The sequence below is a fragment of the Cynocephalus volans genome, chromosome 4, assembly GCF_027409185.1.
Source record: "Cynocephalus volans isolate mCynVol1 chromosome 4, mCynVol1.pri, whole genome shotgun sequence".
Classification (NCBI taxonomy): domain Eukaryota; kingdom Metazoa; phylum Chordata; class Mammalia; order Dermoptera; family Cynocephalidae; genus Cynocephalus; species Cynocephalus volans.
In genome coordinates, this window is record NC_084463.1 from 15,980,688 (window position 1) to 16,269,045 (window position 288,358).

Genomic DNA, 288,358 nt, shown 5'->3' on the forward strand with positions numbered 1-288,358 from the left:
CTCCCTGGGCTTCTGCATTCCGGAGTTTAAAAAGAGAAATGTGGGTAGTAGCAGCTCATGCCTGTAGTGTGCTTTGCCATTTACAGAAGTGATATTTTGCAATTGTGATCCCATTAGAACCTTTTAATCCAGAGGGGGAAGAAGGCAAATATTACTGTCCCCCTTTTAAGGTTAAACAAATAGAGGCTCAGAGAGGTTAAGTAACTTGGCCAAGGTCACACAGCTTATAAGTGACAAAACCTGAACTCAGGCTCAAGCCTCCTCTGCTATACACCACATAGCCCCATGGCTGTGAGACTCCAGCTTTTAGGAATGGACTAATTAAATGCAGATTAAACAAATTTTAAACAAACTCTTGCCTAAAGTTTAATCTTTAGAACAAAATATGTTCTTATAAAAACTGAGTAATCATCACCTGCTGGTCCACGAGTCTGAGTGCCCCTGAAATCCCCCAGTCTTGCTGGAAGGATGATGAGGATACAGATCAGGACTGGTTTCCTTAGAAACTGACTGAGCACACACTGAGATGACCAGTTCTGAGCTCTGGCATCCTTACTGCTTGCTCCCTATCCAAAGCCTCGCCATTCTTTAAAATCTAGCTCAGGGCCCGCCTCTTCCGTGAAGACCTCCCTGATCACCACAGACACAGTGAGGACTCCCTCTTCTGGGTGCTCACAGCCTGCACTGGTGAACGCAGCCCTTAATCACACACTGCCTTGTATTACCAGTCAGGCCAGATGTTGAGATCTGCTTAATAAATGTGGTTACTTTGTGCTTATGTTGGAGAGAGTTGGAATCAAGGACTTTTACAGCTCTCTCTCCTGCCCCAGGCAATGACCCTGGTCAGGATTAGTGAGTTGAGCCCTCTCTGGGTAACTAAGTACCTGTCTGCCCTTGGACAGGTCATGTTGCCCTACGTGGGTCTATGGTTCTTGCCTGTAAATTACAGGGTGATGGTGGTAGAGAAAGATGACCTAGGTCAGTGGTTCTCAGCCCTGGCTATCCATCAGAAACACCTGTGGAGCTTCTAAAATACAGCAATCTGGGTCTGCTTTCAGCCCTCCTGAATCAAAATCTCTGGGAAAATGGCCTAGGAGTCTGGATTAAAAACAAACAAACAAACAAACAAAAAGCTTTACAGCTGGTTTTGATGTTCAGCCGGTACTAGGAAACAATCACCTCTGTGGAGAATCGTTAACAGCTATCATTAATTGACTTCTATATGTCACACACTGTGCTAATCCCTGATACTTGCCTTATCATGTTTCACTGACTACAACTTGGCTACTGTCTTAGGTGGAGTTGCCCAGAAAACAGACTCTGAGACAGAGTTTGGTGGGTAGGAGGATTTCTGGGGAGCACTGTCAGAGAACACCACTTGTAAGAGAGTACGAGAAGCAAGACTGGATGGGGGACCAGTCTTTGGTTATAGGCTGCCTTTGGGGAAGGTGCCTTCCTTTAGGGTCAGCTCCCTGCTGCCGAGGGTGTTCCTGGGGAGGACTCAGCTGGTTGGAAACAGAGGCACAGAAATCAACATGTCTAAGGTCATAGAATTAGTATGAGACACAATTGGGATCTGAGCTCAGGTCAGCTACAAATCATATATTCTTTTCACATAGTTCAGAGCTACAAAATTATATTTGAAATATTTGCATAAAATTTGAAACCCTAGCTCTGTACCCCTCCATCTATCACCCAAACACACACCCTCACTCACACACTCACACATGCCATGTTAAAGGGAAGGTGGACGAGCCTAAAGTCACAGGAATAACAGACTGGAGAGATGAGGTGAGGCTGTGGCAGGAATATTGACAAGCCTAAATCTGTCCAACTCAGAAGTTTTGTTCCAGTATTAAGTATATCTTAATAAACAGTATTTACCACTTTTGCCTTAATTCACACACCAGAAACATGATTTGTTTTTATTCTTCAGAATAACATGCTTTTACATTGGTGTAGCAGTTGGCCATTTCCAAGGGTGTTCAAAGAATCCCTCTGAAGGCTGCCAGCACCTTTGTTTCCACCTGACTGGGGGCACAGGGCCTGCCTCCTTCTGCTCCAGGACCCCCTCCCTGTGCCCTGGGGGCTTGTGGGCACCCTTGCTCTGCCCTGTAAGCTGGCCTGAGCTGGCTGGGCCTTGGCCCAAGATGGCGGTGTTGGAGTTGCCCTGCAACTTCCCATTTGGTTCAAAGCCTGGGGAGGAAGAATGGGAAAGGAAGCAGCTGTGAGCAGCGGAAGGCGGCAGCCTGTGTGGTGCAGAGACACCAGAATAGATGTGGGGGTGGTGGAGGAAAAGGCGGGAGGGAGTCTGAACACTCATCTTGGGTATAGACAGCTCCAACGGAGCCAGGAGATGGAGAGTTGGGGCTGAGAGTGGGGGTATAGACAGGGTGAGGAGCCCCTTGGTCAGGAGTTCCCAAAGGCCTGTGAATTTGTGCACTGTCTGGTCACCGGTTCATCCCCTCATCTTCGCTGTTCACTTACCTCTTCATTTATGTATTCATTTCTTTTACTAGACTGAGGGTCTGTGAGGGTGCGGATCAGGTCTGTTTCAATCCTCTGGGCCTCTTTATTCCCCCATGTATGCCTTTCCTCATTAATTCATCCATTTTCATTCATACAACTAGGAATTCATTCACTCTTCAAGAAGCATCTGGTCTTCTAAGGGCACACTGGCAGCTCCCAAAGGCATTTAGAGTGTGAATATTGGCCTCTTGGAGGTTAAAATCTAGTTGGGGAGTTAAGAATCCCATACATGAAGGAGTTTTGAATAGGTCTGAGCTATGAGCGGTTCGGAGGTGGAATGAGTGTTCTGGCCAGCCCTCGAGTTAGGGGGGCACAGCCATCTGCCAGGCCTGGGCAGTTCTCTGTCATGAGGCTGGACACTGCAGCTGGAGGATTTGGGTAGGGGGAGGTGAATGGAGCATCCCCGCTGGGAGAACAACATGAGGGTAAAGCAGGGAGTCAGGAACCAGTGGAGGGAGGTGATGGGTAGGTGGGGCCATGAAAAAAGCTGCAGCATCTTCTCTGGCCATCTGGAACAGATGCCAGGGCCTTGACCTCTGCAAAATGCCTGGAGGCCTGGCTTTCTAGACTCTGCTTGGACATGGGCTAGAATTGGGAGTGATCACCCCTGAGAATGCACACACCAAACAGAGTCTGTTCTGTTGGCCTCAAAATGACCCAGAAACTGATTTTGAAGAATATGCATCTGAGGAGCACACAGGCCCATGGACTGCCAGGGCCAATCACTACACTTTGGGCTGTGACACTGACTGAGAATGACTCAGTTGTGACCTATCAGAAGGCAACTTTGGACCAGATAAAAATGATCTCTTCCTAAAATGGAGAAGAAAGCAGCATCAGATCCTCAGATCCTACCCATCTCACCTATCAGGCACTCATGGGCCTTGGCATTCATTCATCCAGCTCCCTGCCTGGGGGATTCTAACCAGCCTCTTACTTTTCCTGCACATGTGCCAATGGGGGCTCTGACCAAACCTGCAGAAACTCACCTGTGTCTAAGCCATTCTTAAGGTGAGTCCTGACACTGCAGAGATGAGGGCTCTGGGGTTCATGTCCTCACCACCCCCCACCCCCATCTCTTCCACCTTCTCGGGAGGCCAGGTCACAAGGAAGAGGGTAGGAGATTCAGACCCCGTCTATTCAGCAGCCTTCAAAAAGGGGCAAGCTCCTCCACCGGACTCTAGGGAAATTACTGCTTGTCCCTAGTAAATAGGAGAAGCAATGCGGCGTGAGTTTCAATTCCAGCTCCCAGGTACAGGTTTGCAAGGCACTGTTCTCTACCCCGTGCCCTGTTTGGGTCTTGCCAGATTGCATGGACGGGGTGGACCAGGGAAAGAGGAAGTCTGAAATTCCCAGAGCACCCTCTTGCAGAAGCACTCATCCAGGAGGGGAGGGGCTCTGTCAATGTCTCTCCATCAGAGCCAGCTCCTTCCCCACAGCCATTTCTCTTCCCCCCAACCTCATCCACTGGCTGAGATGGAAGTGTCCAGCAAGGGCTAAGGTAGCCGGGTCACCAGAGGAGCTGGTATCATTGCCTGTCTGTTTCTTCCACAGGAGGCAGTCTTGCCATGAGGCATCCCCACCTCCAGAGCACCCCCTTGGCCCTTGTCCTGAGGGGGAGGCAGAGCATTTCATCATGGGAGGAAAGGCCACCCACAGTGGGAGGGGAGAGAGGGGAAAGGTTTCCTGGATGAGCCACTCCGAATAGCTGTGGCAGTTTTGAAGGTCACTTTTTTCCCCTTCCACTGAAGAATTTAATTAGGCTTCCATAAAGCAGTTAGATTTAGGAGCGGAGCATTTTTAGCTCCCCTACTAAGAGTGCTCATGAATATTAAAGACCAGGGAAAGAGACAGGAGGCCAGCTCATGCCCCTACCTTGAGTCACTGGGGACTGTGGCAAGTGGGAACAGGAAAGAGGCAGCTGGGGTCTTGGGGTGGGGAGTCTTGCGCAGCCCCTGCAGCCCCATGTCACTAACAGTTGGGTCATCACTTCTATCGGCCAGGAGCCAGGGTGGAACATCCTGCAGTGCAATGGCACTGGGGATGGTGAAGGGATCTTCTTAGGGCACAGGCAGTGGCAGGCGGGACTGGGCCCAGGAAGGGCACTGAGGACTGCTCCAGGCCACCCTCTACTTCTCCTACCATCCTGCGAGACAGGGCTGCTTACCATTGGCAGTGCCGAATGCCAGGGGCAGGCTTCAGGGGGTTCCTGTAGCAAAGGTCAGCCCCCTCCTCCCAGCATGGCAGGGTCATTTCAGAGAGACCGCTAGACTCCAAAGGGGGGACACAAAGATGGACCCAAACCTGCCCTCCAGAGGTTTCCAGTGGAGCCCAGAGACAAGACAAGCTTCCCAGAGTTGTCTACAAAGTGGCAAGTGGACAGGCCCAAACATGCTATAGACAATGCGTGGATTCTTAGGTCCGAGGAATGTGGGTGGGTGGGGAGTGGCAGACAGAAAACTGCTCCAGGGCTCGTAGCTGGGCACTGCTGGGGCTGGCTCTTCCCCGCCATGAGGAGCCTCATGCAGCATCTCTGCTATTGATACCAGCCAGACTTCACCTTCTCCCACATTCCTGCAGTGCTTTCTACTTTCCAGGCACCGTCCTTCTCACTGTCCCATGGGAGCCTCACTCACAGTATCCCTGAGAAAGAGGCAGAGTGGGGGCTCCCTTTGCCTTCCAGTTCACAGATCAGGAAACTGGAGTTTTATGGACGTCACCTCTAGTGTGCTCTGATTCCACCCCTCCCTGGGGTCATGGAGCTGATAAACAGGACTGGTACCAGAGCCCACGTTCTGGGCACGTAGCTTAGTCCCGTGCATTTTGGCCTCAGCAGTTGTAGTTCTGCTCATGGACAAGGTCAAGGCCTTGTTGATATGGCTGTGGAGCATGCCAGGAGGAATTTAGGGGGTATCCTGTTACTCCTCTATTTTAATCAGATTGGGCTACTGTAACAAAATACTACAGACTGAGTGGCTTAACAACAGACATTTATTTCTCACAGTCCTGGAGGCTGGAAGTCTAGATCAGGCTGCCAACACGGTTGGTTTCTGATGAGGCTCTCTCCCCAGCTTGCACATGGCCACTTTCTTGCTGCGTCCTCAAGAAGGTGGGGAGGGAGGGGAGGCATGGTGAAGGGAGACTGTGTTCTGGTCTCCTCTTATAAGGACACTAATCCCATCATGAGGGCCCCACTCTCATGACCTCTTCTAAACCTAATCACCTCCCCAAAGCCCCACCTCCAAACACCATCACTTAGGGCTTCAACATATGAATTTTGGAGGGTACACAATTTAGACCATAGCACCTTACTAGTCCCCACCTGCTGGCTACTGCTTATGCCTTGTGATGGTGAGTATCTCCCCCCGGTACAGAAGAAGAGCTAGCTTAGAGAGGGGGCGGGCTGTAAGGCAGCCCGATTCACACGCGTGTCAAGCTTCTTTTAGCTGGTAAACCTTGAGCACCTGCTAAAGGCCAGACACTTTTACAGCATAGAAGTATAAGGAAGCCCAAACAATGCGAAATGGGAATGCAGCCCTCCTGGAGCCTGGGGAGGGGAGACACCTCCCAAGGGCCAGCATCTACGTATGTGGTTTCTGGTGCATGGAGCTCTGGCAGCATTGGAAGGTGAGGCAAGGGGAAAAGAAGTGGTGCATTTCTGGGCTCAGAGTTGGAGCCCTTCTCCTAGGCAGCTGCTTCCCCCTCCTAGTCTTGCTCATCTGTCCACAGAGGCCCTCCTGGCCTCCCCGCCCCCGCACCCAATGCAGCATGGCAGAGCCAATGGCTAGAGCACAGGTCCAGGAGAGAAGACAGCTGCTAACAGGACTGCTGGGGGCCGTTTGTGATATCAGCTCTCAGATAGTGCACTGGAGGCCCAGGGCTTCCACTGAGGCATGGGCACTGAGGCATGGGTTTGAATCATTGAGCAATGTGTGCCAGGAGTCACTGAGCTGGCCAGGGCCTCGCTGCCCACCAGCTGCTGCAGCCCAGTGGGGCACTGGTGTTGTTCAACCAGTTCCACGTTTTATTTGGGAAACTGAGACCTCACCAAGGTCTGGAAATGTATTATTCACTAATGCCAAAGAGTCTAGTATATTCTCCTCTTGATTTAATCGTGGACTTGTTTTTTGGCCTTCAGCAGGATTATCGCCCTCTCTGGGTCTGTTTCCTCTTGATGACAGGACAATGACAAAAGTCCCAGTGATACCTGCTTCCAAGCATGTGAAAGTATTCTGCACAGTCTCAGTTTCTTGATCTCAGTTTGGGCTGTTCCCAAGGCAGCCCTGCCACTTGAGTTCAGGAGCCTGAGAAGTACCGAAGCTCCCCCTGGTCTGTATTTAGGGTCCCACCTCTGCCCTCAGGATGATTGGTGACCCTAGGCAAGAGGCTTGTCCTTCAGGGTTTCTTCCTGCCCCTCACCCTACCCAGGGTCTGCGGGGGGCAGGCAGGGGCTGCATGTGCTGCTGTGGACACCCTTCTGGGTGGTACAGGGAGAGGCTTACAGCTCGACTTTGTGGAAAACAAACAAACCTCCACAGCCCAGAGAGGGCTGTGCCTGCCTGGGAAGCTGCCTGTGGCTCCTGCCACCCCTCCCTATTGCCCCTCTGCCCTCCTGGCGCTTCTGCTCACCAGCTGGACTCCCTGGCCATCCATCCATCTTGACTTTTGGAGAGCCTGCAGCACGCGCTCCCAACCTTGTCAGCTTGAAATTAAAGACTTGCTCCACGGAGCCCAGTCCCTCCAGAGACACTGCACTTTGATTATCCCCTCGGAAGGAGCACGGCTGATTCGGTTTCTGCAGTGGTGCTGCTCCAGGGAGTGGTGTCTGTTGGGAGGCGGGCGAGGGGGAGAAGAGGGAGAGGCAGAGGGGCCGGGAAGCACTGGCTTACCTGGAGCAGAACACCTCGCCAAGCTGAGGAGCCTTCAGCAACTGTGCTCAGCGTTGCTAGGAGCGAATGGACCTTGTGTTTCGATGGCTATTGCGCTGGCTCGGAGGGGATGTTGCTGCTAAGTACATTATGAGGCTGGTTAGAATGCACTGACTCGATGATCCTAAGAAAAGAGCAAGAGGAGGCTCAGCACACGTGGGCCTGCTGCAGAAGCCCACCTCCCTTCTTTGCCCTGATCTTTCCATCTCTGGTAATTTTCTGAGAGAAAATGCAGATGAGTCAAGAGCCACCTCCTGTCCCCAAACAGGTGGCTCACAGCCCCAAGAGGTGGGAGGGCTTTGCTTGAGGGTACAATGTAAAGGAGAGCGCTGGAGGCGCCTATTGTGTTCTGAGTGCCTGTGTACGTTTCTGCCTCTGTAAGTAACACAGGTGTCAACTGGGATGCGTGACACTGGCCTGAATGCCTATTTCACATACTATGGAAGCTCAGCATTCTCTTCCAAGATTTCTAAGAATTTCCAGAGAGCTCTGCTTAGAGCTTCTGCTGAATTTGTTCAGTGTATGGACGTTCCCCTCCCCCACACGCCGTTCCAGTTCTGCAGTTTTGACTTAGATGTGGCGTTCAATTCCTTCCTTCAAAGTCTACCCCTATTCCACTCATATAAGGCATTTACACCTGTGTTAGACTTTACTGAAGGTGTGGGGAGACAGAAAAAAATGTTTTGGGGGGGGTCAGTATCTGTTGAAAGGGGGGAAAAATGAGCACATCTAAAAGCATGAGAGACAAAAATATTTGAATCAAATTGATATAAACCAGAATTTAAAACATTTCAATGGCTTTTTGAGGTATAATTAACATACAAAAAAGTGTGCATATTTAAAATGTTCCATTTGATAAGCTTTGACATATAGATCTATATCTATATATAGACATGGACATAGAGATCTATACACACACCTGTGAAACTATCACATTCATCAAGACTGTGAATAAGTGTCCCACCCCAGAAATTTCTGCCTCCCCTGACCCTGGGCAACCACCAAGCACTAAGGATTTGTTTGCATTTCCTAGATTTATATACATATGGAATCATGCCATATGTACTCTTTTTTGAGACAGAGTGGTTTTATATCTCAAAAAATGAAAGCAGTTCCACATTGAATATTTGACACACTCATTCTTAAAAAGTTCTTTGCCCACTCTGCCATGATGCTCTGCAGTGCCCACACTGCTGGCCTCTTCTGCTCTCCCCTACCCCCAAATTTGCCTCAATTTTAATGCAGAGCAGTTTAGCTGTTTCTTTGACTTCTGCTAATCCCTATCCTTAGAGAGACTTATCAAGGCAATTTCCTGAACAAAAGACAGTTCTCTCCCTAAGATCAATTCCAGTGCCAGCTGTTAGGATAAATTCTTCCATCTTCTTATGCTGTGTGTGAGCGTGTGCACGTGTATGTAAGTGTGTGTCTGAGCGTGCACTGAGATTCAGGAGTGTGCAGTGTGTGTACACCTGGGAGTACAAGTGTGGGTGGGGCAGAGGGGGCTTTTTAAAAAGCATTTATTAATGCCTACATGTACCAGAACTAGGCCAAGTGCTTTTGTACACTATCTCATTTAGTCCTCACAGCAAACACATGACATAGGAATGTAAGAGATGGGAACATGAGACGCAAGTGAAATAAATTGTCCACAGACGCATGGCAACTGAAAGGCAGAAGTGGAGCTGACCCCCGAGACATCTGGGCTCTGGACTGGGTGCTGGTTTCTCTGCACTGGGAATGATACTTGGCCGGAAGGAATGGCACAATCCATTAGTGATGTCTGCCGTGGGGGTGGGGGTGGGGTGGGGGTGACGTGTCATCCTTGCTTCATACCATGCTTCTTTAGTCCTTCCTGCAATGCAACATCAAGTCATTATTCTTCAGGAATGGATCAGTCGAGGCCTGGGTCTCTGAAGGAGCACTCACAAGGGTGCCCCAAGCTAGTTGACACTATGAAATGGCATACCTCCAGCCGTGTCATCCCACCCTCGGTCCCCATACTTGAGGAGCTGTCCAGGGACTGCTGTTGTGCTAATCCCCTCACGTTCTCCCTCCAGCCCTTTCTCTGTGGGAACCTGGGCCCCTGAGACCTCCACCTTGTTCTCTCTCCAGCTCCACTGCCATCCCCCGGTCCAGTCGCCACTGTCTCTCATCTGCGTTACTGCAGGGGCCGCCTCTATCCCTGCCTGCCTGTGGCCCACTGCCCTCAAGGCAGCAGGAAGGATTCTTCTGAAATGTCCCTGGGATCATGCCACTCACCCCCCTCAGAACTCCCTGGAAGCTTCCCAACCTACTAAGTGTGAAACCTAACTCCACCCCACAGAGGTCTCCACAGCAGGCCCTGCCCCTCTCTCAGCTCACACCGCTCTCTCCCCTTCCACAGCACTCTGGCCACTCTGGCCTTCTCTATGCATCATGAACACACCAAACTCAAGTTTGCCTCAGACGTTCACACCTGCTTAATGCCACCTCCTTGGAGTGGGTTCCCCTGACTCTCTAGCAGCCATCACATCCACTCATTTCCTTCATAGGGCATATCACATGTTACACCATGCCAGATCACAGCTCCGTGGAAGCAGGGATTCTGTCTTTCTTCAGTCTCCTTTGAGCCTAAGACAATACCAGGCACACCTAGTATCTATAAAAGGAAAAACTTCAAAGCACTTTATTATAAGCATGCATTTTATTACAAGCCTCCTCAAATTGTTTATGAAGTCAGAGGAAAATATAACTAATAAATAGAAAAGATATAAGTATCTAAGTGGCTTTGGGCTAGGCATTTAACCAGCTTGTACTTTGGTCTCTTATTTGTAAAATAGGACATGGTTGTTGTCTTGCACATACCACGGAACTGAGCAGGCCAATGATAGGGCATGGGAAGCACTGTACCCAGGCCCTGGATCACCGCTAGGCAAATTCTTGAGAATTTGCCTAGGGGTGGGGGACAAGGATCCCTTTCTGGTAGTCAGTACTTTATTCTTGGTCCCAAGCATTCCAGCTTTGGGCTCCTGAGATGCCTTTGTCCTTCCCTGCCCCAGGGTAGAACCAGGGACAGCATCTCTCCAGCCTCAGTGAATCTCTCCCCGTCCAATTCCCAGCTCCAGCTGAGAGTTCCTCCCTAACTCCTTCATGTGCAAGAGACTGTTTCTGGGACTCTCAGAGCCCTCAAATCAAAGGTGTCAGGTGCTGGCACATCAAGCATTGCTGAGGGAAAAGCAGGGGGCTTAGGAGAAGAGTCACCCCCCTCCTGGGGCCTGAAGAATGACATTTCAGACCCTCAGGGTCACAACCTGTGACCTCCTGGGCTCTGCCCATTGGAGCAGCTCGGTGGAGGCACCGTCCTCCCAGAGTCACATCTCCGACCTCTCCTCCACTCACTTCCATCCACCCATCTCCCCCACCGTACCCATCCCTCCTCTCTTCTCCTTTCATGGGAGGAAATGGATTGTCACCACAGAGAGGTTCCTGGTGGAAACCGCAGACGGTACTGTGTCAGGCAGGAAGAAGGCTGGAGGGCTGGGAATGGCTTTCTTCTGGTTTCTTCTTAAGTGACTCCATCTTTGGGCAACAGTCTCTGAGCCTGGGAGGGTCCCCTGAACATGGTCTGGAGAGGCAGCCTGGCTCAGCGAGCAGACTGCAGAACCCTCATCCTGCCCCTGCAGGCAGGAGCGGCCCTGCCTCTGTTGGCCTTGGGGGTCTGCCTGTGAGCTGTGTCTGACGCAGCCTGAGGCTCAGTGGTAAAAGAAGGTATGACACTTGGGGCTCTGCTGGTGAGTGGGGTGACCTCGGGCCAGCCACTGCCCTCACGGGTCTCAATTCTGTCTGCTGGTAATGGAAGGTTGGAACTAGAGGTCTGGGGATTACATTTGGCCTAAGAGACTAAAACCCCCCCCGGAGCTAAGGTTCTATTGGTCATTCCTTGTCTGATTCAGGTGAGCTGCTTTCTGAGAAGCATGTGCAAGGTGCTGACTTCTTGCCTTCTTCGATCCCAGGTTCTCAGTGCAGGTGGGGCCCACTCCAGCTCAGCAGCAGCCTCATTGTCCCTGTCCCCACTGCCACCCTATGTTACAAAACCACTGTGGGCTAGCTGTTTCCGTGCCTTGCCTCACTCCTCTGTGCCATAGATACAATCCACTTCTCAGAGGATGGAACTGAGATGCAGAGACATAGATAAAGTTGAGGGTAATCAAACCTAGATTTGCCCTGATGCCAGGACCCTGCTCATCCCACAATGCCAGACAGAGCCCCTCGACCCCTACACCCTCTTACCACTAGGTAGGACTTTGCATAAATGATCCAAAGTGAGAGCAGATAACAGCAATAACAGATGAGAAGCTGCCTTTCCTAGACACCTTTGCAAATAGGACCGGAAGCTCTCTTTGCCTCTTCCAGGACAGCTGGCTCAGGCCCCAAGTGTTTGCAGAGACAAAGGTGCTGCAATGGAAAATGTTGTCAAAGAACTAACTTGCCGGCAGCCGTGCTGTGTTCCTCGAGAAGGGCAAGGGGCTAGCAAGACAAGCATGATCCAGACACAGCCGCAGGGACAGGCCTGAGCAAGGATAAACAGAGCATTGGCTAGAGCAGCAGGGAAGGCAAAGAAACCGGGACGAGTAAATCAGGAGACAGATGCTGAGCACGGTGCCAGGGGAGCGGGCACAGCAGGAGGGTGCTGGGCGAGGAAGTCTGCCTGCGAAATGAGGTGGCGTTTGATAGACCAGGACAGGTATGAGAGGGTGGTGGACAAGCTTTCTAATGCTTTCCCTCTGCTTAGAGACGAAGGGAGGTGGAGTCTCAGAGGCTGGTTGGTACCATTTCCCAGGTACCTGCCCCTGAGCTCCCAGCTCCTTGTTCTGAAAAGCCCGAGAACCAGAAATAGCCTGTGCTCCCTCTGGAAACTGAGGGTCTCTAGGCATCAAGATCTTCCCTACTCCCACCCTAGGAGGCCCATCCATGAAAGACACAAACAAAGAAGGTACTGTCAGCCCTTTATATCTGTGGGTTCCACATTTGTGAATTCAACCAAGCAGGGATCAAAAATATTTGAAAAAAAAAAAATTGTGTCTGTACTGAATACGTACAGACTTTTTTCTTGTCATTATTACCTGAACAATACAGCATAACAACAATTTACATAGCATTTACATTGTATTAGGTATTATAAGTAATGTAGAGTTGATTTAAACTATATGGGAGAATGTGCGTAGGTTATATGCAAATACTACTCCATTTTATATCAGGGACTGGAATATCTGTGGATTTTGGTATCAGTGGGAGGTCCTGGAAGGAATTCTCCAGCAACACTGAGGAACGACCGTACTCAACTAATCAGAAGATAATAAACCAATCATACGGTTTCTTTCTAAGGCAGCCTTGCAAATAAGATCAAAACTTACCAGCCTGAAACTAAGTCTTTCTCTGTCTTGTTCTTGAGAACAAGAGGTAGTACAAACAATGACATGGCCTTTCTTTGCATGGTGGAGTCTATGGAAAGGTAACAATGTGCCAGGGTACGGGCCTGAGTGCCAGCCCATTCTGCAGCCTTTGAGTTTGATGTCATGGTGGGTGACATAGTGCCCCCAAGACATCCCTCATGGCTACAGCTAGAAATAGAAGAGACCAGGGCAGAGGAGATAGAGCCTCTAAGATGTCCCCAGAGTTCTCCAAGAGGGGAGTGCCACTCAGGACTCTCCAGGGACAGCAGGCTGGGTGTCAGCAGGGGCAGGAATCCATGTGCCATCAGCTGTAGGTCTCGAGAAGACCCATCCACCTGATAGCACAGGTTCATTTGTATCCATTTGATGTTCTCCTCAGATGCTGGGATTTGTCTTCATTAGGGAGGGAAAGGGACATTTTCCCTGATGAGGTCTGAGGGATGACTTCACCTTCATCCTGTCTCACCCCAAAGATGGAGCTGTGGGTGGGGTGTTTTGCTGAGATCTCAGGGAGAGTTGGGGCCTTGTCCCTCCCTAAGGAGGAAAGAGTCTCTGGACAAAGACATTCCTGGGCAGAGGGTCTCTGGCTTCAGAGCCTGTCTGGGGCTCTTCCTACACTGAGGTAAAGATACCCTAGAAGAAGCCGAGGACTGTCTAGCCCTCAGCCTGCTGACTCTGTGAAGGAGGCTCTGAAAGTGTCAGGGCCCTTTGTTCTAGGGAGGGCAGATATATTAGTTACCTATTGCTATGTAACAAATTACTCCAAAACTTAGTGGCTTAAAACTACAGTAATCATTTATTATCTCTCATAGTGTCTGGTGCTCAGGAGCAGCTTGGTTGGGTGGTTCTGGCTCAGGGTTTCTCACGAGGTTGCAGTCAGGATGTTGTGGGGGCTGCAGACATCTGAAGGCTTGACCAGGGCTGGCAGGCCCACTCGCATGCAGGCAAGTTGGCTCCTTTCATGTGGTCCCTCTGAGGGGCTGCTTGAGTGTCCTCCTAATATGGTGGCTGCTTGCCCCAGAGCGAGCAATCCAAGAGACCAAGGCAAAGGTTGCAATGCATTTTGTGACCTAGCCTTAGAAGTCACATGCCATCACATGCACCGTATTCTATTGGTCACACAGTCCAGCCCTGATTCAGTGTGGGAGGGGACTACACAAGGGCCTGAATTCCAAGATTATCAGTGGGGGCCGTCTTGGAATCTGGGTGCCACAGCAAGAATGACAAAATGCTTAGGGGAAGGATAGCATCAGGATTAAGCCTTCCCACGAGATTGGGAGCCCAAAGGAGTGGAGAAAAAGGAAGATCGCTGACCTTAGAGTCAGAAAGAACTGAGTTACATCTCAGCTGAGTCACTTACAAGCTGTGTGACTTTGAACAAATAATCTCACCCCACTTAGTCTCAACTTCTTATCTGCTAAAAGGGGACACGTATCCTGCATTATATGTCTATCCAGGGCTTGACTGAGGGTGCACAACACATCATCAGCCTCAGAACATGATCATCCCTTGCTTCCAGGGTCCTATCCTCCCAGTGCCAGGATGTACCCACAAGATTTCTGGACCCCATCATCCATCCACCTTCTGGGACCACTGACCAGGGCAAAGAGAATCATTAAAGGTTCCTGGTTCTCCTCCACAGGCAAGCTCCTGGGCTTCACTCACAGAGTTTCCAGGGGCTGGGAGCAGAGGAGATGGGTCTTCTCCTTCTCTTGGTAAGGTTGAAATGTCCTCAATGGACCCCCAATTCTGCCCCCTTTTCCTGCTAGGTGAGCCCCCTGTCCCGGGTAACTACAGGTCCCCTCTCCATGATGCTGCACTTGTTAGTGCATGGAATTCTAGTGCCTTCCAGAAACAGATGCTTGCATAGCACCAGGAAGAGCTTCTGGGCAGTCAGCCCCAAGTGAAGTCACTTGCAGGCTGCTGGGATGGTAGGGAGGGGAGAGGACAATGGAGGGGAGAGGAAATAGTAGGGAGGGCAGACTCCAGGCCCCAGGGTCCTTAGCTAGTGCCAGGCAGCTGGGGGATGGGGGAGTCCATGGGCTTTGACTCTGGAGACTCTGGTCCATTCAGCTCTGTGTGCCCTATGTTCTGTGGAGGGTGCAAAGTGCTCAGCACTGGCCATTCACTGCCTCTGGTTTCAGGGCCCAGACAAAAATGATGCCAACCTATGGGGAGGGCTGTTTGGTTCCAGAGGGCACCTGCATGTCAGGGCACCGTGGTGTGTACCCAGACCCTGGCTTCAGACTCATCAAAGTCCTATGGTCCACATCCATGCCTCAGCTGAGTTAGTGCCTGCTGGAACTGCCACCAATTCTGGACCTCTCACCTTGGGACGGTATTTGTAGTGACATGACATAATTTTCCTGAGTGCCTAGTAGGTGAACAAGACCCAGCCCATTTCTGTGGGAGCCAGGGAAGCAAAGAATTACCACTTTGTACAAAGAATTGTGGGAGCTCAGTGAAGAGAAGGTTTAACACTGCCTTGGGTTAGTGCAGGCACGACGCAGCCAGAGACTGCGTCCTAGAAGTGGTGATGTTGGAGTTGGGCCTTGAAGGGTGAACAGGAGTTTTCCAGATGAAAAGTAGAGTGAGAGGTGGGGAAGGGCACAACAGGCAGGGAGAAGGGTGTGAGCAAAGCCTGGGGATGTGGAAAGGAACAGTAAACAGCCAGTCCTGTGGGTGCTGCAGTGTAAAGCTTGAGGGTCCTGGAGATGAGGCTGGGACGAGGCTAGGGATGAGCAGAGCAGAGCAAGGCTGTGAAGGACTTTATTCCCCAGCTGAGCTCATATCCAATATCTGGGGGCCAAGGAGAGCCTTGGGGAGTTTCTAAGAAGGGGAAGGCAGCATAGTCCAAGCTCTGCTTTAGAACAACAAATATGAGGAGGGCCTGGCTCCAGCGTTCTCTGCCCTTCCTCCTGCTGTCATTATTTTGCTGTCCACAGCCACCACCCAAACTCATCCCATCAGAGAGGGGCTGATGGAGCTGTACTGCCGAGTTAATACCAAACCCCCAGCCTTGGTGACGCACAGCCCAGGAGGGAGGCTGCTATAACAAGAGAGGAAATTACAGATAAGAGTGGAGAAATGGCCACAGCAAGATGAAGGGAAGGCAGGAGCCGGCAGAAAACAAACCAAGGTGTCAAGACAGAATCAATACCCATCACTGCCAAGAGAAGAAGATGGGATTCATTACAGAGAGGGTAAAACAGACATTACCTGGCCTGCCCACGCGGCTCACTGCACAAGTGCAGAACTCGCGCGTTGGCAAGTGCTGATGGTGGAAATACTTGACAACACAGCAACCTGGGGAGAAGAAGGGAGGGGGGTGACAGAGACAGAGAGGACCAGAGGAGGAGACGTATGGAGAGTCCGAAAGAGACAGCGAAACACACAGAGGGACTGTGGGCCAGAGTCAGACGGTGGACAGAGACAGACAACCACCAGCTTGAGTTTGATTTATTTTCTGCCTGGATTCTTGGACCAGGGGTACAGAGGGACTGGGACCCCTCCTTCCACAGGGAGCTGGGACAGGCCTAAAACTGCTGAAGGAGTGAAGAACAGGAGGAAGATAAAGGCACAGAGGAAAACACAGAGCAGTGTATCAGGACAGAGCTCATGTCTGCATGGTTGAGGGGCTGAGAGCTGAACAGGTTCGCTTCAGCCTCTGTATCCCATGCAAGGAGAATAAATAATCCAACTCCCTGTGAGGGGCACAGAGTGAGGGTTCATGCAAATGTGTGCAAAGGAGAGGAGTCTCTGTGTCCTAATCCACGGTCTTATGGTCCTCCCCCAGCCTTTCTGGGGGCTGGCAGGGCAGAGCCTCCCTCCCACTAGGTGGGGCAACTTAGGCCGAGTGAAGTGTCATGTCTTCAGGTCACCTGAACTATGAAGGTAGAGCTGCTGCCAGGTGCCAGAGGGGCAGGATACCAGGACAGCATGATCTGCACTGGACCTGGCAGTGGGGCAGGGTTAGGATGAGGGCTAGAGACTGGAATATTGGGGTAGCAGCCAAGATGGAGTAGCAGGTATCCTGAGAGGTGGGCAGAGTGACCGAGGGGGCAGCAGGAAGCCTCGGGGGTTCTGGTGCTAGCAGCAGGATTAGCCCTTGGGAGGGAGTCTGAGACTAGCAGGCAGAGACCCAGGCCTGTAGCAATCAGGGTGTCAGGAGGGTTAGCACAACAGGGCCTTGTGCACCAAGAGCAGTGCAAACCCTATGTTGTCAGTCCCAGGCCCACCAAAACTGACACTGGGGACCATGATGGGGTAACCCAGGGCCTCAGGCCAGAACTACTAAGATCCCCCAGCCCTAAGCCTGGACCTGGGCCTGGGCCAGAGCTTACAGATGAGGGAGGAGAGTGCAATGAGGGATCCCAGCCTCAGGAAGAGGAGAGCTGCAGAAGCCAGGACCTAGTCAGGACAGGGACCCAAGGCTACACCCTATGGCGCTGAGGCTGGCTGGTTGGGTGCTTGCAGGACTCTGAGCAGGGCAGCTGTGGGCAGGACCGTGTGCCCCTAGGCATCCTGCACCCAGGAGACAGGCACCTGATGCAGCTTGCCTGGAGGGTCCTGGAAGCTGCACTTGGCACTGGTGTATAAAGTGTGTACTTGTCAGGTCCAATCTGGAGTGTGAACGAGAAAGGAGATGGGAGAGCATCCAGGCCCTTCCTGGAGCGCTCACACCGTGAGAGGATGAGGTCCCAAACCATGGGGTTTCCTGTTCAGTCACCACTCTCCCAGGTGGGGAGGCCAGTGAGTAATAATATCACCAGCTGAAGGTTACCATGGGACGATTACTGTATGCCAGTCACCGTGCTCGATGCTCTAGGTACTGTATCTGATTTGAACCACACAGCAATTAATATTACGTCCTTATTAAAGAGGAGGAAACAGGTTCACAGAGGCGATGGAACTGGCCCATGGCCACACAGCCTTGAAATGAATAGAACTATGATATGAAGCCGGGCAGTTTGGCTCCAGAGCTGTAATCCTTAACCTCACCATCACGTTGTCTTTGCCTAAGGGAGATCCCTAAGCTCTTTAGATTTCTTATTCTTAAGATGCCTGTGGAAGGCTCTTCGGAGCTGGCCCAAATCCTACCTCAGATTCCCTAAGTCCCCCAACCCCGCAGCGCGTGGTTTCTCTGCATAGGCTGAAGGTGGTGGGCAGCTTCCCTTCCGTGATCCTGGTCTCTCCTCTCTTGGGCAGTTCCTCACTCCCTGGCAGGAGGGCTCCATGTGGCAGTGACAGTGAGGACCAGCCAGAAGCAGACTCGGAGAGCTCTGCATCCCCTTACGCTCCCTGTATCCCACCTGTGTGTCCCTCTACCTGTCCTTGTCTTGCTTTCCCTTCTTTTGTCCTGGTTCCTCTTTCCTTTCTGTCAATCTTTCTATTTGTCTCTGTTTCTCTCAGCTCTATGCCTCTCTTCCTGTCATCCTGTACTGCGTTTTTTCTCCAGGTTTTGACTCGGTCTTCCTATTTTCCTTTTGTGGTTTCTATACGTCTAGACCTGCCTCTGCCTCCTCCTGTCTGGTTGTCACATACCTTGCAGAAAAGCCATGGCTATTTGGGGCGATTTGCTTGACAGATCCCCTAGACCCAGGCATATATATCCTGCAGGCTCTGCCCCACTGCCATGACCAGCCCCTCCTCTTTTGCTGACCCAGGCTCAGAGCTGGTGAAATAGGCAGCAGCAGCCCACGCAGAGCAGGTGGAGGCAGCTGGAGCCCTGGACTCACCAGAAGAGGCTTCCAGGGAGTGAGGGGTTTTTATCACACCTCATCAGCGTGGAGACAGCATCCTTGGCTTTCAGAGGGAAAAAAGGAGGGGTGGGCTGAGGAGGAACAAGGGATAGTTCAGTTGAAAACATGTTGATATCAAAAGAAATCTGGTTAAAACAATGAATTGGTCAAACATAACTATTTCTGCTCCCTAACAGCTTGGGGTGCAATGGCTGTGCGCATTTACGTCCCCACAGTAAGGATGCTAAAGCCCAGCCCCTGCCCTGCAACTGCTGTGACAGCAGCAAATCCAGACCAGCCCCTCACCATCCTGGGTCACAGGAGCTCCTGGGCCTAGTCAGTGTTGGGGGGGCAGGACCACACTCACCCTTCCCCTGCCTGGACCGCTCCTCCTGGAGGTGTCTGCATAACTGGTCCCTCACCTCCCATAAGTCCGTTGCTGGGATGTTACCCTCTTGGTGAGGCCTTCTCTAAAAAACCCATGAAACACTGTCCTCTATCCAGAGGTTCCCCCACTGCCCATTGCTGTGCACCTAGCTTCTTGCTCTTAATTAATCAGTTCATTGTCACTTCCTCCCACTTGCCTGTCATAGCCACGGGAACAGGAATTTCTGTCTGTCTTACTGTACCCCCAGAACCTCCACTAGAGCCTGGCACTCAGTGGGTATTCCGTAAGTATTCGTTCAACAGATGTCTGCTCGTTTATACCCAGATTGGAAATTTGGGAGTGCCGTGGGGATGGGTTTGTGATCTTTATGTTTTTTGAAACATGTTTATATAATTTTCAGAATTTATTTCCTTTTGTGTTTTTTTATTTCTAACTCACACTCAACCTATTATTCTGTACTGTTTATGAATGGTAATAAAAAGTTGGAAATAACCTAAATACCCAGTATCAAGGGTTAGTTGGAAACATATATAGTATTATAAACCGGAATATGTAGTAAGATTTTATTTTTTTAAAATAAATGTAGAGATATATAAATATTTATCTCTCACGATTTGGCAAAATGTTTTTTCAGAAACATGACTATGAACATTATTAATAGCTGCCAGGTGAAAAAAAAAGGCTCTGGAATTAAAGAGTTTAGGGAAAACAAAGTTAAACAGTTTTCTTAACTGAGGATCTCTCCAGAGCTTTAAATTTATTTACAATGAATATTACAATAAATATTCATTACAATGAATATTATGAAGCTCCAAGAAGAGGGTAGAATATATAATACTTTTAAAAATTAGGCCAGATTTATTGTGGCTACCAGTGTTCTTGTTTTACAGCTCAAGGGACTGAAGTTCTAGAACTTTCTCTGGGAAGTGGTCAAATGCACACATACACACAGAAGAATCCAGAAGTGTAGAAACCAAGATGTTCTCAGTAGTTGTATCTGAATGAGTGGGCTTATAATTGTTCATTATCTTCTTTTTGTTTGTATTTTCTACAATGTGCATTTTTATAAGATAAACAGAAGCATAAACAAAAGACAAAACTATCAAAGAAACTATAAAGGAAAAAGATCTGGAATTTTTCAATTTGGGATCTCTCCCTTCTTTTTAAAACATTTCTAATTTGTTTTCAATCTGCTCTGCTCAGCTTTTTTTGGCAATGTTTTTATAATTTTTATTTTGAGAATTAAAAAAATTTAAATTACTTTGGAGAGTTGAAAATGAATGTTTCCAATCAACAGCTCATGTGTTTTATGACCAGTTCATCATCTGTAACAAATGGTCATCTCTGGACCAAATCAAGCAGGGAGATGGAAAGAGTGACTTGGAGTGGGAGGGAAGAGAGAGAATAGGAACAGAAGAGGTAGAAAAAGAGAGGAAGTGAGACAGGGAGGGCAGAGGCCAGAGAGATGGGGAGGAGTAGAAGGAAGAGAACAGAAGCAGAAAGAGAACTCAGAGAAATGGTGGAATAGACGAGAAGAGGGACCAGGAGGGATGGGCATCCATCGAGCATTCACAGGACCCTTGTCATGTGCTGAGCACCAGGTGAATGGCGCCCAGGACACCTGAGATTACAATTGATGGGGGAGATGGGTCATAAGCCATTTGCGAAGAGATTTTTGTGTCATAATTTGGGGTGTGGCAGGGCAGAGAGCGCAGCAGCAGGAGCCGCCGCCTGAGCTGCCCTTTGTCCTACAGGAGAGAGCTGGATCCCTCAGCTCCTGGCCAGAGTTCCAGGAGGGGCTTTGCGGCTGCCACCTGGCTAAGGTGGGCGGGGTGGGGAGGACTGGGCCACTTGGCTTGAAGCTACACATGTAATGCACACTGTTTTTACAGAACTTGTTTGTTATAAATCGCCAAATATAGATTTTTTTTTTTTTTTTTGGAAACGCTCTCATTCACATGCTTTACATAAGACTGAGGAATGTCAATTGCCCACACCAGAGAACATGTATTATTACCATACTTTGACTTGGTGACTGGTGGAGATTATGCAGGAGCCAAAGCTGCCTCAGCACCCCTGGGCACAGCCTGTGTCAGGAACTGGGGCGGTGAAGTCCTGCTCCAAGCCAGGAACAGGGGGCTGGGGGGACCTCTGGAGGCCCCTTCCAGCCGCAGGTCCTTTAATCTGCACAATTTGGCCATGGCCAATGCCCCAATCTCAGCTGTTCCCCTCCAGGCCCCCTGCTTTCCTCCTGCCCTCATCACAGCTTCTGGGCAGTGCTCCTGGAGGGAGGATGAGCAGCCAGAAGCTAATCCCCGATTAATGTTTCATGCCTGGGAGGGGTGACTCATTGAAGTCAAGTGTGGCAGGAGAGCCGGAGAGGCTGGAGGGGCCTGTGCTTGCTCTAGGGGCTGTTGCTTAGTGTCTGATGATGATGATGATGACATAGAACTGCAGCATCTTCCAGTAGAACCCCCCGGGCCCTGGGACTCCTCAGAGGCCACAGTCTACCTGCTGCTCCTGACTCAGCACCCTGGCACTGAGGTCAGCTCAGGCAGGGTGGAGGGGATCAGGACACAGCAAGGGAGCTGCCCTGCACCACCTGCTGCAGGGCACCAGCCCCGTGTGCACACTGTCCCAGACCTTCCGGAGTCTAGAGTGCAGCAGGAAAGGCAGATGTTAAATACGTACAAGACAAATAAACACAAATGCCACAGGGATGATACCTAAGAGGGTGAGAAGGCAGAGCGCAGGAGACTGGCCTGGGCTGGAAAGAAAGAAAGCGAGCAAGCTGTATGTGCGTGCGCACGTGTGCGTGCATGTCTTCCAGGGTGGTCAGTAGAGTGGCAGACGGTCCAGTCTCTAGAACCAGCTTCCTCGCTTCAAGTCCTGCCTGTGCCTTCCCCCAACATGACCTTGGCCAGTTCTCCACCCTGGCTGCCCACCTCCACTTCCTCTTCTGCAGAGTGACACCAACAGTGCCTGATTCCATGAGATCATACAGATTCCTGGCACATAACATGTTCTCAGTAAACGTTAACTAGTAACACTGCTATTGACAGTGCTTTATCTGCCAGCAGGAAGCTTTTGTGATGCTACGATGACAACTTGCCCTATGAAAAATTGAGCTTGAGGTACTGCCTCCCTCTCCCCCCACCAGGCTGCCACCACCCCTTTCTGCTTCGGGCAGACTAGCAACTGCCCCATGTCCCAGGCGCACCAGGGAGGATGAGGGAAGCATCCTCCATGCTCCAGGAAATGACATGGGACTAGGGTGCAGCACCCACCTCCCCATCCCACCTGAGGAGCCCCAGCCAGCCGCTGTGACAGATGGCAGTGCTTTGAGTGACTACTTCAATTTTAACTCTTTTCGATAATTCAGCGCCAGAAAGCCACATACTTTAAAACTGTCCCTGGATCATAGATCAGCCCAAAGAGACCAAGTCCAGCTCAGTTAATAACCTCTGGAAACACCATCTATCACTGGGGAGCCCCTCCTTAGGGCTCTCCATGCCGACTCCTGGCAGAGATGAATGAACGGGCTGTTCCTCTTAGCAGTGCCTCTTGGGCTGTTTGCATCTCGCTTTCTTGTGCCAGAACTTGGACTTTTCTGAGCTGAGCCCCAGGGTGGAGATAGGAGTTAGATGGGTGGGCAGGAGTAACCGAGCGACTGTTGCTTAGAGAGAGTCCCTGCCCCCACAAGAGACTCCCCTCCTTCCTGACCTCTCGTGGGCTAGGCCTGTGAGGTGGGCCTGTGAAGTTCTGGAGAAACCCCAGACAGCCTTGGCCTCTCCTGCAGCAACCATCCACTCACTGGCAGCCATCACACAGGAAAGAGTTGGAGTTGCATGGAGAATATAGTGTACTTAGGGGACACCAGCTCCCCGTTGGGTGGGGGCTGCCACCTGCCGACAGTCAAGCTTGGGATGACTCTGTTCTGCAAAGCCAGGGCCCTCCCCTGGGAGCTGTCTGGCCAGGGAGGATGTCCCCTCTGATGGAGACACCCTGAGGCCTGTGGGTTCCTCCTTCACCCAGCTCTGTTGCCTGCCACTTAAGGACCTTACCTGGACACCCAGCTGCTTTGAAGCTTGGACATCACTCTTATCACATCACTCCTGTGCACAAACCATATTCCCAACAGCTCCCCACCACCTAGGGAATAGGTCTAAACTTCCTAGCCTGGTAGTCAAGCCTGAACTGACTCTGCCAGGGACCCTGATCCCATTATTTACTCCTTCGCCTGAACCTGTCCTTGGCTCAGGCCAAATGGGTCATTCCTTCTTCACCCACCACCATCCTGTGCATTGCAGCCTCTATTCATAACAGGCATGAAACTTCCTCTCTGTCCTCCCCACCTATTCAATTTCTACCCATTCTGAAAGTCCCAATTGACGTCTCACCTCCTCCATGAAGCTCTCCTTGACCACTCTTATCTCCACTTCTGGAACTCTTACAGCATATACTGTCTCTGACAAAGCCCGGGCACTTGGCATAGGCAACCTTGTATTGCTGGCTTCATGCTTTGACTTGGAAGCCCTGCCTTATACTTTGAATCCTACATAGGTGTCCTTTTCTTTGTATCCCCTACCCCAGAGCTATCTTCATATGTCCAGATATCTCCCATTGCTTCAAAGCTGCCTCCCCTGGGATCCATTGGTTCTTGGGAGGGTGATGGAGCCAGATGGAAAGCCCAGCAGGCAGGAACCATGCGTCCGTCCTACCCCTGTGTTCTTAATGCCTCATACCAAGCCTATCACAGACTGGACAAAGATGTTGGCTGAACTGGATTGCTTTGAACTTCACCTTTACCTCTTCAGTGGCATATGTTGCTTTCTGGCTTATATTATGAATGATATTCTTATGCTCATTCTGTAACCTGCTCAGCATCTTTTCTCCCAGCAACATCTAGTGAGGTGCCTTGCTGTAAATGCCAAACACTTGGATGGATCCCTGAATGAAGTCTCCTCCAGCCATCCTGGGAAGCTCTCTGCTATGGTAACCTGCAGATGGAACTTGAGCTGTGATGTACCACCTGGGCTTGGTTAAACAGCCCCTCCGTGGATGTATACACATTTTCTTTATTAGTTCATCCACAAATGGACATTTAGGTTGTTTCCACATCTTGGCTATTGCGAATAATGCTGCAATAAATATTATTCAGACTTTAAAAAAGGAGGAAATCCTGTCACATGTGACAACATGGATGCACCTTGAGGACATTATGCTAAGTGAAATAAACCAGTAACAGAAAGACAGATGCAGCATGATCTCACTTATATGAGATATCGCTAATAGTCAAACTTGTAGAAGCAGAAAGTGGAGTGGTGGTCGCCGGGGGCTGGGGGAGGGGGAGATGAACAGTTGCTGTTCAATGGGTAGAACGTTTCGGTTGTGCGAGATGAAACAGTTCTTTCTGGAGACCTGCTGTACAACATGTGAATGTCGTTAACAATAATGTACTATACGCTTAAAAATTGGTTAAGAGGGTAGATCTCATGTTATGCATGGGTTTGTTTGTTTTGTTTTGCTTTTGCCACAATAAAAAAAAGAGAAAAATATCTAAAGAAATTAAAACAATATATCTAGTTTTAAAAAATCAGCCCCTCAGCCCCACCCCACATTGTACCCGTCTTGCCCAGGACCACCTGCAGCCCGGCAGCACTGTATTCTGAGAAATGCTCTGAATTTGGGGTTGGGAGATTCAGGTTTCTTGACTCTGTTCCTTATTGACTGTGATGTGTGGAAAATACTTAAACTCCTTTGCCTGAGTTTCCTTATCTTTGAAAATGGAAGTACCAGTCCTGGCTGCCCCCCAGAGTTTCTGGGAGAATCTAATGAGCTAACGTGTGAGGAAGCGCATTGTAGATAATAAAGCACGACACGTTGCTATAACTATTCCAGTGAAGTTTCTGGCCAGATGGAGGCTGGGGGTCAGAAGCAGTAGATCCTCATTTGAATTAAGAACAGTCAAGATTGCTGCAGAAAGTGACCCCAGAGCCTGAGCTGCCTGTGGGTTGTGCTTCAGTTAGGATTGAACTGAGATGGGAGTTTCTATTTCTCTCGTGGGGACGTCTGGAGGCGGCACTGCTTGGGCTCCATGATCCCGCCAGCTTGCTGTTCTGCCATCTCTGCAGTGCAGCTCCATTTTCACTGTTCAAGACAGTCACCATCATGTCCATGTTCCCGGTGTCATCATGGGGGAAGAGACAAAAAAGAAAGGGTGAGGGGCACTCATGCCAGCTGTATTTGAAGGAAGATTCTCTGAAGTGGCCACATGATGGTTCTGTTACACACCCTTGTCCAGAACTGAGCCCTATGGCCACAGGGGAGGTGGGTTGTATGGTCTTACCATGGTGGCCTCATGCCCAGCAAAGTTCTACTGCTTTGGAAGAAGAGGAAAATGAACATTGGAAGGAAAACGAGCATCTCTGCTATGGAACAGAGAGGAGCTGCGAGGGGAGGAGAGGCTGGTCAAAATCTCCATGTTTTCCTGTTCGACCCTAATGCCCTTTATTAGTGTTTCTTGGAGCAAAGACCTGAAGAAAAGATGACAATTTAGATACTTGGCATTTACAACTTCCTGTTCTCTCCATGCCCACAGGCCAAGCAGCCACCTGGATGCCCCAAATTTCAGAAATGAGCAATTTTCCTATTTCCCTGCCTCGAGGCAAAGGTGGCCAAATTATGTTTAAAGTAGGAAATAGGTATAGGTGATAAATATTGTTTGGACACCTGTGTCTAGCTGTCTGTGTGTGTGTGTAGTATAACAGAGACCATGGGCTCATGAGGCTATCTTAGCACTAAGTTATGAATTGTGGAGCAATTACTGGAAAAAAAATAGCACCCAGCACACTCATGCACTTCTGTTGGAGGTGTCCTGTATGTCTCATGTGCTCCTGTCCCGTCTTCCAGCATGGGCGGGAGTCACGGGCCACGGTTGCAGCGTGGGCTCTGGCACCATTCTCTACTTTGTCCGATAGTCTCAGCTCAGTGTTTATTGCTTCTGGAAAGTCTTTGCCACCTCTCTGAATAAGTTAAGTCTCTCTATTATAAATAAGCTTTCATAGCACCAGGTATATAGCTTGCTTTTGTGGCACTTACTATCATTTACATTTGAAATTTGTAATTTTAAAAAATTACATTAATATTACATTTGATATTTTGGTTATATTCATGTATTTGATTGTTGAATTGATGTTTGGTTTCTTTATTAGATTAAAAGCTACATCAGGGCAGGGCCTATTTCTGTCTTGTTTTTTGCTACAATGAGAGAATAAATGAGCTTCCAGAGCCTGAAATCCTAGATGCAGGAGGAGAAAATCACAGAGATGTCGAGGTCAGGGGCAATTGCCTGGAACATATGTTGTCACCCACCCGAGGCTGGTTTTTATGGGTCAGCCAGAGGCATGGGGAGGAGGGGGCAGGTAGGCGGGGACAGGGACAGGCTGACAGGCTACCAGGCTTGGCATTCATGACCTTTCAGGCCGGGCTCCTTCCTGCCCTCTGTCCTCATTTCTCTCAGGCACTTTCTCCAGCTTTGTCTCCTTCTTTATAATCCCAGTGGATTGCTTGTAGTTCTTGTATATTTGCTATTTCAAACCCTGGAGACATTATTTGCACTCTTTTCTCTTAAATTTCTGTTCTTATCTGTGACAAATTATTGCTTATCTTTCAAAACTAAACTCAGATGTTGCCTTCTCTGGGTGGCCTTTCATAATTCCCAGAGCGTTCATTCTTTTTTCTGTTCCTCACATTACAGGGCTGGTCCGTGTAAACTAACTAGTTGCTCTACGAAGGCAGGAGCTGTGTTCTAGTCTTCACTATGCCCCCAGTACCTAGCATGGTGCTCAGCACATACTTGGTGCTTAATAAATGAGTGAATGAGTGAATGAATGAATGGTCATGCATCCCCGGTCATACAGCTGTTTCATCACCCCCTACCTGTTCTCATTGATGACACACCATGGGTCCTGGTTTTTTTCCTGAAAACTGTGGTTACTGCAGAAATAGTGCAGTAGTTCCCAACCTAAGGTCTTTGGACCCCCAGGGAAAGTAGTAATAAGGCTCTGAGAGCTTCTGTCAATGGATGAAATAGCCCGACAGAAATCAGACTGTTATCTGCACTCAGGCTGCATAGCCTGACTAAAACATTGGGTTTCTCTGCTTTTAGCTGGGGTTGTGTCAACTCGGCGCTTGCTAACAGTGGTTATCTCAGGCTACTCAGGAGCTCAGATTGGCTGGGGATGACATCATAGCAGTCCCTGGGGTCTGTGGAACGAAAGACAATAGAAGGAGGCCTGGGAAGTTAAAAGGGTGGAACCACTACGATGAGGGATACAGCTCTGGGCTTGGAATTAAGAGACAAGAGAGCTCGGCATGGCTTCAGCTGAACAAGCCACCCAACTTCTGGGGGCCCCATCCCCCATCTGGAAAGTGGGAATAATCCTATCTGCCTGAGGATCAAATGAGGGCAAAATTGTCTGCAGAAGGAGGAAGCACCAAGCCAGGAGCAGGTTTACGCCTGGCCTGGGAGGACCCCAGGATATTACAGGCAGAGTTGGTGGCATGCTTGGGGAAGTGAGAGGCTGTTCACTGAGGCTGGAGCATGGGGTGGGAGTTGGGGGTTGGGGGGAGTCATGCGGGCACCAGACTGTGAAGGGCTGGGAAAGCCATGCTAAGCAACATGGACATGTGGTCCTTTCTGTACCAAGAAATCCAAAATTGCTACTGGCCCTCAATTGTAATGGAAGAAGAGACTAGAAGATGTGAATCCCAATGCCCCTGGCCCCATAGTTTTGAACTCAGAATCCACCCCCAACCCACCTCTTTCAATGTAGCTTTCAGCCTGTGGCTCTGAAGGTTCCCACTGAGCTATGGCTTCCTTCACGTGGAGCTCCCCTGAGTCCTGGCCACTTCAGGGTACAAGTTCTTGCTGGGGTGATGCTTATGGTGACTGGCCAGGTCACTGAGACCAAACATTGGTGCCATGGTAATGAGGACCAGAGGGAGGCTGGACCAGACGGAAGCCCCCATGGGTGATGAGAGCCCTTGGAGTGGGGGGCAGTGACTGTGCCCCAGCTAAGTCCCAAAATGGTGCTGAGGTAATATTTGTGCCACCACCCCCATTCCCACCGAGGCTTCTCCTGAAAGCCCTTTATTCTTCAAGACCAAGTGAATGTGCTGCCTTCTGGGGGGAAGTTCTTCCTTTCCTAAGTCCCAACTTGGAATCAGTTCATTCTTGCGCTCTCATAACATGTCGCGGACACCTCTACTTCCTGCTTATTTTGCTTGGCCTCCTGTTTTGGTGATTTCCTTCCTCACCTCTCTCCTCCACCAGACTGTGAGTAAGGTCCCCTCTCGTCCTCAGCCTGACTATACCATGGGGGCCCAAGAAAGGCTGCTGACCAAGGGAGAAAGTGTCTCTTTAATGGCCAAATCTGATGCCCAATTTGATCCTGACCTGGTAATAATTTGTATAAACCGATGTGCCCCATTCTTCCCTTTGTGTCCTCTCAGTGTGAACGGTGAGAAAGGTGACAAAGGTTGAAACAGTGCCCAGAAGACTCCCTGAAAGAGTTCCCCCGAAAGAGTCAAAAGATATTTCCAGTGAAGACAACACAGAAGCCACTTCAAGGAAAGTAATGTCCTATCACTAAAATGTCCAGAAAAGGAGATGATGTCAGAGGTGCCCTTAGGCCCCATTTTGGACCTATCAGATTCTTGGAAACCGGAAGTCCTTCTGGAGTCTTCCCTCCTACTTGCTCAGCCCATTTCCTAATAGGAGCCCTCAGACTGCTCTCCCCTCTCCGGGAGCTGCAGGGGAGCGAACAGAAGCCTAGACTGCTCCTTTGGCAGGGCAGGACCGTGGCTCCAGCGCCCGTGCCGTGCCATATGTAGCCAGCGAGGAGCTTCTGATGACTGCTTTGTCTCCCACGGGCCCCCCAAGTCACTGTGCTGGAAACTGCTTGCCTCTGTCACCAGGCTGCACCTGTAAATAAAGCAGAAGATAAAAGAGGCCTTTCCGCTTTTCAAACCGTGACAGGCGCATCCCCATAAATTACTTTCATGCTTTTTTAATAGAAGTAAAGAGGTTTGGGTGGATTGCATTGCCTAATACAGCAGCACTTTTCTCTCATTTGAGCCGCCACCGATGGGATAATGAATGCATTTTTATCTCTGTCTCTAAACAAAATGCAGAGAACCTGGAGTTAGACAAACCTCCCTTTATGGTATTTCGAGCAGAAAGCTGGGAGTGGCGGAAACCTCCTGGTGATAAACCCCACAGGTGTTGGGAATGAAAAGCTGGGATTTGTTTCCTCCGTTTGGGCAGGCAGCCTTCTCTAAGGCTAGATGTGTGTTGGGTTCCCGTGTGCAGAGACCCACTTCTGTATTCCAACCTCAGTTTGTGCCTGCAAAATAGGTGTGAGGGTCCCTACTTCCAGATTTGTTGGGTAAATCCCCAGCCCAGTCCAGCCATAGGAAGGTGCTCAGTGAGCATCAGTTAAACCTCACCCTGGTTGTGGGTCAGGACGTCCACACCCCTTGGGCACATGTTCCTGCCGAGAAGCAGCCATTCCAGGACCTTTCCCCGTGAGGTGGAGGGCTACGGGAGTGACGTCCTCAGCCTGCTGACACCACCCATGCTGTCGGGCCACTGGGCTCCCTGCCACGCTCTGCAGCCCTTCCCAGAGACTCAGGCTTCCGGAGCTCCCTCCCGCAGCCCATCCTCTGAGCACCTCTGATACTGTTGTGCGGTTATTTATCTACCACACTGGTCTTTCCTTAAAAACTGGAATGAAAAAAATTCATGGAGGGCAAGTCTCATGCCTGGCGGATGTTCTGACCCTCAGCACCCAGCATGGCGCCTGGCGCACAGCAGGTGCTCAGAGCATGTGTGTGGGTGAATGGATGGGTGGCAGCGAGCAGCTCGCCCTCACACACCGGGGGTGGACAGAAAGCAGGCTCCTGTGCAGCAGGGTATGGCCGAGGCTCCAAAGCCCAAGCAGCACCATGCCCATCCCTCTCCAGGCCCACCCAGGCTCGTGGAACATGGCCCGTGGGGCTGCACATCCCCTCACTCCTATTTTGCAGATTAAAAAAGTCTGTGAAACTGGTTTTGAAACCCTTGGCTCCTCACCCACGTCACACTAGATATGGAGAGGTGGTAGAGGCCACTGGGAGGCTCCCTCTGGAGCGGGCCATCGGCGGACTGAGGGGCGAGCCAAGTGAAGAGAAGCACACAGAGAGCCTGCCTGCGGCCTGCGAACGTTCCCAGGTGAGCGCTATGGCTAGCTGGGCCTGAGGAGGTGGGGCAGAGGGGCGCCTGGCCCCAGATGGCCTCCCTCCTGGAGTTTGGCAGGGCGAGGAGGGAGCCTATTTGCTGTGGCCTGGTTCAGGCCTCACAGAAGGATGCCACGAACTCTGAAGTCCAGACTGGAGGGGGAGGGGCCATAGCAGCCTCATCACATCAAAGGAATCACAGGTGGGAGAACCTGTACAAGCCCATGACAAGAGAAAGCCATGGCATTTGAATCTGCCAGGCCCAGAGGCACAGAGCTGTGTCGCCATCCTACAAGAGAGATAACGCCTTCCCTAGCCTTTGTTTCTCCCTTCATCTCCACCAAATCTGATGTTGGGGGAGGGGGTGGCATCCAAACAAAGCAACGAGCTGGGGATACGTCCCCCCACTCCTCACCATGAGCAGGCCTAAGCTGGGGGCAGGGAGTTTTAGATAGGATAAGAATTGAAGACTTTGACTTTTTTTTTTTTTAAATCTGAGAGTAACCCTAAAATCTATGAGATTTTCCAAAGAGGTCCTCCAAGGGTCAGGAAAGCATGTGCTAAAAGGGGTTGTGGCAAAAGAAAAGAATGAAGTCGTTTTCCGTCTGCGCCCTACCAAGCCCAGCTCCACCAGTGGGGTGGCTGTGCTGCATTCTTTCTGTGTGCTCCCGGGAAGGGAAGGCGGCAGCTCCTGAAGATGGGTGCTAAGTCTGCCAGTCTTCGTGAGGCCCGGCTCAGAGTTCAGCGAGAGAGGGAAGGGGCCCTTCAGATTTCCTCCTAATCGAGATGCAGCACATTTTAAACCTTATTAGAAGATAAGTCAGACACCAAGAGAGTTTAGAGGGAGAGAGGGCACATCCATTAGGCTGTTTCTTTCCATGATTTTTCGCCTGGGGTCTCTTCTCAGCATGACGTGGGTCAGAACAAGGAGGAGGGAAGGACCGTGGAAAGATTAGTCTTTGAGTTGTGACTTTATTCTTTACTTTTTATTAATTTTATTCTAAATTTCATTTTAAATTATATTTTAAATGTTCATAATTCCTGGACAGCCCAGACACATGATTATCTTTCCATTTGCACATGGAAAGACCCCCAACTTATTCAAAGGCCAGAAGAAATGATCTTTGAACTAACCACAGCTTTGCTCCTTGAATTTGCTCCAGAATTAAGATTTGCTATATTTATTTACTGGTTCAGTTTAACTCCTTCCAGGCCACCCCTTCCTTTAATTGTCCTCTGTGATGAGTAGGCTCTTGGGTAGGGAAGAAAAATAAACACAGAGAGGGCTCTCGCAGCAGGCTGGCTGCTCGCTGAAATGGAAATGTGTTTACGGTGTGAGAAAAAAAAAAAACGATTCTGGGCAGTGAAGTTGGCAAAAAGAGATAAAGAGGATTTAGTTAGAAGCGAGAGTTAAATGGTAGTAAAGGTCTAGAGAAGCCGTGATCAATAAATATAAAGTTCAACCTCATTGCTTTCTGCTGCGGTGGAGGGCTAACCCCGCCGTCCCCCGCACCAGACCTCAGGCTGCACAGTCTGTCGTGGAGCCAGTGGTTGGGATTCAGGCTCCAAGCTCGAAATTCTCTCAGGGTGGGGAAGACTCTCACTGAGGCAGGGGTAGGCATGGCATTCCTGCCATTCAGGAGGCTGGGGGCTGGCCAGAGGGCCCCAGGGCATGGTTGGGCACCTTCTTGGTGGGAATGCTGTGCCTGCCCTTTGCAAGAGTCCTCCTCAGACTGAGAGGAGCAGGTTTGAATGAAGGCCTGGGCCCAGGTAGGAGAAGGTGACAAAGCATTGCTCAACATCTGCTCTTTCTGGTTTGGTTCAGAAGACAGCTCCCGGCCAACAAAAGACAGAGGGGAAGGGCCAGCTCAGCTCTTAGCAGGCTCGGGTCCCAGGGGATCTGCTGGCTGCCCAGAGGCAGGGGCAGCATTTCCCATTTGTTAATAAATGTGCAGTGGGGACTAGGAGAGACAAAGACTTAATCAAAGAGATTAACTGGGAGTGTTGTTCACCTGAGCTTCAGCTCTCGTGAGCACGCACAGAGGGTGAGAAGCCAGAGGGGAGAGAAAGGGGGGGCGCTAATGCTCGGCTCTGTTCCTCCTGCTGATGGAGAGGACTCTAACCATGTTTGGAAAGAACAGACAATCCCTAAGCCTGGTGTTAGAGTAGTATTGTGGCACTTAAAAATTATTTTTAAAGCCCAGGAGTTGTGATGTCCATTTAATCCTCCCAGGAGCCCTGCGAGGTAGGTATTCTTATTACTTAGCCCTCTATACAGACAGAAACACGGAGGCTCAGAGAGATTTGTTTGGCCAAAGTCACATAGCTAGCAAGAAGCAGAGGCACAATTCAGGCTAAAGTCTTCTGGCTCCAAAGCCCATGTGCTTTCCAACCACACCATGCTTTGCCCTTAAGGGTTCTGGGAACCCACAGCTTTCCCCAGGTTCCAGGGAAGCCCTGGCACAGAGGAACTGGAAACCTGAACTTCCTTCACCCAAGGTGGTAGGATAAAAGGTGGGTAAACCAGGATGTGCACATAGCAAGCCGTCAGCAAATGCATGAAGGAAATGCAGATGTTTACATTTATTTTTGATTATACAGGGGATATATAGTTACATTTTAAAAATCCATGGAGTATGGATAAAGCCTAAATGCCCCCTTCCCACCACCCCCTCCCAATCCCTCTTCCAGCAGTAACAAGGGATTGGTGTGGGCCTTACAGACAGCTATCTATGGGTTTTACATATACACACAAATAGCAATATGTAGAATATTTTACTTTTTATATAAATGGTAAAATATGGCACATATTGTTTGCAATGTGCTCTTTTCACTTAAAAATATGATGTAGAGATATTTGTTTCACTCGTACAGATCTACCTCATTTTAACTGCTAAATAACATTCTATCATATATGTATATGTATGTGTTTACATGTATGTCTATATAGGCATTCACATAGACATAGGTATTATATATATTTAACTGTTTTTCTTTCTTGACATTTGGGTCAGTTACATTTTGTCACTAATAGAAACAGTATATCAAAGAACATCTTTGTCAGTGCTCTTCTGTAAATGTAAAGGAGTATTGCTCTACAATAGATATCTAGACGTGAAATTCCTGATAGAAGGGTAAGGGCATATTTAATTTGAACAAATACTCTTTGCCAATTTACGCTCCCAACAGTGTATTAAACTTCCCATTTCCCCAGACCCCTGTCAGCACTGGATATTATCAATACTATAATTTTTTACCAAAATAAAATATTTTATCCGAATTTCTCTGATTTCTACTAAGCATTTTTCATGTGTTCACTGCTTATGTATATTTTTTCTGTGAAATACTCATTCATATTTTTTGTTTATTATCATTTTGTAGAAACTTTTTATATATCTTGGACACTAATTCTCATCTGTTATACATGTTTTGTCTATTTCTCCCAGTCTGTAAATTACATTTTAACTTTGCTTATAGGTTTTTTTGTCAGAGAGAAACAATTAATTTTGACATAGTCAATTTATCAATTTTTTTCTTTCACGGGTTTTTACTTTTTTGTGTGTCTTCCTTAAGAAACTCTTCTCTACCCCAAGCTTATACGTATATTTTCTTCTAACATTTTTATAGTTCTCCCCTCTTTTTATAGCTCTTTAGTCAACTCAAAATTTATTTTGCATATGGTGGGAAGTAGGCTATAAGTTTATTGTGCTTATTTTTTTCCAGATAGATAGCTCTGGTGGCTATTAGTGGTGGCCCACCTCTTGTTTATTTCCCCCTTCCCTGTATATTCACTTAGGCTTCCACCTCATTGCCATCCATCCCCTGGGCTTTTGGGCTGGGCCTCACAGGTTTAAGGGTAATCCCATACACTTGGCCTAAACCTCCAAGCATAGCACGATGTTGGTCACGTGACTAGTTCAGGATCAGCCCATGACCCGGTGAAGGTGAGGGGAAGTTTGCTGAGTGCATCTGGGAAAAACACTTTGCTCACTTCTAAAGGACAGTCCCTGGGTGGAAGCAGAGACCCCTTTCTTCCTTTGGACATTATGCCTCGTGGATGGGGTCCAGGAGTTGCATGGCTTTTTTGCCACCATGAGGGAAGCCAGCCGAAGGGTGGGGCCAACGTAAAGAGAGCCACGGCTGTGAAAAAACTTAGAAAAATGGAGCCAGAGCCACAGATCAGGGCAACCCTGAAGCCTAGTTAACACCTCATCTGCCTCCGACTTCTGCTCATACACGAGTAATATGTCTTCGTATTGTTGAAGCCCGGTGGAGTCAACTTCTGTTATGGGCAGCGGTCAGTAGACTAAACAGATACAGCAAGCAACTCTTCCAGTGCCATCTATGGATCCTCCGTCCTGTGATCATTAATTTGAAACACTATCATACAAGCATTTCCATGTATACAACTGTACACACATGATTTCAATGTTTCAATGACTATGGCTTATGTAATTACATTTTATGCTGGTTGAGTAAATCCCTCTTTATCATATTTCTTTTTCAACAATTGCCTGGCTATTGTTCTTTTTCTCTTCCAGATGAACTTAAATTGTTTATCAAGATCCATAAAATTCTGTTGGACTTTTGACAGGGATTGCTTTGAATTTGGGGGCAATTGACATCTTTACAATGTTGAGACTTCCCATCCAGAAGAATTAGATGTCTCATCATTTATTTAGATCTTCTTTTATGATACTCAGTAGAGTTTTATAGTTTTTCCATAAAAGTCTTATTCATATCTTACTGCGTTTATTTCTTGGGACCTTAGAGGCATTCGTTGTTGTTATTATACGTTTTCTTTTTTCATTTTTGATTGGCATCTATTTTTAATTGGTGGCGTGGAGGGAAGCTTTGATTTTTGGTGTTTGCTCTGATATTTCACCACTGTGCTGGAATCTTACTGTCTAACAGTCTGTTATTTCATTCTTCCTGGATTTCTTAGGTAGATGATCATATCATCTGAAAATCATGTTTTTCTCTCCCATCCTTTTTTGTCTTTCCTTGGATTATGCTGGACAGAAGAGCCAGCCCTATATTCTTTTCATATAGAATAGGGCTGTTTCTAATGCTTTCCGAAAGTTATATAATTAAGAAAGCTTCATTTTCCTTCCTGCTTTATTGAGGCTTTCCTTTTTTTAAACAAGGAAAATATACAGAATTTTATCAAATGCTTTTTTTTTTTTTTTTGGTGTGTAGTGAGATAGCCACATGGAATTTTCCTTTATTATCTAGTGAACTATATTAATATATTTTATAATGTTGAATCAGCCTATATTACTGGGGTAAACCCAAATTGGTCATAAGGGACTGTTCTTTTATTGCATTGCTCAATTTGATTTACTACTATTTTATTTTGGATTTGGGCAGCTTTTCTCGTGTGCTCTCCTTGTCTGGTTCTTCTGTTTCACTGGCCTCTAACTGCTGCTTCTCAGTCTCTTTGCTGGCCCCTAACCTGGCTTTCCTCCCTCCACTTCCAGGTGATCTTCCCCAGAACTGTGGCTTTAATACCGTCTCTATGCTGACAGCTCCCCGATGTGTGACTTTAGCCCAGTCCTCACCTCTGAATTCCAAGCCTCTATAATTAACATTCATATCTGCTTAACATGTCCAAAAGAGAAGTCCCGATTTCCCCTCTCAAAGCTGCTGCACCCACAGTCTTTCCCACCTCTGCAAGTGGCCACACCATCCTCTGGCTGCTCAGGGCTAAAGCTTTGGAATCAGCCTTCACTTCTCTTCCTTTCTCGTATCTCACTCCCAATCATCAATAAACCCTTTGCTTTCAGTTTCAATATACAGCCAGTGTCGTATACATGTCAATATACACCCCACATCACCTCCGGCTAGTCCGAGCTATCACCTTTCATCTCTGACAGCGCTCCCGGCTTCCACCCTTGCTCCCCTTCCACAGCAGAGCAGCTCCTAGCCCCCCATCCTGGTCACTCTTGTACCCATGCTGGCCTCCTGGCTTCTCCAGCAGGCCTGATGTGTTTCAGCCTCGGGCCTTTGCAGGTGCTGTTTCCTCTCCCTGATCTCCGTGTTTATCTCTTCCTTAATTCCTTCGGGCCTCCATTCCAAAGGTTTCTTACCCTAAGGACGTCCCCAACCACCCCACAATAACTGCAACCCTTGCTTCCCACACTCTCTACGTGCCTTGTCCTGCTTTCCTCACCGCACTTATCTCCGTTTGACGTGCTGTGTATTCATTCCCCAGCTAGAATGTGACTTCCATGAAGGCAGAGACTTACCTGTTTTGTTTCTGTTGTATCCCCAGCACCAAGAACAATGACTGCATGTTGTAAGTTATTTCATAAACGTTTGTTGAATTAAAGAATGTTTTTTCTCTTGTATTTAGGAGTTGACTTTAAGGCTAAAGAATTTCTTGTGTGTGTATATAATTTTTATCCTTTAAAAATATTTAAAGGATAGAATCATGGTATTTTTTTTTGTTTTTTCACAGATGCAGAAACTGAAGCTCAGAGAGCCGAAGGGATTTCTCAAAGTCAAGTGCCAGATAATGGTCAAGCTGGGCTAGAGTATGTTCCCCATGTAGACCTGAGGGACTACCAGAGTAGTGGGGGTTGGGGAGCTGTCAGGAGCTGGAAGCTTGACTCACATGGGCTAAAAAGACCCCATGACCTGTCCTCCCTTACCTCCTGTCCTACTTTCTTGGAGATAAGATATTAGACAGAAGATATAAAGAGAACATGGGCATAGGGCCCAGCATTGTAATCAGCTGTTGACTTTGGACTCTTGTAAAAGGGGGTCACTTCTGTCTTGTGTGCACTGGCCACCTGACATTTGCCTTTCTGGGTCCACACTCTGTCCTTCTCCATCTGCTCTGCCCCCAGCCCCCACACCCAAGGCTTCCCCAGTTGGATAACATCAGTGAGCTTTCCTGCTCTCTGGCTCCTGGTTGGGTTGGGCCAGCGGGCGGCACCAGCAGAATATTGAAGGAAGGAGAACAGGAAGGTTGGGGATTTATTTTCCTAAATCTTTCCCTGCAGGGTCCCCACTAGCTGGCTGCATCCTTCTATAAGGGCCACAGCTCCTATCAGACAGCCCTCCCCAGACAGCTGATCTCTCCCGGTACCAGTAACTGTCCCTCCAGGCCCAGGGGGAGGTAAGAGCCCCCTGTAGTCACCCCTCTAAGGACCATGCAGTGTCCTTGGCTAGTTTCCTTAGGCCTTGCCCACACCTTTATAAACAGTTCCAGGCTTTCTTCATAGTGTGGGGTCTGAGTGTGTCATTGTCCCCCTGGTCCCTGACTGCCACTGTGGCTTTAAAGATTCAGTGAGGTAAAGTGCTTGGCACAGTCCTGGACACAAAGCAGGGGCTCTCCAATTGTTAGTTCCTCTTCTTCCCTCCTAGGAGAATTGAAAGAGGCTGTCCAAAGACATTACAAGGGAGACGAGCCCTCTGTGGGTGCCCCAGCCTCTGTAGTGCAACATGAGCATCTGCAGAAGAGAGAGACGGCCACTACTCAGGGTAGAGACCCCACCCCCTGGGATGGCCCAATCAGACAACACCAGGGGTGGTGGCTCCTGGACTCTGCAGCTGGTGTCAGAGCATGAGGTATGTGGCAAGGGTACAAGGTGGCAGGTGGGGTGGGGGAGAGCAGAGGAGACTTCCTATAAACCTGCTCCTCAGCTCTTCTGTCTTTTAGCACCTCAGTTCCCATTGGCCTCCCGGGCCACAACCAGGCTGAGACACAGCTGCCACTCCTGCCCTGCCCTGCTGTGCCCCACCCTGCCAGCAGCCTGGCAGCCTCTGTCCATGCCCTGGGCTGGCAGCAGGAGACCGGGCTGTCAGATCGCATCATGTCAACTCTCAAGCTGGAACTCCAGCTGGGCCAAGTGACCTTGTAGGTTTGAGGAGCATGGGCAGCCAGGAAAGAGATAAATAGGCTGTCCAAATTTATAGCATCTTCCCAGCTGGAGGGAGGTAGGAGGTAGCCTCTCCTGAACCCCAGCCCCTATCTCTCACAATCGCTGTTTTGGATCCATCCCTTCAGCAGGCTTGCAGTGGTAGCTGGGAGTGAGGTTAGATTTTAGGGTGACTTTTCTGATTCTACAGCCTATGGAGAATTCATTATCAAGGAAGGCAGGGATTTCTTCTTCAGAGTAAAGAAGGTTCTAACTCCTCTTGGAGCTCATGTTCTTTGGGGAGTGGCTGACAAACCACATTTCACTTCTGCCCAGCACTTCTGGTGTTGCAAACGTATGATCTCTCTGGAGCTTCACAATGCCCCCACAAGGCAGGAATATTTAGCTGTATTGACTACAGCAGAAGAACCAGAAGCCCAGAGAAGATTAAGCAACTGTCCAAGCCAACACCACCGGCCCTGGCAGAGGGGACTCGAAGCCACCCTGGCTGACTTCGTAACCAGATGAAGACATTCCCTGCAGGTTATTTAAAACAACAAGATCTTTTCCTTTGCCTTTTTCTCCATTCCTCCCTCCAGCTCATTGGCTGTGGGTAGCATGGAACACGAAGTCAAGATTTTGGTTTAAGTTCATCTAGGTCAACTTCCTGGAAGACGTGGGAGGAAGGCGGTGCAACAGAGAGGAATCTGGATGGGGGTGCTTGCCGAGGAGCACCCAACGTGAAGGTCAAGAACCAGTCCCAGAGAGGTCTTCGATCATCCTGAAGGATCCCTTCCCCAGCTCTTTGCCTGTGTCCCTTGGCATATCATCTTTTTCTTTGTCCCCATCCTTTTGGTGTCTTGACAACAGAAGGGATTTCAGTAAGACTTTGGGAAGAACTTCCCTACTCTCCCTTTGAGAAGCATCTTGGTCAGGTTTATATTCTTCCAAGGACACCGCAGCATGGACCAGGTTGCTATTTCTGGCCATTGCATTTGGGTTGAGCCAGTTCCACTCCTTCTGTCTTTTGTTTTGCTTTTTTCCCTAGTTGTCTATAGGCTTCCCCGATGCAGAGCAATCACCCCATGGAGCATGGCCCTGAAGCTGAGGGGTGGAGTGGAAGCCGTGTTCGGGGGCGATGGTGACATAATCTTGAAAAAACTCCATCTGTCATCTCTGGCCTTTTACTGTTGTAACAGCACTTATGGTCCCAGCCAACTGCTGAGGAATCTGTCTGTGGTTTAATTAGCCTATAACTCCAGCCTTCCCCACCATGCAAGAAAGCAATAAACAGCTTCCATCCTCTTAGTGGGGCTGGGCAGTCACAGGAGGGGGAGTCACACGAGGCCTGAGGCCAGTGAGGTCTTTGAGGACAAATGAAGGACTTGGGGATCCACAGAGAGGACTCTTGACTCCTGCCTCCTTTCCCTGCTTGGGCCATGGGAGACCAGCCAGTGGGTCTCCAAATAAAATAACAACAGTAACATGACAATTGCTCATATTTACAAAGAGTTTCTCATCAACCAGGAGATTTCTCAGACACTGTCTCTCAGTAGGTACCACTCTGGACCTCAGTTTCTTCTTCTATGAAATGAGGCTATTGGGCTCAATGATCCCTGAGTTTTCTTCATCTGGACCTTCTGTGGGTTCCTTGATCCTAACAAAATCCATGATGTAATGATGCTTGGAGCTGGTGTCATTAGCCTCATTTTATAGTTGAGCATACTGAGGAGCAGAGAAAGGAAGTGATTGCCACAGATCACTCAGAGCCCTGCCAGAGCCAGGCCCAGAACCCAGTGAGGGGGAAGAGAAGAAGATAGACCCTGATGTCTGCCTTCTTAGCTTAAGGAGATGGGAGTGGGAGGGTGGGATCTGGGGGCCCTGTAGCTGTTCCCCAGGACTATTTTGAGGAGGGGTCTGCCCTGTAGCACTGCAAGAGGATGTGGCCAGGGAGCTTACCTGGGGATGGTGCGGTACATGGTCCCTGAGTGTGTTGACCAAGAATCCACACCTGCACCCCCACTAGCATGTCTGCTCCACAGTGTGGTCTATTTTGTTCACTGCTCTATCCCCAGCACCTAGAACTGGGTCTGGCAAGCAGGAGGTGCTCAAAGAGTGCGTGTAGCTGGATGACTGGGTGATGAGTCTAGCTCCTGGGATTCCAGGGCCCCACTGACCTTGCTCCTGTTCTCCTTCTGCAGGGCCTGGACATAGGGGCAGCGTGAGTACCACCAGCGGGGCCTTAGGCCATAAAGAATTCTGAGGTCTGGAGAAAATTCTTCCCTGTGCACCTCCCCACTTTTTTCTGGTTGCATCTGAGCACCCTGACTCCCCACCCTCTTCCCTCTCTTCACCTTAGTGTGTGATGGATGTTCTGCCAGGGAGGGAGGGTTCGATCTGGATTTCCAATCTCCTCTGGATGCACCACCGCCAAAATACAATACACAATTATGGGGACATGATACATCAGTGATCACTGAGAGAAAGGAGCCCCACCTGGACAGCAAAGCCAATGGCTGGCATCTAAACGTATGACTACAGTCAGTCAGAGCCCCTGCAGTCCTCTGGCGGGAAGTGAGCTGGTGGAAAGTGTGCTGTCGCCAATGCCAATGGATAACAACCCGCCATTCCTTCTCATGTCTGGTCACAGCCTGCGACCCCCTCCTTCCCATCTTTCCAGGCTCCAGAGCCTCAGCCCCCTCCCTTGCTCTCCAGTGGGGTTGCCACCACCTCGTTCCTTGGGGTTCTCTTCCCACTATCCTTGCTGTAGCTGGGGACGCTGTCTCCAGAGCTCCCCTTCTGTGCTGCCTTCCAAAGCAAGCACAAGAACCCTTTTCCTCCCAAGGATTGTCTGCCAGGCCATTTAGTGAAAAAGTGAGGGCAGCAAAGATCCCACAAGACAAGAGGCAATTGTGTGGGCTCCCACCTGGATCTGAGAGTCACAGCTCCTGGCCTTTGCACCTTGCCACCTCTCTCAGTGGTCACCGAGGCCTGCCCTGCCCCCCATTGGCTTCTCTCTCACCCAAGACACCCAGCAGCCTGAGAACACAATCTGGGCATCACAGGAAATAAAACCAGAGCCCAGCTGTCTCAAGGGGCTGGACGGCTTCTGTGTGGCCTCCTGCCTAGGCAACGTCAGTCTCCATGGGGTACACTGAGGGTCACTCTAGCAAAAAGGGTCATCCTCTCAACATCCCCTCCTCTGTAGAGTTTGGAAATCTGGGAATCATGGTTGGGATCCGCAAACCCCTGAAATCTCATGACAACTTGGTTGTACCTGTTTGTCTGCACTTTTTCTGGAAAGAATTTTCATAGCCTTCATCAAAGCTCTTTAGAACAAAAGAAGTTTTAAAAAGTTTTCCTCCGCCTATAAGGATGGGGATAAGGGCAGAGTGGGTGTAGAGGCTTAGCTTGCTTAAATAGTAAATAGGACTTTTGAAGTTTATTTTATTGCCGCAAGCCCTGAATCACATTTTTTGTTTTTTTGGAATGTGGATGGGTCCTCTCTTCTGGCTTGCCAAATAGCTTGACCCTTTGCACCTGTTTCTCATACAGGTCCACATACAGAATCAGCCCACCCCAGACCATAACAAAAACATGGGGTGCAATTCATCCCTGAGACAACCCTTAGGGCAGGGTCAAACACAAAGCACCGTCAAAGCCCACCCGACCTGAACAGAGCTGATAACCAGACCACACACCCACCTGAACAACTGCAGTCCTAGGCCTAACGTCCCTTAGAACATGGCACCTTCCCCCAAGACCTGAAGGCTCGGGAGAGACACTGCTGAAACTCCCTCCCATCTACCCGGTAAGAACCCCAGGCAAGTCTGCATTCTTGCTTGTGATAAGGCTTCCAGTCTCTGGATAGCCCAGAAGGATGGCTCTGAGCTTGTTTCTCTCACTGAGAAAACGTACACGCCTGGAAACTATGAAGCATTCATGAGATAGGTTGATAAATACCACAGCTCTTCAGCCTGCTGAGACGGGATGATCTTTGTTGAATCACCTAATCTACTTGGCTAATTATGCCCATTTTCCCTTCTCTCTTTCCCTCTTACTCTCCCGTCTTTGTCACAATGTGGTACTTCAGAAACTCTCTCGAAGGAATTTCAAGGAGCTGGGTCTCTGCGGAGTACATCGCATTATCTCATTACAGTCTCGCCTGGTGATCAGATTCCGTTAGCTGACTCTCTTTATTAGCAGACAAAGGCAAACTTATGAAATACCTTTAAACCTGGATTTCCTTAACAATATATCATTGGGGAACTGACAGCTTTCACCCGCTTCCCTCTGCCAGAAAGAATTAAAATTGTCCCTAATTTAATCTCTCTTCCGCATCAGATGCGGATATTTGTGTTTCAGCAACAAACTTGTATTAAAGGCTCTGGGGGAGGAGGCTTTGGGTGTCACAGAACAGCTCTGATGGTGTCCCATATGCCTGCATGCAGATAGGCTGGCCCTGGCTTCAGGGAACCTGGGCAGAGGCCCCCAGATGTGGCCCTGGAGGGATCCTGCAGCCCCGTGTGCCCGCTACATGGAGAGGAGAGGGCAGATCCACCGTCTATGTCACATCAGTGCAAGGACGCTAGGGGAGATGGCTGAGGCTGTCACAGACACTGCCCATTGTAGCGTTGACTGGTTCCTTGGCCCTTTGGCTTTTCTAGAAGTCAGCATCACCAGGCTGGCTGTTGATAGGGTTCTGGCTGAGCTGTGCCCTGGCTGTATTCCCACGGGTGCTGTGAGTATTGGCTGCTCAAGCTCACGGCTGCCCCTGTCTCTGGAGAATTGTCTCAGCCAAATAGGAGTCACCTGACTCCAGAGGCTAGCCACACCCCTCCCCATCTCTCGCTTTAAGCCAACAGCGGAGGACTGACTGACAGAGGGGTACAAGATTCCAGCCCCCTTGCATCTAGGTGGTTCCAAGTTTGTGGTATCACTGTGCTCCTGAGCTCCTGGTGGAGCCAGGCTGAAGCTGGTCTCCAGCCCAGACCACATCCTTGTTTCATTTCCTCCCCCCATGTCTCCAGAGAACATGACCCTGAGAACTCACCTTCACGAGGCCCTGCTTCTAGGGCATGGTTGCATTTGGGCTGTTTGTGTTTCTGGCTCTGATGTGCTGCTCCACTGGAGTCAGACTGTGTGTGGGAGGGACTCATCGTGGACAGTCAAGGCTGGCGGTACCCGTAGTCAACTGTGAACAGTGGCTTGGCCCCACGGGCACTTCCTTAAGACCCCCGCCCCCACCATGGAAAGGCTTAGCTGAGAGTGCCTGCCTAGCAGTGGCTGCCTAGGACACTGCCGCCCTTGCTCATGGAGCATAGAAGCCACTCTCTGAGACTGCTCTGAACCATGGCCTCTTAGAGCCACATCAGTCCAGCCAGAGCTTCAGAGCCTGACCGGGCGTGCCCTGCCAAGCACATCCCATCCCCTCCAGGCGCTCTGCATGCAGCTTTGCTTGGCTGCAGAGGAGAGGGAAGAACTGTGTTGGAAAATCCTATTATCTAGCCAGGCCCCCAATGATAGCCCAAGCATGAAACCAATTTACGAAGTGTGAGTCAAAAGCCTCCAAGGACGGCCTGCTCTCTTGGGAGCCTCAGCGCTCACCCTGTCCATGGGCCCTGCAGATGAAATGCCATTCCTTCCTCCATCCACTGAGTCGCTCTGCTCAGCGCTGTCAGTCAATGCCTAGGGCTGGCCAGTCCCCTTGCTTTTGTGAATGTCGGGAGAATGTACGGAGCGCGGTTATTTTCATATCTCCACTTTTGTGCTGATGGCTTGAGCAAGCCCAAATGAGACTCTTTGGGCTGTGAGGGCTTTCAGACAGTCATATTGTCCACCCACCTTCTGTTGCTGGGTGCAGGCGATGGCAGGGAGGCCTGGACGACACTTGAAATTGGGGCAAGCATGTAACATCTCCCAGCCTTGGCTTCCATCTCCGTAAAAGGAAAATACCCCGCAGAGCTGATGTACAGACTAAATGAGATAAAAGGGCACAAAAGTGTCCAGCACACACTAGGTACATATCGATGTTTATTCTTCTTTTTCGCCACAACCAAATGGAGATGCTACTGCTTTTCTTTGTACAATAGTCTGATGTGTCTTACTGTACAGCAGTCATGAAGTTCTTCTACCTAACCACAGTGTCCCTTTTTGAAAAAGAACTTATTAATCGTTCCGGTCTCAAAAGAGACCTACTACTACTAGCTAACAGTGATAGAGTACTGGCTAAGTGCCAGGCACTGTTCTAAGTATTTTACTTACATTAGACTAGTAAAGCCTCCCTATGACCTTATGTGCTGGATACTGTTACTAGTCCCATTTTACGGATGGAGAAAAAGAGGAACAGAAATTTTTCCCAAAGTCACACAACTAGTAAGTGAAGATGCGATAAGAAAATGTAGAAAACTGGTTAACACAGGGATGCTATAAGATGCTTTCCCCAAATTCAATAAGTATTTTCATGAGCTTTTCCCTTTTTCTGTGACCAGAGTGGGGAACTCTCTGCTCTGCTTCATCTTGGAAAGCTTCACCTGGAGAAGTGGATCCACCATCTCCTCCCCCTCTTCCCAGCCCCCCATGTCAGATTTGAACAGAAACTGGGCTGCCTCATCTTTGATGTCAGGCCCTTCCTCAGATGACCCGGCAGGCTGGGGAAGACCTTAGAGACGGGGCCAGCCTGGGCCTACAAACCTCACATCCCTGCCCCAAACTGGGGCTCTGTACACTCGGCCATTTTCATCCAACAGGTCAAGAAGGCCATTGCCAAGGCTCCCCTTTCCCAGATCTACCCCCCTCCCTCAGACATCCTGTTCCTAATTGGAGAGTGTCAGTCCAGGCGACTGCAGAAGATGTAACTCCACCCCCCAGGGAAAGGGGCTCTGGTGCCTTCCAGGGGTGATGAGAAAGGCCTCCTCTAGGTCTTAGTGCAAAGGATTCTGGAGGTGACACAGAAGAACATAGCAATGAAACACGTGGGCTCTTGAGTCAATGTTTGTATGTGCTGGGACCTCAAATTCCTCATCTGTAAAATGGAGAGTTGAGAGGATTTAATGTGTAAACTGCAGTGTCTAAAATAGATTATATAAACTTGACTATTACAGTGGCTGACTCAAGATTAAAAACTGCCTTTGCTTTGCTGTTTGGGTCACCCAAAACTTACCCATTGGAAAGCTCACTTTTCTGTTCAAAGCAGTCATTAAGTTCAGTGCATCAGAATCAGTGTGAGGCCTTTATTTCCCAGCTTGGTCTACAACTCCAGGCCATGCCAGAGGGGAGTGGAAGGAAGAGAAATCTGGGGTGAGAGGGCAGGCCTGGGTAGGTATGGTCAAGGTGTCCTTGGAACCAGGATGTTTAGCTGTCTCCAGGTGAGTCTAGGGAGACCAGAGCTTGTAAGAGCCCTTGCTCAGCTGGCAGCAAGCCCAGCCTGGTTTGATAACTAGGCCATCTCTGATAGGGCTTCCTGAGGGGGTTGCACTATCCAGGCAGAGTGAATGACATCCTCTGGACACAGGTACATTACTCTCGCCCTAGCTGGCTGTTTGTAGAGCATTGGCGCTGGTCCCTCCCAGCCCTGCCCCTACCCACCTGGGGTGGAGCAAGAGTAGAGAGCCCTCAAGGACTGAAGAAGGAACATGGGCTGTCTGCAAGCTCTGAGCACCATAGACCTGCTCCAGAACCCCTGGAACAGCACCTCACCTGGAAAAATTGCCCTCCCAGGGAACACAAGGACCATGTCATTGGTGGGTAACAGATGCTCCCAAAAGGGGTGCTCCATCCCTTTTGCAACCATATGGGATCCCATTAGGCCTCGCCTGGTGCTTTCCCCCAGACCTGGGCACCAGCCCCTTTTCTTTTATTATAAAGGTCCTCAGTGTTACCCCTTCATCCTGGCAGAAGACCAGCCTGGGCCTGGCAGACCCTCTCCTGAAAGGAGGCTCTGACCTAAACAGAAATGGTGGGCCTTTGTGTAGATGAGCCAGTCAGTCCCAGTGAACTTCCAGGGGACACTGAGGATCATCCAAACCAAGTGAAATGTCAATCTGCTTGGAAAGGAATTTTTTAGCCACACAGATAAGAAGGTACCTGCCCATGTAGATAGTGCTATAGACAAGACAAAGGCCTCTATTGCAAGGCACGTGGGAGTCCTTCCTGCCTCCAGATCTTGGCTTTGAGGATTGAGAAAAAGCAGACAAGAGGTCACAGAGCCGGTCCTACCTTGGATAGGCCTGTGGATCTTGCTGAACTGAATTTAGAGCCAGCGGTTCAGAAAGAGCTTCAGAGTTTCCTTCCACCTGGGCAGGCCTGCAGGTGTGCCTGTGAACACCTAGGCCAGCTGCCACCATGGTCTGCACCCCTGGCTGCAATCACCTGGGAGCTTTAAAGAACAGCAATGACTCAGAAATTCTAATTTTAATTGGAATGAGGACATTCCATGCACATGCTGTCTTCATGTGTCCGTGCACACATGAAGACAGCAATGGTTCTGGATTCTGGCTTTGTAACAGAGCCTCTCCATCATCTTGAAAGTTGTCCTCAACTACCCCAAATAGTTTAAACATACCTTACTTCAAAAGTAAATATTTATTATGAAAAGTAAAAAATTGAGAAATTAAGCAAAGAATGAAAGGTGTAGTAGAGAATTAATTATGAAATAATTAAGTATATAATTAATTGTACACAATAGAAGCAGCAAACGTCTGTGGATTGATGATGTCTCTGGAGGGTAGAGGTAAAGGTCTCTTGATCAGTGGTCTAAAGCAAATTACCACTCTACATCCTTGAGGCTTGGAACAACACAAATTTTTAAAGAACTTTTTTTTACATTGAAACATAGATTCAGGAGAAGTTACAAAAACAGTACAGAGAGGTCCCATGTACCCTTCACCCAGTTTCCCAATGGTAACATTTTACATAACTACATACAATGTCAAAACAAGGAAGTTAACATTGATACAATCCACAGACCTTATTAAAATCACAGAGTTTTTGTTGACCTTTAATTCCTTGGTTTTCATTCACTCATTCAAAAAACTTTTCTTGAGTGGTCCTTAGATTACCTGCATGTGCTCACCCAAGAAACTCATTAAACAATGCAGATTCCTTAGAGTGCAGTGTTGATAACACTAAGATCAAGGATTCAGATCCCCTTACCAGCCAACCTCAAAATAAATAAATAAATAAAAATTCCTGAGCTCCAATCCCAGACCTACTGAATCAGACTACATCGGAGTGGAGCTGGGGAGTCAGTATTTTAAGCGAATTTCCCATGTGATTCTTAGATTCACAAAAGTTGGAAAGCCACGAAAAGCTATGCGGCAGGCACCAGGCTCAGCACAGGAAATTCACTGAGGAAAGACTGGTTGCTGCCTTCCCGGGCTAGAGGAGGAGACAGATACTAACAGCAATGACAGGGACTGGAATAGAGCCATGAACAAACACGGTAGGAACTCACAGGAAATATCTAATCTCCTGGGGTGGATGGGGAGAAGTTTGGAGTTTGAGAAAATACTTGAGTTGGGTTTTGACTGATAAGTAGAAGTAAAAGTCTCAACCCATTTAGCATACTGTCTCCCTCTCCTTTGAAGCAAGATATCTGAGCTGTGAGCTCCTTGATGGTAAGGAGCAATATTCATCTTTGTATCCCCAATGCCTGGTACACTGAAGGTGCTCAGTAAATGTCTGATGAATGAAAGCGTGAGAAATATGGCTGGCTGGCTAAATGAGGAATGGAAGGATGAGGTATGAATGATTGGATGGATAGATGAATGGGTAAATGAGCGCCTAGTGCATGCAGGCAAGGAGAGCTGGCAGAGTGTGGAAGAGCCTGGATTCCTGGCCATGAAATGCTCCGGCAGCCCCCATGGGAAGGAGCTGGAACTCACCGTGAGAAAATACAGCACGGCCGTGTACACAACATCCCCACCTTGTACAGTTAAGCCCCAAACACTTCCTGGCCCCATGGAGCCAGGTGACTTTGACTTTGAGCTAAGTGGACTTCACCCAAGGGAAAAAATAAGAAGACATTTACCCTGAAAGTACTCTCCTGCTCTCCTAATAAGTATATTAATTTTAAATGCCAGAGACAGAATTGTAAACTTTCCTTCTTGGAGGATTATGGCCAGAGTCCTGCTTGCTGAGAGGAGCTGCTCCAGCTCCCATTAGCTGCAGAGAGGGTGGGAATAAGCTACTTTATAGGTGAGGCTCGCAAAGGTCACTCCTGCCATGTGCTGGACGCGGAAGCAGCGGAGGAGCTCTGCTTGCTCTTTACTGTCCGCCTTTCTCTTACGAGGCCTGGGAAGCTGTGAGGATTGCCTCCGGTTTCCAACGCCAGAGCAGGAGATCCTGGGAGGAGCTTCCAAAACCTGGCTTTCTCTTGGAAGACGGGTTGGGGAGTGGGGTGTGTCTGCCCGGAGGCAGAGGAATGGCTGGGAGATGTCCTGCCTGAAGAGTCGAAAGTGTGGCCCTTCGACCACCTGCAACTCAGCCACCTCAGCTGCTTCTAGAAGGGGCAGATGCCCAGCCCTCACCTGCAGTTCTGCTGATTCAGACTCTTGGGCTGTGGAAACCCCAAATCTGCTTTTTGCAATATTTCTTAAGTAGGCTCACTGAAGTTCCAGAGCTATGCTACAAGGAAACTTTCTCTCCAAAGCTGTATCTATACAGTCCCAGCTGGAGGTAGTAGCAGGCAGCTGAGGTTTAAAGGAAAGGCTACTGGTATTGAAGCCTGAACCCTCCAATCTTTATAAGACTCTATTTATTCATCAATAAAGCGGGGTTCATAATCTCTCTCTGAGGGCTGTGTGCACATTTAAGGGAAGTTCTAAGCACTGTGCCTGGTGCCCAGGAGTCCCTTAATGATAGTTGAGATTGGGCTAGGCATGCAAAAAGTGCTGGACCCAACGCCTGTATGGAGGCCCTGAAAGAAATCAAATGAGCTTAAAGAAATTTATGCTGTGGCCCCTTGAAATTCCTAATCTACATTATACTCATCATATTTTCAATTTCCTAGCTGGGTTCCTTTTATGCATTGTTTTCTATAAGTGTATACAACAACATAGAGCCTTTAGGCCAAATCTGTCCTACTTGACCCTTAGCTGCCCACTTGACATTTTTAATTAAATGTTTTGTTTTACTTAACCATCTCGTGTGCTTAGTCTAGTAAGGTCTTATCCCCTCCCAGTAAAGAGTGTGAGAAGCTTTGTTGAAATGTGAAGAGCTGTGTTCTTTCTCCGATGATGTACCTGCAGGGAAAGAGGGAAGAAGGAGATTCCAACAGTTTATTCAAGTCAAAAAAGCATTAGCCATCTGAAGGGTCTGTTGCAAACTTTGTGAGACAGGTTTATGCATGATGCAATGGGACGCATCTCAAGGTTATCTTCTTCCTGTCCCTTTGCTGATGGTGGACACTTGTTGAAGAGACTTGCTCAAATGCTTTCTCACCACCAAAAGGCCCCATGTGTTGGATACCCTGTGATTCATTACCTTATTTTTTTTTTCCTGAAGAAATTTGAACACAGAGAACTCAAAGCTACAGGGGGGAAACATTACTGATTTGTTCTAGGACATGTAGACATTCAAACTCCATCGGGACAGGAGGATTGAGCAGATGACAACTGGAGACTGTGCTCATTTCCCATCGATGAAACACCCTCAGCTCAGTACAATCCTGTATTTTAGAGAATTGCAGAGCTATTTGGTGGAAATAAAGTGACAGCTTCAGAAGTGATTCACAGATTTGGAACAATGTGAAGGTTTAGCTTTTAGGGTCATCACTTGGGGTCCAACGGCAGGGACATTCAGAAATGCCAGAGCTTATCACTGTGACTCCTACAATATCCCCAGGATTTGTGGACCCAAACATATCCCCCCGAGGCAATGGCGAGTTCCAGGAAAGTATCTTCTTACACCTGGAGGCAGAAACGATGTGTTCATCAGCGAAGCACATTCCACAGTTCTTTTTAGGAATTTCAGGCATTAAAAGACAATATTCTCAGCCACTTGATCAAAACTGATCAATGAAAAGCACCAGGCCTATAACCAGGCACTTCAGTAGAAATAAAATTAATTAAAAGGGTATGGGGTGTGAGCTTTTTTTCCTCCTTTTGATATTTGTATTGCTGCTAGAAATCTATACTTTTATATGCTTCACCACTATTATTCATTAAAACTGCACGCAGTTGGTACTTACCTAGCTTCAATCACACAGGTCACCACTGCAAAAACTGGGGTGCCTCTAAGCTCATGTGCTTCCAGTGCACAGATGGCCATGTTCCCCAAACTGAGCAATACTAAGCTCTAGGAGGGAGAGTAAGGCTTGGCTGGCACGGCTCTTCCATAAACCTGGCAGAACATGATCAACGGGCCACAAAGGACTGACTGTTAAATGAGGTCTGCAATAAAGAGGCAGGGATAAATCAGTGTCAGGGACGCAGAGAGGTCGTTTTCATACTCACTGATGGGCCGTCATTTCCCAACCTGCAGCTACCTCTCCCTACCTGGCCTGTGGCTGCCCCTGGGTCTTGAGCCCTCTCTGTATCATTCTCAGTTGTTGCTCTGCTTCCATTCTTCCTTGAGGCCCTCTGATCCCACATCACCCCGGCACTGTTTTTCCCTGGGTGTCTGTCTCCCATACAGCAGCAGCCCCATCTCTCTGGCCTGCGCTGGTTTCCTCCAGTGTGCTTCTCGGAGTTACTTCCAGGATATTCACTGTCTAGGTGAATAGTGTCTTTCAATGCCCATGGCTTTTCTATGATTGTATCAAAGATGGGTAGATGGATTAGATAGATGTGGTTACAATCGAAAGTTTAGATCATGGGTAAAGTGTGCCCCAAAGAAGCAAAGCCCGAAATGATTAATTCTCAGGCAGCATATCTTAATGCTTGCTCTGTGCCTTTTGTCACAGAGAGCATCCCCCTGCACTGTGCCTCGAGGGGGTCCAGCTGATACACCCACCAGTGACAAGGAAGCAGGAAGCAGGACCCAGTGGTCTGGCGATAGCCCAAAGAGTTTACAGCAAAGGTATAAATATTATATTTTACCTTTATAGTTCATTAAAGTGTTATATGCTTCTCCAGAATGTGTATTTATCTGTTCCAAATAATCCTTTTCTCTAAAATCTTTGATAAAATTTGTGCTTTTAGGAAAATATGTACCTTTCACTGTATCACTATGTAGGCCCAGGGTCAGCATTCCCTATTTGAGAAACATAGACATTCATAATCACAATTAATTTTCACCAGTAATGCAGTCATTCTCATAAGGCAGGGGAGGAGACTAAGGCTCACAAAGATTAAATGAATTTTCTGAGATGACCCAGGGCTTAGATTAAAAATTTAATCCTAAATCTCTATGCCTACCCCTCCCATTCATTTGAAGTACTCTGCCTTCCTTTTTGGCCTGCAGCCCTTGTCGCTCATAGGAGCAGTCTGGAACTTTGAAGATGTTCAGGACATCCAGTTTTCAGCGAGTGTGGTTGGTGAGCCCCCAGCCCCTGCTCTCTGCAGCAGCAGCTGTAGCACACAGCTGGCCTTTCACTGAAGAGCAGCTAGAAGTTCAGAGGGAATGGACTCTCCGTTCCTCCTGCAGTTGGATTGTGGATTTGGCTGGCAACTGTCAGAGGTAAGGGGGGCTGGGCAGGTTTGGAGCCTTAGCAGAGATGGGCTGTCTGGAAGTCCTGGGGGCTCCTCTGTGAAGCATCCACTAGTTCCTGGCAGCTTGGACCCAAGCATGGCCCTCCTCCTGCTCCTAGCAGGAGTAGAAGCAAGTTGATGCAAGTAGAAGCAAGTGGCTTCCCCACCGTGACTGCCTGGCTAAGCCTCACCTATCCTTCAAGATTCTGCTCCAGAGCCACCTCCTCCAGGAAGGCCTTCCTGACCATGCTAGTCTGAGGCAGGCAGTTTGCATCTGTGCTCCCTCAGCCCTCTGCATTCGCTCCACATCACAGCTGTCAGCTCTGCTCCTCTGCTCTATCACCGCACTTTGAGATCCTTGAGGCCTCTTTTTCTCCAGTGCCATAGGGGAGGTGCTGAGCAAATAGTTTTTGAATAAATAAATGACCATGACTTGCTACCATGTGGGATTTGGCTAAGCAAGAATAAAGAGAGCCTGCCAACAGTAATAATAATGCTGTCATTCATTGATTGCAAACAGTGTGCCAGGCACGGTGAGAGGCAGTTGACATGAACTCATTTAATTCCCAGCACAGTCTGTGAGATTTGTCAGTTCCATTTTACAGGTCAGGAAATTGAGCCTCACTTTGCCCAAGGTCACAAGGCAAGGAGATGGCCAATCCAGGATTCGAATAGAGGCACCATCTGTGCTGTGTGTGTGTGTGTACGTGTGTGTGTGTGAGTGTGTGTGGCTGGCCAGTGCAGGAATCCGAACCCTTGACTTTGGTGTTACAACACTGCACTCTAACCAATTGAGCTAACCAACCAGCCCCAGTCTGTGTTCTTAACCAGTGTATTAGTACTAGTCAGGGTTCTCCAGAGAAACAGAATCAATAGGATGTATATATATATACATATATAGTATATGATAGGGAATTTATTAGAGGAATTGCCTCCTAGCATAGGCCATCTGCAAGCTGGAGACAGTGGGATGCCAATAGCATGGCTCGGTCCAAGTCCGATGACTGAGAATCCAGGAGGCCACTGGTACAAGTCCCAGAAACCAAAGGCCAGAAAATCTGGAGCTCTGATGTCCAAGGGCAGAAGATGGATGTCCCAGCTCAGGGGTGGGTGCGGGGGGGGGGGGGGGGGGGAGAGAAAGAGAGAGAGAGAGAGAGAGAGAGAATTTGCTTTTCTTCTGTCTTTTTGTTCCATCTGGGCCTTCAGCTGATTGGATAGTGCCTGCCCACTTTGGGTGAGGATAGATCTTAGTCCACTGATTCAAATGTCAATCTCTTCCAGAAACACCATCACAGACATATCAAGAAATAAAGCTTTACTAGCTATCTGGATATCCCTTAACCAAGTCAAGTTGACAACTAAAATTAACCATCACAACCAGCACCTTACACCAGCTAGAGCTTGAGCTTAGGTAGGTGCCCAGTGGCCCTGAGTGTCCCATATCATAGCCCACAGTACAGGCTTGGCTTGCATGACCATCACCAGCCATCCCAAGCAAGGCCAGGGCCCAGAAATCTCTGGGTCAGCCATGAGCATCTTGCCTGTGGAGGTGCATCTCTGTGACTGAGTTGCCCAGTGCTTCCCCCTCTCTCTCTTATCTTGTGTCCCCACAAGCCCCCAGCCCCACCCCTGCCTGGTTCTAGGAGAGGAAAAGATGGACAGTAACATATCTGATTCACAACTGTTGGTGTGACAAGAAGTTGATGTGTCACCAAGTACAACCCTCCCAGCCTGAGCAGGGCTGGGCCCTGTCCTGTCTGTGGGAGCCCTGACATTGATGAATGAGTCTTTCAAAGTCAGTCCTCACTTCAGGAGAAGTCAGTTCTCCTGAGGAGTGTGGCTGCCAGCAGTGATCCAGAGCCCCGCCCACAAGGTGGTGCCACCTGGGCTGGACACAGCCTAAAGCAGTCCTTGGAGAAGCAAATGAGGGAGGGGATGCTGTGGATGTCATCCCTGTGCTCCCCAAGTCAAATTGGAATGTGGCCTCCACCTGGGGCATCCTGGAGGGCTCCTCAGCCAGCAGGCCTGAGCCAGCTCTTAATCATGTGTGTGAATAACAGGGGTGCTGTGGCTGAGAGAACCTAAAATGGCAGATAAACACTCACTCCAACTCTTCTTTGCACTGTGGTTAAGAGGTTTTCAGGTTGTGTCTGGACATGGGCTGCCTTGGTATTGACCAAGTTCAGAGGGAAGCCACTCTTTGCAGAAGGTGAGAGGCTGCCATCTGGCTCCAGGCCTCCCACCCCTGCTTTGCAGTCTGTCCTCAGGATACAGATGCTATGTCTTCCAGGGGAGAGGAGAGGAGCAAGTGTGCGATGAGTTTTTAGTTGTCAAATGGACTTTTACTAGTGATTCATGGAGGCTCTGAGATGAGGATAATGTGACAAGTTCCTGTACATCGTAGAGACGGGCATGTGCTGGGTATGCTCCAATATAGCCCCTGAGCACATTCCTCTCCACCCTAGTACTGCCAGGCTGTCCTCCATCGCCAGCATCACCTGGCCTTCTTTGACCTTGGGCTTTGGGTTGAATTCAGCCAATGGGAGGCACCTGCAGGGGATCCAGGGGCAGGAGGAGAGAGGCCAAGGTATTTATTCCTCTGGCTCCCTCTCTGTTTGGTCACGGTTTGAGAGTGCCTGAATCCCTCTGCTAAAGGCCGCAGCACCCATCCAACAGCCCTAGATCTCTCAAGGTTTCAGAAACATCACCCCCCCCCTTGCACTTTAGACCCAAGGAGCTTCCCCATGACTTGTGGCTCCCCAAACCCTACCCACACCTTTGTATGGTCTCTGTAGCTCTCTCCCATCACCCCTGTGAGCATGCCATCTGTTTCTTGCCAGGGCCACAGCCAAAGACTTATCAAGAGAGAGTAAAACTGGCTGTGCAGCCCTCATCCCATCAACCATCCCCATCCAGGCAGGAGAAGGCCTGAAACTAAGAGTCTTTGGGAGGAGCACTATGAGTTTCCCTTCCCCTGCCTACCCCAAGCCAAGTGAAGGGAGCTTCAAGAAAAGTACTATTGAAAGTGGGTGGTTATTACAAATGGAAAGACTGATACCCACCCTCACCCCCCATTTTGCTAGATGCTAAAGCTGTAGAAACTCAGAGTCCTGTCTCGTTCCACTAGAATGGAGCTCAGAAAAGCTCTTGGGAGTTTGGATGTGCGAGATACCTCCTGAAGACCGGATGGGCCATTAGAGGTTGGCAGGGCTTGAGCTGTCTGGAGAGACACTGCTGTGAGAACTGGCTAGGAGAGGAGACTGAGAGGCTCTGTGGGTAAACCTGGAGGTGCGGGGCGTGGTGAGAGTTCAGTGCGGAGCCCACTGCCCTGCCAGGGAGCTGCCTGGTGGAGGTTCCCCAGGGGATTCTCAAAGGGAGAAAGCCTGAGTTCGGACATCTTCCAGGTCATTCAGTAGCCAAAGAGAACCACCAACAGCTTGAACCAAGTAAATAGATCCTCTTCCTCCTGCCCTGACCCTGGAGGAGCCAAAGGCAGCACAGAGGAAGGAGAGGGCCAAGGCCAGGAGGAAGAGTACGCAGCAAGTGTTTCTGTCCACCGCAGGGTCTCACGCCTGGGGTGGGCGGGGGCTGGGGAATGCCAGAAGCTTTCAATTGGGTGAGAGACTGAAGTTTTGATTTAGGTTAAGTTGGACTTCTTTGTAACTAAAAAAAAAAAGAACTGTTATTACTGAAGAGTGAAAGTTTAGAGGATCAGCCTCCTACAGGCAGAGGGTGGGGGTGTCCCAGCGAGCAGGTGGAATGGCAGTAGTGAGGGGAGAAAGTCTGTTTCCTGATTTCATCCCCACCAAGCCCAGTCATTTAATAAATGGGCTTTAAATCCACCTAAGTCTTTGGGATTCTGCAGTACTACAGATTAAATAAAAACATAAAAGTAAGGTAAGTTATCCAGTACAGGATTGAAACAAATCAAGAAGGTGGTGCTGATAATAAAAATAAAAGTCAAAGGCAAACCAATAGGTCATAACCTGTCTCCCAGGTCACATCTGAAGACAAACTGTAGATGAAATTCACATGCATTTCCACAGCTCTTGCAACTTTTACTGAACCGGGGCTATGCGAGGCACTGCTGGGGGATGTGTGTGTGTGTGTGTCTTGGTCAGAGACACAGAAATGAATAGGATATAGTCCCCTGCCTCTAGGAGCTCACAGTCTAGCGGGATATTTGAGTATAGCTGGTTCTTTATTATCCCCCCCAAGTGGTTGGCTCCTGAGAGCAGAATCCACAGCAGATAATCTCTTTCACATTTACTGAATGTCTACCACAGGCCAAGCCCTGTGCTGGCCCCTTGGGGAACCAGAATGTCCTAAGTCACACAGCTCCTAGCCCATGCTGGGCTCAGGCAGACATGCAACAAAAACTTAAATTTAACTGGATGGGTGTGAGGGGCCACGCCAGCCCCTCTAGGTAGGGGTGTGCAGGGTCTATGGTTCTCTCTGGGCTGGCTTCATGCACCTTCTTGGATGTTTGTTTTCCAAACATCTATCAAATTCCTACCCTATGCTGGAGGAAGGTGGCAATGAATAAGATCTAATCCTTGCCTTCAGAGAACTTGACATCTAGCAGAGCAATGGGTAAGCAAACCATTAGGGACAGTAACACGTTGTAGATGTCATGCTAGAAGAAAGTTGGGCACAGTGGAGGACAGTGAGGACAGAGACCGGTTTAACCAGGGCTAGAGAGGCCAGGAAGGGCTTGGTATGGAGATAATGCTTAAGTGAAGGAGCACAGGGACATTCCAGGCTGAAGGAGCAGCGCAGGGAAAGTGCCGAGGCTTGCTTGGGAAATGTGGGTGTGAGGGGCTGGGCCAAGGGATCCAGAGGAGGTCTCACCGGCAAACACTGAGAGGTTCAGACTTTCCTCTCTAGGGAGCTAACAAAGGTTTTAACTGGGGGAAGCACTGCCATCAAATTTGCATTTTGGCAACAGTGGTGATTGGAGTAAGGATTGTCAGGTAGGATTGAAAGTGGGAAAACCAATCCAGAGGCTGTGGTTTTAATCCCAGGAAGATGTGGTATGGGCAGCAGAATGCAGAGGTGAGGCCAGAGGACAGAGCTTTCAGGAGGAAGGATTGACCAGAACAGATGGGCTGGGGGACATGGAACAGGAGGCATAATGAGAGCACCCAGGGCTCTGGCCTGGACTGAGTGGCCGGTGGACAGGTGGGGGAGCCTCAGTCCAGCTGGCTTTGATCTGGCCACACTCCTGGCCAGCAGTCAGCCCCAGGTCTAAGGTGGGCAGGGTTAGGGTGCTGCCTTCTGTGCTTAAAACCAGCCAGGCTGAGCCCCTTGGGCCCAGGATGGGCATCTGTACCCCAAACTGGCATCATGAAAGTCCCCTGCTCAGCTCAGCTCTATCTCCAGGCCAAGAGGCTGCTGCAGAGTTCCACAAAATTACATTTTCCTCTTCACAAGCAGCCTTTGCAAACAGAGCATTACTTAAGTGAGAAGATATTTAGATCTGTGTATCTAGTGTAAGGTGCAAGGCTCCCCACGGTGACACCTTAATGGCCAGGGGCACGGCGGGAACAGTAAACACTCTTTACCTTTGCTGCAGCCTGGGAGCTCTCCTGTTTGTCAGATATGATTAGCTGTTACCCTTCAGGTCTCCCATTGTTATTCAGGTCCCCACTTGTCACAGTCACACCCCTATGAATGCTCAGGCCTTGCTTTTTCTCCAGCTCTCTCTCCCTCTGGTGGCACCCTGGCTGGCTAGTAATTTATGTATGACAATATAAGACTAATTCGGTTATTATGTCAAAGGGAAATTGAATCTAGGGTTTTAGTGCCGCATCTGGGAGAAATCTTCAAATGAATCTGGAGTGGAGAAAAAAGCCTCAGAGTTCGATTCATCCGCTTGTCACCCTGTCGACAAGATTAAGTCATTATAGAGGGCTCAGCCTGGGCCAGAAATGGGAGCGGAGAGGAAGGAGATAAAGGGAATGGAAAAGGGGTGGGGGAGAGGAGTGCAGGGAAAGGGGACAGGCAGAGGCAGGGCTGGGCTCTGGGCCGGGAGGCAGTGGGCCTGGCCGTGGGGAGGGCTCTGCCTCTCGGGGACTCCCTTGTTTACCCACAAGGCAGCCCTAGAAGTGCGAGAGCCAGGGGACAGATGGACAGGAGGAAGTTCAGTGGGAGGGCATTTATGCAAACATTAGCTTGTCTCTGCTCCTGGGCATCTTAAATATTGCCTGAATTAAAATCTGGCTTCCCTGCCTTCTGTGGGATTAGAGCACTTTGCTCAGTGCCAAGTGAGATGGTGTTATTTCTGCGGGGCACCCAGGCTTGGGTGAGGGGGCAGCTCCCTGGACCCCCCACAGAGGCCCAGCTGGGGTCCTAGTGTGCAAGGAGGCATCCATGTCTGGGGGACCGTGTGCCTGCTTCCTCTCAGTTTGGCGAGAGAGGAAGAGGTGGATGGGATCCTGAGTCGGAATGCGGGGAGCAAGAACCTGCCAAGGTATGTGTGACTTGAATATAAAAGGATCTGATTCTCAGAAGTTGGGGCAATACCCCATAAAGCTGTTCTCTCTCTAAGATGCCCCACTCCGCTTCCATTGGTCCTGTTGTTAGATCGACTGTCCGTGTCGTGATGGTGCTGCCCACCCTCGCCCTCTGTGGGGTGTCAGTTAGGTGAGCTGTGACTGGGGGTGGGTCTCTAAGTAGATTTGGCAAAGCCAAATCGAGGGCCACCCTCACACCAAAACCATGAGTGTTCGTGCTGCTTTTTCTCTGGACACTTTGGTGCCCAGCTTTGAGCATCTCTCTGAACCTCAGATTTTGCTTCTCAATAACTCGGACCACCCACTCACATGGAGAAACTCCAAAGTGCGTGGTTGCCATGACCACGAGTCTCCCCTCAAGCCTTATGGGCATTATACTTCCCTCCGATTCCTCCAGCCCCAGGAAAGGAGGCCAGAGGTCATCTTGGCCATGCCTCTGCCTCCAAGCAGGATTCCAGGGAAACGACCAGGCCAGGAAGGAGCTGAGGCCAGCTCCACCATCTCTCTCTTTCCACCTCCCTGCTTACTCATGGAAAAACAACTTCTTTTCCCCAAAGAAAAAGGAGGAAGCTCAAATTAAAATGAAAGGGTTCAAAATAACCTTCAGTTCTCAACTCACGTCAGTGTGACTGTCTCTTCCACACCCACACATCAGCTCCGACCAGACGCCCACCCGACAGTACTTATGCAGAAGCTACTGGCAGCTGCTACTAACCCGAGAAGCGTGCTGGCTCTCAGGGTGGCTTTGTTACCATCCCTATCTCGGTTCTTTGTGTCTCTGGAGATTTTTCCACATCTGATGAGGGTCCTGGTGGCCTCAGAAGGGCCCTGGCTGCTGTGACCCTGCACCCTCACCTCCTGAGTGAGCAGGACAATGTGAAAGCCTGTGCACCTCCCACTCCCGCCACCACGTTGTTAATACCATGTGTCTGGTAATTGGATGGTGTCATCTCAGGGATGGTATTTATTAATAGATATTCAGAGCCCTGGACAAGTTCATCATGATAACCGAGGATTTGAGAGAGGCCAAGGAACAGATGGGCACTGCCGAGTGTCGGAGGAGGGGTCTGTTTGAATTCCAGGCACACCTGCCTTGACAACGGTGCAGAAGAAAATCCATCATCATTACCGAGAGAGGCCGTCTCCATCGACGTGAAAGCAAGACGTCAGCGGGGTAGACCCGCCCAGCCCACTGAGGAGCAGGTGTCTCCCTCTGTTTGTGGATGTCCTGGGAGCTGGCAGCTGCCATGGGCCCGCATTCTGATAAGCAGGGTGTTCCTGACTAGGAGAAGAAGGCAGGGGACCGTAGGGGACAGCAGGCTATTACAACCACAACACTGTGTAACCAGTGCCTGGTTGGGTCCTGGTACCATCAGGGGTCATTTAGTTCATTCTCCTGCCTCTGAGCCCAACTGCAGATAATAGTCTAAAAAGCTAGTTGTGAGGAAGGAACGCTCCTCCTTCTAGAGTGTTCTGGGGAGGAACATGACACAGCCCCCTATAGTCACGCACAACAATGCTGGCAGCCCCACTCCTGAAGTCCTCCCCAGAGTGTCTCATGCTGCAGATTTAGCCAGAAGAAACAGATGGTCAGGGTGGTCTGAGCAGACAGGTGGGGGGAGGTGATGCCCAGGGAGGGGCCTCGTGCTGGCTACCCCTCCCCTGCCTGGGCTGCTCACTGGCTCTGCTCCCAGGACATCCCTCATAAGAGGCTTCAACCAACACCCAGGCCGCCTGTCAGTTTAGGACCCCCAAGCCCATATATGTCCTTGGAAATTTCATTCAGGCTGCTACCTCCAAGCTGGGGAGGACACATACGGTGGTTTTGTAGCTTAGCCTAGGCCTGCTGGATGGCAGAACCCACACCCCCTTTCACCTGTTACTGTGAGGGGGCCGCCAGACGGGGCTGTTGTACCAGTGGGACCAGTGGGAGAGACAACTCTGGGAGCAGGGCCAGGATTAGGCACCTCACCCTAGTTGTGGCTTTGCCAGTGAGGGATGAGGAAAGTCCAGCACACCAGGCAGAATGGGGTGCACAGGCTGTAAGATCCCAGCAAGAGATTGGGACATTAGGAGAGGCACTGGGGGACATCCAGGCAGAGAGACTCAGTGTCTACATAGGGAGGGTGCTCCAGGGGACACTGGCTGTGGGACTGAGGACCCAAAATTTGGTTTCAGGACCTAAAATACCGGGCTGGCTTCCAGAGCCTAGGGCGAAGCTGGTGGGGTGAGGCTGGACATGAAGGAGAAACCAAGAGCCTGCAGCCGAGGGAGGCCAGGGCGGTGCTGGGGACAGGCAAAGCACCAAGCAGGCTGCTTCAGAGCAGTCCTGATGTCCACAAGGGAGAAAAGCCCAGAGAAACCAAGACTGGACTCGGGAATGAACTGGTCATACTCTGGTAGCGGATCATACTCTCCAGCTTTGTTTTGCTTGGGAATGTATTTAATTTTTAATGATATAAGTAATACATGAATACGAGGTTACTTCAAAAAAGTTCGTGGAAAAATAGAATTAAAAGATAATAGGAATCTTTCCATGAACTTTTTGAAGTACCCTGCACATTCTTGTAAAAAGTCAAATAATGGGGGCCGGCTGGTTAGCTCAGTTTGTTAGAGTGTGTTGCTGATAACACAAAGGTCCAGATTTGAATCTGTCAGGCCAGAAGCCAAAAAAAAAAAAAAAAAAAAAAATCAAATAATTCAAGTGGAGCAAAAGTCCTCATTATTTACCTCCCTCCCTCCCCCTCCTTAATCCCACTGCCCTCCCTCAAGGAATCACAACCATGAGTTCAGTGTTTACAAAGGTAGGTAGATGGTAGAGATAGAGGCATATTTATGTGGCTTGCCTTTCAACTTGATAATATTTCTTGGCGTGATTTCCATGCTATTATGGAGAGATCCACTTCATTCATTTAATTCCATGGTGTTCCATTGATAAAGATTACCATAGTTTAATTGTAAACTTATTGATGGATATTTATTTTGTTGTAGTTATTTTTTTTTATTGTTTCACAGTAAGCATTCTTTTACATGGCTTTGGCAGATTTCACAATCGGTTTAAGAGTGACTGGTGGGGGCAGGAGTCCCTTGGGAACTTTGGGAGCCTGGGGTGAGGAGAAACTGGGCTGGGATTGAAGTCAGCACTGAGCAGCCTCCCTTGCCTTGGCTGGCTTCTCAGAGCAGCTGCTCCTAGTGGGGTCTGGGGTGTCTCTCACCCTGGAGCCTCTGATTCCCTGCATTTAATGGGGGTGAGGCCCTTGCTGACCCTCATGGCCTGCAGCTGGTACAGGCAGCCATGCACCCCCCCACCATGAACATCTTGAAGGAAAAGGCATAAACTCTGTTTCCCGGCCTGATCCAGGCAGGTTAAAATCAGAGCCTGATGGTGCACCGATTTCCAACAGACTCATTTTCTCTCTTGAAGATGATCATAAACAATATTTCTGCAGCAGCCCCAGCTGAGGGACAGGTGCTATTTTGAAATGTTTTTAGTCATTGGTTAGTGCCGGGATGAGTGGGAGGAAGGCGCAGGGCCTTTCTGGACGCGGTGCTGACGTCATCGGTGAGTTTACAGAGACGTGGTTTCCTGTGTGGCTTTGGGAACAGTTTCTCCCCTGATCACGTGTCCCTGGGACAGTTGGGTAGGAGATGAGTCCTTTGTTCTCAAACCTTTCATGTAGCCCAGGCCACCTTGGGCTTTGCAATTGGTGTGCCGTCTCAATCAGAAGTCAGGTAAAAGATACAAGCAGCCTAAAGAGGCACCAGGAGGTGGGCAGTGAAGGGCAGAGGGTGTTCTGTTTGTGTACTATGAGAAGCAATCTGCTGAGGTCCCTTATCTTTCTCCTGCTGCCCATCCAATTGTGTATTGATGGAGCTTCTTCTACAGATCTTGGAGTGAAGTCACAGCATCTGATAGGAGCAGCGCTCTACAGCTGGGCATTGACTGGGTTCATATCTTATCTCTCACTCTTGATACCTAATTCTGTGTCTTGATTTTCCCATCTGAAAAATGGGCATAATAGCATCCTCCCCCAGGGGTTTACAGGGAAGGCTCAGTGAGATGAGGCAAGTACACCCTGAGTGTGGTGCCTGGCAGATGCAAAGCACAAGAGGCGGCAGCCCTGATTATCACTGTCACATTTCACCATAATGCTTGCTTTAGCTTTCTGTTTCTTCCTCTAGGCTGTGAGTTCTTTCTGGACATCAGAGTTACTTTCTTCATTGTCTCCTCAATGCACAATAGGTTGAGTGAAAGGAGATGCGGTAGGTGAAAAATGGCCACCCTTTCTGTGTAACTCCTTCCATCAGTGGTGGAGTCTATGTCCCTCCCTTGGATCTAGGCTGGCCACACGACTTACCTTGACCAAGAGAATGCAGTACAAGTGATGCTGCGTGACCTCCAAGCCCAGGCCTCAAGAGACCTTGCAACTTGTGCTCGTGGCCTCTTGCTGCACTGTAGCTGCCATGTAAGGAAGCCCAGGCTAGCCTCCTTGAGGGTGAGAGACACGTGAAGACAGGCCAAGCCATCCCAGCCATCCCAGTAGGACTCCAGGCATGCGAGTGAGGCACCTGGGGGGAAGCCCGGCCCTCAGTTCAACCCAATGATGTGAAGCTGACCCCTGCTGAGACCAGCAGAAGCCCAGCCCAAATTGCAGAATCATGAGCAAATAGAAGGTTGCTATTTTAAGCTACCAAGTTTTGGGATAGTTTTTTACACAGCAATAGATAAATGAGACAGGAAACTTTGGAAAAAGTCATCTTAGAGTTCGTAAGAGATAAAGGAGGGAAAGCTGGGCAAAGTCAGAGTGGACTGCAGAATTTCAGAAGGCAGAATGGCTCAGGTTCAGAGCAAAGGCCGTACAATCCCATGGGCAGAAGCTCTAGAAGGGAAGATGGCCGAGGAGGGCTGAGAGGCTCTCAGACATTAAATTCTGATGCTAAATCACAAATGAGCTGATGAGGAAAACACAGTGGTGCACAGGAGCTCTGGGAGGAGCTCAGATTGTAAAGGTGCTGGGGGGAGGGGGGAGGCAGTGGTCCACATCCCAGGCAAACATGAGCATGACATAGTGAAGGTACCGGTGATATCACAGGCCACAGTGAGCTGGTAATGCAGGAACCATAAAGTGAGCACATTCATGATTTTTGAAGCAAGAAGAGCAAGGAGATGGGCCCCATTCTTTAGGGTGAATATTATAATGTTGAGAGACACCTGAGCAAAGCAACATTTGCACTTTGCTTGTTTGCTATCAAGGAAAAAACTCCCAAATGTGGAGAAAGTAGAAAAAATATAGCCGAGAACACTGAAGCCCAAATAAGCTGAGGCGGTAGCAAGAGCATGCTTGCTATTGCTTGGGATTCGTATTCTCTGGCCAAAGTGTATTTCATTGCTGAGCTCAGGAAGAGCTTCATGCAGGATGGTGGACACGCCATTAGTCATCGCTAGGGCAGGGTTTCTCGGGGGTGGTCAATCCACCGGCATCAGGTTCCCCCTAGAGATGCTTGGCGAGACCACAGATTCCTGCAACTGGCTTCCCAACTCCCTACCTAATTTATAATGTCCTTCTCAGAGGGTGAGGATGAGGAATCTTGTATTTGTTTTTCGAACAAGCATACCAATCTCTGGCACTGTTCTAAACAATATGTCTTTAATCTTCATGACAATCCTATTGGGAGATTCTGTATTATCTCTATTTTTGGGATAAAAAGAACTGAGGCCCCGAGAGTTTGGGTAAGCCAGGCAACAAAGGAAGCGGCAGAGCTGGGACTTGGCAGTCAGTCAGCTCCAGAACCCATGCCCCTAACCACTAGGCTACGCTGCCACTTGAAGATCCCAAACAAGCTCTGCAGGCATCCTTCTGCACACTTCCCTGTACAAACCACTGCTCTAAAGAATCCTGGGAATAGGAGAGGTAAATGCTGTCTCCAACTTCAAAAATGAAAAAATGAGAACCCAGAGTCTATCATTCTTGGTAAAGACATAGCACAGTTATTAAATAGTTTGTGGTCACTTGGAGAATAGTGGACACCAGGAACTGGCATGGGTTCATATAGAACAAACCAAGTCAAAATGAGCTCACTTATTTTATTGAGAGCATGGCTGGACCAGAGAACCAGGGGTGTAGTGAACATTTCCCAACATCCATCCCACCCCTGACGATGGGTTCAGTTTGGGGCAGGCCAATGAGACAAGAAGACAGACTTGCTTGAGGCTTTGGAGAGGGAGAATCCAGCCTCTTTCTCTTGGGTGGAAACAAAGAAGTATGTTGCCCCAACTACTCTGTCACAGCCACGTTATGAGCCTGAGGGGAGCCAGAGTTAAGATTAAGCTAATGCTGCTGATGGTAGGCAAGAGATGGATAGAACCCGAGTCTTTGATGACATCGTTGAGCTACTGAATCAACCAACCTTGAAGCTGTATCTATCTCCAGGCTTCCCGTTATGTGGGACAATCAGTTTCCTTGTTGTTTAAACTAGCTTGATTTAGGGTTCTGTAACCTGCAGAAAAAAATATCTTAACCAATACAAGGGGAATGCTCTAGACATACTGCTTTTCAATTTTAGAAAGTTATTTGACTAGTTTCCAAGATATTCTTGTGGGAAAAACAGAGAAACTATAGCTAAATAATATCATTAGGTAGATTCACACCAGTAGATCTAATGTTAACCAGAAACCAGTGGTAACTTTGAGACTGCCAGGTGCACACTCAGAAAGGTCTGTGCCTGAGAAGAAGAAGCCTAAGACCAGAAGGAATTAATTTTCTGGAATTCGGAATTCATTTGGACTCATTTGGACTTGCCTGAAATGCCTCATTTGTGTCTGCATATTCCTAAACCTGGTGCCTGTCTCAAACTCCAAAGCTGGTACATACTCTCTCTAAGCTACTGATATCTGCAGACCTACCACCAAGACCTGGATTCGTCTTCAGCTGCACAACAGTCTCCTGGACAGGTGTGAGGTTTCCTGACTTTGGTGTTTCTGCCTTGCCCTTGCCCTTTTCTCCTGAATTGGAATTGGTCTCTGCCCTCTAATTCTTCAGAAGTGACCCTTGGTACATTTCTAGTTTTAGCCCAAATATGAAACTCTGGCTGGAATTTGACATTGGAACCAGAACAATGCCTTGAAGATCAGTGTTATGGATAGATGGCCTCTAGTGGGTGGTACAAGATTCAGCCCTTGAATCTTGGCCTGACCTTGGTCACCTACTTGGCATAGCAAGCCTGCTTACCCAATTCGCAAATGTCTAAAGGCTGCGAGGCTAATTAAAGTACCAGTGACAAATTATAATTTTGAAATAATATTATAAGTAGCCAGAATAATAAACTGAAAACATTTTTTAAATCTCAAGTACAGAAGTAGCTTATAGCTTTTTGTGTTTAAAAAAATGGGCTAACTAAAATTAAATAAAAACCCACAGTTTCTTTAAAATGGTCAGTAATGTGATATTGCTGCCCAAAAGGCCATGGCATCTTAGGATACACACTCAAAGGATAGTGTCCAAACAAGGGAGGTGATATCCCACTGGGAATTCTTTTGGAAACCCGTATTTGGAAAAGGGCATCCAGAGGGCATCAAAGAAGAGGGACACAGGGAACAGGAAGAAGCCTCTGCAAAGGTCCAGAGCTCAGACCTGGGATCATTAGTGAACATCTGAAAAGCAGAGAGTTTGGCTTATTCTGAGGAACGATTTTCTATATGATATAACTTAAGACAAGTTAATATGACTTAAGTGCAAAGGCTGTGGAATCAGATGATCCCAGGTTCAAATCCCAGTTCTGCCGCGTGCTAAAGGCATCACCATTGGCAGGTCAGTTTCTCAGGCTCAGTTTAAGCTTCCATAAAATGGAGATAAGAATGCCTACCTTACTGGATTATTTGGGATAGTCTCCCTAAAGGGCTCAGCATAGTACCAGGCACAGAGTCAGTGCTCAATAATCTATCGTTATTATTAACAATCAAATGGGGTTTGAAGTGAGGTTATAGGTTCCCCATCACTGGTGTGTTAAGCAGAAGTTATATATCAACACGTCAGGAATGTTACAGAGGATATTGTGCTTTGGGCTGGAGGTTGAAATAGCTGATTTCTAAGGCTCCTTCAAACTATAACTCTATGATTTTTTTTTTTTTTTTTTTTTTTTTGTCGTTTTTTCGTGACCGGCACTCAGCCAGTGAGTGCACCGGTCAGTCCTATATAGGATCCGAACCCGCGGCGGGAGCGTCGCCGCGCTGCCAGCGCAGCACTCTACCAAGTGCGCCACGGGCTCGGCCCTATAACTCTATGATTTTAAGTCATTATAAGAGCCCAGACTTCTGGTCAGGTCGGGGACAGTAATCTATTAATGGGACTGAAATTCCCTGCTGGTCCAAAGACCCAGAAGTTTCACTGTATGAATTACTGTTCAAGCATGCCACGTGTGTGCCTGAGGGCATCCATGTGCATCTGTGTATGTGTGCACACCGGAGTGTGTGTGTACCTGTGTTTGCATGGAACCGTGCCCCACTTCATGTGTGAAAACACTCCATTTAATGGCAATAAAGGCATAGACTCTGATGTGACCCAGGTTCACATTCCTCTCCGCTCCTCTGCCAAGTCCACATACGAGAGAGACTTCTCTCTGTTGATTTCTGTGATGTTTGTACCTGGAAGGAAAACTTATCAATAAGGTTCTCGGCACTGTTGATTCTTTTCAGCAGTTGTGGGTCAGGTTTGCGGGCTGGGATTTGATAACTGTGGTTAGCGCCCTGCCCAAGCTGTCCCTTCCATAAAAACTCGCTGAGCCCCTGGACTTTGGCTTCGGCCCCATTGGAATCCCTTCCTAGCCTTTCTGCCCCCTTTAGAAAGCTTTTCCTCATCCCATCTGAGGCACCCTGTGCCAATGTGTTATATCAGCTCCCTTCTCCCAGAGGAAAAGTATTTGACAATCAAATCAGTGCTGAGTGGTCATTTCCTAAGAGCACTAGTTATGTGCAGGGACTGTGCCTATCACCCGTAAACAAGGGCTTACAACTCAGCAGGAAAAGCAGAGGTGAACCCAGTAAGTATAAAAACTGTTGCAGTTACTATGCAGAGGTCAGGGTAGGGAATGGGAGCGAGTGGTCAGTTCTCTCTCCCCCAGGGACCCCTCCCTAGGTTCATTCTACCCCAGTATGTATGAGTGTAGGGATGCTGGTCCTATGGTAACTGGAGTGTGGCAAAAATATCTTGTGAAAGGTGGCATTCTTGGGATACTGCCCGTCATGCTATGTGGGTAACTGCCTAATAAAAACTTGGAATATTTTGCAGAAAGCTTCCCTGATCTTCTCTCGGCTGATATCCTGTAGCAATTAGTTATATGGCTATCATTGTCTCCATTTTGCCGACAAGAAGACCAACGCTCAGGGAGGTTAGGACATGCCAGAGCCAAGACTTCAAACCAGGTCCTCCAATTCCAGATCCTGGTCCCTTTCCAGCACATCTGCTCTCTCTGGAAGCTGCCAGGGACAGGTTCTGGTGGTGGCTGGTCCACCCCATGCTGTGGCCAGTTCTCCCCCAGTCCTCCAGGGCTCTCTCTCACATTGCCGGGTGAATGGCGAGGGCTCCTGGATGGCATTTCATGTGGCTATATCCTGTGCTTGTCAGTATAAGCACGACCTCTGGGGAACTTTCTCATTTCCTGTCCTACTGTCAGGTCCCCTTAGGAATGCCATCTGGAGCAGCAATGGCCCCTGGACAGGCTGGCCAAGCAGTAGGGTGGCCGCTCCCCAGACCAAGCCTCGTGGCTGAGCCAGTGTGAGCAGCATAGGAAGGTGCCTTCTGCTTCTGAATGATCTGGTCCTGCTGCCGTGGGGTCCTTTATAAACTCTCCTGAGTTATTCTCTACTTATTGCTGTTATTACTATTGATCCATCTCTAAACAGCAGAGATCCCAAGGCTCAATTTAAACCATCAATCACATCAATAATTCTTCTATTTGTAATATTGTTCCTCCTGAGACTCTGTGGATGCCTCCCAGTACCCAAGAGAGGTGGAGAAATTCTTCCTAGAGGGAAACTGAGGCACAGAGAAATGGGAGGTTGGCCACAGAGCAGAACAGGGCCTGGGCTCCGGCTGCTCTGTCTCTTGCTCAGCGCCTGCTGTCCCATCTCCCCTCCCACTATGGGATGTTCTGAGTTCGGTTGAGACCCTCAGTTCAGTGGAAGGTTCCCCAGTGCCCCACGAAGCCAGGGCATGCTTAATGAGGGAGCGTAGACCTTCTGTTCCTCCCAAGGCCCAGGCAGCCTTCAGCCTTCCCTTCCTCCGTTTGTGCTCCAGCCTCAAAGGGGATACAATGAATAGCTTTTCCATTTTCCTTCATCCCAACCCCCAGGTATGGGGATCTGCTTTGTGAAAGCTGAAAGAATCTTTTTTGTAAGCGGGAGGTGGGGTGGGGGTGGATGTCACATCACAGATGCCTGCCTTTTCCATTCTGAGAATATTGGCAGGAGAAGAGGAATTAAGGTGGTACGTGGGTACCGAAGTTTCCTTATATGCACAGAACAATGTGTCTTCCAGTGGGGGCACCATAACCTCCCTCAGCAGCCCGTGGGGAGCAGGTTGTCTTTCCTCCGGGCCCACAGGCCGGCAGCAGTGCCATCATCCGGGCCCTTCTGTTGTGGGGTAGAAGCTGATGGCGAATGTGGGCAGTGTTTGTGCCATTTATTCAGCTCCAAGTGTGCGGGTGGTGGCAGCATCCAGAATGGCCTCCGCAGGGGACGACCACCACCGAGTACATGCCTCCTCCCTAGCAATCCTACCTCTCTCTTCCTTGCTCTGTTTTTTGGGGATTTAGGGGTACTCACGTCCATTCCCAGCCGCCACCGGCTCTCGTGTGCCCTGCCTTTCAACTTTACGATGAGGACTCCGACTTCACCTGTTGGCAGAAGCGAGCGTGAATCAAGCCCCCATTTCCAATCTTCCAGGCTCATAAAACTTGCCACCTGTTCCAAGATGGGGTCGTCCATCCCCTATTTCATCTGTGGGGGAGAGCAGGCGCAGATGCAGCTGATGGATGGGAAGTTTAGAAAATGAAGTCTTGGAAATCGATAGAAGAATATACAAGCTATGTATCATGTGAGCACGTCTTGTCTGTGCTGCAGTAAATCAAAAGTAAGGAATGGCAGGCTTCCACAAGCCTGGATCCCCAGCCCCGCCACGATGGGGGCGGTGGGGGCTGCGATGTGATGGGGTTTGCACATCTGAACACATATTTTCTTCTTCAGTAGACCTAAAAATAAGCCTGATATGATTTTTTTTTTCCTTTAATACTCTGACCCCACCCCCAACTCTTTTCCTCTTTAATTTCCATCCTGTAGGCACTTAGCATCCAAACGTCCCTTGTAGAGGAGCGATGTATTGTGAGATAAGCAGCCTCGGTGGCTTCGTGAGTGAACACTTGTCCCCAGGGCTGTGTCACTGTGATATTAGCAAACTCTGATCCTGCAGTTTGAGGACCTCAGTGCCTCCAAGATGATTATCTCAGAGTTCCTCACACATAGGCTGTGGGCAGTGCTTGGCTAGAGTGCTGCTTTGAGGAGACTGGCATGGGGGGCGGAGGGGACAGCCAGAGCGCCTGGGCCACCCCCTCCCTGGGACCCCTGCCCCAGGGAAGGCCCCACAGCCTCTGCCGCAGCCTCAGCAGCCTCCCTGTCCACCCTCCACCCTGCACCCTCTTGCTCTGACTGGAACCCGCTCTCCCCCACCCCCAGTGCAGCCTGCTCACCTGGGGGCTGTTTTCTCTCCCTATCCCTGGCCCTGGACGTGGATGAGTTGTCCCCGGGCTCCTCACCACTCAGCTTCCTGCCAATATCCATCCCACCCCACTCCCGAAAAAACACCCAGTCAAAAGACTCCACCACCCTCTGCCCCTCCGGGCTGCAGCCATCCACCCACCAGGCCTAGCCCTCCTGCCCTGAACATTTTGGCTCCCAGATCACTGATTCTCTCTGATGCCCTCACCACTGCCCCCAGCATAATTAGTGGGGATTCCTTCCACAGGCTGGCCTCTCCCGACCTTGTTTTCCTGTCCTCCCACGAGCTTGTCTTCAACCGTCCCCCGGCCACTTGCCGCGCCCCCCACCCCCCCGTCGTGGCTGGGACCTTGTCATTTTCAGCAGTTTCCATCTTCCCATAATCTCTGTCTCAAGCCTTCTACTCTCCGGTCTCTTCAGCTCACTCCTTTGGGTGTCACCTGCCAGCCCACTAGGCCCTGTCATCTTTTCACTTTTTCATCTTCCCTTCGTGATACCCTGGTGCACCGCCTCACCCAGCTTCAGTGTCTGGATCAATCATAATTGTCCCGGTGCAACTCCCCTGCGCCTCTCTCACCTTCTGGCCTCTTAGCAAAACCTTGAATCTGGTTAAATCCTACCTTCCCCTCCGTGGTGCCTCCACCTTCGCAAGCAGAGCGTGGCTGGAAAAGAACCCAAGTCGTGACGGTCTTGCTTTAAATTGATGATCCCTGAGAAGGAAATAAAGAGCATCCAGATTGGAAAAGATGAAGTCAAACTGTCCCTGTTTGCAGATGACATGATCCTATATATTGAACAGTCTAAAACCTCTACAAAAAAACTCTTGGAATTGATAAATGATTTCAGTACAGTAGCAGGATACAAAATCAACACACAAAAATCAGTAGCATTTCTTTTCTCCAATAGTGAACATGCAGAAAGAGAAATCAAGAAAGCCTGCCCATTTACAATAGCCACCAAAAAAATAAAATACTTAGGAATTGAGTTAACCAAGGAGGTGAAAAATCTCTATCATGAGAACTACAAACCACTGCTGAGAGAAATTAGAGAGGATACAAGAAGATGGAAAGATATCCCATGCTCTTGGATTGGAAGAATCAACATAGTGAAAATGTCCATACTACCCAAAATGATATACAAATTCAATGCAATCCCCATCAAAATTCCAAAGACATTTTTCTCGGAAATGGAAAGAACTATCCAGACATTTATATGGAATAATAAAAGACCACGTGTAGCCAACGCAATGCTGAGCCAAAAAAATAAAGCTGGAAGCATAACACTACCTGTCTTTATGCTATACTACAAAGCTATAATAACCAAAACAGTATGGTACTGGCATAAAAACAGACACACTGATCAATGGAATAGAATAGAGAATCCAGAAATCAACCCACACACTTACTGCCATCTGATCTTTGACAAAGGCACCAAGCCTATTCACTGGGGAAGGGACTGCCTCTTCAGCAAATGGTGCTGGGATAACTGGATATCCATATGCAGGAGAATGAAACTAGACCCATACCTCTCACCATATACTAAAATCAACTCAAAATGGATTAAGGATTTAAATATACACCCTGAAACAATAAAACTTCTTAAAGAAAACATAGGAGAAACACTTCAGGAAATAGGACTGGACACAGACTTCATGAATACGACCCCAAAAGCACGGGCAACCAAAGGAAAAATAAACAAATGGGATTATATCAAACTAAAAACCTTCTGCACAGCAAAAGAAACAATTAACAGAGTTAAAAGACAACCAACAGAGTGGAAGAAAATGTTTGCAAAATATACATCTGACAAAGGATTAATATCCAGAATATATAAGAAACTCAAACAACTTTACAAGAAAAAAACAAGCAACCCAATTAAAAAATGGGCAAAAGAGCTAAGTAGGCATTTCTCTAAGGAAGATATACAAATGGCCAACAGACATATGAAAAAATGATCAACATCACTCAGCATCCGGGAAATGCAAATCAAAACTCCACTGAGATACCATCTCACCCCAGTTAGGATGGCTAAAATCCAAAAGACTCTGAACGATAAATGCTGGCGAGGTTGCGGAGAAAAAGGAACTCTCTTACATTGTTGGTGGGACTGCAAAATGGTGCAGCCTCTATGGAAAATGGTATGGAGGTTCCTCAAACAATTGCACATAGATCTACCATATGACCCAGCTATCCCACTGTTGGGAATATACCCAGAGGAATGGAAATCACCAAGTCGAAGGTATACCTGTTCCCCAATGTTCATCGCAGCACTCTTTACAATAGCCAAGAGTTGGAACCAGCCCAAATGTCCATCATCGGATGAGTGGATACAGAAAATGTGGTACATCTACACAATGGAATACTACTCAGCTATAAAAACGAATGAAATACTGCCATTTGCAACAACATGGATGGACCTTGAGAGAATTATATTAAGTGAAACAAGTCAGGCACAGAAAGAGAAATACCACATGTTCTCACTTATTGGTGGGAGCTAAAAATTAATATATAAATTCACACACACACACACACACACAAAAAAAAAACCTGGGGGCGTGGAAGAAGATATAACAACCACAATTACTTGAAGTTGATAGACAAGCAAACAGAAAGGACATTGTTGAGGGGGAGGAGGGAGGGAGGAGGGAGGGAGGTTTTGGTAAGGGGCAACAATAATCAACCACATTGTATATCGACAAAATAAAATTTAAAAAAATCAAAAGAAAAAAAATAATAAATTGATGATCCCTGAACTCAGGTGGGCGTTGGCCGCGGCTGGTACCATCCATCACTTCTCTGGTCCATTTAGCCCCCACTCTCCCAGATGAGTGGTTGTAGCATCCCCTCTCTCCTGAAACCTCCAGCACCTCCCCCTCCACGCTCATCTCCACTGATGACCTTGCTTTCTAGTCACCGAAAAAATGGGAACAATCCAAGAGAACCTCCACAGGCTCCCGCCCCACACTGCCCTCCCACCCGCATCTGTTTTCAATGCCTCCCTCTCTCTCCTGGTGTGGGGGGCCTGTCTGTGCTCCCCACCAAGGCCAGCCCCCACGCCTCCTGCACCAGATCCCACCCCAGTCACCTCCTCAAGGGCGTCCCCGGGCACTCTCCCTGCTCTACCCCATGTTGTTCCTTGTTCACTCTCTCCTAGTCCTCCCCTATCGGCCTGCAAACCTCCTGCCGTTTCTCCCATCTTTAAAAAGAGGGCCACTTCCTCCTCCCACTGCTTACATCAGTCCTCCTAGAAAGAGTTGTCCACCTTCACTCTGGGAGTCCTTTCTTCTCTTTTCTTCTAGACCATTTAGGGCCTCAGCCCTGTCCTCTACCCAGCTGTTCTGGTTAAGGTCATCGTTGCCTGCCATGATGCTCTAAACTCAGCAGTGACTTCTCCTTTCCCGTCTTACCTGACCTATCAGTTGCATTTGGCAGTATTGATCGCTCCTTCTCATTGAAATTCTTCCTTCCCAAGAGTCCAAGGCCCCCATGCTACTGGTTTTCCTCCTTCTTCACTGGCTTCTCTCACCTCCTTTGCTGGTTCCCCTTCGTCTCACCATTCCGTTGACATTGGAGATGCCTGTGAGCCTCCCCTATTTTTTTCTCTTCACATAGCCCCTAGGTAATCTCATCCAGATACACGGCCTTAAATTAGCTTTAAGTACAATCTGTATGGTGGCAACCCCAGATTTGTATTTCCTCTGAACTCCAAAGTACATAGTTGACACGTCACTCCCCTGCCTAAGCCCTTCAGTGGCTCTCCTCTGCCTGCAGGATAAAGTCCCAAATCCTGAATGGAGATAAAAGCTCCTTTATGCTCTGCCCTATGCCCATTATTTCTCATTCTTAACTCTCAGTCTGGCACTGTCTTGCCCTTTTGTGATCCTCTGATTCTGAAAACATGCCACTCACCTCAGGCCTTTACAGGTATCATCTTCTCCCAGGGACTCCAGCAACCCTGCCTCCCCTCCTATGCTGGCCAACTACTTCTTCAGGTCCCTGCCACCCTCACCCAAGGTGAAGGTGGATGTTCCTCCTAATGCTCAAGTGGCACCCTGTACTTAACTGCTGTAGAAATTACCAGCTCGCATGTCCATCCCCTGGACTGTGAGCTCCTCGAGGGCAGATACTGTTCCATTACTATGGTATCTCGTGAAACCTTATGCCTATTACCTTCCTGCCATCTATTCTCTATTCATTCCTGGAATATAGCCCCAGTTTTGCTCGAGGTGTCAATGTGCCAAGTTGCCTGTTAGATTCTTCATGGGCAGTGGTGGCCACGTGACCAGTCCTGGCCAGAGAGTACAGCCCCAGGAAGGCTTTGCTCCCTGTGAAAATCAGTGCCACTTCCATTTTCCTTCCTGTGATATGAGGCCAGAGGGGAAGCAGACATTTGTAACCATGAACAATAGTCACATGCTAAAAACAAGAGTGGGAGGACAGAAGGAAGAGCAGATACCAATGACATCGTGAAGACTGCAGCCCTAGACTCTGGATTCTGGTGATGTAGAAATAAACAAAAAATGCCCCTCCTATTAGGTTAACCTTTCTAGTTGCATTCCTGTGACCCCCACCGAACACAATCCTAACGGAAACAAATCCCCAACGCTGGCAGAGCACCTGGAAGACACCACAGCATGAAGAACGATTGAACGGACTGCTGGCCATTTTCCAGCCTTTGCCCGGACTACCCAACTATCCTGCCCCTCTTCCATCCCATTTTCACCTATGGAAAGGAAATTTCTCTTTCAAATCTCGTGTAAATGCCCCCTCTTTAAGTTGTTCTGACTCCTTCCATCCTACGGGTGCCTAGATTTATTCATGTTTATCATCCATCTACTATTTAAACGACTGTGACTGTGTCACAGCTGTCCACGGTTGATTTGGACCACTCTTCTTAGAAGGCCCTGGAGAGTAGGTCGATAGGTTTACTTGCCCTCTCCACTACATACTGCCCCCCCACGCACCCTCCCCGAGCCTAAAACACTGCCTTACACATCACAGATAATCAATAAATTCAGGATGAAAGCTGTGGCTGTCCCACAGCCCAGCCTACCTCCTCTGGCAAATCCTGCCTGACCACGTCACCCCACTTTCTGCACCATCCTTTTGATGATGGCACAGGTTGCTTTGTCTTGGTTTTGTTGCCTATAAATACATTGAAAGCTTGAATTTGGTGGAAATCACACCCAAGTCTGTGTTTCTACTCTCTCCTCCCAATTCCCAAGACATTGTCAGTATCTTATAGACAGTGGAAGGGAAGCGTGTGCTTGACTTGGGCTAAAGCAGATGATGGCTGCGGGCATTGGTATAACCTCCCTTTGAAAGAGGTTGGTGGCCTGCCTCCCTTTCTCTCTGAAGGCCTTCCAAATACAGGCTGGTTTTCAGAGCCTTGATTCCTGATCCTGTGCAGAGATTCCAGAAGCACTCTAGAAGGTAGGCTTTTATTTCCTAAAGCAGATTTCCTAGAGCTCATCCAAGTTCTTGGTGGCACAGTCTCTGTTAACCCATCACACTTCCCCAACTCTCTCCTCTGTCATCTTCTTCCTTTTGGCCCCTTATTTTTCAAGATGATTTCTAGGTATAAAGGAGCTTCCTCTTTGGGGGTAGATTAATTCTAGGAATCCCTGTAGGGATCTCACTAAAAATGCAATTCAGAGCAATTGAAATCCCAAGATTTCATCCTTTAGAGCTCAAAGGCAGGAGACAGTCTGCAGGAAATGGAAGCATTTGGCCAATGAATTTGTGGAAGAATCTGTACCCTTGATTCTTGGGAACATAAGCTCATTGATTGATTGAGCAGAGGAGCTAAGAGATCATTTTGTTCAGGGGCCCAAACTCAGATGCCACAGGACCAGGAAGGCGATGTGAATGAGCAACATGGGGTTTACATGATACATGACAACTGACACCCACCTTGCGTGTTGGAGATTGTCTTCACCTGGGTTCTCCAGAAAGCAGAGCCAGAGGCAAAGGCTTAAGTGCCATGATTTTATCAGGGATGCAAGCACACGGGGTTAAGGGGGTGAGGCAGGGAAGAGTGGAGAGACAATACAAAGATGCGTTATCAAACTGGCCACTGCCAAGGACAACTTACTGATCAGTCTTGTGGAACCACTCCCTAGAAGCTGCAAAAACTGTCTGTCCAGGGAGAGAAAGAGGGAAGATTTGTCTACCAGCTCCAATTCCCATTTGTCAAATATTGGCCCCACTGAGCACTAACCTTCCTTCTCTTCTGGACTGTAATCTGGGAGAGCCAAACTAGATCCCTTGGCATCCCCAGTCTTGGTGTCAACCATGCAGGAGGTGAGAGGCATGCAGCAGAGACACAGACACAAGGCATGGCTCTCTCAGCTAGCACCTGTGCAACGGCTGTCAGAGCCCACGCAGAGCTGCTCACTGCTATAGCAGAAAAAGAGGCGGGCCAGGCCAGGGCACCTGGAGTGGTGCCCGCATGATGTCTGATATGGTCCACCCACTCTGGCACTACTCCATCCACCTTGACTTTCCATCACATCTGATGCTCAGAATAAAAAATGAGGCCTTCAATTTTGTGAACAGAGAACTTCACCTCTTTTCTGAAGGGAGAGGTACAAATGCAATCAGTCACAGAGTCCTCTCCAAGGTGGTAGCCAGATCTAATGGTAAGAGATTAGGCAAGAGGATTGGTGATACAAGATACAGTCCTCACTGCTGCAACTGGTCCTGAGGCTGTCACTTACAGTCATCATCTCCTTTCTCTATCCTCCATCCAAGGTTTCCTCACACTTGGCCACATGTTGGTAGGTATGTGTTTCTTGCCATATGGGGCCTGGCCTTTTATTGCTAAGAAGTCCGGGCCCCTAATGACGTTGCCTTTGCTGAGTCATGGTTATCATTATCACAGAAGCACCAAGAGGTTTCCAGTGAATCTTCCGAGTTTCAGACATACTTCCCCCTGCCCCACCTTGTAGCAGTAGCAAACCTAGTTTCTCATGGCAATCAGGTTACTAATCCTGCCAACACAGCCACCACTTTCTCTACCTGATGATCCACTGGTGTGAACAGCCCAGAGTCTAGGTTATTGTTGAGACTCCAAGTTCAGTAGGACCCTCACTTTGTCCTCTGGCAGAAACATGCGTCACCCGAGAATCAGGGCCTGTAGCCTGGCAGAGCCTTAGTTTTCCAAGAAAGGAGGCACAGACATCTCAAGGGGGTCACTAGGAATAACGGAGTGAGAGAGGGAAAGTCCTCCCCCCCCTTGATTCCCAGTCTGTGTGCTCTAGCTATTGGGGACAGAGCATCATGTATGGGACATCATTTCAGCACATATTCTACATCCTGGAGAACAGTACCTGAAACTACAGGGTATCGTCCCTAAGTTGGTGCCCTAGCTTAACAGGACATTTCACCATTGTCTTAGGCTTGGTGCCTCAGGGAGAGGGGATATGTGATAAGACCGGTGGTTCCCAAGGCCATGTGCCTATTGGTACACCTCCCTGGGTGACTCAGGTTTCTCAGTTTGAGACAATGTCATATAGGTATCATGTCAAGAAATCAGGTGTTTTGTACAACCTCGGATGCTGGTACTGGTGGAGGATCTGTGGACGGGAAGGCAGGCCTATATCCAGAGTAGTACTGATTCTGGTAAGGATGAATTCCTGCCCCTTCCAGGGTGAAGTGGTCTTATGCAATCAACCTATCACCAAGAGGCTAGCTAGTCTCCTTGAGGAGCAGTGCCATGTCAAGGGCTCAGTGTCCCTCTCTGTTGCTGACTGTGCATACTCAGCAGTGGCAGCTGCAAGATCAGTCTTGGTGAGAGGGAGCCCATGCACCACCTCCGTGCACCTGCACTTGGGTGGCTGACAAGAGAAGCTAGTTGACATCCCCTGGATGATTCTTTCTTTCCAACTGGTTGGTGAGAACCTCCTCTGCCACAGATGCTTCTGGGGCAGTAATGGGAGACAAAAGACCTGCACGCTTTGTCTCACTACCACAGGTCCATCCACACACCTGTTCTCATGGCTTCCTTGTCCATGATCTTTCAATCTAATTCTTTCTAAGATCCTGACTTAGCAGCCAGGCCATATGTATATCCACATTTCAGGTCACATTTCTCGCTATGAGAAGTGAGACAACCAAATGTACTGTTTGGCTCTGCCCACTGATGGGATTTTCCACCACCACTGATCTTAGGGCCATTTTCTCTTATCACCAACATAATGCGCTGGCCTATCCAGGTCTCAGTTCTTCCCCCTGCTATTGATCAGTCATAGGGAGCACCCATGAGGCAATAAGTATGAGCTGATGGAGAGGGGTTAGTGCAATAGAGATCAGTGACATGGGGATCTCTTCATCTGTTCCTTTATGTGTGCCTTTTGGTCCTGCTTGGTCCCTTCCTGAATATGCCATTTCCACCATACAATGACTGGATCTTCTTGACTCCATGACTCAGCGGTTTTGATAAAAAACCAGCCCCTGATGGTAAGCTTGGGTCTCATTGTCACTTGGTGTTTTGTGGGCTCCTCTCTACCAGGGCCCATGAGCACACCAAGGGAACTTTAAAAGGCATGGCTTTGTTCCAGACCTTGAAGGGGTTTGCGCTGCAACTCTCCTGTTGAGGCTTTGACAGAGACTCCTCATGCATCTTTATCTACCACATATAGCTCTAGACCCTCTGATCTGCTGGGGCATACAATCCTAGTGCCGGAGAAGCTTGCACCAAAGGCCAACCCCCCCAAAGAATCATCTTTTTCTTTGTGCTCCGCTTCAAACTGGTAGCTTTTCCAGTCACCCAACAGATGGGGGGGGGGGAGTCAGAGTGATATTCTCAAATGTGCTATATGCTGCCTCCAAAATCCAAAGGGGCCCACTAAGCCCTGGCTTCTGTCTTAGCAGGAGGAAGCACACAATGCAACGATTTGTTTTTACCTAAGACAGTACAGCCTAGAATGCTCCAGCCTCTGGATCCCTAAAACCACCACCAGTGTGTCAGGCCCCTAGATTTTTGTGTGGTTATCTCCCATCTCTGGCTCACAAGCGTTGTACTAGAACATTCAAGGTTTTCCATTTTTGTGCTTGCCAGATACAATTTGCATGGTGTCATCAATATGGTGAACCAGAGGGATGTTCTGCAAAATTCAAGATGATTGAGGTCCCTTTGGACTACACTATGACAGAGAACCAGATAATTAGCATAGCTCAGGAGTAAGACAACAAATGTGGCCCCACATGTGAAGATGAGCTGCTTATGGATGGGGAGGAGGACATTTGCTTGATCAATAGCCTCATATGAATGCTAGAGGCGATTTGACCTGCTCTGGTAAAATTACTGCATCTGGCACAGAAACTGCAATCAGTGTTGCCACCTGGCTTAGTTTATACTAGTCCACAGTCATTCCTCGTGATCAATTTGGTCTTAGCAGGACCAGAATAGTGAGCTGAATGTGGGTATGATGGGGAGCACCAATTCTCCATTCTCTATGTTTTTAATGGTGGCCCTAATCTCTGCAGTTTCTCCCAGAACGTGGCCAATAATTCTTCCAATTTACTGTCTTGTCTGAACAGGAGGGTGGTTTCCAGGCCTCCAGCTTGGCCCATCCTACCATATTGTCCCTTTATTCATGGGCTGTAGAACCAAATGGGCCGGCTCTGCTGGCTCCTTAGTGTGTCTCCCCAACCACACCCACAGAGACTACGTAATAACCACAGGGGTGGTCCATGGATCCAGAGGACACACTGTAAGACAGACTTGGACCAAAAGTCCCTTTACCACCAGGTCCCTTGTCAGTGTTAGGTCAGATCCTGTCTCCAACAGTCCTTAGAAATGTAGGTACTTCCCCTTCCTCCAGGCACAGTTACTCCAGCATATGGCTGTAGGGCCCTCTGGGAAAGGACTGAGGGAATATTTATCATATATACTTGTGGTGGCATTGTATGAGCCTTCCTCAATGGGACATTCTTCCCTTATATCAATGGATGCTGGGTCTGTGAACTGACTTAGAACAGGAAACCAGGTGAGGGTCTGATGTCATCCTTCTGCTTACCATCCCTAGATACTTTTCCTTCTCACACCATGGCTGATTAGCCATCATCAAATATCCCTGCAGGTCAAGGCAGCCTAGTTGCTACTCTAGCCTTGCTGCCCCTTTGCCTCTGATATTAAAGTGCCACCACTGCCCTCTGTTCTTCCAGGTCCTTTGATCACAGGGAGCCCAGTTCCACCATCAGCCCAGCCTACAAGGCAGCCACTGCAGAATTTCTCAGAGATGCTTGTGCCCCCACCCCCAACCAGGGCATCTCTTATTGCCTTAGTGAGGGGGGTTCCTCTGCATACTCCTGAAGAAAGTAAGTTGTATTAGTTTTCTAGGGCTGCCATGACAAAGGACCACAGATTGGGTGGCTTAAAACAACCGACATTTATTTTCTCACAGTTCTGGAGGCCAGAAGTCTGAAATCAAGCTGTTGGTAGGGCCACCTTCCAAAGATTCTAGGGGAGGATTCTCCTTTGCTTTTTCCAACTTTCAGCGTGTGGCAGCACCACTCCAGTCTCTGCCTCCATTTTCACATGGCTGTCCTCCCTGTGTGTCTCTCTGCGTATCCACAACTCTGCTTAGAAGGACACCAGTCATATTGGATTAGGGCCCACCCTAATACATCTTCAAAGACCCTATTTCCACATAAGGTCACACACCCAGATAGCAGGATGTATCTTTTCAATGTATCTTTTGGGGGGACACAACTCAATCCATAACAATGGTCAACTCATAAGTTCCCAGTTCCAACACAGAAAATCCATTCTAAAACTTCCACCTCCCTGAGTCTTCTGACCCCTACTTCAATGCTATGCCAAGGATGTTCTGGCATTTCTATTCATTTGCTCTAACCCATTGCCATGGCCAAGCTCTAAGGAGCCATCCCGTCATACTGTTAGGACCAGCTCAAGATCCTCATGCTCAATTCTATGTCAAGGGCCTTTGTCAGGGGTGAGTGTCTCCAGGTCAACAAATTCCCCTCCTTGTGCAGCCTTCTCTTTGTCACCTGCCTCCTCTATCCAACTCATGGCAATGTTCAGGAACCACGGCCACAGTGTATCCCAATGCCACACCTTCCACTTGCACCTCTTTCCTGTATTCCACAGGTGGGAGCTTTAATTGTTCTGATGCCATCGAATGCCAGGATGATTGCCACCCAACTTATCACCAGCAGCAAAAGGGTTGTTATTACCAGAACCCCATTGAATAATCCAATTCCAAAATCCCATTTTGAGGGCTGCTTCCTGGGGCCACCCTGATACCAACTGTCTTCTCCTGGGTATCTCAGAAAGCAGAGCTTGAGGGAAAGGCCTATGTGCTACCCCTTTATTAGGGAGCCCACGCCAAGGGAGGAGAGCAAGACAGGGATGGGGAGAGTCACTGTGAGGATACATTACTGAGCTGGCTGCTGCCAAGAGTGACTGATGGCTCAATCTTGCAAGACCATTTCAAGAAGCTGTGTGTCTCGGGAGCATCTGCTAGGAGAGAGAAAGGGGGAAGAATTTTCCACTAGCTCCCATTTTCCATTGATCAAAGTTTTGCCTCACTGAGCATTAACTCCCCAGCACTTTCAGGTTGCACATGTGTGAGTGCTGAGTGCGGTTGTGCAGTGTCTACACCTTGAAAGGGAAGGCCAGGGATCGGAGGCAAGGGGCTGCGGCTCATGGGGCAGACACCGAGCAAATCACTGTCTGTTCCTACCTGCATGAAGTCAGTCAGAGCTCACCAGGAGCCGGTAGCTGCAGATGCTCTTGAAGCTAGAGACAGATGAGGCTGAGCAGGTCTAAGGGGGTGCAAGATAAAGGTTTGACAGACAGACTATGGGATGATGGGCTTGTAGGCACAGTGGCGAGTGTATGACTCATTGAATGGAGCCTGCTGATTTGGCCCCAGCTCATTGCTAGATCTTCTAATTTTTTTTCCCAAGGAAGCTAGTTTTCCGAGTTTTCTTTTAAACTTGGTACTAATTAAGATTTAAAACATGATGTGGGCTAACACTATGCAGGTCAAAGAAAACATTTCTGAATATTGCCAGTGGGGACATACCAAATTGCAATTTCTGATCTGCTCATCTTATGAAACTGGGCCAGAAGGAGAAGGGGCAGAGCTGAGCCTAGCACTGGTGTCCTGACTCCTAGGCCAGGGCTCTGTCCCCTGCTTTGTGTAGGGTGGCCTTAACACTCATGCCCTCTAGCGAAATCCTTTGTCTGCCCTGAGGTGGGAATTTTCCCTCTCCAGAATCTAATTGCACTTGGGCAAGGGCATTTTCCAGCAAAGTCAATCCCCACCCCTCACCCTGACGCTCTTGCCTCACATTGGGGCTGAGGACTTGGGTCCCAGTGATTCCCAGCCTTGACAGCCTGGCTAATGAGATGGAGCTGGTGGATTCCCACCATGCTGCCAACCTGAGACGGGGACCCATCAATCCTGCTTCCCCACTGCTGAGGACACCCCGAATGATGAATGAAGGGCCCTGGCCATGAATCATCTCCCTTACCTTTTCCCATCTCCCAGCCAGCTTCCTGGAGCTGGGAAGATGAATGTCTGCGGAATCTCACCTGCTTTCTTGAATAATTTCCTTTTAAAAGAGGCCACTTATCAGTAATTCATTACTCATCTTTGTTAGCATAAACAAAAGCAGGAAAGTGGGGAAGGGAGGTGACACTTCCTGCTCCTCCCCACTTGCTCAGGGGCCTCTGCCTCCATCATCCCTGCCACATGGGTCCTGCCTCCCTGCTGCAGGGAAGAGTGTGGCCAGGGTCCACCCACCCTAGCAGATGGCATACAGATGTTTCTGGTGACATCTGGATGAGCACAATCAGCTCCAATTGACTATTTCTTTTAATCTTGAATTAAATGTCACATGTTGCAACTTTCTTTTATGGCCCATATACACCCCTGTCTGTGTTCTCTATAACTACAGCATAAGATATTACTGGCCAGGGGCCACTTCGCTGAAAGCCAGTCTCGTGCATCTGCGGTCTGTATTTGTTGGAGTATAAAACTGGCCCCCACAGCAGGAGCATGGGGGATCGAGAACAACAGAGGTGACCCCGGGAAGGACACATGTCATAATCACAAAATAAGGACCATAGCAAATAGAGGTTAGTCTGTGCTGGTCCTGCCACCCTCAAGGCTTTTTTGGCAGGGGGTATGTGTGGCACCAGGACAGACACTTGAAGGTGGTGGTGGTTTCTGCCACAGGTGTGTGTCAGAGGGGAAGATCCAGGGAGGTGGCCCTGTGGGGTGGGAACCAGCAAGAGCCAGGGGAGGGGACAAAGCCTTTTGAATGCCAGGAACCAGGGCAGGGGACCAGACAGGCAGGGAAGTCCCCCATCCCTCCTACCCTGAGCAGAAGCAAAGAAGACAAGGAGAGGACAGCAGATTCCAGATTAGTTTGTCCGCTGTTCAGGGAGCATGGCTAATTTTATTATGCCACCACCGTGGGACCAGAAAGATTTTCCTCCAAACTTCATTCCTAAGATCCAAGTTCTTTCCTCTTGTCTTATAACAAACAGTACCTCATTCCACAGTGAGGACAACAGCATTGTGCAGGCCATTCAAGGATGCAATTTGTATAGCTGTCTCCTCGCCTCAATCTATTTTCTAGCAGCTATAGGGACATTTTGAAATCATAAATCTAATCATGTCACCCCCTTGATTAAAAGCCTTAAATGTCTTCCCAGTGCCTTTAGGATTAAGTCAAAAGTCCTGAACGTGGCCTGTAGTGTGCCCTGGCCTCTGACCACCCTTGACTCTCAACCTACACCCCTCCATCCCCCCTTGCTTATTCCACACAGGTCTTCTTGCAGCCTCTAGGGAGCCTCTGCCTTTTCCTACCTCAGGGCCTTTGCACTTATTAGACTCTTCTACCAGAAATGGCCCCTCCACTCTGCTGCCACCCCCAGCCTCCCATTTAGTTAACTCCCGTTTATCTTTCAGGTTTTAGCTTAGGCATCAGGTCTCCAAGAAACCTTCCTTGATGCCCCAGACTAGATGAGACATGCCATGTTCTCCCAACTTTACTCTTTAGTCACTTGGTGAACCTGAAATTATTTGCTTAACATTTGATTCTCCCCACCAGACTTTATGACCACGACTTTATGATAAGGGACTCTGTTTTGTTCGCTGCTATTTCCCCAGTGGTAAGTACAGAGCCTGCCATAGAGGGGCCCTTTGTGGAGTGAATGAATGAATGAGGGAGGGAGCACATGTGAGGGGATCCCAGGCTGACCGTGATCTACAAGTTGAGTCTCACTGCAGACTCCTTTTGCCACCTCCAGCCTCTGGCTCTTCCTCTGCTATCAGAGATCCCTGTCCTCTGCTAAGATGCCCTCAGCTACAGTCATCTCTCCTCAACTTTTCTGCTCCCTGGCAGTGCAGGGTCCCTGCTCTGACCTCGGGCCCACCTGCTCTTTGGCTTTTGGGTGAAATGATTCTTCTTAAGGCTAAGGAAAGCCAGCTGGCTGGCCTTCTGCCAGAGAGGATGCCTGACTGGAGCCACCCCCAGCTCCATCTCCTTCTACCTCGGGAGCTGCAGGACCTCCAGGACCTCCAAGTCCCCCGCTTCCACCCATCCCCAGGGAGAGGCCTAGAGTTCACATCAGCGGGCTCTGCAGACCCCAATCTGGGCTCACAGTCTCATCCTAGGCCACACTGGCATAGATAGAACAATACAGAGCATTTGCAATTCAATTGCTGCTCTATTCTTCTGTCCCCAGCCAGACTAGAGGGAGACCCAAATCCAGCATGATTTTAGGGAGGTTTGGGGGTGTTTGCCACAGGATGGTGGTGTAATGACTGGAATCCTTGCTGCCAGAGGCCAGCTGTTTGGAGACAGACATTAATACCCTTTCTCTGGGAGCCCTGAAAGTGGCTGGGCCATCATTTGCATAGATTTGCATATCCTATGCAGCCATCTATCCCAGGGTCTGTAACCTCTGCCTGGGCAGCCAAGCTGGCCAGCAGGCTGGTTTTCCTTGGCAGGCAGCCTGCGAGTCCTCCCACCCCCAGCCGTCCTTGCCATGGGGTTGCTGCGGCTATATCCTCAAGCCACACAGGCTGCTCAGAATGGCAGCTCTACTTCTTGCCCATGAACAGGCAGACAGACGATGGTGGCTCAGCTACTTTTCACACCCTCCTCCTCACCCAGAGCAAGGTGTTCAGTCAGCACCCCCCCTACCCCCGCCCCAGCATGTCACCCCAAGTGGAAAGGGCTCAGTAATCTGGAATTTGGCCATCCATTCATCCAATAGATGTACTGAGCACCTACTGGGTGCCAGATGCTATGCTAGGAATCGGGATAGGAAGAAAGTGGAGGGGCCATCCTGAGGCACTTGCTCAGCTGCTGCTCACCATGCTGGCGGCCCGATAACCTGGAGCTGCTTCTTCCCTTGTCCTCCTTTACTATCTCTTGCCCTGGACCTGAAGTTTCAGCTCTTGGTCCTTCAGCAGCACCATCTGCAGCACCACCCACCCCTGACCACCAGGCGTGCCCAGCCCACCCACTGTCAGTGGCACCCCAGCCCTCCCTGTTTGGGGACAGTGTGGGTGGAGATGTGGGCCACGCGCATAGGAGCTTCCTGGGCCTGGGCCTGGGCCCTGGACTGCCGTGGGATGAAGGGGCTTCTCACTCTTGGGCAGGCTGGGGTCTCAATCATGCTTTTCCTTTTTGGCTTCTGCTCCAAAAACATGAGCGGGCAGACAGCGCAGCATGGAGCAGAGAACGACAGACGGCTTACGGTCGTACAGATAAGCACAGGGTTAGCTGTAGGAAAGCCAAGGTCCAAACTGGGCCCCATCCTGGGGGGCTCCTGGGGGGCCCCGGCCTCCTGGCCCAGTCTCTCTGGCAAGGCTTATCTTTTGACCTATTTCCAAGAGGCCAAGGCTTCAAACAGCTGCCCAAAGGCTCGGGTAGGCAAGGGCAGCCTCCCTTTCCCAGTTGTGCAGAAGTAGAAGTTTTATCAACAGCTCCCCTCCTGGTGGCCTCTCCTCCCTGTTCCCTGTCCCTATTAGTGGCCCCTCAGTCCTCCCATTCCTCCAGGCTGGTAACCTCATGCTTCTAGGACACTGCTGTCCACCATGTGGCACCCCTAGTCTAGCTAGTTGCCAGGTTCCATCCTATTTCAGCCACGTTCTTGCAACGTTCTGTGCTACCATCATAGTTGAGGCTGGAAGGGCATCGTGTTGGTGCTACTACTACAGCCTCGTGGCCAGTCTCCTTGGCTTTGATCCAATTATTCTACTACCAGACTAAAATTCCTGAAACAAAATCCCGTCAGCACTTTCAGTGCCTCCCCATTGCCCACAGGAAAAAGTCACTTTTCATTCTGGTGCCATAGTTCTTACTGCAGCACCCAGCACAGTGCCAGCTACGGTGACAGTAGTGATGGCTAACATATTTGGTATAATTACTATCTGCCAAACACCGTTTTAAGTGTTTTATCTGTGCTATCTCATTTAATCCACTCAGCAACCCTGAGGGATAGCTACTATTTTGCAAATGAGTAAACTAAGGCACGAAATGATTAAGGAACTTGCCCAAAGTCCCATATCTAGTAAGTTGGAAGCTGGGATTTGAACCCTTGTGGCCTGACTCAGAGCCCACACTTTCAGCCACCACACAGAAATATACCCCTAGATGTATAGTTATTATATGTATACATGTAATATATGCATTCATGAACCAATAAATAAAAAAATGAGTGAATGAATTAATGAAGTTATTCTACACCATAGGTCACCAGACAAAAATACTGATGTCTTCTGGAAGAGTTTTATTCTGTCTTCTGAGTAGACACAGTATAACATAATGGTTAAGGACATGGGCTGTGGAGCCAGACAGACCTGGGTTTGATTCTTAGTGCCTTCGCTTATTGGCCATGTAGGTTTGGGCAATTTATTTAAAGTCTGCAACCTCCATCTCAGGTCTGCAACCTCCATCTCCGCTTCTGAAAATGGGAATAATAATAGCACTCATTGCAGATGAAATGAAGTCACAGGTATTTAGCACATAGCTGGGTGCTTGGCACATGGCAGGGGCTCAACACACAGCCACCATCCGTCCCAGGGGAGGCTGTCCCTTGTTTCCACTGCTCCTGTGGATGGTGTAAGCAGGAAGGTGAAAGGTGCAAAAAGTGAATTGTTCTCTGTTGGCTACAGACAGCAGGTGTGATGGGCGATAGGGTCAAGGAGGAGGAAGCGGCGAGGTCCAGTGCAGAGAGGGGCCCTAGAAAGCAGGTGACCCGAGCAAGGTCCAGGATAGGGCTCCCGTGTGGAGGGAGGATTGAGAAACAGCAGAGAGGAGGCGCCCACCCCCCAGGGCACTCCTCACACAAAGAGCATTCTGCTCCCGATTCCCTCCCCTGTTTAGCATGAAACAAGTGAGAATAAATGAAGTCATTTTTTAAACCATAAAGCACTGCAAACAGATTTGTATTATTTTTCTTCTGTGCCATGGGTAGTTTTCTTTTTCTCTTTCAGATTCTCAGATGTTTAGCAAATACAGACTATCTTCCAAAAAATGTAATTTTGTGGATGGGTACATTTAAAAATGTTACACTCTGGTCAAATCTGTAATGGCAATTTTTCTCTATTGATGACTTCTCATTTCGGTGGGTCACTGCCAAGAAAACTCACCTGGAGGCCAGAATTGCCTCTAATAGCAAGTGCAGGACATGCATTCTGCTTCTGTCCAGATGGTAAGCTGCCTGGAAACAAGGACTAGGTCTTCCTCATCTTTTATCCCCAGGGCCCAGTGCAGCGTCTGGCACAGGCTGGGCACTCAGTGAGTGCATAGCAGATTCTGGTTTATTTGACTCAGTTCAAATCCCAGCTCTACCGCTAGCTGCGTGAACTTGGGGGAGTTATTTCATGCCTTTGTGGTTCACTTTTCTCATCTGTAAAATAGTAGTAATCCCAGTAACTTAACCTATTTTATAGGGTTATTGTGAAGATTTCTCCCTCCCTCTTTTCTCTCTCTCTCTCTTTCTGTGTGTTTTCTTCTCTCTCTCTCTACGTATTGGTCCAAAAGAGTAATTTTAGTGGTAAAAATCCCTTGTATTTATATAGCACTCTGCAGTCCACAAGGCTCTCTCAAATACACTGTCTCATAATTATACACAATAATTATATATCGATTAAAAATAAAAATGTAAGGGCTGGCCCATGGCTCACTTGGGAGAGTGTGGTGCTGACAACACCAAGTCAAGGGTTAAGATCCCCTTACCAGTCATCTTCTAAAAAAATTAATTAATTAAAAAATAAAAGTGTAAATTAAAAAATACATCATCTCTTTTTATCTGAAATAAGGGATAAGCATCCAAAATTAAAGTATTAACATCTCCATCTTTCAGACAAGGAAACTGAGCTCAAAGACTTGGCCAGGGCCATACAGCTGGTAATTTATAGAGCTAGGACTCAAACCAGGTTTTCTGATACCACATCCAGATCCCTTTGAGTTAAAGGAAACCAGGCTGTAGTTCCAGAATAAATGGCATTTACTCAAGCTGGGTCTGATATGGCTCTCAGAGAGCCTGTCACTTTGGGAAGGTGGGGGAAGGAATCAGTCAACATGGAGTGGAGCAGACAACTAGAGGGGGTGAATTTTCCCTTCTTCCTTGGCAGGGAGTAGCCTGTGGAGACATGGACTCAGTTTGATGTTAATCAGGAAAGAGCTGAGGAGTGACCTCTTCGTGAGCTCACTGCCTCCAGGTGCTGGGTTGTCTGAGATGCACCAGTGAAGGAAGCAGATGCTCATTGCAGGATTTCTCTGTGCCAGGAGTGTACCCACGTGTGAGCACCTCTCCTCATCTCCATGGCTTTGTAAGGAGATAAGATGGTTACTGCTGTGATTTTTCCCCTTTTTAAGATGAATAAACTGAGGCTTGGATTGTTCAAGGTCACATAGCTAGTAAGTCATGGCACTAGGATTCAAATGCACAATTGTCTCACCTCAAAGTCCATTCTCTCCACTAAGCCCAGTGAGGTGACAGAGGGGAACAGTAAAGGATATAGGTGGCTTTGGGGGCAGGGTGCGGGGGTTAGGAGTAGAAAGAGAGAGGATATTTGGAGAGCCGAATTGTATAGAAAACTATTGGCATGGTGAGACAAAAGGCCCACTCATCTCTTTTTATTGGTTCTACGATGTGTGTTTCTTATTGTGGTAGCCAGTCTCCAAAGATGCCTCCCAGTACCCCTGCCCTTGTGTTGTCCCCTCCCCATGAATCTGAGCTAGCCCCATAAGTTGCTTTTGGCCAGTGGATCATGATGGAGGTGAAGTGGTGTGACTTCTGAAGCTAAGTTACAAGTAGACTTGTAGATTCCTTCTAGACTTCTTGGAGGGCTCATGCTGGGGGAAGCCAGCCACCGTGTAAGTAGTCTGATCACCCTGAGACTGCCATGCTGTGAGGAAGCCCAAGCTAGCTACGTGGAGAAGCTACATGGAGTGGGGGAGAAGCCCAGCCAGTCCACAGGTTCCAGCCATCCTAATTGAGGCACCAGACATGTGAGTGAAGAAACTATCTTGGACATCCAGCCCCGAACAGCATCCAGATGACTCCAGCCCCAGCCCCCATCTGACTGTAACTGTATGAGAGACCCCCATAAAAACTGTCCAGCTGAGCTTAGTCAATACACACAGCCATGAAAGATAATAATATATCAGTGCCTTAAGCCACTGCTTTTAGGGGGGTGCGGGTAGACATTGTGCAGCAGTAGAAACCAGAAAACTTGCATAAATCTCTTTGAGTTGGGGCATCTCTCTAGACCTGGAGAAGTTTGTGGATGTCCTGAGCCTGGTGTGTCTACAGGGCTGCTTGGCATTCTTCAGCTGGAAATGATCCACAGCGCCATGAGAACCGGCCCTAGCAAGAGGCCCTGACTTTGTTTCCTGGTCCCCGCATTACCAGCTGTGTGACCTTAGACAAGTCAGTGCTCTCTCTAAGCTTTATTCTTCCCATATGCAAAGTCAGGTAGTAGAGTCAATGATCATTAAAGTTCTACTTCTGTCACTCATGAAATATCACTCTGTGACTGAGAAATGAACACACCAACTGGAATTCTCCAGCTAGGTGGGCCCTTCCTTGGTTTGCTGTTATGACAGGGATAAAGGCACAAGGAGAAAAGACCCCATCCAGCTGACTCTGGACTTCAGGGGGCTTCAGGAGTCTCCAGTTGCCAAGTGAGCCTGTGGTAGGGCCAGACACGTAAGCCAGTACGCAGGTTCCCTGTCACACACCCTCCTCAGCCTCCCTTGAGGATTTTAGTGGTAAAAAGGGAGCACCTACTCCAAGACCCAGGTAGTCCCGAAATCCCAGCTCTACCTGAGAAGGGGATGTTCCTGCCTGCCAAGGAAGAGGGAGGCTCCAAAGAGAAGCAGGCTTCTAGGGCGGCTGTGAAGCATCTGTTGATAATATTTGTGTCTAAAAATACAGCAGCCGAGAACCATCTAATTACAGCCTCTGGAGTCATTCATAACTTGGTGTTTCATGTCATCCTTGCTCCTCTCCCAGTGTTCCCCAGCAGCAGCCACGAAGGAGGCTGCCTGGAGATGGAAACCCAGTCAGGAGGGCCCAGGGTTGGGCCTACAGTCCATGCGTCCTCCTACCCCACGATCAGCTAGTACCTGTGTGCAGCTGGCCCCTGGGAATGAAGTGCTAGAGAGAAGTTTCTCAAGTTGGCTGATCCCACCCCCCACCTCTCAGTACACACACACGTGCACACACATGCACACACAGATGCCCTTGGCCACTTGCCTATCAGGAATCCATTCAGACCTGCTGGAGCCCCTCAAAAGTCCCTGGTCCGGGTATAACCTCAAGACAGATATCTATTCAGAAGAGATGCTTGGGGTCCAGGCATTGTGGTGCTGGGGACGGCCTGCTCTCCCAGGCCTGTGGCAGGCAGAGTGCTAAGCCTCCACTAGGACCTCTGCTGGATGTGGGCCAGGCACGTATCAGGACCCCATAGCTCCCTGCTCTAGACCCTCTTCTCTCCCAGGGCCTCAGATGACTTGAGTGTCTTCTACCAGGAAGAATGTCGTGAGTCAAGGTTACAGGGAGGACTGGACAATCTGAGGACCCAGGCACAGTCCCTGCTGTGCTCCCACCCCTGCCTGAACACTACCAGTGGACAAGGGTGGTGACAAAAGTAGGGGAAGGAACCTTCGTGGGTGGATCCTCACTCCAGGCTCCAGAAGAAGGGATTTTTAAATTTAACTGTTTTTATTTTAACATTTACTTTTACCTATTTGTGGGATACATGCATACACACTACACAATGCTTCACTTCGGGTAGACAGCATGGTTTTGACCCGTGAGCCCACCTCTCATCCTCCCTCGCACCCTCACTCCCATCTAAGCCTCGGGTGATCATTATTCTACTCCCTACTTCTATGAGAACCACTTTTTTTTTTTTCTTTTTGGTTTGTTTTTGTTTTCAGATTCCACATGAGTGATATCATGCGGTATTCGTCTTTCTGTGCCTGGCTTCCAGTTCTAACCATGTTGCTGCAAATGATAAGATTTCATTTTTTTAAATAGCTGAATAGTATTCCATTGTGCATATATACCACAGGGTTTTTTTTTATCCGTTCATCTGTTGATGGGCATTTAAGTTGATTTCATCTCTTGGCTATTGTGAATAGTGTTGCAATAAACGTAGGAGTTCAGATGTCTTTTCGATATATTGATTTCATTTCCTTGGGTATGTACCCACTAGGATAGCTGGGTCATCAGGAAGATCTATTTTTAGTTCTCTGAGGGACCTCTGTACTATTTTCTACAATGGTTGCACCAATTTACATTTCTATCAAAAATGTAGGAGAGTTTCCTTTTCTCCCCATCCTTGCCAGCATTTGGTATTTTCTGTCCTGCAGATAATAGCCACTCTAGTTGGAGTGTGATGATGTCTCATTGTGGTTTTAATTTGTATTTCCCTGATTAGTGATGTTGAGCATTTTTTCATATGCCTGTTGGCCATTTGTATGTGTTCTTTTAAGAAATGTCTGTTCAAGTCTTTTGCCCATTTTTTAACTGGGTTATTTGTTTTCGTCGTTGTTGAGTTGTTTGAGTTTCTTACATATTCTGTACATTAGCCCCTTGTTTGATGTGTAGTTTGCAAGCAATTTCTCCCATTCTGTAGGTTGTCTCTTCACTTTGCTGATTGCGTCCCTTGCTGTACAGAAGATTTTTAGTTTGATGTAATCACATTTCAATTCACATTGACTTTTGTGTATTAATAGTGTGTATTTTTGTGTATTTAATAGTATCCTGCCACTATTCTGCATTTTTGCTTTAGTTTCCTGTGCCTTCGTAGTCTTGTCCAAAAAAATGCTGCCCACTTCTATTTCATGTAGCGTTTGTCCTATGTTTTCTTGTAGTAGTTTCATAGTTTTGGATCTTAAATATAGGTCTTCAATCCATTTTGAGTTGATTTTTGTATATAGTGAAAGACAGAGGTCTAGTTTCAGTCTTCTGCATGTAGATATCCAGTTTTCCCAGCACCATTTATTGAAGAGGCTGTTCTTTCTCCAGTGTATATTTTTGGCACCTTTGTTGAAAATCAGTTGGCTGTAAGTGTGTGGGTTTATTTCTGGGCTCTCTATTCTGTTCCATTAATCTATTTGTCTGTTTTTATGCCAGTACCATGTTGTTTTGGTTACTATAGCTAAATAGTGTGTGTGTGTGTGTGTGTGTGTGTGTGTGCGCGCGCGCGCGCGCGCGCATGTATATATATCTAATTGAAACATAATTGATTGTACATATCTGTGGGATACAGCATTGAATATCAATATGTTTTATAGTATATTTTTAAGTAAGGTAATGTGATGCCTTCAACTTTCTTCTTTTTGTTCAAGATTGCTTTAGCTATATTCGGTCTTTGTGGTTCCACATAAACTTTAAGATCACTATTTCTATGTCTGTGAAGAATGTCATTGGTATTTTGATACAGATTGCATTGATTTTGTAGATTACTTGGGTAATATGGACATTCTGATGATATTAATTCTTCCAACCCATGAACATGGGACATCTTTCCATTTATTTGTGTCCTCCTCAATTTCTTTCACCAATGTTTTAGTTTTCATTGTAGAGGTCTTGCACCTCCTTGGTTAAATTTACCCCTAAATTTCATTTCATTTCATTTCATTTTTTTGGTAGCTATTGTGAATGGGATTACTTACTTGATTTCTTCTTTAGCTATTTTGTTATCAGCGTATAGGAATGCTATTGACTTTTGTATATTGATTTCGTATCCTGCCACTATACTGAATTCATTTATTTCTGATAATTTTTTGGTGGAATCTTTAGAGTTTTTCTTTAGGATTTTCTATGTACATGATCATGTCATCTGCAATAGGGATAGTTTGACTTCTTCCTTTCCAATTTGAATGTGCTTTATTCCTTTCTCTCGCCTTATTGCACTGGCTAGAACTTCCAGTACTATGTTAAATAAGAGTGGGGAAGATGGGCATCCTTGTCTTGTCCCAGGTCTTAGAGAAAAAGTCTCCAATTTTTGTCCATTGAATATGATATTAGCTTTGGGTTTGTCAAATATGCCTTTATTGTATTGAGGTACATTCCTTCTGTACCAAATATTTTTTATCATTTTTATCATGAAAGAGTGTTGGATTTTATCAGATGCTTTTTGTGCATCTACTGAAATGATCATACAGTCCTTTGTCTTTCATCCTGTTAATGTGACGTACCATGTTTATTGATTTGCTTGTATTGAACCTTCCTTGCATCCCTGGGATGAATCCCACTTGATCATGGTGATTAACCTTTTCAATGTGTTATTGGATACAGTTTCTAGTATTGTGTTGAGGATTTTTGCATCTATGTTCATTAGGGATATTAGCCTGTAGTTTTTTGTTGTTGTTGTGTCTTTTTCCGGTTTTGGTGTGAGGGTGATACTGGCCTCATAGAATGAGTTTGGAAGTATTCCCTCTTCTTCAATTTTTTTGAAGAGTTTGAGAAGAATTGGTATTAGTTCTTTAAACGTTTGGTAGGATTTAGGATTTGGCAGTGAAGCCACCTGTTCCTGGGGTTTTCTTCATTGGGAGAATTTTTATTACTGCTTCAATCTCATTACTCACTATTGGTCTGTTTAGGTTTTCTAGTACTTCATGCAGGATTCAACCTTGGTAAGTTGTATGCGTCCAGGAATTTATCCATTGCTTATAGGTTTTCCAGTTCATTTGCATATAGTTGTTCACAGTAGTCTCCTGTGATCCCTTGTATTTCTATGGTATCAGTTGTAATATCTCTTTTTTCAGTTCTGATGTTATTTGAGTCTTCTCACTGTTCTTCGTTAGTCTAGCTAAAGGTTCATCAATTTTGTTTATCTTTTCAAAAAACCAACTCTTGTTTCATCAATCTGTGTATTTTTTTAAAATCTCTAATTTATTTATTTATGCTGTGATCTTTATTTCTCTCCTTCTACTGATTTTGGCTTTGGTTTGTTCTTGTTTTTCTAGTTTCTTGAGTTGTAATGTTAGGTTGTTTATTTGAAGTTTTCTTTTCTGACAGAGGCATTTATTGCTTTAAACTTTCTTCTTTGAACTGCTTTTGCTGTATCCCATAGGTTCTGGTATATTATGTTTTCATATTCATTTGTGCCCAGGAATTTTAAATTTCCTTTTTAATTTCTTCATTGACCATTCATTGTTTAGGAGCATGTTATTTAATTTCTATTTATTTGTAGTTTCCAGTGTTCCTTTTGTTGTTGATTTCTTGTTTTATTCTGTTGTAGCTGGACAAGACAGTTGATATGATTTCAATTTTTTCACATGTGTTGAGACTTGTTTGTGACTGAACATATGGTTTATTCTAGAGAAGCTTCCATGTGCTGCTGAGAATAATCTGTATTCTGCAGCTGTTGAATGAAATGTTCTATAAGTGTTTATTAGGTCCAAACAGCCTAGAGTAGAGATTAATTCTGATGTTTTCTGGTTAATTTTCTGTCTGGATGATCTGTCATCTTTAAAGTCCCCAACTATTATTGTGTTGGAATCTCTCCCATTAGGTCTAAAAATAATTGCTTTATATATGTGGGTGCTCCAGTGCTGGGCATGTATATATTTAGAATTGTTATGTCCTCTTGTTGAATTGATCTTTTTATCATTATATAAGGACCTTACTTATCTTTTTTTACTTTCCTTGCCTTGAAGTCTATTTTACTTGATGTAAGTATAGCTACTCCTGATCTTTTTTGGTTTTCATTTGCATGAAATATTTTTTCCATTTTTTTACCTTCAGCTGATGTGTGTCTTCATAGGTGAAGTGAGTTTCTTGTAGGCAGCATATTATTGTTTCTTGTTTTATAATTCATACAGCCACTCTGTGTCTTTTAATTGGAGAATTTAATCCATTTACATGTAGAGTTATTATTGCGATAGGGACTTGTTATGCCATTTTGTTACCTTTTTCCTGATTGTTTTGTAGATTCTTTTTTCCTTTTTTCTGGTCTTACTGTCTTCCGTTGTGGTTGAGTGGTTCTTTTCTAGCAGTATATTTTGATTTCTCACTATTTATTTTTAGTGTGTCTCATATGTTTTTGTGTTGTGGATGCCATGAATCTTACAAAAAGCATGTTATACTTATAACAGATTATTTTAAACTAATAACAACTTAACTTTGATATCTAAGAAAAAGAGAAAAACCAAAGCCAACTTACGCTTGGACATCATTCTCCCCACGTCTTGACATTTTGTTGTTTCAAGTTATATCTTTTAATATTGCCTGTCTCTTATATGGTTGTTATATTTGTTGTTGTCTTGCTTGGTTTGTCCTTTAGTTTTCCTACTAAGGATATAAGTGGTTTATTCACAATCTGTACAACATTGGAGTATTCGGAGATTGTCTGTGTACTTACTTTACTAGTGAATTATGTATCTTCAAATGTTTTCTTGCTACTCTTTGGGCATCACCTTCTTTCAGATTGAAGAACTCCTTTCAGCATTTCTTGTAAGGCAGGCCTAGTGTTGGTGCATGCCCTTAGCTTTTGTTTGTCTGGGAAATACTTTATTTGTGTTTCATATTTGAAGGTTAATTTTGCTGGATACAGAATTCTTGGTTTGTAGTGTTTCTTCCTTCAGCACTTTGAATGTATCATCCCATTCTCTTCTGGCCTGCAGGATTTCTGTTGAGAAATCCACTGAGATGTTTTGGGGCTCTGTTGAATGTTATGTGTTTCTTTTATCTTGCTACTTTCAGTATTCTTTCTTTGTACCTGATTCTGATGTGCCTTGGGGTGTTCCTCTTTGAATTGAATTGACTGGTAACCTCTGAGCTTCCTATACCTGGATGCTGTCATCTTTCTCCATACTTGGAAAATTTTAGCCATTATTTCCTTGAAGGTGTTTTCTAGGTCTCTTCCTTTTTTATTTCCCTCAAGTACACCAATTATGGGAGGTTATGTTGCTTGAGGGAGTTCCATAATTGCTGCATTTCTGTTTTACTTTTTCTTATTCTTTTTTCTTTTTGCTCTTCAGATTAGATAGTTTTGTGTGTTCTGTCTTCAAGCTCACTGATTCTTTCCTCTGTTTGGTCAAGTCTGCTGTTGGAGCTTCCTATTGAGTTTTTCAGTTTGTTATTCTTTATTTCTAGAATTTCTATTTGTTTTTTTAAAAAAATTTATTCTATTCCTTGACAAGGAAATTCCAAGAATCTTGACGATTCTCCTGAATTGTTTTCCAGATATCATTTAATTTTCTATCTGTATTTTCTTGTGACTCACTGAACATCCTTAAGAGGGTTATTCTGAATTCTCTGTTAGACATTTCGTAAATCTACTGTTCTTCTGTTGCTTTGTTTGTTTCTTTTGGTGGTGTCATATTTCTCTGTTCTTTCTTGACCTTTGTGTCTTTATATTGATTCCTGGGCATTTGAGAAGACAGCTGCCCTGTCCAGGTTTTATAGGTGTTCTTTGGTGGTGTTTGACCTTTACTGGTTAATATCAGAGCTTTGACTCCCATCTGTATGGTTTATTTTGTTTGTTTCTTTGTTTTTTTTTTTTTTCCTGTTTTGTGGTGGATTAATAGCTACCCCCACTTCTTAAACTCTGTACTGGAACTTATTTAGCTGTCCCGTGGTTAATTCCCAAATTGGGGGAAACTTCCTGTGAGGACCAGAACTTGGGGTCTGTGCCTGAGCTAGATTGCTGCTTCAGACTGGGGAATGCTTTTTGTGCAATTCAAATTTTAGTTGTCAGCCTTTTAGTAACTTCTGGTCTTGTGGAGTCACCAGGAACACAATTGGGCTGTGTGGAAATTTTGGCCTGGGACTGAGTCTTTCCAGCAGACTGTACTCTCTGCAGTTCTGTCACCCTGACCAGTCTCGACTGTGTGGTGTCCATGCTCATACTGTCAGCTGTTTACACTGTACCCCAGTGCTCCCCTGGGGTGTCAGCCTCCCTGCCCCCCCAGAACTCTAAACATTTCCCCTGGGGCAGGCTGTGCACAACTCCTCAGCAAAGACTCACTGACCTCTAGATCATTCTTTCCTCCTGTCAGCTGTGGCCCCTTACTCTTATGTGGATCTGGAGGATACTTGCTAGTGGCTTTTCTGGACTGGGAGGAAGGTAAACTCTGAAACACCTATCTCTCCTGAAGACTCCAGGTAGCTTCATGCAAAGGATAATGCTGTGGTTTTGCCATCTTCCAGTAGCTGCTCTGTGTGCTGCAGCTGCTTCTTGCAGGGCTTAGAATGGTCAGAGTAGTCCTTCCTCCCTCTCACTGCAGCCTTTCATGCCTTCGTGAACTTGAACTCCATAGGTCTCTCTTCCTCCTCCACTGAGATCTAGCAATCTTTGCATGTTAATAGCTGTAAGTTGATGGTGAGTTGTGGGAAGTGATGCCAGGGATCGTCTGTACCACCATCTAGATGATGTCACTCTCTGTGATTTTTTTTTTTAAATCAGGGAGGCATTAGTTGGTACAAGTCCTAACTAATATTTGCATAGTATTTTTCACTTGGCAAAGTACTGTCACATACATAGTCCTGTGTTGTTGCAATATGAATTAGACAAGGTAGTTATTATTATGTCTACTTCATAGCTAGCTAAACTGAGGTTCAGAGGTGTTAAGTCATTTCCCCAAGGTTACCCAAGTCAGGACTAGCCTTGAACTCAAGTCTTCCCCTCAAGTCCAGAAATCTTCCTTCTGAGTCAGCAAGCCCTGCCTCTACTTCCTGGGCCACCTTTGAAGCTTGGTTAGTAAGCCGCAAGGGGGCCCCAGATTGTAGAAAATGCCACGCTCATGACTCCCTCCTCACAGCACAGAATTCAACCTAAATCCAGCTCCCCTTCTTCCACGTGTCTTCTGGAACACATGTAAATCCCACCCTAAATCTTGATTCTTTAGCCTTTGACCAACAAGAATGAGTCTGAGCCTGAGAGAGAGCAGGCATTCAGGGAACAAGCAGGGGGAATGAAAAATAGCAGAGTTCTCCAGCTGTCTTCTTGCTGGGCAGTGCCTCCTCAGGTACCTGGACCAGGTCAGCTGGGGCTCCAAGGGGTCAAGAGAGGGCCGGACCTGCCCTCTGGCTACAAGTGTCCAGGGCCATGGACGAGACACGACTTCCTATCCATTTTCAGCCCTGCACCCAGGAGAGCAGCCACACAGAAACCACCGTCCACTGCATCTTCCTAGACACCCCAGGCATGATCGCGCCTCTTGACGTTAACGGAAGTCAGCTCAGCCACAACTTGGGGTGCTGCATGTGGAATGAGGTTTACATCGAATCCCATAATCATAGAAGTTAGAGATGAAAGAGGACATCAAAGTCAGAGGCAGCCAGTCTCTGAGGTTGTGTGCAGGTTCTAATGGAACCCCTCATTCCTCTAGTCTAGGCAGCTGCCTCCCAGAAGACCACTCTTCACTGTCTCTCATGGAAGAATGTTTATAGAAATGAGAAGTCTATTCCAATTCCTTCGTGGTTTGCTTTGAAATGTATTAATCATCCAAAAACCAGTGAAGAGAGGAGAACCAAGAAAGTAAAATAATCTTGTAGCCAGCGTGTCTGAGCAGGCAGGAGGAGGATAGCTGGGACACTCTGGGTTCCAGCTTGCTGTAGCTCTGGGGCAGTGTGGGACGGTGTAGGCCAGTCACTTATCTGCTGTGCTACCTGGCAAAACTGTAACCTCTCTGAGCCTGAGTTTCCTTATCTGCAAAATGGGAGCTAATGATGCCTACACACAGGGCTGCTGGAAGCTTAAAGGAGTTAATGTAGGTATGGCACCTCACGTTGTACCTGGCCTATGTAAATCACTCAATAAATGGTAATTATTATTATTATCATTACTCTTCTCTCTGCAGATGCATTTCCCAGTCTGTAAAACAAGACTAAGCAGGTTCTTTGGCTATTGGGTGTCATTCACTCAACATTCCACTGGCATTTGCAGAGCCACTACCATGTGTCACACTCACAAGGGTAACAATGACCAAGACAGACAGATTCTCTGACTTCCCCAAGCTTCCTGTCTTCACGAGTTTCCTAGAGGAAGGGTACTAAGATGCTAATGACAATGCTTGCCATATGATGCACCATTTCTCCTGCACAGTCTGTGGCTCTATGACTTACTGGGGACATGAGGGTGGTCACAGAAACAGGAACTACATGCCAAGCGCAGTGTGGAAGTGTGGCTTTCCAGTGCTCAGCATGACCTTGCCCCCTCGGGGGCATGACCCAGTCCCATCCTCTCCTACCCTGGGTTCCCTTTCCTACCCCTCTGCCAGTGTCAGCCTCGAAGGTGCTTTTATACACACGTCCACACACACCCTCCAATAGCATCTAAATCAGTCTCCCTGTATTAGTCTGTTTTGTGTTGCTTATAACAAAATATGTGGAACTGGATAGTTTATAAAGAAAACGATATTTATTGCTTACAGTGTCTGAGGCTGGGATGTCCAAAGTCCATCTGCTGGTGGTGACAGTGACCCAGGGGTCTCACATTGCAAGATGGTAGAAGCAGAGAGAGCAAAGAGAGAGCAAGACAGACTCTCCTCTTCTTTTAAAGCCCTCAGAACCACGCCCTTGACCACCATTTTTAATCCATCCACTACTGCATGGTCCTACAACCCAATCACCTCTTCAAGGCTCCACCTTTCAGTTACCATAATAGGATTTCCTGCCCTCTTTACAGTCACAGTGGGGGCTAAGTTTCTAATACATAAAAATTGGGGGACACAATTTGAGCTTCTGGGAGTTTTTTGGGGAACACAATTCAATTCACTACATTCTGCCCCTGGCCCCCCAAAACTTTTGTCCTTTTTGCATGCAAATGCATTCATTTCATCCCCAAAGTCTTCACTTGTTTCAGCTCAAGAGACCAAAGTTCAAAGTCCTATCTGTGAAATCAATACAAGTTATCTACGTCCAAGACACAATGGTGGGACAAGCATAGGGTATATATTCCCATTCAAAAGGGGAGAAATAGACCAAAAGAAAGGAGAAACAGGTCCCAAACAAGTCCTAAACACAGCAGGGCAGGCATTGAATCTCAAAGCTGGTGAATCTTGTAATTTGATTCTGTGTTCAATGTCCTCTACATGCTGGTGTGGGGTTGGGTCCCCAAGTCCTAGGCAGCTTTGTTCCTATGGCTTTCGTGGTCTCAGGTTATGCTTTAGCTCTTGCAGGTTGGTGTTGCATGCTGGTAGCTCCACAGGTCTGGGGTCTCCATGGCAGTTCCACTCTCAAGGCTCCACTAGACATGGCACTGATGGGGTTTCTCTCCGGCAACTCTGACCCCATGTTTCCATTTGGCATTACTCTAGTGAAGGTTGTATGCAGTGACTCCACCCCTGGGACAGATCTCTTCCTGGGCCCCCAGACTTTTCTATACATTTTCTGAAAAGTATACAGAGGCTCCCAAGCCTCCACAGCTCTGGCATTCTTCAAGCCTGCAGACTTAACACCACGTGGATGCCGCCAGGGCTTCCAGCTTGTATTTTCCAAAGCTGCACGTCTAGCCACACCTAGGGCCAATTTAGCCACAGCTGGAGTAGCCAAAGCAGCTGGAGTGCTGGTGCTAGAAGCAGCTTCCTGAGTTGGCCCTGAGCAGTGAGCTTTTTGAGGGTGTTTCAGGCCTGTTCCCCAAGACAATTCTGTCTCCCTAGGCCTTTGGGCCTGAAATGGAAGGGTTGGCCCCAGAGGCTTCTGCAATGCCTTCGGGCCCTTTTTCTCCTTCTCTTCATAATCCCTTTCCTTTGTGCTAATCTTCTTAGCTAATCATCACTGGGATGCACCATTGCATGCTCTCTGCTTCTCAACCACATGGCCACGCTGCAAATTTTCCAAAACTTTACACTCTGCTACTCTTTTAAATTTTGGCTTTATGTCATGGTTTTGTCACCATAACTCAGCATAGGCTGTTGCAAGTAGCCATGCAGCTTTGTTAATGCTTTGTTGCTTAGAAACTTTTTCTGCCAGATACTCTAGTTCACAACATCTAAGTTCCAACTTCCACAAAGTCCTAGAGCATGGACAGAATGCAGCCAAGTTCTTTGCCAGTTCACAGCACAGGTGATCTTTGCCCCAGTTTCTGATAAACTCCTTCTTCTTTCTATCTGAGAACTCCTTAGAAAGGTCTTTACAGTCCATATTTCCATAAGCGTTCTGTTCACCACCATTTAACGAGTCTCTAAAGCTTTCCCTGATTTTCTTGTCTTCTAAATTTTCACCAGCATCTAGGCTTTTTCTAGCCTGTTCTTCCAAATTCCTTCAGCCTCTCCTCAACACCCAGTTCCAAAGCAGTTTCCACATTTTCAAGTATTTGTTACAAGCAACATCCCACTTCTCTGGTACCAATTTTCTGTATTAGTCCATTTCTGTTGCTTTTAACAAAATACCCGAAACTGGGTAATTTAGAAAGAAAACAAAATGTATTGCTTATAGTGTCTGAGGCTGGGAAGTCCAAAGTCCATCTGCTGGTGGTGACAGTGACCCAGGGGTCTCACATTGCAAGATGGTGGAAGCAGAAAGAGCAAGACAGACTCTCCTCTTCTTTTAAAGCCCTCAGAACCACGCCCTTGACCACCATTTTTTAATCCACCCACTACTGCATGGCCCTACAACCCAATCACCTCTTCAAGGCTCCACCTTTCAGTTACCATAATAGGATTTCCCGCCCTCTTAACAGTCACAGTGGGAACCAAGTTTCTAATACATAAAACTTGGGGGACACAATTCAAGCTTCAGGGAGTTTTGTGGGGGACACAATTCAATCTACTATACTCCCTTCACCTTGGCTGTGCATTAGTGGTTCTTACACACAACTGAGTTATGTCCGGCCACACCCAAATCAGTGGAAGCAGAATGTCTGGGATGGGACCCAGGCATCCAAATTTACATTTCCCCAGGTTGAGAACCAGAGCTTTAAGCAGACACAATCGTCAGGAGAAGTGGCATGGGACCTCTGGTGTTTACTCTCTTTTTGACATTGCTGAACAGCCTCAGCATCCCTGTCTGGGCAAGGAGGGCACGAATAGCTCCCTCACCAGACTGTAGTGAAGGTGAAATACGATTCCGTGTAAGGACTTCAGGAAGACTTGCTGAGATGAGATGCATCGTCCTGTGACTGTGACTGCTGGGCAGAGATTTGCTGGGGAGGAGGCAGCAGGCAAAGAAAGGTGTCTCCTTGGGGGGCAGCACCGAGAGCACCGTGGTGAGTGTCCCATGCAGCACTGGATGTCCGTGCACCCCAACACCTACCCTGAAGCTCAAACACTGGCCCAGCATCCCCACTGCCCCTCCTCGCTTTGTCCTTTCTCTCCTTCTCTGCTCAGGCCCGAGTCCCGCTATCTACAGATGCTGCTTTTCCAATACCTTCTGCCCGATAAAGTCTTGGCACCCGCGGGTGTCAGTTTCCTGGGTTTGAAAAGGGCCTATATTAATCACAGTGAGATACACACCTGTCAAGAGTCATGCCAAGGACCTTCAAAGAGCCCTGGAGGACAGCGGAGAGGCAGGGCTGATGTGAGGGACAGGGAGGGCCTGGTAGGATTCACTGGATCCAGTACGTGGACCAGTATGTGGAGTCCAGAGTGTGGGCTCGCACCTGGACCAGGCACCACGAGGGGCCACAATGGCAGTGTCAAAACAGCCCTCCACTGCCCCTGTTATAATCTCTACCGGGAGTGACACACACCAGGCTTTAAAATGCTTGCAAAGCAACATGCTGGCAAGTGCAAAGTAGTGAATCAGGGCTGAGGAAGTAGGTGAGGGAAAATCATCAGGTGAGAAGTAGACCTGGGGGTGGGAGCACAGGGTGGGAAGAGCCCTAGGTACGGAGTCATAGAGGAAGTTGTGCCTTAGTAGAGGGGAGGGGACAGAGAGGAGGGAAGAAGAGGGGAGGGGAGGACGGTGTGCATTGCATGTGGTGAGGGAAGTATTACGTTTTGTGGTGTGTGTGCGCACTGGGCCTCGACATGAAATTTCTTTCTTACAGCGAATCAGGGTCTAGAAAGTGCGTGTGAATTGCAAAAGTCCACCTCTGGGTCTGAGATCAGCACGGGCACTGACTCTGACCCATGCGACTTGGGCCAAGGCACTGGGCCTTTCGGAACTCTCCTTCCCATCAAAAACATGGGAATGCTGCTCCCTGCCCCGGCCATTCAGCCCTCCAGGATTTGCCGTGAGGCTGCAGTGAGATCATAGATTGAGAGTGCTCTGTAAACAAAAATTCCAAGTGAGGACAATCTGTCGCCATTAGGTAAGGTTAATCAGAAACCTACTCAGAAGAGGTGAATTGAGATCTGGATTTTGGAGAAGGAGGAGGAGGAGAAGAAAGGGATTTAGAAGAAGATGACAATCGTGCTTGCTGTGTGCAGGCACCGTCCTGTGACGGGTGGAATGTGGCTTGGCTTGTGGGGCAGAGGCGATGCTCTCTGTGGCCGGGAGATTGTCACTAAGCTAGGCCAGTGCAACCGTAAGAAGAAAGCCTGGCTGCTGGGCCATCAGCACGGGTGAGTCACACCACAGATGGTCAGGTTGGGTGTTGGGCACCCTTTGACACAGGGATAGATAATCTGAAGTATGAATTGATTGCATTTGGGTGTCCCCACAGTCCTCAGCAGAGGAGTGCTGAAATGTGTCCATCGGTTAGAGAGAGGATAGAAGCAGCCTGGCTTTGAAGCCTGTTGCTGCCCCTTAACAAGCAGAGGAGGAGCTGTTAGACAGTAAATGCCACCTTCCCCCAGTCTGTGTTGAGATGTACCAGGCTTTCCTGTCCTCGGAACAACCACAGGGCTTGCTCTGGGTCAGGTAGGCTGACTATGTCCCAAAGGGGCACTTTTCTTCCTGGCCCCAGAGACTCTTGCCCACTCTGAATGGGCCTGTGAAGAAATCCCCAGCCCTAGCTGGAAGGTGGTGATCAGAGAGCCATTGAAGACCTGCTGCAGGAAATTGGAGCTGCCAATCTCCTAACAATTGGAATTTTTTTTTAATACTATACATTTCCTGAATGTATGGTAATTGCTCGGGAATCACAAAGGTCTTATAAGTGCTCAGTATTACAAGTCGAATCCTGTTAAGCAAGTACCATCGCAGTGAAACTTTCTGTATGACAAGAGCAATTTCCATGTCCTAGTCGATGGCCCACTTATTTCAAACAATATTCCACGTGCCGATGTGATCGCTCCCTTCTCTGAGCAGTCTGTGCGCTGATTGTCCGTCCTGAGCACGCAGGGACCATCCTGTGCCATCACCAGTGTTCCATGCGTATTATTCTGCCTTCCTGTCTGAATGAGGAAGTCCCCAAGGATGGGGCTGGCCCTGCCTTAGGGAGCATGGATGTGGAGACTGCCAGGCCTTCATTTGCTCCCACACTGACTGTTTCCCTCTCACCAGCTAAATTCACCTCTTCCTGTGAATTAGGTTTCTAATTAACCTCACCTTGCAACAAGGTCACACTGTGCATAAAGGGCTATGTCGGGATTTGAACCCAGTACCGACACTCCAGAGGTGAGGGAAACCCCCACGTTGGGAGAATGAGGAGTGGCTCAGTCTGGCCCAGTGTGGGGCAGGGAGGGGTGAGCGGGGCAGGTTGCGAGTGGTGTGAAGGCTGAGGACAGACATGCACCGGAGCGCTCCAGGTGGGGAAGGACAGACAGCCCGTGGTTTCAGAAAGTCCTCTGGCTTCATCATGAATAACGGATTGAAGGGGCACTGCTGGAAGCAGGGAGAAGTGTTAGAGGCTGTTTTCTAATCTAAGCAAGAGATGTGGCAGCCTGGAGTCAGGCTAGGTGTGGGAGGAGAAGAACCACTCAGGCTGGTGGGGAGGAGAGGGAAGCTGGGACCAGCAGGGGAAGGAACCAGTTACAGTTGCAGAGGCTGGCTCCAGGGGCTGGGAGAGGGCATCTGGAGGGCCCACTGTCTGTGCCCAATGGAGCTGGGGAGGCAGGAAGGGCTCTGTAGGTGGCCAGGCTGCCATGAGGTGGATGTTTGGGTGGAGGGTGATGCTTAGAGCTCAGTAGGCAATGGCCTGGTGGCTCTGCAGAAACAGCCCCCTCACTGCAGGTGAAGCCACAGCCCCCTGGCAGGGTAGGGTGAACATTAGGTCCCGGCAGGCTGGTTTCCGAACAGCAGGCACTTAGGAGGTCAGGTCCAGAAAACAAAGCGTAACCTAGATTGAAAGGAGGGTTGGCATAGGAAGTGTTAGGGGTTCAGGGTGCCTGGCAGGCTCCAGGAGGAAACATAGCACTCACCCCATGGCGCACCTGAGCCAGCGATGTCCTTCTGAGGATGGGCTGAGACAGGAGCAACATCCCTGTCCTGTGTGGTTTTGTTCCCTTCCCCAGGGCCCAACCCAGAGGTAGGTGCATGGTGGGCACTTAGCAAACATCAGTTAAAATCAGAGCCCAGCATTGTGTTCCAATGTACATGCACACTCCCCACTTTTGAAGTTTGGGGTATTGACAGTGTGTCGTTTGGAAATCCTGGAAGGAGACAAAGTGCTCAAGGGGATGGTTCTAAAAGAGACAGTGATGCTCCCCAGCCAATATGTTGTGTGTTGTGGGAGGAGAAATATTTCTAGAGATAGCGACATCAGAATGCTACAGGAAAGCTCCAGAGAATTTAGTGCCTCTGCATCTCTTCTCCTTCTCATTAGGAGAAAGTGGTGGCATTTTAAATTCTTTAAAGTGGCTCTTCAGTCAAGGAGGAATTTATAAAAATAATTTCTGCAGCAGGGAGGACAGAGGGTGACAGGCAGCAGCTGGGTGAGGGGTTGAAAGGGCCAGGTAGGGAGGCCAAGGAGGCAGGAGCTGCTGGGAAAACAGAACAGACCCCTCAACGTTGGAGTCAAGTGGAGGGGGCTCCACCATGTGTGGTCCTGCATGGCTGAGAAGCATGGAACAGGGAGGGGCTCAGCGGACTGATAATGGGTGGGCCCTCACCAGTGGCCTGTCAAACCCTATTAGGGCTGGCACTAGGTATGGTCACTTCCAGGCCGTACAGTGACTCAGTAGGCACCAACGCAAGGAGCGCCCTCTAGGCAGATGCAGCTCTGGCCCAGGTACATAGCTTGGTGGACAGAACACAACTGAAGCTCAGGCCCCAAGTGCTCCCCCCCCCAGGTGCTCTGGTACAGAAAACACCTGCACAGTTGTTCACGGCAATCCAAACAATGAGACTGGGGCGCTTCCTAGTGAAGTGCTGGGAAGCAGGGCCAGAAAGCAAAACTGGAAATCATGGCAACCCAAGAGCAATGAAGACTTTTAAACGAAAAGTCCGTTGTAAGATCCAGAAACAGAGAAGACTCCTGATTAGCCGAGGCAACAAGGGGAAGGGGCAGAGGGCGGAAGGCCATAGCAATCCCTTCCCCTCTAGAGAGGCTGTCATTATCGAGGTGCTTTGCCACACATGATCCCACTAAACCGAGGGGGCCACACTCAGAGGTGTTGCTGCTTGCCCAGGGTCTCTCAGCAAGGAAAGGGAGGGAATGGGACTCCACTCGGGTCATCTGATTCCAAATCCAACGCTTTAAAAAATTTTTTTGCAGCCAGCCTGTATGGGGAACTGAACCCTTGACCTCGGTGTTACAATGCTGCACTCTAACCAACTGAGCTAACCAGCCAGCCCTTTTAAAGATTTTTTATTGTTATTTTTATTATTTTAACTGAAGTTTTCTTTTTCACCTTGCCTTTGTCAGGAAAATTTTTTTTTTTTTTTTTTTTTTTTATTCTTTAGGCGGCTGGCTTGTATGGGGATCCGAACCCTTGACCTTGGTGTTGTAACACTGCACTCTCACCCGCCGAGCTAACTGGCCAGCCCTCACCCAGACCTTTCTCTTCCGTGTGGTAGACTGTTTGCAAAGACAGTCACCAACATTTCTCTACCACTGTACGTAGCTGTTCCTTTCATCCAGAGGAGGCATTTATTTCCCCTCTCCTTGAATCTGGGCTGTCCTTGCAACTTGCTCTGACCAATAGAATGTGGGAGAAACACCACTCCAGGTCCAGGTGTTGGCCTTCAGAGGCCTGGAAGATTCCACTCTCACCCTCTTGGGATCCAGCCAACACGTAGAGAAGCACAGACCAGACAGTGGCTGACGGAGGTCGTGTTGATCAGTAGATCCTGTGGAGAGGGAGAGACTGGCCAGCCTTCCAGCCACCCCAGGTGCCACACGTGCCGGTGAGCCCATTTGGATGTTCCAGCCCCAGCTAACGCAGCCTCGTGAATGACCCAACCTGCCTCCACGTGGAGTAGAAGAGCTGCCCAGTGGAGCCCAGCCACTCCACAGAATCGCTGACGATAATAAATCACGGTTGTTTGCTGTAATGCACTGGATAACGGAGATGCCCAATCAGTGCAGTCTCTTCTCCTGGGGTCCTGACATTGGAAGCACTTGCTCAGGTTGTCTTCCCAGCTCTGATAACGTAACTCAGCCTGCAGCTCTGATGTACAGAGACTCTGCTATCATTCGTCATGTCCTTGTTTCCTCAACCCTGCTATAAATCTAGGACTGTGCACGTCTTGCCCTCCTTCAGCTATGTCCTATTACTCACCTTGGACTGGGAATTCCATGAGGACAGGACAGGTTTTTGCTTTGCTTTCTCTCCACACTTAGAGACAATTCTCTACACTTGAAGGGTGCTTGGTCATGATGTTGGTCAGTCGGTCTGTCCATCTAACTGGTTATTATGTGAAATGCCCAAATTAAACTCTACCGATAATTCGCTGAAAGTGGTTCTCTAGTGGATGACCTTTTTCAGAAGGATAATTCAATTTCTTTTTATATTTTGTTGCTAGCCAGGAGAGTTTGGTCCTGCTGGGGAGAGCAGGCTTTTTGGCTTTTGTTGTATTGGTCTCTGTTCCATGGAAACTATCATAGGCAACTTGGAGGGTTCAGAATATTCCTTCACTCCCACTCACCATCCCAACTGGCTGCACCTTGCCATGCATACTGTGCCCTGGCTAATAATATGTTGTCATATAAATTAATTACAAAATGACTAATGTCGATTTCCCTTTCATCAGAGATGGCAGAAGGACTGGAGACCTGGGGAAGAGAGAGGAGAGATGAGAAGACTGTAAATGGAGCCACATCTTTTTCATGGAGAGAAAACTCCACAGGATCTGGGCACTCCCTGCATCTCTCCACCTCCAGCCGCCCCCGTGAGCCTCTGCAGGGAGATTTTTCTGAATAATGGAACATTTTCCTGTTTTAATCAGATGCAATTTTGCAAGCAGTTTTTATGATTTAGCAAGTCCATTAAAACTGGCATTTGTTCTGCTCTGACACTCGAAAGGGGCTCCGCAGAGCATAAACATTGGAAATTACTTGTAGGGAAAGACAATATTAAAATTCCCCAGCCTGGGCCTGTTGTCTGAGAAATTCTGTTATCAAGCATGATGCCAGCTACGATCAGAGGCGCTTGAGATATATGCTGCTTCCTCTTTATGCACTAGCCGGGGGCACTGGAACTCGGGCAGCAGCAAAGACACAAGACACGATATTGTTATTTTTCAGCACTTTTGGCATCAGGAGGTGAATGGGTCTTAAAGGGAACTCACTGGAAGAGCAGGTCAACAAGTGCAAATTCTCAAGGAGAGTGGGTGAGTACATCTTTAAGAGCAAACCTGGAAATTGCTTTCCTGCACACAGTGAATGATAGGGTATATTGTCACATAATTAAGAAGGTCATATTTGTCAATTTCACTTGTGGTCAATTCTCAATTATCCATTTACCAACAGATGAGCAGGGTCAAATGAAAACTCTCCTATTGCCATCTAGCTGCTTCTCAGCAGAGCCTCTTGTCCCCATAGAACCAAAGAATAGTAGCAGTAAGAGAGACTTTGGGGAGCATATCTCCACTCTCCCAACCAATGCAGAAGCGATAGAAGGAATTACAAAAGGCAAAACACGGCAGATCGAACTACATACAATTAAGAGCACGTGTGCATAACAAACTAATAAACTATTTTTGTAAAAAACAAACTGAAGAAAAAAAATTTTCCCAACATTTGAGACAAACTGTTAATGTTTTAATATAAATAGCTTATACATAAATTGATAGGAACAACTAAGAGTCAAGATGGCGTTGGAATAGGGTGAGGAGAACAAATACAAAATAGGTAAAAGATATGAACAGTGATTTATGCAACAAAAAGATTTGAAAATGAACATATGTATAAAAGGGCAACCTCACTTACAATGAAAGAAACACAAAGATAAAATAACATACTGTTTGGACTTCCAGGTAAACATGGAAGATTGAAGACGTGTGTTTATTTCCCCTCCCTTCCAAATCCCCACTAAAATGAAAATAAAGAATAAAAGAAGGCATAACTCACAAGAACCCAAAGAACAGGAAAGGAGATGGCAGCATATGTAAGACAACGACCATTTCCATAATGCAGAGGACAGATGGAGGTCAGGTAACTGGCAGAGGACATCAAAGAATAAGGGTCTGCAGAAAGAGGACTGCCAGGAAGCCTGTTGTTTCACCCACAAAACTCCACAGGCACTGGCACTACAGGGTACTCAGGCCCAGGAATGGGCGGAAAAGCCCCAGAGAGAGATCAGCAGGCTTCAGGTGCTGCAGAGAAGGATGTAGGGGGTGAGTAATGGTGGGTTTCAAGGCTGAGAAAGAAGGTGCAAGATTTTTGGTTCCAGCAATGTACTGGCCCAGGTAACCAGAATGCATGCCCATGACAAAGACCTAGAAAGGCAAGCATCCTTTAAATGTATAACTAACGTTTAAGAACGTAAGAAATTCACCCATGAGCTGGACACAAAGAATCTGTAGCAGGAAGCACTTGGATTGACACTGCAGCTGCTGCACGATTTTGCCAGCCTTGGGAACCCGAGCATGTGGAGTTAATGCTCATGTAGGACTCAAAGACCAGGCATTGGGCCTCCTGAAGAGGATGTTAGAACTGAGGTCTTGGCCCTCAAATGACTACACTGCCACGACAGATTGGAATAGAAAATGTGCACCACTGGTCTAGGGTGGTAACAAGGAAGCTGGCCTGCCTCAGCTCGGACAAAAAGTGGGGCCAAGTTCTCACTCGATAATTTATAACCATAGACCAACTCCACATGAAGATTTGGTCTTTGACTTTACACTAGCTTCTTAGTACACAAAGAAGTTAATGATGTTATTTTATTTTATTTTATTTTTTTAAAAGATGACCGGTAAGGGGATCTTAACCCTTGACTTGGTGTTGTCGGCACCACGCTCTCCCAAGTGAGCCAACCGGCCATCCCTATATAGGGATCCGAACCCGTGGCCTTGGTGTTATCAGCACCACAGTCTTCCAAGTGAGCCACGGGCTGGCCCTGATAATGTTATTTTAAAAAGTAGTCCCTGGTTTGTGATATATTTGAGACTCCTAACATGAGCAAACGCAAAATGTCCTTGAAAGAACATGTTCTCATCTAAGTTTGCCAGGATTCTAGGGATAAAGCCCCGCTGAAGATGAATTTACAATACAAAAACACACGAGGAACTTAGGTGGTAAAAGGAAGAAGGAAAGGAGAGATGATTACCACAGAAGTCAGGACGATGATTTTCTTTGGAAGGTAGAGGCTGTGACTGGGAAGCTCGTGAAGAAGGCTCTGGGTGTTGAAAATATGCTATTTCTTGAAATAATTAAAGACATAAAAGAATAAATTGAAAACATAAAAAGTCACTAAGAAAACATACGGGATAGATTTGACCCCCCAGAAAAGTTCTAGAAATGAAATATGTAGTTCTTGAAATTAACAATTCAATGGTGATACGATCCAGAAATCCCACTGCTGGGTATATACCCACAGGAATGGAAATCATCATGTCGAAGGGACACCTGCACTCCCACGCTCATCGCAGCTATATTTACAATAGCCAAAAGATGGAACCACCCTAAATGTCCATTGTTGGATGACTGGATAAGGAAAATGTGGTAAATATACGCTATGGAATACTACTCAGCAATAAAAAGGATGAAATTCTACCATTCGCAGCAACATCGACGAACTTGGAAAAAGTTATGACAAGTGAAATAAGCCAAGCACAGAAAGAGAAATACCACGTGTCCTCACTTACAAGTGGGAGCTAAAAATAAATAAATAGAAAGAAAGAGAGAGAGAAAGAAAAAAGAAAGAAACAACAATCACAATAATATGTTGAACTTTCAAAAGGAGAGAACAGAACTGTGGTTATTAGAGGTGAGAGGAGGAGTGGGGGAGGGTTAGCAAGAAATTGGTTAAGGGTCACAGAGAATGATTACGTTTTGCAAAGATGAGTATACTAATTATCCAGATTTGATCATGTATTGTACACAGGTATTGATATTCTACTCTATACTTCACAAATATATATAATCAATCATGTTTAAATAAAAAAAAAACCAATGGAGAGCTTAAACAGTATATTAGATATAGTTGAAGAATTAGTGTACTAAAAAATAAATCTTAAGAAATTACCCATAATGTAACACAGACTAGAAAGAGATGAAAAATATCAGAGGTTAAAAGACCTCTAATGAGAATGTTCAATTTATGTCTAAGACTATTTAAAGAAAGACAAAATAGAAAGACTAAGTGTATTAATCTGTTTCTGTTGCTTATAAAAAAACACACAGCACTGGGTGATTTATAAGAAAATGAAATTTATTGCTTACAGTTTCAGAGGCTGGGAAGTCCAAAAAGTCCAGGGGACACATCTGGTGAAGGCTTTCTTTGGTGGTGACTTCAGTGATGGCGGAACATCACATTGTGAAAATGGTGGAGCAGAGACAGCAGAGCAAGAGACAGACTCTTCATTGCTCCCCTTTCAAAGCCCTCCGAACCACGCCCCTGACCATCATTTTTGATCCATTCACTGTGGCAGGGTCCTATAATCTAATCACCTCATCAAGGCCCCGCCTTTCAATTACCATAATAGGATTTCCCACCCTCTTAACAGTCACAGCGGAGGCCATGCTTCTAATACATAAAACTTGGGGGACACAATTCAAGCTTCAGTGAGTATGGGGGGACATAATTCGATCCACTACACTAGGGAAGAGGCAATATTCCAAGAGATAATATTTGGGAACTTTCCAGAGTTGGAAATTCTCATATTTGGGAACATGAAGAATCCCAAGCAGGATAAATAAAACTAAATACACACCTAGTAACATTGCTCTGTTGTTTCAGAGCAAAAAAAGCAATGGAGATCTTTGAAACAAGCAGAGATAAAAGGTATAGGTTACTTTCAAAAGAACACTTGTACTGACGCCAGACTTCTCAAAAGTAACCATAGGCTACTCCAGAAAATAATGGAAGACTATATCTAAAGTTCTGGGAGGAAATAACAGTCAGCCTAAATTTTAGACATAGTTAAACAATTTTTTTCAAGAGTGAGGATAAAATAAAGACATTTTTAGATATTGAAAGAATAAGAGTTTTTAACTACAGAGCTTTGCTGAAAGTACTGCTATGGAGTAAATGCAAGAAAGCATAGTAAAAACATAGTAAAAAGCATGGTACATGTCAGTAAATTGAAATAAGCCTATGCTGTTAAAAGAAAACATAGTACTAATGATGACCAATTGGATGTATAAATCAAAGTGGAATTAAAATATGAGCAACATATAAGTTGGGGAGGGAGTGATAGGAGTTAAAATGAGCTCTAAGGTCCTTGTTTTGTCTGGGAGGAAAGCAGAGACTGATAAACTTAGGATTTTATGTTGAATATAGATATAAAAAATTTAAGCACACACTCTTAAAAAGCCCAAATAGAATGCGTAATTTCCACAACAGTAGGCAGAATACGAGAGAATAGTTTTTATAAGCCTCAATCATGCCAATAGAAGACAGAGAAGAAGAAGCATGAAGCAAATAAAAAGCAGGGTATGGCCAATGTTATTTTCTGAAAAGACTACACGGTATTTCTAATCCCAGTGCTCTTCCAGAACTTGGGCGCTCCCCATCAAGAGGTGGAGTCTGTTACTCTTCCCCTTGAACCTAGGAAGGACTTTGCTGCTACCCTGACCGACAGGATGTGGTGGAAGCAATGCTGTGTGGTTTCTGAGGCTCGATCGTAACAGGCAGTACGGCTTCCACTTGGCATGCACTCTCTCTTTCTCTGTTAAGATTCTTGCCCTTAGAACTTGTCCACCCTATTGTGAGTAATCCCCAGCAATATGGAAAGGCTACGTGCAGGTTACTTGGACCAACAGCTTCAGCTAAGGTCTCAGCAGCCAGCGTTAACCACCAGATGTGTGAGTGAGCAGCAAGTCCTGAGATGATTCCAGCCTTCAAGGCTTCCAGGTGAGGCCCCAGGCACGGCAGAGCTGTGACCTGTCTGGTTCCGGACCCACAGAATCTGTGAGCATAATAAATGGCTGTTTTATACCACTAAGTTTGGAGGAAATTTGTTATACAGATGCAATAACTGGAATACAGAGTAAATAAAAAGCACACAATAAAATGGTAGCATTAAATCCAATATATAAATAATCACAAAAATGTAAGCTGACTAAACTCACTTGCTAAAACAAAGATTATCAGATTGAATTTTTTAAAAAGTGATGTGTTACTTATAAGAGACATATAAGTAAGGACACAGAAAAGTTGGACATGAAAAACTGGAAGAAGATATACCAGTCACATACCAATCCAAAGAACACTCTTGCAGAAGCTTTTTGTTGTGTATCAATACAGCTTTTATTATTAAGAACAGGGATGGACACTTCATAATGTTAAAAGGAACCATTTTCCATGAATATACAGTAATTCTAAATTTGCATGATGCTAATAATGTAGGCTTAAAATATATAAAGTCAAAACCGACAGAATTTCAAGGAGAAATTTACATATCTAAAATCATAATGACGATTGTAACACAGCTCTCAGCAATTGATAGATTAAGCAGATAAAAATGAGTAAGACCAGAAGGTTAGAAAAATACATCCATCAAGCTTTCAGCTGTACCTAACAATTGGAGAATGCACATTTTTTCCAAATACACATGACACATCTACAAAAATAGACCATGTGCAGGGTTCTAAAACAAGTTTCAGCAAATACCAAGGAACTAATATCATGTAGACCCTACACTTGATACACAGTGTAATTAAGTTCGAAATAAATTATTAAAATCTTTTTAGAATATTCTATACAGTCATAAATTTAAAGACACATTTTGAAATAACTCATGGGTCAAACAAGAAATAAAAATGGAAATTAGAAACCACTAGACCCAAAAGACAATAAAATTATGACATATCAAAACATGCAAGATGCAGCTACAGTGGTGCTTAGTGGGAAATACACAGCCTCAAATGCTTTAATCATAAAAAAAAAAGAAAAAAAAGATTAAAAAGTTAAAGAGTTAAGAATTCAACTGAAAGAGTTGGAAAAGGAAGTCAAGGGTAAATCCAATGAAAGTAGAAAGAAGAAGATAATAAAGATAAAGGCAGAAATTAATGAAATAGAAAATGTTATATGAGAGCAGTTCAATAAAACCAGAATCTGGCCCTTTGAAAAGACTAATAGAAGATAAACCTCTGTCAAGACTGATGTGAGAGAGAGAGAGAGAGAGAGAAAGCACGTGCACAAGTATTAAGATAGAAAAATGAGATATGACTTTAGATACAGCAGAGAATTTAAAAATCATGAGATTAATATAAATATAGTTTTACAAATACACTAAGAACCATAGATAAAATGCACAGTTTCCTGGGGGAAAAAACTTAATAAAACTTACTTAGAAGAAATTTAAAAATCAGAATGGGACTATATCATCAAAGAAATTGAATAAGTAAAAATTTGCCTACATTAAAAATAATAGTTACAACCAACAAAACATCAGTTTGGGTAGTTTTACAGGGATGTTGTACCAAATATTCAAGAGACAGGGAATCCCAGTCTTAAACAAAATGTTCTAAACCAGTGTTTCTCAAACTTAAACGTGCAATCAAATCACCTACACCTTGTTCAAATGAAGATTCTGATCCAGTGGGTCTAGGTTAAGACTTGAGATTCTGCATGTCTAACAAGCTCCTAGATTATGCCAAATACAAAGATTTCTATATATCAATAAGATAAAGACAAACAACTCAATAGAAAATTGGGTGAAAGTTATATGCATTCAGTCTGCAGAAGAAGAAACTCAAATGCCAATAAAAAGATGCCAGTTTGACTGTTATTAACAAATGCAAGCTAAAAGCAAGATACTGTTTCACACTAACTAGATTAGCAAATCTGGTTAGCTGACAATATGGACAAATATGTGGAACAAGAAAACCCTCTAATGGTGGATGAAAGGATAAAGTGATACACCTACTTTTCATTAATAGGGCACAATTTGTTGTTTTAATGCATGCATATATTTAATGACCTAATCAGAATAGTTAGCATATGTATCACCTAAACATTTATCCTTTTTTTGTGATCATAGCATTCAAGATCCTCTTTTCTGGCTATCTTGAAATATACTGCAGTGGATTGAACGACCCCCCAAAGTCATTGAAACTTAATCCCCACTGTAACTGTTGAGGGTGGGAAATCCAATTATGGTGGTTGAAAGGAGGGTCCTTGAAGAGGTGATTAGATTGTGAGGACCGTGTCCTAGTGAATTGTTTAATGGTGGTCATGGGTGTGGTTCTGTGGGTTTTAAAATGAGAGCACATGCGGAGATCTCTCTCTCTCTCAGCTCCACCATTCAGCCATGTGAGACCCCTGCGTCACTGTCACCACCGCCCAGGCCTTCATTAGATGTGTTCCCTGGACTGTGGACTTCCCAGCCTCCAAATCGTAAGCAATAAATTTTGTTTTCTTCCAAATTACCCAGTTTCAGGTATTTATGTTATAAACAACAGAAACGGACTAATACATGTACAATGCAGTGTTATTAGGTAATGTCACCTAGGGCACCAGAACTTACTCTTCCTATCTAACTATAACTTTGCAACTTTGTACCAGTCTACCAAACTTTTCCTGATCCCCTCTCCCATCTCCCTTTCCCAGCCTCTGGTAACCACTATTTTACTCTCTATTTCTCTCTTTGTTCCACTCTTTTTTTTAATTGAATCATAATTGATTAAATGTATTTTTGGGATTCAATGTTGACATATGTTGATCAAATCAATATTATTAGTATGTATATTGTTCCAAATTGTACTTATTCTTTATGCCCCTTGTGCAACTCTCCCTATCCCCTTCTCCCTCCCCCCTCCCACCACTGAAAACCCTAGATTTCTTCTCTCCCTCTGGAAGAGTAATGGTCACTCTGTTGATTTGTAGCCTAGATGATCTGTCCAATGCTGAGAGGTATGTTCAGGTCCCCAAATATTATCATAGAGCAGATGCTTCTTCTGTCATTCTGGAATAGGCTTTGTGGAGAGAGACATCCTCTTCTTTTCTTTGGTCTCTGCTAGTGACTCTCCTTGTGTCAATGCACTCCAGTGGCTCGTGGACCATCTGCATGGTGGTTGTGATGTCTAGCCACTTTCGTGGCAGCCATGGTTATTATGGTGGCTGTGGTGGGCCACTCACATGGAGGTGATGTTTTTGGCATACTCCTTGGTGCTGGCAGTGTGCCTGAATGTGGGTGGGGGGTCCGATCCCTGGCCCCAGGCCCTGGGCCCCTGGATGGGGCTCTGAGGCACTGGTGGTATGCCTGGATGTGGGTATGGGGTCCGGTTCCCAGCACCAAGCCTCAGGTACCAGGGTGGGCCCCAAGGCACTGGTGGTGTGCGTGGGCCAGAACTAATTTTTTGTCCTTTGCTTCTTTTGTTTGTTTGTTTGTTTGTTTTTTGTTTTTGTCTTTTTGTGACTGGTAAGGGGATCGCAACCCTTGGCTTGGTGTCGCCCGCACCACGCTCAGCCAGTGAGTGCACCAGCCATTCCTATATAGGATCCGAACCCATGGCGGGAGCGCTGCTGCGCTCCCAAGTGCTGCACTCTCCCGAGTGCGCCACGGGGCTGGCCCTGTCCTTTGCTTCTAAAATGGGGGAACTTCCTGTGGGAACCAGTACCTGAGCTGTGTGGTTTAGCTAAATTGCTGCTTTGCTGCTGTTTCCCTAGGGAAGACTTTTTGTGCAGCTCATGGTTTAATTGTTGACCTTATAGGTACTTTCAGCTCTCCAGAGACTGGGTGCACCTGGGTTGTGTAGAAACTCTGATTTGGGCCTGAATCTTTTCATCAAACTGCACCCCATGCAATTCTGCATTCCTGGCCAATCCCCTCTCAGTGGTCCTTTGCTGATTGGGAGGTGGATTGGCTGTCCTTGCTGTGATCTAGTGTTCTTCCAGTGGGTCTATCTCCTCCACTGCCCATGCTCCAAACACTTCCTATGGGATGGGCCCTACACTGGTCCCTTGTGATGACTCACTGGCCTCTGAATGGCTCCCCTTTTTCAGCTGTTCTGGCTCCTCGCTCCTGTGTGGGTCCAGGGGAACCCTATTAGTGGTCTTGCTGTCCTGGGGGCCACCAAGGCCCTCTTCTTCCCTGCCACCTCCCAGCAACTCCGTTCAAAGGGCACAGCTGTGGTTTCTGCCAGCTCCTGCTCCATGTGCTCAGCAGCTCCAGCCTTAAAGCAGCTGTGGCCCAAAACACTCTGAGCAGTTGTTTCTTTCTCTCATCATGGCTTCTTCCCCTTCATGAAATCCACAGGTCTCTCCTCTTCTTCCCCTGAGCTCCAGCAGCCCCAGCTTAGCTGTTGTTACATTTTTATAGTTGTAGATTGGTTGATTTTAGGGAGAGAGTGATGCTGGGGACCGTCTATTCCACCATCTTGACCAGAACTCCCCACTCTTTTTAATTAATTTTTCTTAGTTGACCTATGATCATTTTATATATATGGAATATAATATGATATTTGGGTACATTCAAACTGTGTGCAATAATCGTATCAGTGTTAACACCTACTTTGGAGAGCAATTTGCCGACACCTAGTGACTTCATATGTCTGCTACAACATAGACACAGCATATATGTCCAGAGAAATTTTTGCATGTGTGCTCAGGGAAAAAAATACAAAAATGTTCAGACTAGCACTGGATGTAACTGTGAGAAATGTGATAATACCCTAAATCTCCAATAACATGAGAATGCTTGAATAATTAAATACTATACAGCAGTAAAGCTATAGGTACAACATTGATAGAACTCCAAAATGTAGAAAGAAGCAACTTGAAAATTAATAAGTACACGCTAATACCTTTATACATAAATACAAAACATGTACTGCTATAGCATATATTGTATATCATTTAACAAAAACATAAAAACAGGCATGGAAGTGAAAAATACCAAAGTCAAAACAGTGGTTACAACTGGGGAGGAAGGGAAGTAGGATGGGATAGGGATATATGTCAACTAAATCTATGACATTTTATTTCTTAAAAAAAAGTAGAAAGAAAATATGGTAAAATGTTAAGAGTAAGGGCCATCCCATGGCTCACTTGGGAGAGTGTGATACTGATAACACCAAGGCCACGGGTTCGGATCCTTATATAGGGACAGCCAGTTGGCTCATTTGGGAGAGTGTGATGCTGACATCACCAAGCCAAGGGTTAAGATCCCCTTACCAGTCACCTTTAGAAAAAAATATATTAAAAATAAATGATTTAATGGAAGGGTATATAGGTATATCAATATTTTGACACTATCCCCCACACTTTTCTTTATATTTGTAATAATTTATAATAGTAATATATGAGGCTTATGACACAGAGAATAAGAAAGGGTAGGGGCTGGTTGGTTAGCTCACTTGGTTAGAGTGCAGTGCTGATAACTCCAAGCACGAGGGTCAAGGGTTTGGATCCCTGTACCAGCCAGCTGCCAAGAAAACAAACAAACAAACAATAAATAGATAAAATAAAAAGAGAGGGTATATGAGCAAATGAGAGATACAGTTGGACCTTGGTATCTGCAGGGTTCACATCCATGGATTCAACCAACCGTGAATCAAAAAAATTCAGGAAAAAAAAAAAATAGCAATAGGAGAAGCACATTTTAATCTCAGGTGTAAGGTACATCAGAGAGTAGGAATGATATTTGGAGCTAGGATCAGGAAGACTGACTGAAAATCCATATACCAAACAGTAGCTGCCCATTCTCACACTGCAGAATTCCTGGCAGCCAAATTTCTACTATTTAGACCAAAAAAATAATTTTAAAAAAATTTTCTTCTAAAAAGAAATTGAGTAAGCTTAAGGCAAAGATCCTGCTTTATTCTGACACTTAGGAATCCCCATTAAAATGTCTGACTCACAGTCCAATCACCCCAAGATAAAGTCCATCAGTCAACCAGTCCTGCATATGAACACAAAGCTCCCAAGTGGCTTTTTATTCCCTTACTACTATATATGAAAGGATATCTAAGAATCCTAAATACTTGAGATTAAAAGAAAAAATAAATAAATAGAAAAATTAATTCTGGAAGAAGATAATTGAGGCAACAGAGCATAACTGAAAAGCAAACACTAAAAAGACTCTAGATCCTCAGGGAAATTAAGAAGATAGTGTATATGTATAACAAAAACATGATGCTATAAAAAAAGAAGCAACCAAAATGCAAAAGATTTCTTGAAAATTTATATATATATTAAATATTTCCCAATTTCAAAAATTTAGTAGAAAGTTAAGATAAAGTCAAGGAAATCTTCCTGAAAGAGAACAAAAAGAAAGAGAAAATATGAAAGAAAGAAATAAAAGACATAGAGGATCAATCATCTGCTTAAGAGAATTCCAGGAGGAACACTTAATAGCTAGAAGAGAGACTTCTGAATGTTTTCACCAGAAAAAAATAAGTGCAGGAAGTGATGGTTATATTAGCTACCCTGACCTGATCATTACACAACATATATATGGATCAAAACATCAGCTCATATCCCATAAGCATGTACAATTACAATGTATCAATTAAAAAATATTTTTAAAATAAAAAAATAAAATGGTTAATATGTAGGGAAAAAATAAAACAGAGAAAATAGGGGAAAGGGAAATTTCAAAAAAGCACTACAAAAGAACTTTCCAAAATTGCAAAGAATATTCAGATGGAATGGTATACTCAAGAAAATAAATAAAAATTCAGAACACCAAGGCTAAAGAAAGACGGAGTGCAGAGAACAGTGTACAGTGTACAGGTGGGAGGAGAAGGTGACAGGCCTACAAAGCACTAGAATCAGATTGGCATCACACCTTCACCTGTAACATTGGATGCCAGAAGACCCTGGAACAAGGCTTCAAAGATCTGAATGAAAATAAATTTTGACCCAGAAACCTAGAATCCTATACCTAATCGAGTACAACAGGGAAACAAATATACTTTCAGGCACATAAGGACTCAGATAATTGATTTTTCATGCACTCTTTCTTAGGAATTTATTTGAATGCTCCTAAAAGGTTCAATAAATCAAGACAGAGGAAAAGATGGGCTAAGGAAAACATGGGATCCAACCCAAGAAAGCAGGAAGGGGCAGTCCCAGGACAGAGCACTGTCTGGGTTATCCAGAAAACAAGAAGTCCAGACTGGAGCAGGTGGACTGAGGTTTCTCGGAAGAGGTTTCCAAGAAAAACAAAAGGAGGCTTATAGAATACCTGATGTGATAAAACATTGAAAGAAAAAAAAAAAAAACCCACGAGGAATTCTATAAAGGCAAACAATGCAAGACACAGAGAAAGGAATTAGAAACTTAAGGGAAAATCAAAAACTATACAAAAAAATATGTGTAACTAATTTAACAAGCCAGTAAACAATATTTCCATAAGCAAAGCAATAGACATCATTTATTGATTTTTACCAAAAATGGTAATATTGAAAAAATGAGGGAAGGGGAGTTGGGGGGTGGTGTAAGAAAATTAAGCACTCAACCATCATAACAGAGAATCAACAAATGATGTGTAAAGTACATAAATCAAGGTATATTAGTAAACACATATTATTTAGAGATATGAAAGTAATTGCTAGAATGAATAAATCAAAAAGATTAAAATGGTGGCCCTTGAGGAACAGGACTGAAATTGTTGAGAGGGGTAGAACCAGGGACAGCTATATTTCATTATAAGCCTTTTGGTACTTTTGGCTTTTAAATCATCTGTCTTATTTTGACTTTTAAAAGCAGCCTCGTTCAGGTCCTGGCAAGCTTTGAATGCTTCCAGACTAAAGAGATTGCCCTCTATTCTGTATGCACAGGAGAACCATAGGAGATTTTGGAAGCTAGGAAGGGCGTAATCACGTTTAGATCCTGGTACAGCAAAGCCCCTGTCCAAATGCAGCTTCCAGAGCTGAATACACAGCACACAGTGTCGATGTATCCAGTGTACAAACTAACCAAAAGCTCGGGCCTACAGCAAAGCAAAGGCATTCACTTTTTAAAATCTCATCTTTTGTGCTTCAAACATAATCAAAACCATTTTCATGGGAAAAGGTAGAATTTTCTGGACTTTACTTACCCTTATGTTGTGGTTAATAACCGATGTATTTTGAGTTACATAGGAGAGTTGGGGGATGGGTGCACCATTATATGTTTTAGTGCTTAAAGTTTGTAGATGAGCCGGAGCCATCTTGACCTCTTTTACTCTAGGCCCTGCAGTTCTGTTAATGAAGTCTAAGATTGTATTTACCTTATCAACAGCCACACATTTGGCTCAATTGGGCTCGTGATTGGCTAAAACCTGAACTTTGTTTCCACCCCTCTTCCTGAACTGCTATCAAGTCATTATCATCACCTGTTCTTTTTTGCAATTCATTTTTAAATTCAATTATGGTATTGTTTTACTGTAAGATAACTCCTTAGCTTCCGTCCCATATCATAATCGGGTCAGATATTTGTGAATGTTGACCCTGTCATCTTTCCCTCTCAATTTTAAGTCATCTATAAATTAGATATACTTGTTTTCTAGATTTTCATTAGAAATGATTGATAAACATGTTAAACAGGTTTGGGTAAAAAAAATCACCCTGTGGCATGTACCTGAGACTTCCCTGAAAGTCAAGGATGACTAGTAGGTTTCAACCGGAGAAACCTAATGGTTGATGGCTAGGGGCCGCTTGGAGCCCTGTGCTGAGAAGGATTCTGAAACTCCATCTGGATTCAGAGGAAAAGGGTACTGCAATGGATTAGCAGTGGACGTCTGGCTAGGGGTGGGGGTGGGGGGATTAGTGGTACAGATGTCACAAATTGCCACCCCTGCCTCAGAACAGCCTCGAAGCCACTGCACTGCATTATTCGCATTTGGTTGTCAGTCTTTCAATCCACTCTACAGTGCTGTCTTCCAGCCCACATTTCTCCACCTTGTTCATAAGGATAGGAGAGGCTTTGTCAGATATACTGCAGGATCAATACACGTTATGTCCGTAACATTATCCTTATCAACCAGTCCAGTAACCCTAGCAAACGGGAAAATGAGGTGTGTTTGGAATGTTTCATTCCTGGTGAAGTGGAGGCAGAGTTCCTGGTGACTTCCACTTTATTTTCTAAAATTGGGTGAAATGTCTTTAGATTGCCTGTCTCCTGGGTGGTTTCCCAGCCTTCACAAGTTTTCCAGATTTTCTGACCGTGGCTCTGAGATCCCTATCAGTAGGTTTTCAGCACCAGAGAAGTAAGTCACTTGGACATGGAAGTGTGAGCTGGGAGAGAAACTAAGACCTCCCTTAATATCTCCTTATCTATTGATTACTATTTTTGTTGCTGCTCTATTGATTATAAAAATAATGTGTGTTTATGCTAGAAAACCTGGAGACTATGGAAAGATAGAAGGAAATAAAATCACTTACTTTCTCAACATTTTCCTTGCATGGTTTTTGAGACTTTGCATCTGTGGTTTTTTTTTATATAGCTATGGCCAGTATTTATGTGCAGTTTTGTACTCTGGGTTTTCACATAATGTTATATCCTACAAATTTTTCCAGTCAATATTAAGTTTTCATCAGCAGAATTTTTAACAGCTGCAGAATATCCCACCTAGGGGTCGTATCATGGTTTACTTAACTATTCTGCTACTGTTGGCCACTTAGGGTGTTTTCATCATTTTTCTACTTAAAATGAGTGTTCCTTTACGTATTCCTTATTTAATAAATGTGGATTGTGTGCCAGACACTGTGGAGATGCAAAGGTGAGCAGAGTCCTCAGGAAATAAACAAATAGTGACAATGGCAGTAGAGCAGGTGGAGAGGACAACCCTGAAGGCAAGTTCAGGGAGCCTTCAGAGTAGAGAGAGACGGTGTGGATCACTAAGGGCTTTGTACACCATGGTAAGGAGCAGAGGTTTGAACCTGAGGGCTCAGGAGCTGCTGAAGGACTTCAAGCCGTGGAGGGAAAGCTTGCGTGTGAGTTCTAGCTCTGCTCCTACAAGCTGGGTGACCTTAAGCAAATCACTTAACCCCTAGGTCTTGTTTTCTTTTGCTGGAAATTAAGGATGCTAATTGACCTGCTACCTGCCTTTCAGGGTTGCCATGAGAATCAAAGGGAGGTCATCCACATGAGTTTTGTTAACTAGAGAGCATCGTAAAAAATGTCAAGCACTGTAGTAGAGACTGGGTAAATCCTCTGTCTTTCTCAGAGATCTAGTAGGGAGTTGGGGTGGGGAGTGGAGAGAGGACAGGACAGAGGTGGACAGGGCATGCCCTTCCTGAGCACCTTTAGAACAATGAGAAGGCAAGGGAAGCTTCAGCAAAGCAAGCCAGTGAGATGGAGGATCTCCTTTGTGGGAAGCAGTTCTCTCTGCTGCAATAGATCATACACGAACACTCATGCACACACACACACCCTGGAAACTTTGCTGAAAAGCATTTATCACTTCACAGGGCTTTTTGCAGGAGTCATCTCATTTGATCCTCACCACCACCATGAGGCTCCCCATTTCACAGATGAGGAAACAGAGGCTCAAAATTTCACAGATGAGGAAACAGAGGCTCAGAGCATTGAAATACCCTGCCCAAGAGCCGACAGTTAATAAGCAGAAGTCAGTATCTGACATGATGCCCTGGGCTTTTCTTTGTACCCCTCTAGGTAGTATCTGTGCAACCAGGACTTAAAACAGGCAGCCTCAAGCTGGGGTAAAAGGACACTGAGAGATGAACTCCAGCCCCGGGTCAGCACTCTTTCCCCAGCATCCTCCTCCTCGAGTTTCCCAGCCAACTTCCCTGTGGCATGTGGACTCAGAAAGGATTTCCCAGTATGAAACTCTGCCTGTGGAAGCCTGGGAAGACCTCAGAAACTCAAAAAGGCCCGGCTTCCCCTTCCTCCTGAATTGGACTTAAACAGCCCTGAAAGCCAGCAGATGAAAGGGAAACCTTAGGATACTTGATGTGTTGCAACAGTGTAACAGACTCCAAATTGTCTTGGCAAGATCAAACCCCAAGGCTATGAAGGTAATTCCATCCTGAGGAATGTCTCTTGTTTCTTTGTTCGGGTTTTCACTTCTAATTTGAGGCAACAGGATAAACAAGCAAACAAAGTATTCATGCAAATCTCAGAATCTTAGGGAAGGGGAAGCCTTGGGCTGTGACATTCTCTGCATTTTTGTTCCTAAACTTTTGGAAGCCACAATTGCCCATTGAGGGGACCTGGGCTGCAGATGCTAGAAGGACCAGATTGTCTTTGTCTAGAATAGAGCCATCCCTGTGGGGTCTAAATTCTGGACAGAGGTATTGGGAGGATAATGGGGTGGTCTACCTCACCCCTGCCCACATTCCCTGTTCTGATTGCCTCGAGGATCAGGTGAGAGCTCTGGGACCCATTGGTTCTCTCTCCTCCCCACAGGTGCCTGGGGAAGGACACCTAGAGAGACCAAAAGCTCTGGTGCTCTGTCCGGGGCCCCATATTTGAATCCTCTCTTTGCTGCCGTGAAGTCGTGGAGTATTAGAAAAATTGCTGTAGCCTCTGCACTTCAGCATCTCTGAAGAAATGACTGGCTCCATCTTTTGCTAGGACTGACTACTTGTGCTGTTGTTATAGAGTTAATCTAGGGGGATGCCTATAAGAAGGTGGAATCACACCAGAAGGGGATGGGTAGTGCTAATAAAAAGCAAAATGAGGGTCTTCCCACAGGAAACCTGCAATTGTGAGGGAAACTTAGGTGCGTGAGATGGGTAAGCACACTGAAGATTGCAAATGTCTTTTCTGGGCTCTGCCAGGCGACAGACACTAAAATGATATCTGCCCCTTAGAGGAAAATCCAGAGATATGAAACTCTTGGGACCAGTGGGGAGGGGATAGAACCTTCAAGCCCTAGTGGGCCAGTCACAGCTGGTAAACCAGATAGCCTGGCTGCACCATGTTCTCTGTATTTTCTTCCCCTTTGCTGCTATCCCCTAGTTACTCATGAAGTATTATTTGAACCAAGCTCCACCTTTGTCTTCCCTGTGCCATGGGGAAGAAAGGGAAGAATTCCATCCCTCCCCTGAGGCTGAGCATTGGAGACAGCAGGCTAGTGTTAGCAACGGTATATGGGAAGATCCCATGGGGAGATGACTCAGAAACAGAGACAAGACACCTAGGCCATCAGCCCTTCATGTCAAGAAAATTCCTTCCAACAGCCACTTTGGTGGTTCTTGTCTTACTGTATTAAAGAAAGATGGCATTGCTTTATAGTAATAAGAAGTATAAAATGTTCGTTTGGAATGATTTGTTCTTTGAACAAAGGAACAATGGGAGGCAGAGGGCCCAGGGGCAAGAGATCGTCTAAATACACTGGTTTTCAAGCTTTTTTGTTAGCAGCAGAAGCCTCTCTTTTGCCAAAATCTTCCGTGGGATATCAGCATATATAGCTGATCAAAGCGGAGGTGCTCTGGTTGAAGAGAGAGTTGGACCCTTCCTATTCCTGCTCCATCCCAAATTATCCCCTATGGCACTTCCCAGAATCCTAGGGATCCATGACTAGTACTTGGCAAGCATTAATTTTACTTAAATTCCCAGTTTATAAATGAGGAAACCTAAGTTCAGAGAGGTGAGGTGACCCACTCAAGGACACACACAGCTGGTTAATGGTAGAAGTGGGCTCCAGCCCAAAGGATCCAAAGTGGAGCTTCCCAATGGTGTGTCATGGCACAGTGATGTGCTACCATTGGGTCTCGAGGTTCTGCAGACAGACAGGTGGGGAGTGGGGCTGCTGGGGTTCCCTTGCCGAGGTTCCTTGGAGGATAGCAGGAGTGGAGCAGGATGCAATGGTGTGTCCTATGGTCTCCACTGGGAGTGACCCTGAGCAACTACACCACACTCTGCTGCACTGTGACATGCTAAACATGGCCTAGGAAATGCTCCATCTGGACATTTACTTGAATTACCAGCTCAGAACAGCCACTGTCCTTTCAGGCAAGGGTCCCATGGAGCTGTTGGAGGACGTTTGCTTTTCAGTGTCCAAGAGGCATGGCACAGACCCCAAGGTGCTTCTAGACAGGGGTGGGAATAGGGAGGCTAAGTGGGGTTTCTGGTAGATGCAGCTCCAGATAGTGCCTGAGTCTCTATCTTCACAAATATCAAATGTTTCCAAACATTTACAGCTCTAGTGCCCTTTTAGTGGCATCCCAGCTAGCAGCAGGATAACAATGCACACACCTGCTACAAATTAGAGCTTCAGGATTATTTTAAAATACTTGATATAAAAAAGTTTGATAGCATTCAAATCTATTAGCATTATCACAGGATACTTTAACATTGCATTTGTCAATGAAAGAAAAGGAAGAGTCCTGAGAGTCTTTAAACATAACTTCAATTGCTGTAAATTTTTGAATGTGCTGCCGAGTTTTGCATATAAAGTTACTCATCAATGAAGATTTTCAAGAATTTGAAGAGATTAGTATCGAAAATCTGGAACAAGAATTATGTGGGGCCATTTCAAACATAAAACCAGACATAAAAAAAATCATGTTTAGGAAAACAATATTATCCTTTCAAAACAAGAAACTAATTTCTAATATCCAAATACTCTGCAAACTTAAATCTTAATATCATTCCTAATACTTTGTATTTCTATTCACCTCTTCCACAAATATGAGTTGAGAACCAGACAGTATTCCAATTCCAGGGAATATATCACCAAACAAACAGACAGAAACTGCTTTCCTTATGGAGCTGACACTCTATCAAAGAAAGGCAGAGAATAAATAAGAACATAATAAATGTAGCGCTGTGTTGATGAGCACTAAGGAATAAAGTGAGCAGAGTACAATAGGTTGAAGAAACAAGGTGGGCCATGCAGGCCACTGGGAAGAAGCTTCAGGAGAGAAAAGGGCAGGGGCAAAAGCATGGGGGCAGAGCACACTTGGCCTGTTCAAAGAACATGAAGAAAGCCTTTGTGGCTGGAAAGGAGAGAGCATGAGCAAGAGTTAAGATCAGATGAAGAACACTGCTCTTGACTCTGAGTGATCTGGGGAGCCATCCGGAACTTGAAGCAGAAGAATGACATTATCTGAATTATGCTTTTTTTTTTTTTTTTTTTGAATTATGCTTTTTAAGGACTACTCTGGTCATTGAGAAAAACCTGACAGGGTAAAGGTCAGAAATAGGGGGACTAGTTAGGTAGCTATGATAAGAATTCAAGGGAGAGGTGATGATGGTTGGAACAAAATGGTAGCAGTAACGGTGGCCATTTCATGAATGTATTCTAAACGTAGAGACCAGGGGATTTTCTGATGTGCACTACATAGAATATGTGCATGCATATTACATGATACATGTAGAGAGTATACAGAGAACATAGACTGTGAAAGAAAGAGTTGAAGATGACTCTAAAGGTTTTGGCATGAACAAGTAGAAGGATAAACACAACCTTAACAGAGCTGGGGGAGACTACAGATAGAGTGAGTTGGTGGTGATAGTGGGGAGACCAGGTGTTCAGATATTGATGTGCTATTTTGAGACATCTATTATGCATTTAAGGGGAAATGTCAAGTAGGTAGGTGGATATAAAAGCCTGGAGATTAAGGGTATTTTATTTTTATTATAATAATAGAATGTAAGAAATGTAATGCCCCCCAGCCATATACATCTTTTTACATCTATCTATTTATCTATCTTAATCTCCTCAAGTTTACCCCAGTGCACCGTCATGTATTACCATTGTCTATGAAAAGCTTGGGAAGCATGGTCCTAACAGCAAGGGCCTCTGGCCTGGGCAGCCAGGACCCCTGAGTTCGAAGTCAGCTTTGTTTGTAAGTAGAACTCATAATCAGTCGGTGGGCACTGCCATGGCTGAACTTGCTGTTTCTGGTGACATCTATTCTGATTGGCCAGAGCCAGTGCCCTATCAGCTGTTCAATATTTTGAACTTCATCATCAATTGTGGAAGAAAGGAGACATGATTTGGAGCCAGGAAGACCTGGCTTTGTACTTGGCTCAGCCTCTCACAGTTACGTGACAGCTGGGAACACTGGTCTGGCTTGCTAGTTCATTGGGTATTGGCCACTCGGTTTGGGAAATCCCCTTCTGTATTTGGGAATCCAAGTGATTCTTGGGCAGAGCCTAGGTCCACAAAAGGTACTCTGCCCCCTGGCATTGAGGGGTGAACACAGGGCCTACCCCTCTCAGATGATACCACTTGGAAATTTGCATTTTAAGATAGGGATATAAAGGTGCAGGAAGAATTTGAAATGCATTTTGGCAGTAGCTAAAGGGGCATCCAGTGTACAGTTCAGTGGTCTCCTACCAGATTCTTCCTGGTGTGGTCTGGGCCCCGACTCTGACCCCCTTGGTTCATGCCTGTTGTCTAAGCTTCCTATACATCCTGTGAGCTATCAGCATCTTTTCCCAAAATTCCTTTTGTGTTTAAGTTAGCTAGAGCCAGTTTTTGTTACTTGCAATTGTGAATGCTGACTGATACACTGTCCTATGACAGGCTACTCACCTCCTCTGAGTCTCAGTTTTCTCTCCTATAAAATGGAGATAATATCTATTGCACAGAATTAAATGAGACAATAGCTCCAAGCACTCAGCACAGTACTTGGCAAACAGTAAGTACTTAAACAATGTTATTTTCCAATACTGTAACTCTCTTTCCCTTGGCTGGCCTTAGTTGCTTTGTCTCGGAAATGGAGATAAAGGAAAATGCTAATTCCTATCATTCTATTCAACTCTCTTAAGAGGACAGCAGACTGGTTGTATTAGTCCGTTTCTGTTGCTTATAACAAAATACTTGAAACTGGGTGATTTATAAAGAAAACAGAATTTATTGCTTACAGTTTCTGAGGCTGGGAAGTCCAAAGTCCATCTGGTGGTGGTGACAGTGACCCAGGTGTCTCACATGGCACAATGGTCGAAACAGAGAGAGCAGAGAGAGATAGTTCCTCATTCATTGTCCTTTTAAAGCCCTCAGAACCATGCCCCTGACCACCATTTTTAATCCATTCACCATGGTGTGGTCCTACAATCTAATCACCTCTTCAAGGCTCCACCTTTTAATTACCATAATAGGATTTCCCACCCTCTTAACAGTCACAGTGGGGGCTAAGTTTCTAATACATAATACTCGGGGGACACAATTCAAGCTTCAGTGAATTTTGGGGGGACATAATTCAATCCACTACACTGGTTCACACTGTCACAAGATGTGGTCCTGCTTAGAAGAATAGAAAATTGAGAACAGGGAAAAATTAGGGCAGCTGAGGGCTTGCTGGTGTCAGAAAGAGTCTCATTAGCTAGTCCATAACTCAGCAGATCGTAGGTATATGCCCCTGATTCCTGAGCATTCTGCAGTACGGGGGATGCGGCCTCATCCATCAGCCCCATGCCAGCACACAGACAGGAGAAACCGAGGACCACCCCATCAGTTGGGGAGTGGTTAGATCTGGGATGGAGGCTGAGGCACAGCGCAGTGTCGGTTCCACCAGCACCTGGCATCTCCAAGGCTGTATTAGCAGGGGGCTGTCAATCTCCAGGCAGAAAAACAAGAGACAGAAAGGAGAAGAAACAATCAAGAGTCAGACAGCAACAAGAGAGAGGGAGCAAGAGGCTAGGGGACTATTTTAAGTAATGTTTGATAAATTACCTGCCTGTCCTGGCCTCCTCATAAAGGAGATGCTGTGGAGTTGATGCGTGCATTTGACAACTCATCAAAACAGCAGGCTGCAGAGATAAGACAGACCAGGGCTGATGGAGACAGCTGTGTGCTTTCAGATCAGGGGCTCCAAATGGAAGTTCATGTCTGTTGGTCACAGGTTCACATGTGGCCACACATTCAGTACTGTGTACACATGTGGAAATGTCTGTGCACACAGGGACTGAGATAGTCGTGCTCATTCTTTTTTTTTTTTTTTTTTTTTTTGAAGATGACTGGCAAGGGGATCTTAACCCTTGAGTTGGTGTTGTCAGCACCATGCTCTCCAAAGTGAGCTAACTGGCCATCCATATATCGGGATCGGAACCCTTGGCCTTGGTGTTATCAGAATCACCCTCTCCCAAGTGAGCCACAGGCTGGCCCTTAGTCATGCTCATCCTTATGCACAGACACATACAGCACACAGGCATGCCCATCCATGCTTCCATACACCACCCGTGAGACCCTGCCCCTGTCAGGCCAAGGGCAATGTCAAGACCCATTCATTGGCTAGGGTGAGGTCTCCCGAAGTAGGCAAGAGAAGCACACAAGCTGGGTGTAGGCACCCTAACTGTTGGGGAGGGGAGATGGAGACATTGCACATTTCCAGAAGTAAGCTGCTCCCTCCTGCATCTTGCCTAGATGTTTGTGCTGTCCTAGGGAACCCCCCAAGGCCTTTTTAGCAAGGATAATTAACTTAATTAACAGCCTTCTGTGAAAGTGGTAAGATTACTGCAGTGAGGATGTTTCTAAATAGGGTACCTAGGTCTGGCTGGATGCACAGCTTCTGCCCTCTCCTGCATTTCCTGACCTCTAACCTGTCTGCCTCCTTCCCTGAACAGAACCATCTGGGCACAGGTTGAGCATATCTGATTCTCCATCTGTAAAATGGGGATAATAGTACCTACTTTTGTCTACCTCACAGGATCAGGAAATTAAAGTGAGATCATGTCCATGAACATATTCTGCATTTTGTCAACATATGGGGAACATATGTGTTGGCTATTAAGAGAAGCTTCTGGTTATAATGCAAATTTGGAAGACCTTAGTTGGAGTCCCCACTTTCTTGTTATATGACCTTAAGCAGAATGCCTAACCTCTGCTCCTCAGTTTTTCTCGTCTGTGAACTGGAAATTGTAACACCTCTATGGTCTTAATGCTTGTGTCCTCAAAAATTCATGTATTGAAATTCTAATGTCCAGAATGATGGTATTAGGATGTGGGGACTTTGAGAGCCTCATGAAAGGAATTAGTGCCCTTATAAAATAGGCCTGAGAAAGACCCTTTGCCCCCTCCACCATGTGAGAACATGGCAAGAAGGTGCTATGTATGAGCCAGAAAACAGGCCCTTACCAGACACTGAATCTACTGGTATCTTGATTTTAGAGTTCCCAGCCTCCAGAATGGTGAGAAATAGATTTCTCTTGTTTATAAACTACCCAGTCTATGTTATTTTGTTACAGCATCCTGAATGGACTAAGACTTACCTATCCTTCTGTATCTTGTTGTGTGGATACAGCGAGACAACACATGTACAAGTGCTGTATGACTCTAAAGTGCACACCAGACAGGAATGTTACACTGATGATGGAATCCAAAGGACCTGGCTTCCCCAGGGTGGTGCTGGAGTTGACAGTTGGGGTGCTGATGTCTAGCCAAAGCTATTCCTTTCTAGTGGAATATTCAAGAAGTCTAGTGGCAAGAAGCCCCTGACCTGCTCAAGGGATTCACTTGGGCTGTGATGACTCTTTCCTGGACCTTATGACCAAAAAGGGAACAGTCTGGATGTTTCTTCTAAAAATCCATGGATGTCATGGACTTTACAGCAAATCCAGTCTTCATCTTTCCTTCCTTTTCCACAAGTCTTGGGAATTCCCTACAAATAAGGTACAGGAGTCCCTGGACATTCTTGAGGAACACTAACCCTAAAGCCTTCTTGCCTCTCCACATTTTCAATTGCTCTATGCCATGCAGTGCTTCTGTTTCCTCCTCTGTAAAGCAAGGACAGCATCAGCCTCTCAGGCAAGTGGGGAAAATTTATCACGAGAGGTCCAGCCAGACTGAGAGGCAAAGCAGGGCCTCGGCTTGGCTCCCGACTAAGGAGAGCCCACCACTGCTCACCAGCCTCACAGCATATGAGACTCACTTTCCTGCCTCAGCAAAATGACAACTGGGTACATATGGAGGACCACTGAGAACACTTGTGAATGGCTGAAATGGAAATGTTAAATCCAGGAATGGCATCTGGAATTCCTGTAAGATGAGTAACCCAAAGTCCAAACGAGAATTGGAGGCCTTGGCTCAAACAGGGCTCAACACTGCACAGTTTACAAGCTCACATCCCTAGAGTAGGAATCTATTGTGCCCTCTGCTGTCTTCTGGGCCTCCATTTGCCTTTCTGACCAATGGGACTAACATCTGGGCAACAGGAATGTCCTGGGAGAGTAAATGAAATGATGTATCTGAAACTCCAGGGGCCCCAGCCAGCTTTTCCTGGGCTTCGTCCAGAGCAGGGGAGCAGGGCAGTTGGAGAGGCCACGGCTGACATGTGGCTGGGCGGGCTGTGGAGGAAGGGAAGAATGTGCTGAACTGTTCCAGCCTCCTCAGAGCTGTGGCAGCCAGATGTGGGGTCTGGCCAGGGGTCCCTCCTGCTCTCTTCTCCAAGCCCTGCCTATCCAAATGCCTCTGATGACTGGCGGCAGGGAGAGAAGGCAGACCCCTGAGTAGCAAAGAGGTCAGCGGCAGTACTGCCTTTTATTTCTGATTTCTTCCCCACGGGAGAAGATGGTCCAAGCATTTGTTCTTCCCTGAAATGTTTGTTGAGATCAACATGCAGGCAGGCCCAGAGGGGAACCGTGTAATGGAACATTGTCTTCCAAGTTCTGAGCTGTCTCCCAGGACTCCAGAAGGCCAGCCATGGCTGCCTGCCCAGCGAGAGCCCCGCACAGATTTCTGCAGTATTGTTAGGATTTTCACCATCAGTATCGACTTGCTCCTCATCTGGTAGACACATAAATCTCTCATCTGGCTGACCAGGAAGAAATGTGTTGTGGTGGGAAGAAGAACTTGGAGCAGGAATCTCAGGCTCTGGTTGACCTTGGCCTCTAACTCGCTGTGTTAGTGATTTCTCGTCTGCAAAATAGGGATGAACATATCTCCTCTGCTGGCTTCACAGGCTCGAACGAAATAGAGTGCAAAATAATTTTGAACAAGGGAAGAAAGACATATACTTTGAACACTCACTACGTGCCACATGCTTTACAGTATGTGTCTTCCTTGACTTACTGAGCATTAATTTTCTCATTAATCCTCTCGGCAGCCTATAGGTAGTTACTGTCATCTCCATCTTACAGATGAGGGAATGAGCCTTGGAGAGACTCAGTAATATGCTCTGGGTCTCACAGACAGTAAATGGTGAAGCTATGCTGTCCAGGACCTGTGGCATCAGCATCATTTGGGGGCTTTAAGAAATGCAGCAACTCAGACCCCACAGCAGACCTATGAATCAGAGTCTGCATTTTAACAAGATCCCCAACTATCTGCTCCACACAATGTTGCTTTTTCCTAAGTAGTCAAATGCAAGCCCAAATATAAAGTGCTATGAGTAGTACAAAAATAGCATAATTACTCTGGGGGCAAACTCTCCCTCCAGGAGGGGTTTCTGAGAAACTCTGGTTCCTGTTTTTGGGGATCAAATCCTATTCTCCCCAGTACTTTCCCTGAAAGTCAGAAGCCATAGGCTCAACTGGGCTGCCTCGCAGGATACACTTGGACAGGCTCTGCCGACACCAACTCTGCGCCTGGGGCCAGTTCTGTTTCCCAGGAAATGAGGCAGAAGAAATCCTGCCGCACTGCGTTAGTTCTCGCTCCCTCGGTAACTTGCTTCCCAGATCAGTTTAGTTGGGAAGGATGTGCGAGGTCCTGGGGCCCAGGAACGCTTTGAAGCGTTTGCCTCTGCATTTAACGCTGCCCACCCCCCACGGTGGGGTGATTGGCTGCCAACCGACCCCTCCTTGCTTGGGCACAGAAGCAGCTCCTGCCAGGGGGCCCAGTAAGTGACTTGATCTGGGCTCTGGCACGCGGCAGAGCTGTCGGAGCTGCAGCTGCCTTGGCCGGGCATGCCCCCCTCACTGGAGCTTCCTAGTCATTTAGCTCCGCCATGGAGTCGGAGCCAAAATTAACAGAGCCTCCTGTGGGCCCTCAAAGCTCTCCACCCACCCAAACACTGTGGCTCACAGTGATTCAACAGATAGCCAGTGGGGAGCGGGGCCTGAGCTCAGCCTCCCTGCCCACCCCTCCTCTGTGCGCAAGGAGGACAGCATCTCCCTTCAGTGCCAGGAAGAAGCTCGGAGTGACAGGCCTTCCCTCTTTCCCTCTGGTGTTTATGCTGGGTGGAGATGGGGGTGGGTCGTGTAGAGGGACAGCAACCACAGAGCCTGAAGATGATACTTGGCTGGGGGCTGGGGCACCTGAGTAGCCTCCGACTGTAGCTAGCTCCCCAATGGGCTAGGCCAGGTAGATCCATCTGGGAGAGGGTGATGGCAGTGTAGCCCAGTGGTTAAGTGCCCAAGTCTTGGAGTTGGACACATTTGGATTCAAGTTTTAATAGCTATTAACTATGTGGCTTTGGGCAAGATAGTTAACCTCACTGAGCCCCAGTTTCCTTATCTGTAAAATAGAGATGATAATGCATAATAGTACCTACCTCAGGTAATGAGGATTTAATGAGAATGTAAACAAACGTTAAGTGTTTAGTAGATGCTTGACATATAATAAGTACTTAATAAATTATAGCTGCCATTATTATTCAGTAGGCCTGTCCCTGTTATGGAGCATGCAACTTAACGAGAAATTTAAGAATAAAGAAAACGCTTATGAATATGAGCCAGTGAATATGGTCATTCATTCAAAGTCCCTGTTCTAAGAACCTACTGTGTGTAAGGTGTCTTAGTCCGTTCAGGCTGCTATAACAAAAATCCTACAAATTGGGTGGCTTATAAACCACAGAAATTTATTTCTCTTATTTCTGGAGGCTGGAAAGTCCAAGATCAAGGTGCTAACAGATATAGTGTCTGCTGAGAGCTCACTTTCTGGTTCATAGATGGTGTTTCTCACTCGGTCCTCACATGGTAGAAGGGGTGAGGGGTGTCTGTAGAGTCTCTCTTATAAGGCACTAATCTCATTCATGAGGGGTCTGCCCTCCCAAAGGCCCTACCTCTTAATATGATCACCTTGGGGATTAGGATTTCAACATCTGAATTCGGGGGTACACAAACATCCAGAACATAGCACATAGCATTGGAGACATGATGTGGAGTAGGATGTGGCCCTGCCCTCGTGGTGCTCACAGAAGGGTGGGGGAGACTGGTGGGTCACACACTTAGGGTACAGAGTGATAAGTGGTGTCCAGTGGCAGCATTTAACCTACCCTGGTGAGTCAGGGAAAATTTCTTGAGGGAGATAATACTGGAACTGAGTCTTAGAAGATGAGGTGAGGAAGCCAAGAGGAGCTGGTGGAGCAAGGGGAGAAAATAGAGGGGGCGAGAGCAATTGGCACCATTGGGGACTTGAAAGTAGTGCTTGTGTTGTGCCTGGAGCCCGGGAGGGGCAGAGGACTTTGGACAGGGCCAGATCACAGAGGACCTAGTGTGTATGGTCAGGAGTTATGACTGTCTAGAGCACCTGGAACACAGTAGGTATTCGGTGAATACTAACTGCCACTAGCAAAGAGATAATGCTAAATCCCTGAAGGGTTTTAAGCCAGGGAGTCACCTGGTCAGGTTTTCAGTTCACTCTGGGTGGCAGGGAGAGGAAGTCCAGGAGGGGCCCTGCACTGGAGGTCTCTGCAGAAGTCCAGGAGAGAGCAGACGTGGTGGGTATGTGGGCCTGGAGAGCAGGGTACTGCTGTTCCCCAGAGACAGGAACATGGGACAGGAGGAGCCAGTATGGAGGGGAGGTGTGATCCGGTGGGTTGGACGAGACAGACTGACACACAGATGTATGCAGATGCAGAAGAACGACTTGACAGAGGAGAGAGGGGGCCTGTTAGATGGGAGGGGAGTAAGCAGAGGGCCTGTGCGGCGTGGGGAGCAGGCATGTGGGAAGGGTGGACTTGCCTGACTTGGGAAAGTCTAGAAAAGAAGGACCATTGAGGGAGACTCAACGCAGGGCAGGAGGGATCCCCTCATGTCTGTGGAGTGCCAAGTGCTTGCAGACTCTCCCACGGGTCAGCTTCTCTGCCCCTCCCAATGATCCTTCATCCGTTCGGCGCTTACACTGGGCTGGGCTCTGTGCCGGGGCTGGGGAAGCAAAGAGGCAAAGAGGAAATGCCATGGCCCCTGTTCACAGGCCCTCCCAGGCCAGGGATGTCCATGGAGCAAGTGTCATCGTTGTTATCCCATGTAGCAGAAGACAAGGCCGAGTCTCAGAGTTTGTGACTAGTCCAGAGACACGCAGAAGCAAAGCTGCAGTAGAAACTCAGTGTTTTGCTGATAAGTGTGGCAAGGCTTTCACTACATCATTCCAACTTCCTGGGGAAGAGCCCCCAAGGAGCAAATTTGTGCTGGAAAAACCCTCTCTGAGGCCCCAACTTGGTTAGACATCCAGTGAAGAGGTGCCAAGGTAAGAATGGGGAAGGTTACGATGGAGGGTCAACCTCCTGTCCAGATGCAGTTCCCCTGCAGGGACAAGTGGCTCATATGAATTCTGATTCAAAACTCATTTGACGGTGCAATGTTGCATTTTATGTTCAAGTCTTCTGGTAGGGGACTTGCCTCCTAACAGCTGCCTAGAGTCCCCTGCCCTTCAGGAAGTCCTTGATTTTCTCCTTAATGACCTCCAGCACAGTTTGGAACTGTTCCCAGGAGACAGCAGAGAGAGCCACACTGGGGTGCCACCAGCCCCTCCTGTGCATTTGCCTGTGCTTTAACCTGTGGTGAGCACTGTTTTCACACAACTCGGGGCCCGTGTGGGCCCTCTCCATACTCCTGGGCCCAGACAGGCACCTGCCAGCAGAGAGAAGGCCCAGAGCCCTCCTGCCCTAGCAGCTGGTCAGAAAACGAGGGTAATGAGCAGGAAGATGAGAAACCACACAGACCGGAGCAGGAGGACTGAGGTGCCAGACAGAAGGGGAGAGTGCGGGCTTCTGCCTTCTTCTCCAGCCTTCCTGCTCCCACCTCCAACCCCCCCAGGCCACCGACTCCTCACCTATGCCAGTGATTGCTGAGTGGAATGGGTGAGGCCTTTGTAACTTTCCATTTGTGGTCTAGGAGACAGGGTCCCAGTAGGCCAGGGAGAATGAGCTCTTTTCCTTGTAGCCATCCCATGGGTCACTGCCCGTCTGTCAGAAAGGATGGGCACTACTCTCCCCTCCAGAGAGTGAGGTTAGAAGGGGAGAGACCATTCCATCTGATGCAACAAACACTTGTTCTTTCGTTCATCCTTTTAGCACCCACTATGTGCCAGGCGCTGGGTTGGAAATGAAGAGAACAGGCATGGTCCCTGCCCTCAGGACACTTGCAGTTCAGTTGTCGCACACCTGCTAGGTGCCTACTTGGAAGCAGGCAACAGGGGAGAGATAGAACCTCTGCCCTCAGGAGCTCACGCTATGTCAGACAATCAAACCCATACCGGGCTGGCCCTGGTAAGTATATGACCTAGAGCGCCAGTGGACCTGGAGAGGCTGAGCCCATGACTGTGGAAACCTCTTCATTCTGAAAGAGAAGGGGCTCACTCAGCCTCCCTCCCTCAGCCTTCTTCCAATACCCTTTATGCCAAGATGGTCTCCCTGATTTCAAACCTGAGACTCTCTAGCTGCATTTTAAAATAATATGCTGCTATTTTGGGTTGCAATGGCAGTCCTACTTCTTCCAGAAACTTCCACTTATGAGTGTAATACAGAGGAAAGGACAACAGGGCTGGGGGTTGGGGGCTGGGAGGGGGCCTCTGACTCAGCTCCACCACCTGGAGTGTGACCATGGGGCAGCACTTCACTTGCCCAGGCCTTTTTCTCCATGGGGACAATGACACCCACCATGTGTTCCACACATGTGGAACTTCATAAGTCAATGGATGCAAGGTACTAGTAATGTTAATAATACCTATCGCTTATTGAGTGCTTGCTGCATACCAAGCTCTGGATAGAAGGCTTTGCATGTGTTATCTCATAGAATTCTCCACTGGGCTTGGAAAGCAAGGGTTATATTGCCCAGGGTTACATTGGTAGAAAGTAGCCAGCTTCAGATTTGAACTCAGGCTAATTCCTAAGTCAGAAGTCCCCGATACTACCCAGCGCTGGCACTCACCAAAGCTCTTCATAGAATTTAAATGGGCTTCCAGATGCACGCACACAAGGATGATTCCCCTTGGAACACAGAGTCCTCAAGGTCAAGAGTTCGGATCCCCTTACCGGCCAGCTGCCAAAAAGAAAAAAAAAAAGAAAAGAATGAAAACACTGTAGGCCATGAGTTCCTTGACCTTGTTCTGGGTGGGGCCCCTTTCCCTCCCCTCCCTCCAAAACCCATTTCCTCTACTGCAGGAAGTGGGATGTCCAGGACAGCCAAGCTGTTGTTGCAAGATTCATTTATTTTAATAAAAGTGAAATCTTCCCAGCTACATTTCTATCCACAAACCATCAATATTTCAGGACTATTGCTCAGCCCAGGGTGGCAGAGATGGCCCCCTCTGTGTCTGAGCAGCAGCTTCCAGTTAAAAGTTCACCACAGAAAATTTGATGTCTAATAAATTGAAGCCTTCCCTGCATTAAATCATTTTTAAACCATGATTGCTGTACAAAATATAATTATTGCAAACCGGTCATTTGTAACAGAGAAATCTCATTAAAACAATTCCATGCTGGAAAGGCAGGTGGGGCGGGGATGGCAGTGGCGGTGGTGGTGGCAGGCGGGCGCTGAAGGAGCGGGAGGCCTGAGGAAGGCTGGAGAGGGCTGGGGGTGCTCTTAATTACCGATTGATTATTTCTGGTGATTGAGCACAGAATATAATCAACTCAGTGTTTCCAGGCCAGAGCAGAAGGGGTGGGGACAGGTGGGGTGACAGGGATTGAGAAATCTTCCAGATTTTCTTCTGTTCTAAGCTGAGCAACTCGCTAAGGGGTGGGTCATAGGGCACAGTTCGGGGGGCATCAGGCTCCCCCCTTCAGGAGGTGGCTGTAGGGCTACCTGTTTCATCCACAGAGACTACCCCATTGCTGCAAGAGCCGTGGCCAATTATGGGAGAGACAGGAAGGACATTGGACTTGACATGAAAGAACCTGGATTCAAATCGCAGCTCTGACCCTTGCGACCTGGTACCTGCAGGGAATTAATTTGCCCAAGAGCCCAAGCCTGGATTTCCTGGTGACTTAGGAACAGTCCTGCCCTCCCAGCCCTGCAAGGCTGTGGTGAGGCTCACCTTGGACAACATATATGTAAATGTCTTTACTTGGCACAGAGCACGCACAGGAAAATCTGCCAAATTTAAATTTTCTGACAAAGATTGAGGTGTGGAAAGCAGCTGCCGAACAAAATGATGGAATCCCCTTCCTGGGAGAATGTGAGCAACGAGACAGATGCTTCTCTCCCAGGAAAGGTGTCAGGGGTCCTGGGTGGGCCTGTGCGGGATGCACAGTCACTGCATGGAGCTAGCACTGGGCTCTGGGTGTGTTTATGGGGTCGGCATCCTGGGATTTTCCACTGTCTTCCATCACCTCTCCTGTAACCTCCTGTTGGTTCCAGGAAAGCCTCAGGTCTCCATCTCCACTTGTCTGGGAGGCCGCAAGAGACCTTCCTGGGAAGGAGGAGGAAAGTCTCGGTCAGCCTCATGTCCTCGTCCTCAGCCTGCTGAGACAAATGCCTCGACTCCTTCCCTTCCTGTTCGGCGTCTCTGTCCTCCGGCCCCACTCCTGTGGTGGCTCTCAGTGCGGCCCAGGGTGCACCTCCGGCTCTTAGACCAGCCTTCTCCTGGGGCTCAGCTCAGCTGTGCGTGTCCTGTCTTCTAGCAGCTTCTGAGAGCAGGGCCACAGTTTCTGTACATTTCTGTCCCTAACCCCCACCTTGCCATACACAGGGCCAGGAGGGTTTGAGACCACCATTCCTGGCTGTGTGGCCTTGAGTAGGTCACTTAACCTCTCTGGGGCTTCCTCTTCTGTAACTTGAGACGATAGTAATAAGAGGTCTGCTTACTCCAGGAGGACAAAAGCTAAGCATGTGGGGTCATTGTGATTGTAACTGGGTCTGGGTCATGGCGGGGGACTGCAGGGGAGTGGAGAGGGCATCCTCCTTGTTAAAGCTGTCACTCAGATTTCTTCAGTCACCCCTCGAGGACTGGAGGAGGAGGTATCCAGGCCGTGCCTCCCCCAGGGGCTTCTGCATCCCACGCTTCCCAAGCGTCTCTGCAGGCTGCACAGGGTCAGGGTGGAAGCCGTGGATGGACGGGCGCCAGGAGCCCACAGAGGAAGCACCTGTGTGTGTGATTGTGGGACTGTGGGTGGCTGTGCAGACGCCCCAGTAGCTCCAAAATAGCTCTGCAGTGGTGGCGGGGACAGACCAGCATGTGCAGCCCAGGGTGGGCTGCTGCCTGAGGGTTGCTAGGGAAACTATGGCTGCAGGAGCCCCCAGCCATTCACCTCTTTGCCATGGAGACAGAAAGATGGAGGCAGCAAGGGTAACAGAATAGGTGGCCCCCACCACGGGCTTTGGGGAAACCACAGCGCCCGCCACGGCCTATCACTGGGGGAGGGAGCAGCCTTGGGATCAATTTTCTGATTACGAACCCATGTTCAAATGTCAATTCCTTCTCTCCTGCTTGTGGCTTCCCCCCTCCGCCTTGTCAATCCAGCCCCCTCTCTCTCCTGTTCCTGGCTTGCATTTCATGTTAGCTAAAGGCTGGTCTTTGAAGAATGAAATTTGGCAGCAACTGAGTGCCTAACATGACCTCATCCTGTCTAGTGTTTTTAGGAAAGGATGCCTCCTGAAAGGCGGGGCAGGGTGCGCAGGGTGAGAAGCCTGGAAAACTGAGCCGTGGGGCCTGCGGGGCGTGGGTGTGGAGGTCTTCTCTTTGGTCCCCCCTGGAGCCCAGCTTGTTACTGTCCCTAAGGAAGACAATTAGCATGGGCCAACTCTGACAGTTTCCAAAAAACTCTTCTAACTTCTCTCACAACACCAAAACGTGGATTCCCTTCCAGTCCTTCCAGGGTACCGGGAGGTGGCTGGTTAAAAACCGGGCTGGGGGAGGGGGACTCTGTTGGGTTCCTCCTAGCCAGCCGCCATCTCACAGTTTGGGGGCAGGTCTCACCTGCAGTGCCCAGGACAAATGGTGGCCTCTAGAGCAGAGCTGCTTCTCCATGCTCCTGTTCTGATGCCAACGCCTTCTCCAGGGCCCACCAGCCCTTTCTTGCTGCAGCATAAGCTCTGGACATCTGGGCTCATCAGAGAGGGGCACAGGTGCTCAGCATGCCCAAAATGCACACCCCAGGCCTGCAGAAGTAAGCACTTTCTATCTTCTACTCCTGTCCCTTACGTATATCCTTCTCCATTTACCAGGCTCCAAGATCAGGTTAATCTAGAAATGTTAGTCTTTGTTTGTTTATGTTGATTGTATGTCTTCGGCTGTTTCTCCCAGTAAGTGGAGAATTGAGAACCATAGACCCTTAAGAACTCACCAACTCATAGGGACCATTCCAGCCATCATCACGCCCTGCCCGCCACCTCCTCTGTCACTGTCTCAGCCCCTCAGTCAGGCTCCTCATCACACTGACACATGCATGCCCCTCCCCTTCCTACTCTGGGTACCAGGTTGTCGTCCAACAAAACCTACCCACTCACCCGCCCCACCCCACTCTGGCCATCTGTCCATCTGCCCAGCTCTCTGACTTGTCTCTTGCCTGTTTGATGTTCAAGCTGTCGGCTGTGACAATCATATCTGATCATTAATAATGCAATAATGGAATAGTGACTGGAGAGACACTTGGATAATCAGCTAGCACGGGCTCATTAGTGGTACAGAACAATCACAGCGATGTAATAACAGATCCCAGGAAATTTCAATTAAACCTGGAACTTTGTTAGGATTTCATTTTATTTTCAGCACAGCGAAGGACAGCATAATTGCAATCAACTAAAGCCAATGCAAATCTCTTCCAAAAGAGACCCTTTCCCCTGGGTATGCAAGTGAATTAAGTCTCGCTCTTCCCTAGCTCCTGCCCATCTTAATTCTGATCCATTTAATGTACTCCTTCTCTGCCCCGAAGTCTCTGGCTTCACTTAACTGCAGGATCATTCTGGCTTCTGGCCATATGATAAAGACGATGATACTAAGAATTAGCATTTAGTGAGCGCTCAGCATGTGCCAAACACTTTGCTAAGTCCTTTACATGGGCTATCTCACTAAAACCTCACTGCAACTTATTGAGATACTGATTAGTATTATCATAATTTTACCAATGAGATCACTGAGTCTCAAAGAAGTTAGGTGACATGCTCTGGGTAACACATCTCGTAAATATTCGTGGTGCAGCCAGAAGTCCAGGCTAGAGCTGCCTATGTCCAAAGCTCATGACTGCTTGCTTCTCTCACTCTCTCTCTCTTCTCTTTCTCTCTTACTTTCTCCCTTCCTCCTTCTCTCTTTCTCCCCTGTCTCTCTCCTTTCTCATTCTTCCTCTGGATTAGGTACTGGGTAGGCCTTGAAAATGCTGAAGGGGATGGGGTAACCCAAGTACTGGGCAGTGCAGGCATCTCACGTCGGGTCTGTGGTCTCCAGCAAGGTGACCAGCTAGGGAGGTTTCTAAAGAACAGCTTCCCTAAATCCTGCCCCCAAATCCAACCACCTAATGTCAACCTCTGGGGATGGGGCCCAGGCATCTGTATTTTTTCAAAGCTCCTTAGGTCACTTTGAAGTCCACTGTGCTTGAATCACACCCAGTGCTTCTCCACCTTGCTGGTGGGGACGTGAGTGATCATTCTAGCCTTGAACTTGTGGGTCTGAGTGGGAGGTGAACCAGAACAAGCCTCCCTCACAAGAGGTATGTGGTGACTCCCCTTCTGTAACCACTGCTCTGGCTTCCCTGTTCGCATCCCTGAGGTGACAGTTTGGACCAGGCAGTCCCTATGATGCCTCCGTCTCTGTCAACCTGTGACTTGGGCAGAGGCTTCCAAGAGTGAGCAACGATCCCGTGATCGCCCAAATGAACTGCCACCGGCTTGTGGGGAAGACAATGCAGGGCCAGGGTTCCCTTTTCAGAACCCCTTACATGCTTCTCTGAAGTCAAATCTCGTCATTTCATACTTGCCTTTAAATTAACTCATTTTCTTTACTTCAATGTTTTTTTAAAACTAGATTTTACATCATTACCATATACGGAAAGGCGTATGCCCTGTCAACAAATCAAAAATAACCGCAAGCATGGTCCCATCTAAATTCATCTCCTGATCATCGGAGATGTGCAGACCACACCTGCTCAAATCATCTCACCCAGTCAGCAGCTCCAGCCCTCCAGCATGGCCCTGATCACCAACACGTCTGGTGGCACTGCAAATCTGCACCAGTCACGCGGCGGGAAACATCCCAGGGAGGTCTCAGCCTTGAAGGGTGAATTGTCTTTTCAGTCTTACTGTTGGGGAATCTTGTCCTTCCAGTGGGGTCAAGTTCTAAGCTCATAGCATCGCCCTCACAGAACCTCAGTTTTGACAACTACAAAGGGGGTGTCATGAGACAGGGAGCAGCCTGGGGCCACTGCATCATGAGCTTGCTTTCTTCTACTTTCTTAGATCCTGTCATCACAGGGGCAGGGACAGAACTGACTTACAAAAGAAGAAAAGTCAGATGATTTTGTGGGGTGATTGGAGGGACTTTAGGAAGATGCTGGTACTTCAAAATAGCAGCCTCTCTAAACTGGGCTGCCACTGTTGGCAATTTAGACCATCAGGGCCTCATTCCTCATCTGTAAACATTTGTTAAATCCCAGCTGGGCACTAAATGGAACACATCCCAGCCCTGTCTTCATGAGGCTGCATTCCAGCCATGGGGCAGACACATAAACAAAGGTACATGCCGCACTTTGCTAAGTGTGAACTCCAGTAGGGATGAGCCCAGGGCAGGAAGGGTGGATTCCACAGATGCACCCTCTCTCAACCCTTCCACTCCTCCTTTAATTCAAATACAGTAGTGCCTGCGCTGGTCCTGCTTAGAATGCTAGCACTCTGTCTGTTCTATTTGGGTACCCCTGTTGAGAGGTAGGTTGCCTACAGATTAAGAAAACAGGCTGTGGGGCTGGTCCTGACTTAAGATGTATGTCACTCATGGTAAAGTACTAACATGTCCCAGCTTCAGTTTCCCTATCTGCAAAATGGGGACCCTGCAGGGACTGCGTGAGATGGCGTCTGCAAAGTGCTCAGCACAATGCATCCCCAGAAACGTCACTTGCGGTTATTGTTGTTTTTGACTTTTAGTAGAAATTCTAGGTTTGGAATGGGACAGACTTGGATTCAAATACTGGATCTACACCTTGCTGTGTATACAACCTTGGGCTTGACTTCTCTGAGCCTTGTGTTCTCATTTAGAAAGAGGGGTGGTAATAGAGGCCTCTCAGGCAAGGACATGAAAGCGAGGTCCCTGAGGCTGCCCACCTCCACCTACTGCCCTGGTCTGAGAGGGAAGGACAAATGCCCAGCAGCACAGGGTGAGCCTAGACCAAAGGCTCAGGAACCCCCAGGTCCAGAGAGTTCCCACTCCCACTTACTCTACCCCCCACCCAGCCCGAGTGGCCCTTCTGAAATGCTCTTACTTTCTGATGACACTTTCATCATCCTGAGCCCCATGTCCCTGAACATACAGGACCATTCTCCACTGCTAGATCAAGGCTGGCCACCCACTGGGGACAGCATTGCCACTGACCATGACACAGGCATGTGCAGTCCAGAGAGGAGGGAGCAGCCGCCCCAGGTGAGATCAGAGTGAAGGGCTGTGGGAGGGAGAGGGAAAGAGAGGGAAAGAGGAAGGATGTCCCCTCCCTTCTACTTTTCCCAATCCTCATCCCTTACCAGCTCCTCTAAACACTGGCCAGCTCCTCAAAACTCTTCAAGGGGCAGCCACGGCACCAAGGAGAGACCAGAACTTCTTGCAGAAGACGTGCATTTGAATCCTGTTTCTGCCATTGCCGCGGTGAACTTGGACCTCCTGCTCAGAGTTGCCTCATCATAAAGGGGGAAACCAACGTTCTTATGAGGAGTAAATGTTGAGAAGTTTGCAGATGCGCAGCCTTCTGTTCCTCTTCCCTTCCTCCTCTTTCATACTCAGAGCTTTTCAGAAGCAAGATTTCTTCCCTCCCACCTCTGAAACCCTCTCTGTCCCCCAAGCCAGGACACCCTCATCACCACCCACCTGGGTGATGCAGAAGCCCATATTTTCAAGTGTCACGAGTTCCTGAAATATTAGGACATTAACAATGTAAGTAACATCCTTTCTCTGGGCTCAGGCCAGGGCAGGCTCCTGACCCCGCTAGAGTCACCATATCCCTTGCATGGTATTTCTGGCCAGACATCGGCCAGTCCTGAGTCCACTTTGCAGCACCCTACACTTGATGCAAACAAGAGCCTGTTTGAAGCAAAAATCCTTCAGCAATTACCTGTAGAAATGGGACGGAGAGTGCTGGGAACAGAAAGAGGAATTTATTTATTTGTTCTCTATGCTTTGAGTTAGTTTTTAAATTGTCCTTCTGTAGATAAAGGCATCTCTCCAGCAGCTCAGCCCCAGATCGTGGCAGCTAATCTGCATCCGGTGAATCAAAATAGCCTCCAAACCAGATGGAGATCCAGAGCACACCAGGAAACCAGAACCGGTTCTGAGTGCTGAAAGTGGGGATTTAAATAGAGTCACATGAAGTCTTTTTGGGATTTTCTGGGACAAGTTGGGGGCGGGAGGACAACGGATTTCCAGGACTAGGAAGAACAGAAGGTAAGTTCACTCTGGCACTTCCTCTGTAATTTTCTTCAAAGCTTGAGTGGGAACAATTTTCCAGGAAGTCATGTGTCTGCGGTGCTCAGAGGGAACAGGAGAATGAAGGTTTTGTATGTTTCCCAGAGATAAACAGTGTCGTGGAAAAGGCATGGGCTCTGCAGCCAGACCTGGTTCTCTGTACGATCATGAGAGCTTGGGATGAGATCATTTGCTCCCTTGAGCCTCAGCTTCCTGTTCTGTAAATTGGGATTATGATATTTATCTCTCAGGGTTTGGATGAGGATTAAGATAAGGGATGTGAAGCACCCAGCCTGAGCCCCAGGCCTGGCACTTTAGAAACTGGGCAAATGTTAGTTCCTTACCCCCACACCCCTTTCCTGGAGCCCATCTTTGGGGAAGGGTGTTTGGGGGGGATGGTGGAACTTTGCCTGATATAAGAGTAAGGGTTCAGTTCAGGTGCCCACACAGTCTTGACACTTCCATCTTCTCTCTGCACCTGTCTGTCTCATCTGTGGAACTCCAGGGTGGCTTCAAGCTGTCAAATGGGATGCTCGCTTCCAGATGCAGACCCACTAGAGGGAAGGCCAGGTCTGTTTCACTCACTGCTGTAACCCCAGGATCAAGCACAGTGCCTGGCATTCAGCAGACACCTGCAGATTGCATGACTAAGTGAACCAGTGATTCCATCAACTTTTCCCTTGACCAGGAGAGAAGGAAGGAGTGTCAGCATGAGCTCAGACTCTGACTGCAGCCAAACCCCAAAGCTTTAGAACAAGGGAAGTGACTCTTATGTCGCATTATAGGAACTTCACAAAATGCTCCCATCAGGCAGCTTCCCCAGCCCCAGACCTGTCTGAGCACCTGGCTTAAGGGTCACTCTGGAAAGAGCACAAGCCAGCCTGCCCTGACTTAGACTGCTCTGTGTTAATCTGCTTGCCTCGGTAAGATCTGCATCTTCAGGGAGCAAGGCTTTGACCTCCAGGACCACCTCTACCCAACACACACTGGGTACCCTGGGGCTGGGGGTAGGGGTTCTTTAGCACCTGCAGTCTTGGCTGTGGCCAGGACTTCTTGTCCCCTGGCCTCTAACAGACCCCTGGAAAGTTGACCCTTCAATTCCCCCCAGTCCTCAAGATGAGGAAGTGAAGGGAGGGAGAGACTCCAAGCCCTTTATTTCCCTAGAAAGTCCTTTCATGCAAATGCTCACATTTCATGTGAGTTGGGGGCAATGAGAAAGAACAAACAGGAAGTGGAGGCAGGTCAGAGCTCAGGAGAAGAAAATGCAGGATTCATGTGGGGCCAAGAGGACAGCCGACCTCCCTCCTGACACTGCGGTGACCTGCCCCACACTGTCTCAAGTCACCCTCGACCCTGGCTGACGCTGATGGCCTGGAGACACAGGGCCACCCCCATCCGGATGCTCTCTGCTTCACCAACAGCCTCCCAATCAGGCAAAGGGAGGGGAAGGTGTAAAAAGCAACAGTCCCAACTAGTGCAAATTTCATTTTCTATGTTGTGCTTCAGGATCTGTATCACCCAAAATTTCTCCTTTGAATCACTTTGAAAAGCAAGAACAAAAGGTTAGGGGAATGCTTTAGTGGAAACTCACTGCCTACAGCCAGCGGTCTCTTCTGGTGGTCTAATGCCCAGCACACAGCACGGTAATGACCTTTTATGGGGTCTGTCTTCCTTGCTGCAGTGGGAGCTCCTCAAGGATGGGGATGGGGTCTTAGACTTGGAGATATTTGGCGGAAGGGCAGGCAGGGATAACGGGGGAGAATCCAGGTGCTGAATCCCAGACAGGGTTCCTGCTGGTCCTGGGGAGGGCCCCGAAGCCCAGCTCCCACTACAGCCAGAGCAGCGAAGGGACTCAAACGCAGCCGTCTGAGGCTGGCCCTTCCTGCCCACACTCCTTGCAGCAGGCTGCCCTCCGGGCCCCGCCCGGCCTCCTGCTCACATGCTTATCTTCTGGCCATCCCCCCGGGACAGCGGGACTTAATGAACTGCCCAGTCGCTGAGGCTGCCTTTGATCTGGCAGTTCAGCTGAGGAAATCAATACCATTAATGGAGAAAATCTAGGTTGTGATGTGGAGAACTGGGATGGGCCTTTGACCACGGGGCTGCTGGAGTCTGGGCCTCAGAAGCCACCTGGCTCCTGGGACTGAGCCCTCCTGGGAGCTGAGAGGGGCAGTCAGGACCTCAGGGCATTCCCAGGCCAGGACTGGGCTAGTGTCACAGATCAGAAAGACAAGCCTGAGAAGCTCAGAAAACTAGAAAGGAGAACCGGGCAGGGTAGCAGCACAGTTTAAGGTGTGTCAGGGAAGGGAGAGAGAGAGAAAGCAAGGAGGAGCCGCAGGGAGGACAGAAGGGAAGGGAGCAGCGAGTTGCCTATGACGGCCGATGAGCTTCAGCGGACACCGCCATGCGGATGAGCAGGGAGCCTGGAAGCCAGCTGAAACCTGTAGGAGCCTGCAACAGATGGAGGAGGGGGCATGCTGGGGTCCACCAGCACGGGAGAGCCTGAGCACCATCCCATCAGCCTGAGAGAAGGGCACAATGGCAGAGAGCACCCCACGTGGTCCCGTTTCTCTCACCACACTCAGCTGACGTATTCTGCAACCATGCAACATCCCCACCCATGGGCAGGACCGGGGCATGGGCTCAGTCAATATTTGCATCAGCACCAGCTGGCTCTGTTTTGCCAGGCACTGTGTTCCTGTCTCTGGGGCTTAGTATGTCTCTGGCACTTAGCACAGTGGGGACAAGGCCTGCAAAGACCTCCCTGTTGCTACTTTACACCTCCTGGAGGCAGGCTGTCTGCATCGTCAGCCTCCTCCCCACCTGGCCCCTCCACTGGCACCGTTGTTTCTGGGCTCCTTGGAAGCCAGCACAGCACAGCCTTCCCAGCTTGAGCCCTCCCTGTGGCTCAGGCTGGGGCACAGCTACTCAGCACCCACGGGCCTCCTGAGCCCCAGGTTAGACCCGAAGAGCTGATACTAGAGGGAGCCTGTGATTGCCGCCGAGCAGAAGAGCTGCACAGACTGTGCCCGGGTTCCTGCTCTGCTCCTAACCTCAGGCAAGCCACTTCTCCTCCCGGCTCCTGGGTTTCATCATCTAGAAAGTGCAGGGTGACAATACCTGTCCTGCCCACCTTGTAGGACTCGATGAAACACTTGAATGAGAGCACAGGTGTGAAAATACTGTAGAAGGTGCTAGATATAAGAATATGCAGTGATTTGTTTCATGTGGACATCTTTGCATGGCTCCTTACTCAGATGACACTACACAGGAGCTCCTTCCCAGGGGCTGAATGACCCTGGATGTTTTGTGAGAGACAACCTCTGACCCTGAGGGTATTTATGAGGCAGAGTGGAGACAGAGCAAAATCACAGGAGGAAACATCACAAGCACAAAGAAATGCGTGAAATTGCTCTGAGGTGGAGGTTGATGGCCCCCATTTGGAAAAACAGATGTTCAGTCTCTGCCCGGTGAGTCCCCAGGACTGCAGACACTCGCACCTTGCTTGGAGGTTGGTGTCCATGCTGGAGTGGGGGGTACGTGTAAAGACAGCCAGGAGGGCTGGGGGTGTGCTCAGTTTCCTCCAGCCAGGCTGCTGGGGGTATCCTCCAGCCCAGACTGCAGCCCCAGCCTTACAGGCAGAGCCAGCTTATACCTGGGAGAGGCAAGGTGCAGCTCGGTGTCTGGCATACCCTGACACCACCCCCAAGTCTGGGTATGCAAATGATCTCCTTCTCTGGTTGTTTCCTCTCTTCCAGTCCCCAACAAGGCCCCTTGCAAGGCGCCTTGCTAGGCCCCTGTCAGGGGAGGAACAGAGGCAGGTGTTTGGAGGCGTGGAGCCAAAGAGCTGTTCTCAGAGGGGGCAGGGCAGGGCTCTGACATCAGGAAAGGATGCCAGCCAAGGGGGTTCATGCCAGCGGGACTTAGTGGCAAGTCTTGGCAAAGCTATGTGCTCAACTGCCTGCAACACGCAGCCCCAGCCTCCTCCCCAGCTCTGACCTGGGAAAAAGCTCCCTTCAAGTTTTTAGCCAACCCTGCACCCCTGCCCCTTCTAGGGACCTGGGGCCCAGGGCCAAGCAATGCCAGGGAGCAGCAACTCCCTGCAGCACCCTCATTTCAGATGTCCCCACAGTGGCAAAGGCAGCCTCCACAGCTTCCACTTGACCTCTGATCCTCTTCAGCCTCATCTCCAGGCTTCTGGGACTCCAGCCATAGCTACAGGGAATCTGCTTTTCTAATCTTGCAATAAAGCAGAGGGGTTTTTGAGGATGTTGTTTTTCCTTGTTTCACTACCAGAATAAGGATGGGCCCACGGCAAAAGTGAGAACATCAACCATGGAATCTCAGCCACACCAAAGCTGGAAGGATATTTTGTCATTCATTACACACCCCTCATCTCATAGACCAGAGGGCAGATGTGCCCAAGAGCACACAGCTGGTGGAGATGGAGCCAGGCCCTGGAGGGAACCCAGCATGTCTCCAGCCTCTTCCCCACTATAAGCTCCTCCTGCCTAGTTCTCAGGGTCCTAGAATGGGATCTGCAAGGACTAAGGGGTTGGGGGCTAAGGCACATTCTATATGATGCTTCCCAAGAAATCTGACTCTTGGAGGAGTGAAAGAGCTCCCCAGGGATCGATGACAGTGGCAAGAAGAGGAGCCAGCTGGAGCTACTATGGCTTTGGCTTGGGCTGTCCAAGTCAAACTCCCATGACTTGTGATGTCATGGAGGCCAGACTGAGCACTGGCCTCGTGTCAGGTGACCTAATCTGATCAGAGCCTATGACAGTAGGCGATCTACAGAATCTCTCCAAGTCTCAGTTTCCTCACCTGGAAAGTGGGCATGCTATATCTCCTTCCCAGCTTCATGGTGAGGATAAACAAGAACCCACGTATAGACTGTGTAGCAAAGCATGTGGCTTCTAGTAGGCACTCCCCAGTCATCTCTTTTCCTCTTTCCTCCTCCCCTTTCCCTTTCTGGACCTCAGCTTCCTGGATTGTAAAAGGAAGACGTGAGAATGTTTGCTGTTGTATCTGTGACCACCATCCCCATCCCCCACTCACTGTTTAAAATTTCCAGTGACCCCATGGTATGAGCACACACACTCTGCACAACACCTCTCACCTCACACACAAACACATACACACACACACGCGCGCGCGCACACGCACACACACACACACAGAGACACACACACACAGACGCAGCAAGCACTCTGACTCTGCATCACAAAATAGAATTTCAGCCCCGGGGCGACACGTGCCCTGTGAATATAGTATTCATAGGTTTTCAGAAACAGTTCTGGTTTACGCCTGTTTGTCATCCAAACTGTGACATTTTTAGAATTAAAGTGTTGCCAGGACAACAGGTATAAATCAGGAATGTCCTGGGAATCCCATGAGTACTCATCTGGACCTTGATCTCATAAGGTAAAGAAGACTTCTCTCCCCTGCACCCCTTCCTGGGATGCTTAGGAGCCTTGGGTCTCTGCTCTAGGAAGACTCCCGAGCCCCAGGCCAGGTTCTCTGCTCAACCTCTGATCACCTCAGCGCCTAATGCTTTCTTCTCTTTCCACAATTGACTGCTGCTCCTCATCTGTCACTCACACTCATCATGAGCAACTTGGGGATGGAAGCCCTCATGCCTAAAACTGCCTGGCACATAGTAGATGCTCAGTAAATGGTGAGGAAAGAAAGAACAGATGAATGCCCCACCTGGGAGAGGGTTAATGTGGCTTCTGGTGGAGGCTGGAAGAAGTCAGCTTAGCAATAGAGAGCTGTTGTTTCCTACCAGGCAAGCCGGAGCAGGCTTCCTCTACTCCCTCCCCTCCACCCCCATGCACACGTCTCTGTGAATGGCACCTGGTGGTTGGCCAGGGAGCTGACATCTTCGTGCCTGCAGGTGATGGGCCCAGAGGACACTGGGTACTTTGTTGAAAGGCTTTCAGAGTTGGAGTCTCTGCACTGAAAAGAGGAAAGGCAATTCAGAACCCTGCTGGAATCACTCTCCTCCTCCCCATGGTGGCTGCCCTCCTCCCCAGACAGGGCCCACCCCAGCTGTGGCATCCAGAGTGGCTCCCCTATGCACTCTAGCCAGCTGCCTGGGTGCCGTCACTTGTCACTTGACAATGGAGAAGAATGTTTCTCTCTTTTCCAGCTCAGCTGAGCTTTTGAAGACGCTATCTGGCTGTGATATAAATCCATTGAGAAAGCCCTGGAGGGAGCCCCTGCAAAGCCCTAAATTGGACACTAAAAACAGATAAAAGCTGATGGTTTAAAGGCTTTATGTGAGCTCCACTTGGGGGAAGGAATGAAAACAGGGATTTAGTTTGTCCTCTCCCACCAACACACTTTGGGCAGCTGTGGCCTGAGAGTTTAAATCTTTTGTGTCTCTATTGCATGGATCTGAGTGACCAATGAGCCAGTGCTGGAGGGGAGGGCCTAGAGCTAAGACAGCCTCAAAGCAGCCCTGCTCCCCTGGCCTCTCCACCACTTCCATACTGCAACCCTGTTCTGATGGCCAAGTGCAGGGCTCAGCACTTGAACGGCTGAAGGGATGAATCGCAGCCTTGACCAGACTTACAGCTGCCCCAAGGATTACCCGGGTTAGTGGCATTTCCTTAGGGCGAGCAGGTCAACCCTGATCCTACTGCTCTGCCACCCAAGGCCCTAGGTTCCCTAGACCCAGCTGGTGGGATGGCATGTAACCAGCAAGATGTGTTGTCTGCCTGGACATCGCCTTTCTTTACACCTCTGTGCTTCTTGTCTGCTACTCTGCAGCCTGAAGACTTGGAATTTGGGAATAGAAAGGCCAAAATGAAAATTTCAGGAGGGTTTTTGCCCAACACATAGCACACAGGGCTACCTGGGGTGTCCAAGGGCACATGGCAATCCTGTAGCTTCTCTCTGGGGAAAATAACTGAAGTGCAGCAATTCCAATCAAGGATAGGCCATCACTTTCCCAAAGTATTGTCGTAGGGGTAGGAGGGGTAATGCTAATCTTATTCTAATTCAGTCATTCTCAACCTACACATTAGAATTACCCAAGAAGCTTTTCAAAATGCCAATGTCCAGGGCACACCCCAGACCAACTGAATCGGAATCTCAGGGGTGAGACTCATGCATCAACATTTTTCAAATTGGTTTCACCATTTTTCAGGTAATTCCACTGTGCAGTCAAGGTTGAAGCACTGTTCTAACTGGCTAAGCCTACTCATGAGCACTTGGAGGCCAGGGGGCAAGGGCCTTTCTCAAGCCCCTTACCACTCCTGCCTTTGCTCCTATCCTTTAATTTAGACCTGATGTAAGAGGCTGAGGGATGACCAGTGACAAAAGTCAAGTTAAGAATGTCACCCTTCCTTCCTGCTGTGCAGGATGAACCTGAACTTGTATTGGTCTGCACCAGGATTTGCAGACTATGCAAGCAGACTGCTGGGGCCTGGGGTCATGTAAGATCTAGGAGGAATGTTGAAAGTCAAACAAGCCAACCATCCCTCCCATTTCACAGGGAGGACGAGAGAATGAGGGTGTGACGTAACCAGAGTCATCGAGCACTTGTCTGAGTCCTGGGCTCTATCTTTTGTGCCTATCTCGGGGCTTCCAGCTCTGTGGGACTTCTGGCTCTTTCACTGCACAGAGGGACCCAGAGAGCAAAGCCTTTTGGCTTCTGGCAACCCCTCCATGAATGCATTCCCCAGATAGAGAGAAGAGGAGGAGTTGTCATAGCAGTGTTTTGAGCAGTGCTGGTCTGGAATCTAGGCTCTGCCATGTAGAAGCTCTGTGACTCTGAAGATCATCTTAGCCTCTCTGAGCTTCCTTTCACTTGCTTATGAGATGGGGAAACTATTAACTACAACATAAAGTTGTTAGGTAACAGTGAAATGAGATTAAGTGTGTAAAGTACCAGAGTCGTACAAATAGTTTAACAGAAGTTAGTTTCTATTCCTCTCTTCTCTCCTCCTAGTCCCTTCCTAGAATCAAGATGTTGCTTCCTACCTGTAGGATCATGGCCCTCAGTCCCTGGGAGCTGCGCTCACCTGAGCCCAATGTAGGACATGTGTCTTCAGAGTAGATAAGATGGGAGCTTAGGGACCTTGCTCTTCCCCCAAGATAGTCCCTTGGGTTATAGTAGAAAGGGTAGGTCAAAGTTCTTCTAGTTTCCTAGTAATGTTCTGTGGAAGTCAAGCCTCTGAGCAGAAGGTTCAGAGTTCCTGGCTAGCCCCTTCAGCCCCAGATGTGGCATCCTTCATGTCCACTGACCTAACTGGCCTGGAATTAAGTGAAATAATTAACTAATTCTTCAGCAAGTACCAGTTGAGTACCTACTTTGTGCCAAGGATAAAGGAGTGACAAGACAGCCATAGTTCCTGATCTCATGGAGCCTCCACATGAAGACAGACTTTAGACAAGAAATTTCAGTTTGGTGGGTACTTGGGTCTGATTATTTGTCCCCCAAAAGGCATATGTTGAAATCCTGACCCTCAAGGTGATGGTATTAGGAGATGAGACCTTTAGGGAGGTGATTAGGGCATGAGGGTGGAGCCCTCATAAATGGGATTAGTGCCCTTATAAAAGAAACCCCAGAGAGCTGCCTTCCCTTTTCCACCATGAGAGGACACAGCAAGGAAGCACCATATATGAAATAGGAAACAGGCCTCACCAGCCACTGAATTTGCCAGTACCTTCATCATGAACTTCTCAGGCTTCAGAACTGTGAGAAATAAATCATTGTTTATAAGCCACCCAATCAGCAGTATTTTGCTATCGCAGCCCAAATGGATGAAGACAAAAATTGGTATCTAGAAGTGGAACAAACACCAGCTGTCACAAATACCTAAAATGTGGAGGCAGCTTTGGAACCGAGTACTGAGGCTGGAAGAGTTTTGAGGTACATGCTAGAAAAAGCCCCTTCAATGTATTGCTATTATCAGATTATAAAGCGTGATTCTGGTGAGCACATAGGAGACACAGGTGCTGATGGTCATGTCTGTACCCCATGAGTACGTAAAATCAATAAAAATTAAAAATTAAAATAAATTTTTAAAAGACTTAAAAAATAAAATAAAATTTGAAAGAAAAAGAAAAGATGAGGAAAGCTGTGGAGAAAGCTCTGATCTTCTTAGAGATTGTCTAAGCAGTCATGAACAGAATATTGGTAGAAATATGGACAGTAAAGGCCATTCTGATGAGGTCTTAGAAATCAGGAATACATTATTTGAAACTGGAGGAAAGGTGATCTTTGTTACACAGTGACAAAAAACATGGCTGAATTGAGTTCATGTCCTAGTGCTCTGTGGAAGGTAGAACTTGTGATAGATGAAATAGGATATTGATCTGAGGAATTTCCAAGCAAAGCCCTGAAGGCCTGGCTTGGCTTCTCTTGAATGCTTACATTAAATGTGAGAAGAGAGAAACAATTTAAAGACAGAATTTTTAATCAAAAGGGAAGCAGAACTTAGAGATTTGGAAAATTCTCAGCCTGTCCATGTTGCAAAAATGAGAAAATGTGTTAGAAAGAGGATATCAAGGGTAGGGACCAGGGACTGTTTGATAAGGAGATTAGTATGGATCATCGAGGTGCTATTTATCAAGAATGACCCAAAGGCATTTAGGGGGTTATTGGGGCTGTCCCTCCCACCACAGGCCCAGAGTGCCAAGGCCCGGGGGACAGAATGATTTTAAAGGAGGGGCCACGAGATACCTGCAGGACCTTGGTGCTCACTGCGCAGCACTGCCTCAAGGCTCTGCCCTCACAGTCTGCTGTAATATTCCCCAGACACTCCAGACTCTGCTCCAGTGGGCCCAGATGTAGCATGGGCCATGGTGACCACACCTCTGGAAGACATAGGCAATGAACCTTGGCAGCATCTATGCGGTGCTGTCTCTGACAGTGCACAGAGTGCATGAGCCATGGGACTTTATCAAAAGATAAAGCTGCCCAGAGCCTCCGGCATTTGATGCAGGGTAGGTCCATTGCAGAGAATTCCCAGCTGTCAATACCTAGGGGAGCTGTGAAGGCAGGACTGCCCCTGACCCCAGACTGGTAGAGCCCCAGCAGGTGATTCCAGCCTGGGAGAGCTGCAGGCACCCAAGCCAACGCAGGAGAGCTAGGGGATGGGCTGCCCCAGCAAAGCTATGGGGGCAGGGCCACTCAGAGCCTTTGAGGCCCAACCCCTACCCCAGTGTGTTGGGAAGGTGGGGACATCAAGTCAAAAAAAGTTATTTTTGAGTTTTAAGATTTAATGCTGTTTGCCTTGCTGGGTTTCACACTTACTTGGGACCTGTAACCCCGTTCTTCTTTCCTCTTTCTCCCTTTTGGAATGAGTATTTCTATCCTGTGTCTGTTCCACCATTGTATTTTGAAAGCACATAACGTGTTTGATTTCACAGGTTCGCCGCTGGAGAGCAATTCCCCTCAGGATGAATTATACTTTGAGTTTCACCCTTATCTGATTTAGATGATATTTAGATGAGACTCTTGACTTTAGCCTTTTGAGTTGACAGTGAAACGAGTTATGATTTTTGGGGCTATCAGGATAGAATGAATGTTTTTGCATGTGAGAGGACATAGCATTTGTGGAATGCTATAGTCTGAGTGTTTATCTCCCTCCAGATCCGTATGTTGAAATCCTAACCCCTAAGGTAATGGTAATAGGAGATGTGAACTTTGGGGAGGTAATTAGGTGATGAGGACCCAGACAGTGGGGCAGGTGCTGTGAGGGGTCAAGAGAGGGAGCTTTGAAAGCACTATATTAGGAGACCTTGCCAGACTTGGGGAGATCAGGAAATCTGCCTGAAGGAGGCGACTACTAAATGGAGAACCGAAGGATAAGTAGGAATTACCTGTAAAAACTTCCAGGGGATGGGAAGATGTTCTAGGAAGGTGGAAGAACGTGCAGGGTGAAGACCCCAGGTGAGAGAGGATCTGGAGCTTCTGAAGATCTGGCAAATTGTTGAGAACTGCTGAGAGATGAGACTGGAGAAGCCAGCAAGAGCCAAATCATGGTTCTCAAACTTGAGCGTGCATCGGAATTACCAAGAAGGCGTGGTGAGCACAGGTTGCCGGGCCCCACCCCCAGAGTTTCTGACTCACTAGGTCTGGGGTGGGGCCTGAGAACTTGCATTTCTAGCAAGCTCCCAGGTGATGCAGATCCCTAGTCCCAGCACAGCATTGTTTTAGGCCAGGTTAAATAATAAAGACTTTAAGAGAAAGGAGAACAATGAAGCGTTTTCAGCTGAGCAGTCAGAGGTGACTTTCAGAGATCCTGCCTGGATGCGTGTGAAGAATGATTGTTGGGGAGTGAGCAGGCACCTACTGGGAGCTGCTGGGACCCCCACATCTCCTGTGGCTTTCTGCTGCAATCAGGAGTAGACCCCTCAGTTCAGAAAGCTTCTGCTCTAGTTCAAGAGAGAGCGCTCTGGTGGGAGATGCTTTCTCATAGGCCTCTTGTGTTTCTATCTTGCTATTAACCGATTGTGTTCCGAACTCTCTTTAAAGATGTTCATATAGCGAAGAGCCTTGAAAGATAGAAATAGTGTCTCCCAGAGCAAAAGGAAAATTAGCTTAGTGTCTAGTATAATAAAGATAAGGGCTCCTTCTGGAACAAAGGTCAGGCCAGGTTTCTTCCCATTATAAAATATTCATTTCTAAGGTCAGGATTTCTAAGGTCAGGATACCTCTCTAGTAGCACAAGCCACTGTGTGTCCAGGTGTCACCTGACCATCTCCCAATTGCCCTATAGGGACTGGAGCTTGGGGAGCCGTGCCAAGGCTGACATTCTGGCTACGGCTATCCCTGTAAGTAGTAAAGTCTTCTGTCTCTGACCCAGGGGTCTCATGTATTCTGCCAACATCCAAGAAACTATGGCAGGCTGACTTGCTAGCTTGCAAGCAGGGTACAATACTGAAGCCTTCACAGTCTTTTCCACCCTCTTCATCCAACTGCACTCCTCCAACTCCTTCAGTGATCACTCCTAGCAGCCCTGTACAGAAACTACATCAGCCTAGTCTCCAGTTCTCATTCGGGAATATCCAGCCGTCACAGATGCCTCTACAGGGTTTTGCAGCAGTGTTATCTGCATCCATACTTCATGTTCATCTGCAGTGGGTTTTCTCTTATCCCCAGGAATCCAGTGCTCAGGGGGCAACTACACTATTTTTATAATCCCACTTGAGTTTAGGTTTTTACAGATTAGGTACTTTTGCATCCATCTTTGTATCTGATCTTCCCAACAAAACTGTGGGGGAGGGGTGACATAGTCTCCATTCTACAGATCGGGAAACTGAGATGCTCAGACATTGAGACTCCGTAGCATGGCAGGACCAACTCCAGATCTCGTGCTCTTTTCACAACATCACAGTTGCTGCTCATTTTCATGTTTTAATGTCAATCTGAGCCAAGCATGATTAGGTTGGTAAGTCCTAATAGAAGTGAAAAAAAAAAAAAAGAAAGAAAAAAATTCTACAAAGCTAAAGAGAAATAGTTCAGAATCATACTAGCATTCATAATTGAGAGCTGCCTGTACATTTAAACATTTCCAGGCCCAGCTCTTACCCAAGGCTGGGAACAAGACTATGGGCTTCATTGCTACCCTTAAATAGGAGTGTGGTTGTAGGTAGCAGGTTTTTCCCTATTAACAGTCCAGGAGAAGGAACTGTGCTTCCCAGGTGGAGGTGGGGAAGGCTGCAGGCTCACTCCAGGAAGCCCGGTTTGTTTTTGAATTGTAGATTGCCCAGTTTGATTGGAAAGTCAGAAATCTAGCTAGGCCCCCTGCAGACCTATTTATGTGGAACCAGTTTTCTCTCTGAGAAATAAACATCAGAGACTACCTAGCCTACCTGACACAGCCCTTCGTGTTGCCAAAGCAGTGCCAAGGTCAAGCTAAAGCTGAACATTTGGGGAGCACTGGAGCCCTGAATGGCCCCTCTCCCGCCACGTGCTCTCTGAATTTCCTTCTCCTGCTTCCAGTCTGCATCGAGCCGCATGAAACTTTCATCCTCCTCAGCAATTCCTACGTCCGGTCCCTTCCCTCTCCTCTACCACTTCCGTTTCATCTCTAAATGATCTCATATTAATGTTCTCGTCATTACAGTGTTCAGAAGAAAAGAACGGGTTTTGTCCACAGAGAGGAGTTGAGAAATTAATATTTGTTCAGGATTGATTTCAAGCTGTAATCCCTGCTGCCAGAGAGACCCATCTGTTTAAACCTATCAGACACTAATTACCGAGAGCGTGAACACAATAGCAGGATTGAAGAGTGGCGTCCTGATACTCCCCCACACACTTGCAATTTAGCATTGTTATTTATTAGGGGGAAAAAAATCTCTCAGTGAAGACGGATCTCCCATCCACTTGATTGGCAGAGGTTCCCAGAGGACTGAGCACAGCAGGGAAGAAGCCCCCAGAATTTCTTGATTAAAGAATACCAGAAATTGCATTCATCTGGCTGTAAAGGTCAAATTAATTCCAAATTCTTTCCCTCACCTCTCTCCTCTCAGTCTGGACTCCACATCAAACCAGCTCTTTGGTGATAGTTAATAAAGATACCATCATCCTCTGAGTAAACCAGGGTTGAAAGTGCTGTTTCATCTGTGAGAGTCCCGTCTCCTTCATCTGCCAGGTCCCATGAAGTCTATCTCTACCTCATCTCTCACTTCAGATTCTGCTCCTTTATTGTCAAGGCTAACACCCAAGTACTTGGACAACAGTCCATGTAATGGATGTCCCATTCCAGTCTCTATCCCTTTCTAATCTATGTTATGCTCCATTGCTACCATGATTCCTCCCTCTGAAAAAGATGGAGGAGAGAAACATCAGAGCCGCTGATTAAGACCCTCACCTGCTCAAGAATCCTCAATGGCACGGAGTTCCGGTCAAGATGGTGAAATAGGTGGTCCCCAGCGTCACCCTCTCCCACAAATCAACCAATTTACAACTATAAAAATGTAAGATCAGCCAAGCTGGGGCTGCTAGAGCTCAGGGAAGAGGAGGAGAAACCTATGGAGTTCATGAAGGTGGGAGAAACTACGATGAGAGAAAGAAAAAACTGCTCTGAGGGTTTCAGGCTGTGGCTGCTTTAAGGCTGGAGCTGCTGAGTGCATGGAGCAGGAGCTGGCAGAAGCTGCAGCTGTGCCCTTTGAATGGAGTTACTTGGAGGTGGCTGGAGAGAAGAGGGCATTGGTGGCCCCCAAGACAGCAAGGAGCGAGGAGCCAGAACAACTGAAAAAAGGAACCATTCAGAGGCTGGTGAGTCATCAGAAGGAACCGGCACAGGGCCCGTCTCATGGAAAGTGTTTGGAGCACAGGCAGTGGGGGAGACGGGCCCATCAGGTGAACACTGGGACACAGCAAGGACAGCTGATCTGCACCCCAATCAGCACAGGACCACTCAGAGGAGACTGGTCAGGAATGCAGAATTGCATGGGGAGCAGTTTGATGAAAAACCTCAGGCCCAGATCAGAGTTTCTGCATAACCCAGATCCACTGGGTCTCTGGAGAGCTGGAAGTACCTATAAGGTCAACCATTAAACCATGAGCTGCACAAAAAGCCTTCCCTAGGGAAACAGCAGTAAAGCAGCAATTTAGCTCAACCACACAGCTCAAGTACTGGTTCCCACAGGAAGTTCCCCTGTTTTAGAGTAAGCATAGGACAAAAAATTAGTTCTGTACCAGACATACCATCAGCACATTGGGGCCTGCCTGGGAACCAGAGGCTTGGAGCTGGGGACAGGACACTGCTCCTACATCCAGGCACATAGTGCCAGTGCCTCGGGGCCAACCCACAGACCTAAGAAATGGAGAAGGGGACCAGACCCCCCTCCTACAACCAGGCACACCGTGCCAGTGCCTCGGGGCCCACCCAGTGACCCGAGGCATGGAGCCAGGGACCAGACCCCCCACCCACAACCAGGCACACCACCAGCACCTCATGGCCCTAGCTGGGGGCCTAGGGCATGAAAATGGGAACCAAACCCCCCTCCCATAACCAAGCACACTATGCCAGTGCCTCAGGGTCCACCCAGGGACCTGGGGTATGGAGTGGGGACCAGACACACCCCACAACCAGCTAGTGCCAAGGAGCATGCCAAAAACATCACCTCCATGTGGGTGGCCCACCACAGCCACCACAATAAACATGGCTGCCGCAAAAGTGGCTAGACACCACAACCACCACACAGATGGTCTGCCAACCACTGGAGTGCATTCACACAAGGAGAGTCACTAGCAGAGATAAAAGAAGAGGATGTCTCTCTCCACAAAGCCCATTTCATAGTGACAGAAGAAGCATCTGCTCTACAATAATATTGGGGGAACTGAACACACCTCTCAGCATTGGACGGATCATCTAGGCAACAAATCAACAGAGTAACCATTCTTTCAGAAGGAGAGAAGAAATCTAGGGTAATTAGAGGGGGGAAGCAGGAGAGAGAGGGGGATGGAGAGAGATTGAAGAAGAGGCATAAAGAATAAGTACAATTTGTAACAATATATGTGCTAGTAATATTGATTCGATCAACATATCTCAACATTGAACCCCCAAAATATGTATAATCAATCTTGATTCAATAAAAAAAATTTTAAAAACAAACAAAAAACCAGAAATCCTCAATGGCTCCCCTTGGCCACCAAATAATTGGATATTTAACACTCTCCAAGCACTGGCCTCAAGGCATTTCCAGTCATCAATCTGATAACCAAAAGAATCTGCTCTGACCAGGTCAGCTAAATTACATTGCCCTGGGAGATCTGGGATAAGGCAGTAATCACGCCCACCTGTCCTGGATCACATTCTCATAAAACCATTTTACTTTGAAGCAGCAATAACGGTGCCAGAAAGCCATAAAATAACCTAGAATATTCTTATTACCCTTACCCTAGATCCCTCCATGTAGGATGCAACCTAGCTACAATCCCAAAGCTAGAGTTGTCATGTGCAACTCATAGAAAGCCTGAGGAAGTAATTAGGCGGCGCTGTCTGTCTGTCTCTCTCTCCTTTGACCCTCCACCTTCTTGTGATTATAAAATGTTAAGCTCTGCTGGAGCACATTTTCAGAACACATTTTCAGGGATACCTGGTTCATGTGTCTCCCTGATTGCAATCATCATATTGGCTCAATAAACCTTTGCTGTATGTATTTGGCCTCAGTTTCTCTTTAGGTCAACGCTTCTGACTAGTCTTTTCATTTGATGCATGTGTAATCTGGGTGAACAAGACTATTCAAGTCTCCATATTCACTGTAGACTCTCTTCCTCTTTTCAGTAATGTTAAATTCACCTCTACCACATGAAAGCCCTGCTCCAACTTTCTATGCCACTTTCTTCTTGAAACCCCTTCTCATCCCCCAGCCAGATCTCTTTCCCCTCTCCTCTTATCCGCTGTAGTGCTTTATTCGGGCCATGCTCTAATGTGCGTAATATTGTCATATTGGTGCTGACAGACCTGGAAGCTCCTTGAGTTGGTAACTAGTATTTCTGGAACTCCTGTTCTGTACCAGACACTGTACAAGACACTGGGAATGGTAGTTAACAAAATAGACATGATTCCTTCTTTTATGAAGAGCACAGTCTGGTGAGCAGATAATAAATTAACAATTAATTTAGCATTTATGAGAGCACAGATATGAGTTCAGGGTGCAAATAGGGAAACATAATTAGACTGGGGTTGGAGAATGTCTCTATGAGGAAGCAATGTTTAAGTTAGGGATTATCTAGACATAGAGAGAGGAGAACATTTTAGTTTTTATTTTTTATCTGGAAGAAACAACATATAAAAGTTTTTTAAAATTAAGAAATTTAAAAGAGAAACAACATGTGTTAGGGCACTTCAGAGATCACACAGATTCTAGAAAGCTTCCTTTGGTAGCAGTGTAGAGGATGAATATTATGGGAGGTTTTAAAAATGGGGATGGAAGGGCTGGCTGGTTAGCTCAGTTGGTTAGAGCACAGCCTTGTAACACCAGAGGTCAAGGGTTTGGATCCCCATACTGGCCAGCTACCAGACAAAGAAAGAAAAAATTTTTTTATAAAAGGGGATTGGAGTAGGGACAGAGCAGTCAGATTAGGAACTGTTAAATCAGTTAGGAGGCTATTGCACGAGTTTAAATGTGACTAGTTACTAGGCTGGAGGGGAAAGGCCAGATCTAAGCGATATTAAGGAAAGAAAATCACCAGAACTTAATTTCCAATTGGCCGTTGGTGGAAGAGGAGAAAGTCCAGATACCTCTCAGTTTTCTGGGTTCTGTGTGGATGGTGCTGCTGCTATCAGGAGAGGCTATTTCAGGAGCAAGAGTAAATTGCAGGTAGGTCAGAAGAGGAGGTGCATCTTGGGTATACTGAGTCTCAGTTATTGGTGAGATATTAGAGGGAGCCTTCCAGCCTTCCATAGGACTTACCACCGTGTTATTTGTAACAGCTTTATTGAGGTATAATTGACATACAGTAAACTGCATGTATTTAAAGTGTGCAGTCTGATAAATTTTGTCATCTGTATACACCTGTGAAACCATCACCACAGTCAAAATAGTGAACATAGCTACCAAAATATGCTTTTTGGACTTCAAACTGAGAGCACGTAGGGAGCAGCAAGTGTAGGGGGGGCTTTCTCTGATCTTCCCTTATCTGATTAAGGAAAGTTCCTCCAGAAGGAATATGATGGCTATGAAGCCCCTCTCTGAAATCTACATTAACCAGAGAAGATTAATTCCCATAGCAGGAGAGGAGACTAAAGGTCTCCGTGACCCCAGGACACCATACCCAGACAGACTTTTCTCCTTTTCTTTTGAGGGCTGCTACGTGACAGACTTTATCTGCAAAATAAGACAACCTTTGCTTGCAGTGAAGGTCCTCCCCTCACCCTCCCATACCTTGTCACCACCACCCTCCAAGGGCCTCCAAGCCCCTATTTCTTTCTATAGCTCAAAATGCTATTTCAGCATCAACCATCTGGCCCTTCTTTGAGTCCTATTTTGTGAGGCTCCCATGCACGTGTGCACACAATAAATTTGTGTGCCTTTTTTCCTGTTAGTCTTGTTACAGGGCACAAGCCTGGCTGCCTGCTCCTTTCAAAAGCAAACCACTCAAAAGTGAAATGTCGGTAAAAATGGAAGTCAGCTTTTACTCAGGAATGCAGGTGACCCGAGGAGAGATGTTAGGCTAACCCATCTCTCCGGTAAACCTGAAGGAGAATGGCCAGACTAAAGCCATCTTCAAGACTCATTTACTAAGGGGTTTTTAAAGAGTGGTTTGAGGGAATGGAATGTGGGAAATGGAAAGCAGGAGGGAGGGGGATGTGAACCATGGGGGGTTCCATTCAAGTAGCCAGGTGCAAGGTCTCGCCAGTGCTCTGTCTGGTTTCTGTTCCCATCTTTGCTGTTATCTCAGGGTCTTTCTAGTACATGTGTCTGCAAGTTTGCAGCTTGAGGCTGGCTGGAAAACAACTTTACATTCACGTGAATAATGTCATCTTGCCCCAAAACAGAGTTCAAAATATCAAATAACCACGGGAAAAGAGGGAATTTCGAGAAATGCATGCCAAGAAAAAAACCATGTCCTCTTAAAATCTTTTAGTGCCCATGTGGTTTTAGGTTCCAACATAGCTTCCGTCCTGCTCATTCCAACAATCTGTCTATTGTCAGGTTTATTCCAGAGACTCAAGTTATCAAAACTTCAGAGAGTAGAAGATAAGTTTAACACTCCCCTACACCCCCAGAAAGTTTCCTTCTGCCTCATTGCAATTCCTCCCTCTTACCTCTCCAGTGGGCAACTACTGATTTGTATGTAGCCTGCCACTATAGATTACTTTGTGTTTTCTAGAGTCTTATATAAATGAAAGCATACAGTGTATATGTATCTTTCACAGTATATATATATATGTCTTCTGTGTGTGGCTTCTTTCATTCAGCATAATTATTTTGAGGCTCATCTATGTTATCAAACATTTCATTAATTCATTTTTTATTAAGGAGTAGTATTCTATTAATTGGATATACCACAATTTGTTTATCTACTCACCTATTAATGGGCATTTGGGTTGTTTCCAGATTTGAACTATTAAAAATAAAGCTGCTGTAAACATCCTTATTCAAGTCTTTCAGCTGATGAAGTACTATATATTTCTTTTTCTCTTGGGTAAATACCTACAGTGGACAGACTGGATCATATATACCATAGTTACAATACTGCAGTGCAATTCTGGCACTAACTACCTGACACAGACTCCACAGAGTAAGGGCACAATCCCCAACAAGACTGCCCTCATTTCAGATGCCAGCTGCAACTTTGGGGATACCCACAATTCTAACCAACTGGCTACAATTCAGGGATTCCCACAAGCTCCTCAGGTTTGATAATTCACTAGACTGATTCACAGAACTCTGAAAAGCAGAACTCTAAAAATCTCAGTTTTATTATAAGGGACATAAATCAGGACCCGCCAAATGAAGACGTTACTGGGTACCTGGGTCTGGCTGCCTGCCGCCTTTCAAAAGCAAACCACTCAAAAGTCAAATGTCGGTGAAAATGCAAGTCAGCTTTTATTCAGGAATGCAGGTGACCTGAAGAGAGATGTTGGGCTAACCCATCTCTCTGGTAAACCTGAAGGAGAATGGCCAGGCTAAAATGATCTCAAACATTCAAATTTACTGTGGTTTTTTTAAAGAGGGGGCCAAGGGAATGGAAAATGGGAAATGGAAGCCAGGAGGGAGAGGCACGTGAGCCACAGGGCTTCATGCAAGGTCTCAGGTGTAAAGTCTTGCCTAGACTCCGTCTAGTTTCTGCTCCTGTCTTTGATGTTATCTCCAGGTCCTGCTGGAGGGTGGAATCAGTGTAGTTTTCTTGATGTCCTCCTTGGTTTCCCAGGGTCTGGGTAGTATGTGTACGTCTGCAGCTCCAGGCTGGCTAGAAAACAACTTTACATTCATGTAAATTTGCATGAATAATGCAACATAAATAATGTCATCTTGCCCCATAACCAAAGTTCAAAATATCAAATAACCATGGGAAAAGAGGGAACTCAGAGGAATGCATGCCAAGGAAAATACTGTGTCTTTTAAGAAATTTACCTATAGCTCATGTGGTTTTAGGTCCCAACATGGCTTCAGTCCTGCTCGCTCCAACAAAGAGACACAAGGACAAGTGCACAACTTTGTGTCTTCTTCCCATGCAATCAGGGTACATTACCCTCTCGGGCACGTGGATGTGTTCGCCAACCAGGAAGCTCTACTGAGCTTTGGTGACCAGAGTTTTTATTGGGATTTCATGACATAGGCATGATAGATTCAATCATTGATCATGTGACTGAACTCAATCTCCAGCTCCCCTCCTGCCTGGAGGAGGTCAAGTTGATATCACCTGGCTCAAAGCCCCAACCCTCTAAACACATGGTTGGTCTTTCTGGCATGACCAGGCCCATTATGAGTCATCTCCTTAGTGTAAACTCAGGTGTGGCCCAAGGGCCCACCATGCAAAACAAAGACACTTCTATCATTTAGGAAATTCCAAGGGTTTAGTAACTCCCTTCCAGGAACCAGGGACAAAGATCAGTTAAATTCCTTATTATACAACAACCATATTTTATGTTCAATAAGCCTTAGTTAAATATATTAATGACTAAGTTAATAAATGAATACATGAATAAATAAGTGACCAGCAATAAGTATTCAATTACAGATGACTAAAAACCAGCTCAAACTAACTAAGGAAAATGTTGGCTTATGTAGTGGGGAAAATAACTAAGAATATTCAAAGAATGAAGGAAGACCTTTAGGTATCCAAAATCAAGAGCGAGAACCAGGACTTGAGAGAATCAGAAACCTGTCTCTCACCATCTGTATCTCATTTCTATTTGTCTATACTTTATTTCATCTGCAGAAAGCCTTTTTCTTTTCCCCTCCCTGGTAACAAGGAAGGTAGCCTTCAACTACCCTGATTCAAAGCTCCTTTTTTTATTAGCACAAATATGTAAGTTTCAGGAAAAAACCCTATTTGGTCCTGTTTGGATCATGTGCTCAATTCTTGGACCAATCACTGTCCAAAGGGAGGGGATGACTGTCCAGGCCTGGACCACATTCCTGTCTCTGTGGTCTGCAGTTGTGATCGACAGGCCAAAGGAAGAGATGATTAATAGATAAACACGAGGTATCTACTACACTTTATGGCTACGCAGTGTTTTAAAATTTAGAAAGGTGTTTCTGCATATATTACCTCATATAATCCTCACAGTAACCCTGTGAAATAGAGTTGTGTTTCACAAATAAGGAAATGAGGCTTGGTGAGTTTAATGGTTCGACTGGAAAAAGGTTAAAAATGACAAGGACTTGGTCTTTTTATTCTAAGTCTGGGAAAACATGTATCTAGTTTGTACTTTGGAGTCCAGGCAAAATTTTTTCATATTCTTTTGTCAACTATTCATTCACATGTTAGTAGAGCACTGATGATACACCAAGGATATAGCAGTAAACAAGACAATGTTGTTGTCCTTGTGGACCTTACATTCCAGTGGGGAAAATGGGTAATAATAAGACCATTTTATTTTTATTTATTTATTTATTTATTTTTATTTTTGTCTTTTTTGTGACCGGCACTCAGCCAGTGAGTGCACCAGCCATCCCTATATAGGATCCGAACCCGCGGCGGGAGCGTCGCCGCACTCTCCCAAGTGCGCCACGGGCTCGGCCCCAATAAGGCCATTTTAGCTAGCAGTGTTATGAAAAAAATAAAACTGGTCCGTAGGATCAGGGCACCTTGGGTAAGTGACCAGGGAAGTTCTCTCTGGAAGAGGCCATTGGTACTGAGAGCTGAGTTAACTCTGCCTGGCAGCTCCTCCTGTCAGCAGCAGCTTGATAACAGCTTGATGGCTCCAGTGCTCCTCTGCAATGATGCCAGTGGCCAGCCACCAGCCCACCCAGAACACCCTCCATAGCCCCTGACAAGCTTGCCAGGTCTGAAATGGGGAAGAAACCAGAACAAACAAGGAACAACCCAAACTGCAGCTTGAATTATTTCCATGTAACTGACAAGAAAATCACAAATTCTCTTTGGCAGTAGCAACGACTTTCTCCTGCCTAGGGTGGCCCCATCAAGGACCTGTGGTCTCTCCTGGGGTGGGAACATGAAATAACTGAGGTCTGTTCCAGCTCTAACCTTTGAAGCTGTGATGAAAACCAGCCTCCTTCCTGGTCCTGATACAGAGAGAACATGAAGAGAACAGCATCCCTACTCCTTTGGGAAGCTGGCCCTGCTCCCGGGTAGTGAGGAAGCCATGTAATATGTCCATGTCAAAAACAATGACTCCTCTGGGAGATTATCAAATTAAGATCCTTCAATTGAAAAGCCTAATGCTATTGATTAAAGAGCAGACACCAAAATCAGAACTCCCCCAGCTTCATAGTTGGATGGATTTATGTTCTCCCTGCCTCTAAATCTTGAGCTAGAACACACCTGGGGCCCCTAGGAACTCAGGACTCAGACCGTAAACAGAGCCCTCTACCCTCTTCCTGGAGGATTTCCGCATCAGTCTCAGGGAGGGGTGGAAGGCTTGCCTGACTTCAGGTCCATACTAACTGGGCTTTCTGTGTGGCCCAATGTTCCCAGTCTTTACAAATAGCAGCTAATGCCACCTGTAAGGCACCCCAGAACACAGAGCTGGGCACACTGAAGATACTTATCACCTGATTGAAAGAATTAATGATATATTTTATAGTTTCATAGCCTCAATGCAAAGAGGGCACACTTGGACCTCTTTGCATTGAGGCAAACACCATGAAGAGTGATTGATATTGACTTGCTGTTCTGAACTATTGTAGGGGAGTCCTTCTGCCCTCCTAAGTTCATGGCCGGGGCCTCTATAAGATTAACAAGAGAAAAAGCAAACAAATGTATTTAATGTGAGTTTTATATGACATGTGAGCCATCATAAGGAAATGAAGACCTGAAGAAACAGTTAAAACTGAGTTGAGTTTTTTTGTGGCTGGCGAGTAAGGGGATCCAAACCCTTGACCTTACTGTTATAGGGCTGTGCCCTAACCAACTGAGCTAACCAGCCAGCCCAGACCGGAGCATTTTTAATAGTAGGTTTGATAAAGAGTGGACAGTTGTGAAAAAATATGATAGGGCAGACTATGAGGTCAGTGTAGGGAACTAGGGGAAACTTAGCAAGGCCTGTTTGTTCAGATTCCTGTGTCCCTCATCTTTGAAGATAAGGGTGCTCCTTTCCTGCGGATATAGGGAGGGCACCTTTCACATGGTCTTATACCTGCTTCAGGAGAAGATCAGAGAATCCTTCCTAGGTTTTATGACCTGCTTCAGGAGAGAAGGGCAGGGGGAAAGTCAGAGAGACCATTCTATTTCTGCCATTTTCTCAGATTCCTTCAGCTTAGTCAATATGCCAAGGTGCCATATTTTGGGGTATCACGTCCTGAACCCATCATTATTTAGTACCAAGTCTTCCTTTCCCCTTCTTGCCTGCGCGGAGCTCTGTGTTTTCTTCAATGGCCCAAGTCCAATGGCATCTCTTGTGTGATGCCTTCTCTGAGTCCCCAGTAACTCTGTTCCCATGGTGCCCTGTACATACATAGCATTATCACGTGGTACTGCCGCATGGAAATGTAGGCATTTGTCTTCCCCAAGACTGCAAGTGTCTTGCGAAGAAGGACAATGTTTTCATATTAGTCTTCCCTGTGCTTTGCACAGTGACTGGCTGAGGCTAGGAGGTCAGAAAGTGTCTGTCAAATGAATAATTCAGTGAGTGGATGAATGCACAGACTAAGGCCCTTCCTCACTTTGAAATTTCCACGGCAATGCGGTATAGGTTTGAGAACTTGGCCTAGTTAAACTGGTATGACGGTATCACCAACAAATGAGGAGTTACCTCCCAAAGCTGTGCTTTCTCTGAGAAGCCATCTCAGTTCCCTCACCACTGGGAATTGTGGGTGGTGAAAAGGAGACCCCGACAGGAAAACAGCAGCAACCATTTGTGGACCTGAACTAAAGACCTGTGAGATGGATAAAGTCACAGAGAGATAGGGACCCTCTCCTGACCAGCCAGATCACCCTTGGAGATCAGTTGAGTCAAAGATAAAACTGCCAGGTTAGTCACTTCTAAAGGTAAACTCTCCTAAAACTACAGTGCGCAGGGTTTAGGCTAGAGCAATTCATTCCCACAGAAAGGCCCCAGAACGGAGGACCATGGAAGATGGCGAATAGAATTTCCTTTCCCGCAGTTCTTAAAAGAGGCCACCACTTGTCCCACACCACCTCTCCCCAATTCACACAGGGTGGCTGCAGGACAGTCCTGCCTGGAGGCAAGGGGAGAGACGCTGGGATCTCTACCAGCCAGGGGATTACACGACCACCCCACCATTCTGTTACAGGATACTGGGTAGACCACCAGGGATGGTGTGGCAGCTTCTCCAAGTCCCCATTCCAGGCACAGGAGTATCAGTAAGTAAAGCTCATTTCTTCTTGACATCAGCAGGGGCAAGTCTCACAGGAGAGACCCATCTCACGTAGAGGGAGGTGAAGGGGGACTGCTGGCTGCAATCCTTCCCTCCCCTTGGTGTGAGGCAAAGCCAGGTGCAGGAAGCAGCTGAATTAACAATGTCACGGTGGGACAGGGAGGGACGGTGTGATGTGAAGGAAATGCTCATTCCAACAAAAGGAAATCAAAGCCCCAAATAATCCCACAGGGAGGAAAGGTGAGCGGGAGGGAAATGAAAAGGAAAACACTAACAAATTGGAAATCAGACACAGAGGTGGAGGGAAGGAATTGGAACGCTCTTGAGGAGGGAGACAGCTCCCCAAAGAGCTGGTCTTTCCGGAGAGGACCCGAGATCCAGCAGGTCTGAATCGTATTTCCATGGAGTAAGGGCAGACCCTCTGCTGCAGGTTTGTCAGCAAATAGGTGGCCCGAGCCAGGCATCTTCTGGCCTGGAATTCTCTCTGTTGTTCTGTGTGAAAGTCAACTTGGACTCGGTCACTGCAAAAGACTGATGTGATTTCCTGGTGAGGTAAAGGGCATCCTGGGTACCTCTGAAAACATTTCTTATCTTGATTTCAGTGAAAGTGCTGGTGACCAGACACATCTCGTGTACTGGGCAAAGAAGACAGAATGCAGGAGGGGGCACCTCCAAGTTCCACATCTAAATGGCTCACTGTCCTTGGGAGTGCCCTGGGGATTCAGCAATATCTCCATTTGAATGAGAAAGGCAGCACTCTTGCTTAGAGAACATTTCACACTGGAGTCCTCTGATTTCTTGTCTCCCCCAGCACAGGCTCCCTCTGGCTTTCCAGCACCCCACATGGCTGAACTGCCAGCTTCTGCCTCTCACCACTAGGAATGACCCTTTCTTCCTCCTGCATATTAAACCAGCTTCCTCCAGAAGCCTCTGCACAGGGTCACCTGGGCATGTCCTCTGTCATTTGCACTGCCTTCATGGCATTCCTCTGGGCTCTTTCATAAAGGTCATTAAGTCTCTTTCTCTTCTTTCTCTTGTTTCTTTGAGCCAGGCTTAATCTGAGGTCCCCATGGGAGCTGGCTTGAGCTCCTCTGCCTCTGTTCCTCTCTCTAAAGCCCGGGGCTCTGGACACAGTGAGTGCTCTGCCAGCTGACTCTCTTGCAGAGGTCTGAACACCACCAGCAGAACAGGGTTTTCAGGACTAAATTACTTTGGGGGCAGCATCTATGATGTCACCTTTAAAAACCAACATGCTGGGATTCGAGCTGTTCATGTTACCTTCTAAATCCACCAGAAGGAAGGAGTCTGAACTGAGATGGATTTCAAATGTTCGTTTCCTGTAGTAATGATCAGATTCTCCAGGGCTGGAGAGACTTTGAAAGCCATTTGGTCCACTCTCATCTCCCTCCTCTCCAATGCATTCAGCTCTCCTCATTCCATACTTAATCTCCTCTACAAGTTGGTCATCATTTCACTTATATCCTCCTAGCAAGAGGATGCTCAGTGTCTTAGAGCTCAGTTTTAAGGCTCAAGACACTTAAAACTGCATGTGAGGAGCAGTTCAAGGAAGCAGGGCTTCTTCTCCTGGAGGAGAGAAGCCTCGGGTTTACCTGCTAGCCACCATCCAGTGTGAGCCAGGCTGTCATGGAGGAGAGAGGTGGGACTCCATCCGGGTGCTCGATGGGGGTAGAACCAGAGCCAGTGGGAGTCAACTAAGTGTGGGCAGACTTCAGCTCAATAGAAGAAAAGCCATAGAACAGTCCAGACAGCCTTGAGTCTTCAGACATACTGAGCGTCCTGTTGCTACAAGGGTACAAGTGAAAAAGGATGACTGACTTGTAGAGGAGATTTAGGGTTGGAATGGGGACAGGCAAAGGCAATGAGGGGAGGGAGATGAGGCTGGACCAGATGGCCTCAAAATCTTTCCAGCCTGCAGAATCTGATCATGGCTACAGAAGGACAATGGCTTAAAACAGCAAGGGCCTTCAAAGGCCTCTAGGAACAATTGTCCTAGTCATAGCATCAGGAAGTCATTTTCTACAACCTTCCCATCCCTAGGCAGCCCTGCCCAACAGTGTGTTTATCACCAGCCCAGAAATTTCCACTGGAGCTAGCCAGAATTTCTACAAGGCTATAGCCAGAGGTGGTGGTGGGCTCCATGGTGGCAGGTGGGCAGGGAGGTGCTTCCCAGGCCGGGCATGACGCTGAGGGCCCTGCCATCGGCCCCGGGGCATGTGCAGGTGCACCTCCTGAGCTCAGGGGTACAGCCTGGCGAGGGAGCCCCACTCTCGGTTGTGGCAGTGAAACAAGCACGTTCCATTGTTGAGCTGCTTTGCCAGCTGCTGACAAGGGAGGGCTTTGCAGACAGATCGAAGCCATGGAGGGATGAAAGTCACTCACTGGCAAACACACACACACAGTTTCCTGCGCTTAAGCTGTTTGGAAGCTCCTGTCATACCCACCTCGAGTGAAGAGAAAGGAGGCGAGTGGGAATGACGGCTGGAAGTCAGGCATGTTTCCCCAACGCCGGCGCTGCTCTGTAATTCTCCCCTGTCATTACGGAAGCTTCCTTTCAAATTAATCCGGGGAGTGGCGTGACTCATGATCGTGGTGCCTTCACTCCCTGGGGAGTGGGGAGCTAGTGGGCTTGCTGCAAGGAGGCTGGTGGGATTTGCCCTTGGGTGGGGATATGCCCAGTCCCCTCTGAGCTACACATGCTGGCTAATGTGGGCCAGCCACTGTGAGCCAGCCCTTGCAGCCTTGGAAGCATCTGGTGAGCTTTTCAGCTGCACAGGTGGTTGGCATCCTGTGGGCACAACCATAGGATCTCAGAGTGGACACAGGCCAAATTGTCCTCCTGATGGTCGAACAAGATTAACTGGGCTGGGGTCCCATTACAGGGTAGTCTGTAACACTGGTTAACCCCTGCTGGTTAATCCTTTCATCTTGACCCTGCAGCCACCTTCTCGGCCCCCTCCTTCCATGGTCTGGGTTAGATGCTGCCCCGGGTCCTCATTGTCCCAAGCTTATCTCCATCTCTAATCAGTGCAGTGCACAGCTTGTGTCTTTTTACTTCCCTACCTCACCCAGTAAATTTTGAGAGCTTTGAGGGGCCTCTCCAGGCTTTGTTCAAGCCAGTGAGCCTGTGCTGGGGATTACACACTGCTCAAGGACAAGGCAGGGCTGGGACCGGGGTGAGCAAGGAAGACACCCAGGGTGCAAAATTCAAGGAGGTACACACTCTCAGGCTCCTGCAAGCTCAGGTCAGTGCCCTGAGAATGAATGCCTCCTGCAAACACCTTCAACCACCAGGCTGGCTTACCTGAGTCCCAGCCCTGGGTCACAGAAAAGGAAAGAATATTAATTGTTGAGAACTTATCACATAGAGGAATTATTTCATTTATCCTCACAGTAATTCTGTAAAATAGGTACTGACACTCTCATATTAAACATGAAGAAATTGAAGCTTGGTACAATTTCATACCTTGTGATGGTCCCAGAACTAATATCATAGAGCTAGAACTCAAACCCCCAGTCTTCCTGATGCCGAAGCCCTGGCTCTTTGCGCTACACCAGACTGCCTCTGGCAAGTGTGGGCAGCTGCTGTCCAGGCTCTGGAAGAAGACCTCTGAAGGGAAGCTCTATGAGGGGACAGAGGCTCACCCTTCTGGACATGAAGAAGGCAGGTGGTGCCCTGCCCAGTGCCCCCAAATCCTGACTCAGTCAGTGTGGCTGGGGCCTGGGAATCTGTGTGAACCAAGCTTCTGGGGGGATTCCCATGCACCATCCATAGGCGAGGGTACTGCACTTGTCAGCCTCCCTTCGCAGCACCTTGCCATGTCCCGCTTCTTAGGAGCAGGAAGTCCTTCCTCAGGTCTACCCTAATCCTCAGGCCTTTCACTGCAAACCCCTCCCCTCTCACCCAGGCCCATGGACACTCCCTGCAGGGGCTTCCTGCCTGGGGCTGTACAGGCTGCTGGAGTTGTACTGCTGCTGGTGCATGCTCGGGAGCAGGAGCCACCGAGCAGTCTGTTTTGCCTTTTGCTACAGGCTTCAGGGGCAGTCCAGAGAGGGGCCTGGAGCTACCTGGGGGTCTGCACAGACTCAGAGACAGCTGAGCAGCAGGCAAAGGGGGGGGGTCTTTGTCAGCAACATCCCCATCTCCACCCCTCCAGCTCCCACCTTTTCTTTCACACTCCCTTTCCACAGCGGCACTACGGAGGAAGGCAGCCCAGCCAGCTGTGGACCCAACAGGGAAGAATGGGATGCACAGAGGAGACCACCGAGGGAGCCCAGCGCCTGGTCAGCCTCAAGTGGAGCCCCCACAGTGGCAGAGCTGGTGGCAGTAAAGGCACCCCACCATGCTCCAGGTTTCCAGAGTAGAGAAGAAAGGATCCAGCACTTAGAATGGATTCCAGGGTGGTGAGATCAGCAGGTGGCCCAGTGTGGAGCCAATCTGTCTACCCTGGTGGAAAGACCAGAGGCCCACCCAGGAAACAGGGCTCAGGAGAGGATTTGCCCTCCCATCCCAGCTGCCACCACCCTCAGTATCTCTCACCTAATCCTCAGGTCACAGTCCTTACCTGCCTCCCCCACCCCTCAGGCTACCTCCAGCCCCAAGCACCCAGTCTCTGCATCTACCTTCCCACACACAGCTCCAGCAAGGGCCCTCCTGACCACACCCCTGCACCTACTGAATTGAGGGCAAGCCCCTCACCTGGCGTGCCTGAGCATCCCTGGTCTGTCCCAGACCCCCTGGAGGATTCTCTGCTGCCCCTTCAACACACCCCACATTCTCCCTATTCTTCATCTACCAACAGCTGACTTACCTTCAAGATTCCTTTCAAATGCTGCCCCTCCTCCTTCTCTTCTCCCCTAAACCTTTGACCTCCTGGAGTCCTTTGCCTAGTGCTCCCCCTTGGCATTTGCATGGTTCCCCATCCCCCACATCCTCAACTAATCTGCAAATTGCTTGAAGGCAGAGACCCTACTGTCCTCAGACCCCACCGTTCCCACAGCTCCTCCAACACACAGGAAGTCATCAGTAGACTTCAGTTGCATTGAATTTAGGTATGTGACAGCCCTTAGGTCTATGGTGCGACAGAAGGCTCTTTCTTCAGATGATGACCTTTGTAGATAGGAAGTTCTGCCTCGCATCTAGCCTAATTCCACCCTGCTTGGGGTTCATTTTCATTCCTCAGTGGAGATGGAAAGCAGCAGATTACCTTCCCCTAAATAATAACCCTTCTTAGGCTTTAACACTATTATTAAATCACCTTTGAGCCGCCTTTCTTCTTCAGGCTAAATAATCCTAGTTCTTTTCATGTGCCTTCAGAATGTTGCTCCCTGCCCTGTAATTAGCTTGGCAACACTTCTGAATTCTCCCCAACTTCTCCACGCCCAGAAAGAAGAAGGAACTTAAGAGGGGACCAGAAGGAATTGAATTAAGGGCCTACTATCTTCCAGGGACTACCCCCCACTACATTTAATCTTCCTAGCAACCAATGAGCCTGCCACTCTTCACCCCATTTCATAGATGAAGAAATAGAGGCTCAACATGGTTGACAGTGTTTCTCAACCTTAGTATTATTGATATTTTGGCCCAGATAGTCCTTTGTTGTGGGGGAGCTGGGAGGTGTCCTGTGCACTGTGGGATGTCTAGTGGCATCCCTGCCCTCTACCCACTTGAGGTCAATAGCAAATTCTTCCCCCTCCCCAACAATTGTGACAACCAAAAATGTCTGCAGATATTACCAAATGTCCTCTGGGGGGCCAAATCACCTCCAGTTGAAAACCACTGTGTTAAAGGAATTTTCCAGATCAATCAACTTGTAACTAACATAGACTAAACTCAAATCTGTTAGCTTCAAAGAATTATCTTTCTACTACCCCCATACCTCCTAAGACAAAGTCTCATCTGAGAAAATAATGGGATAATGTCTTTTTCTACTTTTATCACTCCCCACCCCAACATTTAATTCTGTATATGTGTCACTGGGATCAATTAATAGATCACCCTGCGCAAGTCTAACCCACACTCTCCAAGTTTATCCACACTAAATATGAAGGCATTAGCTTGGGCCCACTGTGATCACAGGACTCTCTCCCTCCCCGCTGTTCCCCTCATCAATTGTTCAGTATCACTAACTTCTGAGATGTGGTGAGGACATAGAAAACAAATCCCCCTCGGCCTACTGCAGAGATGTAGCAGAGGACATAGAAAACAAATCCCCCTCCTCCAAGAGCGAAAAATCTAACCTGGGAGCTGGACATACACGTGAGCAGTTCTAACACTTACTGAGAAATGCAAAGACCATTCCTGCACCAAGCAGGCTTTTGGAAAATAGGAACACTGAGTCCACTGAGCACTTGCTTAGACTAAAGATGCCAACCAGTCACTTTAAAGAGTGAGCTGAGAGCAGCCTTTGGCACAGGGAAGACGCTGCTATAAACCGAAGCAGATGAATATTGTGGACTGCAAGTTGTGAGGAAGGCGCATGTGCTGAGGGGACACAGAGTCATGGAACCAGGTGTCTGTGCACTGCTGTTGCTATTTCTGTGCTCCAGACCAGCCCTGGGAGCGGCGTTCTGCTCTAAAGCAGGCACCCCACACCCAGTTTCGCCTCCTCTGTTCCAGGTGTCAAGAGTGGGGACAAAATGCCATGTTTGTACATGGTGAACTTTCTCACTTGTTCGCCTAGGCATTCATCTGAAGCCACACCAGGCTTCATTACAGCTCCTTCATTTCTCTCCACCCATCAAAATCTGATTATTGCTCAAGATCCATTTCAATGCTGCTTCTACATTCTCTCCTGCAACCGCCACCACCTGCTCTGTGTTCTGGCCAAATCAGCCTGCCGATTTTACTCAAATTGTCACGATTTCCCATTAACCTTCATTTTTCTCATTCATTCTTTCAACATGTCTTTTGAGACTCTCCTCTATACCAAGCACCATTCTACGCACTGGAGATACAGCAGTTTACGAAGCAGACAAAAATCCCCACCCTCGTTCTTGGGGGAGAAACTGACATTCCGGTCATTATTTCTACCTGAAGGTTTTGGCCTTACTCCGTCTTAAACTTTAAAAACTCAGCCCTTCCTTCAGCCTTGGGGAATGCCTCATCTCCTCCATGAAGCCCACCTTCTTCACCCCAAGCAGGGTCACTCATTCCAGACTTCTATTGCCTTTCCTGTGTGAGCCCTGTGGTTGGCATACATCAGACATTGCCTTTTGTTAGCTTTGTGTGCCTGTCCTCTCTCCCAACTCTAACCTAAGATCCCAGGAGGGCAGGGACTCTGTTTCATCCCTGTAATTCTGCAGCACCCAGCAGAGTGTCTGGCACGGACAAATAACAAAAGCATATTGGAAAAAAAATATTTAGTATTGATTGTTCACTTATAAAGGACCAACCGTTGTTCTAGGTCCTTAATAAGTATCAGTTCACTTGATCCTGATGACAAGCCTATGGGGCTGGTGGGGGCTCACGCGGGAAGTAGAAACCCAGGTAGAGGAGGCAGCGGCAGAACTGACAGTACCATGTGCCAGGAGGAGCCGAGCAGGTGGTTACAGAAGGTGGGTCTTGGAGGAGGACCAGGATGGGAGTCCTGGCTCCATCACTTACCAGCTGAGCAACCTTGGGCAAGTGACTTCTCTGCCTTTGGCTTCATTTCCTTTTCTGTGAAATAAGGGTCATTACAGCACCCACGTCACAGAGGTGCACGACGACTACGTGAAGTAATGCAGATAGTGCCCCATCCGCACAGAGCCTGACATTGGTCTCAGCACTCAGCACATGGTGCCTGCTATTGTGGTGTTATTATCTATCCCACTTCCAAGAATCACCCACACCTGCTTCCTGTCCCATCCTGCTTCACCACACACACCTTCTTCCACATCCTTAATCAAGTGGAGGAAAATCTGAGTGCAATATACTGAGAAGAGACTCTTCATTTGCTACCTTTTTCCTCCTTTCTCAACAAATGATCCCTGAAACAAATAGGTCCCAGACGTCACGACTCATTTATAATAACCCAGGCCCTTGGGACCAGAGAGGGGGTGGAAGCTCTGCTTGGGTGTTGACAGAGCATTGAGGACTCAAAGATACAAGAATCCAAGGGGACAGCCCAAGAAGCCAGGCTATGTACAAGATTGCTATCATCTCTTCTCTGCTACTACAGAGATTGGCTGGGCTCTTTCATTAGAAATCTGATGCTTCTGTAAAAAAAAAAAAAATACACAGCAGCCTCAAAATGTGAGCATAAAGCAATCTCCTGGGGAAAGCAGCTCTATTTATGTCAGTTACTAATACTAAGGGCTTGCTCATCCACGGCTTCTTTGTGTTGTTTGGTTCACCAGCACACAACCTGTATTCAATCCGTGCTTTGCAGGGCACCAGGAGTGCTAAACACTCTGCATTTCTCATACTTTTACAGCAGTGGGATCTATGGCCTCCTCCTTCTCCTGGGCTTTCATCTCTGCATCCCTCCATTTCTGCCTGCAGCAGTGAAGCATCAATTATACACTCCAATTATGTGATTATACATATTTTCACTAATTAATAATAATTCTTGCTACTCATCCTGCCAACTCCCACTGGAGGACTTCAGAGGGCATTTGAGAGGATAACTTAGTTTTGCCACCCGGAAGGGGATGAACAAGGCCTGTAGAACTTCTGGGATGAAAGTGAAACTGAGGACTACAAGGTATTTCTTCTAAGTCTATGATAGAGGCAACCACTTAATCTAAGGCTTGGCTTTGTCTTGGTAGAAGATTTGGTCAAGAATATGGGTCCACTGGATGGTGCTGCTGCCTGGACAGGTAATAGGAAGAAGGAAGTTGTTTAGCACAGGGATGGTACTTTGTAGGTGTCAAATTGGCTATCATTAAGGCTAAAAATTCCTCTTATCTTATTTACAGAACTCTGATTTTTTTTGGTTACACATCTTACTGTGTTCTCCCCTCTTGTGACTTATTAACATGCTGTGAAGAAAAGTTAGTTTATGATCTGGATAAATGCATAGCTCTGTCTCCCAGAGTATATGTCAGAGCAGGAGGGGAACTGGGAGATCACCTGGTCCAGCCTACTCAGTTTTCAGAGGCAGAGGCTTAAAGCTCAGAGCTAATTAAAACTACAAGTATCCCTCAACAGTATGTCCGTTGTCAAATTTAATCATCAAAACAATTCTGTATCAAAGTGAAAGGAAACCGAGGTATTAAGAGTGACTTGCCCAAGGTCACACTGCTTATAAGTGAGAGAGCTATGACTAAGCCCATGTTCCAGTACATTCCAAAACCAATGCCTTGTTTACTGTGTCATGTTGATAACACAACCAATTAGTGGCAGAAGACTCAAGCACTTTGATGCATATGACAAATCTGTGAGCTCTTGGAATAGGAGATAAGCCAAACTGACAAAGAGAACAAGACATTCCATACTTAAGCTGAGTCTTCCTGAAGCCAAGTTTCATTTTGATTGGTGCAGTCAGACAGCAGCTTTAGTCACTGAAAAAAAAATCAATCAAAGCAGTTTTCAGACCAAACAGACTGATGGACTGACCAGTTCAGGTCAAATAGTTCATCCAGGCTGAGTTAAAGCCTTGATGCTGGCAGGTTGAATGATGCCCAGATTATGTCTCACACCCAGTGGCAGAAACCTCACTGAACTTGGTCCAGCAATCTGCATCCATGGACTGACCCTCCCACTGCCCAGCTGCATGGGGCCACAACCAGCAGAGAGAGATGGGCATGTTGGTACCTCAATCCCACCCCACCACAGTGGGGAAACAGAGGGTCAGGACCTGTTCTATATTGAGTCTGCTCAGCGGACTTGAGTGTCTAGGCAGGCTCAGAACTTATGCCCAGGAACAAGCAAAACTAACAAAAGGAGATGAGGCTCTGGGTCTGCCAGTCTACCAACCCCGCACCCCACAGGTACCTGCCCAGCAGAGGGGCCCAATGGAGGCAGCCACCGAGCCCTGGACCATTCCCATCACAGGAACTGGTCTAAGAATCCTGTCTGTCACTTTCCCCAGCTGCTTAGTTCTGGAAAAATGACAGAATCCCAGCATTCCAGTTCCAGCTGAGAGATTGAATGTGAACTCTCCTATTGTTATATAGCAGTCCTTTTAATTGAACTGATTTGCTATACTGTGTACTAATTTTCTGTGTAATCCTCTATTGACTCCATTAGAAGTTGAGAGAGCTGGTATTGAGAAGCTAATATGTGCAAAAAGATATACAAATGGCCAATAAGTACATGAAAAGCTGTTCAACATCATTAGTCATCAGAGAAATGCAAATTAAAACCACAATTAGATGTCACTACACACCTATTAGAAGGGCTCAAGTTTAAAAGAATGAAATCGCAAGTGTTGGCAAGGACCTGAGGCACTCCATGTGGAAAGTATGGCTCCGTGAAGTGGACTGTCCGACGTTCTTGGTGGGAGCGTAAAATGGTACAACCACCACTTTGGAAAAATAGCCAGTTTCTGAAAAAATTAAACATAACTTATCATAAAGCCCAACAATTGCAATTCCAGGTATTTACCCAAAAGAAATGAAAACGTGTTCACACAAAGGCCTGTACATGGATGTTCATAGCAAATTTATTTGTAATACCCCAAACTGGAAACAACCCAAGGTCCATCATCAACAAGAGAATGGACAAGCAAATCGTAGTGTAGCTATACAATCAATGGAATATTACTCAGGGAATAAAAGGAATGATCTACCCATAAATGCAACAAAATAAACGAATTTTAACAAGATCATGCCAAGTGAAAAAAGGCAGACATAAAAGACTATATGCAATCTGATTCCATTTATATGAAACTCTAGAAAAGAGAAATTAATCTATAGCAGATCAGTGACTGCCTAGGACCAAGAGTGGTGGGAGATTGGGTAGGAAGGAGCCCCAGGGAAGCCGGAGTTTAATGGAAATGTTTATATCTTGATTGTGGCAGTGGTTACATGAGGTTAAACATTTGTCAGAACTCACCAAGCTCTACACACTTGAAAGAGGTCTATAAATTACACCTCAGTAAAGCTGGGAAAAGGCCATGTGTATGACTATTACAAACAACTTTAATTTTGGACTTAACCAACTTTAAATTAATAACATTTAAATCTAACCCAAATGTAGAATAAAAAGAACAAATATCAAAGAAATGTTCAAAGACGAACACACACACATATCCAGACACACACACACAAAGATGCTATTATGATAGATCTGTCCTGAGGACCTGGGAATACCTGAAAACTGCCCCTGAGGAGATTCCTTAGAGAGATGCAATGTGTACAAAGGAGGAAAAGCAAGACAAAGAAATACGTTTTTATAAGCCATAGCTTTGTCCTCAAACCCATTGCAGAACTCTAGTAAGCTATACTGCACCATGTGGAAGTCCCATTTGTTAGGCCAGGCAGCCTTGAATGGTATAAAATCAAATAAGCCCCCACCCCTCCTCCTGCTCCCAGTGCCCAACCCCAAGTCTCAGAATCTGCCCTTGTCACCAGAGATACACCCACCAGCACCAGTGGAAAAGGAACCAGAGAGGGCCATTCACCTGCTCAGGTTTATTTCATTCTCTAGGGCATCACCCATAGGCACAAGCAGTCTAATCCGTGCCCAGTACGTCCGTACTCTAAGACAGGGTCCACAAATTCAGATTGCTACAGGGACCTACCAGGTAAGGTAAACAAGTGGGAGAAGTGGGCCCACTGTGAGCCAAGAGGGAATGGTGGGGACTGTGGTAGGCTCAGGAACACACAAGTCCTGTGTAAGAGGGACACCGTGCTTCAGAGCCAGCCCATGACTGGCATGTGGGAATGTGGGACCAGGGTCGTCATGCCTTCTGATTTTCAAGAGAAGCCGGAAATTCAGACTTTTATGTGAAGTGTCTCAATTTTAAACGTTGGCAACAAATTTAAAAAATTTGAAACATGTTATGAGCCAAACAAAACACATGCTCAGGCCAAAGCCGTGAAGAGCCATCAGGTTGTGACACTACCCTAGAAGCTGACATCCCCTTGGGGCAGAGACCATGGCGGTGTCCGAGGGCTGTATTCCTCACATAAAGGATTTGGTTTAACCTCCCAGTCAGGACATGGATCCTCTATCCAACATTCCCAGCAAGTTGTTTTCTAGTCCATCCTTAAAATCTCCACTGACTGGGAGACTGACCATTCTATCGTAGGACTGTACACTCTCTCCTTGACCCTCTTCAGCTGGCCCTGGCCATTCCTTCAGGACTCAGCCAAGATGTTACCTACTCCAGGAAGCCTTCCTGGATCCCACATATCTTTACTGAGTCCTCCTCATATATGCTTCCGTAGCCCCCTAGACTTCTCTTATCTCAATTCTTTCTATACAACGTCACTTATCCATCTTCCCACCACGCTGAGAGGTCCTGGGAGCAGGGGTTATATATCCAGGGTTAACACAGTAGGTATATTGGTTTGACTTTTTTGATTGCAAGTGATAAAAACTACATCAGACTCACCTAAATACATAAGAAATGCATTCTCCACATAAGTGACCAGGAAGGCATAGGCTGGATTCAGGCATGACTAAGTCAGGGGTTCACAGAATGTCAATCACACCTGGGGTCACCCACCTCTCCTCTACCCTCGACTTCCATCTCAACACCCAGACAGTAGCAAGACAGTGGCCAAAGAGAGGTGATCCGAGGTGTATATATGCATCATTATTAACTCCCTTTTATAGATGAAGACACAGAGGCACAAAGATTGGAAGTAACTCGCTCGAGATCACACAGGTGTGTGGTAAAGGAGCGAGGGCACAAAGGAGCAGTCAGCCACCAGGCCTGTGCATCCAACAGCAGATCATGTCCCTGGCTGCCCACTCTGCAGTCGTTACTCACACTCATTTTATTTATTTATTCAATGTTTAGATAGAAAATTACTTTCTCAACATACAAATGCAGGAAAGCATCACAAACTGAATTTAAAGTCAATTGATAAGGAACGAATTTAATACACAAAGATTAACATCCTTAATGCGTAAAGAACTCTTAAAAATGAATTAGAAAATCTAAGATATTCAGTGAAGGACATGAGCAGACAAGATCACACACCCCAAAGAAACATATGTGGGTAATAAATGCATTTTAAGATGTTTTTGCAGGTGGGGACAGTGGCCCCCGCCCCTGGCCTTGGGACCCCAGTTGTGCTCCATTGATTGTCTGTTTGTGGGCGGGGGCGGGGTGGCCCATGGCGCCCGGCCTCTACTCACACTAATTTTAGGTTGGAAAAGATCTTTCAGCTTTCCAACCCTGCAGGTCTACCCATTTCTGGATTTTCAGCTGTTGTGGATTTCAGGTCATAGGCAGGAAGATTCTCTCAGCAAAGCCTAACGTAAATGCCGTCTTCTTTCAAGCAAGCCAGTTTCGACCTAAGCTTGTCACTTTTTAATAGGACCTTACTGAAGGTCACTTCTGCTTAACAAGGACTCCAACCTTTCAGCCGTGGGTCCGCGTGTCCTCACCGTCCAGCGCCTCCTCTCAGCTGACAGAAGGTGTGTGATCTGCTACTTGCATGTCTCTACTTCTGGAATATCATCTGCATCGGTTTTGTTTAAAAGAAACAAAATAAACAAAGCCATCTAAGTGAAAAGAAATGTATAGGCTCATCGATCCAAAAATGCCAGGGTCTGGCCACAGGCACAGCTGGATTCAGAGACTCAAGTCAAGCCATTTCCACGGTCATTCTGGTTCTGGGGTCTGCTCTTTTCCATGTCTTGGTTTCTCCTCAGGTTTCCTCTTGCCCACAGTTGCAGGTCCTCATCCTCAGCAATTAATGTCCAGCAGGTTAAAGTTAGAGCTTTTCTTTCCCAATAGTCAAACAAAACCTCTGAGTCCACTGGTACTGGTCCAGATTTGTCGTGTATCCGTCCTTAAACAAACGATATTGCCTTGGAGAGACAGGGCTCTGATCCGCCAGGCCTGATCACAAGCCTGCCTGGAGGGGGCGCAACCCCGCCTGAAAGAAATGGAGGGAGGAAAGGGGATTTCTTCAGAGAGAAACTCGAGTGTGGCAGCCTCGGACAGGGGAGTGGAAGGTGGGCAACCAAAAGAACAGACGTCTGTACAACTGATGCTCGACAGGTATGTGTTGTGTGAGTGAGCAAGTGAGCGACTGACCCTCAGCCTCAGTGGGAAAGTGTTCTGGAAAGAAATAACATAGCTTTTTTCTTCCCTACTCAAGGAAGTCTGAACCAGCACAAAATGCTGTCCTAAGAACCTGTTTGCATTTACAGTGAATTCTTATCTGTTTGTGGTGGATTCTCTCTGTACTACCCAGGTAGAGTGCTTCACTCTAGGGCAGAGTCCCCCGGCACTGCAGGATTCCAAGCAAAACCCCGGAGGCCAAACTGCATTACTTCGAAGGTCCCTGCATTCAACCAGCTTCGCCGCACCCCAGCTGCCAGACAGCGTGTGCTCCAGGAAGGTCAGTTCACTTTAATGTTTGTCCGAGCAAAGCAGACATAGGAAAGCAAATCCACTTTGGGCAGGAGGAAGCAGGGAGTGGGACTGGGGTGGAAGACCATAAAAATCCTCCCAGAGCCAGACCTGGGGAGGAGAATATGCACGTGTGTGTACGCTGGCTGGGGATATCTTCCTTGCTGTCTCCAGCCACTGGCATGTATACTTGGGACCGACAGTCCTGGCCGGGTGGCCACACTATGTTATAACCAGATATAAACTAAAGACTATGTGTACAACTGTTACTATTATTAGCCTCCTCTGAATTTGCTAAGGTGCCATCTTAGGTTGGGTTTCCTAGAAGCAGATCCTGAGAAAAGGCCACACGAGCAAGGTATTCATCAGGGGAGTGCTACCTGGAGGAACCAGCCAGGCAGTGGTACAGTTAGAAGAGGGGCGGGGAAGAAGCCAAGAAAGGCTGCGATTTCAGGCTAAGTCCCAGCCCCAGCCTGAATGCATGGAAAGCTCTGGAGTGCAAATTGCACTGTGGAGTTGTTCCCTATGTTAAGGCACAGGTGCGGGGCTTTGGTACCCCCACGCCTGCAGTGGCGGTGAGGGTGAGGGTGTTGTAAACTCTCAGGCATGTCCAGCTAAGGTGGCTTCAGTGCCCCAGGGCAATCCTCTGAAGGCTGCAGGTGCAAGTTGCGAGCAGCAAAGTCCGCAGGAATGGGGCACAGTGAGCAGGAGCAGTAGGAGGGATGTGAGGTGACCCAGGTAGGACACCGCCTGTGTGCACTACAGGTGCAAAGCACAGAGATGTTAATCAACTGCCCCAAGCTCTATGGGAGCAGGCACAGAGCCAAGTGGCGGGTCCAGTCCCCGGGGCTCCTAGCTTCTAGATGGTTCCCTCCAGCTGTCCGCCTCACACCCTTCCTGTTGTATGGTCTTTCCTTGGTACTGTTTCTCCAGACAGCCCAGGCTGGATGCAGGGGTGAATCTTGCTGGAATCTGCTCTCCCACTCCCACATGCCCAGCCCAGGCACCAACAGCGGGCACTGCTCAGCATCCTGATTTTCCCTGGAATGTGCTGCTCCACCACTGTTTCCTTCTCAACAGATGGATTATAGCAAGTTCAGTTTCTGTATCAATCACGTCACAAATCATTAAGCATATTGACACAGACAGGAGCCGGCCTGTGTACTCGCAAAGGGGCCCGGTGCTTTTCCACTGCTGAGCAGGAAGGTGCCGCCGACTTGTCTTCAACTGTCAGGAGTGCCACCCACTCCTGGGGCACAGAGGTCATGGTGATCTATATAGATCCTCTGCAGAGACCCTTCCACAGGCCACAGCTTTAACAGCCAGAAGCCAGAGACCAGAGGACCTGCCAAAGGACAGCCCAACTCCAAGTTTATCCAACAGCCCCACCTTCAAGGGCCCCACAAATTACTCCAAGATCATCTCCTCCAAGCCCTGCCTCTGGGCAGGACCACACTTCCTGATATCATCAGACTCTCATAGCTTTCTAACACGATCTCAGTAACCCTCAGAGTAACCCCATGTAGTTCATACTTGTACCGGCATTTTGTAGAGGAGGCCTGGAGAAGTCCAGTGGCTTACCCAGTGTTACACAGCCAAAAAGCAGCAGAGGCTGGGCTTCAAAAGCACGTCTCTCTGGCTTTGCAGTCAATGTCATTTACCCACCAAGCTATAGGAGTATTCTCCACCTTTCAGAGGTTCTCCCTCTGTAATCCTGTTCAACAGTCTCAATATTAGTGCTTTCTGATATCTAAATTAACTCCCTCTATGCGTAACTTAGAAACCCATTTCCCCTTCTCTCTGCTCTTACTAGTGGGCAGTGGTTGCTCAACCTTCTGCCTTCCCTTTTCCAGATGTACTTTCAATGTTCGTTTTCAGCACACACGGGGGAGAAGAAGAGAGATGGGGACGATCATGAGGGGTGGTAGACAGAACAATGCCCCCCGCCAAAGATGGCACAGAACACAGCCTGCACCCTGTGCAAATTAAGACATGCTTATGCAAACCTGAGAGCCATGCCTCCTTAAATATTATACCCCAGGTGCTTCACTTGCCTCACCCTGGTCCGGCCCTGATGCTGTGTGTGACATATGCCTGTCATCTTGCCATCCCTTGAGTCTTCCCACACATTTTCCCGAGCAACACCTTTTTCCTGACCCCTTCAACACAGAGCCCTCCATTCCTCACTCCTGCTGCCCACTCCCTGCATGGATTCACCCTCACTTAGACATGGCGCCCCCACACAACCTCTCCCTGACAACCTCCCCAACTCCAGGCGCCCTGGGTCCAAAAGCAGAATCCCACTGCTCCTGCAAAAGCCACCCTGGAAGAATAATTGTGTTGTGATTTTCAGAGGAAATTGAAATCCCCTTTTTACTGTTTTCTGAACGAACCTTTTAATTTTTTTGCTGTCTACAACATCCCTGTGTACTCCTCGTGTGTGTGTGTGTGTGTGTGTGTGTGTGTGTGTGTAAGACAGTGTGTGAGCTGCTGCAAGGAAGCTGCCAGGCTGGGCATGTGCCTCTGGTAGATCTGAGGGAAGGATCGGTCACCCCAGTGGGATATAGCGTGTGTCCCACAGCCAGGAGCCAGAGCTGTGCAAAGTAGCCTCTCCCATCCCATTCCTGGTCCTTAGGTTGGAGCCTCTGAAATGAAACCAGCTTGATCAACCCTGAGTTCACCAGGGGTTTTCCTGGGTCAGACTAGCACAGCCTGGCAGAGGGACCTGGGGCTGGAGGGGAGGAAGGACAGCCCAGGGTGGGAAGAGCTGGGAAGGCAATGGGTATGTGGATTAAAAGGTGGGAAGAATGTCTTGGGAGGCTAAGAACAAAAGGTGGTCCTAGTGGAAAAGTCACAGAAGGATCTAGAAGAGAAGCATCATGGCTGTGACAGGGAAGAGAGGGAGCCCGGGCTCCAGGGCAGCTTGGGTGATGGACACATTGACTACACCTGAAGGATCTGACCTCTCCAGACCTGCTCATCCAGGGAGGGTGGGAAATCAGGGACTCGTTCTTTCCTCGGTAGGGCAGGGAGAGGTGATACAATCAAGGGGTAAACCAGGGCCATCCTGTGCCATGAGGAGCCAGCTGGTCCCCAACTATCCAGCTCCCTTTGGAGGCAGTGTCTTGGATATTGGGGCTGCAAGTCTACCTTTTCTGTTACCCCAGAGTAGGCAACTAGGACCCAAATGTAGGTCAAAGAGCCTCAAGAACCCCGTATCCTAAACCAATTGGGTTTAGACCACTCTTCATGGCTTACTAGGAGGCCACCCCACTAGCCCGAATGCCACCGACTACTTGCCCTTGTCTGCAGAGATGTGAACTGCAGGCCAGGGCTGCAGCAGCTGCTCCTGCCTCCTGCAGGAAAAGGTGTATGGGGCTGGGGGCGCTTCACTCATCTAATGTGATGTTTCTGGTGGGACCGCAGCTGCAGGTGACTTGCTTAGGAGAACAGAAGAGCCTGCAGGAGGGATTCGGGACCTCACCCTGGGAGCAAGCCATTGCTTAGGCAGCAGGCTTACTGAGCTGCCTTGTGCCTACCTGCACAGGGAACAGGAGATTGGAGATGGCAGGAAGGGTGGAGCAAGGACAGTGGGAAGTGGCCCTCATGCCCATCCCTGATGTAGCAAGGGTGGGATGAGTTTTCCATGAGCCAAGGGACACTGAAGAAAATAGTGGCTTTGGGCTGGCTGGTTAGCTTAGTTGGTCAGAGCACAGCCTTATAACACCAAGGTCACAGTTTCAGATCCCTGTAATGGCCAGCCACCACAAAAGAAAAAAAAAATAGTGGCTCAAGCCTCCTTGCTGGTAGCCCTCCCAAGAGGGCAGCCTGTGAGGCAAGGAGACCCTCCCCAATAAGAGCATAAAAGAGTTGGAAAGATTGAGCTGGACTAGATCTCCCACAATGGAGAGCTCATTGGTGGTGGATCAGCATTAGTCTGAAAAGCAGCAACATCCAACCAAGAGGACCTCAATGCCCCTGGAATGTCGATGTCACTGGCAGGCGTGAGGCACTTGTCCCTTTTCCTTCCCCTCCTCACCTGCACAGCAGGAGAACCTCTAGGACAGAGAGAGGGCGGCATGCCAGAGGGCAGCTGTCTCCCCCTCTTCACTCCCAGGGAGGGCAGGGCAGAGAAGGCCCTCCTGCCCCACTCCAGGCCCAGCCCATAGGCTGTTCATCGGTCAGGAGAGGTGAGTTCCAATCTGATGCACAACGGGAGTCTTACACTGGATTTATTTAATAACCAAAAGGAAATTTTTTTCTGTCAAGAGATAGAAAAGGGAGATTCAACAGAGTGCAGTTGAAAACAGTGACATGAGAAAAACATTTTTAAGTAAATATTTCATGTTAATGCCCAACTGAATCGAGCCTGAATGATAAATAAGTTAAGCAGGAACAGAGACACCCTTAGACAAACTCAAGTATGTATGAAAGGTGGTGGTCGGGATATTATAAGGAGACATACAGAATAATAAGTAAGGAAGACAGAATCCCAAGAGAATTCTAACAGTGGGTCAGGCTCTTAGACAGGAGAACCTAAGGGGTGTTGAGGGGCTAAGACTGTCCAGTCCAGCCAGCCTGAGATACAGCAGAGCTTTGTTGTCAGGGTTCAAATCCTGGCTCTGCCACTACCTGGCTGTGTGAGCTTGGGAAGTCATTAAACCTCTCTGTACCTCAGTTTCCTCATCTGTGAAATAGGAGTGTAGCACCTACCCAGAAGTAGTTGTGAAGTCATGCAGGTCTAGAGAAGTGCCTGGCTTGGCCTGTACCTTCCATCTGGTGTACACCTGTGGGGCTTAGCTGTCCTCTAAGTGCCTGTCTCTCCCTCTCTGCTTCTCCCCCTGCTACCTGCTCACATCCTCGCCTCTACTGGGCCTTTCTCAGCCTCCTAGCATCTCTTTCTCATCCGTAATGGCAGCTTCTGACTCATGGTGGCCCTGACTGTACGTCAGGGTCACTTGCTCTCTGTGTAGGCTTTAGCCTCTGCTTTGGGGTTCCCTGTCTGATGTGTGACAGTGCCCCACCAGCTGCCAGAGGCACAGCAGGATGCAGGGTGGCTCCCACATCCAGGAGAGTGGCTCCCCATCTGCCATCTATGCCTTCAGCAGACAAGTGTCTGCTCTGTGCCAGGCGTCCTCTCCTGAACCCACCAGGTCTACCTTCAGAGCACCCCCACCCGCCCGCACTTGCCACTCTCATGAAGCCTTCCCGGCCCCCACAGCCACTGCCTCCTGAGGCCCCTTTGCGCCCCCTTTAGTGTCTTAATTTTGCTTGCTTATTTACATACCAGTCATCCGCTTTAGACTGAGTTCCTTGAAGGCAAGAATCTTGGTTCATTCATCTCATAGTCCGGTCCCTGGAGGCTCAGCAACAACAACAAACACTGTAAAAATGAATGATTGACTAAAAAAAGGGTTGAAGTTGTCTGGGAAAGCTTCACTAAGGATACGGAGCTCAAAGTGGGAAAAGACTGGAACAGGTCGAGCTAGGAGAGGGAAAACATTCAAAGGGAGCAAACACTGTGGGCAAGAGCAGGGAGGTGGAAATGGGGGGAGGCGAGGAGGGATGAAGTGGGGTTCATGGAACGAGGACACAGACCAAAAGAGAGGGATGGAGTGTGCAGGGAGAACCCCGTTCCCTCACCCTCCTGGCCCCTCTTCTGCCATCTCTTCCCTCTGCCTCAGGCTCCTGTCTCCCCCACCCCAAAGTCCTCCCCACGGCTATGGCTGCCATCCTGATCCCTGCCTAAGATTCATTGAAAGCCCAGCCTGGATCAAGTTGTTCCATGTCAGGACGATGCTGGGAGCTTTTCCGAGGGATCCTGAGCTCTAATCCAGCTCTCACCACAGAGCAAGGCTGTGATGGGCTGACTGTCCTTACCTAGACAGCCACAGAGTGGTCCCGGCCGGGAACCCTGCCAGGGCGCTGCCTCTTTACCTTGTCTTCCATGTTCTGGGGAAGCTGGAAGCCTTGTTCTTCTCTCGGTGGACTATGCTCCTCCCAAGACCTCCAGTTTTATTCTAGAGTCTTCTTTGATGCCTCTCCAACCTTGCGCATAGTGGACAGCTCACTCCTTCAAAAACCCCTTTACTCCAGACATGCAAACCATTTTTGTCACTGGCCTGCAGGAAAAAAAGCCTGGACACCTCAAACGGATTTTTGCAAACTCTCACCACTCCTTCCCAGTTCCTTCTCAGAAGATAGTTTATGGTGTTTTGCCATATTTCTCAGACTAACCTCTTCCAAGCCAGGCTCTCAACTAGGAAATGACTGGAGTGAAGGTAGGGAAGATGCATATTTGTTGAGCTCCATGCTTGGTATAAATGCTCCATGCTTGGTAGTATTATCTCATTTAATCCATCGGGAGGAGGTTCTGAATTCCCTCAGGGGACTCCTTTGATCTCTGGATAGTTTCACAAAGAAGTCCTGGGATTTCAAAGGTTTGAAGAAAGCTTCCATCCTCCCTGGCATTCCCTTCTCACTTCCCACACCTGCTGCTTTCCTGGAAGCTGATCCTCAGCTCTCAACACTGGCTATTTGGCAGAATCACCCAGGGAGAATGATTCGGTAATGAGATGCCCAGATTCCACCACTATAGACAGGGGTAAGTCTGATGCATCCCAAATATTGAGAACCTCTGTTGTGACAGGTCACCATACTGGCCTCTTTGTCCCACCCTCTTATCAATCAGATAGGGACCCAAGGATCGGAGAGAAGTGACTTGCCACCCACAGGTCACATGGGGAAGGAGGCTGGCTAGAGGCTGGTCCTTCTGGCTTCCTGAGCTCCTCCATGTGGCTCAGCAAAGGTCCTGTCTCTTCTCCACACCAGCCTGGCCCTGGCTGGTCCTCAGCAGAGAGGCACAGTGGCACAGACTGCCAGGGCCACCCCTTCCGTCTGCCACCTGCCTCCTCCTCCCTCCCCACGCAGCACCCTCTCCCCCACTGGCCTCAGCCTCAGGCTGCCGTGGAACAGGATAGGTCAGGCCTGGCTCCCATGCCCACAGCAGCCTTCATTGCGCTGCACTGCGTTGCTTGTTGACCTGCCGGGCTCACCACAGACAGAAGTGCCAGGAGGGGGGCTCCCCTTCCTCTCTGTATCCCCAGAGCCCGGCGTGGGGCCTGGTTGAGTGGAAGCAGCTTAGTGTTTGTTGATGTATTCTACTGAGGGGCTGGGCTAGTGACCTCATTCTTTACTCTTTTAGGGATATTTGCTGGTGATAAGGGCAATGCTTCACCCAAAGGTATAAAAAACATGTCAATGGTGGAATTTCAGGCATTATGGCCCTAGGAGTCTTCCTGACACTTCTGAAATCACCAGTGGTTACAGTTCTACAAACTGCATTAGAGGCTCCTCCTGGCCCTGCCCTCCTGACCACACCATTCAGATGTGCCCTGAGACCTTTTCACTTCCCCAGGAGGGACACCAGGCCCTTCACTTCCTTTTGGTTCCACGTGGGTCTCCCTGACTGAGGAGTCGGCTCAGCTCGGCTCAGCTCCTCATCCCTCCTCCTGTTGCCGAACACAAAGCCCCAGGCTCTGTACATTCGTGATTCCTCGGCTTATGGATTTCTAGATTATGGGCAAAGCCAGGGACTCCGACAGTCTCATTTAGCAGCCTCCCCTGTGCCTTCACCATTCCACTGGTGTCTCGGGGAGGCATCTTGAGGCAGAAGGAAATGCATTCACTTCTTGGGGCTTTGAACTGACAAGCACATTGGTACATCTTGTCGGCCCCTTCCTTCTGCAGATAACTGCGCAGAACATCAAACTTCCTGTCACAAGAGAGAGGCTTTGTTCAGGAGACAGTGGCAGACGGGTGGCTGGTGTTGAGTGATCTTCTCTGACCCAGCCAAGCACCTCCTTGCAGTAGCTGGGGTCAGGAGAGAGAGGAGGTAGGCAGGCCGGAGAGGGATATCTGCTGTGATCCCAGGATGTGCTAAGGCGGAAAGGCCGTGGATGTGTTTTCCAAGTGGTCGAGTCACTCAGAAAGGTGCTGGTGAGAGAAGAAAAAAAGGAGAGCCATTCCTGGAGCAGAGCGCTACCTGTGAGTCACAGACAACTGCACAGCGCCTAGAGCTTCTGTGGCGCCTGCTTATTGGACATCCCTCCTCCCCGGTGCCCTGCTGTCCTGAAGGGGGGCTCCCTGGGCCCCCCCTCCTTTGCTTCTCAGGGAACCTCAGCATCCTGCCCTGCCTGACTCCCCACCGAGAGCAGTTGGGATTCCAGGACCTGAAAACTCACACTCCTGGGTCCTCATGACAGACCAGCAGCCACAACTGCTGAGAGCTCCCTACAGAATACCCCTCAACCCTGGGCAGGGTATTCTCGTCTTGGGCACCTGAGGCTTGCAGCAGTTCAGAGACCTGTCTGGTGTCGGCAGAGCCAGGAAAGCAATCTGGGTCTGTCTGCATGTTCACCCCATCCATCCCCTGCCTCCCATGTGACCAGAGATCACACAGACCAGCTGTGGGAAGGAACTGGGGAGCCACTGCTGGGCTAGCTCCTTCCTCTTCTTCCTCCAGGGTCCTGATGCCCTGGGAGCAGGGCAGCGGGGGAGGGCAGGAGTCACCTTAAATATTTTCTAGAACAAGATGGGGAATGAAGAAAGACAAAAGCAAACTCTCAGTGTCTAGATGAGAAAAACTGGGCACATTTTTCACGAGCCTGAGAAATATGTTGGAGTTCATCTCTGAAGATTAAATAGTTCTGGTCAGAAGCCTGACATTTTTTCCCACTCTATAAACTTTTTACTACCAAAAAATTGCATACACACAGGAAAGCTCAAAGAATAACACAGTAATAGCCCATATAGTCAGAATCTATAATTAACATTTTGTCAGTTTGCTCTATCCACATGTTTTTCTAGACAATTTGAGTGTAAGTTGCAGACATCAGGACAGTACACCCCTAAATATTTCAGTCTGTTTCTTTTAAAAATAAGGACAATCTCCTACCAAACCAAAATGCCATTACCACACTTAATAAAAATTAAGAATAATTTCCTTATGTCATCTAATATCTAGTCTATATTCAAATTTCTACAATTGTCCCAGAAATGCCTTTTACAGCTATGTTTTAATACCAGACTCCAATCAGAGGTCCTGCATTTCATGTGGTTGCTATGTCTGTTTAGTCTCTTCTATCTAAAATGGTCTCCCCACCTTTTTTTGTCATCATATTGATTTTTTTGAAGACATGAAGCTGGTGGTATAGAATGTCTCACTTTCTGAGCTTGTTTGATTATTTCTTTGTGGTGCTATTTAATTTGTCACTTTAGCCTCTGAATTTCCTATAAACTGGATGTTGGATCTTGAGCTTAATTAGATTCAAGTTAAAGATTTTTGGTAAGAATACTTCTGTGGTGGGCAGCTCTAGGATGACCCCAGATAGTCCTGCCTCCTGGTATTCACACCCTTGTACTCCTATAAGTCCCTTCCCTTGAGTATGGCTGGACTTTGTGACTGGCTTCTAACAAGTAGAATATAGCAGAAGTAATGAAATATCAGGTTGTTAAAAAACCATAGCTTCTGTCTCCAGCGTTCTCCCCCACCCTCTTTTGAATCTCTCACTCTGGGGGAGAGGGTCCTATGGAGAGGCCCTATGGAGAGGCCCCACTAGCAAAGGACTGAGGTCCACCAACCACCATGTAAGTGAGCTTGGAAGCAGATCTCCCCACCCCACCCCAATTAAGTCTTCAGATGTGGCCCCAGCCCACGGCTTGACTGCAACCTCATGAGAGACCTTGAGCCAAAGTCACCCAGCAGAGCTGTGCCTGGATTCCCGACCCACAGAAACTCTGAGGTAATAATATCCATTGTCTCAGGCCCCTAAGTTTTAGAGTATTTTGTTATACATAGCTATAGACCAAATTGTGTCCCCCCTGCCCAAAATCCATATATTGAAGCCCTAATCCCCAATATGACTGTATTTGGAGATAAGGTGTTTAGGAGGTAATCAAATTTAAATGAGGTCATAAAAGCGGGGCCTAATCCAATAGGACTGTGGCCTTATGAGAAAAGGAAGAACTGTCTTCTTCTCTCTCTCTCTACCATGTTAGGACACAGCGAGAAAGTGGCTATCTGAAAGCCAGGAAGAGAGCCCACACGAGAAACTAAACTGGCCAGCACCTTGATCGTGGACTTCCAGCCTCCAGAACTATAAGAAAATGAATTTCTGTGTTTAAGACCCCCAGTGTATGGTATTTCGTTATGACAGCCCGAGCAGGCTGACACATGGGTCGATACGGAGTAATGAAGGTTCACAGGTAATTCTGTGAGCTTCATGTTGCATCACATCAAAGGTACATGACATCAGGCTGTCCCACTAATTTCCATCTCTTGGCTAAGGTGGCCCCTGATGGATCTGGCCATTGAAAAGGTTCATTTTCCCTTTGACAATCAGCAAATCATCTGTGGGGCAATACCTTGACCCCCAAGAATATCTTGTTTTCCGACAACATTTCACCAGATGCATTGAACATTTATTGATGTTCTTTACCCAAATATATTATTTCTTTGAATATTTCAAAATAATTTTTCTAATTCTATTATTCTTTCCATATTTATTGGCTAGCATTTTTCACAAAGAGGAGCTTTCCCTAATCAACAGGAATTAACTGCAATTTTTCCTAAAAAATAAATGGGTAAATGCTTAATTCTTTCTTTTTAATTAATAATCTCCTGAATAAGGAATTAGTTCAATAGTTACACCCAACGGTGGTAAACAAGTTTCTCTCTATCTTTATTCAGTTTTCATTCATTCATTCATTCATTCATTAATCTATCTATCCATCTATCTATTTATCTATCACCATGCTCTGATATATATTTATTTGTTCCATGTTTTACAATCAGTTGTACTCATTGTTCTTTTTAATGTTCAGATTGTCCCAGATTTTGCCAGTGGGAGCCCCCTGAAGCTGGAGTGTTCTACTTTAAATTCCAGGTCCCTAGGGCCGACCCCATGGCGCACTCAGGAGAGTGCGGCGCTGGGAGTGCAGCGGTGCTCCCGCCGCGGGTTCGGATCCTATATATGGATGGCCAGTGCGCTCACTGGCTGAGCGCGGTGCGGATGACACCATGCCAAGGGTAGCGATCCCCTTACCAGTCACACAAAAACAAAAAAAAGGACAAAAAAAAAATTCCAGGTCCCTAAAAACTGGTTTGCAAAGAGGGCTCCAGCCATCTACCCACCATTTTTAGAACCCCCTGCTAGACACCGTGGATGACAGGGGGACAGGGAAGGGAAAGAATAATGAAATGCAACGGGCAGGGGTCACTTGAGTAGTTGCTCTATTTCATAAATGAGGTGTACTAGAAAAAGAAACTGGGCATCCAGACCCCCGAGTTCTGATCCTAGTGTAATTAAGACCAGTGACCTGGCCTCATATTCAGGTTACTATGGGGCCTGGAGGAGATGCTACATGCAGTGGAAGACAGAAAGTCCTACATACACGTAAGATGGCATCTCTAGAGCCCGTGCCCCCAAATCATGTACCAAGAGGAGGACAAAGAGGTGGGAAAGAAGGACCCAGGTGCCTGAAATGTCCTTCCCACAGCTGAGAGCTGTTAAATGGGAGAAAGTTGTAATGCCTTTGTACTGCATCATGAAAGGGAGAAAGAAATTGGTCTGACCAAGCTCCCAAACTCCCCCAAGGAGGCAGGAGATGGAAACTCAGGCTCCTCTGATCCATTCCAGCCTCTGGGAGTCCAGGCCCACAGCCCATCTATACAGCCAAGAGCAGGTGACACTAACTAGCACATCTGAATGGTGCAGAGGAAAGCTGGCTTTGATGTCCACACAACCCCCAGTGCCCAGATCATGCACACTGGCCGCTTAGGATGGGCTGAACAGAGCTGAGTTCCAAGTTCACTTCCCCAGCCCTCCCTCCTGACTATTGCACCCCTGACTCAAATTTTCTAAAGACAGTGAGTGAGTTTAAAAGCCTGATCAGTGAAAACTATTATGATTACCTACTCCTGAGGTAGAGGCTCCTTATGCAAAATCACTCCCATTTTTTTCTTCTGCTGAGGCCCAACTCACTGCCCTCCTCCCATCCCTTTTGTTCTCATTGAGATTGGATCTCAAGGTTCTCTAAAAGCCCAGTATTAAAAAGTTGGGGGCCAGCATCTCATATCTCTATTACAAAGATGGTGAAGCTGCATCTCAGTGAGGTGCTTTCTCAGAGCCTCACTGCCCAAGGCCCACAGCAGAGCAGAGAATGGATAACGTGTATAAGGCAAAGAGAAGCCCAGGAGTGCAACAGAGACACATTCCACTATAAGCTCCTCTCAGCAAAGGGCCTCACCTTTGGTGGGGAGCTGCATCTGCATGTCCTGCTTCTGTGAGGCTTGGCCTGTAGTGCCTGCCCCACGCATGTTCACAGCAATTGTTTAGCAATAACAGGCAGAAATCACTGCAGGGAAAACAGTTGTCGCCAGACCTTCTCAGCAGTCTCAGGTGTCTGGGAGTGTGTGCTCTGTCTAGAGCACACACACACACACACACACACACACACACACACACACACACACGCTCATAGAAAAATACAACAACCAAAATAAAAGGCTCAGGGGATGGGCTCAACAGCAGAATGGAGGGGACAGAGAAAAGAACTGGTGAACTGGAAGACAGAAAATAGAAATCACCCGTCATGAACAACAGAGAAAATAGATGAAACAAAAAGTGAACAGAGCCTCAGGGACCAGTGGGACTATAACAAAAGATCTAACATTCATGTCATTAGAGTTCCAGAAGGAGAGGAGAAAGAGGACAGGGCTAAAAAGTACTCAATGAAATAATGGTTGAAAAATTTCCAAATTTAGCAAGAGACATTAACCTACAGATTCTAGAAGCCAAGTGAACTTCAAACAAGATAAACTAAAAGACATCCATGTGAAGACACAACATAATTAAACTTCTGAAAACAAAAGACAAAAGAATCTTGAAAGCAACCAGAAAAAAAATTACCTATAAAAATAAAACTTTACCTATAGGATAAAACAATTTGAATTTCAGAAGATTTCTCATCAGAAACCATAGAGGCCAGAAGAATGTGGAACAATATTTTTCAAGGGCTGAAGGAAAAGAACTCAACCCAGAATCCTATAGCCAGCAAAACTATCCTTTGGGAATAAAGGAGAAATCAAGACACTTTCTAACGAGGGAAAACTAAAAGAATCTGTCATAAGCAGACCTACCTTAAAAGAATGGCTAAAAGAAGTTCCCTAAACCAAAAGGAAACAATCAAAGAAGGAAAGTTGGAACATCAGGAAGAAAAAACATGGTGAGCAAAAATATGGGTAGACACAGTAGGCTTTCCTTTTTCTCTTGAGTTTTCTAAATTATGTTTTATGGTTGAAGCAAAAGTTATGACCCTCTGATTTGATTTTAAATGTATAAAGAGAAAATATTTAAGACAATTATAAATGAGGGAAAGTCAAGTGTTGTAAATCTACATTTATAGATCACTCCACCCAGCAACAACAGAAAGCACTTTTTTTCCAAGTGTCCATAGAACATGTGCCAAGATAGACCATACCCTAGGCCACTGGACAAAGTTAACAGAATTGAACAGAACATAATTTAAAAGAGTTGAGGGGACTTCCAGTCAAGACAGTAGAACAGGTGGTCTCCAACATCACTCTCTTCCACAAATTGACCAATTTACAACTATGAAAAAGCTTTGACAGCCAAGCTGGGGCTGCTAGAGCTCAGGAGAAGAGGATGAGAGACCTACAGAGTGCATGAAGGCAGGAGAACCCACAATGAGAGAAAGAAAAAACTGCTCTGTTTCGAGCCCTGGCTGCTTCCAGGCTGGAGCTGCTGTGTGCATGGAGCAGGAGCTGGCAAAAGCCACAGCTGTGCCCTTCAGATGAAATTGCTTGGAGGCAGCAGGGGAGAAGAGGGCCCAGGACAGCAAGACCACTAATAGGGTTCGTGTGGACCCACCTAGAAGCGAGGAGCCACAAAACGGAAAAAAAGGAGTCACTCAGAGGCCAGTGAGTCATTGCAAGGGACTGGCACATGGGCCATCCCATGGGAAGTGTTTGCAGCACTGGCAGTGGGGGAGATGGGCCCACCAGGAGAACACTGGGGGTACAGCAAGGACAGCTAATCTGCACCCCAGTCAGCGTAGGACCACCCAGAAGAGACTGGAATATAGAATTGCATGGGGTGCAGTTTGATGAGAAGACTCAGGCCCAGACCAGAGTTTCTACACAATCCAGGTGCACCAGATTTCACTAGATCCGGAAGTACCTATAAAGTCAACCATTAAAACCTGAGCTTCACAAAAAGCCTTCCCTAGGGAATCAGCAGCAAGGCAACAATTTAACTAAACAGAGCTTAAGTACTGGTCCCCACGGGAAGCTCCCCCATATTAGAAGCAAGCAAAGGACAACAAATTAGTTCCAGCACAGAGTTTAAGTGGTGGGAACAGCAAATAATCCAACACAAAACTGAAAGAAAAAATAAAGTACCCACAACCAGAGACAAAGTTTGATATTAACTAGTAAAGGTCTCATTACACCAAAGAACACCTATAACACCTAGCAGGACTGGAAGTCCCCTGGGCTACCAAGCCAGAACGGGGAGAGGGCTGTGGGCCTCAGCAATGCCCTCCAACACATGCAACCAGTCCTGAAGGTGGGGGATGAGGGCCTCGGTCACACACCCCTGACACACGCAACCATCCCAGTGATGACCATCAAGCCACCACAGGAAGTGCCCCAGGCTCTTCTGAGCCAGAGCAGTGGGAGGCCTCGGGCCTTGGCCACACCACCTGACACCCACAGCCAGCCCAGCAATGACCTAGCCACTGCTGGAAGCCCCCCAGTCTCCCCTGTGGGAATGAGGGGGTTGCCACAGGCCTCAATCCCACCCCTCTTCCTTCCTCCCTCCGTTCCATTTCCTTCCCCTTTCCCTTCTCCTCCTCCCTCCCAACTGCTCCACAACAACATCCTAGAATCTAAAAAAAAATAATATAATTGCATTTTCTTTTAAAAAAAATTTTAAAGAGTTGAAATTATACAGAGTGTGTTTTCCAGCTACAATGGAATCAAAATAGAAATCAATACTAGAAAGATAACACAAAAATCTCCAAACATTTGGAAACTGAACAACACCCTTCTAAATAATCCATGGGTCAAAGAGGAAATCTCAAGGCAAATTTATAAAAATACATTGAACTCAATGAAAATGAAAATACAGGATATAAGAATTTGTGGGATGCAACTAAAGCAGTACTGAGAAACATAGCACTAAGAGCATACATTAGAAAAGAGGAAAGATCTTAGATTAATAATCTAAGCTCCCATTTCAAGAATTTAGAAGAAGAAAGGCAAAAGAAACTCAAAGCAAGACGGAAGGAAATAATACAGATAGGAGCAAAATCAATACCATTGAAAAGAGAAAAATAATAGAGAAAATCAGTGAAACAAAGCTGGTATTTTGAAAGGATCAATAAAATTGACAAACCTCTAAGCAAGACAGACAAAGAAAAAAAGAGAAGTCACAAATTGCCAATATCAGGAACAAAACAGGATATATCAGTAGAGACCCTGTAGACATCAAAATGATAATAAAGGAATACAACAAACAACTCTATACACATAAATTTGACAACTTAGACAGAATGAAACGATTTCTGAGAAAACACAAGTACCACAGTTCACCCAATATGAAATAGAATTTCATCTGAATAGCCCTGTAACTATTAGAGAAACTGAATTCATAATTTTAAAACTCCCCCCAAAAAGAAAGCTGTAGACTCAGATGGCTTCACAGTATAATTCCACAAAACGTTTAAACAGGAATTAACACAAGTTCTACACAATCTCTTCCAGAAAATAGATGAGGAAGAAATACTTCCCAATTTATTTTTTGAAGCTAGTATTATTCTGATACCTAAATCAGATAAAGACAGGACAAAAATAGAGAACTACAGACCAACATCTCTCAGGAACAGAGATATGAAAATCCTTAACAAAATACTAGCAAATAGAATTCAGCAACATTTAAAAGGATCTATATACTATACCATAAATGGAGTATATTCTAGAGATACAAAGCTGGTTTAATGTTTAAAAACCAGTCAATGTAATCTACCCTATCAACAGGCTGAAGTAGAAAAACCACATGATCATATCAATCGATGCAAAAAAGAATTTGATTAAATTCAATATCTATTAATGTTAAAAACAATAAAACTTTCAGAAAAATAGGAATAGAGGGACGCCTCAACTTCATAAAGAGCATCTACCAGAGAATCTATAGCTGACATTGTGCTTAACTGTGAAAGACTGAATGCACATGTGGACACCGAAATTAAAAATACAATACTGTTTACAATCACTCAAAAAATAAAATAAATTACTAGGTGTAAATCTAACAAAACATGCACAGGATTGTATGCTGAAAACTACACAAAAATAATGAAAGAAATAAAAAATCTAAATAAATGGAAAGACATATGGTATTTATGGATCGCAAGTCTCAACATAGTAAAGATGTCAATTCTCCCCAGAAAGTAATTTTGAAAAGAATAAGTTGGGAAGAATCAATCTACCCAATTTCTAGATTTACTATATAACTACAATAATCAAAACTATATGGTACTGGGAGAGGAATAGAAATCTAGATCAATGAAGCAATAAAGAACACAGAATTAGAACCATACATATATCCCCAGCTGATGTGGGCAAAAATGTGAAAGCAATTGGAAAGAGTAAAGGTAAGTGTTTCAAAAAATCTTGATAGAGCAATTGCCATTCACAGGCAAAAACTAAACCTTGACCTAAGTCTCACAGCTATACAGTAATTAACTCAAAATGAATCATAGACTCAAATGTAAAATGTAGAAATATAGAACTTTCAGAAAGTATCACAAATAAAATCTTTAGGATCTCGGTCTAAGCAAAGAGATCTTAGACTTGACACCAAAAGCACAACCCATAAAAAGAAAAATCGATAAATTGAACATCAAAATATAAACTGTTGCTCCATGAAAGACCTGGTTAAGAGGATGAAAAGACAAGCTACAGAGTGGAAGAAAATATTTGCCAACCACATATCTGACAAAGGACTAGCATATAGAATATATAAAGAACTCTCAAAACTCAACAGTAAAAAAGCAAAGAATCAAGCTGTCACCCCGATTAAATTGTGTTCTTGGTCACATTGTATTTTTTTTTAAAAAAAGAAACAGTCCAATTAGAACATGGGCAAAGACACAAAGAGACATTTTGCTGAAGAAGATATACAGATGACAAATAAGCACATGAAAGGATGATCAGTGTCATTAGCCATTAGAGAAAAACAAATCAGAGCCAATAACAATAAGATACTACTACATACCTGTCAGAATGGCTACAATAAAAAATAATGACAACACAAAATGCTTACACATATACAGAAAAACTGGATTACTCACACATGGTCGGTGGGATTACAAAATGATATAGCCACCCATTTGGCAGTTTTGTAACAAAACAAAATATGTAACTACCATATCACCCAGCAATTGCACTCCTCGGCATTTATCCCAGAGAAATAGACCTAAGTTCACACAAAAGCCTGCAGATGAATGTTGTAGCAGCTTTATTTATAATAGCCAAAAACTGGAAACAACCTAGATATTCTTCCACCAATGGATGGTTAAACAAACGGTGTTTGTTCCACACCATGGAATACTACTCAGCAATAGAAAAGAACAAACTCTGGGCACATGCAACAACCTGAAGTATTATGCTGAGTGACAAAAGCCAATTCCGGAAGGTCACACACTTTATGATCCCATTTATGTGACACTCTTGAAGTGACAAAAGTATAGAAATGGAGAACAGATGAATGATTGCCAGGGGTTAAGAGGGGGCGGGGACAGGAGGGAGGTGGGTGTGGCTATGCAAAGCACCATGAGGGATGTTTGCGGTGATGGAAATGCTCTAGATCTTGAGTGTATCAATGTAAATAACCTGGTCGTGATATTGTACTGTAGTTGTGCAAGATGATACCATCAGGGAAACCGTATAAAGAGTACATGGGATATTTCTATATTATTTGTACAAATGTATGTGAAACTACAATTATCTGAAAATAAAAAGTTTTTAAAAAGCCCATGCAGTCTATAATTTTGGAGTGCGAGTGTCCAGGAGATTTAAGTATAAATTGTTTTTTAAATGTATATAAAAACATTTATATGTATATGGAAAAAATATATATGTGTACACACACACACACACACACATATGCACTGCATAATGGCATTTTGGTCAATGGCAGACCACATATAGAATGGTGGTCCCATAAGATTATAATGGAGCTGAAATTTTTTCTCATCTAGTGGCATAGTAGCCATTGTAACATCGTGGCACAATGTATTCTGTGTTTGTGGTGATGCTGGTGTAAACAAACCTACTGCAAAATACCTCAAGGAGGAGTGCCGAGCTCACCCACAGGGTGACACTCCCAAGGGTAGCTCAGACCTTTAAGATAGAAAGCCAAGCATGTGACATAGTAGGTGTGACCCTCAAGAGAAAGGATTGTTGTCTACCTTAGATTTCTTGCATTTGTAAATGCTTCTCACCCATCCTCATGGCAAGATAACAGTTAATAACAGTTAGCTAACACTCACTGAGTGCTTGCTGAGTGCCAGGCACAATCCCTACCTGTAATTTAATTTTCATAACTTTGTGGGGGTGGTATTATTCTAATGCCCACTTAACAGATGAGGAAAGTGAGGCACAGAGAGACTCAGTAACATCATTAGAGGGCCCATGCTCATGTGACTGGTGATCAGTGTAGAATACAGGAAAACTCATTGCTGCTCCCTGTCATAACACAGTTCGTGCAATGACAAAATCACCTGACATGTTTTCTCAGAATGTGTCCCTGTTGTTACGTGGTGCGTGACTGTGGATAGATAGATAGATAGAGACAGAGAGAGGGGGGGGAGGGACAGGAGAGGGGGAGGGGAGGGGAGAGGAGGGGAAGGGGAGGGGAGGGGTGGGGGAGGGGAGGGGAGGGGAGGGGGAGGGGTGGGGGAGGGGAGGGGAGGGGAGGGGGAGGGGAGGCAAAGGGGAGGGGAGGAGTGGGGGAGAGGCACCTGGGCTTTCATGAGTGTCTATGCAAGGCCCTTTGCAAGCCCAAGGGCAGGGCAGGAAAGTGAAAAATGCTGTGGAGAGAGATTGTGTAGACTTAGGGGTTAATGGGATCTCACCTCACAGGCTTGGACATCTGTCTGCCAGCTCCTGGCAATGCACGATGTCATTGTTCCCTCTCTTCTGCTTCACCTCCCCTTTGTCATTGTCCTTCACTCACAAAGTCACTAGAGAACTCTCTTAGTTAGGGTCATAAATGGTAGCTGCTGTAACAAACAATCCCCAAATCTCAGTGGCTTGACATAATGAAAATTAATTTTGTGCTCCCAGCATGTATTCGGGATGTTCCCAATTGAGCAGCTCTCCTGGGAGGTTCTCCTCTCAGTGGTGCTAGGGACCTATGCTGCCACCATCCTGTGGCTTCAGGTCACCCTGGCATTATCCAGCCAGCTAAGAGACAGTGTGGAAACAGAACGGGATTAGGGGTGAAGCTAACAGTGGGGCACACCACTTCTGCCCACACTCGTTTGGCTGCAACTTAAATACACTCTCCTCTAGCCACAAGGAGGCTGGAAAATGCAGTCTTCCTGTGCCATTATAGCATCGTTTCTGCCATGAGGACCCTTCCTAGTTGGCTTTACCAGTGGTCCCCATCATGAAACACCAATGTCCACACCAAAGATGCTATCTCCTCACACTCCCCTCCGCCAGTCCTAGAGTACCAGAGCAGAGAGAAGGGCTCACTCTGCTCCTCCATCCCGCATTGTTACTCAGAACTGAGGCAGCTCAGCTTGTGTCCAAAGTCTCCCAAGGTGCCCAAGAAAACAGCTCCTTCAGCTTCAGGCCTCCCTCGTCTCCCCCATCAGAGCCCCGAGACAGCCCAAGGGGTCAGACAGAAGGGTCCCATACCCATTCCCACTGCCCTGGCCACCTCCTTCCACTCATGTCCCCCTCTGCCTACCTTAAAGAGTCACCCCCCAAAAGGACTTCTTTTTTCCTCTATTAGCCTGAAAACAAAAAGCCTGGAGTACATCACTTCATGAAGATTAACTCCCTGAGGGGCCCCAGCCCCCCAAGGACGCCAGCAGCAGAGCGCGTGTCTCAGCCAGGAGTGTCAGGGACTGCTGCTCCAGTGCGCATGAGGCAGTGAACCCACACAGGGACCAGGGAGGTGCAGGCAGTGGTGGGGTCCGCCTCAGACATCTTGTGCTTCTGGTGCTATGGGTGGGGACTTCCAGATTCCAGGTGTGTACGTGGATTGGTAGCTCAGAAGAGAAATCTAGACCAAGGTACTCCATATATCTTATATTTGGTAGGATACAGATTCAGCCGCTGTTACAAATCCCCAAAATAACAGTGACTTAACCAAGATAAGGTTTCATTCCCTCTCATCAGTATAAGGGCTGATGTGGCATCTGAGGGGTCAGGGCCCAGTTTCCTCCTGTCTCGTTTAACGTGCATAGTCTGAGAGAGACTCACCACCGTCTGCACTCCAGCTGGAAGAAAGGGGGCACTGGGCAAGGCGAGGGTATACCCCTTCCCTTTCGGGGCATAACCCTGAGAAAGACACATGTCACTTCTGCTCACATCCTAGAATTTGGCCAGAGGGTACATCTAGCTGGAAGGGAGGCAGGGCAATGTCGTAGTTATTCCAGGCAGCCACTTGCACAGTTTATTTCTGTTACTATGGAAGAAGGGGAGAATGGATATTCTGGAACACTAGGAATCTCCACCACACACCCCTGTCAGTAAAACATTTTAGAGCATGTACTCCCCACCCCATGTATGTGTATTTGTCAATATGTATATTAAATACTTGCAGAGCTTACTTTCTTACTTTTCAGATAAAAATAAATGTGATGTTTTCTTATATCTCAAGAGATCGTCTGGCATATCCCCCTTGGAGGCCACTAGTCTAGACTAAAGATGTAGATTTATAAATTAACAACAAGTAGGTAGTGAAGCTCTGGAGTGAATAAGAGAGGTACGTAGAAGGAGAAGAAAGCACTGAGAATGAGGAACCGGGAAACGTCACTATTTAGGGGTTGGGCAGAAAGAAAGGAAGCTGGAGTGATCTGAGAAACTGAGCAGGGCTCATCCGGGAGATAGGAGGAAAAATAGCACACAGCGGTCGTAGGGAAATCTGGGGAGAAGAGGGTTTCGGGAAAAGTCTTGTAGGTGAGGACTGAAAAGGGGCTCCTCATTGAGAACCAAGGCCACCCCCCCAGCTGCCTCTGAATTGACACTTCCTCCATCAAATTATTTTAAAGATAAAATAGGACACTAGGAATCTCATAAAGAGATGAGCAAGTCCTGATGTTGGGGCTAAACAATACTAAAACCTTCCAGGATCAAGCAGCTACGTGGCGCCCTGGATACATCTGTGGGGCCCGCCCTAGACTTCTTGGGCATCTCAGAGTGGAATTCACTCAACACCTGTGGAGCGTCCCCTCTGCACCAGGCCCACCCTCTGAATCCTGAAGGATGAGGAGGAGTTAAAGCAAGGTTGGAAGGTGTTCCAGGCTAAAGGAATAGCATGTTCAAGGGACCAAGTGAGAGAAAGCCTTCCATGCCATCAGGCTTAAACACGTGGTTCAATTCTAGACCAGTCTGGCCGCAGCAGAGGGTGGGAGGGGAGCAGCAATCCCAAGGCTGGAGGAGGAAGCCCCAGCCATGTGGTGAGGAGCCTCGTGTGGTGAGGAGCTTGGGTTTTATCCAGAATGCAATGGGGAGCCATTGAAAGATTTTAAGCAGAGAGGAGACATGATTGGATTTGTTTTAGAAATGTAGCAGGGTGGTTTACTAAGAATTTAACAGAATGGTGCATTGAGAGAGGCTAGCTCTATCTTGCTTTCTCCATTGCAGGCTTCATGTGAAGAATGAAAGGTATTTCCACCCCTCCTCCTCCTCACTCCCACCCTAGGAGGGGTGCCAAGCCTTTAGATCTTTGAGGCCCGGGCTTTCCTTACCCACAGGGGGAACTGACAATGTTTTTGTGTGCTTTGAAGCAAGAAAAGAAGTTGTCTGGCCTTTCTGCCTTTTTGTTTTAAAAAGCCTGGATCCAGCCAGAGAGTGTCAGGGCTAAGAATGGAGGAGGGAAATGATTGGGGCTTTGAGAGAGGCTGAGGTGGCCAGGACGTAGTTATGGGGGTGAGGAGCAAGAGCAGAGAAGGGCTCCCAGCTTTCCAGCTGGACTGATGGAACTGTTCACTGAACACAGGAGAGGACGCAGTTAGCTGTTAGGGGAGCAGGTTCCTGTGGATCCGAGCAGCACACGGCTGTGAGCATGAACTTGGACTCCCACTCCAACCAGGAACTTGACAAGCCCTGGGGGAGGGAGGAAGACTTGTGGCTTCCCTACTGCCAAGCACCCTGCTGGCCTCTCCTGCCTGGGCATTGACCAGTGACAGCATTTCCAAGATCAGGGTTGAAGGGGGCAGATCATACTTTGCACTGATGAGAACATCCAAGTAAGCTCCAGCGTTGACTCAGCAGGGCTGGCTCGGCCATAGGGTGCAGGGTGAAATGGAGGCCATCCCATGGGCTCCCAGCTCTCATTTTCCTCCTTGGTAAAACTAGTGCTTCAGACATGATGTTCCACACAGCTCCTTCCAGCCAGCACATTGTGAGCCTGTGAGGACCAGCTTGAGTGCCAGACAGAGCAGAAGGCATTGTCACAGAACATTGGCAGGAGAATGGAGCCATGTGCGGGAGTGGCCAGACTCCCACGGGGTCATTGGAAAGGATTCCTAGAGAGGGGGTCAGGGAGCCTGTCAGGGTCCTCGATTGTAAGTAAATTGAGGGCAGTAGCCATTCTCTCTTGTGGTTTCACCTGTGTCTCTGCCTCTGGGTCTAGGTCAGCTGACTGGCAGGGGCCAAGGGCACAGCAGGCGCCAGTTACTACTTGTTGACTGGCTAAGGAAGCTGACCAGCATCACGCCCTTCTCACCGGTCAGAGAAGAGAGACTCCCTGACTAGTGGCCTGATGCCCTAGATTGGTGGGAAGGGAAGTAGTTCATGGCAAGAGAAACGCAACCAGTTTAATTGAGCAAACTCCTAAGGGCCAGGTTTTACAATTGCAGAGCATGGGATAGATAAGGGAGGGTTATCCCCACTTTATAGATGAGGAAACTGAGTCTCGAAGAGTGAAGTGACTTGTTGAGATCACAAAAGCCAGACTAATCAGTATTTAAGCCCAAATACCCTTGGTTTTCCTTGTGTTTCCATTCCATTCCCTCAAAAATTGTCTATTGACCACCTACTTGGCATCGAACACTGGATGGTGCACCAGGGCATGAAAGACAAATGAAGCAATGTGGTGGCCCTCGAGCAGTTGCAGTCTAGACAGGAGACAGACACAAATGGAGTGATCAGGGCATGCACTAAGTCCTCGGGACCTCGGAGTGGGGACAGGTTAAGCAAGATTTTCCAGGTAAGGTGACATGCAGGAAGTCCCAGAAGACAAGCTGCAGTTACCAGTCAGAGAAGGGGGTGGAAGGACTTGCTGGCCAAACATGCAGCACCATTGTCCAATTGAGCAGGAGTCCTTTGTACCTGCTGAGCATGAATACCTCCCACCAGCATCTCTTGAGGTCAGCCTGGTGGAAAGGTCAGGGTGGTGCCCTCCCTCCTCTTGCCCCTTTCCAAGGGGCTGAGCCTAGAGGCAGTACCCTGAAGCCTGGCTTCCTGGGGGAGGGCTCTGCCAGTGCCCAAGGCCCTCCTGACAGCCTCAGCCCCCTCCCCCAGCCCGATCTTCAGTTTAGCTAAACTGCTGGATCCCTTTGGGTTTGATACCATCTAATTGGTTGTGGTTAATCCCATATTAACTTCTCCCGAAGAAGCTAGAAGGCCTCTCCCCACCTTCCATCATGTCCCAGCCCCTACAGAAGCTGCTGTTATCATGTTTATGAGCCTCCACAACTACAGACAAGCAAATTTGCATATAAATAACCTGCCAGCACTGGAGGCTGAAAGAGGCACCTGGTAACGACTCTGTTTATTACTCTGGAGAGAGAAAGGGAGCAAGAAGGCCTTGTGTGCTGGGTGGCCCAGTCGGGACAGCTACATTTCCACCCGCTGATTAGCTGAGAAGGGGTCAGTGACCCCCAAACAGCAGAGGATGAAGAAAGCCTCAAAGCTCCTCCCCTTTGGGAAACCCTGGCCCTCTCAGCCTAAGATCTGAGACTGTAAGACCCACCACTGTCACTAAGGCTGATCCTGCCTAAAGTTAATTCCAGCAACCAGGTATAACCCTGGGCTGGACGCAGGTTGGAGATGTGACGTAAAGGGAGGTGGGTCATATTCTTAAAGACCTGCCTGTTGCAGACGACATGCCACAGACCTAGGGGAGAAGCACTGACCAGACACAACTGTGAGATGAAGGTTGTGCAAGGTGTGTCACAGACTGAGGGTGCCAGAGTGAGACCTTCCACTGAGAAGGCTTCCAGCTGGAGGAGGCATTCAAGCTTGCCCCTGAAGAATAGATAGACTATGCCTAGGTGGAGAGCAGAAGAAATTCTGCAAAGGCACATTAAATGAATATATCATTAAGTGGATTATTTGTGGGGCAGGGAGAAGGGATTTAAATTGGGAGACCAACAGAAGGTATGCCTGAAAAGGTAAGGCATGAGTCAGCTGCAGTGTACCCACATGACTAAGAGTGACATTAGTGGAGCCAACTCTGTAGGCTAAAGCCGTTGCTACTGAAATCTCCATTAAAATGTAGGATGAGCAAGGGTTACCTAAGAAGGCAGGGAGGGATCACCCTTAACGAAGTCTTGTTACCAGACAGCAGTTCCAGGTTGTTGGTTGAACGGTGAAGAAAAACTTTTTACAGGATGGAAAAGAGCCCACATCACAGCAAACACCTATATGACAGGGAAAAAAAGGAAGAGGGACAGACAGATGCAACATTAAAAAAATAGGACTTTATTATACAGTGAAAGTACACACAGAAGGGTGCACAGGGGACCTTGCAAATGAGGGATGCCCCGTGGATCCTTAAGGGAACGGTTTACATGTTGTTCTGAGATGGGGGTTATTCTCTATCCTAACAAAGGGAAGGAATATTCAGCTGTGGGGGAGGGTCTAGGGTAATTGAGACCTAATAAGCTAATGCAAGGTTGCATCAGCATCCTGTCATGTGTCTCTGAGTTTCTGAAGTTTTTGGTCATGTGCACTGGAGTCATTTTTCCCTTAACTTTGTCCTTTCCAGTCCTAGCATCAAGGGTGGAAGGTCGTACAGCAGTCATCTGTACTTTTGTTCCTCTTAGTGCACAGGTGTGGTGATTTTCATAATCTGCAAGCTTCCAGGTGTAGCGTGCTGATTGGTCGTGTGGTTAAGCTGTCATCAGCTCCTTATGGGTTTATATAGTCAGGCAGGGAGGCAGTTAGTCCCAATCCAGTCTGAATATTTATGAGCAGTCTGCCTGGGGTTTGTCTCTATTCTGTCCTGCCTCAGTCTGAATCTATTAACATACCAACAAGTTCTAATTCAGAACAGAGGCCACACCCCAAAGAGAATTGGAAACCAGAGAGGTCAGTGGAAGTTGGAGTCAGAGGAGGTTCGTGTGTGAAGGACAGATTCAGAAGACTGGGGATCTATGTGGTTGGAAAGCCAAGGCAAGGTGACTATTGGGGAAATATAATTAAAAAATAAAAAATAAAATCTTCTCCCAACCTGGAAAAGCTCTCCTCAAAGGTAGTAGAGACAGAAAACAGCTTTATTTTTGAGTAAGCATTAAATCAGAATGTGATATGCATTATTGGGGCTCAGAAAAAAATATACCCCACTTTGGGTTGGCTGTTTGGCTCAGTTGGTTAGTGCATAGCCTTCTAACACTGAGGTCAAGGGCTCAGAAAAAAAGATACCTCCAAACACAGTGCTTTGACATGCTGAGTACTTTGAACTAAAGAAGCAACCTCAGAACCCAGGTCTCTCTGACTTTCTTCCACCCCACTGTCCCTTGTCCCTCTACCTCTCCTGAAGCATAGGAAGAGCTTTCCCTGAAGTTCCCTTATCTGACTAAGGGAAGCTCTTTCAGAAGGAATGAAATTGTCTTGACCCCTTCCCTATAATCTAATCAAATATGGAAGATTAACTGGCAGGAAAGAAGTCTAGAGTTGACACCACACCTAGAGTCCCAGGCTATTGTCTGCCCTTTGGGCCCATTGATCTCCCCTAAAAAATCATTTCTCTTCCTCTAAAAGTGCCTACAGCCCCCACTTCTCTCTCCTCTATGAAGAGAGCATTTAAGCTTCAATCATCTGGCCCCTCGTTGAGGTTCAAACTTTGTGTGACTCCCACACCCTTGTACATTAATAAATTTGTATGCCTTTTCTCCTGTTCATCTGTCTATTGTCGATTTGTTTTATAGACTCAAATTCTTGAGCCTTCAGGGTATAAAAGGAAAGTTCCTTTTGCCCCTACAGCATCACAGGCAATCTGCTAAGAGACTGCAAAGACAGAATGCAGTAGAAACGACCCATTACATACATGTTTTCAAGAAAGACAACAACTAGTCCTCAAGTAAGAGGACTTGACAGCACCATTTGTAACACACAGTTCATCCTAACTTTACCTGGTAATCAGGATGACGATCTTTGTTAGCTGAGTAGATTTTCCTCGTACAGAACTAGGAGATGTTTGCATTTCAAAAAATGGCTCCCAAGTATGTGAAACATTCCTGAGTTGTAAGACTGTATAACAGCTTGTTTAGCCATTACAAAGATTTACATACATTTGAAAAGGACAAAGAAAGAAATTCTGAAATGGAAGAGGGGGAGAAGTCTCTTTTCTTATTTTTGGTAAGGAGAATTGTCTCATTTTTTTTTTTTTTCTGACCAGTAAGGGGATTGCAACCCTCAGCACGGTGTGGTTGTGAGCCAGTGAGCGCACCGGCCATCCCTATGTAGGATCCGAACCCGTGGCCGTGGTGCTCCCAGCACGACACTCTCTCAAGTGAGCCATGGGGCCAGCCCAAGAATTGTCTCGTTTTTAATTTGTACTCACCCTACCAGGATGAATAGACTGGGAGGTAGCTGGGTTATCATGGGGAAAGCACTGAGTGCATATTTAGACCTGGGTTCGAATCCCACTTCTGCCTTGTGCTAGCTGGGTAGACAAGTCAACTCTCCTCTCTGAGTTGGTTTCCTCATCTTTGAAAAAAGGACTGTAATTGCTACCTCACGGGTTCGTGAGGAATAAATGAGATCATATTTTAAAGTTGCCTGGAATGCAGTAGGCATTCCAAAATATTATCTTTGAAATTACATTGGGTCAGAACAGTAGGATAAGAGTGGTTCACCAAATCCCAAAATGCTGCTTCTGGGGGATTACGTTAGTGCTTACGTAAATGGTTATGGAGCAGATCAGAGGAAAATGCTCCTCTGCATATCTGGTAAGAAATTCAGGGGTTCATTTCCCTAAGAGGTGTCACAATCAGAAAATATAAATCGGTTAAGGAAGCTTTTAGGACACTTGTGAATGATAGCTCTATAAGGGCTGTTAAGAAAGTGGCAGATGTTAGGGCATGATCCTAACTCTGAGGTTGACAGCTTCTAGGGGAAAGACTTTCCCATAAAACAGTCCTGGAAACACTGTCACAGGCAAGCTCTGGCCAGATAGATGTATCACAGGTTTGTAGTCAGGGGTTAATTCTTCTATTTCTGTGCTCCACATCCCACAGGTCCTACAAATCCCCAAGATGATAAGTTAAACTTATAGGAGCACCACCTCTACTGCTCCCTCGCCGTATCTGTCAAGAAGCAGCATTGTGTAGTCCCCTCCCCACCACAGGACACTGGCCCACCTGTGCCCTAGAACAGTCAACTCTCTTGAGATGGGGTAGGAGGGCACAAAAGCCTCTGGTCCGCAGGCAGTGACACAACACAGAGAAGACAGTGACCAAATTTCATGCCCCTCTGCATTCTCCAGACCCTGCCCCCTGCATCTGTGGGATGCCTCCCTGTTGCGACAGCAACCAGATTCCCAGGGAGCCAGGCCTATAGACCCCTCAGCTATCATTTTGGGGAGCTGCTGATGGCATATGTTACTAAAACTGCGAAATTTCTCCCAAGACCCAATGATGCATCCCTAAGTTAGGGCTACTAAGCTAGAGGGGGGGTATCCTGTGGTTAAACCACATGTTTTTGATTTTTGACAATTAGGGACTGAGGAGAGGTGGAGAAGAGCCATAGACCACGGTGGCCTGAGGTTTCCAGGGTTTTCCCTGCTTGCTTTGCAAAATGAGGTCATCCCACCTTGGCCATCACCTGAGCAGAATCTGGGAGCTGAAAGGAGGAAAGCTCCCCCTCCGATCCCTGCCATCTCCACAGCACTCTTACCTCCTGTCCTCTCCCGGAGTCAGAAAGTGGCTAGCGGAGGCCCAGCAGAGCGTTGGTGGCAGATGTGAGATGAGGCGGGGTGGCAGGGGGAGGTAACGAGTCCAGTGACAGCCAGAAGTAGTAGGTTTAATCTGGGGTGGATGGGGGAGTGGGGTGCGGAGGGGGTTGCTGGAACAGATGGCAGGATCAAGGCAGGGCGATCAGGGTGACGGAGTCGATGGGGAGGGCGAGAGTGGAGCTAAGCCGGGTGTGGGGAAATGATTGAACAGTGGCTCGGGAGGGATCGAAGCAGGAGACAAAGGATTTGCTGCAGAGCCAGGAGCCCTGATGGAGCACAGAGGACGTGTTGATGCAGGAGATAGCGGCAGGCTCTGAGGCGGGGGCGCAGGGGTGATTTAGCACCTCAGAAGACAGGACAGGCAGGACCTGTGCTTGGGGACAGAGAAGCAGGCTGCTCCCATCCATCCCCCGATGATGGTAGCGGTGTCAGAGGAGGCCCGGCAGAGGAGGGGGTGGCGGCGAGGGGGGCAGCACAAAGCTGGCTCCGGAATGCAGCCCCAAGCACATTTCGCCTGCGACATTCAAACAAATTCCAGGAAGTGTGGTTCAAAGAGAACATAATGAATTGGCTGAAATAAATACCTAATTAGTTGCAGATAGATTCAGAAGCTCACAGAAGAGCTTGCCGAGCTCTGCCCTGCCGGACATAGGGACACAGGGTGCAGCTCCAGGGGGAGTCCCACAGCCACAGTCCTAGACAGCAGCCCTAGCTACCTGGACAGCCCTCACTAACAGCACCAAGAAGCCTTGCGGCTTTAGAGAAAGAGAAGGCTTGAGGAGACAGGATGTGAGAGATTCAGGCTAGGGTCTGTTGCTGCCGCTGTGGACACCTTGAATGGCTCCTCTGAGTCCAGTTTTCTCAACTAAAAAAGGAGATGAAACCAAATTAATGCCTGCTCTGACTGCTTCCAGGGTTGCTGTGAAAATCAGACTAGAAAAGGTTATGGTGCCAAAACCTGGTGAGTATTATCCACCAGAACTGGTGCTCAATGAGGGAGGGTGTGCTTTGCTCACTTTTGCATGCCCTGCACTTAACATCATACCCGGAACAAACATGCACCAAATGCTGTGGAGTCAGTGTGAGCCTCCACTGCCCCATGGTACCACCAGCCATCCACAGACAGACTGAAGCCAAGAGAGTTGGGAGTCCACCCTGTGGGTATTATGGTGTGACCCTGCCCTAAAACCAACTCAAAGGATGTTTGGATATACCTCTGTATTAGTCTGTTTTTGTGTCGCCATAACAGAATACTTGAGATTGGGTAATTTATAAAGAACAGAGGTTTATATGGCTCATGGTTCTGGGACAGCTGCATCTGGTGCAGGCCTCAGGCTGCTTCTACTCATGGCAGGAACTGGCAGGCAGCCAGCAGATACAAGCAGGTCACATGACAAGAGGAAGCAAGGTGCGGGGAAGGTGGTGGGGTCTTTTAAACAACCAGCTCTCACAGGAACTAATAGAGTGAGAACTCACTCACTACCCACTTCTGCAGGGAGAGCATTAATCCATTCATGAGGGAATCTGCCCCCATGGCTCAAACAGCTCCCAACACTGCCACATTGGGGATAGGATTTCCACATGAGTTTTGGGGAAACAACACATCCAAACTCTATCAGCCACCATTTTAAATTAGCCATACATAGCTCTGTTGCCCTGGAAGACAGAAAAGGGGGAGTTATTTAAAGTCTGATGGGGAGGGGTGGTCCAGGAGCCTCATGTCAGGAGCAGAGCTATGCCTCTCCCGGAAGCTCCTTGTCTCTCCTGTCCTTTTTCAGCTTTCTGATTCAGAGGCAGAGAGGGGGAGGGACTTTATGCCCACCATAAGCTATTCAATCTGATATTTGTAGGCCCCACAATATGTCAATCATCTGAAATTGTATATACATTCCACAGTAATTATAATTCAGATACAGCTAGGAGTTGAGTTAATTGTCAGTTGACTAGTTGACATGTTTTGTAGACATGTAATCAAACATTTATTAATTTTGATTTCACAGTTCCCTCTTTGCATCTTGGGGCCAATCAATTCTTTTCTCAGGTGTCAAATATTTCTGGAGGCCCTTGCAAAGTTCACGTGACCCAGATACCAGGCTCACCAGAAGGAAAGCAGCTGAGAATGGGGACAGTTGTGGTATCAGGACACCCCATGATCTCTTAGAGAGGTAGAGAGGGGAGAAGCAACCTGGCCTGTGGCTTCAGCACTTTTCCAGGAAGTAGGAGACATGCATTCTGTTCCCAGAATCAGCCACCAAATGCTGTGTGAGCCCACACAAGCTGTGCGACTTGTCTGGACTTCAACTTTCCCTTTAGAATAAGGCTTGAGGAACAGGGATGTGGCCTGCAGGGGAAGGGTGGTGCCAAGCCTCCTCTCCCCCAAGTCAGAGGATGTGACTAACAACATGTATAGCTCTGGGCACTGGTAGCTGAGCTGAGGGCATGTTTGTTTCCCCCTGGAAGGCAGAGACCCTCCTGAAGTTCCTGCAGACCAAGAAAGGGTCCAGGCAGAACCAAGTCCCATTATACCAGCTCCCTGCCTGCTATGGACTGAATGTTTGGGTCCCCCCAAAACTCATATGTTGAAGCCCCAACCCTGAATGTGACTATATTTGGAGATAAAGCCTTTAAAAAGGTAATTAAGGTTAAATGAGGTCATAAGGGTGGGGCCTTGTTCCAAGAAGATTTGTATCTTTATAAGAAGACACAGGAGAGCTCTCCCTCTCTCATACCACTTCTGACACCAAACCAATTCTGCAATTCTCTGACGCCTCCTGGGTGTCCTACAGTTCAGTCCTATGCTGACACTAACTACCTAGAATTAGCACTGGACTCCACAGCTTTAAGGGCTCAATCCCACCAGACTGTCCTCACTTCAGATGTCATTGACAAATCCTAGGGATCACCTGTACTTCTGATGACTGACTATAAAACAGCGGTTCAATAATTCCACAGAATATTTTCCAGGTTTTTTGTTTTTGTTTTTTCCTACATAAAGATGACCAGTAAGGGGATCTTAACCCTTGACTTGATGTTGTCAGCACCACGCTCTCCCAAGTGAGCCATGGGCCGGCCCCTTTTACAAGTTTATTATGAAGGATACAACTCAGGAGCAGCCCAAATGGAAGAGATGCGTTGGGCAAGGTATGGAGGGAAGGGTGGGTGACACGGAACCTCTCTGACCCCTCCGGGAGTGCCACCTTCTCAGAACTTCAATGTGATGACCAACCTGCAAGCTCTCCGAACCCTGTGTGGTTTAGGGGTTTCTATGGAGGTTTCATTACATAGGCATGATTGGTTAAATCATTGGCCACTGGTGATTGAACTCAGTCTCCAGCGCCTCTCCCCTCCCCCCCAGAAGGAGGCTGGGGGAGTGGGACTGACAGTTCTAATCCTCTGATTGTGGCTTGGTCTTTCTGGCCACCAGCCCACATCCTGAAGCTATCTACTCCCTAACTCCCCCCCATCCCCCACCAAGAGTTATCTCACTAGCATACAAAAGATACGCCTATCACTCAGGAGATTCCAAGGGTTTTAGGAGCTCTTTGCCAGAAATCAGGGACAAAGATCAAATGTATTTCTCAAAGATCCCCCCAATGACACCAGGAGTGTGGGCCACCCCTGAGTTCTTTTGAGTGAGATGACTCCTGGGTTCCTTTGAGTGAGATGTTTTCTAGACTAGCACCATCCTGTACATCATTTTGGTAATCAGGCCCTAAAACAGAGACTGGAGAGATGGAAAGGACAAAGTCACCGTCCCATCTCCTTTGAGCCCCCTCATCAAGGATCCAAGCGTCTGTCACCCCCTCTATTTCCCAGGTTAAATCTCTGTGTCTGGGGAGCAGGACCCAGACCCTCTTTGGTAAATGAGGTGCGTAGTCCCAGGAGCTCACATGACCTGGGCTTGATAGATTCATGTTGGAGACTTCTCTTCCTCCTCTTCCCACCCACAGATGCAAATATCCCACTTCCCAGAGGGTGGAGAATCTAGAACAAGCTTCTGAGAGTGTGGACAGAGAGGTGGAAACAAACTTGGCCCTTGGTGATTTTCCTCTCTGGATTTTATAAGCCAGTGCAGTTTCTGCCTGAAATCAGATCCATGTGGCCCTCATTCATTTACGCACTGGGAAAGGGTTTGTGCATAAGAGAAATGGAGATCCCGAAGGCCAAGTTTAGTTGATTTAACAAATCCCTTTCAAGCTTTTATTTTTTTCATTAGGAAGCTGAAGTTTCCTGTTCTCAAACCCCACACATATGCACAAGCACATACACATACCCCCATTACTGCCAAATTCTATACATCTCCAAGCCCAAAGACTGGAATATCCCCAGGAACCAAGAGTTAGGGGGGCACTTTTTCCATCTTCTCCACTTAGTGTCTGCTGGGAAATGGAAAGAAGCCTGGGAAGAACTTGCAAGAACTGGAAGGAAGCAGGCAAAGTGCCCCTCCTGCTCAAGGAAGCCAACGCCCTGGCAGAGTCCTCCTCGACCCAAGAAGAGTTTCACAAAGACAGCCGTGGTGGCTCCAGATCCACATCTCAGCCTGGGTTTAATTTCAGTTTCCATGGCAGGACCCTGACTAAGAAGAAAGACCAGAAGAGGCTTAGGAATCCTGAGACAGGCCATTGGTTTCCCATCCTCTCTGCTGGGCAGGACCTTCCAGAGCCACCTAGGGCAGCCCTTCATCCCCAATGGCAGACACAGCATCAGGTACACGGAGCACCAGAATAGGAGCTGGGAGACCTCTGCTGTGGCCCCAGCTCCCAGGCACCAGCTGTGTGACCTTGGTCAAGTCACTGAACCCTGAGCCTATTTTCCTCATCTGTGAAAATGAATGTCCTGAAACCCGACTGCCTCCCAGGAACAGATGGGAGTGGGTGTGAAGATGCTTTGTGAACTGCCAAGTACTGCATAAAGGTGAAATATTAGGGGTGCCTGTCTTGGACGGTGTCAGTAGCAGTACTATTTATAAACCTTTTCAGGGCTCAGGATACTGCAGGTCCCCCCAGGAACAGCTGCCCTTGTCTCATAACTGGGAAGTCCTTCCTAGCATCCAACCTGGAGTGCTTCTGAAATAGCATAGCTTTTATGTCCCAAGTGGACCTGAGTGTATGTGATGATTGATTTGTTCTTCCTGCTCTGTGTGTGCGCACCCACCTGTGCATGTCCCACTGCAGGAGGATGAGCTTGGTGAGGGAGAGGATGGCAGGATTCTGCGAGGTTGTCCCCTCGGAGGCCTGGGCCCCACAGAGCTTTGTACCACTGCCGTTACCCAATAAGTCACAGAATGAAATCGGTCTGCCGGGAGGGTGTCTCTGCTTTCCTCATCAGAAGAAAAGTAATCTGAGCAGCTTTGACTGTTTTTCAAATCAACGGGTGTGAAAATCCACCCAGAACTCAGGTTATGAAGTGTGTCATTTTCATCTGTGAAATTTGCACCCACTGACCTCATATCCTCCCTGAAAATGGGGGACTTTCTCACCTCCTACCTCCAATTCAATCTGCATCTGATGTGCAGGCAGACCCAAGATCCATCTGCATCTCTCAGAGCCACCTCCTTCCACTTAGGGGTAAATGATGGTTCCAAGGAGCTGGGCTGATGGAACAATGCCCACCCTGTGTGGGTGCTTCTTCTCCTCTCCTGCCCTCTCGGGCCCTCGCCTGGCAAACACACAGGCTCCAGTGTGCTAGGATTTGCAGTCTGCCTCTGTCTGCACCCACAATTCAATCACGCAGCCCTGAGTGGGCATAAAAACTGATTTTCTCTCCTAATGACTCCCTTAACTGAGCTGATGGCTGCCCTCCCTCAGGGCCCTGTGGGTAAAAGTGCTGGAGAAAGATGCCCCTTCGCCTCTTGGCCCCTCCTCCCCTCCATCTCTTTGAGGCAGGGGTGCCCAGATGGCCACATTTCTTGGCTGTGCCCAGAGCTGGGAAGAGGAGAGAGTGGCCGAAAGACAGGAGGTGGGCTCCGTGGTCCCTGGGGCTGTCCCTCTCCTGCCGGCTCCATCTCGACTCCATTAACCTCGCTCTGCATGCACCGTGTTAATGGGCTGGGAAGGACAGATCACCCCTCTTGCCTGCAGAGAGGAGGGGGCTGTTGCCACCTGTTGCCAACCTCAGAGTCAGCACGGAGTGCTGGGAGGGAGGGCTCGGGACCCAGGCCGGCCGGTGCCCGCCTGCAGGAGGAAGGAAGCGCTCTCCCTGGGCAATGTGATAGGCAGCTGTGATGCTGATGGGGTGGTGGGAGAATTCCTCGTGTTCACTTTCCCCTCCATTGATCCTCAGATCTCCTCCTCAGCAGGTAGTGAGACTCAGGAATGCGCATTTCCTAAGAGCAGTAGAAGAAACTGTGAATAATAAATCCTTGCCTGTGATTAACTCTTCCACTTCTGCCCGGTGGATGTCGGTAATTCCCACGATGTGCCTGCGAGGCAGAGGTGGCTGCGTGGTGAGGACCTATAGAAACAGAGGGAGAAGCCACTCGGCAAGGTGGAGCATCACAGGTGCGGGGGCTGAGACCCAACCCTGCAGGTGCCTCCGTGGCTATACCTTGTGGGTGACCTCCTGACTTTCTCCTTGCCACACTTCATCATGCCAACTCTCAGTGGGGGACTAGACTTGGTCTTGTTAATCGAGGCAGGATCAGTGTGAGACATCTCCAGCCCGTCTCCCCTTTAGAACCACATGACCTGGTGGGATGTGGTGAGCACCTGACCCAAGGGCAGCCAATTCGTAGGCTGACCAGAGGCCTGTGAAACAGCCAGGTGCAGAAAGCAATTAGCTCAGCAGCAATTAGCTCTACCAATCGGGCTCTCTCCATGGAAAAAGGATGGAATAAAGTAGCTGGTGGGGACAGGAGAAGTGAGAAGACAGAGAAGAGAAGACGGGAGCAGGTGAGTCCTTCTGGTGGTAGAGTCTGGAGAGAAGAGCCACAAACTCTGGCTCTTGTGAGGCCCCACAGAACCATGTCCCAAGAGCTACACTGGACCAAAGCTTATGGAAAAGGTGCACGCCCTCCCCTTTCCCTGTCCCCTCCTGCTGGTTGGAATGCTGACCTGGTGGTGAGCCACTTTGCACCACGTGAACAAGACCACTCCAGAGATGCCAGAGCAACAGGTTGAAGGGCCCTGGGTTTCTCTACTGTGGAGTGACCACATCAATCCTATTGCAGGAGGGAGAAATGCATTTCCATTTTGTAAAAGCCTCAATTGTAAAGGAGTTGGTTGTCACATTACTGCAGTTGAACTTATGTCTTCATAAGTTCAGGGTCTTAGTGCAATTTCCACCCAGCAGGTGTGCTCACCACAGCTGCTCCATCTCATGGCAAGGCTCAGCCCCCTAGAATGTTCCCCCTAAGTCCTCCCATCTGTCAGAGTGGGGCCTGCACTTCATGGGTCCCTGTGCCTGGGGCAGGACACCAGAGCGGGCACTGGCATATTCAGTGGCATCCTAGTATATTCCACACTCAGAGCAGATTATTTTTTTTAAATCCTTTCCTCTATTCAACAAAATTATTTTCAGTAGTCATCATGAAATGAAATAAACAATAGTAATGGCCAGAAAAGAAACACAAACAGTGAAAATGTTCTTTTATTGAACCTCATATATATAATCATTCCAATAAAAGAGTAAAAAATAAAAATAATATTTTAGATAAATAATTGTCTAGTAATTAATAAGTGAATTTTAATAAAAACCAAACAGTTACAAATGTACAATTTCAACCAATGCTAAATTGTACCAATAATGTTATATATTATCTTTTTGGGGGTTCATTCTTTAGCTTTGAAACAAACAACAGTGAATACTTTTAAAGGAATAATACATTTTAATTTTAAAGATATTATAAATATAATATAAATAAATATGAAGATATTATTCTAAAGATATTTAAATTAAGCAAAATATTAAGCAAAATATTTCACATACACAACTACAATTTGCACTCACGAAATAAAAACATTACACTTCAGTTTATGCTTTGTTTCATTGTTTTATATTTCAAACACAAATAAAAATTCAAAGTGGTCCCACAGAAGGACAGAATTAAAGTAATCAGGATCTGCTGCTGCTTTAAAGTCACTGCACTGTCATTGTTGATGGAGAGCCCATTATTTAAATGCAGGGATATGAACTCTCCTAGGGGTTATGGAAACCGCACCTGTGAGCTCAGTTCTGCATAATTATGAACCAACTCTTAAAACAATCACATGGAACCACGTCCATGTGTTCAGGGGCCAACTGAACAACTGGAAATTCTCTGAATTAACTTCCATGGGCATCCAACATTTATAAGGAATACGTAAGACTGTGCTAATTTGAAACTTACATGTATATTAACACTCAACTGTAACTTTTGCAATTATTTAGAACTTAGACCAACAAAATGCTTTTTGGGGAGGAATATTTTATCACTGATATTGTTTAGAATTTCCAGAGAAGAGCAATAACAAAAAGCAGACTGCCGTTTGGGCGATGGTGGTACTTCTAAGTTCTCTGCACACCGCGTGTGCCTGCTGCCTGCCTCTGGGCCGACCGCCCGCTACCCTAGCTCCTACACGACCTTTATCCCTTAGGTCCCCTCATTAGATGTGGGGCCTAATTATTTGGGGCTTAGCTGTTTTACTTCCTCAGGAAAGCAAAATTTGGCCACACTAGAACCGGAAACACTAGTTTTCAGGTCTTGCCAACCAAAACTCATTTGTTATTTTCACTTTCTTTTAAATCGTGGTGGTATAACTGCATTTTATGAATGCACTGACAGTTGGTCACCCTTCTTTAGGAACCAAGGTAAATAACCACCACAACATACTTTAGGAATTACTGTATACTCTCTGTCTCTTGCAGAAGCTTGAGTGAGTTTTTGTTAAAACCAAAAGAGCATCAGGAGGGCAAGAGCCTTGAATCTGCACTGAGGAGGGGTGGCTGGTGGGTGGGTGGTGGGAGGCTGGAAGGGCTGCCAGCTGAGGGCAGGGGGACAGGGTCCTGGGATCTGGGGCCCAGGAGACAAGAGGGGACAAGCGAGCAGTCCAGCATAGAAGAAGTCAATTAATAATAAGAACTGCCATTTAGCCTTTTTAAAAAATGTTTTCCTTTTCATCTTCCCAACGGCTCTGCAAGATGGTCTAATGGGATTAATTAATATTTGCTCAAGGTATATCAGCTAGGAAGAGAGGATTTGAACCCATGGCCTCGTCCCTTCCCCACACTGCCTCCAACATGAGCTTTTAGACTGTCCTATTGCTAGCAGGTGGCCCCCAGGGGCTGGGACTCAGAGGTAAGCTCCAGGGGCTGGGCATCCCGGTAACAGAGTCATGGAAAGAGTAAATCAGGCACTATATGTGCCACACCAAGCACAAGGTTTGGGCCCATGTACCAAGGCAAGTGCCCAGTTCTCAGAATTGGGGGCAAGGTCAGGGCCTCATTACCAGCAAACAGAACTTGAAGCAGAGTTTCTGAGCATTGAAACATTAATCTCCTCTGCGTGGGGTAAGAATCAGAGGAGCAGTGGATGGACGCAGGATTGGAGACCAGGCCAGTTCACAGAGGCACTGAGTCTGTCCTCTCAAGAACACTGGTACAGCTCTGGGACCCCATAGAGCTGGAGTGGGGCCCCAGGCCCGGGCAACTATATGGCATCCTAAAAAGCCCCCTCATCCAAGGAATTAGAACTGGGCAAGAAAAGGGGAGGGACCTCTTCAAGGTTCTTTACATAGATTTTTCGAAAACTTAGGCCAAATGCCTGAATGTCTTTGTTTCTAGCTAAGGGTGCTTGAAAGGGCTCAGGAAATTTCTACCGGTGGCAGCAGCAGTAGCATTTTATTCATTCAACAAATACCTGTTGAGGGCCTGCTATGTGCCCAGCATTGTTCTGGGCATTGGGCAACTGGCAGGGATAACTGTCTTCGTAGAGCTCAATTCTAATGGCAAAGACAGAAAATAAACAAATAAATAGCTAAATATGAGAGTGGAAAGTGCTATGATGAAAACTACATCAGGGTAAGAAGGTGGACGGGGACGGGGGGCTCTCAGGGGGGACAGGGAAGGTCTCCATGAGGAGGAGACATGGGAGCCAAGTGTCCCATTTCCTACCTCCCTCACTCAGCATGTCCAGATCCCCTGGATCAAGCCACAGGTCATGATCTGAGCACCAATTATTAAGAGTGATGAGCAAAAGGGACGTCTGTGAACCTTGGGGCAGGTTGTCTCTGGAGTTCAAGGCATATCTGCAGGGACACAGGAAAAGGGAGGAGACAGCCTCTTCCTTCAGGGGCAGGTGCAGGAGAAAAGGGCATAAGGCTTTCCCACAGAAGCAGAGGAACAAATGCCAATTAATGTGATGCACACTGGCCATCTGTCAGGCAGGCTGCAAGAGACAGCTGCATTCGGGGAGGGGGTGGGCACCAGGGGTCTCTCAAGTACAACCCGAATGTCACATGCTTTCGCAGCTGGGAAGTAAAACTGCGGTTCCCTTAACCTTAATGCCTAAATCTCGATGATCCAAACCCCCAACTGTGTGGTGGCAGAAAGCCCAAGCTGTTAGGAAGTCACTGCTCCCATCTATTCCTGAGACTCTTCAGGGAAGTCCCATATGTGAGCCCAACTCCCTGGCCTTGTAACCTACTCCCACCACCGAAGTTCCAGGCCCACAGCACCCCAAGGTACCATTTCTTGGGTTCCATCCTATTGCTGGTATCTTGTCACCACCAAGCCTGTTACCACAGCAGAGAAGCCCACAGGTAGTGAATAGAAATGATGCCCATGACTTTGCCACCACTGGAAAAGCTGAAACTCAGTACTATCATTCTTGCAGAGTGAGACGGGAAACATTCTCAGCACAGAGCAACACGAGCTTGCTGCTTAAGGTTCTGTCCACTTACTCAAGCAGCAATTCCACACCCCTCTTTGGTTTGCCGAGCTGGGCCCACCTGCTCCCCTGGACTGGTTGGGGGAGGCCTTCATCCCTGGTGGCCATGCCAGAGCTTTCCCAGTCCAGGGCAGGTGCTGCTCCAATGACCCACTCCCCCGCAACTGTGGCTTCTACCCCAAGCACAGCTGTGGACCCCACCTCAACAGACATCTCTACAAGTTCATCTGGCAACCCTGATTTTGCAAACAAGGAGAATGCTTCCTCTCACTCAGCCAAGGGGTGTTGCACAGTAAAGATTTCTGAGCAGCCACATGTCACAGGTATTTCAGCTCATGGGCCCCTTTATTATAAGTCACATGCATGTCATCAAGGAGAGGGGTCATGAAGATATGAAGTATCAACACTCCCCTGTGAAGGGTGGGGCCAGTGACTGGGTCTGTTTCACTGTTCCAGACACCTTTCTCACTCAGTTGAGTTCTCTGTGAGTGCGCCTGTAACTCTCCCATGCTATCCGCTCCTCCCACCCCCATCTACCAGACATGTATGTGCCTGCCCTCCAGCAGTAGACAAAATTTCTTTTCATCCCAGGAAGCTCCCTGGTCCCTGTGCAAGTCAGTGCATGTGTGCTGGGAGAGGAATTGCCCAGCAACTCCAGTTGTCAGAAACGTCCAACCCCCCACTTGGGGATATTCAGACCAAGTCCCCATTTATGCCCAGTCAAGATACTAGAAACGTCATGTTGCACATAATGTGCACTTGGTGCGGCCAAGGTTTCTACAGTGGGTGTTATCATCTTGAAAAATAAAATGCTTTATAGGATATTGGTATACACCCTGGTATATACACACAGTGGAGTACTAACTATGTAGCTATAAAGAAAAAAAAGGAAATCACTATGAATTGATATGGAGTGATTTCCAGATGTTATTGAATGAAAAAAAGCAAAGTACTAAAGAGCATATGTGGTGTGCTTTTGTGTAAGAAATAAGAGAAAATAAGAAATATATAGTATATGTATCTGCTTATCATACCAAAAAAACCCAGGAAGGATAAACCAGAAAATAATGATGTTGAATACCTACAAGTCAGGGGAAGGAATGGGGTGGATATAGGAGGAAGTTGCACTTCTCTGAGCATACTGTTTTTATTTTTTATTTTTTCTTGATCTTCTTTTCTGAGTATACCTTTTTTTTAATAGTTTCTACTTTTGAAAGCATGCCAATAGTCCACAAATTCAAAAAATTAAATTAAATTAATAATAGGAAGAGGGGAAAAAACTGAAAGCACACTGAAAGTAATGAACCTAATTGTATTTCAAATGTGGATTATAACCACACTGAGGGAGGGGTAAGAGAGAAAGAACTAATCCAAGTAATTTATGAAAATAGCATTTGACCATACACCCTTAGGCTGGGGCAGGATAGTGTGTGCTGGGGTGAGGAGGGATGGAGGGGGAACGGAAAGATGCACAAACAGATTCCAAACTCTACAGTAGATTTGTTTATTGTAGTGGAATGAACTACAGGGTTCTCACTAAAGAAGAAGGGTGTGCAAAGATGGATGGAGGAAGGCAAGAAGAACCCTGTAGGACTGGACTTGAATTGGAAGTGTTGGTGCGAACTCACGATTTCTAAAATACGTATGTGTATATGAATGTTTACATGCACATGTATATCCATGTACCTGCATGCACATAAATGTATGTACATGCATGTGTGTATATGTATATGCATATAGATGGCCCCGACTTAACCATTGTTCGACTTCACAATGGTGCGAAAGCAATAGGCATTCAGTAGAAACTTAACACAAGTATCCATGCAACCACTCTATTTTTCACTTTCAGTACAGCATTCAATAAATTGCATGAAATATTCAACACTTTATTACAAAATAGGCTTTGTGTTAGATGATTTTGCCCAACTGTAGGCTAATGTAAGTGTTCTGAGCACATTTAAGGTAGGTTAGGCTAAGCTATGTTCGGTAGGTTAGGTGTATTAAATGCATTTTCAACTTGGATATTTTCAACTTACAATGGATTTATCAGAACATAACCCCATTGCAAGTCGAGAAGCATCTATATTTGTATATATGTACGTGTATATTTGTACATGCATGTATTTCCTAGCTCTGACAACTGAAAATGCCAAGAAGCAAAGATACCCCACCAGCAATGAGCATGTCTAGTGCTCAGGTATGGTCCTTAATACCATTTCCCACTAAAAGGAAACAGGACTCATCAAAGAAGTGACTGATTCCAGGACTGGGGTAGAGTAGGTACAGAGCAAGCCTGAAACATCTTATTAGGCCATAAAGTGAGGAAATGCTTTAAAAAAAAAATGACAGGGCATGCCACAGAATAGAGGAGCCACCTTGAAAGGGCTCCCAGTAGCCCATACTGGGACAATTTGAGCGCCAAAATAATTAACTATAAAAATGAATTATAAACCATTGAAAATAGGAATTCATGAATCCATACCAATGATATATAGTTAGACTAGATAGATGGATAAATGGATAGACAGACAGACAGATAGATAGATAAGAAGGGAGGGCTCTTGTTCACAGTAGAATACTGAGGGCCAACTGGTAAATGCAGAGAGAGTGCTGGACTTCGGAGATGAGCATTTTGCAAACATCATGACTGGGTTCAGTCATAAATAACTAATGGATATTAAATCTAAGAGAAAATTTGATGAGAAATTGTCTTAAGGTGTCTCCCCACAGACTGCTTACTAGTTGCAAGTTAACAGTGGCACAATCAGGCAACACCTTGATCGGATGATCAAAATTAAGATCACCTGGAAAGACAGATGGCCATCACTTGGCTCAGATGTGCTACACAGAGAAATACACAGCATCCCCTGTGTGTTGTATTGTCACTGAGATTGCCTAACCCCAGTATAATCATGAAGAAACATCAGACAAACACAAAAGAAGAAACATCCAGAAAAAAAAAGTGGGGGCACTCTATTCTTCAAAAATATCAATATTGCACAAGATAAAGAAAGGCTGTAGGATGTTTCAGATTAAATGAGGTTAAAGAGATGTGAAAACCAAATTCAATATCTGAGCCTAGACTGGTGTCTGTATTGTAGGGGGAAATACTATAAAGGGCGTTATTCGATCAAGAAAAAAAAAATTGGAATATGGGTGATAGATTCAATAAAAGTATTGTATCAATGTAAATCTATAAAATCGATAACTATACTGTGGTATGTAAGAGAATATCCTTGTTCTTATGAAATACATACTGAAGTATTTAGGGGTAAGAAGCCATGATGTACTTAACTTACCCAAAATGGTTCAGAAAAAAAATTATGCATAAACATACACATATATAAGTACATATAATATATTTGCATGAGAGAGAAAGAAAGAGAGAATAAGAATAATTAATAAATGGGGTAAAGTGTAAACAATAGATAAATCTGGGTAAAGTGTATATGGATGTTCTTTGTAGTACTTTTCGTTTTGTAACTTTTTTCTGTTATTTTGTAATTATTTCCAAATACAATGCATAGAAATGCCTTTACCTTTGCCTTGCATGTAACCATTTTCTGCCACGTTCATATGCATTGGTCCTCTTGATCATCCCAGTACCTCCGTGAAATAAGCAGGATGGGTATTGCTATTATCTTCCCCATTTTACAGATGAGGAAGTTAAGGCACAAAGATGTTGAGTGACTTGCCAGGGATCACATCCCAGCAAACGGATCTTGGACCTCCAGATGTAAGTCTAGGTTTCCTCCCATGATAACCACACACATTCTCCAAATCCTGTCAGAATCCATCTGCAATTCCTGCTAGTAATCTTTCTAGGAGGTAATGAGTTCCATAATTTTACTTCCATGAGTTTATTATCAGCTGGTGTCTTTGCCGATCCCATTGCCCCTGTGTCCCCTCCCCTAAGTCACAGCTGCTCATTTGTGCTCCTGAGCACAAATACATACTTTCCCTGCAGAACTGATTGAGTATACTGTAGCTACTCCTATTTGTTTCTGTTTGTCTCCCTGAAGGGCAGGGACCAAGTATTGTTCCTCTGACTCCCAGCCCCAAGCTCTGCGGCTGGCTCTGTGGATGTTTGATGAATAAATGATTATGTGGCTGAATGAAACCTCCTCTTATTTGACCTAAACCTACCTCAATCAAGTCCCAAAGTGAGCCTTTCATCATGGAGTTGGAATTTAGTAGGATTAAAGTTAACGTGGTCCTGGCCAACGTAACTGTCTGGCTCCTTCCCTTTCTTCCACGGGGTGGAAGATCAAGGGAGCATACAGGTGGCATGAAGCAACATGGTATTTTTTTCCCAGTACCATAGAAAGAGCTTCTTACTGAAAGTGGTCTGGAGGGGAGGGAGGCACTCTGGCTAACATATAGGAAGCACCAAGTTGCACCAAGTTTAGGATGGAATGGATGGATGAGTAGAAGTCTGAGGGGGGCTGGCAGGAAACTACTAGTCACAGGTCCCATCAGCTCAAGGTTCAGCCCTTAAGGGATATGAGAATTTTTGTGGAGTGACATGCCACACAGTTTAGGAGACCATCTCCTCAAGGTGGGTAGCCCAGAAAATAACTAAGAAAGGGGCATCATTCACTTACTTCAAGAAATCCGATTGACATCTACCTTCCTGAGTTATCATGCTCAGGGGACAGAGGGCTGTGATCTCTCCAGCACAGCTCTGTGCAAAGTGTGAAAAGATGGAACTTCCAAATAAACCCCTGGATTTGAGACAAGGCTGAAATCTTATTTGAAGGGATTTGCTTTCGATTTCATTTTTTAAATGCATTTTTAATAATAAGTCTATTCAATCAAAAGAGGGTATTTGACTGCTTAAAACAGCAGTGGGATCTCCCTCAGTGTAATTTGGATCCTTTCCCAAACCCGTTCCCTTTGATTCTGCCCGCTCAGATCTCTCCTTAGTCAGTAACTCACAAAGCCTTGTTGTCAGTGGCATGGAAGAAATTCACTGAGGAGCATCTCTAAAGACTCCTCCAGACCCACGCCTGCAAAGCAAGAGAGTAAGTTCCTGTTGCTGGATACCAACTAGTGACATCACACAGATGCAGTAAATGTTGGAGGGGGAAGGACTGTGGGGGTCACAGGGGCCCAGCCCCTCTCACAATATTGAGACCCATCTGGCCAATCTGCTAGACCACTGATGGATATTGAAACGTTCTGCTGCATGTGGCTGAACGCTGTCCTGTTTCTTATAGACAGGAGACTGGACAAGGGTGGCATTCCTGGGTTTTGGATCACTGAAAAAGCAATGAAGAGCACTCTTGGGTCTGATGGGTAGGTCCCGGGACTCTTAGATTAAAGCTCCCAAGAAGACCAGGGAGATGATGGGTGCTGCTAATCCCTGGGGTTGGGATGCTCCAAGTGGGCATGGAAGTCAGGCTGAAGTCCCTGGAGCTGGAACAGATCTGAGTTAGACACAGCGAGGTTTCATGCAGAGTTCTGCAGTTCGGAAGAGGGAGCTAGTCCTGCAAATGCTCCCTCCCCTCAGAGAGCCACAGGAGGGCAGGAGAGAAAAGCAGAGACTGCAGCCAGAGGGCAGAGCAGGAGAGCAGAGGCCCTGAATGAGGGCCCTACGTGGCATGGCAGAGTAGAGACCAGCACCACCAGTGACAGGAGATGGCTGAGGGGTACCAGAGAGGCCACAAGGGTCTGGGAGAATTTGACCAGGGTGGGAGCCTGGGGTCAGAGCTGGCTGTGGCTGGTGCCTGAACCTTCTCCACTGTGGAGATGAGGACAGAGTGAGGACCTAATCTAAGCAGATGCATCTAAAGTTCAACATATTCTCAACAAAGCAGCCAGAAGGATCCTATAACAGCCTCTAGATTATATCCCTCGTCTGGTCAAGCTTCCCTTGGCTTCCCATTGCACTTAGAAAGCCTTACAGTGGTGGCAAAGCCCAGTGTGCTCTGCCTCCCTGCTACTTCTCGGCCTCACCCGCCTTTGCACCAAGTTCCAGCCTCACAGGCCTCTCCCTGTCCTCCAGCACACCAGGCCCATGGCTCTGCACTTGCTGTTTCTTCTGCCTGGGTCTTCTCCCAGATCTCCCTGACTCTAGCCCTCATCTCCTTCCGTTCTTTGCTGAAGCATCATCTTCTCAGAAAGGCCTGCTCCGACCACCCTATTTTAGATTGGAAAACCCCCACAGTCCCTATGTCCCTCCCCTGTTATAAAACTTATTACCATGTGACCTACTAAATGTTTAAATGATCTGCTTACTCACCGGCTGTCCACAGGAGAAAGTGAAGCTCACTTAGGGTTGGGATTTTTGTCTGGTCGCTCACCACTCACTCATGAGGACCTAGAATAGTGCCTGTCATGTAGTAAATACTCCAAAAATATCTGTTGGATGAATGAAGGCGAAGACCCTGGCTCTTAGCTTGACCGACTGTCGGCCTGAGTCCCACATGGGACCATCTTCTAACAGGGCTCCTCCTCCCAGTTCTGCCTGGCTCGGCCCCTGGCCCCTGACTTCCCGCCCTGCTTTCTGCCCTCTCCCATTCCTGGCTCAAGGTGTCTCCTGCCATGACAACAGTGGGGCCAAACATGTGGGCCTAACCTCAGCATTCCCACAGCAGCAGCTCCACCTGTTTCCATAACAACCTGTCTTGATTTGGAGACTCTTAATTAGCTCCCCAGTCCCTCACAGTCTTTCTCTTTCAGGCAAATTAATCCCAATATCTTAAAAACAAAAAATCCTATACTATTATATTCAGGCTAATAAGCCATCCATTTGACCAAAACAGGTGATCCTGTAGCCACAGAGGAGCCCCCTCCGACAGAAGGCTCCCTGGGACAGGCAGGATTTCTTCTCTGTGCTGGCCCGACAGAGGCCTCAGCCATGGGCAAAGCTGGCTCCAGGCCTCCTCCCAACAGACTCATCATTGCCCCGGACAAAAGAGAGTCCATTTTCGAGTCTGCTCCCTACATCAAAAGAATGTATGCTTTCAGCATCGTAAAGTACATAAGGACCCAAAAGAGAAGTTTAGTGGACACATGTCCCATTCTTCCAAGGCAATTCTTTCAGGGCTCACCGGCATTTACATCCAGAGCTGATGTCTAAAACAGCCCCACACAGACACAAGGATTTCTCAGAGCAATTGAGCAAACAGAAAAACCAGTCATCTGCCTCTTGAAATTTTCAAGGAGGGGGCACGCCTCAGATCAGAAGGCACATTAAGGCAGGTTTTGCATTTACACCAAGTTGTGGAGGAGAATGTTCATAGGCCTTCCCTTGGATGCTATGAGTGTCAAACAGATTCCTGCCCACCACCCTTGTCTCTCAGAAAGGGGTCCCAGCAGTTCCAGAAGCCCACAGGAGTGAGAAAGGCTGGCAGGAATGCTGAGGAGGGAGAGCAGAGCCTGGCCGAGCCATGTTCCCGATAACTCTGAGCCAAACTCAGTTGAAATGAGACGCTTTGCAAACACAATTTCTGGGTAAGTGGTGGAGAAAATAAGAACACTTTGAACACATGGAGGAAAGAAAGGAGCAGCCACCCAAGTGCAGAGATGGGTCCTCATCTGTCAGACGGAGTGAGCCAAGACGCAACTTGTTCCTCACACGCTGTCACACACAAGCATCGGCTTGGACAATGACTTGTGTCCGTTGTCATGACGATGAAATTGAAACTGGGATAAACAATAGCCACTCAGCCAGCAGCCTAACCTCTGAGCTGACCTGTCATTTCGATGGCAGCCACCCGGGCCTCACGCAGACATCAGGAGATGAGCATCTCTTGGGGCAGGCTTTGATAACAGGTGGCTAAACATGAGACTGGGAATCAACTGGGTCTTTTTGCCCCCTCTTAAGATAAACCAGGGAACCAAGAAGTATCCTACAAAAGGTCCCCAGAGCCTGCGGAGGGACAGCAAACACAGAGAGTCAATACAGTGGACCCAAAGACATAGCATGTCAGTGGAAGAGGCGAAGAACTGCTGCCCCATCTTAAATTCAAAACCCCGTGGAAATCACTGCTTGCTTGCTGGAGGTAGCACTTCTGAAGCTCAACACGACCTCCTGGCATTCCTCACCAAATGGACCAGGGCAAAATTTAATTATCGTCTGTTAGAACTTGAAAATCCCTTTGCAGTTCCCAGGCAAACGCAGGTGCACAACTTCTGTGGACTCTGTTCCGCTCTCCCTTCCATCTCTAGTTGCCTCAAGATGCATCTGCAGAAGCTGTGCACCAGGAAAGAGAATAGAATATGCCCCAATGGGCTCAACTTGGCTTTAAAAAATGGTATTGTTATTTATATTTAATAGTGACTTCAGAAAAAGCTGTAAAACCTAGGCCATAGCAGAAATGTAAATGCTAACTGATTGTTATTCTTACAGAAACTCAGAATTCAAAAGTTTAATCATCCTCATTAGCATAATTTGGGCAACTTCAGTCCATAACCTTACCCTGGAGTTGATTATTTACGGCGCCCTGAACAGAAGTCAAAAATTAACTTTGATTTAATGTAACAATTCCATCCCCGATATAATTCATAATGCAGACATGTTTGTCAAAAATAAATCAGGCTGCTCACCCATCTCAGAACAGGAAATCAAGAAAGGAATAGAAAGAGAATCCCTAATCTTTTGTTTCTGTAGCTCTTCCTGCTCTCCCTTCCCCTGCTGGAGTCTGCGATTGCTCAGGGACTAGCTCTGAGAAAGCTGAGAGCTTCAGGAGGGAGAAAAATCTGTGGATCAGAAGGATGGACCAGAAGGGAGTGGGGGATCCCCCAGGATGAACATGTTACTTCTACTGAGGATTTTACCCAAGTAAGCAGCTTTCTAACAAGATGGAATGGGAAAAATTATCACATGGAGAGAGTCTGGTTGAAAGACTGTGTGGAGAGCATAATAATACTGTGTGTGTGTTTGGGGCTTGTCAGTTTACAGTTTGCTTCCACCTGCATTATTTTATTTATTTCTCACCACAATAGAAAGGGCAGCTGGAAACTGAGGTCCGGGGAAGTTAAGGAACTCACTCCTGTCCCACGGCTTGTAAAGGTGGTGCTGACCCTGGGATCCTGATCTCCTGGTTCCACATTCAGTGCTTTCGATCTGTCAGCAGGTGGAAAGAAAGGTGCCTGGCTAAGCAGCCTATCTCCTGGCCCAGGAGATCAGAGTCCTTATGGACTCCATCAAGGGTTTCGGGTGACATTGGGAGACAATGCTCCCAGAGCACACAGGAACAATTCTCAAGATTTCACAAGCTTACTAATTTCCAAGAGCTCAGAGGTAGTATTTATTACCCCTACAGGAAAAACTCAGAAAATCTAAGTTCCCCACATACAGGGCTAAAAGTACCCCAAGGAACCTCTCCAGATGACGGGGTCACAGTCATCCTGGGATTATGGTTAGATTTATCCTCGACGTATAAATTTGCCTCTGCGATATACCAAGCTGTCTGCCAAGGAAGAAGTATCTTTTCATGGGTAGTACCAACGAGCCAGACTGGCACTGCGTGGAGGCTCTTTCTCCCTGCTAATTCTCTGTCTGGACTGCTAAAGTTGCCCAGACGTGCCAAGTTTTAGTGGCAACAGGTCTGCCTGCCAGTAACCAACATCTCTCTGCCTCTTCCCCATAAGCACCTACGGGCTGGCAATGCCAACTCTCCCTTTTCCATGCCAGGTGGAGCTGATGCTATCTCACACTGGGCAGCAGAGCAGTGCACCAACAGCCAGAGCCTTGCCCGGTTGCTGGCAGGAAAGTGACCACACTCAGACTATGCCATTTGGCTCTTTGGCTTCTGCTCTGGAAAAAACTGGCTGAGAAGAGGTAAGAGCTGTTGGCAAAATATGAAGTTTGGGTTCTCTTGGTCCCAACTTAGCAGGGATAATCATGAATTGGCATGTCTTCTGTGTATGTGTGTGTATGTGTGCATGCATGCATGTGTGTACACATGTATACACATATGACCTCATGCTCAAGCACATATTTTTAACAGATATAAAATTAAGACAGAACTAGGCCAAAAGGCTCATTGTGAAAGAGAAAACACCTAGGGCCTTAGATGAAATCATGAGCAGTCTTAGGTCACCATGATACCAGAACAATGAATTGATTCATTCAATTAGAACAATCAATTGGTTCATCCAATTCAAACAACCACCTGATCCCACCAATGGAAAAAAATGTCAGTTGTTGGAGGCCTTGTTGACCAAACATTCAAGGAGCTGTCTGAATTGATGTTTTCATCAACCAAAGGTTGTGATACTCTATAGATATAGCTTTTGACTCACCTCTTCCTGGGTGTCACTTTGCCAAAAGAAAGGATGTAGCATTTTGATCTCACCTGCTTCCATTTCTGGAGATGTGATATTAATAATAACAGCAGCAAAAACGATGGGTACGTTCTGCTATGAACCAAGCACTCTATAATCCTCACAGCAACCCTATGAAATCAAGGTTATTGCTATTATTCTGACTTTAAACATGAGAAAACTGAGGTTCAGAGCAGTTAAATAACTTAGCCAAGTCACACAGCTAGTAAGTGACATATCCAAGGCCCAGACGCAGATGGATCCCATTTTCCTCTTCTTTACACATGCACATATGTATGCCATTGTCTCCCCAACTAGAATAGAATATAAGCTCCATGATGGAAGGGACCTCATCTATTGTGTTTGTTCCTAGATTCCCACATCTATAACACAGACAGCATGGAAGCACAAAGTAGACTCTCAAAAATAACTATTGAGTGAATGAATGAACGAATGAATGAATGAATCAGCCCCACCTTCACTGTGCCATGAAAACAAACAGCTCTATACCCACCCCCTGATCTGAAGCCCCAACACAGAAAGTAGCCAAGGATGGGCATCAGGGTGTGTTGTTCCCAGAGGACAAGGGTGGGGTGTGCCCACACTCTCTGCTGTAGAGAGTCTCTGTGGAGGGCATAGACTTTTCCCGGCCCCAATCAATGCAGGCCTCCCATCAGTCACATGCCCCACTGATAGGCCCCTGCACTAGGAACACCCTGTGCCTTTTAGCTCTGGTGTCATGGTGTAGGCATCCACGCTCCATCTTGCCAGACAGCTGTTGGCACAGGGGAGTGGATAGCCTCAGAGTCTTGGCAATCCAGCCAGACAAGTTTGTACCTGAACTTTGGCTCAGCCGGTGACTCGGTGGAGGAGACAAAAAGAAGATGTGGGCAAAGAAAAGTGCCTTCTCATTTCTGCTTCCCAGCCGCACAGGGCCAGGAGAAAGGGACTTGCTAATGATGGTGGAAAACACCACTGGGGACATACATTCTTTGGGCATTCAGGAGCTCAGGTCTTGCTTCCAGACACACCTGCACACAACTCACCTGGGGCAGACCTGTTCTTCCATGGCCCCTAGACACTAAGCTCCTCTGACACTGCATCTGATTCACCACATTCAGAACTGCCATCCCTACCAATGGGCAATGCCATAAGAGTGAAGAAACCCAACAGTCTGATGATTCTCTCCAGGGCTCCAAGTACCAATATTCAACCTATCCTCCTCAACACATGTTTTGTTGCTGCTGTTGTTTTTAAAGATCCTGCTGTTCATGTCTTGTTCCTTGTGCCTCCTTCTAGGAATATAAGAAACTGAATAAATGAGAAGATGGGCTTAACCTTTCCCTTGGCATGGATAGGAACTTGCCAGAGATCAATAGGAGTGAGTAACTTGCAAGATTAATACCTGGGCTTGCAAAATGCTTTCTATTTGCCAAAGCATTTTCTGATTTGAGTCTCATGACTGTGAGATAAGGGATACTGGTTTAAGTCCATATTACAGACGAGAAAAAACTGGGTCAAGTCCACAAAGGTTGTTCTAAGCCACCTTCCCTCTCCTTGTTCCCCAGGGTCTTGGTCCCTGAGGGTGGGAGAAGAGAAATGGTGGTGCTGACAGGCGACATTGGTAGCAGCATTGCCCAGTTGGTAGACGACCAAGTGTCATTCATTTCAGCATGCTCTATGAGGGCTAGGACAGGCACAGAGCCTGTGGTGATTAATTTTGTGTGTCAAATTGACTGGGCCACAAGTTGCCCAGATGTTGGGTCAAACATCACTCTGGTTGTGTCTGTGAGGGTGTTTCTCATTGAGATTCATGTTTGAATCTGTAGACTGAGTAAAGCTGATGGACCTCCCTATATGGGTGGGCCTCGTCCAAGCAGTTGAAGGCCTGAATAAAACAAAAAGGCTGACCCTCCTGAGATTAGGAGGGAATTCCTCCTGCCCGGCTGCCTTCAAGCTGGGACATCGGTTTTTTCCTGACTTGAACTGAAACATCAGCTCTTCCCAGGACTTGAACTACACCATCGGCTCTCCTGGATTTCCGGCTTGCCAAATGCTGATCTTGGGACTTGGTAGCCTCCATAATTGCTTGAGCGCATTCTTTAGAATAAACCTCTCTCTTTTATTTTTTTAATTTAATTTTTTTAGGGGAGAGTAGTTTTATGGAAACTTTTTTTTTGGCAGCTGGCTAGTTGGGGGAACTGAACCTTTGACCTTGGTGTTATAAGGCCACGCTGTAACCAACTGAGCTAACCAGCCAGCCCAGAATAAACCTCTTTCTATATACATGTGTGTATACACGTCCTATTGGTTCTGTTTCTCTGGAGAGCTCTGACTAATCCAGACAGCCTCTGACCGGGAGAGAGCTGGAAAGCTGGGCCGAGCAGGGGCAGGCAGGCATAAGTAGAGAGAGGAAGGGTTTTCTGCTCTTCCCACAGACTCCTCTTCAGGATCTGCCCTTTCTTCCATAAAGTATTTCTTCAAAAGTATTTATTGACACCCAGCCTGTGCCAGGCAGTATTTTCAGAGTATGGGTTTATCAGCAAACAAAACAGACAGAAACCCCTGCCCTCACGGAGCTCAGATTCCATTGCAAATATGGTAAGAAAATTAGATAGTATATTAAGAGGTGAGAAATACTACAAAAAATTTGTAAGATCAGGGTAAGGGGGATCAGGTGTGTTGTGGTGGGAGATAAGGGATAGTGTTGAACAGATAATTAAGACATTCCTTGGCACTGAGAACGTGAGCCACCATTCGGTTGTCCGTGTAGCTGGCTCTTGTCCCCGCGGCTTTCAGTCCTGGCTTCTAGCAACGTGCACATCGGAGAGCCTGCCCCTGACTGCAAGGTCACCACCGTGGTTGATGGCACCTTCAGATATGTGAAGCTTTCAGACTAAAGAGGGAAATACATGGTCCTCTTTTTCTGCCCACTGGACTTCATTTCTGGGTGCCCCACGGAGCTCGTCGCTTTCAGCGAGTGTGCTGAGGACTTCCTCAAGCCGGGCTGTGAGGTGCTGGGGGTCTCCGTCAACTCTCTGTTCACCCACCTGGCTTGGATCAACATCCTCTGGAAGGAGAGAGGCTTGGGCCCCTTAAACATCCCCTGCTTGCTGACATGACCAGAAGCTTGTCACATGATTATGGTATGCTGAAAAAAGCTGAGGGCATTGCCTACAGGGAGGGGTCTCTTTATCACGGATGGCAAGGGTGTCCTCTGCCAGATCACTGTCAGTGATTTGCCCATGCGGCGCTCTGTGACGGAGGCTCTGCGGCTGGTCCAGGCCTTCCAGTGCATGGATGAGCACCAGGAAGTCTGTCCGGCTGGCTGGAAGCCCAGCAGCAAAATGCTCAAGCCCAGCATGGAAGACAGCAAGGAGAGCTTCTCCAAACACAACTAGGCTGGCAGATGCGTAGTGATCTTGTGCTCTCAGCCCCACCCTGGTGCCCCGTGCTGACCCAGGAAAGGCCGGACCTACCCCTCCTAACTCAGTCGGGGACCCTGAAGGACTAGGCCAAAGCCTTCTCATGCCCCGACTCCGAAGCTGGTGAATTCTGACCCCCTACTCAGAGTCCACCCAGCTGGGCACAAGCCTAGAGGTAACCAAGAAAGTATTAGGGACAGAAAAAATAAAAAAGAAAGAAATTCCTCCATAAGGAGAGGACATTTGAGTGAAGACTTGAAGGAGGTGGGGGAGTGAGCCAAGCAGATATTTGGGGGAAGATGATCCCAGACAGAGTGAACAGCCAGTGCAAAGACCCCAACAGGAGAGATGTCTGGTGAACTCAAGGAACCACTAAGAAGCCAGTGTGGCTGGTGCAGCAAGAGTGACAGAGTGCAGAGCAGCAGGAGCTGGGGATGAGGTAGCTGGAGGCCGGGTCGTGCAGGCCTCGGGGACCATTGTCAAGACTAGGAAGGGGGGCCATTGCAGGGTTTCTGGACAGTGATTTGGGCTTTAAAAGGACCCCTCTGGCTACACATGGAGAACAGACTGTAGAGGGGGCAAGGGTAGCAGCAGGGAGTCCAGGTACAAGGCACTTGTCAATCCAGGCCAGAGATCACGGTGGCTCTGTAAAGGTGGTGTCAGTGCTCAGATTCTGCCTGAAGTCTGGATGAAGCCCCCCAGAATGAACACGCACGTTCCAGGGTCTTGGGCCCTTCTTCTTTCTGCCCAGGGAAGTCCACAAAGGACACCTTCTCTCCTAGGGCCCGAGGGAAATGCCAAGTCACAACTAAGAATGGTCTTGCTCTGGTGGGACCTGGAGAGGATGAAGAGAAAGCCAACTTCTATGCCCTTTCCCAACATCAGGAAGAGGCAATAAGGACTGATGACACCATACATGTCCTAGAGCTGGAGCAGGGGACAAAAGGGAAGAAGATAATGGCCTCTCGTATGACTACAGTGAGTGGTGTGCTGGTAAATGTTTAACAGCTGGATCTCTAGGGGAAAAAAGTGTGTGTGTATCTGTGTGTTTGTAATTTTACTAATATAAAAGATGTGTGGTATGTATTTCACAAGTAATAATAAGATATACAATACCCTTTGTATCAGTCTGCTTTCTGTTGCTTGTAACAGAATCCCTGAAACTGGGTAATTTAAAAAGAAACAAATTTTATTTCTTGTAGTTTCAGAGGCTGGGAAGTACACAGTCCAGGAGACACACCTGGTGAGGAACTTCTTCTGGGTGGGAACCCTCCACAGGGTACTGTCGTGACCCAAGCAATCACATGACAAGGATGGCAAGAGCTCTCTAACAGCTCACTTGCTCTCCTTATAAAGCCACAAATGCCACTCCCATGACAACCCACTAAACCACTAACCCACTACTCCACGAATGGATTAATCCACTCACAAGGGCAAAGCCCTCACTATCCAGTCACCTTTTAAAGCCTCCACCTTTCAACGTTGTCATAGTCTGATTTCCCACCCTCTTAATACTGTAACAATGAGGATCAAGCTTCAGTGAGTTTTGGGGGGATGTTCAATGCACAGCACCCTTTATTGTAATTCCATATAAACAATAGATTCTCATAGAAGGCTTTTGTTGATTTTTGCAGAACTTCTTGTATTTGTAGCCAGCCTACAGTTGCAATTGACAAATGAGTATAGTTCCTGCATGCATGTTGGTTGATATAAACAGAAAGTGAAACAACGAAAACATTTGTTGGAACTTCCTTCATTCACCAGTGATGTCACTGACTTCTTCACTGCATCAAATAATAGTTTTTACTTACTGCAAGAATATGTCCTCATTTTTTTGTGCTATTTACAATAGAATAGCTACAGACACAGCACACTTTTCACACTTTTAAGTTTAATCTGCATTAAGATTTTTCTCCACTACTTTTTTAAGTCTAGACAAAGAACATTGAACAAAGTCCTGATTTGTGGCATTTGCCAATTTCCATGTTGTGAGTATTCCGACCCACCCTGGCTGATTTCAAGCTAGCAATCTGACCTTATTGAATGTGGAGTTGGGAATAGTAGTGTGCCGCCATATAGAATTTCCACTAGACAGATGCAATAGATGTAAATAACCCCAAGAGCATAGATAATAGTAAAAAGGAATAAAATAATTAGAAAGTAATGAGTCTTGAGTATTTATTACCTTTGAGTTTAATACCACTTATTTAATTGTAGTTTATATAATTTAATTTTTAGTAATGGCTGTGTTTATCAATCAACTTGCAAAATCACTGAAAGTATAACTCTCGACTCTATAGTACCCCACTGTTTATAAGGTACTTTCACAGAAATCACCCATCTCCCCAACTCGGAGATCAGGAAGATACTTCTACCAAAAAATGAGGAAACTGAGGCTCAGAGGGTTAAGTTGAGTTGCACAAGGCACCTGGTAGCTGATGTCCTAGAGCGAGGGTAGACTCAGGGGATGTGTCTGGTACAGGGTGAGAGAGGGGAGTGGAATCCACCAGAGCCAGAGGAAGCAGTCTCACACAGGGCATCGAGGGTTGACAGTGGTTCCTGGGTGCGAGTACCACTGAACCTCACACCCACATTGCCAACACCAGCTCCCCCCAACCTGCCTGGGACAGATTCTCAGAATGGGATCTTGGTGGGCCTTTCTGGAGAAGCAGCCTCACCCAAGTTGCATAGGCTGTGGGTGATTAACAAATTAGCTGCAAATCACACACTGCTCAATGTAAATAACAAGTTTGGCCACCTCCTCAGCCGGGCTTGTCACAGAGTCAACATATGGGAATCGGGCACAGGGAGTCAGGTGGAGCCCCTGGGCCCCAGGGCCCAATGCACTGGTGTTTTCTTGTCTCAGAATTTAGGGAAAGGCCAAAAGAGGGGTGGAGAAGGCAGGAGATGGCAACCCAAGAAAACAGCTGCCCTTCCCATTAGTACCTGCTCCTTGCCTGGGACACCCCCCTCTTCCCTCTTAAGTCTCAGAGTCTTGTTCTGGCTCCCCAGGTTTCTTCTCTGCCCACCAGTGCCTCCCAAATGCCCACTTGACCCTCTGGTCCTAGAAATGAGAGCTATGATAGCAATTCTAGGCTCTCCTCAGGCCCCCCACCCCTCCCAGTTCCTGAATGTGGAGGCAGGAATGTGTGTAGTCCTACACAGCCAGGGAGGCAAAGCAGTGGCCTTGGGTGAGACCACTCTGAACTTGGCCCAGCTCAGAAGCTGAGGGCAGAGCAGGCCTCCTGAGATCTGGATGCTGGAAGGAGACAGAGCAGCAGGGAGAACGCAGCCAGGGACTGGCCAGAGAATGACCCACTCCCTAGCTTCTGTGCACAGGAGGCAGAGCCAGCCCAGCCCAGAGCTGTCTTTTCTGAATCCATCAGCTGTGTGATCTTGGGCAAATTAAAGAAACTCTCTATTTTATTCATGTTTAAAAATGAGTTAACAATACAATAAATCCTTGGCTTTCATAAATTCAGTATTTGGCTATTTGTTGTTAAGTATTTGACCTGCCTGTTTGCCTGGGCAGCCTCCCTGGAAGCCCTTGGTCTGTTGCTTCCCGAGTCCTGATGAAAGCATGGGAAGGAGGACCCAGTGTCTGCTCTACCCCCCAAGCCCTTGGCTCCCCAGTCCAGAAGCTCACACCCCTGGACTTCCTTCCCAGTAGGACTTGGAATCTGGGTTGCTGCAGCTCAAGCCTTGTGATTGGTGGCAAAGCACCAGGATCTCCACACAGGGCTGTGTGTCCCTGTGAAGGGCAGCTCTGCCCACAGCCCTGGGTGTCCCCTGACCTCTGCTCAAATGCTAGTTCTGCCACTAAACAAGTTACAAGGACACAGCAGGTGACTTGGCCTTTCGCCCTCAGGATCCCCTTCCTGCCTCTTTCATTAAGACAGAAAATGAACCTGAAAAGCCTCAGGGAACAGCACTTGGACCACAGGACAGGGGAGCTCCTCCGTTCTTGCCTTTCCCTACCTGCCCCCCTCCCCAAATTCCCCAGTGCCATTGACAGCTCAGCACGAGCTCGTCAGCCTCAGAAAGGAGCTGAAATTAGAACCAGCTCAGCCTTGGGCGACCGGGTGAGAAAGTCAGTGGGAGGTGAGTGGCAGCCCTGGGAGAAACAGATAAAAGGAGGCGGAGACCAGAATGGGAAGGTAGGAGCCGGGAGGGAAGCGCTGACACAGCACTCGCTGGAGTTTCTGCCATAAATCACTCCAGGGCGGGCAGGAGGGAGAAGACTCAGAATCCCAGACTCTAAGCCCAGAGCATTACCCTGGAGGACTGGGGACCTCGGCAGCTCTTTGTTCCTGCTGGAGGCCTCAGTTTACCCCATTGCAAAATGGGGAGCACTATCTCCTCCACTTGGGCTCTGTACAGAGACTGTGTCCCAGCACCAGTGGCATTAAGGTCCCCATGCGGAGGTGTGTCGATTAGCAATGGGATCATTATTAAGTCATTATTGTTCCTAACAGTGCTGTGAATTAATAAAGAAAAGAAAATCGCACGGAGTTCAGGAACATGCTTGCTCAAGGGTGTGGTATAACAACTAATGTTTATGTGGTGCCTCACAGCATGAAAACCACAGTCATACGTACCTGTCCCACTTGATTCCCACAACACAGTAATGCAGGTAAGGCAAATATTGTTCTCCTTCTTTGTTTTACAAACCAGGAATTTCAGGTACAAAGAGGTAAAAGGGGTTCCCCAGGCCACAGAACCAGGTAGTTGGGGGTAGCAGGAATCTGAACCCAAGTCTTGTGGTTCCAGACCCCACTTCCTTCCCACTACCCGACCCTGCAGGACCTGGGGATGGCGCTGAATCCCAGGAAGTCAGGATATCACAGGACTTTGGGGTGCGGGTTTGCCTCCCAGCTATGTGACCTCAGCTGCCTCCTCAATATAATGGAGAACATACCACAAACAGCGCCCACCTCCTAGGGTAGTTGAGGTGCATAGAGGAGATAATGGATTCAAAGGGCTTAGCAAAGCTCCTAGCACTGAGTAAGCGCTCAGTAAATGTTAGCAATTATTCTCATTTCTGAGGCTCAAGGAAAAGGGTTGCCCCGAGGCTTGCCTGCCGCTCTCACAGCGGAGAGATGACCTCCTGGTTCTCACCCAGATTGAGTGGCCCAGGAACAGATTTCCAGTCACTCTCATTCTCCCTTGACGTCCCTTCCCGTACAGCCTTTGGGGCTGCAGCCACAGCGGCTGGCCTTACTGATCACAGTGTTTGTTGAGGACACCCCCAGGTGACGGCTGTCCTGAGCTGAAGCCAATGGAAGCAGAGTCCTGGACCCTGGGGAACTACAAGGCTCTGCTCTGACAACGTGTTTGGAACTGATCTGAGCCCAAGGCAGGCCCAGGACAGAAGATTTGTTTCTCATCAAAGCCAGAATTTGGGAGGAAGCTTGGGGCGGCGCAATGAGCATGATCTGAAGCCTAAATGCCTCAGTTTCCTCAACTGTGAACTGGGGTTAATGATAGCTATCGTGGGGATTAAACGTGGTTATCTGGGTAAAGTGTCCCCCTCTCTTCCTTCCCTGGGGAGGCCAGGATGAGCCTTAGGAGCCAGACCTCTAGGGAGAGCTCCCTAAGGGCCCAGCTTTTCTCCTTTGTGTGAAGGTGCCTGCGCGGGAACCCTGTCCTCAGGCAGGCCTGATGGGGTGGGAATGGTGGTCACACGAGCATCCAGGGCCTCTGCCACTTCTCCAGAGCTGCCGCAGCCTGCCAGGATCTCACCTTCCCTGCCACTGTGAGCCCTCCTGACATGCCACTGCCTGGTCCCTGGGCCCTCCTCCGGGCCACCCTGAGCCCCTTGCCGCAGCTGAGCATCCCCCGGCCCCTGGAAGCTTGCTTGGGCTTACACACGCCCGGCCTGCGGCCCTCACCCCTCGGCGAGTCAGGTGCGGCTTTCCAGGCTCCGAGGGCTCCCCGTTAAGCGGTGTCATTTAGCCTGGGTTCTGTGTTTTGATTTTGCCCAGCAGCGTCTGTGTGCATTTGGATTAATCCTGTTAGCTGGCGGGAGCGGGGCTACCTGCTGTTTATCAAGAGTGCTTGTGCGATTCCTTTGATATGCAGCCACCTGCCCTGGGCGGAGAAGCCTCCCGTCTCCCCCACCCCGCAACCGCCGCCGGCACGGGCAGGAGGGGCCACCGAAGGGGTGCGGGGTCTGCGGCACTCGGCCTTGCAGATGGCGGCGCGGGGACGACCAGCCCACAGCCCCACGCGGCAGCCCGCGCCTCCCCGTCCACCCGCTGCCCCTTCCTAGGGCTCCCCTCTCGCCGCGGGCCCTCGATCCGCCGCCGCCTCGTGGAGTCCGGAGGGCCCCGGGACCGCGGGTGTGGCTGCTCCGAGGCCAGCAGGGCAGGGGCGCCCTGACCTTCCCTCACCCGACCCATGCGAGCAGCAGGGTCGCCGTCAGCTGCGGGACCCCGGGTGAGTCCCTCTGACTCTCCGTTTCTCTGAGAAGAGGCTGAGACCCGCCCTACGCTGCAGAAGTTTGTCCTAAGGGCGTAACGGGGTCCTCTGTTGACAGCGCTTCTCCATGTGTCCTGACTGCTCTGTTCTCGGGGGCAAGTCAGTGAGGGCGGCGGGGCCGGTGTGTGTGGAGCAGGGTCCCTGCAGCCCCTCTTAGCGACGCGTCCTTTGGAAAGTCACCGGTACACACCTCTGTTCTTTCATCCGTAAAATGGGAATAATAATACCCCTCGTGTACTCCCAGAGTTGATGCCAAGACCTGGACTGACCGAGACCAGCTTTTGCCCTTCATTTGAACTCTGGCCGGATGCTGTCAGCACAGCTTCTACTTTCTCACACCGGGCAAGGGAAACCCAGGGAGGGAGAAATCACCACCCTCGTCCTACTGAGGAGGTGACTGAGCTATCCCCATAGAGCTCTGTTCCCACCTCTCCTCCCAGCCCCCACCCCCAAGGCACCACCACTCCACTCTCTGTCTCTCCAGATTTGCTTGCTCTGGACTTTAATATAAATGGCCCTTTGTGACTGACTTATTTTACTTGGCCTAATGTTTCCAAGGTTCATCCACGTTGTAGCACGTGTCAGTGCTTCCTCCCTTTCTATTGCTGAATAACATTGTTATTAGGTCGTATGAGAACCCTTTCCGCCGCGCCCCATCATGGCGCTGGCTACCCTTCTCTTCCGCCTTTTCCTTCCCGCCGGCGCCACAATACTTTCCCGCCGGCGCGAATCGCACGCCAATCAGCACAGGCTCCCTGTTCCTGGCCCCTTAGCAACGCAATCCATCCAATCCCCAAACGTCCCCTGTCCTCAGCAAACCTATCAGCTCTCTTCTAACCCTATAAAAGCAGATGTGCCCGCTGAATAAAAAAATCTTCTCCAGCGAGCTGCCTTGCGATTGTGTCTCATCCTTAACGGTGCTGAATTTTATTCCTTTCAATTGTATGGACCGACCACATTTTGTTTATCCATTTGTCAGTTAATGGACACTTGGGTTGTTTCTGCTTTTCGTAGTATGAATAACACTGCTATGAACGTTTCTGTACAGGTTTTTTTGTTGTTGTTTTTTTAGGATGACTGGTAAGGGGATCTTAACCCTTGAGTTGGTGTTGCCATCACCACGCTCTCCCAAGTGAGCGAACCAGCCATCCCTACATAGGATCCGAACCCATGGCCTTGGTGTAATCAGCACCGCACTCTCCCGAGTGAGCCACGGGCCGGCCCCATCTGTACAAGTTTTTGAATGGATGTATGTTTTCAGTTCTCTTGAGTTTATATCTAGGAGTGCAATTGCTGGGTCATATGGTAACTCCGTGTTTAACCATTTGAGGAACTGCCAGACTGTTTTCTAAAATGGCTGCACCGTTTTACGTTCCCACCAGCTGTGTATGAGGGTCCCAATGTCTCCACTCCCGGCCAACACTCATTATTGTCTGTCTTTTTGATTATCGCCATCCTGCTGGGTGGGAAGTGGTATCTCATTGTGGTTTTGATTTGCATTTCCATGATGACTTACGATGAGGAGCATCTTTTCATTTGCTTTTTGACCATTTGTATATCTTCCTTGGAGAAATGTAGCTTCAGATCCTTTGCCCATTTTCTAATTGGGTTATTTGTCTTTTTATTATTGAGCTGTAAGCGTTCTTTCTATATTCTCGATATAAGTGCCTCAGCTCAGATTTGAACACCTAACTGAGCCCAGCCTTGTGGCTGGCGTGTGGGGGAGGGAACCACAAAGTGTCTACTCTACTGTTGGATTCTTCTAATTACTACAAAATTCTTTCTGTCATTGAGCAAAAACTGCCTGTCACCCGTCATAACTACATCCGTTGGCCCTAGTACTACCCTCTAGAGACTCCTGGTTCCCTGGGGAGTGGGTCACCCCTGCTGACTTCAACCCAGGAGGTCCCCTCCCCTCCCCCACTCATGCACACCTGCATAAGCTCCAGTCTTGCCCCATCTGACCCAGGACTGAGTCTGGGGAGTGCCCACCTCCCACAGGCCCATCCAGGCTCTCCCACTGGATGCAGAGAGAGCCAGATCCCCCTACCCTGGGGTTAGAGACTGAGGCCTCCCACAGGGAGATGAGGTCCTTGTCAACAGTGAAGCAGAACCCGTGGATACTGGCTTCATGACCCCGTCAGCACCAGGTCAGGTTATGGCAGGAACAGGACCCAAGTGGGAGGTAGGGGAGCCTGTGCTGCTGATGGGAGATGGGGATCCATCCACTCCAGCAATCTGAGCAATCTCACACTTGGTTGGCTCTGCGAGTGACACTGCTTCAGAGCTGGCCTGTCGTGGCCCAGTGGCTAACCTGACGGAGTGCCTGAGACCCCAGTCCCAGGCTGTGAGGCCTAGACAACCTTGGGCGCATCAGGGAGGGGAGCTTGTCACTGCGTGAGTCTCCTCCACCCCAACTTGAGAGAGGAGGGAACACCTGAGTCCAACAGCCAACCCCTCCAGACAGCAGGAGCTTCACCTCTGTCTCTGGAAGCATCATCCCTGGATCCCTTCATCATAGTAGGGATTCAGTCTGGGCAGAACAGGCTGGGATTGTCCCCTCTGGCCCCTTGGACTGAGACTTCTGCAATCCAGGGTCAGGACCTCGAGCTGTGTTCTGGAGGCAGAGGGAACTCCCCTTCACACAGGGGAATCGAGGGCCATCAGTTCCAGTAATACCTGTAAGTTGGTGTTAAGTTGGATGGGTTGGTTGGGGTCAGGATGACCTGAGCTTGAATCCTGCTTCTGCAAGTGGCTTCACTGCCTGGCTTCAACTTGTGTTTTTGTAAAATGGGGATAGTGATGCTGACCTCTCTCTCCAAGTTGTTGTGAGGTTAAATTAGTTATTCAAGCCAATCCTAAAAGGATTCCATTTATGTGACATTCTTGGAATGACAAACTTACAGAAATGGAGAACGGATTAGGGTTGCTGGGGGTCAGGGAAGAGGAGAAGAGATAGGGGAAAAGGCCGGTGAAAGGGCAGAAGGAAGGATCCTGTGGTGAGGAGCTGTCTGTATCTTGACTTGTCTGTACCCTGGTCATGACGTTGTAGTGTAGTTTTGCAAGTTGTTTGTATTGGGGTACACGGGGTACAAGGTACACCAGATCTCGACTGTTTCTTACGAATGCATGTGAATCTAAAATTATCTCAAAATAATTTTTAGGAAATTTTAGGAAAAGAGAGTTATTTAAATGATGTCTGGAGAAGAGTGAGCATCTAGAACCTTAGCTACTCTTGTTCCCATCCCCAGAGTTCCTCTTTGACCTGGTGTGGCCTGGGAATTGGTGTCATGTAAAACCGTCACAGCAACAGGGAGAGAGGGCCAGGGAAGAAGAACCCAACCATGTGGGTGGCACCTTTTGTTTCTATGCCTGCCATGAGTGCTTAATAAATGCAAGAGGGAGGGAGGGAGTGGATGAGTGAGTGAGTGAATGAATGAGTGAGTGAATGAATGAATGACTATTGCAGCAAGTGAATCATTGATCTCTCAGAAAATGAAATGGGCTTAAAGCAAGAGGTAGTTGCGATAGACACAGGAACGATCCTGCCGCGCTAGATTGGCCAGCCTGGGTCTCTGCCTCACCTCAGCCACCCCGGGCTGTGTTCCTTGTCGGGGGCAGGCTGCATGCCTGCAAGCACAGAAGAGTGACGCAGTTTAATTAGTGCAAGAGTAAATTACATCGGATGAGGAGAGCCCCGACTTCTCCCGACGGTGTGGGGAAAATGGAAGCCTAGCATTTTCAATTTAAGGTTTAGTTAGATAATGCCTATTGGTGCCAGTAGATTACAGAGTGGATATTAAATCCTGCAGGATTTGGAATCGGAGCGTACAAGTGGAATGGTAAGTAGGGGGAAGCAGCCAGAAGGAGCTGGCCCGCTGTCCTCAGCTAACGAGAAAGCCTCTCTGTGAAAGAGCGGCCAGCACAGAACTGGGTCCTGAAGTACCCACCGATGGCTGCAGAGGGGTTGGTGATCACTGAAAGTCTAGGGCTGGAATCACTTTCCTTACCGGCTTCCTGAGCAAAGTCTTTCCACGTTACAAATGGGCCTTAGTCTTCCCATGCTGTGAATGGGAAGATTAAGGCCCAAATGCATCACAGGTTTTGGCGGTAGGCACAGGAACACACATTACAACCTCATCCGACCCTTCCCTCCCTTCTCCATTCAGTCAACTCTTATGTTACCTTCAAAACAACTCAAGCATCCCTCCTCCAAGAAGCCCTCCCTAACTACCCATTTGAATTCCTCTGTGAGCCCAGAGGACCCCAGGTTTCCCCTGGCATTCATTCACCATTGGTTACTATAATCAAGGATGTACCTCTCCTCCGTTCTCCTAGCTCTTCGAGAAGTGTAGCCATGGCTTACTCTCCCACATCCCCGCTCCCAGAACAAAGGAGCACCCACTAAACGTGCTGCACAAATGGGGTTTTGCTGTTAAATTTGTATTTATTTTTCAACAGTCAGTGCATTTTGAATACATGATGCATTCACCATGTTTGAGACTCAAGAGATAACAAAAGCATCTGCGGGCAAAGTCTCCCTCCTGCCCCATCCTGCAGTGTCCCAGCTCGTCCCTGGGAGCAGCCATTCTCTTGTGTACCCATCCAGAAGGCTTTATCCTCATCCAAGCAAATACATACGTGCATTTCCCCTTTCTTAGCAACACAGCACACACGGCACACACTGTTCACACTTCTCTGTTTTCACTTCGCAACCTTCCTGGTGACTGCTCCTTTCCACTACACAGAGGATGTCTTCATGTCCCAGTCATCTTCAAGCCTTGCCTGCTGCTTCAAGAGGGGGAGACTACAGGGCAGGGGGCTGGAAGGATGGCCTCCAAGTCCTATTTTTCCCTCAGCTGGCACCTTACTATGTCCTCTGTGGCATGCCCGGACCAGCAGGCTTGGGGTGGCCGAAATGAGCAGTCTCAGGCATATGGACAGAGGAAGGACCTCGGAGCCTTGAGCGGAACCCACAACAGTAGGGACCATCAGCCTTCCCCGGGGCTGGGATGACATTTCTGGCAGGCCTAGCTTGAAGGCGCAGGCTCAGCGAAGGTGGATAGGGAAGCTTATTAGTTTAAGCAGAAAATGTGTAAATTAATTACCCCGGCCACCCGTGCATGTAGTGGCTGGCCTGAGCGCTGGGAAGAGAAGGCTCCATCTCTCCTGCAGTTTGGCTCCCCTTCTAGATGCAGCATCAGGGAAAGAGGGACCCAGGCTCAGCTCGTCCCCGTCCCTGGGGAAACCAGAGCCAGGTGGCCTTGAAGAGATGAGTAGGCCCTCCCCTGAATGGCAAGGTTGGATTCTGCTGCCACCACCACCAGCAAAAACGGGGCAGAAGAGAACCAGTGAAGGAAGGGAAAGGGCCCTCTGCCCTGGTCTCCACCTGTTCATTGAGCACCTGCTTATGGAGTGATTACAATGTGCCAGGCATTGTGGTGATCCTGGACTTGCTTCCTTTCATTTAATCCTCACCAAAAACATCCCACGCAGTCACTATTATTAGCCCCATTTCACAGATAAGAAAACTGAGGACCAGGAAGCGTAAACAACTTGTTCTATTGACCCAGCTGCTCCCTGGAAGAATGAAGATTTAGGTCCAGGACCATACACTGGCCTCCCTCAAGGGCACAGGTGAGAGGGCATCTCAAGGATTGTGTCCCCTACATGAGCCTCCCCACCCCAGGGCAGCAGATCCTTGGCCTCCCTGCCTGGTGTTAGCGCCCCCTGCAGCTGGGCCCCGCTCCCCCACCCGCCTCCTCTGCTCTTAGCCATTTCCCAGCCACCACATCCTGCAGCACTTCTTGCCTCTGTGTCTGCTTGATCCTCCACCTGCAATGCACCAGAATCTCCACCTGCCACAATCAGAACCATCCACGATGCTGGGCTGGCCTCTGCCTTCCTTGTGCACATGGAACTCACTCTTCAAGTCAGGTCCCTCTGGCCTCCCCAGCTTTTCTTATCCCAGTTTCGACACAGCTGTCTCCTCCTCAGAGAACATGCCTCCTCATCACCCTGTGCTGTGCTCTGCAGGCTCTTATCAGCATCGAAATCAGCCGCAGGCTTACTGATGACTTCATCCTCTGTTTCATGACAAGACCCAAGTTCCATGCAGAGCAGTGGCTTGTGCCTCTCTATCCCTCAGTACCTAGATCTTGGCACAGCACAAATACCTGTGAATGAATGAATGAGGGTTTCCTCCCATCCACCCCTCCAGATCTCCCCTTGGCAGGACGTGTGAGCTCCTCTTTCTCACCCGGGCCTGGCCAATGTGGTCATTATTGGGTTCAGGTCATCTAGTCCAGTTCCCCTTCTGGCAGGTCCACACCTGAATCATCAAAGACCCACAACCTCACCCCTCAAGGAATATCACTAGTCCTTCTCAGACAGGCTCTGGAGGGCTACACCTTCCCTGACTCCTGCAAGCCTCCTGCAAGTTGCTGGTCAGTAATGGGGTTTGCAGCCTGTCAAGTCAGCCCCATGGAGGGGCTTAACATGATGATGGAACCAACCTCAGAGAAATGCAGAGTTTGCTACCCAGGGTCTGCTAGGAAACAAATTCTATGTCCCTTTGGGATTAATTTCTTGATAACCATTAGCTCAACCAAAGAGCTATTCTCCCTCCCTCACCTGGCTCTCTGTCCTCCCTGGAGAGCCTCAGGGACCCACCATTCTCATCCCCAGGGGAGGAGGTTCCTGGCTCACCACCCACTGCCACAGCCTCTTGCAAGAGGGTCTGTTGGCCTCAAAGGTCCTAGCTCCTCTCCCTTTGCTTAGTCTCAGCCTCCACCTTGGCAAGGTGATGAATTGGGAACCAGAAGTTGGCACATCCACCAAGCAATTAGTGTTTATCTCCCTTGTTTATGTGGCTGAACAACAGTTCATTTTCAAACTTAATAGTCAATACTCAGAAAGATAAAACTGCCTGGGTCACTCTTGGGAGATGATTTGAGGGTTTGGTGGGAAAACAGAATGGGGCATGAGCTGGGTGCATGCCTCGGCACAAAGCTCCAAGCACCTCCCCCGGACCCCAATTCCTGGGGCCCCAATTTTCAGACTTCTAATCTCCCTGAACAGTCCATCAGGAGGAAGGTATAAATCTTCCCATGTTGAAGGTGGAAATCTGAGGATGACGACATCAAGAGGCTCTGCATTTGCAGCTCCTCAGTTTCCCCACCTCGGACTTGGAGGACTCTGGCTTTCCACCTTACTCTTCCCCTGTGGTCTGCCCTGCACAGAGCCCTGCTAGGCTCATGCATGCCCCGTCAGGGACTGCAGAACTGAACTGGCCATGCCCGCCCAGCTACATCCTCAGGCCCGCTGCCCACAGAGAACCCAGGGGCGGTGCTCACATGGAGGGGAACCCCCTGCCCATCCTGCAGCCTTCATGCCAGGGTAGGCAGAGTATGGGGGGGGGGTAGCAAGCCCCTCCCTCCTGCTCAGGTTGGGGCCTGCTGTCCTGTGTTCACACACTCCACAGTCTCAGACAGAAAGGTCTACTTAGCTCATGCAGAAGGAGGGGAGAAAGGGGCTGACTTCGTGGAAGGGCTGCAGGACCAGTCCTGACCACCCACCACCCAGGCTGGGGAGGGAGGCTTTAGTGCCCATTAACAACAGTGAAATGCTACCACCTGCTGGCCATGTCTCAGCACTGCTGGTGCCCTGGTGCTAGCGCTAGTGCTGGGTAAGAGATGGGAAACCAGCCCCGCTGTTTCAACACGGTCCCTCCCCACCATGTGCAAAAGATTAACAAGGATGGGAAAATCAAGCTTCACCCCAGGTTGGCATGTTGCTGTTGTTGATGATGATGACTCGGAAATAATAATAATATTATAATCTCACAATTATCGAGCCCCTGACAGGGTCTAAAAAGGAGAGGAGAGGGGCTAGGCTGGGGAAAGAGAGCCTTGGGAATTTGGAAGTCTAATCTGCCTGGCTCTCAAGCAGATCCTGACCACAGAGCCCCAATCTAGGACCAAGCTCAATTTTCCACTCTGTTCCAACCCTCCTTGCTGTGGTCTTCACTCAGACTATTAGAGCTGGGAAAGAACCCCAGAAATTATCTGGTGAAAATACCTCATTTTGTAGGTGGGGAACGTCAGGCCCAGAGAAGGCAAGTGGTTTCCCCAGATCACAAAGCTAAAAGTGACAGAGCCAGGATGGGAACTCAGGTCACCTAACTACCCAGCCAGGACTCCATGCCGAGCCCCAGTGCTGCATCCCCCTCCCTTATCTGCCAGTGGGCACCCCACATCATGTCCAGAACCACCTGAAGCCCAGAGCCGGGTGAGGACAGGAATGGGGGGCGGGGGGAGGGAAGCACAGTCTGAGAGGAGCAAGCAGTGGAAGTGGAGTCTCTCTCCTTCCCCTCCCTCCCCTGAGCCACTGGGGGCCTGCAAATGTTCTCCCATTTCCACTCACGCGGGGAGGGAGGCCCTCTCAAGAACTGGAAAGAAAGGAGTCCCCTGATTGCTTTATAGTCACAGCTCTAATGATAATGGAACTGGTGGGGGTTGATGGGGGGGAGCATGAGGCTCGGGGGTGTCCCCACTCAGCTCCCAGCAGAGGACCTAGGGCCTCCTGACACTGCTGTCTTCCTGACCTCCGTGCTGCTCCTGGTGAGGCCCATGCCCAGGCCAGACAGGGGCCCAGCTGCTCCCATGGCTTTTGGCCTGAGGAACAGGCTAGACCTGCATTCCCATCCAGTTCCCCTCCTTTGGAGCCGGTGGGCTTAGGGGAGAGCCCAGAGTACTAGGAGCCCCTCATAGCCAGGGCCTTTCTCAGAGAGTCTGGGCACCTCTGGGGTCCAGGAGTGTGGCCACAGGGACTGCAGGTCCTGAAGGTCAGGGAGGCTGCTGGGCACAGGGTGCCTACAGAGGTGGACCTTCTGGGGCACCCAGCAGGGGGCGCTCCTCAAGACATTGCTTAGGGGAACCAGCACCCAGGGCAGGGGCCTGCAGGGAGCAGCAACTAGCCCCAGCGACATTCTATAGTCCCAGCTCCCAAGGGAGGGCACCAAGGTGGCCAGAGCATGCCAGTCCCACTTGGGACAGTCTCTTTTCCTGACAGTGCCTAACAGGTCTTCACAGATGCCCTCAACCCTTCTCCGTCTTTTCCTTTCTCACCCTCCCTTCTCTTCCCTTTTCTGATTCGAGGAGCCTCTCCTGGGAAGCCTGGCCAGTGTTGGGATCCTACAGCTCCCCTGGCCCGGCAGGAGACAGGGAGAGGGAGGAGGGAAGAGTGTGGCCAGTCCACCATGGACCAGCAGCCAGCTCATTTAGGGACTTGTACTTGGGGGAGGGGGTTGTTTGGCCCCCAGTGGGGAGTACAGTAAGGAAAGACATTGAGAACAGAGGGCCCTGGGGTGTCCCTGCCACACCAGGGGGAGCAGCATGGTTTTCTTGCACCTTCTTTCCCTCTGCTTCCTCCTGGCTGGCTTGCCACTTCCAGGAAGCCCTCCCTGACTACCCCTCCAGCTTCTCTGGGCTCTCGGGGACTGGAAGCCCTTGTCTTCTTCCTCCATCCCCCAAGACCAGGATGGTGCTACCCTCAGGAGCCTGGGTCTCCTGCCAGCCTTGACTCTGGGATCCCCCTTCCCCCCTGAGGCCCTCCCTGCTATTCAGAAGGCTCTCAGTTAGAAGTTTCTGGTCAGCCCCTCCACTCCAGCCGCGTGTGAGCACCAGCGTGCTCTGGGTTACAGGCTCCTGGCCACTGCTGGGCCCTGCTACCCTCTGGGGACTCTGGGACAGGCTGGCCAGGGGTGTGGGAGCACTCCAGGCCCCCAGCCCACTGCTCTTTTTTCTGGTGCTCCCTGCAACCCAAGCCCTGCTTCAACAAAGGCCAGCCAGTGTCTCAGATGTAGGGGGCAAGGGTGGGGAAGACCCAATGATGGAAGATGACCGTACACTCATCCGAGGGGAAAAGCGTTCAGAAGAACTGCAGCCAGTCCCTCTGGGCCCCCTCAGGGACATGCTCGTTCAATACAAGGGAAGTGAGTGGTCCGTGGTTTATTTCAGAGGGAAAAACTCAAGCTGAATGTCCCCCTCCCCCATCCCTGCAAGTTGACCCCCTCCCCCACAGCCCTGTGGCCCTGGGGCTGGGGGAGAGTGAGAGGAGGACGACCCCACCATGCTGCTCCTGGTTTGGTCTCCTGTCTAGGCCCTGGGTCCCGAGACATGCAACATGAAGGGTAGTCAGAGAGAGGAGGCAGAGTCTCTGCGGGGGCAGTGGGCGAGGGTGGAGGCAGCGTGTAAGGCACTCTCCACTTCCAGGAGAACACACCAAATTATAAAATTAATGAAATCCTGTAGGTAAGTGGTATTTCCCTCAAGGTGGCTGGGCCAGTAGCTATTTTCATGGGTAGATTATATCATGTTGAGTGAATTACTTATAATTGCTTATCCTGGCAAGTGGAAGAGAGGCATATCTTGGCCTAGATCATCCTGCCAGCCAGGAGCTTGCCCTCCAGGGCCTGCGGAAACAAAGTGGATGTGGTGGATACCCACACGGGGTCAGGGTGATGCCAACACACTGAGAGGTTTCCCTCTGTGGTGGCCAAAGCTGCAGGCTCTGCCAGGCTGGGCACTGGTAGGTAGGACCAGAGAGGGCACATATAGGGCCAGTCTTCTCCTGACAGGACTGGGCTGCTGGAGAGAAGGTGGTGCTGTGTGGATGTGAGATGAACAGCTGTCTTGTCCAGGCACCTACTGACTGCATGGGGGAAAGGGACCTTGGAGAGAAGTGGCCAACAGGCCTGGGGACAGCAGGGCATGGGCAGGAGTGGCAGGCTTACACCAGGTGGGCACATACTGCTAGCACCAGTGATCCAGCCCAAGAGGAGGGTGGTGGGTTAGGGCAGAGAGCCCCACCAATCTCTCACCCTGCAATGGGCTGGCCCCTGAACACAGGAACGATGGTGACCATCAGAAGTCACAAGGCAGGAAAGGGGCCTGGATGGAGTGTGGCTAATGGGGGACTCAGGACTGCCCTGAGGCAGCAGAGGGCTGGAGTGGGCAGGCCCAGGCCAGGCTCCCTCCCACACGGATGAGCACAGTAGCTGAGCAGGCAAGAGCAGCAGGGTCAGTAGGGAGGGGAGGGGTGGTAGCGCCTCGTTCCCTCCTGCCCGGAGCTCATGGGGCCTCGTTGGACCCGATCCCGCTGCCTTTGTTGACGTAGAATGGCCGGTAGTGAGACTGTGGGGGGAAACAAGAGTGGTTAGGGAAGCCAGATGAAGTCCACTAGCCAGCCCCACCCTACCCTAACTCCCTCCAGGAAGCGGCAGTGGTCCAAACCCCGACAGTTCTAGGGGCCTTGGATCTATCTACCCTGGGATCAGGGTTGGTCTCTAATGTTATCAAGACCTCCAGATTCAAATCCTAATTACAGTTTATTCCCATTAACGAGTTGGTGAACTTGAACTTCAGCCTCCTCTTCCCTGACCTCATCAAAGTGGTCTCTCCACAGCCCAGGAAGACCCTCCCAGCCCCACCATTTATATAGCACTTTCTACTCTACAGAATTGTACAGCACCATGCCAAGTGCTTTACATAGATAAACTCATTTAATTTTTACAACCATCTGATTAAATGGGTTACTATTATCATATCCATTTTATAGTTGAGCAAAACAAGGCACAGAGAGGCTAGGCACCTTGCCCAAGGTCACTCAGCTAGTAAAGAGAGGAGCTGGGACTCGAGCCCCAGCAGTCTGGCTTCAGAGTCTTCCCATCCCGCCATGTCTTGGCATCACTTCTTGTGTCTCAAGGGCTTTGAGTGTTTGCTTGTGTTCTCTCTGTGTAATTCTCCCTGACAGAAGGGTGCAGAGAGAGCAAACAACTGCTTCGACCCAACACAGACCCAGGCTCCCTCAGTCCCTTTGCCTCCCTCATCCTGCCCTGGCACTGGTATTTAGGGAGCATGTCTCAGGACAGAGCCCGGTGACAACTCTCCAGCCTCCTCTGTGTATCTCATCGTGCAGTAATTCCATGAAATCAGCACCCCCTCCTCCCCACTCCACCAGGTCCCTGAGAAGACAGCCCTTCCAGGGTGCTACTTGCCCATGTTAACACTGTTGGTCCCTAGAGGGTCTCAGGAAGTGGATTTGTCCCTGAGGAAGCTGCCCCCAGGGCCCACTGATCCCAGTACAGGAGACACCATCTCACCCTCACACAAACACTCCATGCGTATTCATAGCCCCTGCTCCTGGCCCCCGCTGGCTTGGGAACTTGCACCTCCTAGTCAGCTCCTCCCCTGCATCTGGTCCCCAGCAGGACTCAGGCCTGGGGAATGCCAGGGCTGAGGGTCCTCAGCTCAGACCTTGCTTAGACCACCCGTTAAACAGAGGAAGAAACTAAGATCCATGGAGGGGAAAGTCACACAGCTACTCAGGGGCAGAGAAGGGTCTGGAACCAGGTCTTCTGACCCCCCAGGGCCAGCCCGGACCCCAAAGCAGTCCAAAAGGCAAAGTGACCAGACTCAGAAACAGCTACAGCCTTTTTGTCAGGAAGGCTAGGTCAGTGGTACAGATGGCAGGTCAGTGAATGGCGCCATCTTGTTAAGAGCCCAGAGTGGTGGGTGGACAGAACATGGCCCCATGGCATCTGGGCAGAGTGCTCACCTCCACCCCCACCTCACCTTCATCTCCCTGGCTCAGGGTCACAGCACATGAGAGGTGAAAGTGCTATAAAATAATCCAGGCCATCTAATTCATGTCACAGATGGGGAAACTGAGGCATGAAGGAAGAATGGCTCAATCAGGTTACACAGCAAGTTGGTGAGAGGGCTGGGGCCAGACCCCAGGCATCCTGGCTCCCAAGCCAGACCCTTCTGCACACCAGCACCTGCCTACATTCAAGGTGGTAATGAGACTTCTCTGTGGGGACCTGGGCTCTGTGAGGGTGGGAAAGTATGTGGTAGGGAGGGGAAACACTGAGTCTAGAATCAGAAAACTTCTTCCCATATCTGCTTTTTGCAGTCCTGCTGTTGCAATGCCCCTGGGCCCAGCTCCAAATTACACACACGATCACCTAACTCCCATTGCCAGCAAATTAAAGATTCTCTTCAATTAAACCAGCCCCAGCCATTCTTTGTAGTCCAGAGCAAATCGCCTCTCCTGCTCTGACCTCTAAATGCAAAGACAGCAGGAGCCAGGGGCCCTGTCCCCTGTCCACAGTGAAACCCTGATGCTACCCACATGCCAAGGCAGCTGGCCAACCCCTCCAGCAGGGCCTAGCATGGGCCTTCAGGAGAGAAGCATTCCGGAGATGGAGGCTTAGGTCTCAGGCAGGGGTCAGGCATGTCAGCTCTAAAGGGCATTGAGGATCACCTCATATCAGCACCCACTTTATAAAAACCAAGAAACAGTCCCAAAGAGAGTGTCTGACTCATCCAGGATCCCCTAGCCAGCAGGTGGCCTAGACCCCAAGGCCATGCTTCCCTGTGGTGCTGCTCTCCTATGTCCCTGGCTTAGGGTTATTAGATACTGAACCCTAAATACATCTGTTTCTAACTTTCCAGCCCCCACACTATCACCCCAATAGCTGCTATGCTGTCAGAGCTGGAGAACTGGCCCCCTGGGAGATGGGACCCATCTCAGGATGCCCGTCCTCTGGACTGAGCAGTTTACAGTCCCAGAACTGGCAGAGACCAAGCTGTCATTCCACAAGCATAAGCACCCAACAACCATTTCCCAAATAAAAAACCAGGGCTACCCACGTTACAGATTAGAGAACTGAGGCCCAGACAGTGTGTGCTTAGCCATGTGCCCCACCTGTGAGCCCTGGGTCTCTCCTCCCCTTTGCTGCATGCAGGTATTCAAGCCACTGCTGCCTCCTCCCTCCACTCCATGGCCCAGAGAACTCATCAGCCTCCCACAGGCCGTGGGAATGTGAAGACCGGTTGCCCCTGGGGAGCCCCCTCCAGTGCCCAGTCTCTGGACACACCTGTGCCCAGGCGGCCTCTCCTGGCACCATCTCACTCACCAGCAAAGTCTGCTTGCCAGATTTCCAAGACTGGGGCTGGGCCTTGGGGGTCTGGCTCCGGATGAGGGAGGGATAGCCTGGGAAGACGAGAACTCTAGTCAGAGGGAGCGTGGGCTGGTGGTCAGGGGTCCCCAGGGCCAGAGCAGCACAGCTGCCTTCTCCACAGTGCTCGCCAAGCGTCCTCCAGCCCATTACCAAATGCAGCCACCTGAAGAGGCATGCAGCAGCTGAGGTGCCGCAGCTGCAAATCCTGAGGGCCTGGCCGGAGGCAGGAAGCAGCAAGGCAGACAGCAGGAGGAGGAGCCGGCCAGGTGGGCTGGGCCAGGCAGCAGGGGAGTGTCGCCCCCAGATCCACACCAGCATCACACTGCTCTGCAGGGACTTCCACCCACCCTCCCACCCCAGAGGCTAACACCGTGGACCCCTCCCCCTCCCGGAGTCCGGGAGAAACACTTCACAAGCACAACCTGCCAGGATTTCCCGGTAGGAGAAGCCCATTGACTGCCCTGCACTGGGTGGACAATGCTTCCCGTTTACTGAGCCCGCTTGTGCCAAGCACCGTGCTAGGGACCTCACATATGTCTCCTCACTCAGCACCCTCCTTTCTGCGAGCTCAGCAGTTTGCCCAAGCTGCACAATCAGGGTTGTGAGCAGCAGTCAGGATTCAAATCCAGGTTTTGCCAGACTGCAAAACCCATATTCATGTTCCTTCTGCCCGGCTCTGCTGCCTCTCCCGTTTCACTAGCCAGAGACTAGGGCCCAGAGAGAGTAGTAATTTGCCAGGGTGGCTGCCACCCAGGGTTAGGACAGCAAGCCCGAGAGACCCAGAGCAGGTGGTGCTCTCTGGGCTTGATCACAAAGGTGCTGATCCAGAGCCAAGCTGCCCTGCCCACCTCTCTGGCCCCTCTCCTCAGCCCAGAGGAATCTGTAAGGAGCTCTGGTCCACAGAATAAGTGAAAAGCACTCTCAGTGTCAGCCAACAGCCTGCAGACAGACAGCAATGACTGAGAAGAAACAGGCTGTGACCTGGACACTGAGGAGCTCAAGAAATAAATTGGGTCCTTGGCCAGAACCCTGTCCAACGAGGCTGCAGCCTGCCTTGGGGAAGCTCCTGTCCTGCCCTGCTCTAAGCAAGTGTGAGCAGGCCAGGCCCAGAGACCCCCTACAGCACCACCAGGCTGCCAGCCAGGCTGGCCCTTCCAGGTGCCTCTGAGCAAGGATGCAGAGGGAGAACCCGGGTCTCTCCCTGCATCTGGGGATGGGGGCAGCCTTGGAAAGACAGGGTTCCATTGGTCCGGAGTAGAGAATGAGAGAGGGGGATTCAGACCTCACCTCTCAGTTCCCAGAAAGAAAATCCCATGCCAGCCATGAGAGAGGTGAGGACAGGGGTGGGGTGGGGATGGGGTGGCCCAGGAGACCAGCCTTGTGCAGCAGGCAGAAGTCCAGACAGAGGGGGCTGGGGATGGCGGGTGGGGGCATGCATCCCTATTCCAGGGAGCTCTGGGGAGGAGGGACCAGGACACCCTAGAAGTGGCAGAGAGCCCCCACAGGATGTCCCACCTGCCCCGCTATGGGAGAGAAAAGGGGAGGGATGAGAAACAGGCAGGTACCAGGATTATTTTTAAACAGCCCACTGTGGTCCAGTGGTTTGGAAAACTCTGCAGTGGCCTGTCCCAAGGTGGTGAATTGATAGGGGGCTTTCCCAGTGCCTGCTGGGAGAGAGAGAGGCATTAGCGGCACGCTGTGCTGATCCTGGGAAGGGCCAGAGGGACTCACACCTCACTCAGCCCTGAGCATGCTCTCTGCCTCCAGGGTTGCTGAAGTGGGTGCAGGTGGGCTCAGTCCATGCAGGCTGGCGTTCTCCATGCACACAGAGCAGCCTCTGTCCAGGGCCACTTCGAGCTAGCCTGGTGAGCTGAGCGCTGATCTATGTGAAGGTAAAAATGGGTGTTCCCGGGCTCCTCCTCCCAGGGTCTTACACAGGAGAGTCTACATAGGCTGATAGGGAGACACTGGGGAGTGCAAAAGCTCCGAATCTTGCCTAAGGGTGGCCATCTTCCCTGCCTGGTGATCTTTGGTCCAGGCTGAGCAGAGCAGGGAGGCACCTGCTGGAAACCAGGCAGGCCCAGGCAGGTTCCAGAGTTCCTCAGGCCTAGTTCAGAGATGGGACATCCCCTGGGTCTGCAGGTGGGGACCCTCTGCTCAGGTCCACTTCTTCACCTTGCTGGGAGCTTCAAGAATCCTTACCTGGGTATAGGCTGGGATCCCAGCCTGGAAGGGACAGCCAGGTGATAAAGCCACCTCAGAGCTACTACCTGGGGTCTGTCCGCCCCACACAAACCCTCTCCCTCTCCCTCATCCGATCCCACCCAATCTGCGGGTCCTTTCTCCCAGGCCACATGTTTTGCATGCCAGAAGAGAGATGAGTTACTCCCACCACACCCCACCAGAGCTGTCCCTGGGATCTTCTGGGTAATACATGAGGGTCTGGGGTCTAGAGCTAGGGGCTGGTTCAAGCCTGACCCCTCAGGATGACCCCAACCCCAGGGGACAGGAGGCATTGACCACTCAGCCTTGTTATAGAGCTCTGGAGAGCATGACAGGCAGGTGGGGGGACAGGGTGTAGGAAAAAGAGAATCAGATTTGGCAGGCCTTAGAGGTCATCTGGTCCCACCCTTCCCAAAGGGGCTCCTGAGGGACTCTGGCTCTGTGGGATATTAACTGCTGCTGCATGCCCATGGGGTCCTAGAGTCACCCAATGCTGGAGTCACTGGGTGAACAAAGTTAAATAAACTCTTGGCAGTAGGAAGACTCGGAAGGTACACCTGACAGAAGTACCCCGGGGATCTTGGAGGTGGGGGGTGCAGAAGGCATGGGGCGTCCCACCTTCCTGACCGCGGACACCTGTTGCTGCAGTGCATCTTCAGGGACTGGAGTCTGGTGAAAAGAGCCCTGAGAAACATGGTTGTGGCCTAGCCCCTCAAGGCAGCAGCTCCCCCAGCTGTCAGGCCAAGGCTCTCTCCTCTCTACAAGGTAGAAGGAGCAGAGACCAAAGCAGGGCCTGGGGAGGACACGCAGGGAGGGTCGGGGTAGGAGAGCTCACCTTTCAGGGAGAAGGAGGAGCTGCCTTGCACTGCGGGCAGGTCGTCGGAGTTCTGAATGGAAGAGGAGTATTCCCAGACCCGGGAGGTGTAGTTACCTGCCAGGGTGAGGAAGGGCGTCAGACCTTGGCAGCCAGGTGTGGAGGAGAGCGGGCAGGACCAAGATGTGGCCAATTCCATGGCACTCTTTCCAGCCCCTTGCCATGTCTCTAGCCAAGATGTGCCCCCTGGCAAGGCTACCCCCATTGCTTCCCACCACCAAAGTTATCTTTCCAGAATACAAAGAGTGTAGTCATGCCCCTGTCCTACCTAAGTGCCGCTGTCCTCAGAATAAGGGATAAAGTCCATAACAGTCCACAGCTCTTGCATGGGCTGCCGGCTCCCCACCATCTCCACTCCCTTCCTGGCATCTCTTCTTTCCATCAGTCAACATTCCAACCAGACTGAGCTCTCAGCTCCTTAGATGCACCAGTTTCTCTCCTGCTGCAGCCTTTGTGCCAGACAGTGTCCTCGGCCTAGGACACTCCAGCTGCTCCCACCCTTAGCAAATTCATGTAGTGGGTCTTCACATGGAGTGGGTCAGCTTGCGTGTCCCCTCCCCCAAATCCATGTGTGCCTCAGCCCCACGTCCCACATCTCCCTGCATGTCCTGTCCCCCTGGGTTGCAGCTGCATGTCTAATTGTCTGTCTCCCCCACTGAGCTCCACGGGGGCCAGAATATGCCCATCTGTCCCAGAATCACACCCGGTGCCTGGCACAGGGCCTGGTTCCGGAAGGTGCTCATTCCCTAGCTGATGGATGAATACGTGACCAAACGAACAAATAAATACACACACATTCTAAAACCTGGGGACACAGACAGCCAGCAGAACTCCTAAAATCCTGTTTGCCAATAAGTATCCATTTGTGTCCCCATAGTCTAGAGGACAACGAGGCTGTGGGGCGAGGGTAGGGAGAAGAGCAGGGGTGCTAAGATGGCATTGGGCTGGGGGCTCAGAGCCCCTCTGTGGATGATAGATGCTTCTCCAGCACCCGCTCCTCACCAGCACCCCCTCCCCACCAGGCCTGAGCATCAGGGGTCTCTTTAGTAAAGCTCGCTCCCTGGCAGTGCCCACCAGACCCGGCGATCCTCTCCCACAGCTGCCTGTGGGAGAGGTGGGGGCTGACGCTTGGGCTCCAGGGTCAGAGATGGCTGGGGCTGACCACTTGTCCCAGAGCAAACCCCTCCCACAGGGATCTCAGGAGCTTCTGCAGCAAGCCCCCAGCGGGCACACCTGCCCAAGGCTCCACGAGACTGCAGGCCTTGCCCTTTCATTCACCCGTTTGTTCACTCTGTCTCTCTTCCAACAGCTGTTCCTGAACCCTCCTATTTCTGAGCCCTGGGGTTAAAGCAGCAAACAGGACAGACACAGCTTCTGTCCTTGTGCAGCTCACAGACTGTGGGGTATATGAAGGGGGCCGAGGCTGGTCACAGCTGTGAATGTAATCCTGCACAGAGGCCTGAGCCTTGTGCTGTCCACCGGGCGTCTCTGGCCCTCTCGTCTCTGTGGGCCTTGTCCTCACTGAAGCATCCTCCTACTCTGCCTTACCCCATCACACCTTTGGGGCGTGAAGGACTTGGACTCAGGGATTTCCAATGAGGCTGAGGTTCCCGGCTGCTTTTCCTCCAGCCTAGCTGACGATGTCACACACACACCGACATATACTCTAAGCTCACTAGGACCCCTCTCCACCTAACTCTGGACCCCCACCCATCCCAGCTCTCCACATGCATCTCACACTGGGGAGTCCAGCCCCCTGCTCTGTGGCCCTGCCCCACCCCCACCCCACCTGCCTGCACAGCCCCCACATGGGCCCCTGCCCACCCCGAGCATAGCCACCCTCCTACCTTTGGTGCCATAGAGATTGTTGAAATTCTTGAGGTTGGTCTCCTTGGAGAGGCGGCTGGGAGATGACGGCTGGTACGACGTCCGGGCCCCACCTGTGCAGCAGACAAGGAAGGGCTGTGTCATTGCAGAAAGGTGGGTCTGACCTGAGGGGTCTCATGCAGGATTCCTTGCCCCCAAGCAATCCCCCAAGTGCCTGTCACAGGAGCCAGAATCTACAACTAGAAGGAGTCTTTTGGGTCTAGCATAAGGCGATCACTTGATTTATCATGACGGAGGGGGGATAGGGAGTAACTGGGGAAGAGACACAAAATGTAATCATTTGGAATGATGAAAGTGCTAATAATGTGAATTTGATCATCACATACTGTACTGAAACACTGATAGTCAACTCTGTACCCCATAAATATGCATAAGTAAAAATAAAAAATAAATGTATCATCTAAATTGGGGCATTTTTGAGAGGGCGGGGGCTCTATTAATTGTGCCAAGAGCATCAGGTGTAAACTTGGATGGTTCTGGATAGACTAAGACATAAGGTCACCCTACTGAGGGGGCCTTGGAGGTCACAAGGAGGCTGGTCACCTGAGCCATCCCTGTGTTAATGAGTCCCCAAAGGCTGGGAAATGAGGTGCTTGGGGACAAGGAGAGGCTATGGCACTGTGGGGCATCATTGGGCCCTTGGCCAGATGAGGGCTGAGTGACTAGAGGTGGCTGATGAGCCGAGCCGAGCTGAGAGCCCCCGCTGTTGCTTCACCTTGGGGGCTCAGAAACTTCCGCAAGGGCTTTCTCTTCTCCCTGCAATGGGCCCTCACAACAGCCTCATGAGGAGGGCTGAGCAGGATCAATGCCCCAGTTTTAGAGATGACAAAAATGAGCCCCCCATGGGTCAGCGTCCTCTGTTGGCTCTGCCCTTCCCCGCCTAACCCCCAGACTGCATCGGCACCCCCAGTTCTGTCCCACCGGCCCCTGCACCTGCTGGCCCTTCTCTAAACCTTTGTGCGGTTCCTCTTGCCCCAGTGCCCTCTGCCTGTCACAGTCATGCCCACTTTCCTGAGCACACAGTCCCTCTTTCAGGCAACCTTGAAACTAACCTCTCCTGGGAAGGAGTCATGGCCACTGCTCAATCCCAGTGACCCCAAAACTCCCAGACTCAGGGACTGGTGGCTCTTCAGTGGCCTCATTCCCTGGTCTCCTAATGACTCTCCTTGGCCCTCCTTCGCCCCCCCCTCGCCTCCACCCTGAGCCTGGGAGCTCCCAGAGGGCAGTTTCCCTGTCCCTCCTGTCCCCAGCACAAGGCTCTACCCACAGTGCTTGGGGCAGGGATACTGGAGGAACCTGTTTGTTCCACCTACAAATGTCATAGACTGACTCATAGTGACAGAGCTGGGAGGTCTCCTAGCATTTGAGTCCAGACAGGGATACTGAGGCCAGAAGTGGTAAGGCCACCCCAGCCCCAGGACTCTCGGGTGACACCTTGGCGGGCCGTGTTCTTCCCTTCACCCCCTGGTCTGTGCCCCTCCTTGCAGCCTGCAGTGGGACTCACATTGACCCTCAATCCTCTGCAGAGCAGGAGAGATAAGACAGGGGACTCGATGCCACACCAGGTCTGGTCCTTGGACAAGGGGGAGAGACAGGAGGGACCAGGCCTGGGTGAGGCTGGCGTCGGGGCTTCTGAGGAGAGGGCTGCTGGAGACAGCTGGTCAGTACAGCTCATCCTCTCACAGAACTCAGCTCAAAGGGGCAGCGCCCCAGCCAGGGAAGGCCACAGGACTGGCCCACTGGGGCCTGGCCCACACCAGGAATGTCAAAGAGGGGGAACCTGGCATGCAACTGCCACCCCAGACCTCCCCAGGAAGTACAGGTGTTGTTTTCAAAATGGGTGGGGCGGCAGAGGTTCTTCTCCGTTGAGCTCATCTTTCCAAATCCCCCAAGCCACTCCCTGTGTGTGTGTGTGTGTGTGTGTGTGTGTGTGTGTGTGTGTGTGAGAGAGAGAGAGAGAGAGAGAGAATTGTGCCTAGGGCCTGGAGGCTTCCTCGCCCTAACCCCTCATGCCTTCTCCATGTCCCCTTCCTCCCCTCCCCTGTCCCCCTCTCCTCCCCCACCCCAACATGCACATGCACATGCCCCTTATGTAACGGACATCGTTGTGGTTTGTTGCTCGCGCCCAAGAATGTGAGAAGCTACCACAGGGCAAGGACAGGCAGACACTGGTCTCTCCCCACCAGGCTGTCACCCCACAGGCCAGGCTGGGGCTCTCCAGGACCTGGGGAGGGAGGGCCAAGGGGGCTGGGCTGTGTGGTAAGGAGATTCAGTAGAGGAGTGGCTCGCTCCCTGCCCTTGAGGATCAGGAGGGTCTGGGAGGTGACCTCCCTCCACAGGGCTTGAGACCTACAGAAACCTAAGTGAAGCAACACAGCTCCGGCCTGGCAGAGGAAAGCCCTGGAGACGCTTTGGAAGGAACCAGAAGCAAGGCTGCGGGCTGAGGCAAGGGGCAGGGAGGGAAGCCTCTGAGGAGCTGGGTGCTGGATGATTTGTCGCCTAAACCAGGACACTTGTCACTTCTGAAAGCGAAAGGAGGCACTGTTTATAACCACACCAGGACAACAGGTAGAAGCTAGGACTTTCCCAGGCAAACTACGGGCAAAGTCACTCCACCCAGGAGGAACCTGGCTGAGAGTCACCCCACAGGTGCTGGGGCCCTTCAGCAGCAGGAGGGACACCAGGTCTGGGGTGAGGGGGCCCAGCCTACCCTTGGGTGTGAGGTACATAGAGTATCTCTTCATGGTGTCCGGGGCACTCCACTCGCTGGCGTAGCTATTTGTATAGCTGTTCATGTAGCGATGGTCACCACCTGGGAAGGAGAGAGGTTGGGTCAGCAGAGGGGACAGAGGAGAGGAGGAGCTGGCCCTCTGAGGACTCCGTATCCCTCTGTCCCAGGGAGAGCCAAGGTTCCACATCCTCAGAGAATGTGACACTCTGCCCAGCCTCCACTCTGCTCCTGAGCTCATGGGGGCAGGGGAGGTCTACAGTGAGGAAGAGCATGTGCACAGCACTTTGCAGTTTACAAGGTGCTGTTGATATCCATTTCTTATTTGATCTGTATATCGACTGTTGAACAGGTATGAACATCCTGTGACAGATAAGGAAATTGAGCCTCAGGAGGTGAAGGAAGCAACTTGCCCAATGTCACATGTCAATAGGGCAGAGTTGGGGTTTGAGCCACGGTCCCCCACTTTGTGGCTCAGTCGCAGCCACTGCTGGCAGCCTGAGGTGGTAGAATGAGGTGGCCTCCATGGCCCAGGGATCCAGGCGGTTAAGCCAAGTGAGCTGCTGCAAGGGGACACCCACCTGCAGACCCCTAAACCCAAACGAATCTGCTGCTTGATGCTTGACTTCCCTCAGCTGCCCTCCATGCCCCTCTCCTTTCTCTTACCACTTCCCTGCCCTCTACTTTCTCTGTCCTTCCTGCTCCCTCCCTCCTGGGCAAGAGGAGGAAGGATTGGCTCAGACACCCATCCTTCATCTTCGTCCCTACCCAGCAGGGTTCTGGCACACAGTAGACACTCAAAGAATTAACAAGTGCCCTCCTAGGTGTTGACCCAGCCCTGTGCCCCACTGAGCCCATGATGCATGTGGACTGGTACCCCTGGCCCTTTGAGGGTGGGAATGAGCCCCGGTCTGGTGGACAGGCCAGCACCAGGGAGGGGTGGATGGTCACTGTAAGGTCTGACTCACCAGCCACCCACCCCCACCTCCTACAGAAGACACACCCCCAACAACTACACAGCAGCGACAAAAAAAGTCAACACAGAGGCAAAGGAGTCTTCCCCAGCGGCCACAGGTTAGCACAGGCAGGGACTGAATCAGCGGTGCCCAGCCCTGCTCCTGTCTGCCCCCTCGCCGCAAACCTTGTATGGGACACAGGGCCACACCTGCAAAGAGGCCATGACCAGCACCATCGTGACCTAGAAATGGGACAGTGAGCAGCCATTAGGCTGGATGGTTCCTGCGAGTCTCACAGGCAAACCCACCCCAGTCAAGGCCACCCTCCCAGGCCTGGCCAGACCTCACACATGGGACTTACTCCCAGGATGTAAACCCCAGGAACAGTGATCATTACACTCCCCAACCCCACTGCTGCTGCCACCAGAAGGAGCCTCTTGGATGAGCAGACATGAGAGACTGAACGCAGAGTGTTAAGCACAACTGTACCACTTCCTAGCTGTGTGCTCTTTGAAAAGATGCTTCTCTGAGACTCAGCCTTCTCATTTGTAAAATGCAATGCACCCCACGGGGATAATAAGGTAATGCCCAGCACACAGGAGCACTCGATGACCGTCAGCGTTGCCATAGCCATCAGTATCATCACTATTGTCATTAGAAGCAGGGTTTCAGGATCTGAGTGCCCTGTGAAGCCAAATGATTGTCTTGCTGTAATGGCTTCTCTGTCCTCAGGTGTGACTGAATATCCCCCTCATTTCACAGGGACACTGTGTGACATCATCACCAAGATACAAAGATGGCCCCCCAAACCCCAGCCCTTCTGCACACTCTTACTCCCGTTTTCCTTCCCAAAGAATCATGTGCTCCACCTAGAGACCAGAGAGGGGTCATATCCCTTGAGGTGTTCATGGCTAAAAGGCTGTTCATTAATAAGGCCGCATTCTTTTTTTTTTTTTTTGTCTTTTTTGTGACCGGTAAGGGGATTGCAACTCTTGGCTTGGTGTCGCCCTCACCGCACTCAGCCAGTGAGTGCACCGGCCATCCCATATAGGATCCGAACGCACGGCAGGAGCGTCGCCGTGCTCCCAGCGCCGCACTCTCCCGAGTGAACCACGGGGTCGGCCCTAAGGCTGCATTCTTAAGGCCCCATGCTGCCCCCAGGCCACAGGGTGGTGCCTTGGGGAAAGTGTCCAGGCCGTCAGGCCCTAAAAGGACTGGGTAGAAAGGACTTAAAGAGGTGGTTCTCAGATTCAGAGGCTTTCTGTGAGATGATTCAGTTGACTTCTGTGGGGACACTGTGACTCAGAAGAGAAGCTGACTTCAGGGGAGCTCGTGAATCACAGAGACACGCTGCGTCCCACCAACCCCAGCCCAGCCCACCAGGCCAAGAGCAGCCTCTGGGCTCGACACTGCTCCACACAGCCATGGTGACAGACAAGCTCTCCCTACAAGGAGTCTGGCCCATACAAGCAACACATTCACACAGAGCTAACAATCAGGTTAGGTGGGAGTGAAACCAATCCCTGAGTTTCATGGGCACCCACAAAGAGGACGTATTTGTACAGCCAGTGCCCAGATGCTCTCTGCTCTGGAGGCCCGTTGTAATAGCTGCATAACTTTGGCAGCAAGTTCAGTGGGGGGGCTAGAATCCCTGAATCCTTTCCAAACACCATGGGTGGGAACAATGAGGGGCCAGCAAGCTGAATGCCACCTATACCAGGCAGCAGGAATTGGCCTGGGAGAGAACTGCCCATGGTCTTGGGGCCCACCCACAAGAGGGGACCTACCGTTCTCCATGTGGTTCCTCTCGATGAAGTTGCGGCTCAGGTCCGCCTTGCACATCTTCTCGACATGGCGCATGCACACATTGAGCAGGTCGTCCTTGCAGTTGCCGAGAGACTGTGCCAGGCCCTCCCCCTCCAGCAGGACATGGTAGGTGGGCAGAGGCGGGGGGAGCGAGTAATTGCTCATCAATGCACCAAACTCCTACCAAGAAAGGAAAGAAGACGTGAACTGCCTGGGTCTTTATGAGCCATGGGGAGCCTTCTCTACAAGGCGCTCTCACAGCCCAGCTGGAACACTTGGCGCTGGGAGACAGAGGAGCAGGGTTCTAGATCCAGCTCTGCTATTCACCACTTTCCCTCCCTGGACATTAGTTTCTTCTGTAAAATGAAAAGTTTCAATTAAAATCCATTGGGTGCTAACATCCCTGATGGCACCAGCATTCAAGTATGGAACTCCATGGTCCCCACCTCTAAACTGGATGCATCCTGTCTACCTCATAAGGGCTTATGAGAGGGATGCAGGCTGCAAGGACTCTGGCAGTGAAAGCGCTAAAGATATGCAAGGTTTCTCTGCAGAGTTCCAGCTGGTTGCAGTGGCGTTTCCCCCTCCCACGATGCTCTCAATTCTGCCTCCACACCTTCGTGCTTTGCACTTTCTTTCCCCCTCTCCAGATAATGCCTTCTCCTCCCCAAATCCTAACTGGCCTTCCAGACCCAGTTCAAACTCCACAAAGCTGTCTTAGATTACTCCAGGCTGCTTGACCTTCTCTGAGCTTCCACAGGCACTTATCTCCACAGCCATATGCTTTATCATTTAATTACACACTTTTCCTACATTGTTTTCTAATTGTACATGCCTTATCTTCCCAGCTGGATTGCAGCTGCTTGAAGGCAAAAAGCATGTCTTACGTTTCTCTATTCACCACAGCACCTAATAGCATATGGGGACACGCGGAAGTACCCAAGCTCTAGCAGATAGAAGGGTAGATAGATGACTAGACAAACAGACTAGATCAAGCAAAACAAATATGCAGCACTCAAATGCCACTCTCCCTAACTCAAAGCAGGCATCACTAATCAATCACAGAATGCTTTCCTGCTGAGCCTAGAGCACTGCTACTACATACATATCAGTTGAAGTTGGTACAAGATGATGGTCACATGCCATCTTGAGAGTAAGTAGGAAAATGGATAGGATGGAAAAATTAAATGGACAGATGGAATGAGCTTGAATGGATGGATAGAGGATGGATGATGGATGGATAGTGGATGGATGAATGAAGGGATGGATGGATGATGGATGAGAGTCTGGGGAAGGAATAGAATGTGATGAGAGACTAAGGGATTGAACAGCAAGGGGAGTCTCTTGTTACCTGCAGAAACAGCACCGAGTCACTGATGCTGTGCAGCTGCTCCCGGGTCTGCTTGTCTTCATGCAGTACCTTGGCCCTCTCATCCAGAGCATCTACGATCACCTTCACTTGGTCCACAGCATCCTGCTCCCGCTGCTCCAGTGCAGCCCTCACTTCCTCCTTTTGCTTCTCCAGGTCCCGCACCAGGTCCTGGAAGTTCTGCTCCAGGATGGCCTTCTCATTGGTGGTGAAGCTCTGAGTCCAGAGTCAGGGGAGGGAGGCAGGAGGGTTTCAGTAAGGAAAAGAACCTCCCTAGTGGGGTGCATCTTTAGGTCCCCAACACAGGATCAGGGCCTTCCCATCACCCCACCCTGGCGAGCCTGTTTGGACAAGAATCTCATTCAAAGTCATCACTGAGGGATGCCACCTACTGAGAGAAATGGCCAGGATTTTTACAGCCCACCCTTCCTTATCCACCTGTGGCCCCTTGCCCTTGGTGGGTTGATACAAGCCATCATTCCACCCTTTAGTGACTCCCCATTGGCCCAGAAGTTCTCCCATGAGTTAAAGTGTGCTCACCGAATCCCCAACCAGAACAAAACACCATTCAGAAAGTGAATTGGCTGGCCATTTAAGCCACCAGGGTCAAGAATCAATGATTTCAGATTGTGACTTGCAATCATCCAAACCATGGCAGACACATATCTAGCCACTGTGGCACAAGTAAAGAGGAAATGGTATGTATTTGGTGGCTGAGTAGTCTGGTGGGCACAGCCAAAATTGGAGGATGTCAGAAGACACATTAGAGGACAGGCCTGGGGTCTTTATTTGCTGGGATGATATAAAATGAACTTTAGGTGACAGGCAAGATCTCACTTGGATGCCTGGCCCAGACTGAGAAGAGGCGTGGGTAGGAATGCCAAAGAGGGTGGGAGAAGCCAGAAGAAATAAGTGAGGGATGTCAATGTGGGCTTTAGACCTCAAGCAGAACTGAGCCCTATGCCTGCCTCCTCCCAGGCAGAGCAGGTGGGGTGAGGGGGCAGCAAGGTGAGCCTGGGTCTGCTCACCTTGATGCGGTCCTTCTCCTTCTGCCACTTCTCAGCTTCGTCCTCAATCTCAATGATCTTGAGCTGCAGCTGCTCCTTCTGCAGTGACAGCTCTGTCTGCAGGGGAAAGGCCAGGGTTGAAGAAGTCAGGGGGAGGAGGTGGAAGAGACCAGAGCACCAGGGAGTGGGTCTAGCCAGGGAGCAAACTCTCGGGCAGGACTCATCCCTCATGCATCCAGCCCTTCACTCAGCGGGATCTTGGATGTGCCAGGCACCGTGCCAGGCACCAAGAATACAGCAGTGAGTCAAACACCATCTTGCTGTATTCTCAGGCTGCTAGGGATGGACATTCTAGCCATGTCTTTATAAGGGCTAAACCTCTGCCTGGTTCCTCCACCCAACATGTGCAGGAGGGAAGCTCATTTATGGGGTTCTTGCTCTTTTCAATGGGCCTGGGGCCATTGGAGAGAGAGAGGGAGGGGACCCAGCCCAGCTCAGCCCAGCCCTGCCCAACCCAGGGAGTGTCTCGTGGCAGTAAAAGTGTGCAGTGTTTCTATGGCATGACGTGGGGCCTCTGCTGCAAGCAGGAGCCGGGCTTGCCGTCGGCGTGGACTCCGTCTGGGCAGGCAGAGCTATAAACCTGTTTATGGGAAAGTGAACATAGTCTGCAGTTTTGGCAAGACAGGGACTTTTACCCAGGGTCTCTGGGGAAGGAGAAGGCTAAAAAGAGTGAGGCTGTGAAGAGTGGATGAGAGAACAGAAGGAGAGGGTCTAGGGACCGCTGCTCAGGGGAGGACACAGACTGCTGGGTTCTGGGGTGGCTTGGAAAGAAGCTTTATGAGGGTACATTGGGACATTAGCTCTCATATCCATACCATTTGGGGAAATGCCCTTCTCTGAAAAGCATCCACCACAGAGACAAAAGGGAAGGCATGAAGCAAAGACCAATCCCATTCGCCAAGCCAAGAGGCACCTCCCTTGTTCTGCGGGGCTCTCCTCTAGGGCTCTCAAAGCCCTTTCCAGCTTGGAAGGTAGATGGGTGATCTCCACCAAACAGGCAGGATGACCAAGACCTCCAAGAAAGCCTTGGCTTGCTCAAGACTCCTCACTACCACTGGGCTCTGAATGCAGAGCCTTTCTCTAGCCATCTCCTTGAGGGATCCACAAACATAGTCAAGGTGAGGAAGCCACAAGGAATGTGAGCTCCATCAGCAAAGAGTCGTGAGAAGTGGGCAAGAATCTTTACCGCATGGCACACCTCCTGAGCACCCCACCAGGCCAAATGGGTGCCAGTGGGGTACCTGCTGAAGACACCCAGGAAAGTGGGGCCAATGTAGATGTAGTTTCCCTGGCTTTCTTGGAAAAGCGGCCCAGAGGTGGGGAAGACATGAGGCAGGAGCTGCAGAGCTCCCCCAATAGACAGACAGCCCCTGATTTCATGGCCAGCCCCCTTCCCCCTCCACACTCCTGGGCTCTCCAGGCAATGAGCCCCTAAGTTCCTCTCAGTAAGCATCTGCCCCACCAGCAATGGGCTGGAAGTCCCATAGCACGGAAGATGCCATCACCAACAATGAACATGTGCTGCCAAGAGGAGAGGAACACAAGGAGATGCAGAAGAGGATTTGGCTTGGTCTCTGGAAGAAGGCTGAGGAGAAGCAGCAGTTAGTAGACACGCGGGGAGAAGGTTGAGAGCAAAGAGAGAAAGACCCCACTGCAGACAGCAGAAATGCAACCCTCATGCTGTTTGAGAATGCAGAGCCTGAGAGTCCAGAAAATAGAGGTTGGCTGGGCCTGGCAGGTGAATCTGAGCCAGGAGGAGGAAACAGAGAAGGTGGACAACAGGTCTGTCCCAGGCAACGTTCCCACCACTGGAGAACTGAGCAAGGCCTGAGGTCAAGGGGAGGCCTCCCACCTATTGCAGCTGAGGCTTCCTAACCCCACTCAGGGGTGGAGGAATTGGCACTTGGGATCCACCCCCCCAACTCATCTTTTCCAGAACAAGGTCTGCTGGAAAGGAAAGCAGAGAACAAAGTACATTCCCTCCCACCCTGGGACCCCGGCCCAACCCCGGTAAAAATCCTTTCGCAGATGGGGGAAAGGCAGCCCATCCATGAAACGAGCAATGGGAGTCCAGGAGGGAGCCCACCCAGAGCACAGGAAAGAGAAACTGACCGTCTGAGTTTGTTTACTACCACCTACAGGCTGGTGGCCTTTGCAAGTTGCTTAGTTTCTCTGTGCCTCAGTGGCTCCATCTGTTCCATAGAGGTAGTAAGAGGACCCGTCTCCCAGGGTGGTTGTGGGATGGACTGGGATCAGGGAATACAGCTCCCTGAAAGTACCTGGCACAGAGTAAGCACTGACTGAACAATGTCCGCATCATCACTGTTGCAAGGACACCTTCCACGGACCAGGCGCCTTGCTGCGTGCTTTCACTCACACCACCTCGGCATGGCAGGCAGGTCAGCCAGGCACAGGTGAGCGAGGGGAGAGGACAGGTGTGGTCAGGTGAGGTGTTGGTGGTGTTCAGTGGTGAGCCTGGTATGTGTCATTGGCTTGAGGTCCAGGGGTAGTGTGTATGCTGTCCAGATACAGAGTGAAGACTGAGGTGTGCATGACAGGCCAGGGAAATCAAGACATGAAGTTGAAGATGCAAAACAGAGGCTTAGCTCATGAGTAATTGGAGAAGGTGGATACTGGGGGAAACAGCATAAAGGGATAGGGGTAGGCTGAGCTCCTGCAAGTGGAAGAAGGTTTGACCAGACAAAGTGAAGGCCACAGAGTCGAGTGCCTAAAGTGAGTAGCAGCACACAGGGGAGACCTGTTAGGAGCTGTATGGTTGGGGTAGGTGTGGAAATGTTTCTTCAGGTGAGCATGGATTTGCTGGCCAAGATGGAGGAAGGAGGTAAGAGCAGAGGGGATGGAGAAGCCAGTGAGGCTTAGAACAGTGAAGTGTCCAGGCAGAAGGCAAAGAGAAGCCAGCCCCCGGGGGCGCATCCTGTGTAAGAGGGCAGTGGGCTGGCCAAGGGTGGGATGGCCGAGTTGTGGAGAGGAGAGCTAGAGGTACAGGCCAGAGACCCGTGAGGGAGGAGGAAGGTGGGGGAGGGCAGGTCAGAAGTGGAGACGAGCTGTCTGTAGCAGTGGGCGGAACAATTGGTGAGATGGAAAAGAGCGTGGCCCTCCTATTTCTTTGGGGCACTAGGGAAGTCAGACGCAGGCTGGGAGTGGCCCTCGCTCCCACAGCACTTGCAAGACCAGGCTTGCAGGACACAGGGACCTATTGGAAGGGACCTCAGACTGGGGACTCTTGATGCTACAATGCTCCTTTCTCATCTCTGGGATGAATCCCACCCTGTCAGGGGAAGAGGGTTTGGGGTGAGGCCTCTAGGGATGCACCTAGCATTTGTTTAGATCTTGGCAATTTTTCTTGTACACAAAATGCTATAACATGGAAGGGGGCCAAAGATGTTGGGTTCTCCTGCAACACTAGAAGGAAGGAAAATAACTTTAATTAACTGAGCATCTACCGTGTGCCAGAAATTTACTCCTTTAATCTGCGAAAGTCCCCTGTGGAGGTAAGTGGCATTATCCCCACTGTACAGAAGCAGAAACCAAGGCCTAGAGAGATTACATAGCTAGCCTGCGTTCTCATGGTTAGAAAGTGGTAAGGACAAGATGCAACAGGACTCAGATCCCATTATGTGGCCTGAAGAGGTGCCTGTAGAGGTGGTGGCTCTGGGCTGTCCTTTGTATCTTCCAGGACATCGTCCTTCCCCTTCATTCCTGCTAACCTGAAGCCACCCAGGCTCCCCCCACCTTGCAGGTGGTGCAATCTGGCATTCTACCTCTTTCCTGCTGCCCCCCTTTTCCTCTTCATCCCTGCTGAGGCCCCAGCTTTCTCTCTCCCTCTTTCCCTCCTCCCTTGGAATGTGGTTGAAGCCCCTGATGTCTGAAGGGGCCCCAGCTCCCCGCAGCCCCACCCTGCCCACGCCTGCCTCCTGACTTCCTCCTACTCCTGGCTTCATTCCTTCCACCCTGCCCAGGCCTGTCCCTAAACACTTCCTTTGTTCCCTTCTCCCGCACTCGCCTGGTTGCCTCTCATCCTCTGATGCCTGGAATAAGCCCTGCGTGGGCCACCCAGCCTTAAAATCCTTCCGGCCTTGGGTGAACAGAGCTTTCCCTGAGAATGGAGAGTGGCACAGCAGCTGGTCGTGCCTTGGCCTGGACGGGGCCTTCAGATGCAGATGCACCAAGCACTCACCTGGACAGGTGTACCTGCACTGCCTGCAGTGAAGGGGAGATCTCCTGTGGTCTTTCCCTGGCCTGAATTAACCACATGGGCCGTCAGCTGTGACATTTGCCAAATGAGCCAGTTAATTGCCAAATTTGTACTCTCAGACAAATGGTAATTATCTGGATAAGAATCTGAAATGCTGGATAGATTTCCCCACTTCCACCCAGATGTCAGACAGCTCGGCATCATTAGCCTCCTTGGCTGGGGTTTACGGTTCTTTCCACTTCCTCACAGCCTCTGGCCAGGGCAGGGAGGGCTGGGCAAGGAGGGCATCGCCCTGGCATCTCCAGACCAGGGTGGGCCCTTGCAGAAGTCCCCTCGTCTCCCCGGGCCTTGGTTTCCTCATGGTGAAATTGGACTAGGTTTCTGACACCCCACCTTGCTACACATTAGAATTCCTGAGGGAGACTTTTAAAAATACAGACCCTAGGCCCCAACCCCCAAATTAGATTCCCAGGGTAAGGCCTGGGAATCTGTGTTTTAACCATTTACCAGGCAATTCTGGTCTGAGGACCATAGATTGGGAGCCTGGACTTGGTGATCCCAAGGAGACCCTTCCAACCCTATGGGGACAAAAAGTTTCAAATGGTGGAGAGGATCCCAGCTCTGCCACTTGTGAGTGCTATAACCTATGTAAGAATGCTGGCATTTTTGAGCCTGTTTCTCCACCTGTAAAATGGGTGCAGTAACCCTTACCCACAGGACTGCTGTCAGCAGCAACCATGCAAATCCCGAACCCAGAACCTGGCTCCATAGAGACTGGGCTGTCTTTCTGCCTGTCGCCCACCTTCCCCACTTCCTCTCTCTAAACCTCTTTTATTTTGTTGTTTCCCTCTTGGCACCCGCAGAGGTCATCCCACCTCCTTTCTCATCCACCCTGTACCAGAGCAGATATTCTCCCCAAGATCTCCAGGGAAAGTGGCCCCAGGCCCCTCCAACTCCTCCTCCTGAATCCCAGTCACTGCTGTCTCCCCAGACCAGGGCAGCTCAGAAACTCAAGGTCCAGCGGCTGCCCATACCTAGCAGCCTGTTGGCTCGGCCCTCATGGAAGAATTGGGCAACAAGGTGAGAAACAAAGCCCCAGGACATGGTGAGAGAAACGCACTGAGCTGAGTGACGGAGTGGAGAGAGTGGACCAGGCGCTAGGCCCCTTTGGAGCGATGCTTGTGGCTGTGTGTCCTCTACACATGCATCATCATGCTGTCACCCTAGAGCCTAGGCCAGGCCCACGACAGGGTAGGGCCTCCCAGAGCAGGCAGCCATCCACCCGGCAGGGGTCCTAACACCCTGGCCTGTGGTAGCAGGAGGGACTTGGGACAGACAGAAGGAGGGGCCATGAGATCCAGAAAAGGATGGATATGTACATTTTAACCTCATGCACCTAACCTAGCCTAGGAAGTGTCCAGAGGTGGAGGGATGGACAGGAGGACATCTATGGGACCCCTTGTGATATTTGGGGTATCACTGAAAACATTCTAACCTAGAGTCCATCAGAGGAAGACACTGTCATGTTGCTACCAAGTGACCTTTTCTAACACGAACTCTGCTCTGAGTCTGTAGGTAGAGCTGAGGCCCAAGAGATGAGCAGCCACTGCCATGGGTGTCATCTACAGCCTCGCGAAACTAACCCAGACAGGTCTGAGGTTACCTCACTCGGGCCTTCACCAACAGGCCTGCAGAACAGGTTCTGCACAGGCCTCTTGCAAAAACCTGCGCAGGCTGATGTTTGGGTCTGCAGGAGATGCCTCCAAAGGAGGCCAGGACTGGCACGCTTGTTCACCTGGGGCCATCCTCCCACTAACTCTGCTCTGTGCCAATGTCCCCTACGTTTGACATTCCAGCAGAGCCAGGCCTAGACTGCTCTGTTTTGTCTCAGTCTCCTGGATGCTTGGCCTCACTCCTCCCTGCCTATCTCTATGCCACAGACACACACGCATGTGCATACACACACACGCACACATGCAGACTGCCCCAAGCTCCCACCATTGAAGTCACTCCAGTGGACCAGGCATTTTCTCCTAAATCACACACGTTGAATGTTATCTTCTCGGCACCCTTTCCCAGAGGTACTCTCAAATATTGGAAGAGGACTTAGGGGGCTTCTTCCTCAAAGCAGTCTCTTGCACAGGTCCCCTCCTTTCCCTAGGCCTGTGTTCCCATCTGCAAGGTGAAGGAGAAGACTGATGAATTGCTACCTCTCCATCAGGCCTGGAATTGGGTCCCCTACAGTGGGATGTTCTCTTACAGCTGCTTCTGTGCGACTGAGAGGGTGCCGCTCACTCTCCTTTGTGCACCTGAGCTCTGACTCCTGACCTATATTGTTAGCCCTCAAGGGCAAGGACCGGGTCTGTGAGTCCTACCATGGCCCTGAACATGAACTTGGAGTTCCAGGTGCCTTCAGACAGGGCTGCCAAGACCCTCCTGCCTGCCAGAGCCATCTCTTCCAGGCACACTCAGGCTTTTCTTTAAGACACTCTTGCTTCACATGAAATTTGGGGCCAAACCCTGCATAGAAAACAGATCAATAAGGCTGTGCTTTGGGCCGAGCCCGTGGCGCACTTGGTAGAGTGCTGTGCTGGCAGCGCGGCGACGCTCCCGCCGCGGGTTCGGATCCTATATAGGACTGACCGGTGCACTCACTGGCTGAGTGCCGGTCACGAAAAAACGACAAAAAAAAAAAAAAAAAAAAATAAGGCTGTGCTTTGCTTGCAGTAGAGGTGGGAACCTGGAGGCCTGCCTCTGGGCACCTCCTTGCCCCCCTCCTCGCCCTGAGGCCTCGAAGACATTGCCAACAACTCTAGGGCTCTGTGGGTCATATGAAAACCAACAATCCAACCCAGGCCCTAGGTTTCACATATAGGGAAATGGAGAGTGAAGAATGGGAGGGACTTATCCACAGTCTTACAGCTAGTTAGAGGCTAAAGCCAGCACTGGAGCTCATCACATCTACAACCCAGTCTGAGGCTCTGCAATGTCGTGGTTGCTATGGATGAAGGTGATTGGCTCTTGTTCTGCTAACTTCCCAAGTAAGCTCCCTGAGAACGGGCTCCATTCCCCTGCCCCATCTCCATCTCCCAGTATGAAGCCTGAAGTCAGGCTGGAGTCAGAGGATGGGGGACCATCTTCCTGGGCCAAATGAGGCTTCTGGAAAGGATCTTTGAGTCTCTTCCCATCTCTAACTTCCTTCCTGCCCAGGGGTGCATGGAGAGAGTAATCAACAAGCTCTGGGTCAGGAAGGCTGGGCAAGGAGGAGTCCTGTGCTGGCCCATTCCGAGTCCCCTGCACTGGCCACCGGGAAGGTTTGCCCCAGGGAGGCTGCCCGCAGCAGAGAGCTATGTTGCTTCGGGGGGTGGGGTGGGAGTGGGGGCACAGAGTGGAGGCGGGAGGGTGGGAGGGTTGTGAGGGGAGGGCCCAGCATCCGTGGGTCAAAGGCCAGCAGCCACAGCTGGGCCCTTAGCCCAGAATACCTGCCCCAGGTGTGCCACTTCCACGGGCCTCCACTTGGCCCTGCTCCTCTCCATAGAAGTACAGGTGTAATCACATACATGGAGCTCAAGCAAACGCACTTATGTATCACAGATACAAATATATGCAAACATCCACAAACACACATGCATACAAAACACTCACACATATATATGTACACCTTATCAGCAAGCGAACTCCAACCCTCACCGATAGTGTCCACCTACAGGCATAGGCACGTCCACATGCAACCACACACACAAAACAGGCCCGGCTGGAAGGATAAAGCAGGCTGTGGGGGAAGTCAGGAGACTGGCTGGGGAATCAGGACAAGCAGCCACTGTACCACAAATGCAAACTGTGACACCAGCAAAAAGGACATTTCAGTGACCCCCAAAATTCCCTCTCTCTAGTGTCTTCCTTCACCCACAATCCATTCCCCAGGGGCTAGTCCTACTCAGGTGGAAAGAATTCTCTCTCCCTTAAGACAAAAACAACAAAAAGAAGAGACACCCAAGCCAGGCACAGAGCTCAGGAGTGAGTTCTGTGCCATTCGGTCTTTTTCTCTGACCTGACTTGAATTTATCCTATGAGCTTGGTCAAGCCCCCAATCTTTTCCGAGCCTCTGTTTTCTCATCTAGGAAATGCCCCTGTGTTCTGAGACCTTAGGGGGTTGGGGAGTTCTGGGAAAATATAAGGAAAATGTCAGGGCCTCCCCGGATGTTCGGAGCCTCGCCGAGCATCTGAGGTGGGCACGGGTGCCTGCACGGTGCTCCTTGTTATTGTCTAATGTGATTGCCCACGCGCAAAGCTTCTAGAGGACGCTCTGGGAAGCCATATTAGATCGACTGCTCCTAGCTCTGAATAAAGCCTATTATTTCTTCACTCGCGGCTCCCAGGACCTTTTCCTATTACCCAGCTCACAGCCCTGCATGTGGACGGTTTGTGACCCAGTCTGGACAACGGGCTCGAGGGGTCTGTGAGCCCCAGCCCTAGCTCTACAGGGAGCCACCTGTGATCCCAAGACTGAGGGTGCATAGGGAAAAGAAATGTTTTCTAAAAGAGCCAAGGGCAGCAGCAACTTAAGCCCCGAACACCAGTAAGCCCCAGTGGAGAAGATCAGGGTCAGAGGGGCCACGAGGGGCCCAGCAAGTCACCTCCTTCTCGGCCTTGGCCTCTTCCACCGTCACGGTGCTGTGGTTCTTGTGCTCCTGGAACATGCAGAGGTAGCAGATGCAGGTCTGGTCGGTCTGGCAGAAGAGCTCCATGGTCTTGCCGTGCAGGGGGCACTTGCGGGCCTCGAAGTCCCGGATGGGCTCGAGCAGCTGGTGGTCGCGGAAGGCGGCGCCCTCCAGGTGGGGCTTGAGGTGCAGCTCGCAGAAGGAGGCCTGGCACACCAGGCAGGACTTGACGGCCTTCTGCTTGTTGCCGATGCAGGAGTCGCACAGCACCTCCTCGGAGCCCGGCCTGGACCGCAGGAGGAGGCCCGAGTCGGCCCGGGGGTAGCTGTTCCTGCGCACCTCGCCGGGCTCCGCGACGGGGCCCGTGGGCTTCCGCGGCTCCGAGAAGAGGGACTTGCGCAGCTCGCTCTTGTCGGCAAAGGTGACGGGCAGCTTCTTGGCGGCCCCCAGCTGGAGCCCCGCGTACGGTGACCTCTTGCCGTCCGCAGAGTCCATGCTGAAGTAGTTGGAGCTCTTGTCATCCGCAGACTCCACAAACTGGATGATGGGCCGCCGCCACTCGTTGCCCGAGAACAGGGCGCTCTTCCCTTCCCCTGGCTTCAGGCCGCTGCCCAGGCTCCTGCCCTCGGCCACCTCGCCGCCGTGCCCATTGGTGGCCTTGGCCTCCTTGCCGTCGGCCTTGGTGCCGTTCTCCAGGCTGCCGTTGGGGCCCGACGGGCTACGGGCGTCCCTGGCTTCCGGGCTCGACCCGTTGCTCCTGGAGGCATCTGCAGCTTCCATCCCGGTCCCTTGGCTGGTCTGGTTCAGGCTCGCTGGATCTGCAGGGAGTGTGACCTTTCCTGAGGGCGTCTCGGCGGGCAGTGGGACAGGCAGCCACAGGGCCCAGAGACACACCTGTGCGGAGGTGGAGAGACAGCAGCAGCAGGCACAAGCCTGACACAACGGGCCCAGGGAGAAGCAGGCGGCTCCCACAGCCAGCAGAGCGGCTAATTATACAGAAGGCCACGCCCTGCACATTCATACCTAACCTGATTTTTAAAAGAAGTGTTTTTTTTTTTTTTTTTTTTCCTCCTCCAGTTTATTTTCCACAGCTCAGCAACCTGTTGGGCTTCCTCCATCTGACGCGCTTGCTTCTCCCCAGGGGAGGTGGAAGGCCCCGTCCCCGCAGTGGGCAGGCTCTGCAGAGCCCAGTGGACCCTGGGGCAGAAGGTGAGGTGTCCACAGAGGCCCGAGGGACAGAGGGCTATTAACTGGGTCACACAAGCCAAATAGTCTTGTCATTTGTAGGCCTGGATTTCAGAGGAGAGATTCTCCACCCTGGGACAGTGGAGTTGCTTCTTCCTTTAAGGGGAACGGTGGGTTCAGTTTGATTTTGATTTTAGGACTTGGAGTGACACAGATACTGATTATTGAACCCTACTTGCCAACTTCTAGGCACTGTACTAGGTACTTTACACATACGAGGTCATCGAAGCCTCACTACAACCTGTTCAATTATCCCTTTTTAGTAGATGTGAAACTGAAGCTCTAAGAAAATAATTCTCTGTCCCAATCAATTGACAGAGCTGGGATTTTGAACCCAAGGTCTTTGAGATTCCACAGTCCCTTCTTCAGCTAGAGTGTGATGGAGCCACCCAAATACCTCACTGGAAGATGGGCTCTGAAAGTCTTTCCTATCCCAGGGGCCCTCGCAATATGCATATAGACCTTGGGTTGTTTCTATCAGTGCAGGCCACAACCTGCTTGGATCCACATGACAGAGAAACAGCAATGAGGGGAATCCAAGCAATGCCAGGCCAGGTGGTTGGGTCCTCAGGGCCACACACTTGACTCTCACCTGTCTCCTCGGTAGGTTTGCTGTATGGCTCGGAAAAAAATCTATCCACCCTCACTGGGCTGGGCCACAGGTCGTACCCTCCGAAAAGAGGCCAGTGGAATGTGGGACTCAGATAATGTCATCAGTGAGCTGTTCAAGTGTGACCATCATATAAGTGCAGACCCCAGGAAGAAAAGTGAGAAAAACAACCCCAGCTCCTTTCTTTCCCTGACTTCCTGCCCCTGACACTGCTGAAGACCCTCAGCTCTTATAGGACATGCCACCCCATCATCTCCAGGCTACGACCCACTGGCTGCAGTCCTTGGGAGCCAGCACCCCACCACTATAATGAGTAAAGGGCTGTGCCTCTCCCAGGTGGGGCTGGATGGGGCAGAGCAGACAGTAGGTGTGGCTGGTGTGGCAGGTTCTGGACTGTGTGGTGGGGAGTGGGTTTCCCTCCCTCTCCTCGAATCCAGGTCAGGCTCTGGGAGCCCCCGCCCCTTTGGCTCACCAAGCCGAACAGCTAATCCTCTGCAATAACAGCCCTTGGGAACAAGGGCAGAGACAAGCTTGGCTCACAAAGCAGCCCGGTTTTAAGAGGAGGCGTGATGTTGGGGGTGGGGAGTGCTGGCTTCAGGATGGGGATTTCCCTCTCACCTGAGTTTCTGTCCTTGGACCCCACAGGAGCCCCCTCTTGTTTGAACTTGCTGGTGAGTTGGCTAAGAGCTCATGCGGCCTTCTGCGGTGGGGAACCCCTTCTCAAAAAGCCAAACCCAATTTCACTGGGCTCTTGTCTGAGGCCTGGAGGGAGAAGGAGAGAGAGAAGTATTGTCCTGGTCTGCTGGATGGAGACATGCCCCTTTCTCTTCCCCCGATAGTGTCTCCCTACCCTGATGGCAAGAAGGAGCAGAAGAGGAAGGCCACAGGGTTCTGCATACAGAGCCAACATCACCGCTGGCTGAGCCTCGTGCTGCACAGGGTGATCTCTGCTAGTCTTTAGAGTCCACGCACATATCTTCCAGAAATCTGGGGGAGGACTCCGAACCTTAGGAATAGACTGATGCAGAGTAGATGCTCAGAAAACATTTGTGGGTGGGTGGATGGACAGATGGATGGATGCATGGATGGAAGAAATAAAAGCTAGATGAGTGTAAATGGTAAAATGGATGATTGGATGGATGAGTTGTGTAGATAATGGATGAGTGGGTGGAGGGATGATGGAGGGATGGATGGGTGGAGGGACAAATCGATGGATAGATAAGCAGATAGTTGGAGAATTAGATTAAAAAATTGAAAAGGAGGGAAGGACGGACGGAGGAAAAAAATAGGTGGAAAGAGAGAGGGAAGAGAAAGGAAGGAAGGAGGCAGGTAGATAATAGGTAGGTGAGTGGGTGAATTGCAACGGTATGATAATAAAACTTTAGCAACTGGCTTTTCCAGGTAAAAAAATTTACTGCTTTTTAGTGTTTGCCAATTACTCCCACCCTGGCCCATCTCAGGCTACCAATGTGATGTGTGCTGGGAAGAGATGCACACAGCCAGCGCTCCCGAGCCAGTGGGAGCCTGCTCCAGCCGTCACGGGAGCACAGGTGTGTGTTCAAAGTAGGTGAATAAACTGTGGGAGGGAGGATAGAGAGATGGATGCTGAAGATGCCACTCTCAGTTGTTCTCAGAGAGGGGAACAGGTTCAAGTGCTTCAAGGCAAATGGGAAGGAGGGGTGCATTTGTCTCTTCCAGAAGGCTTCCCCCTGGCCCAAGCCCACAGGGATCGCTCCCTCCTCTCGACCCCTGTAATGGCCCTGTCTGCCCCACTCAGAAGGCATTGAGTGCAGACTACTCAATGTGGTTAATTATTCATCCTTTCACACATATTTACTGAGTATCCTCCCATGAGCCAGGCACTAAGCAAGGGACTGATCACACAGACATGAGTGATTCCCAGATCTTGCTGTTGGGGAGCTCACAGTCTCGTGGGGACAGAGATCAGGAGGCAAATCATTTAAATTGGCATGGACAGTGAATGAGAAAAATGTGTGTGAGAGGCTTGGGCTGCCCAGAGAAGGGAGAGCCCAGGATGTGCTGAGGGAGGCCCGTCTCTCCAAGCTGGCTGAGCGTGGCTTGCTTTCCACACACAGGAGCGTCCTCCCTGGCCAGATGGAGGTGGCGTTTGATTGCACCCAGCAGATATTCATTCTGTTGGATTCTCAGTCAGTGCTGGTTGACTGGTCTTTTGCTTCTCCTGGGCTGGGGTGCAGGATCCCTCCTCCCTGAGGGGCTGCTCCATCCAGATGACTGGTGGAGGGTAGTCTCCTGGGGATCCCCAGAATCTAAGGGCTAAAAAGAGCTTCTTAGGGGAAGAAAACAAAGAAGCAATCCTTCCAGAGCTGGCTTGTCACCCCCGACCCAACAGCCCTCCTGGAGCTGAACCAAAGAGTTGAGGATTCCCTCAACCCTTTAGTACTGAGGTCTGGGTTGGACCCAAGGACCGTCCAAGGGAAGATGATTGCTCTTCACTCTGGTTCTGCCATTTGCACCCACCCAAGGGCCTAAGTACACATGACCCCATCTGCTGGGGTCCTGCCCCTCTCCAGCCCCAAATCCAGTTGCACAGGTTCCATAAGAGAGCATTTCCTGATGGCCTTCAGAGCCTATGTATCATATGCAAACTGGCAAAAAGCCCCCAGAGGCCATCATATCCACCACTGTGGCTGAGGAAGTACCTTGAAGCAGAGGGCCCCTTTATTTTTAAAGGCCTTGAAAAGAAGGGATCCTATGAATCTCCTCAGTCACTGATCTCCCATCTTATCCTGTTCTCCCTCTGGTCTAACTCAAAGTCTTCCTGCTGCAACACTTCTCCCGATCCCAGGTGATGGTGGAATTTGATGGGCTGCCAGCCATCACTTGTGGGATTCAGAAGGTAAGAAGAGCTAGCAGGTGTGACTTCTGGAGAAGAATCCAAATTCCACCTCTTCCCCCTTGGCTCTCTCAGACCAAGTATGCCCTGCCAGCAGCCCCTGCCGAGTCCCCTCCTCCCACACCCACCTGCCAGCCCACCCCAAGCCTCCTCCCAGGCGTCTTTCATGAGGCATCTCAAAGCCGTTCTCCCCCTGGCAGCCTCCCTTGATTCAGAGGGTGGAGCTGCCTCACCCACTCACTGAGGTGGCCTGGTGACACCCGATTTCATCACCGATCATCTTCAGATGAAAGAAGAAACCCCTTAACAGGAGAAAACTCCTCCAGCTTCTTTGGAATCCCAGGCTTGATGGAATCCCAGAGTTGGGAGGGAGTGGTCGGCTGGGCCATCCCTCTGCCTCTGGGCAAGACTATATCTAGAAAGTCTTTTATATATACTTTTTAAAGGACTATATATGCTTTAAAAGACCTGCAAGAGCACTCTTTACAATAGCCAAGAGTTGGAACCAGCCCAAATGCCCATCATCAGATGAGTGGATACGGAAAATGTGGTACATCTACACAATGGAATACTACTCAGCTATAAAAACGAATGAAATACTGCCATTTGCAACAACATGGATGGACCTTGAGAGAATTATATTAAGTGAAACAAGTCAGGCACAGAAAGAGAAATACCACATGTTCTCACTTATTGGAGGGAGCTAAAAATTAATATATAAATTCACACACACACATACACACACACACACACAAACCGGGGGGGGGGGAAGAAGATATAACAACCACAATTATTTGAAGTTGATACAACAGGCAAACAGAAAGGACATTGTTGGGGGGGAGGGGGGGAGGGAGAAGGGAGGGAGGTTTTGGTGATGGGGAGCAATAATCAGCTACAATGTATATCGACAAAATAAAATAAAATAAATAAAATTAAAATAAAAATAAATAAATAAATAAATTTTACTTTTCTAAAAAAAATAAAATAAAATAAAAGACCTGCAAGAAAAAAAATTTTGCAGCTTCCCTCAGCTACTCATTTCAAGCTTTAGGACTATCCACTGTAGGCAGTTCTTCTTTGAGTCTAACTTAAATACTCTAGAAATGAAAGTTTACTGTGCAGTTGGAGTCGAGGAACTGAGCTTAAGGCCCCACAAAGGACAAGCTAAGAGGCATCTCTGAGGGGAGGGCTCTGGTCCAGTCTTAATGCTTACATGGTTCTTTTGACTTCTTGGTAACTTTGTCCTACTGGTGTACCTGGAGTTGTAGATATCAGTAAGAAGACTGTGGTGGTTCAAAACTTTGTAGCAATGATAAAATTTCTGAGGTCTAATTTTCTCATTTCTACTATCTTAATACCACAGAGTTTATCCTGAAATTGGAGGGGTTTGTATTATATATTAAGAAGAACTCTCTAGGGCTGAGCCCATGGCTCACTCGGGAGAGTGTGGCGCTGGGAGCGCCGAGGCCGCGGGTTCGGATCCCATATAGGGATGGCCGGTTTGCTCACTGGGTGAGCGTGGTGCTGACAACACCAAGTCAAGGGTTAAGATCCCCTTACCGGTCATCTAGGGAAAAAAAAAAAAAAAGAACTCTCTAGATTGAGAAGTACTGTTCCTGCTGTCATAAATTTCTTTCTTGGAAGAACATCAAAAAACAGAACTGATTTCTGCCTGCCTAGAATGTTTTAGGCACCTACCTGGGAGAGAGATAAAGAACAAACATTTGTAGCACTGCTCCAGTGTGCCAGGAGAAGAATATGGCACTGACCCCAACCTCAAGGGCTCTTAGCCTATTGGGGCCCTCAGGATTCAAGCAACAGTCCTCTTACTCCTGCTCCAAGGACTGACCTTTGCTTTTTCCAAGGCATTTGTGATCTGAGAAGACACTGAGTCCTAACCATAGCCCTCGAGTAAGCATGAGAAAGGCAGAACCTCTCCAGGGAGAAGTGGTCATGTCAGGTCTGGTGGTACCACGTGACCTAGGATAGCTTCATAACAGAGAGGTCTCCAAGTCCCCTGCCTCAGCACTTTCCCAACATGGGCTTAGGACTCTGGGGGAAATGCCCATTGGGTCAGGCTGACTTCTCGCTGTGACTCCCATCGACACCCATAGAGGAGGCTGTGCCGGTCAGTTCTCTGTGTCACCTTGGCTAAGCTATAGTGTTCAGCTGTTTAGTCAAACACTAACCCAGGTGTTCATGCAAGAGTAAAATCACCTACAGTCAGTTTAGTTTAAATAAAGAAGATTACCCTCAATAATTTGGGGTGTGCCTCATCCGATCAGTTGAAGGACACATAAGCACAATCAGAGGTTTCCTGAATAAGGCATTCTGCCTTAAGTCTGTAACACAGAAATCCTGTGTGAGTTTCCAGCCTGCCAGCCTGCCCTCTGGATTTTGGACTTGCTAGCCCCCACGATCACATGGGCCAATTCCTTGAAATAAATCTGTTTACATAAATGTACACCCTATTGCTTCTGTTTCTCTGTGGAATCCTGCCTGATTCTAGGCACTGCCCAGCTCTGGCTCGCTGGGCTTTGATAGAGTATCTCAGTGCTAGAGCAGCCTCGCCAAGGGCCTGTGGGAACTGGCCTTCCGTAGCTGCAGCCAGAACTGGGGTGACAGCAGCAGGTGGGGAGCTAGGGTGAAGGAGCCCCTGGACTTCTTGATTTGTGAATGTGGGCAAGTTACTTCATCCCTCTGAGCCAGTTTCCTTGCCTACAAAATGAGGTGGATCCTAGCTCCCTGGCAGGACTGTTGAGGGATTATGGAAGGTAACGATTGTAGAAATGCCTGGACTGTGCACAGCTCACAAGAACTGCTAAGTTTTTG

The 288,358-nt window shown here is 48.5% G+C and overlaps 1 protein-coding gene and 1 pseudogene across 3 annotated transcripts; one reads left to right on the top strand and one right to left on the bottom strand.

Annotated features, from left to right (window-relative positions):
• The first annotated feature begins 37,868 nt into the window (after nucleotides 1–37,868).
• On the top strand, nucleotides 37,869–238,479 carry LOC134375867 (peroxiredoxin-2-like; annotated as a pseudogene).
• A 16,511-nt stretch (nucleotides 238,480–254,990) lies between these two features.
• On the bottom strand, nucleotides 254,991–281,685 carry TRIM29 (tripartite motif containing 29). Of its 3 annotated transcripts, none has more exons than XM_063093905.1 (10): nucleotides 280,773–281,685; nucleotides 271,881–271,976; nucleotides 270,835–271,068; nucleotides 269,465–269,663; nucleotides 266,704–266,805; nucleotides 263,954–264,046; nucleotides 262,068–262,163; nucleotides 260,575–260,673; nucleotides 258,965–259,041; nucleotides 254,991–256,178 (listed from the first exon to the last, which is right to left on the bottom strand). In XM_063093905.1, exons 1-10 carry the CDS (start codon nucleotides 281,574–281,576, stop codon nucleotides 256,116–256,118), a joined length of 1,863 nt encoding a protein of 620 aa, XP_062949975.1. In that variant the 5' UTR covers nucleotides 281,577–281,685; the 3' UTR covers nucleotides 254,991–256,115. The 3 variants fall into 3 exon arrangements, with proteins under 3 accessions (XP_062949975.1, XP_062949974.1, XP_062949976.1); XM_063093904.1 differs by having other exon boundaries at nucleotides 260,575–260,676; XM_063093906.1 differs by lacking the exon at nucleotides 260,575–260,673.
• Nucleotides 281,686–288,358: the final 6,673 nt, after the last annotated feature.

Coding starts and splice junctions, on each gene's coding strand:
- TRIM29 (XM_063093904.1), bottom strand. CDS start 281,576: ATGGAAGCTGCAGATGCCTCCAGGAGCAACGGGTCGAGCCCGGAAGCC. Junction 266,806..269,464: donor GAGGAACCACATGGAGAACG/GTAGGTCCCCTC, acceptor TCTCCTTCCCAG/GTGGTGACCATCGCTACATG. Junction 262,164..263,953: donor CAATCTCTATGGCACCAAAG/GTAGGAGGGTGG, acceptor TCACCCTGGCAG/GTAACTACACCTCCCGGGTC.